The 288,358-nt window shown below is 36.3% G+C and overlaps 1 protein-coding gene, 1 non-coding gene and 1 pseudogene across 10 annotated transcripts; all 3 read left to right on the plus strand.

Moving 5' to 3' along the window:
- Nucleotides 1–6,781: 6,781 nt before the first annotated feature.
- LOC136131353 (cyclin-G2 pseudogene) lies at nt 6,782–7,977 on the plus strand (annotated as a pseudogene).
- A 23,600-nt stretch (nt 7,978–31,577) lies between these two features.
- Nucleotides 31,578–234,132, plus strand: KCNC2 (potassium voltage-gated channel subfamily C member 2). 9 transcript variants are annotated; one of them, XM_065886956.1, is made up of 4 exons: nt 31,578–32,258; nt 224,361–225,288; nt 227,357–227,521; nt 234,023–234,132. In XM_065886956.1, exons 1-4 carry the CDS (start codon nt 31,578–31,580, stop codon nt 234,130–234,132), a joined length of 1,884 nt encoding a protein of 627 aa, XP_065743028.1. The 9 variants fall into 9 exon arrangements, with proteins under 9 accessions (XP_065743028.1, XP_065743031.1, XP_065743027.1 ...); XM_065886959.1 differs by lacking the exon at nt 234,023–234,132 and adding an exon at nt 233,015–233,076; XM_065886955.1 differs by lacking the exon at nt 234,023–234,132 and adding an exon at nt 232,144–232,280.
- On the plus strand, nt 154,770–154,983 carry LOC136131619 (small nucleolar RNA U3). Its single transcript, XR_010656359.1, has one exon. It is a non-coding gene; the product is annotated as a small nucleolar RNA U3 (small nucleolar RNA).
- Nucleotides 234,133–288,358: the final 54,226 nt, after the last annotated feature.

Raw genomic sequence — 288,358 nt, forward strand, 5'->3', positions numbered from 1 at the left:
AAAAATCCACCTAGTTTTTGCCACATTTGTTGATACTTGAGCCACGTGGGACTGCCAAACTGCAGGGGTTATATGCAGGTGCTCTGATCAATAGCCAAATCTGCACTCGCAGCTAGTAACTAGTATCAATTGTTTGACAGGTAAGTGAGTCATTTTGGGTTAATTCCAGTCCCAGCCAACATCTCACTAGAGTTACATGACAGACCCCAAATGAGAACCACCCAGCTGAACCCTTAGCCCTTCCATATTCTTTTTTTTTAATTTCAGATTTATTGAGATATAATTGATCCATAACCTTGTGAGCAAAATAAAATGGTTGCTTTAACCTGCTAAGGTTTGGAGTTAATTTTTATATAAGAATAGTTAAACAAATCCTTAAACTTTGAATAAAGCAAGGATATTAAAAACATTTTGTCAAATATTCAGGGGATTTAATTTATATGGCAATGGTTTATAAAATTCTTTTGAGACACTAAAGGAAAAAATAGACATGATAAGTCTATATGATTTCAGTTGTATGGTAGAAAGTTATCTGATGGAATGTGTAATACACAAAATCCAAAAGGTCATACTTTATGAAAGAGAAACCAAATTGAATCGTAATGTAAAATCAAAACCTTGCAGAACATGTTACTTTACCACTGCAGCAGTTACTCTTTATATTATATTAGTTCTGGCAAATAGTTTACTTATTTATTTGCCAGTCTTAGATTAAGTATCATATAATTTTCTTGCTGAAAATATTTGCCTATTTCCTCTAACAGTTTCACCAATGACTCAAATAAATATGGCAAGATAATTTGTAGAGATAGTAATTTATGTTTGGTTTTTATTCCTATAAGATACAGAAAAGAATAAAAGAGATCCCTCCAGTCCTATTCCGAGAAGACAGGCAAGCTTTTGTTTTTATTGTTCCAAGGTCTGAAGCAGAAATGCCAAGAACTCAAATCAGGATCTGAACCTCACCTATCTTGAGTGTGTGTGTGTGTGTGTGTGTGTGTTGGAGGGAGTTTAAGTAGATTATAATGGATATGAGTCCACCTGGAGTGGAAGAGTAAAATTTGAGTTTCTACTGGGACAGAGAAGGAAATGGTTTTCCTATGCTAGATCTTCATGGTAACAAAGTAGAATAAAAGATGCTTTCTGTCCTCAAGAAGGCTTATGGGTCCTGGAGACTGCAGATCCAGAAGTCAATGGTTATAATAAGTGTGACAAGTGATTGACAACATAGATATAGAAATAATACTCTAGGTGAGCACATGTGCATTTGTATATGTGTCATGACAATGGGGCAAGAGACAAAGAAGATGATACGTAAGCAAGTTTAAATGGAGCTACCTAAGGCAATGAAGGCTGGAAGGCAGAGGGAGGGTAAGATTTTGATGTATTTCCTATTTATGTTTTTCTTTTGTATTTCAGTATCACTTAGAAGATAACTATTCTATTTCTGAAATTTCTTGTGAACAATTTAAAACCCACTTTCAGGTTTCATCTGAAACCTGAAAGAAACCTGCCAGAAATACTAGGACTCCTTTTTTATACCCTCCACAACATTCTCTTTATCTGTTGTATCACTCTGCCACTAGTATTTGTCTATTATTATCTTCCTTGAGAGGGCAGTTGACATTTTTAACTGTTCATCGCTATATTCTCATAGTCTAGTGCAGTTCCTGGTTTTGTGTCTGGCACATAAATAGAAAATAAATATTTGTCCACTGATATAATACATAAAATTGTATCTACCTCAACAATCCCACTACTTTTGGATCATTTTTATATCATATATTTTATGTTGTTTATCTTGTCTATCCTGTCATATTCTTTATGATTTCTATATGAAGAACTGATATTTTTGAAAGTTATGTTCAAAAGTTACTGGAGTTATTTAAATTCCACACCAACTTCTTCTAAATGTTTGTATTTTACCCTTTTAAATGATCACTTTTATCTTCTTTTTATTATTTATGAATCACTAGTTAGTTTATAAAATATCCAAAGACTTTTTTTTTGAGTTTTCCTGTAACCTTTTAGTTATTGATGTTCTAAGTGCTATACTCTATTGTCCTCTGAAGAATGATGTATGAGTGGAAAAGATGTTGGAAATTGGCCTTTCTTAGTATGGCTCCTATAGCCGCCATGCAGTAGGGACAACTTGAGATTAGTCTTAGATCACCTGCTTTCTCTTTCAGGCTTTTGGAGACGTCACTCCTCTGTCTTTGGTAGTCTGAAGCACTCTTAAATTTGGTTTCCTGGTGGTAATCTGTTCACTCTCCTTCTGCTTTTGAAGTTTAGTGAATTCTTTTTTCTTGAAATTTAAGGCTTTTATTAGGATATATCCTAGTGTTGATTTCAGCTTGTTCATTTAACACCAGACATATTTTCTAATTTTTCCATTTCTCACCTTAGTTATTTTTCAGAATTTTTACATTATTATGTGGATTATCAATTTTGCTCTATTATTCAGGTGTTTTCTTTGCATATTTTAAGGTGGTATTGCAATGTTGTAATATCCATATCCATATTTCTTATATTAAATGTTTGCTGTTTTCCATATTTTTCTTGACTATCTTCTATTTTATAAATGGCACGTTCATATGTCATTATATCCTTTTTTTGTATTAAAGGTCCATGTTTATATGTCACTATATCCTTTTCTTGTATTAAAGTTCTTTCTTTTGCAGTGGAGTTAGATTAGTGTTTTCTGGTTTTCCTGTTACCTTGCAAGCTCCCCCGTCCCATCCCCAAGTTAGGACCTATCAATTGCATCTCCTGAGCCAGCTTTTCCTCAGAACTCAGTAAGAAGAAGTTATCTTTTAGAAAAGTGAAACAAAAATACGTGTATGCATGTGTGTATGTGTACACACACATTTATTTTGTACAATCCCTGTTCAGTATTATTTTCCAATTAAATCACTGAATTGTAGTTTCTTCATTAAGAGTCTCACTGGTGTTCCTTATTGTTGGCTAATTCTGAAGCTATAGATAAACACTAATCTTAATTGAAAGTATTTAGCCTAATTGTTTTTTACCCTTAAGCAGGCCCATAGTACTTCTCCTTTGTTATTTCCTTCAGCAAATATATACTGAATACTTACTATATATGTCAGGCACTGTGCCAGGCACGGAGAGTATACAAAGACAAACCACATAGTTACTACACTTGTGTGACTGTCTCATATGGGAAACAGCTATCTTATACAAATATAAGCCAAATTATAAAATATCAGGAACTATGGAAGTCCCAGTAATGTAATGGTGGTGGCTAATCAGAGAAAAGTTCTTACAGGAATTGAAACCAGAGATACTTCTTAAAGGACGAGGAGGGGTTATTTAGTGAATACCAGGGATGGAGATGGGAGAAGTGTGGAAGAGAAAGGCATGAGCAAATGCACAGAAGTAAGGACCAGCATAGTACATGGGGTGTGTGTGTGTATGTGTGTGTGTGTATGTGTGTGTGTGCGTGCTCCCATACAGTTTAGTTTTGCTGGAATTTGACTAGTCCAACAAGGAGTGGCAGAAGCACAGAGCAGGTCCTGGAGAGCAGGTCCTGGAGAGCCTTGTATGCCTTATAAAGGGACTTGGATTTTATGCTGAAGGTGAGTGGTTCTTAATCTTTGGATAATGTTCCCCTTTGAGAATCTGTTGACAGCACTGGAACCTCTCCAGAACAGTGGGGGGAGACTTACACATGTTCATAGATTAAAGGGCTTGCACTCAAGACACTTCATATCTTCTTCTCCAAATACAAGCAAATGACAAAATATCAAATGAAATTAACTGACAATAAAATGTTATTTTGTGTGCGCATTTAAAATAAAGAATAAAATGAAAACTGTAAACAACAATAACATTGTGCAGGAAGGGACTGTGAAAGATGACATGATTGGCTAGGGGTAGAGGTAGAAATACTGTTACATTTTGCTAAAAATTATAATTAAGTATTCATATCAAAATTTTAGCAGAAGTCACCAAAAAGAATAAAAATGTAATCTATACTTTTAAAACCATCATAGATAAAAGAAAACATAAAATTATTTATCAAATGGAAGGTAAGTAGGGAAGGAATCTAAGAAAAACTTTGGATAAACAGAAACCACAAAATAGGATTGTAATAAAATCCTAATATACTAGTAACCATAATAAATACAATTGGGCTAACTTCACCAGGCAGATTTTAACACATTGAATAAAAAGAATAAAAATTTTAGCCACATACTACTTATAAGGGACACCCAAGTTAAATAATTAATTACCTAAATCAAAACCACACAGAAATGGATGAGGAAATATATACCATTCAAAAAATAACCAAAAGAGGGCTTCCCTGGTGGCACAGTGGTTGAGAGTCCGCCTGCCGATGCAGGCGACACGGGTTCGTGCCCCGGTCCGGGAAGATCCCACGTGCCGCGGAGCGGCTGGGCCCGTGAGCCATAGCCGCTGAGCCTGCGCGTCCGGAGCTGGTGCCCCGCAACGGGAGAGGCCACAACAGTGAGAGGCCCGCGTACAGCAAAAAAAAAAAACCCAAAGAAAGTTGATCTAGCTAAACTAATATTGGACAAAACAATGTAAGGCAAAAAGCATTTATGAGAATAAAGCAAGGGCACTACTTAAGAATAATAAGAAGATAAAAGGGAAGGAGATTAAAAAATATGAGGTACTGATGGAGTACTAGGTAGCTTGGGACAAGATGGGGTCAAGGGTACACATGATGAACTTTAAGATTCTTGGGAAAGAATAGTGCAGATGGTTGAGAATGGGTGTAACCTAATTGTTGGCAGTCCTCTCTTGTGGTTAGAAAAATTGGGGTAGAGATAAGGAGGCGTGCATTTTCACTTGTGTCCAGTGGCTATTCAGAAAAATCTCACTTTGAAGTTTTCCCAAGTTATTCTGGGAGGCTTGAAACTGGTATTTCATATGCTCCCAGGACCATTCTGCCAGCTGCATTAACTGAGCTTATGGTTCAAGGATAAGTTCCTAGTCTTAGTACTGGATCAGCTACCTCTTCTCAGGACCATGTGGTTCACATTTTTCTCATGGGTTTGCTGAAAGCAAAAATAGGAACTGCATGTACATAATAAGCACAAGGAGGCTGATTACTCAATGAAAGTTTACTACTCTTATTTTGACCAAACTACAAAACATCAACCAAGATTGTTCTTGTCATTGGAGGTTCATGTATTAAAGATCTTTTCTTGAATTAAAGAGGCTTACCCATTTTATATTCTACACCCCCCTTCTCTTGACATAGAATACATGGATGTCAGTGGTCTATACCCCTTCTACGAGGGCAGCCATGAATGGGAGTTAAGGGGCTGGTGAGCATATATTAAGGTGGCAAATGAATGTCAGGTTAGATTTAAATCTGGGGGGAAACTGAAAGCCTATTCCTTGAAATGACTGCTAGGCATCTACTCATTGAACAGTATAAGCATTAGTTAGGACCTCTCCTCCAAATGCTAGCAGGCATAGTATGGGAATGAAGTCAGCTATTGGGCAGATTTCAGGCATCAGGATAAATCCAGATTGGCTTTTCTCATTTGCTACATTATCTCAATCCACATGACAGATGGTAGTGTACCATGACAGATGGTATAAAATGATATCACTGGATTAGGATGACAGCTATTGGGGAGTTCAAATTCTGATCATACTTTGAAGGTAGAGTCAAAAGGATATTCTAATGTTGCAAATGGTATATGGCATTACCTGTTGCCCCCCAAACCACCCATGTGTACACTTATGATGTTGTCCAATGTTTTAGAAATATCAACAGTTAACTATTGAACCCTTCCAGTTAAGTTTGGCAGATTGACCACCCTTGCCCATCAGCTCTCCCTCCAAAAACTTCATTAAAATATCAGTGAAGAAGCAAAAAAGTATTAACCACAAGGGTAAATTCAACATAAGGGAAAACCATGGATGAAAGATTTCAAAAAATGTTTAGACAGCAAACTAATGGAGGAGATTTAATGAACTTACCAGACTAGAAGAAGTAGAAATCCAAATACCTGCAAGAGGTGGGGTACTTATAAGAATTTATCTAATTTACCTTGAAGAATGCCTAGAACATGGGCTGAGGTGTGATTGGCAACATGATTGGTTTAATATCTGTACATCAACTGGTTGAACTTGCCTGCTCCCCTGCAATTCCCTGAGCAGTCAGAGAACGACTCTACCCACCTCCATCGCATGCAGCAACAGGTTTAGTCTGGAGAAACTAAGCCCAGGAGCTCTGGATTCAGAGACAACAGACATAGGATAAGATAGGGGTGAGTGTTGGAGCTAAGAATATTGGAATTATGTAAACATCTATGTATTGAAACACTGGACTAGCAGGCTGCTTCTCCTGCTTTGCTCCTAGAATCCTAGACAGCCAGGTTGCTACCCTCCACCAACACACAACAATGCACTTCTTCCAATCAGCTTCTCATTTTTACATAAAGGGAATGCCGATAATCACTGCACATTTGAGAAAAGACAACTCAAGAGGCAGAGACAAAAACAAACAGAAAAAAACTTGGACAAAAACAATCAATGGAACAGAGAACCAAATAAAGGTCATAGTTAATATCATCAAAGATAGAAGAAAAGATTATCTGTTTATGAAACCAAAATGGGATCTTATAGAAAAGGAAATAAGAACAATTTTTAACTTTGGAAATTAAAAATATGATGAACAAGAACAGGTTTGCTTCAGCTTCTGCTGATGGCATGCCATGGCCCGAGAGCTGCTGGGAGACCAGAGCCTGCAGGAGGAGATGCTGCCAGTAGGAGGGTGGGCATGGACAGCGGTGTGAAGCTGGGCTCTGAGGCTGCGGAGGAGGTGGCAGAGGCAGTGGAGGGTTGGATGCTTGTTGGGGGCACTGTTGAGCTGGTGGGTCACTGACCCAGGGAAGAGTCCATCGTGTTCTTCTGTGCTCAGCTCTCTCCAGGCCAGATGCTGCCTCTCCCACCTAGTGAAGGATCTGGGGGCATAGGTCTTGGCAGTCTGGAATAAGTTCAGCTCTCTGAGCTACTGAAATTCTACTTGGAATAGGAACAGAAATTCCAACCACAAAAAAAGGACTGAGCTTGACGAAGGCTTCCCCTGAGAACAATAACATTGTGTGTTAAAGACAGAGACAGGTCAAGATTTAAGAGATTTAACCAACTTTTTTATTTTCAATCTTGCACATAAACTTTTATCCTGGTTGTCAATATTTTGGACAGATCCTTGGCTTTTATGAAGGTGAAACCTAAAATTTGTCTTGCACTGGAGTCTGTTGTTTTTGCTGGCTGCCAGAAGAGTTGAAGAAGAATGCAATGATTCATCTTCTCATGAAGTAGTCTGGATTACTCAATGTAAATGCACTGCTTCTGACAGAAAACAAAGGAAAAAAATAACTTTGGAAGAAAAATTAGAACAATGAAATGGAACATACTGCTGTATTAAACTTTTTTTTTCTTACACAAGACTATTATATTTCTTCATATTTCGGAAAGGAAAGAAATATTGAGCCTTGATAAACTGGAAGCTCAGCTGAAAGCTTGCAATTTTCCACTAGTCTTTGCAAAAGCAAAGCCATCAGTATTAGCTTTGTGTCTTCTCATTCTGGAAGTAGAAACGTAATTCATTAAGTTATCGCAGTTTCTCCAGCTTGTTGTAAAGTATTCAAAGATTAATGATACTGAGTCCTTTTACTGGAGGTAAGTAAATAGTTTCTAAGTGACTAGCTGGATATTTTCTCTTGGATGTTGCAAGAAGTTGGTTTGGATTGTCTATAGGCAAGAGCCCAGACACTCCAAGACAGCAACTGTGGTGTTCCTAAGTTGTCAACAATACCAGAAGATTGCTGTCTTGATGAAAGTGAAAGTGAATCCCTTAAGGATGTGAATTTTAGAGAATGAAGTCTCAGCAGTTCTCTCGCCATCTCAGTGATCAAAGATGCACTGTCTTTTTCAACTCAAAAGTGGCACACTCTCTGTTTTCCATCTTAGAAATCTAATTACATTGTGTCAGACTTTAAATTATACATATAGTTTATAAGCAATTAATGGGGAAGTAGGTAGTTTTTGGTCCAGCCCCTATCTAGGTAGGACTACAAAGACTGGAACACCTGTTGTCTATAATTATTCAGATCAGATCTGGTTTATTTTCATATTCCAAGCTATCAAATGGGTTAGGACCTCTCAAATGATTGAAAATGATTAAAATTTTTCACTTTAGTTTTTTCTTTAAATAAAATAATTTTTAGCTACTTTTCCATATGGATAATATATTTTGCTGGTAAGGATGTAGGGAGGTAAAGAGAGAACCTTCTTTTTCCCCATGATGAAATATAAAGCAGAAGACTTTGATATCTGCTGAGAATAAAAGAGCCGAGTCTGAGCGAAGATGAGGTTTGAGGGAGGGGAGTGGTGCAAGTTCTGAATGTGTTTTGAGGGGAAGCTTGGAGGGAACTAATCAAGGAAAGTAAGAGTACTGAGGTTGATGCTGAGGTCCTAGCCAGGGCTGAAAATCATGAATTTATAGTAGTGCAAAATCAAAGAATTGGGAGATATTTATCCAATATTCTCAACTATCAAAATGTAGAAACAAAAAGGTTAACTGTTACTGCTCCAGGATTTGGGTTTTGCAGTTGCTGAACTTCTGAGGTCCAAGCTCAGTAAGGAAGGAAGTTAGCCTAGGATGGAACCGATAAATCCAAAGAAAATGGGGAATCCAGGGACTAGAGGGTTTGTGGAAATTGTTGTGCAGATTTGGTGGGAAGGATAGTAGGAGAGAGGTGAAAAAACAAAAATTTGTTTACAAAGTATAGAATATGAAACTTTGAAATTTCTGAGTGAGCTATTAATATGTGTTCTTTAGAGGAGCGCTGTAATGCAGAGGAGGAAAGGTAAGGTGAAAGAGGTCTAGGGAATTTGAAACTAGGATGCCATCCTTTGTCTACATGAATGCTAAAATCTCCTAGAATTACGGCAGAAGTATGGCAGAAAAATACTGTGAGCCAGGTCTGAAGGTCTACATTCAATGAAATGAGCTTAACAAGGATGATATACAATAAATAGCCTTAAATGAGGATGGACTTTTACAGGCAGATGGAAGAGTTAAAGTCAGGAAGAAGAATGAGGGAATCAGGAGAATGTCACCTCCACTATCTCTCCATATATCCACTTTCCTGTGGACATCGGAAAAAGAATAGCTTTCAGTAGAGAGGCTTACGGGAGTACTAAAAGTCACAATTAATCAAGGTCTGTCTTCCTGTAGCATCAATTTCCATGCTTGGCAAACAATTTCATATATCTCAGATTAATAGAAACTCAGATGCATTTTGAAGTAGGATACTAAATTTATGTACATTAATGATAAAACAGCAAATGACAAAGAAAATTTACACTTATGAAATGCTGCTTTGGACTAGTCCTATGGTTCCTTCCAAAGACTCTCTTTTCACTGTCACGTATGTGGAAAACTTTAGAATTATCTAGGAGGAAAGGGGAGGGGAAGCGGTCCTGAAAGAGAAGGACACCAGGCAGTTCATTATCCACAGAAAGGACTCTTGCATGGCAACGAATAAGGTGGAGGTTGTGTTGTTTAATAGAGAGAAAGATCAGGAAGAGACATTTGAAAACAGTAATAGTGCAGGTGCCCAGGGAAAGAAAAGAGGAGAGAGTGTAGGATGCTGCAATTGTTCAGTGATTAAGAGAAACAAGAATGAAGATTGTCCACAGGTGATTGTTCTCAGATATCTTCCATTCTAACTTTCGCACAAGTCATTTTTGTGTGGGAAGTACTGTACCCTGCTTGTCTTAGGCATGTGGTAAGGACTGTATATGAGGCGATATCAGCCAGAGTGCTGATAAATCCAGGGTTTTTCACGGTGTTAGAAGCAGTGAGTCATTAGTTTAAGTTCCTTCCTCATAACCCTCCATGTATCTTATAATTAATTGAAACGGTGATGAGATGACTTAACTTTAGCTCAGTCACTCTTTTCTGTCAGGTCAGAGATAACCAATGAAGACCCCAAGACACGATTTCACTTTTTGAAAAAATTGGTTTTCATAATGCTTGTCTCTTCAACCTCCTTAGGAGAGACAATAAATGCATGCAAGCTGCTAACAATGAGTTTCTCAGCACGTTCAACTTGTTAAGTGCCCAAGTATCCGATCTTTTGGCCTTCTGCTCACACAGTGTCTTAAATCCCGGTTCTTTTGTTGGAACTATTTGCTTTTATAAAAAATTACAGCAACACTGGTATTTTTTTCCTCCTTAAGGGTTATTTTGTCCTCATGAGAGATCTCTAAAAATGCATCAGAGGAAAGACATAATCTCAGAACCCTTGAAGCTCTTTTCCTCTGTTGCCCAAATGATTCTGCTATTTTGAAATTATGCAGCATTTTTCAACCAGAAAGCTTCGTGAAGAATACTTCCTTCCTCAAATGTTTTTGGATATTGAAATATAGTCCCTGTTTTCCCTGTCAGTGAAAGTGATCACATTATCTTCAGATAAACTAATTTCATGATTTATTAATAATCATATGGCAGTAATTTGACCTGGTATGGCTATGAATGGTGAACTAGACTTTTTATGAGAAACTCTGGAATTTAAAGACGTATATTTTTGATCTAGCCTGAAAGAGCGGCAGTCATTTCCAGAAGGACTGAAGGCAAGTCAGTTGAAAAGTATTGTGAGTTTGGAGCCACTGATAAAAGGGAATTTTTCTAAAAAGGCAGGCAGTGGCCTCAGGAAAGGAGACTTGCTAAGGGTACTGGGTACAGACAGGAAATAATAGAATTGCCAAATTGGGTTTTTGAGGCTATGAGGATGAGACTTAACCTGGAATTATTGAGTTTAAGTCTAGCGAAAAAGAACAGAGTAACACCTGGGGCTGTTATCAATGGTCTGCTAGCCCGAGAGGGTAATAACAAAGTAATGCTAACCCTAGCATAAATTGTTTAATTTTTATTTTTAAGAGATACTCTTCTCACCTAGGTACAATAAAGCAACAGCTGATATCTATTAAACAAAATCCATATTTACTCAGTCATTTAAGCATCAACTGATTTACTGAATTTTTAAAAAGACTTAAAATTGTCCTAGAAAATTTCCCAACTCTATTGAGAGGTAGTGGGGATTTGTGGTGGATGTTTAAAGATGCTGTGAATTAGATAATTTGAAAAAGAAAGTGTGTGACATAAGGACTAGGATGAAGAAAGGCAATAGCTAAAAACAAAACAATGGAAGTCATATTATAAATATTAGAAAGATATTTGAATGATAGATTGTTTGGATTTTTTTCGAATGGTCACAGAAAAATACTATACATCCCCAAATAGAAAAGTAGCACTGATTTAGGAATCTTAATCAATGATGTCATGTTGGATGGGCAAGGATTATATAGACAATAGGATGACGGTGGTGGCTATTGCAATTACATAAATACTACGTGAACCTCCCTTGCAGGGCAAGCTGCGATTATGGAAAAGTAAAGAAGGAATAGGTGTGAGAGGCTGTGGTTGTAGCTGATTGCATTTAAGCAAACTGTTTCCACCATTGGTTTAAGATAGATGTGGTCTGTGTGATGGTGATTAGGTCTACCAGAGTCTATCCTGCCTAAGTGAGGAGGCTTCTTGGATGAAAACTTGACCTCAGAGAAGAGGGAGTCAATGACTCAATCTGTAGATATTCAAACCAAAACCAGGCATTTTTCATCCTTGGGGAATAGTGATGCTGAGTACACATCATTTTTGCCAGTTGTCTCCTCTATGGATCTATATTTTAAAGTAAAAACTAAGTTTTTTTTAAAATCTCTAAGACGGGAACAAGCAACTTGGCTGTGTTATCCTTTAGTAGAACATAACATAAAAAGTGGAAAGAAGCGTTTTCCTCCAATTCAAAAATTTGATGCTTCTGGGATTTGAGTGCCACTATTGCAGCATCAGCAGAAATGATGGGCAAGGCTAGGAACAGTGATCGTGATCCTCCAAGGCTACATCACTAACCAGAAGACATGCTTGTATTTAATGAACAAGGCTAAGGAAGAAAAGAGAATAACAGTACAGGTGAAACTTTAAAAAATATGACTTGGTTTAAGTACATGCGAGGTACCTGGTGGAACTCCCAGAAGTGCTTGGAAGGAAAAGAATTTTGCATAGGATTTGTCCTAAATTATGAAATAAGGGGGAAAAAAGCAAAAAAGGGTGAGGGAGGTGATATTTCAATTGATTTGGATTAGATAATGTGATAGATAGAATAATGGCTCCACAAAGATGTCCAAATCCTAATCCTCAGAAACTGTGAATGTTACATGGTGAGGGGGAAATTAAGGTTGAGATTGGAATTAAGATTGCTAATCAGCTAATGCAGGAAATTATTCTGGATTATGCAGGTGGGTTCAGTGTAATCCAAAGGGTCATCGAGGAAGAAGGAGACAGAAAAAATAGAACCAGAGAAATGGCAGCATAGAAAAGATTCAACTAGTCATTGCAGGCTCTGAAGATGGAAGGGGGCCATGAGCCAAGGAAGGTGGGTAGCCTCTAGAAGATGGAAAAGGCAGAAAAATGAATTCTTCCCTAGAGCTCTCAGTAAGGAATGCAGTCCCACTGACACGTTGATTTTAGCCCATTTCAGACTTCTGTCCTCTAAAACTGTAAGATAATAAATTGATGTTGTCTTAGCTGCTAAGTTTGTAGTAATATGTTACAACAGCAATAGGAAATCAATACAGGTGTGAATTTATGGGAGTTGATGTGATTGATCAGGGAAGGAAAAGAGAAAAACAAATATATGAATTTTTTTTTTTTTTTTAATTTAAGTGGTCAATTGGGATAACAATGCATCCAGAGAAGCCAACCATAATTGGCAATGGGAGATGTTTTGGGGTAGAAGATAATGAGAGTCAAATGATTTATGTTGAGTTTGAGGTAGTAGAATGTTATGAAAGCGTAAATATCCAGATGAAAAAATAGATTTGGATTTGGAAATTGACAATATAGAGAAGTACAAGAATAGAAGATTAGTCTAAAGAGTATTTTAGGCAAAAATATGGTTTAATTTTAGAGATTTTCAGATTTAGAGGTAGATCAAAATTATAAAAAATAAAATAATAGAGCAATCAGAAGTGGAAGGGGAATCAATAAAGGACAGGGATGAGTTTTAAGAGAGTTTGTGGAATGTAATTGGAGTTTGGTAAACATCTGTTGAATGAATAAAAGAGAAATATCTTAGAAACTAGATAAAGGCTAAGACTGGGGTGGTTAAACGTGGCCTTGATAGTCAAGAGCGGTGAAATTGCTCCTATAAAATAATATAGACTTAGAAATTGACTAGTTTATTATACATTCCAAAAAAACACAGATTAGAGTTTATGTCCTGAAAAGTATCATCTAATAGCAGTATATGTGAGCGCTTGTTTCACTATGACCTTGCCCATGTGGGATGCTATAATTTGAGAAGGAGGATCTCAAGTGCATCCAACTAAATTGAGGTATATTCCTCGGTATATTATCAGTCAGTATATGATACATTTTTATTTTGTATTTTTATACCCGTCACCTCCCAGCACGATCCCATCCCCTTATGCTTTCTTTCCTTTTGTGCTTAATTTTTGTCCTGCCAATTCATACTTCCATAAATGTCTTTACATGTGTCAAGGTAAAATATACAGTATTGCTTCATATAATGCATATATACTTATATATGTATATATAAATTACATAAGTTTCATATAAATATTAGATTTATATATTACTACATGTGTTGCATTACATTTCTTACTTTTTTCTTTCAGCCCATATGGAACCGAATTAAAAAATAAATATATTGGAATTATCCTTTTAGTACTCACCTAGGTTATCTAGTCTTCTATTGACTGATACCTAGATTGCTTCCAATGTTTTTCTACTGTTGTACTTCAATGAGCATTTTTATTCATGCCTATTTGTGTACCTGAGCAAGAGTTTCTCTAGAGCTTGTTTTTGATTCTAGGAGATGTACATACCCTTATTGAACTAACAGATTTTATTTCCAAAATGAATGCTACTGATTGCATCCAAAAATAGTGCATCAGGGTTTTTGCTTCCCTGAATCTGTAACAATACTTAATATTATTTGAATTTTTGCCAATATGATGAACATGCAGTGTAGCCATTGTTATTTTTACTTGCACTTCTGTGATTACTACTGAAGTTGGTTTCCTTTTTGTATATTTAATAGTGTTTGTGTCTATAAATTGCCTATTCATATCCTTTCTCAATTTTTTGTGGTTTCCTTATTCTTTTTGAGACTTTTTTTAAAAATTGAAGTATAGTTGACTTACAATATTGTGTTAGTGTCAGAAGTACAGCAAAGTGATCCAGATATATAATTTTTTTCATATTATTTTACATTATAAGTTATTATTGTTTTCCTTTTTTCTTGATAATTTTTAAGACTTCCTTGATATTCCAGATCTTAATCCTTTTGTCACTTTTGGATGTTGCAAATACCCTCTTACTGCTAACGTTATCTGAGGGGCCCTTGTCTGAGGAAATCTTTACTGTTGATGTAATGTTATACATGATTTTTCTTTACCTCGTTAATGCCTTTTGGTCTTATTTAAAAGTCATTCTCCATAGAGAGAGAAAAGATGTTAGAGTACACTTTCCACTAATTCTGCTTTTCTTTTCACAATATGTCTTCGATCCATGGAGCTTTTTTCTGTGAAGAGTCATAATTCCTTTGTGTTTTACATAGTATAGTGAACCAATTATTTCAACATCATTCACAAAATAATCCATACTTTATCCTCTATGTAGTACTTTAGTCTTTTATCTTTTTACATCCAATGTTGCTCTTTGGGAACCTCAGCTCAGTGATTCAAATTTAACATTACCATTTTACCCTACAAATGTTGAGAATTTCTCTTTGTGTTTAATGTTTTCAAATATTTCTGTACTATTTATAAATATGTATTATTTTATCTTTTCTGGTCTGCTTTGTACTCTATGAGGCTTCTCACCTGAGAGCACGTATTTTTCTTTAGTTATGAAGATTTCATGACTATTATATCTTTAGTTTTTCCTCTCCATTATCTTTTCCTTTTTTAAATTTTTGGCTGCGTTGGGTCTTCGTTGCTGTGTGTGGGCTTTCTCTAGTTGTGGTGAGTGGGGACTACTCTTCATTGTGGTGAGCAGGATTCTCATTGCGGTGGCTTCTCTTGTTTGGGGCATGGGCTCTAGGTGCACGGGCTTCAGTAGTTGTGGCACACAGGCTTAGTTGCTCCGTTGCATGCGGGATCTTCCCAGACCAGGGCTCGAACCTGGGTCCCCTGCATTGGCAGGCGGATTCTTAACCACTGCGCCACCAGGGGAGCCCCTCCTCTCCATTTTCTTATTTATTTTTTTCTTTCTGGGATTTCTATTAGATGGAAATTGATACTTTGACCTTTAGTGTTTGTATCTTGCAGCTTCCATTTTTATAGAGTTGGGCTGAGGGTTTGTACAAGTACATAAAAGTCTATCTCATTCATTTAAAAAGCCATGTAGTGGGAGGACATTCAAGAAGGTGGAGGAGTAAGATGTGGAGATCACCTTCCTCCCCACAAATACATTAAAAAATATATCTACATGTGGAACAACTCCTACAGAACACCTACTGAACGCTGGCAGTGGACCTCAGACTTCACAAAAGGCAAGAAACTCCACATGTACCTGGATAGGGCAAAAGAAAAAAGAACAAAGACAAAAGAAGAGGGACAGCACCTGCACCTCTGGGAGGGAGCTGTGAAGGAGGAAAAGTTTCCACGTGCTAGGAAGCGCCTTCACTGGTGGAAACAGGGGGTGGGGTGGGGGGGAAGCTTCGGAGCCACGTAGGAGAGTGCAGCCAAAGCGGAGAGATTCCCGCACAGAGGATCGGTGCTGACCAGCACTCACCAGCCCGAGAGGCTTGTCTGCTCACCCGTCGGGGACAGGTGGCGGCTGGGAGCTGAGGTTCGGAATACGGAGGTCGGATCCCAGGGAGTGGACTGGGGTTGGCTGTGTGTGAACACAGCCTGAAGGGGACTAGTGCGCCACAGCTAGCCGGGAGGGGGTCCAGGAAAACGTCTGGAGCTGCCTATGGGTCCAGAGACCATTGTTTTGGGGTGCGTGAGGAGGGGGTACTCAGAGCACCGCCTAAACAAGCTTCAGAGATGGGCGTGAGCCACGGCTATCAGCATGGAAAACAGACATGGGCATGCAATGCTAAAGCTGCTGCTGCAGCCACTAAGGAGCCTGTTTTCTTGAAAATGGTCAAAGGTATTCCTAATACCTAACAATTAAAACAAAAAAACTATTAACATATAAACTTGGTATATGTAGCTTTAAATGCATGCGTGACTTTGACTCTTCAAAGTTAGATACATTACTAAAAAAGCAAATGTATGAATAACATTAATTTTTTTTAGAGAATGGACTTGTGTACCAACTATTTTGTAAATAGTCTTGTAGTTCTGATAAAGTTGGTTTGTTTTCTGGTGTTTTCCAAATAATGCCTTGACAAATATATGAATCAACACAAGGTTATTCAAGGACAGACTGAACAATATCTACATATGTTTAAGGACAGACTGAACAATATCTACATATGTTTAAGTCACTCTTTTCTATTAAATTTGTTAATCACAAAGGGCTTTATTTTGGCATAGTAAGTTATCTGAAGACTTAAGACTTGTTCCCTATGAAGAAAAATAATTATAAAATAACAAAGTATTTTTTTCCTGTTGGGTCCCTTCTTCTTAACCTTCTTGGAATCAATAATGACAAGTGATTTTAACACCTATGAAGGATGTCAACATCAGTACTTTACATTTGAAAATGTTACACTTTTCAGTGTTCTTTTATGTATGCGATTCATTTGATTTATTTTAAAAGAAATCCTGTAAGGTAGACAATATGGGTTTTTTAAAATCACCATTTAAAAAACTGAGGCTATTGAAGACCATCAAAGCTAAATGATATGTCTAATGAGTAAAGACGTTTTTGCCATCAGTAGGCACTAGTAAAGCCAAGGCTAGAAACTTTAAAATTCTAGTCCAGTATTCTTTCAAGAATATTCTTTATTCTTTTATAAAGTCATTTAACTTTAGGTAACTATTGCATATGCTTGAAAAAGCACAGTTACTTGCCCAATTATTTCTCTTTTCCTCCAGGGATTTTAACATTCTTATTAGACCTTTTATAGTGTCCCATACATCTCCTATATTCTTCTTTTTTTTTTTTTTTTTTTTTTTTTTTGTGGTACGCGGGCCTCTCACTGTTGTGGCCTCTTCCGTTGCGGAGCACAGGCTCTGGACGCACAGGCTCAGCTGCCATGGCTTACGGGCCCAGCTGCTCTGCGGCATGTGGGATCTTCCCGGACCGGGGCACGAACCTGTGTCTCCTGCATCACAGGCGGACTCTCAACCACTGCGCCACCAGGGAAGCCCTATATTCTTCATTTTTTATTCCTTTTCCCTGTATGTGTTTCAGTCCTGATATTTTCTACTAATTGGCTGAACTTCCATTTCACTAATCATTTCATCAGCTGTGTCTAATATCCTGTTACACTCATGTAATAATTTCTTAATTCCAGTAACTATATATTTCATTTCTAGAATTTCTTATATTGTAACAACTAATATAATAAAGATTAATTCAGGCAAACATTATACATATATGCTAAAACAAATAAAATGTTGGGAAAAAGAATTTTCATGTGATCTCAAAGAATCATCCCACAGATTACTAATTACCACAGTCTAATGCACCTTTACCTGAAAAGATTTGGTGGTCACTTGATTACCAAATGACAACCTTAGCATCATCAATAGTAGTATAATTGGTTATTGCATGTCTTCAGATGTGATACAATAAAAAAGTATGCTATATCGTCTATTATTTCCAAAAACTGTAGTTGAATCTCATAATAAGAGATCAGACAAATTCAGAATATGAGACATCCTACAAGACAAATGGCCTGGCCTCTTTGAAAACATCATGAGAAACAAAGGAAGGGCAACAAGTTCCAGATGAAAGGAGATTAAAGAGACCTAATGAACACATTGCAAATGTGTAAACATCGATTAGATCCCAGAATGGGAAAAATTCAATATTGAATGTTTATTAGACATTATTGAATTATTGTTAATTTTCTTAGATATTATGGACATATAAGAGGATGTCTTCATTTGTAGGAAATACATATTGAAATATTCAGAGGTGAAATGTCAAGTCGTCTACAGCTTATTTTCAATTGATTCAGCAATATACATACACATATACACATACATATGTGTGTATATTTGTATATATAATGTAAGTCCTTATACATATAAATGTAACTAAATATACATATTTAATGAACAAGTTAAATTCACTGATAATAAAATAAATATAAGGTAATAAAACAATAAAGTATTTTCCTTCTATATCAATAGAGAGGATAAATTATGCTTCTTCACACAATTTACTAAGGCAGAAAATGTGAAATACATTTTAGGTAGCTTTTCTTAAAATATTGAAAAGAAAATATATGAAATCTAAAGGAATAACTGCTACATGTCTTGAAAATGTGAACAATCAGAACATTCACCAGCTATCCTAGATATTAGAAACAAAATCTTAACAATATATGTTAAGTGCGAACTGACACTTCTTTTCTGGAAGTAAAATGTTCAAGCCCTGTGGAGTCTCTTATCTCTTCCAGGGTAGCATATGTGTAGTGGACATATTGTAGTATCATTTGCCAAATTATATTTCTGGCTGTCCTTTCTGGCCAGAGTTCCATCATTCCACTTTCATTGCAAGTATTTGTGCTCCAATAAATTAATTTTATCTTCACAGGAAGAGAGTCAAGACTTTTATTTTGCTAGCCTGAGAATGAGGCTTCCGGGTACACTTTCTTAACGGATTATACAAAGTTACTAGCTTCACCTATGCTTTTTAGTCTAGCAATTGCACAAAGATATTTCTGTATTGCTTTTTTTCACTGTGTAATAAATTCTAGTATGATTCCCATGAGGTAGATTCTGTGGAAACATTTTCCTTACTAAGAAAAAATGCATGTGAAATTAACTTGCTTCTAAATCCTGGTGGAAGTGATGAAACTTGATGTTTCCTTGCGATTTAAAGTGCACATTTCTAAGACAGGGACAAGACTACAATTAAATTTCTAGTTTCCTCTATTGCCTAGAGGGAGAGTTCATCCAAGTTGATCCAGGCATTACTTTCTAATAATTTCTTTTGCATCTGCTATGACAAGACAACACATCGTACTTTCTTATAACCACTGAAGTCAGAATTTTTCCCTGTATGTCTAATGTAATTTCCAAACTAGCAATTTCATTTGGTGTTCTATTGTTCAGATGAGAGACAGAGTTTAAGAAATAGTATTTGAATGAACAAAAATGCGTAAGCATTTGTTTTATACTGGAATTTTCTCTATCCTTCATATATTATTGCTGTTGCTCAGGGTATGGGAGTAAAACAAAACAGGAAGATGGTAATTGACACAGTTGATGGGAGGAAGGTTGAGGGGTTTTAGGGCTGAATATTCTGCTCTATCATCCCCACTTTTTAAAGCCTGGATTCTAACTTATTTCTTCTATTTATAATTACAACTTCTCCAAACCTATTAGGTGAAGGACAAGAAAGAAAGGGGTATATGATTAGACTGTGAATCACTTTGCTTTTCATAAAACCACGAAGATTCAAGGAGGGGAAAAAAAAGTCAGGAAAAAAATAAAGTCATAAGTAATTGCAGTATCTCACCGCCTGCAAAAGAGGGTTCTCTTTTTCCTTTTGACCTCTCCACTGCACACCCTGTATCACATTAAGAAAAGTGACATGCTTCCCTGGATTCTGGGTGACTGATGCAGGAGGTAACTATGTCAAGACAATTTCCATGTGATGATGAGTCTGAGCAGAGACTTGAATGACATAAAGGGCAATCCAGGAAGAGATCCATAAAAATAGCAATTCAGGCAAAGGAAACAGTAACTGAAATGGTCTCAAGATAGGAACTAGTTTTAGTACATTATGGAATAGAAATAAAACTACTAGGACTGGAGCTTAAGGTTAGGTTTGCAACATCACAGGAATCCTTGTAGCTTCTACCATGATCTATTGGATTTATTGCTTCTGAAGCCCTGAGCTTCAATGTAAAGTGTATGACTACCCTGGGCTGCCATACTGGAAAAATTACATGGAGACATCCCATGAAAAGACCCTGAGACTATGTAGATGGCAAACTCTCAGTCAGTCTCAGCAGATCCAGACCACAGTCATTTCAGTCTTCCCATCTGAGGCCTCAGGTATCATGGAGCAAGGATGAGCCATCCTTTGCCATGGTACCTGACCCACAAAACCATTAGAGGTAATAATAAGATGGCTCTGGTTTTAAGCCACAAAGTTTTGGAGTAGTTTGTGATGCAGCTCTAATCAGAACAGAATTTGGTTCTGGAAGTGTAGCACTGCTGCCCAAAGCATTTTCCATTGGCTTTGGGACTCAGTGGTAGACCAAAGCTGAAAGGGTCTCAAGGAGACTGTTAGTGGAAGCTGGAAATAACCTTGAGGAAACCATTGGTGAGGGCTTGAAGGAAAGTGAGGAAAATGTTACTGGAGATTGCAAACAGAGGATTCTTGTTATGTAGTGGCAGAAAGTTTGACAGTACTGTTGCCTACAGTCACATGAGAAACAGAAAGGAAACCTAATGAACTCATAGATCTGGCAGGGGAGATTTTCAGGCAGAATGTACAAAGTGACAACTGGCTTCTTTTTGCTGCCTGTGATAAAACAGGAGAAGAAGAGATGCACCAAAGAAGAAGCCTCTAAATTTCTGAGCAGAATTTAGAGAAATTACATGAACCAGAAATTGCTGGATTTGAAAGTAAAACTGTTTCTTTTCTCAATCTTTCCCAGCAAAAGAATACCAAAGTAAGAAATCAAATTCAGATAGGGCTGTAAGATCCTTTGTTAAAATCCTCAAAAGATATAAGTTGGTATATCTCATAGATACTTTCAGTTAGACAAAAGCCATCTAAGGAATTTAAGGGTATGTCACATAGACCTTCCCTGTTAAAACAATAGAACTCCTAAGACTGTGAAGGGTTTTGTATCCTAGCAGCCTCACAGGGAACCCAAGATTTAGATGGGCTTTAAGAAAAGATTTAGATGGGCTTTAAGATTTAGATGCGCTTTAAGATTTAGATGGGCTTTAAGAAAAAGTATATGAATGTATCTTTTGTTTAATGGAATAGATCCTAATTTGATGCACAAAGATTTAAAAAGAATTATATTAGATTGGACTAAAAGGGGCAGGGAAAGTTCAAAATGAAAAGAGGCTTTTGGACTCTAACCTGCTTCAGATAAGAAGCAGGCTGAGAAGCATCCTTATATTTTGGAAGATTTTCTCTTCTTATTTTTTGAATATAGATGACATATTAGAATAGAACATTAATTGAAAAATAGTGTCACTAAGTTAATTTTAAAATTAGAAGGACATTGATCTATAAACTTCTGAATACCCATTAAAAACCTTTTGCTTTGTAAACGTATTGTATATTATGGGTTTTGTAATTTTCCAAGGAAATAATACATTTAGAATTCTTAAGAAAAGGAAGCAGAGCTGAGAGCACTAGGATTCCACTGTGAGTGAGTACAACTGAATCATCAGAAATCCAATGGGAAAAGAATCCAATATCTAAAATTCTCGGTTGTAGAAACTCAAACTCATGAAGAGCAATTTCCTCCACATGGCTTGCAACATTCAATAAAATTCAACACAAATATTATTGAAAAAGACAACCTTTGCAGGCAAAACACCTGGATTCAAGTCTTATTTCCTCCAGTTACTAGAGGTTTGATTTCAGGCAATTTTAATAACCTTTCTATACCTACATAACTTTACCTCTAAAATGGGAATAGTCATTAACTTTAAAATGGGAATAATCATAGTACATATACTAAAGGATTGTTGTGAGAATTAAACGGAGGAATAAATGTAAATCATTTAACCCAGAATCCGGAAGATGGTAGTTACACAATAATATAATTATAATCATCAAATGCAATATAGTCAACATTGCAGTTATTTCATTATCATCATCATCTTCATTATCTTCATCATTGATCATTGTAAAGCAGGCATTAACCTGGGCATTGGGGATATAATTGTAGCCAAGAAAGCCTTGATTTCAGCCCTTATAGTCTAGCATGGGAGATAAGCAATTAAACAAGTAATTGCAATTCTGACTTCTAAGTGTCCCGATAGAGAAAATAAAGCATGCTACGTGCATATGCATAGTACTGAATCCACAGAACACAACATATTTTAGAGGACTGAGGAAGCCTGCGAGGAGATAATAATGTTTAAACTGAGATCTGAAGGTTGAGTAGCAGTTAGACATGCGAGGAGAGATGGGAAGGTTCTAAGAAAAAGGAATGGTGTCTGAGAATTATCCTGAGGTAGTTCGAAGAAGGAGAAAGCGTCAGAAAGAAATGACCCAGGTGAGATGGACAGGGACATTTTAAGGAACTTGGGTTTATCCTCATTGCAAGAAATAGCCATTGGTAAGTAATAAAATAGAGCAGGGCATCATGAGTGTCTTTATTCTCTGAAAGACCATTTTGACTGCAATAAGCAGAATAGATTTTTTTTTTTTTTTTTTGGTATCAATACTGAGGGCAGAGAGCTCTGTTAGGGAGCTGTGGATATTATGCAGGTAACACATGGTGACTGCCTGGACAATTAAGAATGGAAGGAAGTAAGCAGACATGAAAGCTGCTTAGGAGAAAGAATTTTTTGAACATGGTGACAGAGTTGATCTTGGATGTGAGATAGAAAGGGATTGAGTCATGAATGTTTATTTTCCAAGTTTTTAGCTTGAGCATATCAATACCACTCATAGATTTCAGGAGGAAGTTGGAAAAGCTGAATTGGGGATTGAAGATAATGGATGATGAGTTTAGTTCTAGGTATAGTGTTTGCAAGGCCTTTGGGACAATTTTTTAATTTTTAGTTATTGTCCACCACTATGCTTTCTTTCTTTCTTTCTTTTTTTTTTTTTTTGCAGTACGCGGGCCTCTCACTGTTGTGGCCTCTCCCATTGTGGAGCACAGGCTCCGGACGCGCAGGCTCAGCGGCCATGGCTCACGGGCCCAGCCACTCCGCGGCATGTGGAATCTTCCCGGACCGGGTCACGAACCCGTGTCCCCTGCATCGGCAGGGGGACTCTCAAACACTGCACCACCAGGGAAGCCCCCACAACTATGCTTTCTAAGTTGGTTCTACTGCCTAATATATATATATTTTTTTGTCATTGCCTAAAAGGGGACAAAATAATTGAAATGACTACTAGTAAAAGCAGAAAGTATTGCCTTTAGGGGTAGGGAGGAGTATGTATTGTGAGTATTCTCTTGGTTTAATATTTCATTAATAAATGTGTCACCCATCACAGTAATGAAATGAAATCAACTAAAGATGCTCTTAAATCTATTTAACTAAATGTCCAAATTTAATTATGGCAATAAAAAAAGATTCAGGACATTCAGAGAATCCTGGACTTTTAAAGATTATATATCATACTATGGAGTTAAAATTGATGCGTGTTTTTCTTTTTTTTTTCTTGATAGAAATTTGAAACGTGTTTTATATCTCTTGGAAACAATTAACTCTGTGTTTCAGTATGGGGCATAACATTTTCTCTGAGAGGTTATTTTGTCATGCTAATTCATATGGAGTTTTAAACTGTTTTCCCCCTCTGTTCCCAAAATTGCATGATATTCTATGCTATCCCATAGTTCCATTTCTTTAAAAAAAAATAAAAATAAATTGAAAAGCAGGTTTCCATGCTCTGGTTAAAGAAGAATTTCAATAATATTTGTCTCTGTCTGGTTCCTTTTTAGAACTGCTCCTTTGCCCTGATATTATTTTTACTTCACTCAATTCTGTTTGAAACCTGAATATGGTAGCTTTTCAGAAGCCTGCTTTCCTACCTGTCTAGCTCTATTTCTAAATAATGAAGCTAAAATGGTGTGCTTATATTTGCTTTAGTCTTATTGCAAGTCTCTTTCAGCTTTCCTCATTCTTTGAGCTCATACTTTTATTTCCTGGGGAAACCCACCAGATTATTTCTGACCTTTTGCAAAACAATATTTGTGACTCATGGTTTCCATTCTTCTCCTCTTGTATTAAATAAATCCAAACAAAGTCCTTCTTAAAAATCTGGTTTACTTCCCTACTTTGATTTCTGCTTTTTTTTCGTATGCTGTTTATTAAACAGAAGGAAGAGATACAGCTCTGAGATACTGTGATAATGGGTTTTCAATCCACTGTACAATTGGTATACTTCAAATATGGTATTTATTTTTTGTTATGTCTATTTTCTTCTATTTCCTATTCAAATCATGGTTCTACATATATTCAAATCACGGCTCTACTATTTATTCTCTGACTAGGACACAAGCATTGAGATTAAATGCCTGTGTGTTTGAAAGTTACCATCTGTGTCTTATTAGTAATGTGACACTGGGCAAGTTATTTTAAAATTACGGAATCTCAGCCTCCTTATCAGTAAAATGCTAGTAAAATCATAGGTTGAGGATCAAATGAGTTACATCTAAAGCTCTTGGCCTTTTATTTTGCTCTTAAGTACTTAAAATTGTTTTGACTACTGCAGTTGCTAATAATTCTCTTTCCTTAATCACTCTGACAATCCCTGGCCTAATGTGAAGAAAATAAGTGTTTCAACACTTGCTTCTTAGACTTACTGTAATACTAATAAAATAATATATATATGTGTCTATAATTTGTCCTTAATAAATGTTAGTTCCCTTCCTGCTCCAGCCCTCTCTAATATATTCTGCAGATGCAATGTTCAGCTAATTTCTTGTTACATATTTATAAACATTCACTTCCATACAGCTTCCTATGGACATTTCATAAAGTGTAGGATGCTTTTTAAAAACACAGATTTCCAACTGCAGAAACTGGTGCAGACCAAACCAACTGAATCAAAATCTCAGGGTGGAGACTTGCATATTGAAAGGCTTCTTAGGGGAGTCTGATGCACTTTAAAGCATAGAACTCTCCAGCCTGGGGAGAGGGAGAACATATAAAGAGAGGGAATCTATAAATGTATACAACATAGTAGAGTAAGTCATACAGATATGAAATAATTAGCAGGAGAAGGCAGGAAAGTACTAAAAATACAGATTATAAAATTTTAATGAAATATCTTATCTAGCATCCATGACCTATTGAGGAACAAGGACAATAGGAAGTAAAGTACACTTTACTGGTATCTGCCAATAATTTAACCCTTAGCAGTAAAACAGTTGGTTACTCTAGGAGAAACTACTGCAAATTGACCCATCTGTAAGTTAAAATGACATCAAGTAGTGCAGCGTGAATAACGGGCTGTTCCATTTACCAAAGCTTACCTATCTATCTATCTATCTATCTACCTATCTATCATCATCTATTTAAATGAATGGTTGGCACAGAGGACTATGACCCAGAATTTTTCATAACAAGAGGCTATTTTCAACTCTTGCTTTTAATGGTCATCAGTCAACATGATCCTATATTAGTGGGAAATTTTTCTCATCCTTTCTAAATGCCTTTTCTTAGCACTCTTGCACATTAATTTTATAAGCATACAGTAAACTCAAATTGGCTAAATGTCTATGTTGTTATGCTGAGTATTTATGCAGAGCCTCTGGCTCTTGATAACCAATGCAAATATGTATTTCTTACAAATTAAACGACCAAGTTGTAAAACTAGTAATCCATGAATTCTTTGTATTTAGGTCTATCTTATCATAATTGTCACAAGTAACTATGTTGGATAGTAAAAAAAAAAGTGTATTGCATAAACTAGGTCATTAAAAGATGATTAATACATATATTTTTAAATTAAAATAATTTGATAAGAATACAGACATATTGCAAGGATTCTAGAGTTTTGGTTTCATTACATCTTTATGGACTATTCAGTATTTGAGCTAGTTTTGACCTCTCAGCAAGGCAGTGTGCTGTAACAGATAAGAGTTAGGATTGCCATCAGAAAATACGGGTTATGGTCCTGCTTCTGCCAATTAGTAACTATGTGATTTTGGGGTGAGACTTCTTCCTCATTTGACAGTGAAAGTTACTATTCATAGATGCTTAAAATATGCCAGAAACTTTTTAAGTGTTTTATTGGCCTTATGTCATTTAAGTCCCATAGTAACTATAGTGTCATCTTCCTCATTCTATAGAAGAGAAAATTGAGGCTCAAGGAGATTGGGTAATTTTCTCTAGGTCAGACATCTAGCGAGTGACACTCAGAAGATAAACTCCATTTTATCTGTCTCCAAGGCCTGTGGAATCAACCACCGTAAAATATTACCTCTCAAAAAGTTATAGTTTAAGAAAATGTATATCATATATTGTTAGTTTTTTTAGAATTCACAATACATGATATAAATGTTAGTTATTGTTAAGAGGTCAGGTAAGTAGGCTCGTTTTTTACTTTTCAGATGAAGGGACCTTAGAGGATGAATCAGCTTGTATAACAAACCATTCCAAAACTTAATAGTCTCTACATAATCTTTTCTTTAGTTCTTGATTCTGTGGGTCAGTGCATCTGGGCTTGGTTCAGCTGGACAGCTCTTCTGGACACATGTATAAGGGCAAGGCAGTTCTACTTCTGGAGATTAGCTGGGTATCCTCCAGGGGCAGAGATGAGAAGTTTTAGCTGTTGGTGCAGGGTGCTTTATATCTTTTAGGGGTTTATTTCTTTTAAATCCTTATTGTATTATGTCCTCTTACTTGTTTTCTAGTACTATTTTTCTTTGTACCAAAGAGGTGTGTGTGTGTGTGTGTGTGTGTGTGTGTGTGTGTGGCCGGGGGTGTGTGTGATGGTATATATGTCTCTCATCATCAAGCAGGCCAGCTAAGGCTTGTTCTTGTAGCACTAGGGTAGGGTTCCAAGAAAGAGAGAGAGCAGAAGCACACAAGACCTTCTGAAGCCAAGGCTTTGAACTGGTACAAAATCACTTGCACTTTTTCTATTGGCCAAAGCAAGTTACAAAGCCTGTATAGATTCAAGGGCTGGAGAAACAGACTTAATGGGAGAAGATGCAAAATCACATTACAAAGGGGCATACCTAAAGGAGGGGATGGGAACTTCTGGCCATCTTAAAAATCTACTGCAGAGAAATTTTGCTTATGAATATGTTGTTTTCTGAAGGTGAATAATATTTAAATAATCATTATACTGGACTTTAAAAGAGTTAATTTGTTAAAGTGTTAACATTTGACAAGTATGTCATTCTGACAGTCACAATGTGGCTTTATGAGATCAATCTACATTTCTGGTGGTGATGTAGCACAGTTTCTGTAGCCTTCTGTGATGCTGACTCAAGGATATAAAGGAAGCAGTATTTCAATTGCTTCTCTGCAAGAGGTAATGTCCATACAGTCTTTTAAATCCTTGCTCTACACAGACCAACAAAGGAAACCACAACTGTTTTTTCCTTCTCAGTTTTCCATTGCCATCTTTCAAAGGTTTGCTTCCCCGCCGTCCACACACTTTTATGTGTGTTTTACAGCAGGATCAATGGACTTAGTTAGCTGGAGGGGTTTTCTGTTCTCTCCTGTCTTATATAATGAAGGCTGGGTATTTGTCTTAGGATCTTCCCCTCTTATAATGACCAGGAAAAAAAAATGCGAGACTATTATTACTGTTTCATTTATCAATTCTCCATTGATAAGGACATCTCATCCTTTTACCTTCCCACATTCTTATTTTCAAATTTATCCAAAATCTTCTCTAATTTCACATCTGTTTCTTTATGAATCACAAGAAAATTCTGAATTCTTCTAAAAGATGATCCTTTTGCCATTGTTATTATTTCCAGAGAGCTTATACAACCTCAGACTCAACTTGATTCATTAGATCTTTGTTTTCTCCTTTCCCCCATGAGTCCTTTGCATTATTTTTCACTTTTCTTTTGGTTTCTATATGGAGCCTTTCTAATACAAACTTAACACTATCAAGCTAAAAGCTTTCATTATTGATTCGTGCCATCTGTAGGAGTTATCTTTCTGGAAGTCTTGTAATTTAGTGTAAATACTTCCTCCATTTAAATTAACAGGGGTAATTTATGTAAAGCATTTTGCACATAGTAAGCTCTCACTAAATGCTACCTATAATTATAAATGCTGCTGCTACTACACTTACTATTACTAATTTATTTTAAAGCAAACCATATGCCTTTTTCTCCCTATTGAATTTACATTAAGCTATATAAGGAACTATCTAGACAATATGAGAATGCATGTTAGAATCTGAACATAATTTTTCTTTGTAAATTTTCTGGCAATGGAATTTACTATCACTGCTGCTTTTAGAAATGCCTCAGTGACTGTGCAAAACTAGAATCATTCCCTCAGTATTTAAGCTTTACATTTTTTTTGCATGTTAGTAAAATTTATATTTTCACAAGGCTAGGTAGGTTATTATTACACATTTACTGTCATATTGTTAGTAAATTTCTTATAAATGTATACTTACCATATTTTCTTGCATTAGTTTCCTAGACATTAGTGGCCTTCCAAAGACTTTTTAGTTTGTTTAGTTATTTACTGTCATAACAGGTAATTTTCTTTAGTGAATTGTTTATATTTAATTGCCTGCCTTGCAGCCCTGTATATTGCTAAAACGTTTTCATTAGTAACTCACAACTCTTGCTCTTTCCATAATGTCAATATCAGTATCTGCTTTTCAAAGAGACTTCCTCCTACATAAAACCTGGTGTTTTACCTACTCCATGGACTTCAAGTTCCAGCCTATCAATCTATCTCCATGGACTATGGTCTCTCTCTTCCTTCCTTCCTTTCTTTTCTTTCTAGAAATACACACACAGACACAGAAACACATAATCCATTGGTGGTAAGGTCTGATATGGGCTGCTCTGTGTCTCAGCCTTCCCCTCAAACCTCCCCTCCCCCCAAAAAGAGACGTGGGAGTCCTAACCTCCAGTACCTCAGAATGTCATCTTATTTGGAGATAGGGTCTTTACAGAGGTGTCAAGTTAAAATGAAATTATTAAGGTGGCACCTAATCCTATATGACTAGTGTTCGTATATAAAGGAGAAATTTGTTCACAGAGACAGGCATGCATAAAGGAAAAATGATGTAAAGAGACACAGAGAGAAGACAGCCATCTATAAGCCAAGGAGAAAGGCCTTGAAGAGGTCCATTTCTCACAACCCTCAGAAGGAACCAACCCTGACAACACCTTAATCTGGAACTTCTAGCTTCCAGAACTGTGAGATAATAAATTTCTGCTCTTTAAACAATCCAGTTTGTGGTGCTTTGTTATGAGAGCCCTAGCAAACTAATACAAGGTGCAATAAAAATTTGAGAAAGGGAGAAATTGGCTAAAGAGAGCATTGCTTCGTTACTTGGATATCTGTAGCTTGTCTTTTTAGCTTCCGATAAACCTGAATTTTTACTTGCTAGAGCATTATGTTCCTGGAATAAACTTTTAAAACTTGTTTTATATAACCATGATGTGGTGACTGGAGACCTACATTTCACTGAAAAGAACAAGCCAGAGCCATGGATAAGACGCGAGAAACCGGACACACTTGTCACCTGTAAGTAGAGCTCTCTCCCTTCAGCTGCCATTAAGAAAAAAAAAATGCAATTTGTCTTAGATTTTCTCTCTCACTTGTTGGGAGGGGTGCGGCAGCGGGAAGAGAAAGGGTGTAGACAGTGGGGTGTAAATAAGGCAGACAGACGCTCCAGAGAGGGTGGGAATACAGCTTCACTGAAGAAAAATAGAGGAACCTGGTTGGTACAACAGAGCTTCCCCAGGTCCACCCACCACCCACCGTTCCCCGAGCTCTGGGCTTTGGCGGCGGGGGCTGAAGGCGAGCGGCGGGGAAGGGACAGCTCCAGCAGCGGCTGCTTAGCGGGGAGAAGCGAGACCTGCAGGTCCAAGTCGGAGCCGGGTGGTCTCACCTTCGAGTGGGTGAGCTCTCCGTACCTCGGGTCAGCTCCGCGGCAGCCAAGGCCGGTTGCTCTGCCGGCTCCCGGCTGGGTCGCGGAGCGTCGGCTGGACCCGCCCCGAGCTCCATGGTCCGCCCGGCCCCGCGCGATGGTGACTCTGGGCGCCGAGGTCGGCGCGGAGCGAGCCCACAGCAGCTCGCACAATGAGGGCGGGTGGCGCGGCGCGCGGCCGGCGGGGGCTGTCTCCGCGAGCTCAGCGCCACGGGAAGCGGCCCAGCCACCTGAACCCGAAAAACGCCAACAAGTAGTTTCTCGTTGGAGAAGGGCGGCTCGGCTGGGTGTCGGGACTCCGTCCGGCTGCCCGGAGCACCTCGTCCACTCGGACACCATAGCAGAACCACTTTTCTCTCGGTCTCGTTAAGGTACCTAGAGGCGGGAGGGCAAGGGGCTGATTTGCCGGGAAGGGCGTGCTGACCCTGCAAGGCAGGCATCCCCCCTCCGTTCCGCAGTAGGATTGGAGAGGTGAAGCCCAGGGGAGAGGTGGCTGGGAGATCGGAAACGGGGACACTGTCAGCCAGGACTCCCAGCTCGGGGATGCAGGGGGTGTGCCTCCAGCAGCTTTTACCCGGGCCTCGCTCCTCCTAGAAAGCACCCCTCCGCCCGCAAGACGTTTGCATTTCTTGGGAAAGGGGGATGGGGTGGGATGCACTGATCACTTCTGCTCCCCAAAATGGATCCTAGTCAGTCGTTTCCTTTCCCAAGTAATAATAATTTCAACAATAGCAGTAATGTGAAAAGGAAATTGGATCAGGAAATTTGGGAGAGGTCTCCCTGGTGAAAGGCACCAGCAGGGACGTTTTTTTTGCTCTGACTTCCGCGTTCAGTCTATTTGCCTGGCCCGGGAAGGGGAGTAGAGGTCGCGCAAGGGGCATTCCCCGCGAGCCGGCAACAGCGGGCTGTCCAGAGTTCACCGAGAGTACGCGTTTAGTGGGGGCTCGCCGCCCAGTCTGGGAGTCTCTCACCCAACACTGCCAAGTTGCCTGGGCAGAGGGAACTCCCTGCCTAAGGGAACAGCCTCCCGGAGAGGGTAGGAGGGAGAGGGTCTCGGAATATGAGGGAGGAAAGGGACGGGGCACTGGGAGAGGACGGGGGTGGGGAGAGGGGGAGGGGAGGACTTAGGAGGGAAAGATAAGGGGTTTGGGGAGAGAGAGAGGGGGAGAGTTAGGGGCTGGGAACAGGTGAGACTTGAGAGAGGACAGAGGGCAGAGAGGGTGAAGGGTGAAAAGATGAAGGAGACAGAGCAGAGGGAGAAAGGTGTGAGGCGGGTAAAAGGTGTCAAGGAAGGTCAAGGAAGATTCGGACTGCTATCTCCTCAGTTCTCTAGAAACATGGGAAAGGTATGATGCTTGAGGCGGGGACAGGGCTGGGCGCCAAACTCATCCTGGGAGGGCCCTTTGCCCCTCGCCTTTCTGTCAACCCTGCATCTTGGGACTCTCGGGCTGGGAGTGGGGGTGGGAGTCACAGCGCGGCTCCGCCGGCCGAGATCTTTAACTTGGTGCTGTGTTCGCCTCCCCCCAGTCATGTCTAAGGCACAGAGATGGGCAAGATCGAGAACAACGAGAGGGTGATCCTCAATGTCGGGGGCACCCGGCACGAAACCTACCGCAGCACCCTCAAGACCCTGCCCGGGACGCGCCTGGCCCTTCTCGCCGCCTCCGAGCCCCAGGGCGACTGCCTGAGGGCGGCGGGCGACAAGCTGCAGCCGTCGCCCCCTACGCTTTCGCCGCCGCCGCGACCGCCCCCGCTGTCCCCCGGGCCGGGCGGCTGCTTCGAGGGCGGCGCGGGCAACTGCAGCGTCCGCGGCGGCGGCGACTACCCCCGGGGCAGCCGCGAGTTCTTCTTCGACCGGCACCCGGGCGTCTTCGCCTATGTGCTCAACTACTACCGCACCGGCAAACTGCACTGCCCCGCCGACGTGTGCGGGCCGCTGTTCGAGGAGGAGCTGGCCTTCTGGGGCATCGACGAGACCGACGTGGAGCCCTGCTGCTGGATGACTTACCGGCAACACCGCGACGCCGAAGAGGCGCTCGACATCTTCGAGACCCCCGACCTCATCGGCGGCGACCCGGGCGACGACGAGGACCTGGCGGCCAAGAGGCTTGGCATCGAGGACGCCGCGGGCCTAGGGGGCCCCGACGGCAAGTCCGGCCGCTGGAGGAGGCTGCAGCCACGCATGTGGGCCCTCTTTGAGGACCCCTACTCGTCCAGAGCCGCCAGGGTAAGGCCAGAGTCGCCCCCTTCCCTGCTGCGCCAACTTCTCCCAACTCCTTCCGCAACTTCCTGTTCTTTTCCGCCGAGGCCTCTGGGATGGGGGCAGGGGGAGAAGAGAACAGGGTTCCCTAACCAGGAGACGAGGGGCCCCTCCCGTGCAGGGTAAACTCAGGGACTCTGGCCCCGATCCTCCCTGCTCCCTACCCCCCGCCCCCCAGCATCCCCCTCCTCTCCTCAACTGCAACTGAGATTTACTTCAGCAGATGGGACCGAAAGGGCAAATGTCGGCTACTCTGGGCGAGTCTGTCCGGACCCTTGTTCTGAAACCGCTATCACACTTCCTGTTGAGTTTCTTTTTCTAACTCTTGTTCCAACGTTTTCTTTAGCTCGGACGGCCCTTCAGGCCTTCTGGTCATCACTATTGGACCTTTCCAGTGAGACCTGACACTGCTGCGCACCTGACTCCCCCAGAGCAGTGGCTCCAATTAGGGATCTAATCTGAGGACAGTAGAGGAGAAATGGAATATATGTCCGTGGTCGGGCCGGGAGAGGGTGTGCCAGGAGGTTCATTTTGTGAAAATCTCCCGAATGTTGTTTGCGCCTGTGTCCTTCCAAGAGAGAGCAGTGCTGGGTTTGCTTGTCCCCGTGAGTTGACGGGATAGCCCACCTGCACAGTGAATTTTGGAGTCTGATGCCTTTCCCCTTGTGCTGTATCTGTGTTTTCTACAGGTTGAACCCAATTGGTCACTTTGGTGATCCTGGTTTAGTGGGAGTCTCTAAATTAAAGACTGGGTAATTTAGATTGTAGGCAACTTTATTATACTCTATAGACTGTGATCCCATCCTCAATTTTTCTTTTCAGTCTTTAGCTTGAGTGACCGTTTAAATTTAGTCCTTGATACCCACGATTAATTCTTCAAAATCCCAATGAAGAGATTATAAAAGTAACTAATAATGGTTTCTCTAGTTTTAAAGGAAAGAAAAGAAATATTAACAACCCAAAATTATACAGTATGTGAGTGGTTTTTAATTATATGTGAGAACAGAGTACTGTATTTAGTTAAATCTTTGTAACTGCATGTGTCTGGTTTGCTTCTGACACCCAGAAAAGATTCCCCTTGGGCAGAATTGGAATTCTCCCAGCTTAACTTTGGCTATATCTTCATTATTGTGTTCCCCTGAATGGCAGAAGTCTCTGCATCTGAGATGTTGTGCAGCTGATAACATGTCAGAAGATGTGCTTCTGGTACCACTTTAGTAGAAGTCTGAGGATATGTTTTGTTTTCAATTTGAAATAGAATATCAAAGAGACAATTTAAAACATTGCTACTTTATGGGATCTGGTATTTAAATGCATACATAAATTCTAGTATGCCCATGTTCTCATATTTGAATGTAGAATTACTAACTTCAACTCTGAAATCTTTCTTCTAAGACCATTCTATAAATTCAGCAAGAGTTGGTATTCAGGGGAAAAAAAGTGCATATTATTTATTTAAGTTAAATCATAGACTCATGACCCTTACCTCGGTTGTTTTGGATTTCAGCTGAGTGCTACAGTGCTCTTTCCACTTGGCAGCTAAAATGATAATCTGCATTTGTTTTCAGACTCATCCTATAATTTTCTTATTTTATGTGGTATAAAAAAAGACAGGAAGTTTTATTATCTTTCCTCATAATAATAGAATACATTTCATTGTAGACGAGGTTGCACAGCAAAAACTTTAAGATGTTCAGTTTTTATTATTGCTATGGTAATTGGTTCTATTGATTATTGGTCAATGGCTAGACTATTGAACTGAAAATAGTTTTTTAAAAATCTTACTAAGATTTCATTGTAGTAATATTAAGGATTTCACCTGCATCCCTTTTAGGTGAGGAAAAGAACACAGATAGCTTAGAGATTAATACAAGGTCAAAGAGCCATTAGAAGCAGAATCAGCTGAGAATCATAGACCTGGTAAATTTCTTTGAGATCACCTCGTGAGGACCCTGTATTTTGTAGATGAGGAAAATGAAGACTGCAGATACTAAGTGAGGGCCAAGGTCATACAGCGAGTTATTAGCAGAGCCAAAATTATGCTGGAGGTCTCATGACATCCCCCCCAGGCCCTTTCCACCACAACCACTGATTATAACTGACTGTCTGGCTTGTGAAATCTCTGCATATAGTGTTGCTCTTGAGATTTAATGCAGCATAGGACAGTCACTAGAATTCTAACTTTGAAAGGTCATCTATGACATATGTGTATATATATATATATATATTTCCAGGTCTTTGGCTGTACCACCCAACATTAGAGTGCAAATATGGGATTCCAGTTTTCTTAAAATGAACCCTGTTTTAACTTTCCATTTTTATTGACCAGTTGATATGTAATGTTTTCCTTTTTGTTCAGATTGGCTAACATTTGTGGGACTTGTCTTCAAGAAAATCCCTTTTGAAATTATTAGGGGTTGCCTGAAGAATACTCAGAAGTCACCATTCTATTTAAATGTGATCTAATATTTTTATATGGACACTTTTAGTTCAGATGATTGACAGACAATGTTATCTGACAAATTTGATAAATAGAATTACATTGGGAGGTCACTGGATGAAATTATATTTTGCATGGACATGATTCTAGGAGACATAAAATCAATTATCAAGTGGTTTGTTTTAGCTGTGGTCTTACTGCCACAAGTCTCATTCTTAATAGAATATTTAACTTTTATAAGCCCTCTTACTTTTCATTTTACATTAGTTCATCTTTTATTGATATACTTGAGATGAACAATTTTAACTGTCCAAATTCTATTTTCAATTTGTTATACCTGTTTCAACATTGTCCTTATCCTTTCCCAACATTGAGGAGATTGGCTCAATTTTATAATAGACATGTTTAATTTCTAACTTTTATGATCTAAAGTGGCAGACTGAAACAAGAGTGATAGGAACTGGATAATTAATTGAATTCTACAACATTGTATTTTTGCCTTTTGTTTTGGTTGGCATTTCCCCCTCCTCTATTACTTTTAATTTATGATGTAAATACATATTTGAGAGGTCTAAATTGTTCAGGTTAACTTGGTAAATAAGTTTATACTTTTCATTTATGAATTGTATCCTTAAGAATAGTATTCCAAAATAGAAATTTATAAAAGTTTAAATATAAATTGTCATGGAAACCTGTTGTTCAGAAAATGAGATCAGGAAAGAAAAGGTGAGATTATTCCGTTGATGCCATTGAGTGATATACACAAATAGTAAAAAACAAGGAGGCATAGATGTTTTTGTAAAAATGTTCTGCATTGTATATTTCCAATTTAATGTCTAAGTTTTAGAAGGAAATGAAGCTTGTATGCACTTTCCTATGAAGGCATATAATAGTAAGTGAACAAGCACCAGGCAGAAATTCTTTAATAGAACTTCTAGATTTTTTAGAAGTTTGAAAGATAATATAAGCACAAAATTTCCCAATATTACAGAGCTAAGAGTGGTTATATTAGATCTCCCTCTTCTTTTCACTTATTTTTTGGAGGAAGGAGGGAAAGTGATTGAATTAGGTTCTGGTCTAGAGTGTGGCCCTTCCTTGGCAGCATGTGTATCCTTGATTACCTGATAGACCTTTTTTTTTTTTACTCTCAAAGAGAATTTTAGAAAAGAAAAACAAAACAAAACAAAACAAAAAAACTGCCATAGAACCATATTTAAGATGTTGGCTTTTTGGTGTGGGTCTGGATCACTTCGTATATGTTCTCCAGACCTTTATCCATATACCACTATATGCAGATATCCTGACTATACTGGGATTATGATAGTGAATCCACCATTTTTATAATCTTGAAAATATACTTTATTAGTATTTTAAATTGTTTATTTCCACAGCATTACTAAAATATACTCCTTAAAACTATTAAAATTTAAACTTAAATATCTAGAATTGGATTCAGAATTGCAAATATGTAATTTACTTTTTATGGGCCATATTTTCCTCTACCTCAAAGCACAAAACAAAACAGGAAAGAAATTATCTAAGTAGCTATTTGCTAGCTTTAAGTGTAACGTTTAATTTTAAAATATTATAATAAGGCAAAGACAATTTGAGTCATATATTAAGATTAAAGAAAGAAAGTGTATTAATTCTTGTTTTGTGAGCCTTGCTCCAGTTAAAAGAATTAATGGTCAAATATAGCTTGTTTATAAAATATTGCTCTTAATTATTAAAATTTTAGAATGTTTATTTAGTCAGTGAATACTGATTATGCAGTCACTGTACCAGAAACTATGTAAGCTACTGGGAATGCATGAGAAGATATAGTGCTTTGCCCTCAATAAGCTCACCACTCTATTTATAATAAGATATCTCCTAAAACATTATCTATTCAATTAAAAATGCAACAAAATAACAACAAACAAAATTCCAGAAATATTATGGATGTTTTCCTCAAAAAAAAAATCTCACATAGAAATATTGCCTAGATGTGCAGGAAAATATTCCATCTAGAAATGATGGTCTCAGGAATTCCCTGGCGGTCCACTGGTTAAGACGCCCGTGCTTTCACTGCAGAGGGCCTAGGGTTCAATCCCTGGTTGGGGAATTAACATCCCACAAGCTGCAGGGGGTGACCAAAGAAAAAAAAAAAGAAATGATGGTCTTAAGGTATTGTTAGTCTTTATTTTATTATGTGAAAATGCTAGGCTTTTTCAATCTTGATTTTTCTGTTTTTCAAAGTGATTTATACACTCTCTTTCTGCAGCATTATTGAAGAATATGTTAAATGATGTACATATACCAAACAAGTGAATTATTTGCAGTGTGGTCGAGTGTCTTCATCCCTTGCATTTTAATTACAAGTTATGACCAAGCATATGACAATGCAAATCCAAACTTCAGGCCCCTAAAAAGAGTTTGGTGTAATAGTCTGGTGTGTTTGCATTTGCTGTATAAGCATCTAAGTGTCCTTTGATCTTTTCCAGGCCACTAATTGTATAGTTCACAAATTAATTTTATTCTTATATTCTGAGCATTGGATAAGATCAGAGAGTGCCTCATTCAACATATAATTTTAAAAAAACAGGTAACTCTAATAGAATTGTATTTTCAGTAGTGTATTTTATCACAAACTAGGTGATCTGATCCATTGCTGGGGCATTAGGCATGCCAAAGGTGAATAGCTGGACAGATTAGGTATGACTTTTTTCTGTTATATTTTCCCAAGAGCTCAGCTGTAGAACTGAGTTGACAATACTAAATGAGAGTCAAGGAAATTTTTCTTCTCTGTCAAGAAGCTTATTTTCAAAGCAACTGAAAACAAGGAAATGTGTAGGTTTATAAAGAAATGCAGGTCAACCTTTCCCATTAGAAATATGTATCATTACTATTTATTTTTACTACTGCAAATAAAGTAAATGCAGTTTTTAGATCTCATATATTTTTCAAATTCTGAGTCATTTATCCTTTTTATTATGGCAACCTTTAAAGTATATCTAAATGAAATAGTAAAGGACACTAAAGGACTGATAACATATAAAAACAGATCTCCATAAGGAAATATAGAGTGGCAACATAATCTAAACAATAACCATCAATATATGATATAAACTTAATTCAATTCTTTTTGAAGTATGAAGGGCTTTTCTTTTGGAAGAGCAGTCAAGATTTTTTTTTTATGACAGGATAGCATTGCTTTTTTGCTTTTCTCATAGGTTGAAGGGTGGTGATTAATTTTAATACTCTGTAGTCAATATTTTCTCAGAAAGTGACTAAAATGTGGGTGTTGGGAGGAGAAGAGACTAGAAGTAGAGAATATATGGAAACAGCATTGGAAAAATGCCTGAGTTGGAATCCATGAAACCTAGGCACTAACGTTGATTTCACAACTAGCTGTGTGACCTTAAAGAATTTACTTCATCTTCTTGAGTCTTGATATCCTTCAGCCTTATTCTGAAAGAAAAAAATGGGGATGACACACTGGACTAGATAAGTATCCAAACTTCTTTCCAGCTCTAAGATTTTGAGGTTTGAAGGAAAAATAAGGATAGTGATTGCTAAAAATCCCTTGGGTGGGGGGAACAGTATGTCTGCACTGGTTTTGATTGTACTCTAGGGACCATCACCCTAATAGGGTAAACTAGTATGGATTTCTTTTGTTTTTTGCATTTTAACTTTCTGCCCTTCTTTTTCCCTACAGCTGTTGGGTAACTGCTGCTCTGGTTACCATAGAAACAGGTTAGCTCCTAGCTTCTTGTTTCCATTGAAAACAGCTTTCTCTCAACCACATATTGATCTCAGGAAATCATTTTGCTGTGGCTCTGTCATGAAACCCATAAAGATGATCGGCTCTGTCATTTCCTAAGTCTAAGATTCAGTGCAGGTGTATACCCATCCACCCACAAGGATAACTGATTAGATAATCTCAGTTTTATTTCCATTTGAATAGAGCCTTGTCAAAGACACCAGCGTTTTCCCCTTCCCGTATCTTATACAGAAGGGAAAGTCTTATTCACTTGAGGATTTACAGGTATGCCTAACACACTGAAGTGTTTACAAAATAGTGTCAAATTATTTAGTCCTAATCTCTTTCACAGCTCATTCTATCAGAGTAAGCATAGAGAATGGTATGCTGTCTAGCACACTTCATAAGCTTGTATTTTAATGTACTCATTAATGAAGACTATTTCAAGAGAAATATATGTAGGTATTATATAGGGCACCATATTTCTCTTTTGAGAAAAAATAGTTTTTCTATTTCAGTGTATACATATTTACATAAAAACATATATTCACTGTCATACTGTAGATACACACTCAGGGTTTGTATGTGTTTATAAAATTTTTATATGGATAAATGAAGGAAGAGACTCATGGGAGTATTGCTTAAAGTTTTGATTGAGAATATTAATTTGTATGTGTGCATGTGTATATTTATATATATAATATATACTCTTTGAATGAGATTGGTATATAAAACAGACTTGTGGTGTGCATGAGACTTAGAATTGGAAGGAAACTGGTGATCACCTGACACAGTTACCTCAACTCACAGAAAAAGCAGCTGGCTTGTTCATAGTCTTGGCTAGTTAGTGACAGGATCAGGGCTAGAATTTAGATCTTCTGACCCCTGGCGCTCTTCGCATTCAATCTTGATTGCTTTGTCTGGGTTGGGTTTAACGTTAGGTGCACAGATTTTAGCTTCTGGGAAGCAGTAAGTATGTTAGGAATAGTTGGGGTAGGGTCTATCCTCTTCCATGTCCTATTGTTCAGCAATAGCAGGGAAATTGTCACTGTTTTAGATATTCCCTCTATTTCCAGGTCCCCTCCAGATGAATCCTTCCATTGCTGCCTTCTCTACCAGTTCTATATCTTACTGTTCTACTACCTTTAAAGCCTCAAAACTAACCTGCCTGTGTACTTACCTCCTATTTTTTCCCTTTATCCTTGTGTGTGTGTGTCTTTTGTAATATGTTTTTCTGCTTTTATTGGACTTATTGCCTTTGGAATTTTTAAATGCAGCCCTAGTTCAACCTATTGGTGATGGTTAATGTGTTTTATAGAACATTCTTTTCTCACATGTAATTAACCAGATCATGGTTGGCTTTACACAGGAATAACTGGTAAATCAGAGTGAAAGATACTTGGAGTGGTTTTTAAGATCTGAAAATGAGATTATATATTGTTTGAGGTCAGCAAATACAGGACAGAAAAACTTTTCCTTCAACCTTCTTTTAGTAGACAGTTATCCAAAGGTGGTGTTTCCTTCCCTGTGGTGGGATGTAAAGCAGCATTATAATTTTTGGAATGTTTGAAAGAATGCATTTTCTAGGAATCAAAACAGAAGAAGTTTCTGGTAATATTGGGAAAAAAGTACTCCATAATTGCTATAGTTAGTTGACTGAACTTTTCTTCTGAAAGCTCATAATGATAGAGACATCTTTGTAATCTGACATTTCCTCAGTGTTCATGTGTTAAGAAAATCCTATGCAGACACCTCAGTGTCATCTTCATTTTCTGTTTTAATACTCTGGTGGGTTTGCTATCAGATCTTGGAGCTTTGCCATTCTTTATGTATCTGACAACGTTGCTGATATCTTTAAAAACTGGAGCAAAGGTCAAGATAGCCCTTCTTGGCAAGTGATGTGATTTAGTCTCAGCAATGGAAGGTGTTCTCCTTTGAGTTGTCTCTATGGAGAAAGTCCAAGTGACAAAAATATGCCACCTTTTGACCACAGACATTCTCTTATTTTACACCAATACTTTGTCCAGAATTTGAAAGTTATTCACTAAATGATAAAATGCAAATTTTTTTTATAAAATAAAGTGATCCTAGATAATATTGTCATGATATCCAAATAATATTGTTAATTCTAAATTTAAGACATGTTTATGAATTATGTTTAAGCAAAAACAATTTGGATGAATATAAAATTATTCATTGAGTTGTTTGTCAGATTGGGCTTAATGAAAGGGACCGATTATTCAGAATTTCTGTAAATTTTGTATCTGTGTTTGTAAATTATACAACAGAAATTCAGGTATAGGGTTGCTTATTTTTCTGTTTATTGATTAAGGATAAAATGCCATTTGCTAAAAGTGAATATTGTGTAATAACTGTATTGGAAACAATGGCAAAGTAATCATAGCAAGAGGAAGCTTCCTTACTATTGGGCTGGCCAAAAAGTTCATTCGGATTTTTCAGTAAGATGTTATGAAAAACCCGAATGAATTTTTTGGCCAACCCAATATATTAATTTGGATAAAATTGTTATTCAGGAAAACAGAACAATGCATCATTATAGTTTGATTTACTGTTTAAGTTGTCCTGCTTCTCTCTTGGGGTGAACAGCGAGAGGGCAATTATGAAAATTATTAAAATACTCTTAATGAAACCCATCTTTCATATAAATCGAGTAGGAAATGGACAGAACAGAGATTTAGCTGGCCCTTTTTTTGTGCAAATGGAATCTAAGGTAGCAAGTAGCCTTTTTTTTTTTTAAGCTGGAACTTTATTATCAGGCCTGAGTGACCTATGAGGGTCATATAAAATGAGTAGTGGGTGCATCAAGTTGAACAACCATCATATTTGTATCATGATGGAGAAATATTTGTGAGCTTATGCTTAATTCCTAGGTTCAAAATGGTGTTGACTGTGCTTTGATATTTGGAGTACAATGCTAGAGATATAAAATTCATGCAAATTAATGAAATCAAATATATTTTAATGTACTAATAGGCTGCAATGACATTCAAAATGGATTAGTCTTAATTCAGAAGCAGGATTCTTTAGTTGTTTCACCTTCTCCTGAGAGTCCAGTGCTCAGTTTTTAGTTGTAACATGTGCATACTATCAGTTCTTTAGTTTTTTTTTAATTTAGTGATTGTTTTCAATACTTATTCATTTTTCTATTTATGTATTAATCATGGATTTAATTCATCTTAAATTTCTCTATATAGGTGATTTCTTGGTAACTTTACTTTTGAGTACTTGACTTTGTGCTTCACTGCTAGGTTTCTTTGTCAACAACATTTTGTGTTTCCTCTACCTTGGCTTGCATCACTTGGTTGATGAAGTAGTGTGCCGTCACCAGGTATTAGTACATTTTTCTCAGCTAAACAAACTGGAAGCATCAAAGATGAAAGTTTTCAAATGCTTTTGAATCTCTCTGCTGACAGTTATTGAGCTTCAACTATTGGCCAAAACTAGGTTAGTACTGAGAATGCAAGGGTTAAAATTTGGCATTTACCTTCAAGATGCTTGTATTCTATTGGAAAAGAACAACTGTATATCCATAGTTACAATATAATGCATTAACACTATAATAGAGATATTGGTATAGTGTGGACACACAGATTTGGGAAGGACCCAGTCTCTTATACAGAGGAGATGAGATTTTAGTTAACGCGCAAGAGATAAGGTTTTTCCCAGCAATTAAGGATTAGGTTAACAGAGTAGTGTGCAAACATGGAAGTTTGACAGAGAATACCATGCCATGTTATATGGGGTAATAAAAGGATCAGAAGGCAGGAAAACAGGCTTCAGAGGAAGAGAGGGCTTCTGGGCTTATAAATGAGATTTTCTAATGAGATAGATATTCAGTCCAGGGCAGGAATAAACACTGTTATCTCAGTTTATTCCAAAATAGTGGTTCTGAAACTTAGATAGGAATAATTTAAGATGATGACTAAAATTTTTACTTTCCAGGTCTCACTGCAGTAGGATTTGGATAGGATTCAGATAAGATGAACATCTTTGGGGTTGTAGTTGGCTACTGACCCAGTACATGACAGTACTGTGATGTGACTGCTGCCAAAGCAAATACAATTTAACAATGAATTAAGATAATAATCATGCTTGGACCAGTATCAAAGTGTGTTTTCTAGATCTGCAGCTCTTCAGGGTGTTAACAGATGTTGCTCCTCAAAAGAGTTCCAGGGACAGATGAACTCGGAGACTAGTTTAAAACAAAGTTAACTAGGTTTTTATTTTTTAATTTTATTATTATTATTAATATCATTTTTACTACAGCTCTTTTTCAGGCCAAAGAGTTGAAGGACTAGCTGACAGTTGGTTTTGAGATGGGAGTGAATTAATGCGAAGTGAAGTGGTGTGAATTAAAACTCAGTTGGCTGAGTTCGAATCCTGGCTGTACCACTTGCTTGCTGTATAACTTTCACAAAGTTGCTTCTTTAAGCCTCCCTCTTTTCATCTGGACTGGGGAGATAATAATTTTATCTGACTCAAGGAATTGTTAGAAGGGTGGATTGAGCATAGTCATGTTCAGAAGCCAGCATAGTGCCTGGTTCTCTAAATTTTAGCTGTAATATTATTATCATCATCGTCACCATCACCACTATTCTTTACGACAAGCATTGCTTATTTTGGGAGATAGCGTGGTTACAATAGCCCACCTTAAGTGAACTTTCTAGCATTTAGAATGTTCATAAAAAAATAAGTTGTCTGTTCCTGAGATTTTTCATATGGGTCTTGGATTACTGTCTGGAAAATTGTAGGAGTAATTCTATCCCAATGAATAAAGGGTGATTAATTAGAACAATATCTAATGTGTATGTATTATATACCAGGCATTTTACGAGTGGCAAGGTAAAGGCATATTTCCCGCCTTTAAGGAGTTGTGGTGTCCTGGAGGAGAACAGAAGGGAAATGATAGTGCAATGTCAGGAGAGCTCCAGTAGAAGTTAATGTAGTCTTGCCAAGGTGGGAAAAAGACTTCCTGGAGGAAATATGCCTCTGTTGGTACCAGAAGATGAAGAGGAGGAAATAGCTAGACTTTTTAGAGAGAAGAGCTGAAACAAAGTCCTAAAAGGGAAAGAAGGCAAGTCCTAAAAGGGAAAGAAGGCAAGGCCTGTGCAAGATACTGTAAATAATTCAGGACAGCTACAGCATTGCGTGAGGGATGCGGAGATAGGGCAGGAGACAGAAGCTGAGGTTGGATCCAGAGTCTTGGTAAACTCTGTTGAGAAGGTCAGGTCTTCCTCTGGTGGTAGTGGGGAGCTTTTGAAGGATTTTAAGCAGAGCAATGGCAGGCATGTTTGTAATTGGGAATATTATTCTGAAACCTTTATACTTGAAGAGGGGATTGGGCTGGGGAAAATGAGTACAAGTTTCTCAGAAGAGCTACAGATTAGCATGTTATTACAGTAATCCAGGTAAGAGATACCCGTGATCTTAATTAAAACAGTGGCCAGAGGGATGAAGTAAAATGAACATAATTAAAGTGGAATTGTCTATTAATTACGTGCAGTGAATGAGGCAGAGAGAGATGTCAAGAATGTCTCCCTAGTTTCTGTTTGCACAATGGAACAAGACAACCTTTATGACTTTTTTCTAATTCAAGGGTCAGTGGTTATATGATTTGAGAAATCAGCAGTTATTCTTTAATGGGATTTAACACTATTATATATATATATATATATATATATATATTTTTTTTTTTTTTTTTTTTTTTTCGGTACGCGGGCCTCTCACTGTTGTGGCCTCTCCCATTGTGGAGCACAGACTCCAGACGCGCAGGCTCAGTGGCCATGGCTCACAGGTCTAGCCGCTCCGCGGCATGTGGGATCGTCCCGGACCCGGGCACGAACCCGTGTCCCCTGCATCGGCAAGCGAACTCTCAACCACTGTGCCACCAGGGAAGCCCTATAATATTTTGTATTATGTTTTGTGGTTTATCTTTTATACTTCAGTACCAATTACTCGATTATTAATAGCTATTTCATAGGTTTTATAGTTGTGAAATTAGATGCAGAGTATGCCCCTTAAATTTTTTTGTTGCAGTAATTCACCACCATAAAAAGGTGGTGAGGAGTAAGAAGTCCTCTGTACAATAAATGTGAGCTTTTTTGGCTTAAAACCCAAGAAAATAATATTAATTTTTGCATAATTTCTATGAAATGGAACTGACTAGTTCAATATAGTAGCTCATGTAGACTCCAAAGCTAGAAGCTTAAAGTGAACTGGGGATTTCAAAAATACCAATAAGATTCTGTGGCTTTAAAATACTCTTTGGAAAATTGCTTTAAATAAATATTTCCTTTAGATAAAAGTCCAGGAAGGAGCAAAGGTAGTGAGGAAGAAAAACAGAAATGAAAACAGGCACCAAAGGAGTTAAACTGGGAAGAAGATGGTGTGTTCAGATCCAAGGCAGAGTAATTCCTTCTAAAGCATTAATGTACCATGCTATTTTCTTGCTTACAACCTTGTTATCCCTTTCCGTTGGCTACATATTAAACTATATTTTCCTTAGTCTGGCTCTCCAGAATCTGCCCATCATCCATAAACATAATAATAGCTCTCACAGCTCTACCAGTCAGACTGCATGCTTTGCCATTCCTGAATACGAGATGCATTCGCATTGTTGCACATTTGTGCACACTGTTTTCACAGCCTAGAATACTTTCTCCTCCTCTATGTAACAGGTTGATTCAGTCATCTTTCAGTAGCCTGTATAATTATCAAGTCTTACTTGACACCTTCTAAACTCTCTCAAAAGCAGTTCATTTCTTCCTCTGAGTTTCTCTATCACTTTGTAGATACAGTATTACAGCATTTAACTGGCTGTATTAGTTTCTCTGAGTTGTTGTAGCAAACAACTCAAACCTGATGTCTTGAAACAACAGAACTTTATTCTCTTATAGTTCTAGAGGCTAGAAGTCTGAAATCCAGGTCTCAGCAGGATTGGTTTCTTTTGAAAGTTTTGAGGGAAAAATCTGCTCCATGGCTCTCTCCTAGCTTCTGGTGGTTCCTGGCAATCTTTGGTGTTCCTCGATTTGTAGACACGTCACTCCAATCTCTGCCACCCTTTTCACAAGCTGATCTTCCTTGTGTGTCTCTCTCGGTTTTCTCTTCTTATAAAGACACTAATTTTTGGATTATAGCCCTTAATAACCCAGTATGACCGCATCTTAATTTAACTAATTACAATACCTCTGCAAAGATGCTATTTCAAAATAAGGATATTCTGAGGTTTGGGGTGAATATGCATGTGGGTTGATACCATTTAACCCAGTACACTGACTTTTCCATTTGGGCAACATTTTTGTAGTATCCAATAAATCATTTATTTTCTGACTTCTCCTTTTCCATTTCAGTATGTTCTCATTTAATGGATAGAGTGTCTTCAGGAATCTCTGTGAAGATACCAGTTAAATAATTTTTAAAGTTCTGTCTCATTTCTGGTATTAACTCTGGTCCCTCTATGGGTATTTTTTTTTTCTATTCTTTCACCTTTGTTCTTTTTTTCTAGTATTTACTTTCTTGAAATATCTTTTCCTTTGAAAGAGAGTGGGGGTGATTATAGTGTTATGTGGGTAGATAGGCAGGATCATGCAGAAACAAAGAATTCCCTTCAGGGTGTGTAGGGAGGAGCAGGTGGGCAAGCTAGGGACCCTCTCAAGGCCTAAGAAAGGAAGCTGTATTTGGGGAAAGAAATTTAGTGAATTTCAGTTAATGCAGGGTGACCTTTCTCTTTTCTTTTTCTCCATGCTCTTTGAGGAAATCTGAGGTACTAAGAAGTTTACATTACTTTTCTCTATCACACCAACACACCTAATAGAAACTGTCTACTCTACTGTTGAATCTCTACATAATTTAGAGAGCTATTCTTGCTGGCTGTATCCTGAGGGAAAATTCTGTAGCCAGCCACTAAAGTAATTCAGGAACTTCCAAGGAGTTGTCCCACAGCCAGCTCCTTGTCTTAGGGCCCATTGCCTCTGGTTCCTCTGGCTTCTGGATCTCTGTGGGAAGAATTGGACCAACTCCCAGAAAAGCTTCCTCTTGCACCTGTATTGAATTCCATTCTCCCTCTCCCCTGAATCTGCATCTCGATTCGTTCAATTCTCTTTGCTTTATATCTTAATATTTCTGGGTCAGTGATAGCAATGTTTCCTGTTTTCTATCCCTGTGATATTTTTTCATCACTTTTAATGAGACTTGGCCAAGGAGATGAGGTATACTATCTTCCACTAGAATTTGATTGTATGTATATAGACTTCTTGCCCATACTAGTTACGAACTTCTGCGTAGGGGCACCATTCCGTTCTTGTTGTTGTTCTCCAGAGTCATGCAGTGTCTGGTAGTTTTCTCAGTGGGTTTTTATTACCATATGAACAATTCCATTAGTTCTCTTGTCTACAAGGATGTATTCCTCTATGATTCTTCCCTACAAAGTCATTGTTTCTTCTTACCTTCTTTGGGCCCACCTTCTTTATCTACTTTTTGTCTCTTCTGGTCCCCAAATATATATTCCTAGTGAAGAAATTCAAAGCCAACGTGTAGTGTGTGACTTTATCATTGCTATAAGAAGCTTGTTAGACTAACATTAATACAAAATCCTAGAAAATTATCACTTGGAGAACAGTGACACTTTAATTTATCATCTGTCCACTGAAAATACATTTGTAAGAACATGAACATTGATGGTTAAACAGATGTTTGTGGTACTTAAAGTTCCCCAATAAAGTAACAGCATCAAGCTGAAATAATGTTTACATATTAGTGTGCTTTAATTTTTTACACAGAGACATTGCCAATGGGACCAAATGCTTAGTCCTTATTTTACAGAGAAACATCTGGCTCACGATAATAGATGGCACTGATTATCCTGCTTATTACATGGAAACGGGGCCTTCAGTGAAGGGTGCTGTGTTCTAAGAAAAGACGCTGAAGAATGGACGTTGTAGCAGCAAGAAAATTAGACAAGGAGAACAGAAAAAAAAAAGATTCTTATTCATCAGAGTATTGTTATCTCATTTCATTTAATAAAATGGAAATATCCAAGGTGACTTTTTCCTCATGCTACCTAGAATACAGTTTATCAAACCAGTGCAGTAATGAAGACCATTACATCTAAAACCTAATTATGCTCAGATATTCTCTCTAAATTGTGGCAAATATGAAGACTGAGAAAGACATTCAAAGAAACATATATACATTATAGTGGTCATGCAAATAGAAGGAATTGGAAAAGCCTTCATTTATACAAATATATTGTATGTATTATAGACATCAAGTAAAACTTTATTGTTTTTAGGAAAAACCATTGTGAGATAGTAGATAAAATAAAAATTATAAAATAAATCATAGTATTCAAAACGGAATAATTTTAGGATAAATTTATGTTTTTAAGATAGGGGATCATTGTAGTTTATTTATTTATTTATTTTTTGCGGTACACGGGCCTCTCACTGTTGTGGCCTCTCCCGTTGCGGAGCACAGGCTCCGGATGCTCAGGCTCAGTGGCCATGGCTCACGGGCCCAGCTGCTCCGCGACACATGGGATCTTCCCGGACCAGGACACGAACTTGTGTCCCCTGCATCGGCAGGTGGACTCTCAACCACTGCGCCACCAGGGAAGCCCTATTTTTCTTTTTAATTTATTATTTATAAATTTATTTTATTTATTTATTTTTGGCTGTGTTGGGTCTTCGCTGTTGTGCGCGGGCTTTCTCTAGTTGTGGCAAGCAGGGGCTACTCTTTGTTGCAGTGCACTGGCTTCTTAATGCGGTGGCTTCTCTTGTTGCAGAGCATGGGCTCTAGGTGCATGGGCTTCAGTAGTTGTGGCACGTGGGCTCAGTAGTTGTGGCTCGCGGGCTCTAGAGCGCAGGCTCAGTAGTTGTGGTGCACGGGCTTAGTTGCTCCGCGGCATGTGGGATCTTCCCGGACCAGGGCTCGAACCCGTGTCCCCTGCATTGGCAGGCGGATTCTTAACCACTGTAACACCGGGGAAGCCCAGGAAACCCTATTTTTAAAATAAAAAGTAGTCTTAAATCATAAAAGTAAATGTTCTTATTATGGACAATTAAGGGAGTATATAATATATGAAAAAAGAAAATAGCCATTTTGTCCCCCAAAGGCTATTAGAAATTTACTATAATTATTTTATTTTTATTTCCTCTAAGATAATTTCAGTCATAGGGGTATAGAGAGTTTTTTTATCCAATATTTAATCTTTGTAATCAGGAACACAGTACCTTCCGATTTTATTCAAATCTGGCTTTACATCTCAAAAAATAATTTTGTCGTTTGCTTCATATATGTCCTATGTGTTTACTTCAAGTATTATACTATATATTTTATGTTTAGTTGGTATTGTGAATGGGATCTTGCTCTCCATTACATTTTAACTAGTTATTGATGGCATATGAGTAAGAACTACTTTTAGTATATTAATCATATGTATAGTTATCTTACTGAAGCCTTATTGATAGAAATAGTATTTCAGTTTATTGTTTTAGGTTTTGTGGATATGCCATATATGTAAACAATAATTCATTTTATAATTAATATATCTTTTACTTTTATTATATGTATATAATTGGTAACTATATTTATGGTCGTAATTTTCAGATATATTTGTACCTGTTTAAAAAATGACCACTATTACTTTCTGTCATTATTTCTCATTTTTGAGTCAATTTGGAAACACTTCTTTGTGATACGCTATATATTTTAAAATTTATTTTTTAGGAATGAGTTGAGTATGATATATTTTTGTGGGTATTCATAGATCTGAGGATATCTTTCTGTTGCATTGACCTATGAAAGTTATCTTGGCTACGTTTAGAATTTTTGGATACACAATTTTGATCACTAGAATCTGCGGTTTCTGTCTCATATTTAGAAATAATGAAAGTAGAAGAAAAAAGAGAATAGGGAAATTCCCTGTGCTATAAGCACAGGCAGGAGCACTAAACAAATCTTGGCCCCAAGAAGGACATCTCTTTCTGCAAGTTCCACTTCTACTTCCACCTTTAGTCTCCATTTCTTGGTATTCTGCAGCCAAGATTCAGAATTGTCCTGAATTTCCTCCCAATCCATTTATGTTCTAGCATAACCTCTCTTAAGAGGCAGCATACTGTGGTGGCTAAGAGTAGAGATCTTGGCATCAGACAGAGCTGGATTTGGGTATGGCCCTACGACATATTAGTTGAATGACCTTGGATGATATAATTAACTTCTTTAAGATTTTGTCTCATTATTTGTAAAAGAACCTCCTCATAAGATGGGTATTATGAGGATTAAATGATATGAGAACTAAATGAGATAATGCATTTAATGTGTGTAGCAGAATGCCTAACATAAAGTAAGCCTTCTGTAAATGGTAACTATTATCACATGAAGCTTGAGAGCAGGCTGATGTGCAAAATCTTTAGTCTAATAATTGGCATCTTTCAAATGCTTGTTGTATCCCTAGATCTTGGGACAGGAGAGCCTCTTTTCATTGGATCATAGGTAGAAAATCCAGGAGGCTGTGGGAGAGTTTCCGAGATTCTTTGCATTTTTGTCAATAGCTTTTGGAGCACAACTGACAACTTTCTATCATTGCCTTTACTATAACTCCACTAAGTTTAGACCCTGTGTTGAAATGATGTAAGATAATATTCCTGATACCATTGCATGCTTCTCTGAAAGACATGAAGGGAGTAAAGATCATGAAGCACAGGGGAGACTGAAATTACTTTTTTTAAAAATTTTTTTAAAGTTTTATTTATTTATTTATGGCTGTGTTGGCTCTTCGTTTCTGTGCGAGGGCTTTCTCTAGTTGTGGCAAGCGGGGGCCACTCTTCATCATGGTGCGCGGGCCTCTCACTATCGCGGCATCGTCTTGTTGCGGAGCACAGGCTCCAGACGCGCAGGCTCAGTAATTGCGGCTTATGGGGCTAGTTGCTCCGCGCATGTGGGATCTTCCCAGACCAGGGCTCGAACCCGTGTCCCCTGCATTGGCAGGCAGATTCTCAACCACTGCGCCACCAGGGAAGCCCTGAAATTACTTTCGTTTAGTGAATTACTGATGCCTAGGACAGACTGGTACACAGAAGGTCCTCAAAGAAGTGTTTCCTGACAGACTGGCCACTGATTATTTCGTAAGTGGTGAGGTATACTTCCCAGCATGCAGTGCTCCAAAGACTTCTACTGCTTCACCTGCAAATGCATCTCTGAGGGGAGCAACTAGAAACCTTTCTTCCCGCAGCTCAGTGGCTCCCTGGGATGGTTGTCAGACAAGAAGGAACAGAGGACTCTTGAGCATTGTTACACTGCTGGTATTGGAGAACATCACACACTGGCAACTCTCTCCACTTCTGAACTATCAAATAATTGATAGTTCAGCACTAATTTTTGAAGCAGTTAGTGTTCAAATAGAGACAGATAACTTCTCCAGCTGTCCAGTGACACCACTGCCAGGACAACAACAAAGATGGTTGGGTCCTTGCCAGAGGTGATTTCTGTGGTCCCAGAGGTGGAGAAAGGGTAAAATTTAATACCATTTTCATTCAAACGTTATTGGACCAACATATCCCTGTAGTTTTTTCTCTTCTTGTTGGCTTTTATACAACTTCTGCTTGCATGTTAATAGTCTCTTCCTAGTATATTTTACTCAAGAAAGGTATGATGATTGCAAAAAAGAAGACTTTTAATTTTTACTAAATAATTGCTCATAAAGGCTATGTTATTTGAGGAAAACTCTGTAACTGCTAATGAGCTATATAGAGATGCATCTTATTTCAGGTGTGTTTTAAAATATATGGGTATATGCATTCCTAACTTCTGGAAATTTGATTTCTCATAATTTTATTTTATAGTCCTCAGGTTATTATATTTATGCTATTAGTTGTGCTATTTTCAGGCAGGCAATAGTCCGTGGGCAATTAAACTTAAATTAAGCAGTCTGTTCCATGATGTACTTGGGGCAAAGTAGCATCTTGCCTCTGCCTTCAGTTTGGTTCCACAGTCATTCCCTTTGGCCTTCACCGTGTCTCTTCTGCAAATAACTCTCCTTGCAAGCAGAGCCAGCATGCCCCACTGTGAGTTCCGCATGGTTCAGTAAGTGAGGAATAGGCAGGTGAAGGAATACAGCCGAGAAAATAAGGACAAAGAAAGAGGTTGGAACAAAAGAGCATACGCTATAACTGTAATTCAGTAAGACTGATTTTTCTGGTGTTTGGTAACTTGTCTCTTGAAGTTGGTTCCAACAGAGGATTTCTAAAAATGCTTTAAACAATGGCAATGTCATACTAAGGGCATAATCTCCCCAAGAGGAAGTGTGTTCTTTAGTACGCAAGTCCTTTGAGATGCTGCATCATAAAAAACAAATTCTGCTTGAGAAATGAGTCACACTGTATCTCCACTTGTCGATTCACAGTGCACATTGTGTGTTAAGCCTCTGAGAAATTCCATTTAAAACAAAAAGGAAAATTGCTTATCTTCCAATTTCCTTCCCCAAAACATATAGTTTCAAGGAGTATCTTTCATAAATACTGTCCTTTGGGCACTTCTTTAAAAGGAGATGATATCATTGCTTATCTGAGTTTTGATTTGTGTGTTTTTAAAGCCATTGCTGTGGAGTCACATATTGCAGGAAAGGTATTAAAATGGCTAATGAAAGGAAAATGGCACCTGTGATTCAGGTATCTAAGTTAAACTGCAGGACCAAAATGGGAAAATTTTATGAAATGAGGATTCGGTTCAACTCTGTGTGCCTTTGAGTTTGGCCACCATTCAAGATAACATTTGAGGGGTTTGATCACATGATTCCATAACAGAATAAGGAATCAAGAGCTAAAAAATTTTAAAAAGTAACATGAAAAGAATGTCTTCACGCGTAACAGCAGACCTTTCAAACATAGAAAAGACTAGTGAAATGCTGTCAACTTTGTAAATAACCAAGATTGTTTCTCAATCTAGTAATCTTACTTTTAGGATGAATTATAAGAAAGTGTATTCAATATGAAGAAACTAATCTTTGCACAAAAATATTCCTTGAATAATTATTTTACATTAGTGAAAAATTTGAAATAACTTTAATTTCCATCAAAGGGAGATAAAAGATATATGTAAATTATGACAATCCACATGATGAAATATTACTGTACTGTGAAAAATAATATGTATGAAAAAATCTTAGTAATATGGAAAAATATTTATAAAATATTCTCATAGCAGGTTTAAATTCTACTTATTTCATATATTATTAGCAACTTAAATATATGGTAAAAAAATTCTGAGAATTAGTGAAAAGTTATTTATATAACTGAGCTATAGAGATTTGAGATCATTTACTTTTTCATCCTAAAAGGATTACATGTTTCTAAGTTTTGTACAGTGGTCATTTGTTAACTTTATAAAAATTATGAATGTACCAGTTTTAAAGAGCACATTTCTAAGGTATAGCAGTGTGCACAAATGAAGCTCTTAGCACTGAAGATGTAGCAGGTCGGGAATTCCGTAAATCTTTCTGCTTTAAAGGAATAGGTAAAATTATCAAAAATCTCACCTCTAATGTCTAAACTCTAATGCACACCACAGAGAGAAATTATCAGTGAGAAAAATTGTGTCCAATTTAATTTTTATTTATTAATTGATTAGACATTTATTGAGCTGTATGCCTCCTAAGTGCTATTGGTACTGGAGATTATCTCTAGCCTGAAGAATCATACAGTCTAACTGGGATTTGGAGCTGCAGCAGACAGGTAAACAAATTACACAGTTTGGTAAATTTATGAGAGAGATACACAGAATGTCTTAAGAACCCATAGGATGAGCATCTAACCCAGACCTGAAAATCAGGAGAGATTTCCTTGAGAAGGCAACACCTGAGCTGAGTCAAATGACAGGTTCAAAGTAGGCAGAAGAAGAGTAAGAAGCAATATGTTCTTCATAGAGGGGGCAACACTGAGAATGCCTCGAGTTTGAGTGCCCCATAAGGCAATCATTTTGGCTTGAGTAGAGTACAGACGCATAGAGGAATGGTGAGGGAGAGCCCAGTGTTTTTCCTTAAAACGCACTAGATGGTTCTAGAACTCCAAGAATCATTCTCAGAGACACCTAAAGAAAATTTCCAATAGTCTAGGATTTGTAGGCTCTTTTGTACTGTGACTCCACTGATATACCTCTATTTTCTTTATTGGCATTGCAATGAAATTGAAATTAATAACTAAAGTAACATTTATAGGAGACTATGATAGTACATTTATTTAGTAGATAGCAGATTTTATAGCATTCTGTTTTCAGAAATACATACAAATTGAATAAGTATGCAAACTAATAAATCATATAAACTTAGTAATGTGTTACCATTGTGCCAGTCCAAAGATGTCTTTCATAATGTCCTCTATTATCTGGTTAAATATAGCATCTGTTATAGTATTCCTATAAAGGGTTACACATCAAGTCTTTTTTGTAACTCTTTTTTTTTTTTGCGGTACGCGGGCCTCGTACTGTTGTGGCCTCTCCCGTTGCGGAGCACAGGCTCTGGACGCGCAGGCTCAGCGGCCATGGCTCACGGGCCCAGCCACTCCGCGGCATGTGGGATCTTCCCGGACCGGGGCACGAACCCCCATCCCCTGCATTGGCAGGTGGACTCTCAACCACTGCGCCACCAGGGAAGCCCTGTAACTCTTGATTATTCTATTTCTTCCATGAGAATTCGACAGATCTTATATCATTTCAGATGTAGAATTTGCTCTTAACATTCCAGATATGTTCTCTATATCCTTGCAGCTCTATACCTCTGTCCCTTCAGAGATAGCCTGCATTCATGTATCCATTAATGGATATTTACATACTAAAAATTTCTCATGAGAATATCAGCCCTGATTCTGAATAGTGAGGATTGGGCACGTAACCACCACAAGTATTTAAACTCTGTTTTGTCTCTGTGGATTCACAGATCATTTTGCAGGCAGGCACTGAGAAATGTGTGTCTCTTTAATCAATGTGTCTTACAGGACTAGATGAATATTTTGAATATAATCTTTCTTAGGTGCTGTGAGATAATTAAAAGAGATCGCTGTGAGATAATTAAGAGAGATCACTGTGCCTGGTGACTCCTACCTACATTTCCTTAATTCAGGAAAAAAATGCTGTGTGGCAGCACATTCTATCACGTAATGTAAAGCAAGGTAAAAAGAAGTGCCTGGCAGAATTAGACCTGGGTTTACATATCCGCTCTGCCAATTAAATTATTGATTTCCAGGGAGTTACCTCACTTCCCTTGCTGAAAGGGGAGATGTAGTAAGGGTTAAGTGAGAAAAATATATAAATTGACTTCACATAGAAGGTACTTATCTAATGGTTGATATTATTGTTAGTGATTAAATCCAGTGCCATTAACCCAGGTTTCCTTAGCCTAACCGATCGACATCTGTGGAGACTCAACTAGATGATGAAGTTGGGACTACCAAGTATCTGCTCTTGAACAGTGCAAAAAATGTTCAGCTCCTACAAAGGGATGTATAATTATTAAAATTATTCATTTTGTGTTTCTACAAAATGGAAGACTCTGTGTCATTAATGGGGCTACACAAGTCCTTATAGAATTTACATTTAGAAAACATGAACCAATTATTACAAGCAAATATGATGTGTTATAACAGTGTGTATACAGGGGACATATAGAAAGCGGATTTAATCAAGCCAAGGTAATCAGAGAAAACCTACAGGAATTAAACTTTATAGATTTTTTTAAACATCTTTATTGGAATATAATTGTTCTACAGTGGTGTGTTAGTTTCTGCTTTATAACAAAGTGAATCAGCTATACATATACATATGTCCCCATATCTCCTCCCTCTTGAGTCTCCCTCCCACCCTCCCTATCCCACCTCTCTAGGTGGTCACAAAGCACCAAGCAGATCTCCCTGTGTTATGTGGCTGCTTCCCACTAGCTATCTATTTTACATTTGGTAGTATTTATAAGTCCATGCCACTCTCTCACTTCGTCCCAGCTTACCCTTCCCCCTCCCCGTATCCTCACGTCCATTCTCTACGTTTGTGTCTTTATTCCTGTTCTGCCCCTAGGTTCTTCAGAAACTTTTTTTTTTTTTTAGATTCCATATATATGTGTTAGCGTACGGTATTTGTTTTTCTCTTTCTGACTTACTTCACTCTGTATGACAGACTCTAGGTCCATCCTTTGAAGGAAGAGTATGGATTAGGAGAAGTGGGTGTGAAGGAAATGTGTATGAGCTATGAGAGGGAGGGTGTCAGGGGGACGAGGGGTGAGTGCGATGCTCTTGAGGAAGAGAATGGAGCTGAGCAAGGCTGGAGCTCTGAGAATCTGAGAGGGACAGTGGGTGGCGAGATTGCAAAGGCAGGTGGAGATAGTGGAGAGCCTGGTAAGCCACTTAAGGATGGATAAAAGGACAAGGGCAAGAATAGAAGAACAACCAGTGAAGGAGGAATTACACAAATCAAGGCAAGATTCTTCTGTTTGAGCATCTTAGTGTACTTCCCCTTCATGGCTAATTGTCATACAATGTTTGCCTATAGAAGTGTACACAGTGAATAGCAAACTTGAACTACAAGTTTCTTAAAAACAAAGCAACTTTTTATTGGACAATCTGGACTTTACTTATATTTTTTTAACTGGAAAATAGTAGCAGCTTCACTTTTTTTTGATCAACAAAATATTTTAAGACAAGAATATTATTCAGTTTACTTTCACATTCCAGGTTAAAATAGATTTCTGTTACTAAAGTTGTGGGACCATCTCAAGGGGAGCTGACATTTCATATTCTTACATCTCTTTATGGTGAGAAGAAAAAGATATCATTCAGTAGGACTTGAAAAGAAGCATAATGATTATGCTGAAATTCCTAACGTGTAGCTAATATTTCAAAGACACATTAAAGCCTTACAGAAATTTCAGATGTAGTTTGCTTTTATCTCTAGGATCTTGTCATTTCCTGGTCTTTCCAGTCACTGGTTATTTTATTCCTGAGTATGACTGATAATTTTGGTGCATTGGGCACAGTGGTTTTCGTATTTTTTTACTTTTTGGATTGGACACTGAAGAGAAAGTTTAAATATTTTTATTATGGTGGATATCTGCTATAATAAACTACAATTTGTTTTAGAAATGATCGTGGTTACAGAAGCTCCTACTTAGCACAAAGGATTTGTCAAATCTAGGTTTGAGATATATGTATTAGTAGTCTGTTTGTGGGGAATATTTGAGCTAAGGTCACCAAAATCTCTGCATTATGTTACTTTATTATGAAACTTGTAAGAAAACTTCTAGTAGTAGAGCCACTCCTTTCATTTAATGCACTGTGATTTTGGAATGTCTCTGTTAACATATAAATATGTTTCCTGAGAGGGGTAACATTGTTGGGCTCTTTTTAGCCACAAACACTACAACAAATTAGTGATCAGATTGCTAACTGTTCCATCAGAGAGGGTCTGGAAGAAGTAAGAAGCAAAAAACAATCTGTTTGGGGATAGAAGGTCCGAATAACTTCTTCATTCTGTCTCTCGTGGTCTACTGTTAGACATCACGTGTCCCTAGCACCCAGTACAGTGCCTGGCACAAAATAGCCCCCAATATCTTGTCCTCAATTCTCAAATCCTGGGGCAGAGGGGGAAGCTCTGGAAAAAGAACATTTTTTAGTAACTGATTTGCAGTAAAACTTGTCCTGAAGTGAGGTGAGGCTATTTATAGTCTTCTTTATTTATCCCACTTAGTGTGAATGTTTTGATTGCTGCAGAAATATTAATATGCTTGATTATAGGGTGCTGCCCCAGACCCTGCTGGAGGTGTTACGTAACATGTGTTAAAGGTACTGTATTGCCTTTCTAAAATCTAAAAAAAAAATCGTAATTCTGAAGTACATCTGGCCCTAAGGGTTTTGAGTAAGAGACTGAATATCTTGGAAAGTATCACGTATTCAGTGCTTCCCACGAGTCAGGTGGGGCACTATGTGCTGACACACGTCACCTTTTTAATACATGAGAGGCAGCTGTTTCAGAGTGGAAAGAGCAAGGATTTGAAAACCAAACTACCTGGGTTGGAATTTCAGGTTTATTCTTTAACCCCCTGTATGCCTTTGGGTACTAGTCTTTTCCTCCCTTTACCTCAGTTTTCTCATCTCAAAATAGAGAGGTAACATTTCCCTAATAGACTTGTAATGGAGATAAAATGACTTAAGAAATGCAAAGCACTTATAACTATGCTTCAGAGAATTATTATTGTTAGTCATTTTGATAAAACTGTGGTGTTGGCACAATGTTCCTCATTTTATAGATGAAAAAATTGAGATATAATGAAGTTTGATAACTTGCCTGTGTTCACACAGCAGGAAAGTCATTGAGAAGGGTTTGAATCCATATCTGTGATGTCATCAGATCTGCACTTTTCACTGTTGTACTCTATTGCTTCTCTGCAAAAAATGGTGCTTTAATGATGAACTGCTTGGAATGAAAATATTGAGAGAAAGAGGCTGCTTGGAGGAGGTCAACTGGTAGGTACTCTAGTGGGAGGCCTCAGCAGCCATGAAAAGGTGGACAGGTATACTTAAGGGAGGAGACAGAAATCAAAGGCCGAGATAAAAGTGGTAAACAGTTTTTGCTGCTCTACAGTACTGCATAGTATTGGTCGCAGCTGCATTGCTGTGGATAGGCAGGTATGTCCTGTAGACAGAAGGAGACTGGAAAAAGGGCGATTTAAGCATTGGAAAAAGTGAAAAAGTACTGTTGTTAGAAGTAGCAAACCAGTTTACTTTATGGACACAGTTCATTATTCTTAAAATAAGGGTAAGGAATTATTATTTTCTTAATTTAAATGAGGTCCTCAATCCTCGCACCTGGGATTATAACTTGGTTGCATTTTAAATGAACTGACTTTTTTTTTAAACATCTTTATTGGAGTATAATTGCCTTACAATTGTGTATTAGTTTCTGCTGTATAACAAAGTGAATCAGCTTATACATATACATGCATTCCCATATCTCCTCCCTCCTGCGTCTCCCTCCCACCCTCCATATCCCACCCCCCTAGGTGGTTACAAAGCACTGAGCTGATCTCCCTGTGCAATGCAGCTGCTTCCCACTAGCTATCTATTTTACATTTGGTAGTGTGTATATATGTCCATGCCACTCTGTCACTTCGTCCCAGCTTACCCTTCTCCCTCCCCATGTCCTCAAGTCCATTCTCTACATCTGCGTCATTATTAAACGAGTTGACTTTTGAGTTTTGCCTTACATTTCCATGGGAATCCTGAAAACCAATTCAAGTTTGTTCCTTACTTTACCTTGAGGATCGTTATCTTCAGTATTGAAGACTGTCCACAAAGGCTCTCTTTTCAAGAATTTATTGTGAAGCATTGTACTCAACAAGTTATAAGAAAAACAAAAAGTATGCAACTATGTGTGAGTAAATAAGAAAATTGTGAAGAAATTTATGGTTTTGGAAAGGCATAAATTATCAAAAATACTAACTATGGAAGACCCTGAAAATTGCCAAAAATTACACTAAGAAGGCTTGAACCTGACTAGTTTCATAACAAGTTCTTCTAAACTTTCGAAAAATGGTAATTTTCACAATATTTAACTTATTTCAGAGCATCAGAAAAGATTTTATAAAAAGATACCAAGTAAATGTATGAAAATCTTCCAGTTTTAAATCTGACAGAGTAAACCTTATACAGCAAACTTACCTACAAGTATAGAATGCAAAATTACTAAATGGAATACTTGCAAATTGAATTTAAAGATATTAAAACATTGATCTACCACAATCAGGTTGCATTTATTATAGGCATTATAAGGGTGAAAATCTTTTATTAAAGCAAGTCAAACCAACACTTCAAATAAGAAATAATAAACAGCTTGCATGCCTTGAAATCGAAAGAAAAAAAACAATAAAAACTTAATTGGAATAGAGAGTGTTTAACAATAAATTGAACATACCAAATTCATTTGTTTTCCTTATACCAAGAAATAACTTGTGATGAAATAGAACTAGTTTATACACGGACGTAACATATAAAAGAGGCTTCACATCGTTAGAAATTAATAGCACCGATTCAACTACGTGGAGACGTACATGCATAAATTAACCAAAATACATTAGTAGGTCTGGGAGAAAAAAATCAAATTGACTTCAAATCTTTTTTCTCATATAATTGGAATTGATATCCAATTACATGGGATTTTTTTTTAATGCTTTGTAAATTTCTTCTTGTCCTCTGATTTAAGGAACATTTCTTTAGCTAGTTGTCATATTTCTTCTTCTGTATTTTAACCAAAATAGGAAAAATAAAACTGAGATTGATAAAAATGATAAATGGTATTTTTTCTAAGGAGCAATTATTTTCACTTTTTAAAAATTATTTGCCCTCTGAATGTTTATAGACAAGTAAAACACTGTATCATTTCCTACAGAAAGCCTTATTTTTACTGGTACTCTGATTCAACCTTAGAGCTGATTTAATTTTGTAGTAGTATATACATCAAATATTGTTGGAAAAAAATATTGTTGGAACACGTAGGTAAAATTTTTTAGATTTATGGGATTTAATTCTTACTCTTTCATTATCTTCTTTCCTTTAGTGTATTTCTGTGTATCATAATTAATCTTGAAGTGAGATTTCCTTCTGGTTTGTTTGTTTCCTATAGGGATGTAAGGTTCAATCCTAAAGATAAAATATGCACTGGGTTCCTATTACCTGATCTATTAGCTCATCTGTCCCAGAACTTTACTATTCATAACCTTTTTCCTTTTCTGAATAAGGAGGTCTGAAATGCTTGCACCTTTATGAAATTGCAGTGATACTAACTATATAATGTAATTACTGTTAAAGAATAGATGGGATGGATATATTCCTTAACTCTGAATTGCTTGCTTCATGCTGGCAGTTTGGATCCTTCTGCATCAAAGGCAGAAGTATATTAGTGCTAAGCTGTGCTCCTAAATGTTTTCATTTATAATATCCCATTTTTCTTTACTACAGTTCTGTGACAGTTTTTTTTTGGAGGGTGGTGAATTTTTGTTATTGTTATTATTCTGTTTGACTCAATTCCCATTTGAGGGTTACAGAGCTCTGAATAGTTACATGCTTACAACGTTGGTAAGCTGTGAAACCAATTTCCAAACTTGGTATATCTTGCTCCAAATCTAGGGTACTTTTTACTCTACAATGAAGTGTTTGAAAATATTTTTAACAGTCGACAAAGCACAATGTCAGGAAATGAACTTTCCACACTGCCTTCACCAACATTACTCTGCTAAATGAATTTGATGTCGATTACACTAAGAGCTTCAAGAAGCATTTTGCCATCCCCGTGGATCAATTTTCCAGTTTAATTCTTACCCACCACCTGATTTCTTTTTGGGAAGGCCTAGTTTCTAGTGAGAGCTAGTAGGCCTATGCATCCACACTAATTTGTGTGGTACAGTAGAACTGTATCGCTAAGCTTAGATGTAGGTTGTGATGAAAGTAGAAGAGTGTCTTGACTACTTCATTAGTATTTCACGTCTGGGCCATGCCTTCAGTGTGTTCCTGGGGATAATTGTATTACAAAAGTTGAGAGGATTGACCAGTATTCTCATTGGGCCCTCCACATTCCAGAAGACATGGGCATCAATGGTAGGCCTTGTCACTCGATTCTTGGACAAGGTTTTTACTCTGTCTGCATGTCTATCATCTTTAGTGTGTTCATATGCAGACAAGGAACACTGTTGTTTACCTCTGTCCTCCACTTTGTTCCTTTATAAAATAACTCTGATTTTTTTCAGGTAGACACCATTCTCTGTATACAGCTATATGTCTCAGGTGATGTTGACTCCAACCCAGATACAGTGGTGGACCTGAATGATCCAAGAACAATCCCATTTCTCTTGTCAATGAATGGTTCAATAAAACAATGAAATTTTAGGGCAAGTCTCCAAGGAAACTTTTGGAGAAATTGTCTTCCTTCTAAAGAGTTTGCCTCAAGATTAGAACTTAATTTTTCTTTTCTGTATGACATTATGTCCAGATATCATGACTGAAACAGTTGTTTGATGAAAGATGAAGTGAGTACAAGGGATCTTAGAGCAGAAAAATTGAAGGAACCTGGTCACTAGGGGAGCTGCTGAGTCAACCAACCTTGAAGCCACTCCTGGTTTGCATAAAGTTTAAGATGAATTTTCCTATATTTTAAGTCAGTTTTAGTCAGTATTTCTTGTTTATTGCAGCTGAAAGCATTTTAATTTACACAATTCCCAAATTTCCTTCCACTTTGACAATTCTTTAAAATATATATATATATATATATATATATATATATATATATATATATAATTGATATTCCACAGTAAGCTTATAAGATTAAAAGCACATTTCCTGAACCCTGTGTGTATTCACGGAATAACATTACTTCTTCCTGGTGTTTCTTCACTTCTCTTTTTGCCAGGAAGTAGGGGAAGAGATCAGATTTTATTAAATTCTCTAATGTAAGTTTATTAAAACTTCTCCTTAATCCTCACTTCATCCCATAGCAACTTCTCTTGGAAAGTAGCTCTTGTTTTTTATGTTTTTATGTTAACACTTGATTATCATATTAACAAGACAAAATAATAAAAAAAAATTTCAACTATAATTCCATTACTTTATGTTATGGGCTGAATTGTAGCCCTCCACAATTCACATGTTGAAGCCCTAACCCTCAGTACCTCACAATGTGACTGCATTGGAGATAGGGACTTTAAAGAGGCAATTAAGTTAAAATGGGGTCAATAGGGTGGACCTTAATCCAATATGATTGGTATCCTTATAAGAAGAGGAAATTAGGACACAGAGACACCAAATAGAGAAAGAACCATGTGAGGACCCAGTGAGAAGGTAGCCATCTGCAAGTCAAGGAGAGAGGTCATGGAAGAAACTGAACCTGTCAATGCCTTGATCTTGGACTTCTAGCCTCCAGAACTATGAGAAAATAAATTTCTGCTGTTAAAGTCACCCAGTCTGTGGTATTTTGTTATAGCAGCTGTAGCAAACTACTACACTCTAAAACAATTGTTTTCATTTCTTCCTGTTTTCCAATGTGTAAAGTCGAAGTGCAGTGTATAATAATTTGGAGAAATGTTTTACTTAACTTTCTTAACACTTTCATATTGATGCAGTCTTCCTCTTTAGGCTTTCTGAGAGACACACTATCCCATCAATATACTTCTTTTTTCACTATTGTGAATTAAATTATTGAGAACATTACTGAGGCATTAGTGTTAAGAACATATTTGAAAATACACATTTTTTCCATTTGAATTTTTTTTGACAAACTCTCAGGACTTGGACTGCTATTTCAGAGGTCACAAATATTTTTAATGCCCTTTAATAAGAACTGCTAGATTAATATCCAAAGAGATTATATAAATTTACAGTATCATTTGAAATGAATCATTCTATCTGTTTCCAAAGTCGAGATGGTAGGGATTCATTGTTAACTGAAGTGGTGGAAAAGACAGTTCAGTCAGATCAATAGATCACTCTTACTGTAGTAAGGAGAATGGGTTTATAGAAATTAAGGCAAGAATGGCAGTTGGGAGGTAGATGGCTCCACTAGTGATTTATGGGGCCATGATGATTATTCAGTTAGGGCAGTGCTAGTGAATATGGAAAAGGGACCTGGATTTGAAATGTGTTAAGGACATGATCTTAACACAATGTCAAAGTGATTATGTGAAAGAGAGAGAGTCAGATAACTCCCAAGTTTTGGTCTGAGTGACAGGTGTCATTAATTAAGATTATGAGAAAAGATGATAAATACAATTTAGACATGCTGAATTGATGTGTTTGTGGGACGTGCAGATGCATGTGTCCATCAGGCATTTGAACATATGCATGAGGCTTAGGGAGAATAAGGGCTGGAGTATATTAGAGGTTCAGGACAGGCATGTAGAGTAATGAGAATACCACCCCAAGAGTAGAACCCTAGGAGATGGCAAAACGTAAAGAGTGGGCAGAGAAGAGTCACAAAGTAGCTTGATAAATAATGGCCATGGAGGTAAGATATCATCATCCGAGAGAAAGCCAACCATCAAACGAAGGGAGTAAAACATTTACAAAGGATTCAAACAAAGGTCAGCGTGACCTGTGCAGTCTAGAAGTCCAATAATATAAGGCCTGAAACGTGCCTATCCAATTTATCAACATGGAGATTATTGATGACTTTTGGATGAGCAGTTTCTGTGCGGGAAGCTTCCATATTCCAGCGGGATGAGAGGAAATAGTAAAGTCTAGTGTAAAATATTATTTCAAGAAGATTGTCTAAGAAAGGAAAGTGAAAGAGTTTTAGTAAGAAAGAACTGCAAATTCAGAGAACTGTGGATCTGGATTCAAGGGAGGATATTGTTTGAGGCTGGATATGACTTGAACATATTCAGAGCCAGGAGAGATCAAGAAATTGAAAAAAAGGAAAATAAATAGATTTTGAAATGAGTCAAGGAAAAGGTAGAAAATGAAATGACTTATAGTAGACTCTCAATATTTCCTAAATGAATAAATGAGTTGATACCAGTGGAAGGATTAATGAATCACACAAGAATCACTCATCCTCTGAGAATGAAGGTAATTGCATAGTATCAGGTTTAAATGTAGATAAAATTCTAAATGGGTCAGGAGATGAGCCAGTTTATGTCTGCGGTTTTGGTTTTTATGTTGAAGGTAGCAGGTGAGAAGTTGAATAGGACACTTGAGAGGATATTAAAGGCTTGTACCATATATATTAAATTACTGAGAAAAAGAGAATTTATCAGGAGGAAAGATTACTACATAATTATATGATCTGGGTTTGGAGATTTTTCTCAATGAAGAGAGATGAGTGTGGACAGGGGTGGAGAGGGAGATTAGGGCAAATCCCTTGATTCTCATCTTTCTCACTAAGATGACAACTAATGGGCATTGCCATGGAATATGGTATGTTGTATTATTTTTCTTCAGTGTATAGTGTTGTTACCAGTTTTTGTATTTTTTAATGAGAGGATTTGAATTCAAAGCTGCAAAAAGTGTGAATCTGGTAGAGTACAGTACATTGGGTACAGTTTATCTGTTTTTTAAAAAAAATTATGGTAAAATATACATAATGTAAAATTCACCATTTTAATAATTTTTGTGTGTACAGTTTTATGGTATTAAGTACATTCACACTGCTGTGCAACATTCACCACCATTTGTCTCCAAAACATTTTCATCCTCCCCAACTGAAACTCTGTACCCATTAAGCACTAACTCCCCATCTGATTTTCCCCCACCCCTGGCAACCACCATTCTACTTTCTGTCTCTATGGATTTGGCTACTCTAGGAATCTCATATAAGAGGAATAATCCAATATTTGTTCTTTTGTGACTGGCTTATTTCACTTAACATACTGTTCCGAAGTTTTCATTCACGTTACAGCATGTCAAAATTTCCTCCTCTTTTTAGGCTGAATGATATTCTATTGTATGTATGTATCACATTTCGTTTATACATTCATCTATGGGTGGGCACTTGGGTTGCTTCATATTTGGCTATTGTGAATAATGCTGCTGTGGACATGGGTGTACAGTTGTCTATTCAAGTCCCTGCTTTCAATTCGTTTGGATCTATACATAGAAGTGGCATTTCTGGATCATATGATAATTCTATGTTTAATTTAGTGAGAAATTACCATACCATTTAGCAGCTGCACACATTTACATTCCCATCAGCAATACCCAAGGTTTCCAATATCTCCACTTTCTTGCTAACACTTGTTATTTTCTGTTTCTCTGCTAATAGCCATTTAAATGAGTGTGAAGCTGGTATCTCATTGTGGTTCTGATTTTCATTTCTCTAGTGACTAGTGATGTTCAGCATCTTTTCATGGGCTTATTGGCCATTTGTATATCTTCTTTGGAGAAATGTCTGTTCAAGTCATTTGCCCATTTTTTTATCAGGTGTTTTTTTTTGTTGTTGTTATTGACTTGTAGGATTTCTTATGTATTCTAGATATCATTCCCATGTCAGGTATATGCTTTGAAAAATATTTTCTTTCACTCTGTGGGTTGCCTTTTCATTCTGTTGATAATATCTTTTGATGCACAAAAGTTTTTAATTTTGATAAAGTCTAATTTATTTAGTTTTTCCTTTGTTTACTGTGCTTTTGGTGTTATATCTAAGAAATAATTGCCATATCCAATGTCATGGTTCAATTCTCCCATATTTTTTTCTAAGACTTTTATATTACTTTACCTGTTTTAATGGTAAATCATCACACTAATTATTTTTTAATACTATGAATAAGAAAGTATAATGGCTGAAATAAAATTATAATAAATATCTAAAATTAAACTAATAAAAATGAAAGTAGCATATCTCATGGAAGAATTTCCCTACTTATTGAAAATTAGGTTACAATAAAACTGTGCTTAGGGGCTTCCCTGGTGGCGCAGTGGTTGAGAGTCTGCCTGCCGATGCAGGGGACACGGGTTTGTGCCCCGGTCCGGGAAGATCCCACATGCCGCGGAGTGGCTGGGCCCGTGAGCCGTGACTGCTGAGCCTGCGCGTCCTGAGCCTGTGCTCCGCAACGGGAGAGGCCACAACAGTGAGAGGGCCGCATACAGCAAAACAAAACAAAACAAAAACAAAAACACAAAACTGTGCTTATATTCTTGCAATAATGCAAATAGTTTGCTAAACATTGATATGGGATAAGGATGAGCAAAGTTGATTGGGACATGGTCTGCTAAGAGATAGTAGATTATGGAATTCAGTAGGTGATTAAAATAAAGCAGGAGTGCCCATAAGGCTTGAATATTCCAATTTTCAGTGAAATCACATGGGTCTCAAACTCCACAGTTATGTTGAAAATTTTTCTGCAATTTTCTCCTTATTCAATTGATTGCTGAGTTTAAAAATGTTTATCTTACTATTACCTCTTACCTACATATTCTTCCCATTTGCACACTGCTGCTCTTTTGATATTACAGAAATAGCTTCCACAATGAACTTCCTATCTCCTCTGCATGGATTATTCATGGGAAGATTATGGCATTGGGAAAGTTGGAGCATGTATTTTTCTTAAAAAATTTTGTATTAGGTATTTACAAAATACATTGAAAGAGGCATTTGGAAAAAAAATCATAACTTTATTAGACTTCCGTACACTTATTTTATGGTTCAGGTTGTTTTCTAAAGTTATTTATTCGGGGTATGCCAACTACTCTTACACTATGTTGTTAATCTTGCTAAAGCACAACTCAGATAACATGCTTACTGACTTCAAATCATCCAAGGCTATTCTTATCTTCCACAGCACTTATGCATTCATTCATTTAAAAATATTGAGTAACTTCTATGTGCAAGTTGCTGTTTTGGGCACTGGAGATGCAAAAATGAACAAAGCAGACAAAACCTTTACTCTTGTGGATTTTACTTTTATTGGGGGAGCAGATAGAAAATAAATGAATAATTAAATGCTGTATATAATGTGGTGATAAAAGTATGGAGAAAAATATTTGACAAGAGATGAGGGCTTCAATGTCATAACTATGAAGAAGGGCTTCAGTGGAAAGAGAATATTTGAGCAGAGACCTGAAGGAAGTAAGATAGGAAGTGGAGCAAAAAAATAATTATGTGAAAAGTGTATTCAGATAAAGACAGTGGGCAAGTGCACAGGTTCCATGCTAGAAAGTATGCCTGGTGCCTTTGAGGAGCACCACGGAGGCTGTTTGGCTGACGCAAGGATGGAAGAGAGCAGCGGTAAATGGAGTCAGAGTGTTTGAAGGGCCTGCAGGCTATTATAAGGACTTCAGATTTTACTCTGAGCCAGATGCCATTGAAACATTTGAGCAAGAAGAGTGACATGACCTGGCTTCTGTTTAAAATGATTACTGTGGTCATTATTGTGAAACACATTGTAGGGCTGGGAGCAAGGGCTGAGTCAGGGTTAGGGGGCTATTGTAAGAATATAGGCAAGACATGGTGGCTCTCAACAGAAAGGAGGTTATAGAAGTGGGTTACAGCCCAACCTACATTTCTTGTCCCATTCCAGCTCAGATGGGAGGATGGCTGGAGTGGATGACAGTGCTTAGGGCAAGCATGTACAATAATGAGAGTAGTACCAAGGATGGAACCCTAAGAAACAGCAAAATGCAAGGGTAACTGCCATCCCAGGTACACAGTGTTTCAGTTAAGTCTGACTTCCTGATCTTTGGCCATTCTTCTGTACTTTTTGCTCTTTGGTCCTTTACCTGAGCATTTGCTTATCTTTCCTACATGTCAAAATTCTATTAATGAGTTAAAACTCGTCACAGATCCACTGCCTTCATAAATAGGGTTGTCAAATTTAGCAAGTAAAAACATAGGAGGTCCAATTAAATTTGAATTTCAGATAAACAATGAATACTTTAAAAATATAATAACTATGTCCCAAATACTGCACGGGACACAGTTTACTATTTTTTCATTGTTTATTAAAATTCAAATTCATCTGGGAGTCCAGAATTTTATCTGGCCAGCTCTATTAATAAGCTGTACTTGAACACTGAAGTTTGTCAGGTTAGGTTTTGTTATGCCAAGGTAAAATGAAACTCCAGAGTCTTTGAGACTTTAGACAACAAAGCTTTGTTTCCTGCTTGTACTACATATACTTTATGGAGCAGCAGAGAAGCCCTATTAATTGTAGTTCTTCAGAGACTACCATTTCAAAGTTGCTTCTTATGATGCCAGAGGAGGAAAATAGAGAGCTTTGCAGAATCTCACATGAGCAATTAAATGCTCTGGCCTGGAAGTAACAAACATAACTGGCACTTGCAACTCATTGGCCAGAAATAGTCCCTTGGGCCCATCAACTAAAGAGGAGCCAGAGTTCAATTCTATCATGTCCTGGGAAAAAGGGGGCTGGAACTATGTAGAGAAAAGCACCAAAGGTGTAATCTCTATGTACAATTCCCCATAGGTGTAATCTCCCCTTTCTTGAGCCCCGTAGGGATTTATTTGTTATTCCCTAATGATATTTATCTTATTTTAACCACTTTCTACTTATTTAATCCTTTTGGGATAGATTATTTGAGAGGCAGAGCTTAGAATTATATTGACAGAGAGTAGAACTTCAATTCATGTGTGTTGAGTTGTTCTTACCTTTTGTGCCTCACTCACCTCTCTCTAGTCCCAGTCCTGTGTGAAGGTGGGATTTCATCTGAACATTGCTGTTGAGATGTCCAGTGTTGTGGTCTTCAGTGGTCCTTCAGGTGCACAGGCTCTCCTCTGCTTCTCATTTGTCTGGCTGTTTTCCTGGAAGTACTATGTAGCAGGCAGGAAGCTTCTGGACACTACAGATTCTCTGCTCCTTGCCTCTTTACTGCTGCTGTCTCCAGTTTGGAGGAATTAATCTGGTATTAATTTCTTTTTCTTAAGCTTTTTCTTTTCTGCTATCCTTTCAGTCAGGTCGGACAAACAGATGTTCACACATAAGCACATGTGTACAAAACCACAGTTAATTTAATAGAACGTATAGGAAAATATGTTGACTACTCAAATGGGAAACTTCTTTTTGAATCCATTTGGGATAAAAAACCAAATTTTGGTGGATTTCTGCCAGAAATAGACTTCATTTTCTAACAACTGAGAAGACACATTTCAGTAAATACCAAGAATTGGGGAATGGAAGAAATTTGAGAGATTCAAACTCTAAGTGAAGACTGGATTTAAATGACCACTTTCATATCTGAGGAGTGGATCAGAGGCAACACATGTACTATGTCAAGGAAAATTCATTTGTATCTCAATAAGCGATTCAGACTATACAACAGTGCTGCAAAGTTTTCATCTTTCTTGTGGTGAGAATGAGGCAAAATAAGATAGGTTTTTGCTACTCTTTATTTTATATTCCCTAGGGGAATCCACGTGCCATGGAGAGCATCAAAAGTGATTAAGATAGTCATCCAATTATTATATTTCAGAACATTTGAAAAATTAGTTTTATATATCAGCATCCATTTTATGGCAGTTTAGTTGTGTGTTTAATAATTTTTAAGAATTCTGATCAAGCTTAATCAATGATCTAGAATATTCAAGTTTGTTATGATTTTGATTACCAGTTAAATTAAGGAACTAGGTTGGAAAAATGTCAGAGCTATGAGGAAGAATAATATTTAACCAAAATTCAATCAAAATCTATATTAAAAAAGTTACTGTCTTTAAAATGATTTTTTTGTTGTTGGGAAGGATTACGTATATTATGAAGATTTAAAAAAATGAAACTCAGAAGAGGAGGAAATGAAAGTACCCTGAAAGTGATTGTATTGGTTAAAATTCTTTCCAAACTGGTTTTTTACCTTGTTGCCCAGAGAAGATAAAGTACAAATAAAGTTTGGTTGGTTAAGCAAATTATGTATATATTTCTTTTGATTTCACAAATTTTAAAAGAGAATTTTTATTTTGCACCCTAAATGATATTATCTTATCACTACTAATGGAACATCATTGAAGGTCTTGTATACATTTTGAATAATTTGTGCTATTTCATTGGTAATAATTAATTCTACTAGTTTTTTCAGAGTTATTGCCATCTTACGTCTATTTTGTGATAGTCAATGATTCATGCATTTATTCAAAAATATTTTTCTTCAGTGCTTACTGTGTGCCAGGCACTGTGCTATGTGCTAGTGTAGAGATTTACCTGGGAAAGACTATCAGGGCCAAAGACAAAGGCAATCCCAATTAGCTTTATGCTTGAAACAGATTATTTTAATTACTATGATTTGTTTTTGATCACATTGGTTTCTGGGTTTCAAAAATGGAGGCTACACATAGTAAATTAACTGCCTGGTGGAGAGATAACTTTGACAAAAAATGTTTGCTCTTTCCTTTCTGGCATCTATCTCAACAGAAGATTGATGATTAAAAACATCATCTTGGGCATCCCTGGTGGCGCAGGGGTTGGGAGTCCGCCTGCCGATGCGGGGGGCGCGGGTTCGTGCCCCGGTCCGGGAGGATCCCGCATGCCGCGGAGCGGCTGGGTCCGTGGGCCACGGCCACTGAGCCTGTGCTCTGCGACGGGAGAGGCCGCAGCGGTGAGAGGCCCGCGTACCGAAAAAAAACCCAAAAAAATCCCATCATCTACTTGACTTTTGCAAAGGAAAGCCTTTCTGTTAGTCTTATTATTTGCATTATATTTTTGACCAAATCTTTACAAATAGTCATAGCAATGGCTTAAACCAAGTAAGAGAATCTTTAAATGAAGATTGTGTAAACTTTTCTTCCAAAAATATTGAAACAGATTTTTAATATTGATTTTGGCTGAATTAAATACATTTGGACAGATTCTAGGTTCTAGCCAGTCATACATTATGTACAACCCCCACTTATACATTAAGTATACATTATTACATTATTTACAACCCCTACTTATATAGAATTATTTGGGAATAAGTATGATGAGGGAATAAACATTTTAAAAAATATTTGAGCAATTCTCCTTCTGCTGATATGGTTTTAAACAGAAAATGCGGTTGTCAAAATTAAAGAAAGTCAAATGATTATATTTATCATTTTTGAATCTCAAAACCATTGTGTTCCGGTTTCTACTTAATTATATTTTCCTAGCAAGTTTATGTGAAACTTATTGTTTGTATGGAAACAATGCAGTTTAAAATTATAGAGCATAGGAGTTAAACCAACTCTCTGGTTCTGCAGCCTGGTACCACCACTTTCTAGCTCCTTTATGACCTTGGGCAATCAGCTTCTCTGACTTAGTTTTCTAGTTTGAAAACAGGGCTAGTGTTCTTATTTTGCTTTAGTAAAGGACTAAACACAATACCTGGTAAATAGACAAATGCATAATAAACAGTCCATTATTATTTCTTATTGAATATATTTACCACGTATACCTACTAGACTTACGCATAGTAAACACTCAAAAAGAGAGATATAAAAGTCATTAAAGAATTTTTTCTTCTCCAGTGCTTGACTGATTTGCCCAACATAACCATGACTTTCAGTTTTCTCAAATCATTCATTGAAAAAAACAAAAACCAGCATTCATTTTGTCAATTACAGGAGGGTAAATGATGAACAGCAAGAAGAGATTAGATTTTTGGAGACAGGTATTCCAAATCACTTGGATGTGGAACTCATTTTGGTCTTTAGCAATCTCATATAATACATTTTTAACAAAGAGTTATCATTCGAATATGGAAGATAAAATGTAGAGATTAAAGCAAAATTGGAAATGATGATTGAGGATTTAAGATAACTTTTTTATGCATTATAGATTAAAGGCCATCAGGATGTCAGACAATCTTGAGATGCTGATTAAATTCTATATAAAATAGGAGTTATCCCAAAAGAAAGAGGATTTAAAAAGTGAAAATAATAAAAAATTTATCCTGTGGAATGCATGATTTAATAACTCAGTCTTTCTCGTGGTACTTTTAAGAAAATAGAAATGCCCAAAGTGTAGAGCTGTAAACACAATGCATCTATTACAACTCAGATCGGTGAAAGACCTCTCTGCTAAGACAACTCTAGTTATCAACCTTTGTTTATTTCTAGTTTCATGTGTCTTTACATATGTTAACCTCAAAGTTATTTTGTTTGTACAGCTTTCTCACTGTGTCATTCCAGTATTTACCTATGATTTTCTTTTTGTGTGTTATATTTATGAACGGTTACTAGCTTGTAATTATCATTATTTCTAAAGAGGAAAATGTGACCCATCAGGAACTTTTATTTTATATTTTTGAGAAAAATGTTAGATTTTTAATCCATCAATTTACTCTTTGTAGTATTTATTAAATGAATTTTATTTTACAAATGAAGAAATTAAACAGTAAAACATGCTTGTTGCTAAATAGAAACAAAAGGGGAAAAAAAACCAGACAATAGAGTAAAAATTCACCCATTGCCCTATGCTTGCTGATAACCACCATTACTATTTGGATGTATATTTTTCTATAGTTTTCATATGTTCACATGTACATGACTGCACATACTACACTGTTTTATTTTACAAAAAATTAAACCATATAATACAGTTTTGTTCTCTCTCGCTCTTTTTTTACTTTACAATATATATATACTCTCATTTCTGCCTGAATATAGATCTACATGGTAATTTTAATGGTTACATAATGTTTCTTAGAAAGCTACATTATCTAACAAATTCCCATTTTTGAACATTTAGAGCATTTATGAAAGGCAGTAATAGATGTGTAATGGTTAAGAGCATGGTCCCTAAATCTAGATTTTCTTTGTTCAAATGTCAGCTCCGCCACTAATGGATGAGTAATTTGGGGAAAGTTTTTAATAATTCTCTTGCTGGGTTTCCTCTCAGGGTTATGAGGATTTAATGGATCAATGATAAAAATCATAACATTTGTAAAATTGAGATTAATCTTGGGCTGGAAAAGCAGAGTGAAATCTTGTACACTGTCTCACTGCTGATGCAACAAAATCCTTCTAGAGGGAGAGGCCTGAAATAAACATTCTACAAGTCTCACCATTAGACATTTAAATCAGAGATGTATTGAATTGTACAGACAATGCAAAATATCCCTGATCTATTGCAGATCCTTACTGGATTAAGTATTTAACTCCTCAAACTATCTGTCTAACTGTGGAAAGGATGAAACTGCTCTGAGGAAGAGATTTTCAACTTCAGCCTATGTTTTCTTTCTTAAATATACAATTTTTGATATATAAATGAAAACTTAAAAGACAAGTGAAAAGGCAAGAAAATCAAGGGAAAATTATTAGAGAGTAGAAGCAGACACACAGATAATTCACACAGTAGGGTTAGCAGACAAGAACTTTAACTACAATGAACATATTTAAAATTAAAAGAAATATGAATTTTAAAAAGATGAAATTTGAAAAATGGAGAATTTTATATAGACTTTCAAACCATCAGAGAGAGTCAAGTGGATACTCTACTAATGCTAAACTTAGGAACTCATTAGGTTGGATTAAAAACAATTAGAGATATCAGAACACAGGTTTAATGAAATCAAAAGGCAGATCAATAAAAAACACATCTGGAACACAGAGGGGAAAAAGAATAAAAAGAACAGAAAAAAACTTAATAGATATTTGGGGCATAATAAATGGTGTAAACTTTGGGAAACTAGAGTACTAGAAAGAGAGGGGAATGAATGAAAGAAACAGTATTTAAAGTGATAGTGGCTGAGGACTTTCTAAAACTGGTAAAACTTAGGTTCAAAAGCACATGAAAAATGCTCAACATCACTAATTATTGGAGAAATGCAAATCAAAACTACAATGAGGTATCATCTCATACTGGTCAGAATGGCCATCATCAAAAATTCTACAAACAATAAATGGTGAAGAGGATGTGGAGAAAAGGGAACACTCCTACGTTGCTGGTGGGAATGTAAATTGGTGTAGCCACTATGGAGAACCGTATGGAGGTTCCTTAAAAAACAAAAATAGAGCTACCATATGATCCACCAATCCCAATCCTTGGCATATATCCAGAGAAAACCATAATTCAAAAAATACATGCTCCCCAATGTTCACTGCAGCACTGTAGCCAGGACATGGAAGCAACCTAAATGTCCATTAACAGATGAATGGATAAAGAAGATGTGGTGTATATATACAAGGGAATATTACTCAGCCATAAAAAAGAAAGAAATAATGCCATTTGTAGCAACATGGATGGACCTCGAGATTGTCATACTGAGTGAAGGAAATCAAAGACAAATATCATATGATATTGCTTATATGTGGAATCTAAAAAAATGGTACAAATGAACTTATTTACAAGACAGAGTCACAGATGTAGAAAGCAAACTTATGATTACCAAGGGGGAAGGGCAGGGGGATAAATTAGGAGATTGGGATTGACATATACACACTACTGTATATAAAATAGATAACTAATAAGGACCTACTGTGTAGCACAGGGAACTCTACTCAATACTCTGTAGTGACCTATATGGGAAAAGAATCTAAAAAAGAGTGGATATATGTATATGTATAACTGATTCACTTTGCTGTACAGCAGAAACTAACACAACATTGTAAATCAACTATATTCCAATAAAAATTAATTAAAAAAAGAAGTTCAGAGAACCCTAAGTGAGAAAATTAAACACACCTAGGAATACAATATTCAAATTTCTGATAATGACAGATAAAAAGAAACAATAAATAAGATTTAGCTGGATTTTAAAAAATAAAGAAATAAGACCCAACTGCATGCCAGGCACTGTTCTGTGTACTTGTGTAGCATCTAAAAAGCCATTACCTAACTCCAGACCACAGAGATTTACTCCTATGTTTAAGAGTTTTATAGTTTCACTCTTACACTTAGGTCTATTATCCATTTGGAGTTAAATTTTGTATAGGGTCCAAGTTAAAGAACTAAATTCCTTCTTTGCATGTGGATATCCCAGCACCACATGTTGAAAAGACAATCATTTCCCCCATCGTATTGTCTTAACACTCTTGTCAAAAATTAATTGACTGTAAATATAAGGGTTTATTTTTAGAATCTCAATCTTACTCTATTGATTAATATGGCTATCTTTATACTACACTCTCTTGGTTACTATAGTTTTGTAATTAAGAAGTATGAGTCCTCTAACTTTGTTCTTTCTCAGAATTATTTTGGCTATCCTAGTTCCCTTGAATTTCCAAATTAATTTTAGTATCAGCTTATCAATGTCTGCAAAAAAGGCAGCTGGCATTTTGTTGAGTCTGTAGATCATTTGGGAAGTATTGCCATCTTAACAATATTAAGACTTTTAATCCATGAACATGGGTTATCTTTCCATTTTTAGAAATTTTTAATTTCTTTTAAAATATTTGTAATTGTCAATGTATAAATCTTGTACTTCCTTTATTAAATTTATTCTCAAGTATTTTTGATGCTATTTTAAATGGAATTGCCTTCTGAATTTTATTTTTGGTTTGTTCATTGCTGGTGTATAAAAATGCAAGTTGATTTTTGTATATTTATCTTGTATCCTGAACACTTGCTCAAATTGTTTATGTTATAATTTTTTTTCAGTGGATTCCTTATTATCATGCTATGTCATCTGTAAATACTTTTCCAATTCAAACGTCTTTTATTTCTTTTCTTGCATAATTTTTCTGGTTAGGACCTCCAGTTTAATGTTGAATAGAAGTGGCAACAATGGACATTCTTTTCTTGTTCCTGGTACTGGACTATTCCTGATCTTAGGCTTTTGCCATTAAATATAAGGGGTTTCTTTCTTTCTTTTTTTTTTGTGGTACGCAGGCCTCTCACCACTGTGGCCTCTCCTGTTGTGGAGCACAGGCTCTGGACGCGCAGGCTCAGCGGCCATGGCTCACGGGCCCAGCTGCTCTGCGGCATGTGGGATCCTCCCGGACCGGGGCACAAACCCGTGTCCCCTGCATCGGCAGGCGGACTCTCAACCACTGTGCCACCAGGGAAGCCCTATAAGGGGTTTCTTAATGCCCTTTATCAAGATGAGGAAGTTCCCTCTATTCCTAGATTTTTTTGTGTTTTTTATCATGAAAGAGTGTTGGATTTTGTCAAATGCCTTTTTCTATATTAGTTAAGATGATCATGTGGTTTTTGTCCTACATTCTATTAATAGAATGTATTACAGTGATTAATTTTTAAATTTTATTAAGTTTTAATAGATTTAATCTAGCCTTGTATTGCTGGGATAAATCCACTTGGTCATGATATATAATCCTTTTTATATTTTACTCAATTCAGTTTTCTAGTATTTTGTCGAGGACTTTTTTTTTTGGTCTATATTTTTAGGGAGTATTGTTCTGTAGTGTGTGTGTATGAGTGTGTGTGTGTGTGTGTGTGTGTGTGTATGTGTGTGTGATGTCTTTTTCTGGTTTGGGTATTAGGGCAATAATGGCCTCACAGAATGGATTGGAAAGTGTTCCTTTCTCTTCTTTTTTGAATAATTTGTGAGGGATTGGTATTAATTTTTTAAATGTTTGGTGGAGTTCACTAGTGAAACTATGTAGGTTGGGTTTTTTGTTTGTTTGTTTGTTTTTGTTGGGGAGTTTTTTTAAATTACTACTTCAATCTCTTTACTGTTTTTAGTCCTATTGAGATTTTCCATTTAGTCCACTGATAAAATATGGGAAAAGAATCATTAAAGGATAGATATTATAAACACTTCTAATCAGACTCAAAGATAACAATGCAGACTTCATTTTATCAGTTTCCCTTAGAATTTTCATAAATGGGCCCCATGGATTTGGGGGACACTACTAGGAAATGTACAAGTTCACTATCTTGACCTGAACAAGTTATAATCACTAAGAAATAAAATAGGCATTTAAGTATGTGTAGCAGTCATGGCTTGGCTAAGAATAATTGTTATAACTGCAGTAGGTTGGTAGATCTTTTGGTGGTGAAGTTAGGGAAGCACATAATTGAAAACTTGACAGAGTTTTTTAAATGGGCTTTTGAAGTATTAATGAATATCCAACAAAATTTTTGAATAATTCATGCAGATGAAGATACTTTTATTTCAATCATTTCTGACCTATGAATAATACATAGAAAACTCCAGGTGCCATACTATTGGGTGTCCTCATAAATAAAAAATAGATTTGGGAGGGGAAACAAAACATTTATTACAGGTCCGTGTATAAGGGACTCAAATTGACTTACCCAGAGAACATTTATGTTCTTCTTGCACATGACTGGTGGTTCCATTACCCAAATTCTACCTGGTAGCTGTTTAGTCCAGAGGAATGCACTCCAGTTAAGGATCAACAGTTATGCCCAAATGCATTAAGTGAAAGCCTGCAGGGACAGTGGCTACTGGCAAAGGATCAGAAATTCGAATTGTTTCCAGGAACCAGAATTTTCTCGTTAGGGCACAGTGTGAAATGTATTAGAATATGTGTGGAGCTGAGAGTATAATTTGACCTGTGATACCCCAGGATAGTCATGTGATAATATAACCAGAGTAGTCCCTAAAGTGGATGCTGATTTATTGTTCAAAATGAAGTGAATCAAATTCGGTTTAGATGGTGGTGTGTTGCATTGGGCTGAGTGAACATAAGAAGGGTCAACACACATACTAAGTCCAAACCATTTCCTCCACTGAAAATATATTTTAAAAATACAACAACAAATAAGTGTGAGGCTAATAATATTCAGAGGCTGGGCTTGTGTTCTCCTCAAACGACCAAAGAAAAGCCAGTTATACAAAAGGGAGCTTAAGTCAGGTATTAAAGGCAATTCTTTTTGAGAGTTTTGAGAATTCCTGAGTTCAGGTATCATTCTGTTGCCCTTCTTTCATATTTTTCTTGCAAATTCCAATCAAGGGGAGTGTGAGATTTTCCCCAAGGTAGTTTTAGAATAACTGGGGTTTTCTTCACAGTAACAGCAACAATCTTTGCAGGAAGTCTGATGGCAGTTTTGAAATGGGGTCACAGTTTGGAGAAGTCGAGCAAAACTATAAGTGTTGTAATACAAACACTTAGCGTTTCAAATTTTTAGGTTTCAGGAAAATAACTCATCTTTCCTTTTACTTAATGTAATCTATATTTTTCAAATCATTGACGTTGCAGTTCTCCAAGTGTAATGGTGAGATTTTCTAAATTACATTCAAGATTATGTCAACAGGGCTTCCCTGGTGGTGCAGTGGTTGAGAGTCTGCCTGCCGATGCAGGGGACTCAGGTTCGTGCCCCGGTCTGGGGAGATTCCACATGCCGCAGAGCGGCTGGGCCCGTGAACCATGGCTGCTGAGCCTGTGCGTCCAGAGCCTGTGCTCTGCAGTGGGAGAGGCCACAACAGAGAGAGGCCCGCGTACTGCAAAAAAAAAAAAAAAAAAAAAAAAGATTATGTCAACAGCTTTTTAAAAAACAAGTGGAGCAGAAATGGTTGGAGTGAGTAAGTAGCAATAGATATTTCTTATATGGGCTATATATCTATCTCATATTTTGAAGCTTAACAATCCATAGACCTATGTGTGTGCTTAATGCTATATTTAATGCTCAGAATTTTTCAACTGTAAGTGACTGGTATTAGAACAAATTATTAATGTGTGGAAACTAAATGCATCTGTTCCCAGTGAGAAGTGTTCTTTTTCTCCATCTGGTAGACTCTTGGCATAGGAATCCCACTTGAAAAATTAGGTTTCTCCCAACAACTCTTTGTTTATTCCCTGCAGTGATTTCACAGTAACATCTCTTTTACCTGGAGATGACCTATCAATCCTTTTTACTTTGGGGTTTCTGGTCAAGGAATTGCAGACATAAAGGAAATAAAATATTAGCTTTAGTGATTAATGGAAAAGCACAGGATGACAGCAACTCCCACTTTTCTTCTTTCACCTCCTCCTTATCCCCTCTCTCCCTCCTTGCTGGGCTTCTCAGGGAAGCTACAATATGAGCCTTAGGTTTTGAGGCAAATGGAGCATGTTATCTTCCCCTGAACTGAAAACAGACTCACATGCTCAGGCTTGCCAGCATGGGGAGAGAGAGACAGGTCTGGATCTGCAGATCCACTTTTACAATGAGTTAAATAGGTCGGCTTTGTGAGGACAAATTGTAAGCGATATCCTCCTACCTCTATTTACAGGAAATAAAGAGGAAGTAGGTTGTGGCCTTAGCCTTTTAAATCTCTAGTAAAATATACCTCCCATATGAATGTCTTGAGATGGGGGCTGCTAAAGGAGCTGGAAATATTTTCTTCCACTAATCTGCAAGTAGGCAGAGCAGGTGAAGTTACCTCTTCTGAAAAATGAAGCTAAAAGAAAGGGAGAAAGAGAGGTTTTCTGATGACGGGGCAACACAGATGTCATTAAGTCTGTTCTTTCTCCTCAAAATCTAACACTGCACAGGACAAGCCTCTTTTCGTAGAGTTTTAAGCAGGCTTGGTTGTGTGTAAGTGTGCATATGATTTAATAAACTTGAGCCAACCCTGGTGGCCTCAGGATGTCATGGAAAAGAGTTATCATTAGGTTGAAAGCAGCAAACCCTGATCATTTAGAAAAACTTGAAAAGCAGACCTTGGAGTCCATATAACCTAAATCTTTAATAAGTGAAGAAACCGAGGTCAAGCATTCTGTTGAAGAAGCTGTATTTAATAAATTTTAGAAAGATGTTTATAAAACATTAATTTTTTTAACAAAAGGTTTAGTTTTGAGACAGGTAAACTGGCTCGGTGGAATAGTTGGTCATGCAGAGAGACTCACTATCAGAGAGAGCGAGAGAGAGGGGGTATCTTAGTCTGTTCGGACTGCTGTAACAAAAATACCATAGACTTGGTGGCCCAACTGTGACAAAAATTCATTTCTCACAGTTCTGGAGCCTAGGAAGTCCAAGATCAAGGTGCTGGCAGAAAGAGGTGTCTGATGAGAGTCTGCTTCCCAGTTCATAGATAGCCATCTTCTCAGTGTCCTTACATGGTGAAAGGGGCAAGGGATATCTCTGGGATCTGTTTTATAAGGGCACTAATTCTATTCATGAGGGCTCCATTCTTATGATCTAATCACTTCCCAAAGGCCCCATCTCCAAATACCATCACACTCAGGGTTAAGTTTCAACATACGAATTTTGCAGGGACACAGGCATTCAGTCTATAATAGAGAATGAGAACATGACTGGAATGTCTTTGTTTATTTTCTATAATCCCAAATAGAACCTCACATAGCACTCTACTCATCGTGGGTCCAGTCATTCTTGGCTGATGAATGTTGGATGGTGTACAGGTTGGGAATATTATAAGCACAGAATTCACAACTTTGAAGGAATTTAGTTACTGTAAGATTTCAGTTCTATTAACGGTATCACTTCCCTTCGTCAGCATGTTTTCGTGTCTCTGCCCGGATATTGCTTCTTAATTACCAGTGCCTCTCCCCCTCTACACTTTAAGTCATAGTAATCTACTATGGGTAGGGGAACAAGGCTGTTTTTTCTTAGTAAGAAAATTTAGAGTTAAAATGTATTTCCCAGTTAGAAACAGCATTACATGCCTCAAGGGGGTTGCAATTCACATTCAAGTCTCTAGAATTGGGCAGCGGACAACCTCCGTGAGCGTATGTGACAGCTCTAGACTACAGTTTTTAAAGGTTTAAAAGGTTTAAAACTTGCCAGAACTATAAATTTTACCAAGGTGTTTAAGTAATCACTTTTCTTTCTTTACATTGCTGGAGGAGAAAAGGCAATAAACTTCCCTGCTGAGCAGAAATCAGGATGCGTTAACTTCATGTTGTTCAAACTTTGCAGAACCTCATTCTGTAAAAGACCCTGATGTTCGATAAAATGAAGTTTTCATTTAAGTAATATCAGTGAGCTCCATTTGACAGATTATTTTTATTCATTTGAACTCTTTGTTTTGGGACTACTACTTGAAAGTAGCTTCCTATATGGCTTTGGGTAAAATTAGTTCCTACTTGAGTAGATATCAGTTATATTTTAAAAGTGTGCTTGTGGGATGAATCCACAGATGTTTACAACAATAGTTTAGATTTGATACTTTGGTTTAACTCTGAGAATACAAAGTTCTACATAATATTTATTGTTGTTGCCATCAGGCTTTTATCAAAAACAAAAGCAGTCCTGAGTTTATACTTTAAGATATTGAGTATCTGTTAATCTCTGAAGCATGAGATCTAATTTATGGATGTGTCTAAAACCTTTAATGATGTGGGCTTGTTAAAACCCAAATATGTATGTTTGCCACCTCACACAACCTAGTAACAAACAGGAATGAAACTTATTCTGTTTTTATTTTTAATTTTATTGTATTTCCTGTTTAAGAATAGACACAAATTCCATTAAAGTTGTTTTTGTCTCATTTGCTTTTCATGGGAGATGCAAAATTTTCAAATCAATAATGTACTTGAAAGTTATACTGCATGTTTTAAAACTGTTTCTTGTGGTTATTATCACCTACCATACATATCACTTGTGAAACTATAATAATGCATTTAACTGAGATGTTAAATGCATGTATTTCTTTTATAACTGAGATGTTAAATGCATGTATTTCTTTTATATCTTAATGAAGCCTTGAGTACATTTATCTTATGATTTAGCAAATGAGGATCTGAATAGAGAAGATCTCAGCGTGCATTTGACAACGATGTTATCCGAAAAGCATGCTGTTTCCGAACAAATCACCTTCATGTTTTTGCAGATTGGATCCTGCTTTAGAAGTTGGTTATAATTCTGGATTTATTAATAGAAAGAGCACATTCCATGCCATAGTACAATGGGTAAAGTGTTTGAGTTGTGAGTAAAGGTCACATTTTCACCCCATATTTCTAAGCCTTTTAAATAAGAATTTTTGTCATTCCTGTTTCATTTCTTGGGTCTGATTAGGACAAGACCAAATTAAATTTTGCTCAGTATTGACTCTATGACTTGATTATATTCAAAGACTCAGGGGACTAAAATTAAATCTGTAGAAGATAGCCCTGCTGTTAATAAAAAGCCTCTTATGTGGCCTTTGCCTTTGAAGTGTTACTAGATCCATTTTCAGATGAAGCTTCTGGGAAGGTTTTTGGGCAAAAAAAATCAAAGTAACTTTGTTGGCTGAAGCCTTGTTATGGTTTCAACATTTCACAAGACCCTGTTTCCAGTGCTTGAAAAGCCAGATTGATTTTTTTTTTTTAAGGAAATGTCATAACCATGAAAAACCCTTGGTTTGGATTTCAAAGCGCCAGGCCCTCTTGGTAAGGAAAACCAAGGCTCTACCCAATGTAAAGATCAGAGGATATAGACTGTTACTTTGTTTTTGCCATTAACTAAAAATGTATGGCTGCTTCCTTTTTTCCTCCTTGAAGCATATCTAAAAATATAATCTTCGGTGATATAGTGAATGATTTCCAAATATATATATGGTTTACTTCTTACTAAAGGTGGGCAGCAAAGTTGTGTCAGTAACTTTTTTCCCACTTTCAATTAAGGTTAAAAGTTAGATTCTATAAGTTCATAAAATTAGAACTACAGTTTTTTGGCTTATAAAGCAACACTACTTTACTACTGTTCCATTTCACAGCTTGAGTTTGGTGGATGACAGACTTAGATTCAGACAATAAATTGATAAACTAAAAGATTGGTAAAAACTTATGTATTCATTACCGAACCCTGTGTGAGAAAACATAAATAAGTCTCCCACTGACTTCTACTGACTTCAAATGTAAATTGTATAAGTTAGGTCCATAGGATCAGATTAATGACAAAGATTGGCCAAATTCAAATGTAACTTGAATTAGTGACCTGCCTGAGTGAGTTATGAGTTAGATGGACTTGACATCAATAAAGCCTCCCTGTCATTTAATCTAGTCATTGTAAGAGAGAGAAGTTTCCAGAGGAGTGGATGAACCAAAGGTTTATGAAGTTTGAAGTTTCCATTGAAAATGTCTTTAAGTGATAAAGTAATTATATTGCTGATTTGCAGGACAGAGTTCAAGCTCCCAAATCAGAGATATCAATTAAGGCCACCCCTGTCGGTAGTCAGCTGGCAGGGAGTCTCATTTAAAGTTCAGCATCTCAGATTCCTTTTCCCTATTTCTTTATCTTTTTCCCTCACTTTTGATGATTGGTGCTAGTAGATTACATAATATTACTCAGGCATAAATGACCAGAAGCTGATTAAAATGGCTAAAGTGTAGTCTTGATATTTGGATGCCTAGACCCAAAGAAGTATGTGGATCAAAGAACTCCTTGGGGTTGGATATATTAGTTAAGATTGGATTTGGCTATAAGAAACAAAGAAACCAAAAGACAAATTAAAGGCTTTATTTTTCTGATTTACCAAGAAGTCTTGAGATAGAGCATTGCTGGTTCAGCAGCTCAAGGATGTCAAAGTCTAGGTTTCTGCAAATTTTTAAGCCTTTCCCCCATAACCACAAAATGACTGCTAGAGCTCCAGCCATGATGCCCACAGTTCAGGGAGGAGGAAGGGCACGAACTAAGAACAAAAAGCAGAAGGAGTAATCCATCCAAAAGTGGATCTACCCAGGGATTCCCACTTACTTCTCATTACCACAATCATCCCTACCTTCAAAGTAAGTAGGAAAATGTAGTGCTTTGCTTTAGCTGGGTACATTGCTACCCCTACAAAACTGAAGTTCTGTCAGTGAGGAAGAAGGGAGAATGCAACCATCAGGCTCTGCACAGGGAGGAACCAGGGTAGCACCTAGGATTTTCCCTGGACCATGGTGGACTCTCAATAAATATTTCTGAAATTAAGTTGATTTATATGGAATAGGTGATACCTTAGAGAACTTTAGGTTTAGCTAAACCACCGCCTGGCTCATAAACACACTGGCCATTTTCCTGGAAAAGGACCACATGGTAGACTTATTTGGGTATGATAATGATATTGAAAAATTCTAAATGGGCTTATGAACCCATGACATATTATACAATTGGTAGGCTGTAAAGTTACATAAGGAGCTTAGGCTTATCTGAGCAGGGTATCTATACTTTTTTTGAGTTTTATTATGTTCAAGATACTAGGTTAAGTGCTTTAGATAGTTTACCATTTTGTTTCACAATAAACCTTCAAGGTAGGTATCATTTAAAGATGAAGACATGAGGTTTAAAGAAATTGAGTTTAGCTAAACATAAATCAGGATTTGAATTCAAGACCCAACAACTCAAAGCAGGGATGGAAAACTTTCTCTGTAAAGGGCCAGATGGTGAAGATTTTAGACTGCAAGTGTCATAACTCTCATGTGTGCTAAAATATTTTTGTTTTCACATTTTTCAACCACTTAAGAATGTATAAGCCATTCTTAGCTTGTGGACTGCCCAAAAAATGGGCAGGAGTGTCAGCTTTTGTCCGTGGGTCATAGTTTGCTGACCACTGCTCTAAATCCTGTGCTTTTGACCTTGATGCTATACCTAAATGCTATAGATATATCCAACTGGCATTTCCTAGATGTCTGCACTGTCTGTGACATCTCCACTCTCAAAAACTACGAGGAAGTAATATACAACTACTACTCTTGGTGACCTGAAATCAGACCTTTAGAACATTTTTTCTAAATGTTGAAGCCTAACTCCACTTTTAAAATATACATAGTGCTACATCATAGGTACTTATTTTTTGTTGATGCTCCCTGATGACAACATTTTCTCCTTTTTCAGATATAAGTAGTCCCATTTCTTTGGGATTTCGTATTGTCCTCTTCTGTGAATGTTACCTACCTTGAAGCCTTATTGCAAGAAGAAATGATAAACTATACCTAAAGCACTTAGCCTAGTGACTTGAACCTTCCTAACCTTGTCATTATGTAATGGTGCTCTGCTTCTCTTTAACTGCTTGGCAGTGTTTAACTTATTAATTCTTCTCCCGTCTTCTTCCTTGCTAAGCACCCTTTCAAGTTAGGGTCACCTGCAGTCTTAACAAGCCCTCTCATTTTCTATCATCAGTGGGTAAATACAGCATATGAACTCATATGTCAGGATTAGATATAAAGCCTTGCCAACATAAATACACATTATCTTCATATAGTCCTAATTTCTCAGCTATGAACTCTAACTTTGAAGGAAATCTACATTAATTGGTTGGGACTCCATCATTGTGCAATCATGCTGGTGCTGAGTTTATTCCCTTGAATGATGTGAGTTTATTTTTCTTTGTCTTTCTTGTCCCTGACATTTGTTTAAAACTGGATTTGAGACTAGCTTTTGGGGGAAAAAAGAATCACAGCTATTCTCAGTTTTTCTTTGTTTCTATTTTGTTCCTCTGCCCCCAAATCAGCTATTCAATAGTGGAGTGCATGAGAGAACATGGCTTCATTACAGGCACCATAGAATACAATTTCCTCAATTTATATAATCGGCCCTAACCCAATTTGTGCATTGATAGTTGTTATTGCATATTTGAACCAGGGGCTTGTGCAGGAGAGGGGAAATTTTCTTGAAAGAGAGTTGGAAGACAGAATTGAATCTAGTGTCTTTATTTGCCCTGAACTTGTGTGAGCTCCAAAGTGTTTGGTGATAGTTTTGAAACTCTCTTTATACTTAGCACACAGCATGGCATATCAGTGAAAAAGTGTGTTGGAACTTGAAAAGTACTTCTTGATAGAGACAATAAAGACAGAACAATTAACAGAGGAAATATTAGTTTTTCAAAATGCTTAAAATGTGAAAGAAATATCACATAGCAGTTGCCGTGTTGTAACTATTGTAGAAAACCACAGACTTCTCTATTATCTATTTATATACTGTGTATTTAGTTTTATAGCACCAGTACCATATGATTTATAAAATGACATCAAACAAAAATAGCTCAGGATTATAAAAGCTTTAAGTGAGTTTTCCTCTCCTGCTTATTTGGGTGACCAGCTCACACATTTCATGACTCAGGACACACCATTGCCAGTCAGATTTCTTTTTTAAACCATGATTCCATCTATCTATGCAGCAGCAGTACCAGATGGGATTGGGAAATTTAGTCAGTCTGATTTATCGTCACTTATCCTCCACACGTCACAAATACCAGAAACTAAGAGTCCTAATGCCTTGACATTTGCCAACGTGTAAAACCTACATAATATGAGAGCCCCTGAACCTCCAAGAGAGAATCAGGCTGGGAGTCTGTATATAGACAACTGTGAGGACAGGTGTGGTGATCCTTGGAAAGGAGATCTCAACTAAGGCCTCCCGGATCTCAGCTGCTCTCTCTGCAACAGCCAGTTTTATCTTAAGAATACGGCTGGTTTGAGATGCCAGGCTTTCAGATGCTCCCATCTAAATCTTCCACAATTATTTCTCCTTTTACGACAAATGCAATAATTGTACGTTTTGCTAAATAATTAAATATTAGGATGGACCCCAAGGAATCATCTACTTCAATGTGCTCTACCCGGTCAATTCTCTCATGAAACTACTCAATGGAATGAAAGTAACTTTCCTTTATGAAGAGTCCTGAGAGTAAAACGTTTTTATTGTGATCCTATATGAGTGTGTAAAGTTATATGCATACTTCAGAAAAAAATGATAAAATAAACATCATTGTCACATCACTGAGACTAAGAAATGGAAAATTGCTTGTATGCTAGGAACCTCCATGACCCCTGTCCCATCACATACCACTGTATCTTCCTCAAAATTTCTATTATTCCAAGTCACAGTTCCTTTAAATGCATCTCTACAACATATGGTTTACTGTTCACCTATTGGGAACTCTAAATAAATGAAAAGTATTTCTTTTCTTTTCTTTTCCTTTTAACATCTTTATTGGAGTATAATTGCCTTACAATGGTGCGTTAGTTTCTGCTTTGTAACAAAGTGAATCAGTTATACATATACATATGTTCCCATATCTCTTCCCTCTTGCGTCTCCCTCCCACCCTCCCTATCCCACCCCTCTAGGTGGTCACAAAGCACTGAGCTGATCTCCCTGTGCTATGCGGCTGCTTCCCACTAGCAATCTATTTTACGTTTGGTAGTGTATATATGTCCATGCCACTCTCTCACTTTGTCGCAGCTTACCCTTGCCCCTCCCCATATCCTCAAGTCCATTCTCTAGTAGGTCTGTGTCTTTATTCCTGTCTTGCCCCTAGGTTCTTCATGACCATTTTTTTTTCTTAGATTCTGTATATATGTGTTAGCATATGGTATTTGTTTTTCTCTTTCTGACTTACTTCACTCTGTATGACAGACTATAGGCCCATCCACCTCACTACAAATAACTCAATTTCGTTTCTTTTCATGGCTGAGTAATATTCCATTGTATAAATGTGCCACATCTTCTTTATCCATTCATCTGTTCATGGACACTTAGGTTGATTCCATGTCCTGGCTATTGTAAATAGAGCTGCAATGAACATTGTGGTACATGACTCTTTTTGAATTATGGTTTTCTCAGGGTATATGCCCAGTAATGGGATTGCTGGGTCATATGGTAGTTCTGTTTGTAGATTTTTAAGGAACTTCCATACTGTTCTCAATAGTGGCTGTACCAATTCATATTCCCACCAGCAGTGCAAGAGGGTTCCCTTTTCTCCACACCCTCTCCAGCATTTACTGTTTCTAGATTTTTAGATGATGGCCATTCTGACTGGGGTGAGATGATATCTCATTGTAGTTTTGATTTGCATTTCTCTAATGATTAATGATGTTGAGCATTCTTTCATGTGTTTTTTGGCAATCTGTATATCTTCTTTGGAGAAATGTCTATTTAGGTCTTCGGCCCATTTTTGGATTGGGTTGTTTGTTTTTTTGTTATTGAGCTGCATAAGCTGCTTGTAAATTTTGGAGATTAATTCTTTGTCAGTTGCTTCATTTGCAAATATTCTCTCCCATTCGTAGGGTTGTCTTTTGGTCTTGTTTATGGTTTCTTTGCTGTGCAAAACCTTTGAAGGTTCATTAGGTCCCATTTGTTTATTTTTGTTTTTACTTCCGTTTCTCTAGGAGGTGAGTCAAAAAGGACCTTGCTGTGATTTATGTCATAGAGTGTTCTGCCTATGTTTTCCTCTAAGAGTTTGATAGTTTCTGGCCTTACATTTAGGTCTTTAATCCATTTTGAGCTTATTTTTGTGTATGGTGTTAGGGAGTGTCCTAATATCATACTTTTACATGTAGTTGTCCAGTTTTCCCAGCACCACTTATTGAAGAGGCTGTCCTTTCTCCACTGTACATTCCTGTCTCCTTTATCAAAGATAAGGTGACCATATGTGCGTGGGTTTATCTCTGGGCTTTCAATCTTGTTCCATTGATCTATAGGTCTCTTTTTGTGCCAGTACCATACTGTATTGATTACTGTAGCTTTGTAGTATAGTCTGAAGTCAGGGAGCCTGATTCCTCCACCTGCGTTTTTCTTTCTCAAGATTGCTTTGGCTATTCGGGGTCTTTTGTGTTTCCATACGAATTGTGAAATTTTTTGTTCTAGTTCTGTGAAAAATGCCAGTGGTAGTTTGATAGGGATTGCATTGAATCTGTAGATTGCTTTGGTTAGTAGAGTCATTTTCACAATGTTGATTCTTCCAATCCAAGAACATGGTATATCTCTCCATCTATTTGAATCATCTTTAACTTCTTTCATCAGTGTCATATAATTTTCTGCATACAGGTCTTTTGTCTCCTTAGGTAGGTTTATTCCTAGATATTTTAATCTTTTTGTTGCAATGGTAAATGGGAGTGTTTTCTTAATTTTACTTTCCGATTTTTCATCATTAATGTATAGGAATGCCAGAGATTTCTGTGCATTAATTTTGTATCCTGCTACATTACCAAATTCATTGATTAGCTCTAGTAGTTTTCTGGTAGCATCTTTAGGATTCTCTATGTATAGTATCATGTCATCTGCAAACAGTGACAGCTTTACTTCTTCTTTTCCGATTTGGATTCCTTTTATTTCCTTTTCTTCTCTGATTGCTGTGGCTAAAACTTCCAAAACTATGTTGAATAAGAGTGGTGAGAGTGGGCAACCTTGTCTTGTTCCTGATCTTAGTGGAAATGCTTTCAGTTTTTCACCATTGAGGACGATGTTGGCTGTGAGTTTGTCATATATGGCCTTTATTATGTTGAGGAAAGTTCCCTCTATGCCTACATTCTGCAGGGTTTTTATCATAAATGGGTGTTGAATTTTGTCAAAAGCTTTCTCTGCATCTATTGAGATGATCATATGGATTTTTTCCTTCAGTTTGTTAATATGGTGTATAACGTTGATTGATTTGCGTATATTGAAGAATCCTTGCATTCCTGGGACAAACCCCACTTGACCATGGTTGTATGATCCTTTTAATGTGCTGTTGGATTCTGTTTGCTAGTATTTTGTTGAAGATTTTTGAATCTATGTTCATCAGTGATATTAACCTGTAGTTTTCTTTCTTTGTGACATCTTTATCTGGTTTTGGTATCAGGGTGATGGTGGCCTCATAGAATAAGTTTGGGAGTGTTCCTCCCTCTGTTATATTTTGGAAGAGTTTGAGGAGGATAGGTGTTAGCTCTTCTCTAAATGTTTCATAGAATTCGCCTGTGAAGCCATCTGGTCCTGGGCTTTTGTTTGTTGGAAGATTGTTTGTTTGTTTGTTTTGTGGTATGCGGGCCTCTCACCATTGTGGCCTCTCCCATTGTGGAGCACAGGCTCCGGACGCGCAGGCTCAGCGGCCATGGCTCAGGGCCCAGCCACTCCGCGGCATGTGGGATCTTCCCAGACTGGGGCACAAACCCGTGTCCCCTGCATCGGCAGGCGGACTCTCAACCACTGCACCACCAGGGAAGCCCTGTTGGAAGATTTTTAATCACAGTTTCAATTTCAGTGCTTGTGATTGGTCTGTTCATATTTTCTATTTCTTCCTGATTCAGTCTTGGCAGGTAGTGCATTTCTAAGAATTTGTCCATATCTTCTAGGTTGTCCATTTTGTTGGCATAGAGTTGCTTGTAGTAATCTCTCATGATCTTTTATATTTCTGCAGTGTCAGTTGTTACTTCTCCTTTTTCATTTCTAATTCTATTGATTTGAGTCTTGTCCCTTTTTTTCTTGTTGAGTCTGGCTAATGGTTTATCAGTTTTGTTTATCTTCTCAAAGAACCAGCTTATAGTTTTATTGATCTTTGCTATCATTTCCTTCATTTCTTTTTCATTTATTTCTGATCTGATCTTTATGATTTCCTTCCTTCTGCTAACTTTGGGGTTTTTTTGTTCTTCTTTCTCTAATTGCTTTAGGTGCAAGGTTAGGTTGTTTATTTGAGATGTTTCCTGTTACTTAAGGTAGGATTGTATTGCTATAAACTTCCCTCTTAGAATTGCTTTTGCTGCATCGCATAGGTTTTAGGTGGTCGAGTCTCCATTGTCATTTGTTTCTAGGTATTTTTTGATTTCCTCTTTGATTTCTTCAGTGATCACTTCGTTTTTAAGTAGTGTATTGTTTAGCCTCCATGTGTTTGTATTTTTTACAGATCTTTTCCTGTAATTGATATCTAGTCTCAAAGCATTGTCGTTGGAAAAGATACTTGATAAAATTTCAATTTTCTTAAATTTACCAAGGCTTGATTTGTGACCCTAGATATGATCTATCCTGGAGAAATTCCATGAGCATTTGAGAAAAATGTGTATTCTGTTGTTTTTGAATGGAATGTCCTATAAATATCAATTAAGTCCATCTTGTTTAATGTATCATTTAAAGCTTGTGTTTCCTTATTTATTTTCATTTTGGATGATCTGTCCATTGGTGAAAGTGGGGTATTAAAGTCCCCTACTATGAATGTGTTACTGTCGATTTCCCCTTTTATGGCTGTTCGTATATGCCTTATGTATTGAGGTGCTCCTATGTTGGGTGCATAAATATTTACAATTGTTATATCTTCTTCTTGGATCGATCCATTGATCATTATGTAGTGTCCTTCTTTGTCTCTTGTAATAGTCTTTATTTTAAAGTCTATTTTCTCTGATATGAGAATTGCTACTCCAGCTTTCTTTTGATTTCCATTTGCATGGAATATCTTTTTCCATCCCCTCACTTTCAGTCCGTATGTGCCCCCTAGGTCTGAAGTGGGTCTCTTGTAGATAGCATATATATGGGTCTTGTTTTTGTATCCATTCAGCCAGTCTGTGTCTTTTGGTGGGAGCATTTAATCCATTTACATTTAAGGTAATTATCGATATGTATGTTCCTATTCCCATTTTCTTAATTGTTTTGGGTTTGTTATTGTAGGTCTTTTCCTTCTCTTGTGTTTCTTGCCTAGACAAGTTCCGTTAGCATTTGTTGTAAAGCTGGTTTCGTGGTGCTGAACTCTCTCAGCTTTTCCTTGTCTATAAAGGTTTTAATTTGTCCATCAAATCTGAAAGAGATCCTTGCTGGGTAGAGTAATCTTGGTTATAGGTTTTTCTCCTTCATCACTTTAAATATGTCCTGCCAGTCCCTTCTGGCTTGCAGAGTTTTTGCTGAAAGGTCAGCTGTTAACCTTATGGGGAATCCCTTGTGTGTTATTTGTTGTTTTTCCCTTGCTGCTTTTAATATATTTTCTTTGTATTTAATTATTGATAGTTTGATTAATATGTGTCTTGGCATGTTTCTCCTTGGATTTATTGTGTATGGGACTCTCTGTGCTTCCTGCACTTGATTAACTCTTTCCTTTCCCATATTAAGGAAGTTTTCAACTATAATCTCTTCAAATATTTTCTCAGTCCCTTTCTTTTTCTCTTCTTCTTCTGGGACCCCTATAATTTGAATGTTGGTACGTTTAATGTTGTCCAAGAAGTCTCTGAGACTGTCCACAGTTCTTTTCATTCTTTTTTCTTTATTCTGGCCTGCAGTAGTTATTTCCACTATTTTATCTTCCAGGTCACTTATCCGTTCTTCTACCTAAGTTATTCTGCTATTGATCCCTTCTAGAGTATTTTAAATATCATTTATTGTGTTGTTCATCATTGCTTGTTTCCTCTTTAGTTCTTCTAGGTCCTTGTTAAATGTTTCTTGTATTTTCTCTATTCTATTTCCAAGATTTTGGATAATCTTTACTATCATTTTTCTGAATTCTTTTTCAGGTAGACTGCTTATTTCCTCTTCATTTGTTAGGTCTGGTGGGTTTTAATCTTGCTCCTTCACCTGCTGTGTGTTTTTCTGTCTTCTCATTTTGCTTAACTTACTGTGTTTGGGGTCTCCTTTCGCAGGCTGCAGGTTCATAGTTCCTGTTGTTTTTGGTGTCTGTCCCCAGTGGCTAAGGTTGGTTCAGCGAGTTGTGTAGGCTTCCTGGTGGAGGAGACTAGTGCCTGTGTTCTGGTGGATGAGGCTGGATCTTGTCTTTCTGGAGGGCAGGTCCATGTCTGGTGGTGTGTTTTGGGGTGTCTGTGTCCTTATTATGATTTTAGGCAGCCTCTCTGCTAATGGGTGGGGCTGTGGTCCTGTCTTGCTAGTTGTTTGGCATAGGGTGTCCAGCACTGTAGCTTGCTGGTCATTTAGTGAAGCTGGGTGTTGGTGTTGAGATGGAGATCTCTGGGAGATTTTCGCTGTTTGATATTATGTGGAGCTGGGAGGTCTTTTGTGGACCAGTGTCCTGAAGTTGGCTCTCCCACCTCAGAGGCACAGCACTGACTCCTGGCTGCAGCACCAAGCGCCTTTCACCACACGGCTCAGAATAAAAGGGAGAAAAAGTAGAAAGAAAGAAAGAGGATAAAATAAAATAAAGTTATTAAAATAAGGAATAATTATTAAGAAAAATAATTTTTTTATAAAAAACAAACAAAAAACAGAAACAAACAAACAAACAAACAAATGGACGGATAGAACCCTAGGACAAATGGTGAAAGCAAAGCTATACAGACAAAATCTCACACAGAAGCATACGCATACACACTCACAAAAAGAGGAAGAGGGGAAAACATAATATATCTTGCTCTCAAAGTCCACTTTCTCAATTTGGGATGATTCGTTGTCTATTCAGATATTCCACCGATGCAGGGTACATCAAGTTGATTGTGGAGATTTAATCCACTGCTCCTGAGGCTGCTGGGAGAAATTTCCCTTTCTCTTCTTTGTTTGCACAGCTACCAGTGTTCAGCTTTAGATTTGGCCCCACCTCTGCGTGTAGGTCGCCTGAGGGTGTCTGTTCTTCGCTCAGACAGGACGGGGCTAAAGGGCAGCTGCTTCGGAGTCTCTGGCTCACTCAGGCCAGGGGGAGGGAGGGGTTCAGATGCGGGGCGAGCCTGCGGTGGCAGAGGCTGGCATGACGTTGCACCAGCCTGAGGCGCGCCGTGCGTTCTCCTGGGGAAGTTGTCCCTGGATCATGGGGCCCTGGCAGTGGCAGGCTGTACAGGCTCCCGGGAGGGGAGGTGTGGATAGTGACCTGTGCTCGCACACAGGCTTCTTGGTGGCAGCAGCAGTGGCCTTAGCATCTCATGCCCGTCTCTGGGGTCCACGCTGACTGCGGCGGCTTGCGCCCATCTCTGGAGCTCCTTTAAGCAGCGCTGTTAATCCCCTCTCCTTGCGCACCAGGAAACAAAGAGAGAAGAAAAAGTCTATTGTATCTTCGGCAGGCCCAGATTTTTTCCCGGACTCCCTCCAGGCTAGCCGTGGTGCACTATCCCCTTCAGACTGTGTTCACGCCGCCAGTCCTCTCCCTGCGATCCGACCAAAGCCCAAGCCTCAGTTCCCAGTCCCGCCTGCCCCAGCGGGTGACCAGACAAGCCTTTCGGGCTGGTGAGTGCTGGTCGGCACCGACCCTCTGTGCACGAATCTCTCCGCTTTGCCCTCTGCACCCCTGTTTCTGCGCTCTTCTCCGCAGCGCCGAAGCTTCCCCCCTCCGCCACCCGCAGTCTCCGCCCGTGAAGGGGCTTCCAGTGTGTGGAAACCTTTCCTCCTTCACGGCTCCCTCCCACTGGTGCAGGTCCCGTCCGTATTCTTTTGTCTCTGTTTTTTCTTTTGCCCTACCCAGGTACATGGGGAGTTTCTTGCTTTTGGCAGGTCTGAGGTCTTCTGCCAGCGTTCAGTGGGTGTTCTGTAGTAGTTGTTCCACGTGTAGATGTATTTCTGATGTATCTGTGGGGAGGAAGGTGATCTCCGCATCTTACTCTTCTGCCGTCTTCCCCCTTTCCAAGTATTTCTTTTCTTTTGACTTTATCTCAACATAATATTTTGAAATTCATCCTGTTTTCCCCGCTCTCCCTTTGCCCCACCCTCACCCCTACCCTTGCCCCAGTCTTTTGAGATAAATTGAATTTTCAAATTTATTTTTCTTATTGTATATTTCTCCTCTAATGTTTGGAAGTTATGTGGACTATGACTTTTTCTAGTGGCTACCTTAGTACATACAGCAGGAATACTTTACTTGAGGCCTCTAAATTCTTATGCCATGTTTCTCTGCAACAAATCAAATACCTTAGAATTCCTTATCTTGAACACTCTTATAACAACTTACGTATTATGATGGCTCAGTATTTTAATTGTAGCCTATTTACCCTCTACCCCACACATACAATTAGTGATTTTTACTGCTAATGTAGACAATGAATGTTTGTTTAAATTTACCCAAATATTTATTAATATGTTATCTTACCATTCTTTTTTACATCTCAAATCTCACATCTGAGATAATTTTCCTTCGGCCTGAAGGATATAGATAAAAATTCTTTCAGTGAGGGTCTTTTGGTACTATGCTTTCTCATTTATTACTTGTTTGAATATGACTTGAAATCTACAATACTGGAAATAGAACTGTGTTAACCAGTATTTGTTCTCAGTAAAGCAAGGGATCCATTTTTATCTGGATTCTATTGTTCAAAAACCAGCAATTATTTTAATAATCATTCTTTTGAAGATTGTCTCTATTTTTCTCTCTCACTGATATTAAGATCTTCCCATTCATTTTGATACCTTTTATTTTAGCTGTATCTCTTTTTATTTTTCTGCTTAGGATTCATTGAGCTTCCTGGATCTGAGGATTGAGTCTTTAACCATAGTCTTGGAAATGTCTTCAGCATTATCTTTTTGAATAACATTTGCTCCCCTTTCTCTTTATTGGCTATAGTTATACATACATTAGATTTTCTTCCACTCCATGTCTCATATTCTCTTTTTCATATTCTCCTTCTCTTTAACCCTCTGCATTATATTCTGGATAATATCTCAGGTGTTTATTGTGGTTCACTAATCTTCACTTAAACTAATGCATTTAGTTGATCCGTCCAATAAGTTTTTAATTTCTTTACTATATTTTCCATTTCTGTAAGTTCTGTTTTTTTTCAAATATTCTTGATACCTGGTCATATTATCAAACATATTTTATTTAGGATTTTAATTGCTTTAAATGTGTTAAATAAGTATATGATAATTCCAGAATCCGTTGTCTATTTTAATTTGTGTATTAGTTATTTATCTGTATATCCAACTATCTAATCTACTTTCGCTCTCCCTCCCTCCCGCTCTCCTTCCCTCTTCTGTCTATCTATATATTACATTCTGCTTGTTCTCGTTTTGGCACAGGTTGTGAATTTTGACTGTGACCTATTCATTTCTCTTGGAATTTTTACCAGTGGGGATTCTTTGCGGTCTGGTTTGAAGTTGAGCTTTTCCAGAGTGATTTTATATTTCTTTCTGTGAGTCATATGGCAGTGCACCAACCCAGGACACCTTGACATTCTCTACATGATGAGGATCTTTGGTCTAAACAGATAGTGTGAATTCCAACTGCAGACCTGGGTGAAAACTAATCTGTGGCTACAGATCCTCAGGAGAAATTTTAATTTTTCTCCACCCACATCCAGCAGCTAGACAGTCATGTATCTTTCCAAATGGAAGGGTTTATTTCTCCTGTACTTAATCTTCTTATTAGTTTCCCTGCATTGTGAGAACCTCAGGTTTTACCACTCTTGTCCTTTTGTGCAGTAATCACAATGGAAGCTCAAAGTCTTTTGGCTTCAGGTAAAAATTGTCCAGGTAAAAATCATCTTTGGTATTTGCTCATCCCCCAGAGCTCTTGCTTCCTCTTTTGTATTTTTTGCATGAGCTCAGTGATGTGTTCAAAATAACATTTATTACACACACATGCACACACACTCTTATATATAATTTTAATTCCTCAGTAAGGAGCATCAGGCAGGGTATATAATCCACCGTACAGATGGAACTAGATATCCTGGGTGTTAATTTAGGGACTACAAATGCATACAAGATTGATTTTACCCCTAATTTTACTGTAGGGTTTTGAAGGTTATGTTTTACATAGCTGAGTTGCTGTTATAAGGTGCATTTTATTCTTGTAACCATATGAAGACAAATTTAGTGAATGAAGTAAAATTTAGTGAATTGTTGATATTCAGAGGGGCATAACATTAAAAGTGAATGCATAAAGTATTGATATATTATTTATATTAAACAATATAATATATAAATAATTTATAATATATAAAATTTATATATATTATTTATGTATAAAATCTTTATTAGAGTAATGTGGTCATGTAATATATTTTGTTGTTGTTGAAACCAGTATTTCATATGTATATGTGAAGATATGCTTGGCCAGTAAGCCTTTACAGAATTTTTAAAACTTCTGTTAAAAATCTGGGCTTCCCTGGTGGCACAGTGGTTGAGAGTCTGCCTGCCGATGCAGGGGACATGGGTTCGTGCCCCGCTCCGGGAAGATCCCACATGCCGTGGAGCGGCTGAACCCGTGAGCCATGGCCGCTGAGCCTGCGCGTCCAGAGCCTGTGCTCTGCAACAGGAGGGGCTACTCTTTGTTGCGGGAGAGGCCACAACAGTGAGAGGCCCGCATACCGCAAAGAAACACACACAAAAAATCAGAAAAAAAACAAAATCAAAGAATTGTGAGGATTACACAGTTTTATTTGTTTTCTTTTATGAATGATATGTTTATAGTTTCCATAAAAAGGCATTATTTCTATGCTTAGATTCAGTAGTAAAAGTAGCTAACTTTTGTTGAGCAGTTCTATGTGCTAGGGACTGTTCTAAGTTTTTAAAATTTATTTACTCAGTCCTCATCATGACCCTTTGAGGAAGGTACTTTTTAATACCTGTTTTATATATGAGAAAACCAAGGTCAGAGTCTGAGTAGCTCACCCATATTTACACAGTTACTTGCAGCCACGTCAGATTTAGCACCCAGACAGTATGGCTTCAGAATCCAGTTTTCTTAAATGACAATACATTTACTAATTTACAATGCATTTACATTACAAATATTCATTCTCTAAGTGACTTGGAAGATTGAGGATATTATTTATGTAACAATTCATTCCTTGTTTTGAAAATTATTTCTTTAATGCTAACCATGTCCCAAGAATTGCTCAAAGCACTTGGGATGTTCCTGCTTTGATGAAGCTCACAGTTAAGTAAATGGATAGCCATGCAATCAAATAACTACATGCCTCGAAATACATGTACATATTAATGGTGCTTAGAGGAAGGATCAACTCAATCTGCCTGTGAAAATCACGGAAATTTTAAGAATGGTCTTGAGGGACTTCCCTGGTGGTCCAGTGGTTAAGAATCTGCCCTCCAATGCAGGGAACACAGGTTTGATCCCTGGTAGGGGAACTAAGATCCCATATGCCGCAGGGCAACTAAGCCTGCCCGTCACAACTACTGAGCCCGCATGCCACACCTAGAGAGCCCGCGTGTCACAACTACAGAGCCCACGTGCTCTGGAGCCCATATGCCACAACTAGAGAGAAGCCCAAGTGCTGCAGTGAAGAACGGGCACACTGCAACAAAAGATCCTGTGTGGTGCAACTAAGACCCGATGCAGCCAAAAATAAATAAATAAATAAATTTTAAAAGAATGGTCTTGATATTTTAATAGGCATTTACCAAGTTAATAAGTTGGAGATGGTGGTGATGATAGTTTATAAAAGCATAGCATTTTGTGCAGAGCAATATAATATAGAACTCTAAGCTCACTATTACTAGAGACTATACAATGTGTTAGTGTGGACAATGAGGATGTAGTGAAAAAGGAATAAACTGTTAAGCAGAGGTCATTGAAGTTATTTTATTTTTATGAATCATCTGAATAATTGAAACTGAATGATTTTCTGATTTTCTAAAGAAGTAACATAGGTAATAGCACAAAGCCAAACAGAAATAAATACTTAGCAGAAGTGAGCTCTAGTAGACTCTGGATAGAGGTGCAGTATTTTGGTTTATATTTGAGTTTGTTGTGATCAAGTGCCTTCAGGGGTCAGGCAGATAATAGGCAGTGGGTTATAGTAAGATATGAGGGCACCGTGGTCAATTAAAAAGTTCTTGCCCAACCTAAAGATATTTAAATTTAGTGTTTCAATAACACTGTATCTGCTTGTTGAATAAAATGGGAATTCTAACTGAATTTTCTCAGTAATCCTCATTTGCACCTCTTAGTTATGATGGCCATGATTTGAGTAAGAAGGTGTTGAGATTTTTCTGTCCAAACCTAATAAACATATGTATGTATTTTGATTTATTATCTTCCTTTTAAAACATTATTAGGTAATTAAACTTGATTTTTTATTTCTTAGCAGATAATTAAATGTCTTCCAATGAGTGTTTTAAATTCTGGGACACAGGTCAAAACATAAATTAAAACAAATATTCGCTATTTCACTCACAAATGTGGAGCACTAATGAAGATTAAAGATGACTAATATGAGATTTGAGCTAGAATATCTGTGGAAAGACATGCCACAACTAGTGGTTGCTGTTTTTCGTTTGTATGGCTTAGAAGACTAGTAAAGAAAACTTCCAGAGATGTAGGTTCTATCCACTTTTAAATGGTGTACATTTTCTTGGTTTTTACCATATTACAGAATAATTTTTGGAGGAGAGGAAAATATGTGATCTTCAGAAGACTAAAAGGTAATGAGAAGTAGACAGCATACAGTCTTGATCTGTGAATGAAAATGTGTAGATGCAGGATTTGCTTATTTTCTACACAATATTATTAATACAAGGAGTAGAGTAAGTGGGAAAACCATAAAATAAAATGCATACTTCACACACACACACACACACACACACGGTTCCTCCAACTTTTCCACACCATTACCTTTTTTAATGACTAGATAAAGATTTCCTTAAATTACATCCTTGATTCATTGAGTTACTGGGAATTGGTCATTCATCACTTACAGTTCACATTTTAATATTCTGATAGACAGTGATAAGATGATATCAATTTTCAATTTCCACCAAGGATCTTTTTTTTTTTTTTTTAGTAACTCAGTTATCAAAAAGCTTTTCACACTCTGACATCGTGAAATGCCATGAGACATAAGAAGTTTTGTAAGAAATAACGCAGCTTTAAAAATGTTTGCATTGGCAGACAGGAAATCCTCAAACAGTTGAGTTGAAATTGAGGCAAAAAAACTGAATTGGCAATGCTGATTCATTCTTTCTTCCCTAGATAGATATTAAAGAGAATTAAGCCAAAAAAGGATTTCACTGTTCTTTGAAGAATTGGACCAAAGTTTGATGAGAAACTATAAAACTAAAGCAGTGTTTGCCAGTGAACTTGCATTATTTTTTTGGTAAAAACAATTAAATAATGCAATTTTATTTTACCTATAAAATGCAACATAAAACACATAAGAAATCTTTTTTAATATACTAAGTGAAAATATTAAAATCATAGTCACCAAGTTAATTTTTTGATTCAAATGACTATTTTTAACATTAGGAAGATATATCCAGAAGGAAAAAAAAAAACCAGACAAAACAAAACACTTACTCTATGTTATCCATACAACTAGGGCAAGGCAGACCTCCTGACCTAAGCATACATAGTTTAAAAGCAAGTCAAGGAGGAAAAGCATTTCCTGAGAGCTCATTTTAAGTGAATAATTGGTACAGATTGGATGTCAGCCATAGAAGAGCTCTAAAGTTTTGTCAGTTTGGATGGAGGTTATCTCATTTACTTTTTTACTAGCCATGCAAAGGATTGAATTGGGACTTTGTTAAATTTACATGTGACAATGAGTCATAGATTTGTTTCTTTTTAAGGATGTTTGGGGATAACAGCCATGTCTTTCGATAACTTGTATTCCAGAATATTTAGTTCCCTGTGGATACTAGCACATAGTAATTAAAAAACAGATGATAATTAAAAAAATAATTGTTATACTCACAGACAATACATTTGATGACTCTTATCTTTGTACAATAAAACTAATATTCTCCTTTTTTTGTTTCAGTGACAAGTAAAACTATTATAATTATTAATACAATGTCAGTCTTATAAAAATGGGTATTCACCATGAAGTGCAATGTTTTCTTAGGCAATCTTTACTCCCACACAATAATTCTTTACCTTCTGTGTCATTTTTATTATCAGATGAAAAGTATGTCTACATTCATATTAGAAAAAATATTGCTGACACTTAAATTAGTTTTATATAATTAAGACTCCCATCAAAATATATCATGTATAATAGGAGTTTTCAAGCTGACTTATGGAAACTTTGGGGAAGGTTTTTGCTACTATTTTTGCAAAAAGAAGCAAAAATCAAGGTGAAAACTACAAGAACTCACTAGACACTCTTGTTAAAGGCAGTGATGGAAAGAGAAAGGAATATAAAATAAACATGAGAACCCAAGAACAGATGGCACTGGGGAATTCTAAGCCAGAAAATCAGAGATTTCTCCTAGAACCTTCTTGGGCGTGTGAAGGTCAAGGAGAGCAGGGGATCAAGGATGGGGCCTGCTATTCCAGGGAAAGGTATGCAGAAGTGAATCTGAAGATAAATCTCTGACAAGTCAATCGACCTAAGGAGCAGGCTGCTAGGACCTCATCCAGATCAGTTACCAAACCTAGCCTCTACCATCCTAGTCATTTGGGACAGCTGAGTGACAGAGTTACATGTGATAGAAATCCAGGAAGGCAGGCTGTCCTCTGAGAAGGTTGTAGGACCAGGTACTAGGTGCCTAGTCACAGAGGTAGATTTTCAGAGGCAGACAAATTCTGTATCTGGGTAAGCACTAGAACATGAGGTATGGGACATAAGTATGGGAGAATGCATAGGTAAGGAGTTACTTTCATCATAAATCTCAGAGGTTTTGGAGGTCACCTAGATCAACAACCGTTTCACATATGAGGAAACTAAGGCCTGTAAAGTCCTTAATCATAAAACAGGATTAAGGAAACTCCTGGAATGAGATCTTGGATTGCCTGAATTCCCGGATGAGTGTTCTTTGAACAGTATGACTGCTTCTATAGGCCTGCAGGTCTGACTTTTCGCAAAGCCACTGAACTGCTTCAGCAGGGCTTTGTACATCCTCTTTACTAGAGACAGAGTTAATCTGAGAGTTGACAGTGGGACTAAAGTTATTAATTAGGGTTAAAGGACTGTAGCTTTTAAAGTAAAATGAGTGCAAGAGTTTAATTACTTTATCACTTTGACACTCCTCCCAAGAGGTGGGTGGCCATGTTTCCATCCTTTGAATATGGGCAGCCTGACTTGTGACTACAGCAAAGTGTCACTAACTCTTAAAAGGTAATACCACCTCTGTGTAGTTCCTTTGGAACCCAGCTACCATGCCACGAGAGAACCCAAGCAGTCCAGGAAGGGGCTTAATATCCCTGGCTGAGGTCCCAGCTGACAGTCTGCACCTATCTTCAGGCTAAAGAACCATCTTGAAAATAGACCGTCTAGTCCCTGTTCAAACCTCCAACAGCTGATGCCACATGGAACAGAAGTGGCCTGTTCATCTCAAAACTGCAGATCCATGAGCAAAATAAATGACTGTTGTTTTAAGCCACTAAGTTTTGGGGGTGGTTTGTCACGCTGGATGCCATGTGCTTGCTTACTTGACTGAAGTTGTCAGTGAGACCCTATATTCAAGAGAGCTTTAGAAACTGTTTAGCATACAGCTTTCATTGTTTCTATCATTTTCTTTTCAAAACTTAAAGTTGGACTTGTGAAGGACAAGTCTACCCAGATAGCGTAACAAGAAATTTAACATTTGCGGATTTGTGCTTTCTGGAACCACAGTTGTTTTAACTATTTTTTTGTTGTTGTTTTATCCTGAAGCCAGACTGCCCTGGGTTCAAATATTTAATCTGCCATTTATGGTGGATCTTGGATAAGTTATTTAACTTTTCCGTGTCTCAATCTACTCACCTACGAAATAGAGCCAATAACTCTCTTACAAGACTTTTTTGTGGTGGTTGTACAGGAAATTTATTTAAGGATTAGAAATTCAGTTTCTAGAGTCTGACCTGGACTTAATTCAAACATTGACACCTAAAAGGTATGCAGCATTAGGCAAGTCACTCAGCCTATCTAAAACTGAACTTCCTCATTTGTAAAATGAGAACAGTATAAGTACCTACTACAGCATTGTAATTTTGTGAGGATAAAAGAAATAATTCATGTAAATTGTATAGAACAGTATGGTACATAGTAAATGCTCAAAACATGTTAGCTATTATTTATTGTTATTGGAATTAAATCAGATGATCCTTCAAAGCATACAACTATTTTCTCCTCAGATACATAGCAACACCTGCTAAAGAGTAATGTCCTTCTTCCAACTCCTTCTCAGGACCTCACTGAATCCACAACGGTAAATTTACATTAGTCACAACCTTACTCAAACATGGAAAAATTGCTTTAAAAGTGAGAAGATAGATTCAAATTCTGAATGACTTTGATAATTGAGTAAATTTTTAAAAAATGGAATGCTCAAATGGGAAATCACTGATTCAGTCTGAATAAAAGTGAAGAAGAGCTGGTAGCCATAGTGGCTGAGAAGCTCCATATTAGTTGATAATATAGTACATACTGTTAGTAAAAATGCCCATACCCGAGAAGGTTTAAAATTAATGTGCCCAGCAGCTACTATAATTACTGCTTGCTAACATATTCTATACTAGTTACTATTTAAGCTCATTCTAAGAAACTGTATCAGTTTATTTAATCCTCAAGACAATCTAAGGTTGGAGAGGTTAACTGCATTATAGTTGTCTCTGGCTAATCATAACCTAAGATGAAGGAGCCTCACTCCCTTGAGATGAATGTTGAAATTTTTGAGAGGATTTAGAAGAGTACAGTGAAAGTGATTCAAGGGTTTGAAAATAAAACATCTTGAGGAACAGTTTAGAAAACTGAAATTTAGTTTACAGAAGGGAAAAAAAAAAGAGATGTCATTAGAACAGCACTCTGGTGAATGGAGGGTTATGTGGTTGTGTGAAGGTGGTAACCAGTTTTCACGAGGATTGCCCAGACACAGGGGCAAAGCTAACAAGGGCAAGTTTTAGCATGAGTAACATAGGTTGGATGTAAGCAATGTCTTTCCCTCACTGAGAGACTACTCAGTGGAGCTAATGGAAGAGATGGAACTTTTTCTTCACTTTTTTTTAAAGCATAGTTTTCTCTTTAGAATGGCATTAAATGGTGTTCTAGAGGAGATAAACAATCTCTTTTTTTTTTTTCTCGTCTTTCTGGGTCTGTGACATTAATCATTCCATGATTTTTAAAGATTTATTTATTTATTCTTTATTTTTGGCTGCATCAGGTCTTAGTTGAGGCATGCGGGATCTTCGCTGAGGCATGCAGGATCTTTCCTTGTGGCGCGCGGGCTTCTCTCCAGGTGTGGCGTGTGGGTTTTCTCTTCTCTAGTTGTGGCACGCAGTCTCCAGGGCGTGTGGGCTCTGTAGTTTGCAGTATGCAGGCTCCCTAGTTGAGGCACGCAAGCTCAGTAGTTGCAGCATGCTGGCTTAGTTGCCCCGTGACATGTGAGATCTTAGTTCCCTGTCCAGGGATCGAACCTGCGTCCCCTGCATTGTAAGGCCGATTCTTTACCACTGACCATCAGGGAAGTCCCAATCATTCAATTTTTTAAGCAATGATAGATTATATATCTCTACTTTTAACTTTTATTTCACTGAGTTTGTGATTATTCATTTGTCTAAGGTTTTTATTTTTCTTTTTTGCCTATTAAGTAGCAGATATCTTTTTCTGTCTGCCTGCCTTTTGGTCCTTTATTCTTGAGCAGATATGTATTTCAAATGTGTTTCCACTGACATGTACTTCAAAGGGTATTTTTAAAATTGATGAAATTTGAATCAATCAGATTTACTGCATTGTAGGAAACAAGGTCAATGGTCAAGGGTGGATGGCATTGATAGACTTAGTCCAAGTTTACTTTTATAATTTTTTTTACTATTTTTATTATACTTTTACTACTTTACTGTTTTGAATGTTATAATTCTTATACTCATATGATTCTTTATAGTTACTAAATAACTGTAATACATTTTTGTTAGATTGTGATAATAACTATCCCTAATGAATCACACCCCTGGCATCTACATGTTTGTACAATCCCCTCCCATAGTGGCTCTAGGGTTGGTCATGTGACTTTAGCCAACTGGATATTCATCTGTGTGATGCAAGCAGAGGCTTGAGAGATGCTTGCACATTGTGACTTGCTCTTTTGGAACATGCTGGAGAAGTTACATGGAGAAGAGCAAAAGTGCCCAGAACAAAAGTCCCAGTGAAACACCAGACATATGAGTGAGACCGCTGTGGACCATCCATGCCTGACAGATCCCCCTCATGAGTGAACACTGGGGAGACGATTAGAAGACTCTATTCCAAAGCAGAATACTAAGTCAATAGATGGTCTTTGTTTAGACGCCTAAATTTCAGGGTGATTTGTTACACAGCAATAGGCAACTGATACACATATTGCTATTTGAAGCATGTGGGGATATCAACTCTGTGAAGCAGTTAGAGAAGATTTCGTTGTCTCAATTTTATACATGAGGAATCTATAAGGTTGCTATTAGGTTTTCTTCTACTATGATACTTTATTAATTCCTTCAGCAGATTTAGAAGAAAAACAAAGTCTAATAATTATAATAATGTTCTTTAGAAATTTTTTAAAATTCTAGGACAAAATATGAATCATATTTCCAAGGTCAAAATTATTTTATTTTATATTTGAAAAAGTAGCAGTATTTCTGCTAAGACATTTCTTCCTCAGTGCTGGAGAAGAGTTGTATTAGCCACCATCAGAACATACACTTAGAGGAAAAGAGAGAAAACCTGAGTGAGGGTAGTCCTTATGGATGTGGAATAGCAGTTAGAGTGGAACTAAATTTACACAGAAAGTTTTGTTCACATAAGAAAGTTTCACCCTCAGTCATGATCTCTTTTTTTGAGAGAATTTTGTGCTCTTCCTGGCTGCCAAATTGTATTTCACTTGCTGCTGTTTTTAAAGTAGAACATTGCTTACAATTTTATCAGCTTATTTCTAACCATAATTCACAGCTTCCTTTGAGGAAGAGGTAAAATTTTGGTTCATGTTTTATTCTTTTTCATTTCCTTTTCAAGGCATGGCCTTATTATTATATCTGGGCCAACTTGGATGCTTGAAGTGACTGATTTTTGTACAGCAGAAGGAAGTGAAGTGAATTGGTTATTTTAACTCTAAAGAGAGCAAAGGCAGTCAAGCTGCTCTTAAAGATGTAGACAGTAAATAATATGATTTGTTAGGTCCCGAGGTCTCTAGGACATCATGCTAGAATGCCTTCATTGCCTTGGCTTTTTCTCAGGTGAGGAGCACAGGCAGGAATCTCCTTGAACCTTTTCTAAATAGGATCCCATTTTTTAAAAAAGTGAAACATTTTTGACAACCTCCTCTGCTTTCAACCGTTCTTTCTGATTTGTTGTTCAAAGTCAACTTAGTAAAAGCAATGAAAATGTCTTGTTTTTAACTTTAGTGTGCATAAGGATGACCTGGGAAGTCTATTAAAACATAGACTCCTACTTCACTGAAAATCTTCTGACTCAGTGGATTTCCTGGGGGATCCAGGAATCTGTTTTTGTTTTGTTTTGTTTTTAGAAAAGCATCCAGGTGATTCTGAAATGACCTAAACCTTAGTTTCATAAACTCAGATATAATTATATCTTTGTTATCTTCTAATTGGTATTGGTAAGTCACACATGTGTATAAACAATATTTTAAGACCTATGATAAAGATAGTGAGAACAATTAAGTGATAAAGTTTTTTATAGTGGATACAAGACAAGCAAATGACTAAACAGTGGATATTTTTTCCTTTGGCAAAGACAAAATGCAACAGCAAAAATTCAGGTGGTTGCTGTTCTCTCATGTCAAGAAATAGTCCAGATATGCAGTCCTCCTAAAATAAGCATTGCTTTTAAAAATGGAATTAGCAGGATTGTGTTTATGTCCATATCAGTGAGTCATTCCACATGAGGGCACAGCATGGGTGACTACTGATTAATGACAACCCATTCTAAGCAGCCACTACATTCCCATAGTGGGCTTTCAGCAATGCTCATAATCTTCATGAATTAGATTTTTCTCTTTAGAAAATGAACTCAATGCTGTATTTTCATTTTCATAGCTATTAAAATAAATGTAAACTGCTAACAGGCACATTTTTGTGTACCAAGGTTAAATCAGAGGTATTGGCACTCTGTTCCTTCCCATGCTGAAGAGGTGAGGATATTTGATGGATGGATATGTGCTAGTGGAAATGTGAACTGAGAAAGGAAATTTAAGCTAACTTTATGTCTCAGTTATATCCTTTTTTAAAAGATCATATTGACTGTAAAGTTTTCTTCATTCAGAAATAAGAGTGATCTGTGCAGAAATGTTTCAGCATAAAGATATATATAAAAACAGTGCACTGGGACAAAATATTAATCATAATCCTGCTATTTTTAATGGATTTGACCATGTCATCATTTCTTTTATCCATACAATTTTTTCAGAAATATGATTAGTCCAGTTTTTTTCTTGGTCTTATAAAGAATTTAGTTATGACAGATAAACAACAATAACAAAAAATATACAGACTATTCACAACTGAACACAAGATCCTGGGACTTTGAGGGGAAGCCAGGAACACACTGATGCAGTTGTAAAAAGCCGTTATTGTAGTGATGGTGGATAAAAACCAGTAGGTTATATGATTCTCCAGGTGGTGCATGCAGTGTGTGAAACGAGTTGAGGACAGGATCCTTGAGAAATTAGTATTTATAAACGACAAAAAGGAAAAAAAGCCTACTGCTGGAGACTTAAAAGGAATGATCAGTGAGATAGGAAAGATCTAGGCGAGAGTATCCTGAGGGCCAAAGAGAGAAGAAAACCCCTAAGAGTCCATTAGATTTAACTATTAAGTGATCACTGGTGACTTTGGCAAAGGCATTTTTGGAAGAAACTTACTGTAGTGAGTTGAAAGAAAAAAAAGGAAGACAGCTAGAGTAAGCTATTATTTTGATGGCAGTGAAGAGAATGGTTATATATATAAAAGAGAGAAAGCATAATAGATGGAACTGAGTCCTAGATGATATGGGGAGATCTGAGTGCTTAAATTACAGATTAATCTTAACTGGAGGTGCACCTTTCCTCTTAAATTGACAGATTAATCTTAACTGGAGATTAAAGGAGCTGAAGCTAAGTTTAATGTATATAATGAAAAATGCTTAGTTTTTTCTCCATAGATTACACACTTGTCAAAGAAGAAACATGTTAAATTAGAATATCAACATGCTCAGGGTACAGGTAGGGTGCAATTATCCCTTGTACATAATTAATGACCGAAAATGGGGAATTACAATGAGCCAATTATTTTAAAGAGCTAAGCTAAGTCATTGGTCTGAGGAAATGAGTGGACAGAGATCATGTCCATTGTGATAGCCACAATTCTGCGATGTGTGGAGAAGGGAAGCCATTTGCCACAGTACAAATGTAGAATGTCCTTACATTTCTTCCTTTGATTTTCAATAATAAGCTCTATCAAAAGTTCTGCAATTATAAAACTATTGCTGTAACATCTACAGTATTTCTTAGTTTATAAATTCTCTCTTGGGCTAAAAATACTTATTTTCAGAAAGATGTCTGCAGTTTGGATATAAGCATTTGTTTGTTTAGCTAGCTATTTCTTTATCTCTCTTATTTTCTCTAGAGAGAATTTTAGGACTTTAATATGAGGAAAGTTGGACATTGAGTCTCCATGCGGTGAATGTTGGAATGTCTGATTGAAATAACACAGACCTGCCCTGTAGCAAAGAGGACACATTAATTTAACTACTGCCATTATCACATTCAAGCAGAACTGTGAGGACATAATGGTCAGGGATTCAGTGACATTTTTGCCAGAAACAAACACCTGGAATGTTGCCTAATGAACCCAGCTACTCTCCATCTGTTTTGTCCTGGACTTATTCCCATTTGCTATGTAACTAATCCCTATGTGGATAGGGATTCTAATGAAAACAAGTATTTGTGACCCTAGGTCATAAGAATCAGTATAATTTTTACTTAGTGACTTGGGCTGTGTAACATTTGAGAGAGCAAATAGGAAAATATTTTGTATTTATTTAGAGAAAAATGGTCTGATATTAGTTATGAATAAGTTAACTAGAAGCCATTTTTTTTTGCGAGTGTAATTATAATTATATGAAACCCGGTTAATCAGACTAACTGGGGAGAACTCCAGTTTGAATCTGAATTTTAGAACATTTAAAGCAAATGTGATTTTGTTACTTGCAAATGAACATTGCACTTAGTATTAGACTGAAAGTGTTTTCTAAGGGTAAGCTTTAAGAAACTTCCTGTATTATAAAATGATTATAATTTTATCAATAAATTATCTGTGAATAGTTGTTTCTAGAAAGAATGATACTACTTTAAAAGAATTTATAATCTTAGTGCCTTGCAAAATCCATTCTGAGTCTAACCCAAAACATTGGATTGTTCTATGAAAGGAGAATAATAATGTCCTTTATGTCTATGGATGGGTTGGGACTGGCAATGTTATAAACATGTGCAGTGCATATTTATGTACATTGCAACAGCTTCCAACAATGAACTTAGACATTGAATCATTTTTAAGTCATCACAAAGATATCCATGCTTATTTTTCTGCCATCATGTTTAAAAAATAATAATTTATGCCCAATAGAACTGCATTTTTCTTGTTTCAGAGAATACAGATATCAGACCTTCTGTGTTATAAAAAATTCACGTGTGTCTATTAATCATATGCTTTCATGGTATGAGTAGAAACATAATATAATTATATATTTGGAGTATCACAATACTTTATTCAACAAGTAATCACTTGATGTTTATTACAGACAGTTCATTATGCTTTAATTTTAATTATACCATTTTAAGTGGATAATGGCTGACTTGCCAGGTGACTCTGACAACTGTTCAGGCACATTTTAATCACCATTGAAGATAATAATAGACAGCTTTCATTTGTATGACAAATTTTATTTGTTTGAGGAAATTAGGATAAATATTAACAAACACCCATTATTATATGCTCTTGTAGTACTCTTGTATCCCTTCACCTCTGCCACCATTTTCCTTTTCTTTCTGTTTTTTGTTTATTACTATTATTATTATTTTAGTTGTTCATCCCAACTATTCTGCTTAAGGCAAGAGCCATGTCTGCTTGGTTTATCACTATGTCACGGCTGTCTAGCCCAGTTTCTTGCACAGGTTATAGGTTCTGTAATATTTGCTGGATGAATGTATTCCCATTTTATCAAAGAATGAATTATAGAGAAATGAAAATATGTGCTCAAATTTACAGAGACAGAGCCAGAATCTATTTCTTATATTTCTGGGTCTTATTTCCCCCCACCCACCCCACTGGGCCATATCCATGCTGTTTGCCTAAAATGGTAACCGATAAAATTGGAGCTCCAATAGATGTGGAGCTCAGTGACTGATCTTCAATTGTTGCAGAAGTCTCACAGAAAAAAGTGATATTATTAGTCATCTCAACTGAGAGAAAATTGAGGAAAATGATTCAATTCTAGCATTGGAAATATGAAAGGGTACATAAGGAAGGATTTCCTGGTAGTTTCTTAGTGTAAACTTTGGAATTGGTTTGAGTGGATTCTTGAAAACTTTCCTTTTATAGACATCATTAATTGCAATGAATGTTCATCTATCCTAAATGATGGGGAAGTAATGCCATTGAGCTCTGAGCTTAGCTACAAAACCCCCTACATAAACAATACTCAAGCAATATCAATACTTGGTTTATAAATCATTCTGTAACACACATCTTAATTTGTATGATGCTAGTAGCCAGATCTTGAAGACATTTTTAAGCATGAAAGACAAATACTGGAAAAAATCATTTCCTCTTCTATAAACTTGTACAAGTTGTTTTATTTGAAGTCACTGAGCCTTGTACATTCTTTAAAGCTGAAAATATTAATTTAATACTTTTTATTTCTAAAGGTAGATCCAAATAGATATTTCTTCAGTGATTGATGAAATCAGGAAGTCATTTATAACTTTTAACAAATGTTCATACTTCTCCAGCCAGTAGGAGTTCTAGGGGGAATAAAAGCCAGTCAAATAGAAAACTACAAAAAAAAAAAAAAAATCACTGTTGGATATCTGTAGTACAGTATTGCTGAAATTCTCATCATTTGTTTAAAAGATCATGATCTGTAAATGTATGTCTCCATGGCTCTTACACATATTGAAAATCTCTAAAGGAGCCTTGCAGCTGGAAATGAACAGCTGATTAATCAGGGAAAGGTTTTGGCACTCCAGTCTAAATATTGTTTGAACTCATTTTCCTTTGATAAGGGACAAAAATTTAGATCAGGGCAATTTTTATGAATTATAGTCCTCATTCGATACAGGAGCTAACTTGCAGTGCCTGTTGCATTTAGAAAAGAAGATATTACAGTTTGGGGAATTATCCAACCCCTGGCACATACGCTTTATTTCCTTATTTTGCTTTTGCCCAGAATATCTTTCAAAATTCTTTTCCTGTTGGAAAAGAAGATTTTATTTTATAATTTTGTCTTAACATTGCCTTAAGAATCTGCTTGAGTAAGAGTCATCTTTTAATTTAGTTTGTTCAAAAATTCCAACACTCTCTTTAGGTATACTGACACTTCTGCCAAAACCTCACAAATAGACTCAAGGGAGATGAAAGCTGATCCACACTGGTTTCAAAGCAGAATTTTGATGCATCCAAAATTGAATTGTGCTGCAATTAAAACAGATGATTAACAATTGGGCAATTATTATGATAAGGAAATTACTAATGAATGAGGCTTTAGATAAGGCTTACCAAATTCATTGCTTACCAAATTCCAACCTTTTCCCATTATATAATATAGGATAACCAAATAATATACAGTACCCACAGATGTCAAAGAGAAACATTTTGGGGTTTTAATACATGTAGCTTTGTATCACATAGAGTGCCTAACAGTGTATATCCTGATTTTAACTATTTTGCTTCCTCCCCCATAAAAAATATTCTTCCTTCTTTTGCATTCCTTAATGCTTTCTCTAGAATCATTACCACCAATTTTCTTAAGCTACAAAACCTCGCATGATCATGAACTTCTTCCTTTGTGTCATTCTCCAGAGTCAGTGGTATACCCATCAGAATAAGTATTTCTAGAGTGATTTTTAAATGCAATCTTTCAATATTTCAACAGTTTTCACCCTGTTTTAGGCCCCAATCATAACTTTTGCCCTGTAATCCATCTATTACACTGTTACTTGGTGATTTTCTCATCATATAACTAACTGATTATGTTCCTTTTTAGGAAAAACAACACAAAACAATAAAAATAGTAGAGATAAATTTCTTAGTATGGAATTAATGCTTTATGACTTTCTAAACACATTTTCCAAACTCTGGATTTTCTCCTAATTTAACTATATCCAGGCCACAGGGTAGTGATCCCTGAGAGAAGGAAAGTGAGTTCTACCATGGCCCCAGATGATTCCCTGGAGATAGTTTCCAGGCCACAGGCAAAGAGAAAGAATTCAAAAAGAACCCAATAATCTCTTTCAGTAGAGGATACAGAATCTAATGCGTGGGGATGTCAGGGCTGCTGTAATTTGCAGAGCAAAATATGAAAGAGGGTGTAACTGCACAGATTGTCTCAGACACATGCAAAAGAGTTTCTTTCAATTTTTGGTTGAGTACTCATTTGCATATGCAGGGAAAGAACTACTGGAAGGTGGAAGGTGGAACAATCCCAAAGGCCACATGGGACTGGGCATAGCTCATGTTCCAACAATGAAGAATGGAAAGACCTAATACACAGGGAATTCAGTAGAATCACCAAGAGTCACAAAGAAGTAGGATAATACAGCCCAATAATCAGGGGAAAAAAATCAGTGAAACATAACAAAATAAATACAGTGAAAATTAAGTCATAAGAAAGTAAAAAGGATAACCCACATATTTAAATAAAATATTTTCAAACTATATATCTGATAAGGGACTGGTATCCATGATACATAGAGAACTCTTACAACTCAGTAACAAAAAGGATAAGTAAATTTATTGATGGGCACAGGATCTGAATAGAAATTTCTCCAAAGAAGATTTACAAATGGCCAATAAGTACACCAAAAGATGTTCAATGTCATCAGTCATTAGGGAAATACAAATCAAAACCACAATGAGATAACCACTCTCGTCTATTAGGATGTCTGTAATAGAAAAAATGGACAATAAGTAGTATTGATGAGGATACTGGAGAAATTGGAAACTTCATACATTGTTGGTGAAAATGTAAAATGTAGCAACTTTGAAAAAGGAGTTTGGTACTTCCTCAACTGGTTAAACACAGAATTACTATATAACTTAGCAGTTTCACTCCTAGCTGTATACCCAAGAGAACTGAAAACATTTGTCTACACAAAAATGGAGACATGAGTGTTTATAGCAGCATTATTCATAATAAACAAAAAGTGGAAACAACCCAGATGCCCATCAACTGATGGAAGGCTAAATAAAATGTGGTATGATTTGGTCATAGAAATGAATGAAGTACTGATATGTGCTACAACATAGATGAACAGTGAACACATTATGCTAAGTGAAAGAAGCCATATACAAAACACCAGGAGACCTTCAAGATGGTGGAGGAGTAAGACATGGAGGTCACTGGAAGATAAATAGTGGAAATAACTACTGCAGAGGAGAATAAAGAAAAAAGAATGAAAGGGATTGAGGAAAGTCTCAGAGATTTCTGGGACAACATTAAACATACCAACATTCGCATTATAGGGGTCCCAGAAGAAGAAGAGAAAATAAAAGGGCCAAGAAAACATTTGAAGAAATTACTGTTGAAAACTTCTCTAATATGAGAAAGGAAATAGTCAATCAAGTCCAGGAAGTGCAGAGAGTCCTATACAGGATAAACCCAAGGAGAAACATGCAAAGACACATATTAATCAAACTATCAAAAATTAAATACAAAGAAAAAATATTAAAGGCAGCAAGGTAAAAGCAACAAATAACATACAAAGGAATCCCATAAGATTAACAGTTGATCTTTCAGCAGAGACTCTGCAAACCAGAAGGGAGTGGCAGGACATATTTAAAGTGCTGAAAGGGAAAAAGCCACAACCAAGATTATTCTACCCACCAAGGATCTCATTCAGATTTAATGGACAAATTAAAACCTTTACAGACAAGCAAAAGCTAAGAGAATTCAGCACCACCAAACCAGCTTTACAACAAATGCTAAAGGAACTTCTCTAGGCAGGAAAAACAAGTGAAGGAAAAGACCTACAATAACAAACCCAAAACAATTAAGAAAATGGTAATAGGAGCATACATATTGATAAATACCTTAAATGTAAATGGATTAAATGCTCCCACCAAAAGACACAGACTGGCTGAATTGGTACAAAAACAAGACCCATATATATGCTGTCTACAAGAGACCCACTTCAGACCTAGAGACACATACACACTGAAAGTGAGGGGATGGAAAAAGATATTCCATGCAAATGGAAATCAAAAGAAAGCTGGAGTAGCAATTCTCATATCAGAGAAAATAGACTTTAAAATAAAAACTATTACAGGAGACAAAGAAGGACACTATGTAATGATCAAGGGATCAATCCAAGAAGAAGATATAACAACTGTAAATATTTATGCACTCAACATAGGAGCACCTCAATACCTAAGACAAATGCTAACAGCCACAAAAGGGGAAATCGACAGTAACACAATCATAGTAGGGGATTTTAACACCCCACTTTCACCAATGGGCAGATCATCCAAAATGAAAATAAATAAAGAAACAAAAGCTGTAAATGACACATTAAAAACGATGGACTTATTTGATATTTAAAGCACATTCCATCCAAAACAACAGAATACACTTTCTTTTCAAGTGCTCATGGAATATTCTCTAGGATAGATCCTATCTTGGGTCACAAATCAAGCCTTGGTAAATTTAATAAAATTAAAATCGTATCAAGTACCTTTTCCGATCACTACGCTATGAGACTAGATATCAATTACACGAAAAGAAACTTTAAAGAACACAAACACATGGAGGCTAAACATTACACTACTAAATAACCAAGAGATCACTGAAGAAATCAAAGAGGAAATTTAAAAATACCTAGAGGGCTTCCCAGGTGCCGCAGTGGTTGCGAGTCCACCTGTTGATGCAGGGGACACGGGTTCGTACCCTGGTCCGGGAGGATCCCACATGCCACAGAGCGGCTGGGCTCATGAGTCATGGCCACTGAGCCTGCATGTCCAGAGCCTGTGCTTCGCAACGGGAGAGGCCACAGCAGTGAGAGGACCGTGTACCGCAAAAAAAAAAAAGAAACCTAGAAACAAATGTCAATGAAAACATGATGACCCAAAACCTATAGAATGCAGCAAAAGCAGTGCTAAGAGGGAAGTTTATAGCAATACAATCCTACCTCAAGAAACAACACACATCTCAAATAAACAACATAACCTTACACCTAAAGCATTTAGAGAAAGAAGAACTAAAAAAATCCCAAAGTTAGCAGAAGGAAAGAAATCATAAAAATCAGACCAGAAATAAATGGAAAAGAAATGAAGGAAACAATAGCAAATATCAATAAAACTAAAAGCTAGTTCTTTGAGAAGATAAACAAAATTGGTAAACCATTAACCTGAGTTATCAAGAAAAAAAGGGAGAAGACTCAAATCAATAGAATTAGAAATGAAAAAGGAGAAGTAATAACTGACACTGCAGAAATACTAGGGATCATGAGAGATTACTAAAAGCAACTATATGCCAATAAAATGGACAACCTGGAAGAAATGGACAAATTTTTAGAAAAGCATGACATTCGGAGACTGAACCAGGAAGAAATAGAAAATATAAACAGTCCAATCACAAACACTGAAATCGAAACTGTGGTTAAAAATCTTCCAACAAACAAAAGCCCAGGACCAGATGGCTTCACAGGCGAATTCTATCAAACATTTAGAGAACCACAGCCAACATCGTTCTCAATGGTGAAAAACTGAAACCGTTTCCCCTACGATCAGGAAAAAGACAAAGTTGGCCACACTCACCACTATCATTCAACATAGTTTGGGAAGTTAGAGCCACAGCAGTCAGAGAAGAAAAAGAAAAAAATTAATCCAAATCAGAAAAGAAGAAGTAAAACTGTCATTGTTTGTAGATGACCTGATACTATACATAGAGAATCCTAAAGATGCTACCAGAAAACTACTAGAACTAATCAATAAATTTGGTAAAAGAGCAGGATACAAAATTAATGCACAGAAATCTCTTGCATTCCTATACACTAATGGTTAAAAATCTGAAAGAGAAATTAAAGAAACACTCCCACTTACCACTGCAACATAAAGAATAAAATACCTAGGAATAAACCTACCCAAAGAGGGAAAAACGTGTATGCAGAAAACTATAAGACACTGATGAAAAAAATTAAAGATGATACAAACAGATGGAGAGATATATACCATGTTCTTGGATTGGAAGAATAAACATTGTGAAAACGATTATACTACCGAAAGCAATCTACAGATTCAATGCAATCCCTATCAAGCTACCAATGGCATTTTTCACAGAACTAGAAAAAAAAATTTAACAATTTATATGGAAACGCAAAAGACCCAAATAGCCAAAGCAATCTTGAGAAACAAGAACGAATCAGGCTCCCTGACATCAGACTATACTACAAAGCTACAGTAATCAAGACAGTATGGTACTGGCACAAAAACAGAAATATAGACAAATGGAACAGGATAGAAAGCCCAGAGATAAACCCACGCACATATGGTCACCTTGTTTTTGATAAAGGAGGCAAGAATATACATTGGAGAAAAGACAGCCTCTTCAATAAGTGGTGCTGGGAAAACTGGACAGCTACATGTAAAAGAATGAAATTAGAACACTCCCTAACACAATACACAAAGATAAACTCAAAATGGATTAAAGACCTAAATGTAAGGCCAGACACTATAAAACTTTTAGAGGAAAATATAGGCTGAACACTGTATGATGAAAATCACAGCAAGATCATTTTTGACCCACCTCCTAGAGAAATGGAAATAAAAACAAAAATATACCAATGGACCTGATGAAACTTAAAAGCTTTTACACGGCAAAGGAAACTATAAACAAGATGAAAAGACAACCCTCAGAATGGGAGAAAATATTTGCAAATGAAATAACTGACAAAGGGTTAATCTCCAAAATTTACAAGCAGCTCTTGCAGCTCAATATCAAAAAAACAAACAACCCAATCCAAAAATGGACAGAAGACCTAAATAGACATATCTCCAAAGAAGATATGCAGATCGCCAACAAACACATGAAAGGATGCTCAACCTCAATAATCATTAGGGTAATAAAATCAAAACTACAATGAGGTATCTCCTCACACCAGTCAGAATGGCCATCATCAAAAAAATCTACAAATAGTAAATGCTGGAGCAGATGTGGAGAAAAGGGAACACTCTTGCACTGTTGGTGGGAACGTAAATTGATACAGCCACCTGGACAACAGTATGGAAGTTCCTTAAAGAACTAAAAATAAACTACTATATGACCTAGCAATCCTAGTACTGGGCATATACCCTGAGAAAACCATAGTTCAAAAAGAGTCATGTACAACAATGTTCATTGCAGCTCTATTTACAATAGCCAGGACATGGAAGCATCCATGGACATGTAAGTGTCCATCGACATATGAATGGTTAAAGGAGATGTGGCACATATATACAATGGAATAGTACTCAGCCATAAAAGGAAACAAAATTGAGATATTTGTAATGAGGTGGGTCGACCTAGCATCTGTCATACAGAGTGAAGTAAGTCAGAAAGAGAAAAACAAATACAGTATGCTTACACATATATATGGAATGCAAAAAAAAGAAAATGGTTCTGAAGAACCTAGGGGCAGGACAGGATTGACACAGACAGAGAGAATGGAGTTGAGGACACAGAGAGGGAGAAGCGTAAGCTGGGACGAAGTGGGAGAGTGACATGGACATATATACACACTACCAAATGTAAAATAGATAGCTAGTGAGAAGCAGCTGCATAGCACAGGGATATCAGCTCGGGACTTTGTGACCACCTAGAGGGGTTGGATAGGGAGGTTGGGAGGGAGACTCAAGAGGGAGCATATGGGAGCATATGGGGATATATATATATATATACATATATATATATATATATATATGTATGTATATGTTATGCTGATTTACTTTGTTATAAAGCAGAAACTAACACACCATTGTTAAGCAATTATACTCCAATAAAGATGTTAAATAAAAAGCAAACACCATAAATATATTGTATGATCCATTTATATAAAATATCCCAAATAGGTAAATCCATAGAGACAAAAATTAGATTAGTAGTTGTCATCTGACTGAGCAGAAGATGAAATGGGAAATGTTTGCTAATGAGTATGGAATTTTTTTGTGGAGTGATAAAAATGTCCTAAAATTAGATAATGGTTATGGTTGCACACTGTGTAAATATACTAAATACTATTGAACTGTACACTTCAAATGGTGAATTGTATTAGTGTGAATTATTTACATAAAATCATCATTAAAATAAGTTTATAGTATGAATAGCCCAAAATTTATTAAAGAAATCAAATTTATACCTAAAAATAATCTTTCTGTCAAAACATACCAGACCCAGATATCCTCACTGATAGAGACTATAAATCATTTTAGGAAGAAATAATATCAATTCTTCAAGAACGTTTCTGGAAAATAGAAGAGGAGGCAATGTTCCCCACTTCATTTTATGAGGCCAGTTTAATGCAGATTCAAAATAAAAGAAATTACAAACTAAGAAAACTACAGATCAATATCTCTGGTGAACAATCATTATCAAATCTTAGAAAATTGGATTAACAGTAGTTAAAGAGCAAAGTAGTTTTAACATTTGAAAATGAAACAATGTAATTCACCTTATTAACAAACTGACAAAAGAAAATGATATAATTTTCACAATAGATGGGGGAAAAAAGCAATGACAATTCATGATAAAGATTTCCCACAAATTAGGGATAAAAGAAAATATACTCAATCAGTTAAAGTGCATATAAGAAAATTCTACAGCTAATATCACTCTTTCTGGTAAAAACATGAATGCTTTCCACTCAGATGGGGAACAGATCCCTTTTACCATTTCAGTTCAATATTTTACCACTTTGGGAGAGGGCTGAGTATTGAACCACTTGACTTAGCCTCTGGGGGAGAGCAGTAGAGAGCTCTACTGCCATGTTTTGCTTCCTTCTTAATATTTTTGCTCATCCCTCTCTTATGTACTATTTAAAAGAATGAGTCATATTGGGCAATTGGAAACATGTAGGTTATCTTTGTTTGCCTCTCAGGTCCTCTTCCCCACCTCCCTCTCCTAGAGATGTCTTCAATGGGCTCCTTCCTTGCTCTTTGTATCCCAGTAGGTTTCAGCCAGTTGGAAATATTGACAAGAGACCAGAGGAAGGCCAGACGTCTCCGTATTTCCCTCCTTGCTGGACCTTAATTTGGTGATAGCTGTATCCCTTGACCAAAGGTTTCTCCCCTGTAGCTGCAGCTCTCCCTGACACTGTTCCTTCATTGGTCTTCAGGCCTAGGGATAGTAACCACTTTCTGCTGTTGCCAACTTCAGGTGATTCAGCATCCTTCACGAATTTCCTGAACCTTTTCCACAACTGTATAAATAGCCCCCCATTCCTGCATTAAATGATCCTCAATTATCCAATTTTGAATGGTCCATCTAACTGATACAGAGAGAAATTAAGCTATCACCTAGTTCAAATGCAGAGGTACTAATTATAATTCAAATACATCTGGCTCTGACGTTAGCTTTGCTACTATTCATGCGAAAATGTGACTAAAGAGAGGACGATATCACTGGTATGTTTATCCCATGGCTTTCCCCAACTCACTGGCTGAAGGTGTTTCTGGGGTCAGTACTCTCTTAGGGTTCTGCTTTGCCCCTTGCCCTCCCTACTTATTTACTATTTGTAGAATTAATGTTCCTGAGCTAGGAATAGAGCTGATTCACTTGGCTTCTATGTGCTATCTTTCTACATACAGAATGATTACTGACTTGGTCCTAATGGTCCCTGTACAAGTGAAATGTGGTTTTAACTAGGAGTACATTTGAGAAATTGAACAGCATCTGCATTCAGTTTTTAGCAGCTAGGTTATTTTTCTCATTATGATCAAGTTGAACTTCATAGAATCAATGGGTTTCCTTAACACTACTTTAATTATGATGAAATATATTGTCCTTGGGGTTAAAATTTGTCTTTACATTTTAGCTGATTGTGGGAATGTATATTTTAAAGAAAATCTAATGAATAATCCATCATAATCACTGTAATATAAACACTAGAAATATCCTTTCCCCCATTCATCTGGGAGAGCAACTAATTTATTAGTTGATGAATTAGAAAAATGTCAATTTAAATTAGTTTTCTCCACATGTATCTTGAAAGGAGTACACATCATCTTTTTTTCTATGTTATACTAGAACTAGGTCTACTGAGTATTATTCTGAGGATTATTGATAGGAACCAGGTGACTATCAAATCCAGTGCTTATACTTTTTCATCTTGACTTGCTTTTGCAGTCTGGTGTTGTACTCATTTATTTATCAATTCTTATAGTATCCAGAACATGCATTACATAGACTGAATTTTGTAATTATCACTTGATTATTAAAGCCTATAAACTTTGTCCTAACTTTCCAGGTTTAGTATCCATTTCACTCATATATAAGGCCTAGACTATATTTTTTGGTACTAAATTTCAAAATTATATCAGAGTTAGTAAAATCTGAAAGGAAAAATTTGCCATTTTATATGAGAATACTCATATGAAAATCCAACTGCTAAATGGTAGAAATTTTGTATACAGTCTGCACATGAGTGGTAGGGGTCATGCTAAGATATTTACAATTTCAGAACCCTTAACCAAACCATCTATAATAAATGAAAATAAAAATCTTTGGTTACAGGTAGCTAACTATTAAAAGAAAAATTATTAAGCTTTTTGGTGTCTGGATAAAAGTGAGGTGTATAATACATTTGATAAAGACTACAGTCAATCCTGTAGTAACTTTATTAATTTTTCTTTAATAATTCAGAATTTACAGTGATTCAGGATTCAAAACAACCTCACATGCTATTTCATCAACTAGAGATTCAGTGTGAGAGGGAGTCAGTAAGGAATTAATGAGAGCAATGCCGAGCAGCAGTGATAATGCAGTGACAGGAAGCATGGATTAGCAGGGGAGCTGTCATTAAATTTACGTTACATTTCTTCAGCAGTGTTGCAGAATCATTTAATTTGATTTAATAAGCCTATTTTAGAACATTCAATGTGTCACTTCACTTTGTGAAGAATTATTAATTGTATAATAAAAATATACCATATAACACTTTTATTTTGCATTGAGAATTTTATAATTATGTCTCCATGCTAAGGCTCTGTATTTTCATTTTAAATAATTTTATAATTTGATTCTCTTAACATCTCAGAGACAGGGCAGAGAGAAAAAGAAAGGGTGAAAACCAAGGTTTCCTCTCAAAACTTGTAATTTTGCTAATAATAACAACTATCTGTTTCACCTTAACATAGGATGTTTTCTTGGTCAAACACCACTGGCAGAATTTTGTTTTGTTCCAATGCTTTTGTAATAAAAATTGCCAAGCATAAAAAAATTGAAGCAATTTCACAGTGAGCATCCATGTATCCACCACATTCCTTCTGCCATTAACAATATATTATACTTGGTTTGTCACATATCTATCCATTTATCCAACCCAATGCCTATCCATCAATCTGCTTATTTTTGATACATTTCACGGTAAATTACAGACACTTACACATCCGGCTAAATATTTCAGTTGCATTTGATTTTAAATAGAAATAGCTAATATTTGTTGAGCATATATTTTAGACCAAGCACTAGGCTAACAATGTTACTTGCAGTATCTCAACGGTACTCCCAACAAAGCTATGAGGAAGGTATTGCTTTCATTAAATTAACTTTCCAGGTGAAAATACAGAGCCTTAGCATGGAGACATAATTTTCCTAATGTTATGCTTAGTTGTAGAGGCTGATTGACTTGCAAGGTTGATTAGAAAACTTACACAAGTTGATTAGTAAATTTTCTGAGATTATATCTTTGTGGTAGGGCTGGAATTTGAACATAGAGAGTCTTGACTCCAGAGCCAGGGCTTCTGTATTCGTTTTTTATTGCTGCTGTAACAACTGACCACAATGCTAGCAATCTTAAAACAACATCTATTTATTATCTCACAGATTCATGTGTCAGAGATCTGTGTAGAGCATACCTCATCTGGGTCCATTGTTCAAGATCTCTCAAGGCTGAAAGCAAAATGTCACCTGGGCTGGTTACTTATCTGGAGGCTCTGCAGAAGATTCTGTCTCATTCACGTGTTGGCCAAATTAAGTTCCATGCAGTTGTAGAACAGAGGTTTTCCTTTCTTTACTGGCTGTCAGTCAGGGGACCATTTTTGCTCCTAGAGGCTGGCTGACTTCCTTAAACTTTCTATATAGCCCCACTCCAGCAATGATGAGTTGAGTTTCTGTCATGCTTTGAATATCTCTAACTTTTCTTCTACTTCATCTCTCTACCTCCAGCCAGAGAAAGCTCTCTGCTTTTAATGACTCATCTGATTAGTTTGGATCCACTCAGATAATCCAGAATAATCTCTGTATTTTAGTGTCTATAACCTTAATTACATTTGCTAAGTCCTTGTTGTTATGTAAGGTAACATATTCACAACTCTGAAGACACTGAGGAGTTCATTCTGCCTGCTACAATCACAGTTACATGCCATTGCTTTCAGAAGTCCTCTATTTTGAAAAAGAGATCCTGATTATCCAAAAATTTTACTAAGAGTGAACTATAAAGAATGTAATTAATATTTGAGGATAAGATCTGTGAGAAATTATCATAATGTTTACATTTACCTTTTGATTTCTGCATAGATGTTGAAAACCAAATATACCAAGATATCAATAAAAATTTTGGTCATCTTCCTTGTGAAATAGTCCCTTCCATAGGCTGTGAGTCATTTTGTATTTATTTGAGGCATTCTAGCTGACTTGTTGCATTGCACATCTGAAAATTTATAATCATCTAGTCTTGTTTATTTTGGTGGAAACATACAAAGTACCCCAACTGCTCTGAAGCTTTAGGTCTTTTCTCAACATATGTTTATTCTAGTTATATCCTGAAGGGTATTCTACACATAATTGCATTGGTGCATCCAAGCAGCAATAACTTAGAAGGCACAACAGATGGAAATGATTTTATCTGTGAATGGAAGATATTGGTCGTTCATTCAGAATTGCCAATGAACTAAAGTGCATTCTAGGGCAAACTAAATCTGAGCTTCCCTATGTGGCTTTCCTACCTCACTTTACCTGTCCAGCATATGCATTGTTCTTTATTAGTAGGAGATCTTTCACAAGATATGAAAATCCCTATATGATTTTAAAAGTGAAAGTATCCAAGTCAAATAAAAAATTCTTGCCCTCACAAATATGGATAGCATATGCTTTCAATATCCACATCGATGCAGATGAATTAGTTCTTCCCACATCCTTACAATAATTTCTTGTTGATGGTTTTATCGCTTTGTATGTTATAATAATCTCTGTAAGCTCAGTTAAGTCATGACTTACATGGCTTCATATTTATAGCCCTAACATTTCCTAATACTGATTCTAATACAAAATATGTGCTCAATTTTGATTACTTAATCACATCATTCATTTTTGCATAGGGCTATTGTGGGCCTATGTTATGTTAGTCACTGTTAAGTCCTGGGATGAGAGAGATACACTGGAAAAAGATACTTTAAAAATTTGTGGAGTAGCAGAAAAGAACAACATATAAATAAATTATTATAATACAATAATGAGTGCTATGATCAAGAGTATTAAATAAACATGGAGGAGAAAGACCTAACTGAGGTTAAAGACTTGAAAGATACAAATATTTGTGTGGTGTTTGCACTTTAATACAGGTATACGAACTAAGACTGAAAATGTGTTATAAGCACCTCAGAACTGTTTAGGACCATTCCCATACTTTTGAAAATTAAGCCTACTGGCATATCATGGATACTACACAGAACTTAAATAGTGTTATATAGACTTAATGATTTTAGGACTATGCATGAGATTTATTTCTGCATATGTCTTTACGTAAGTTATTTACCCAGTCAAGCAAATATGTAATCAAATTCCTATTCTGCCATAATTTTTTCAGCCTTCTAAAATATATTAAAGTACAGTAAGCTCTTAGGCATCATACCATTCTACAGATAGATATCTTATTAGTATAATGATTATCAGGACCATTCAGAATGTTCTGTTTCTAGCAAACACTTCCTATCCCCATTTTTTCTGCATGATTTCCATATAGTGGTACAGATTACAGAAAATCATTTTATTTCTTCTCTCAGTGCCTTTTCTGTTTTCTCTATTCACTTTCCTTTATTTCAAGGTGTATATATTAAACACTTCTTGTGCATCAAGCAGTGTGGTATACATTGAAAAGGGAGCCAAAACAGTGAGAACACAGTCTTGCCCTTAAGGAAATTAGAATGTGGGCAAGAGTCAAAATATAAACACCAATGAAAGCACAATGCTCTCTATTATTTAATATTCGGCACTTAGTAAACTGAGTGGTGGGGAAAAGTGAGCTCACTGTAAGCCACTTTATCCATGAAAACTATCAGTGGATATATGTGCTGACTTGTTACCGAGGCTAACTGGCAACCATGGCAGAGTTATAGTGGGACTCTTTCATAGAATGTTAGTGCCCTGACTCCCTGGCTGAAACATATGTTCCAAGAGGAGTTTTTCATCCCGTGGTGTTGATGTGCTTGTTTGTGCTGATCTGCCACTATTTTCCCATTTCCCTTTGAGATCCATAGCCTGCATTTATAAGATAGTAGTTTTGCGAGAGTTATGGGTGAAGTATATAATCATGAGAGAGAGCAAGTATAACTAGCTTTTGAGAATTTCAAGTTGACATCTTGGCAACCTCAGTGTGATTCATGCTTTAAATGGTTTTCTCCCTACTTATATCAATGGACAGATTATTCAGACAGAAAATCAGTAAGGAAACACTGGTCTTACATAACAAATTAGACCAGGTAGAGTTAATAGATATATACAGAAAATTTCATCCAAAAACAGCAGAATACACATTTTTTTCAAGTGCATTTAGAAACTTCTCCAGAATAGATTACATGCTAAGCAACAAATAAGCCTCAATAAATTTAAGAAGATTGAAATCATGTCAACCACCTTTTCTGACCACAATGCTATGAGACTAGAAATCAACTACAAGAAAAAAAGGCAAACACTGCAATCATGTGGAGTCTAAACAACATGCTACCAAACAACCTATAGGTCACTGAAAAAATCAAAGAAGAAATTGAAAAATACCTGGAATCAAATGAAAATGGAAACAGGACAATCCAAAATGTAAAGGATGCAGCAGAAATGGTTTTAAGAGGGAAGTTTATAGTGATACAAGCCTGCCTCAGGAATCAAGAAAAGCTGTGACACAGCGAGAAAGAGGCATGGACATATATACACTACCAAATGTAAGGTAGATAGCTAGTGGGAAGCAGCCGCATAGCACAGGGAGATCAGCTCTGTGCTTTGTGACTGCCTGGAGGGGTGGGATAGGGAGGGTGGGAGGGAGGGAGATGCAAGAGGGAAGAGATATGGGAACATGTGTATATGTATAACTGATTCACTTTGTTATAAAGCAGAAACTAACACACCATTGTAAAGCAATTATACTCCAATAAAGATGTAAAAACAAACAAAAAAAAACCCAATCCAAATTTACACCTAAAGGAACTAGCAAAAAGAAGAATAAACAAAACCCAAAGTTAGTAGAAGGAAAGAAATAATAAAGATCAAAGCAAAAATAATGAAATAGAGACAAAAAAAAAAAAGAATAGGTCAATGAAACTAAGAGCTAGTTCTTTGAAAAGATAAACAAAATTGATAAATCTTTAACCAGTCTCAGCAGGAAAAAAAAGAGATGGCCTAGATAAATAAAATTAGAAACAAAAGAGAATATACAACTGACACTGCAGAAATACCAAGGATCATAAGAGATTACTGTGAACAACTATATGCCAATAAAATGGATAACCTAGAAAAAATGGATAAATTCCTAGAAATGTACAATCTCCCAAGACTAAACCAGGAAGAAATATAAAATATGAACAGACAGGTTACCAGTAATGAAATTGAAACATTAATGAAAGAGAAAGAAAACTCCCAACAAACAAGTTCAGAACCAGACTGTTTCACAGGTGAATTAAAAAATATATATTTAAAGAAGAGTTAACACATACCTTCTTAAACTATTCCAAAAAATTGAAGAGGAAGGAATGCTTCTGAACTCATTCTATGAAGCCAGCATCATCCTGATACTAAAACCAGACAAACTACAACAATAAAAGAAAAGTACAGGCCAATATCACTAATCAGCAGAGATGCAAAAATCCTTAACAAAATATTAGCAAACTGAATTCAACAACACATTAAAAGGATCATGCACCATGATTAAGTGGGATTTATACCACAGATGCAAGGATGAGTTAATATTTGCAAATCAATCAATGTAATAGACTACATTAACAAATTGAAAAATAAAAATCGTATGATTACCTCAAGAGACGCAGAAAAAGCTTTTGACACAATTCTACATCCTCTTATAATAAAAGCTCTCAGCAAAGTGGGTATAGAGAGAACATACCTCAATATAATAAAGGCTCTATATGACAAACCCATAGCCAACATCATACTTAACAATGTAAAGCTAAAAACATTTTGTCTAAGATCAGGAACAAGGCAAGGATGCCCACTCATGCCACTTTTATTCAACATAGTATTGGAAGTCCTAGGCACAGCAATCAGATTAAAAAATAAAAGGAATCCACACTGGAAAGAAAGAAGTAAAACTGTTTCCAGATGACATGATACCACATATAGAAAATCCTAAAGATACTACCAAAAAACTATTAGAGCTAATAAATGAATTCAGTAAAGTTTCAGGATACAAAATTAATATACAGAAATCTTTTGTCTTTCCATACACTAATAACAAACTATCAAAAATAGAAATTAAGGGCTTCCCTGGTGGCACCATGGTTGAGAGTCCATCTGCTGATGCAGGGGACACGGGTTCGTGCCCTGGTCCGGGAAGATCCCACATGCTGCGGAGTGGCTGGGCCCGTGAGCCATGGCCGCTGAGCCTGCGCATCCGGAGCCTGTGCTCCACAACGGGAGAGGCCACAACAGTGAGAGGCCCTCGTACTGCAAAAAAAAAAATTAGAAATTAAGAAAACAATTCAGTTTACAATTGCATCAAAAATAATAAAATACCTAGGAATAAATCTAACCAAAAAGGTCAAATCTGAAAACTATAAGACATTGATAAGAAAATTGAAGACAATACAAATGGAAAGATGTCATGCTCATAGATTGGAAGAATTAATATTGTTAAAATGACCATACTATGCAAAGCAATCTACAGATTCAATGCAGTCTTATACCAAAGACATTTTTTCGCAGAACTATAATAAATAATTCTAAAATTTTTATGGAAACACAAAAGACCCCAAATAGCAAAAGCAATCTTGAGAAAGAAGAACAAGCTGGAGGGGTCATGTGCCCTTATCTCAAACTAAACTACAAAGCTACACTTATCAAAACAATATGATACTGACACATAAACAGACACATAGGTCAATGGAAGAGAATAGAGAGCCCAGAAATACTCACATTTATATGGTCAATTAATCTGTGACAAAGGAGGCAAAAATATACAACGGAGAGAAAAACAGCCTCTTCTATGAATGGTGTTGGGAAAAATAGATAGGTACATACAAAAGAATCAAACTGGACTACCTTTTCACACCATATACAAAAATAAAGTCAAAATAGGTTAAAGACTTAAAGGTAAAACTTGATACTCTAAAACTTCTGGAAATAAAGATAGTAAACTCTTTGAAATAGGTCCTAGCAATATTTGTTTAGATCTGCCTCCTCAGGCAAGAGAAACAAAAGCAAAAATAAACAAATGGGACTACATCAAACTTAAAAGCTTTTGTACAGTGATGGAAACTATCAACAAAAGGAAAAGGCAGCCTACTGAATAGAAGATATTAGCAAACAATATATCCAATAAGGGGTTAATATCCAAAACACACAAAGAACTCTTACAACTCAACATCAAAAAAATTCAATTAAAAAATGGGCAAAGGGCCTGACTAGACATTTTTCCAAAGAAGACATACAGATGGCCAACAGACACATGGAAAAATGCTCAACATCATAAATCACTGGGTAATGCAAATCAAAACCACAATGAGATACACCTCACACTTGTTGGAATGGTTATCTTCAAAAAGAAAAAAAGTAATAAGTGTTGGAGAGGATGTGGAGAAAAAGGAACCTTTGTGCACTGTTGGTGGGTTGTAAATTGGTGCAACCACTATGGAAAACATTCTGGAGGTTCCTCAAAAAATTAAATGTAGAACTGCAATCCATAAATTTAACTTATGGGTATTTATCTGAAGAAAACAAAAACACTAATTCAAAAATATAAATGCACCCTAATATTCATTGCAGCATTATTTATAATAGCCAAGATATGGAAGCAACATAAGTGCCCACTGATCAATGAATGGATTAAGTGTAGTATATATATGTGTGTGTGGTGTATATGTGAATATTTATATTTATACATAATGGAATATTACTCAGCCATAAAAAAGAATTAAATACTGCTATTTGCAACAATATGGATGATCTAGATGGCATTAGGCTAAGTGAAATAAGTCAGACAAAGAAAGACAAATACCGTATGATCTCACTTATATGTGGAACCTGAAAAACAAAACAAAGAAACAAAACCAAAACCAAAACAGACATATAGATACAGAGAACAAACAAGTGGTCGCCAGAGGGGAAGAGGGTGAGAGGGAGAAATAGGTGAGAGGATTAAGAGTTACAATCCTCCAGTTATAAAATAAATAAGCCACAGGGATATAATATACAATATAGGAATATTGTCAGTAATGTTGTAATTACTTTGCATGGGGACAGATGTTTATTAGACTTACAATGGTGATTATTTCGTAATGTATGTAAATGTCAAATCACTATGTGGTATACCTGAAACTAGCATTATATTGTACGTCAACCATATTTTAATAAAATAATAAAATATCTCCTATGACTCTTCAGGTTTTCTTTAAAAAAAAAAAAAAGCTATTTCTGCTACCTGGATAATAATTTCGCTTGTAAAAGTCATTGAAGAGGATTTTCAAGTTGGTGACAATCTGACCTTAGTTTCATGAATCTATAAATGGAAATGCCGAGAGGCATGAAGCCACACATTTGATTAGCAGGTGAGAGGCTAATTGCATCTTCTCCAGAGAAAACATGGAAATAATAAAGCGTGAATCAGTAGACAATGGGACTCACCACTGGTGATTATCTGATTGTATGCATTTCTCTTTGCCTCCTATATGAAATTAATTAGTTTAAAGCTTAACATCCTTTTTGAATAACATCACCAGGGTCTGAAAACCCTCTTGAGGCTTGAATATCTATTATTTTTCTCTTATAGGATTTGAAAGACAAAACCCTAGATAGGTTTTCTTTTCCTATTAACAAAGAAGACTGGTATTGAGTATGCATAAATGTTAAAGTCTAAAATTCCTGAAGTGCAAATATGAACTACTCTTTTTGGTAACAACATTTTCTCTAAGTCTGTAAATGGGGAGAGTAGGTGCTTACACTTAAAAGTACAAGGGACTTTCATTCTCTAAGCATTAATTGATTTAAACAACACCTATTTAATGGTAGAGTTTGTTGACTTGCTGTTTTAACTGATTTTGTAAACTAGTGTTGGGATCATGAAATTACGAGGAACTTTGAAAGGTCCGCTACCCTGGCATGTTTGAAAGTATGCTGAATATGAAGCTGGCTTGTAAGAATTTATTTACACACTTCAGTCCTCACATTGTTTTGATCACTGATAGTGTTCTGCAGAAATAGGCTTAGATAATTACATGCATTTGTCTTTTTCTATGTTGAATATATTTCTACTTATGAATGAGTATAATAGAACAGATTTCCAACGTGGGCCACAGAGGATTGAACATCTTTTATTGACTAATTTTATGGTTATTATGCTGAAGATTTTCCTTTATCATTCCAATGCCCATTTAAAAATCTAAATTGTAAATATTTGGGGGCTAAACATATTATAATAAGAAAAGTAGACTAATTATGAGAAAAAGTAATAGAAAATAGACCATAGAGTGTACTCTGTAATACGAATTTTCTGTGAAATTGTGTTTGAAGCTGGGACATCCTATTATATTACTAGACATTTTCATTGTACACCACTTTACTATTGAGAAATTTTTCATCATTATGTCCTTTATTAATGAAATAATAATGGTTTTGGCTTGACATGTTTCTTTCTTAGTTTGGAGAAAAGTCATATCCATATATTTTTAGATGATTATAGTCTTCGTTCCTCTCCAGGTAAATGCCATGAAAAAATTTTAATATTTAACTTAAAGATAAGAAAGGAATTCCATTAGCAATTCCATAATTGGTAATTTATTTGAAAAGGTACATTGAGTTGTGAGATAGAAATATTCCCTTGAGTTTTTTTTTTTTAATGGACTCAACTTTCTTCTCATTATATTTGTCTTCCAAACATGCTCACATCTGCATTTTTTTTCAAATGTTAAATTCTGTCTTTTTCACTTGCCTCCTTTTTTTAGACAAATTTGGCTTGCTCTTCCTTTTTTATTTCTCCATCATTTCTAGTCTTTATTATTTTCATTCCTAAGGACAATGTGTATATTTGCCTCATCATCCTCTTTTTTTTTTTTGCTGTACACGGGCCTCTCACAGTTGTGCCCTCTCCCGTTGCGGAGCACAGGCTCCGGACGCGCAGGCTCAGCAGCCATGGCTCAAGGGCCCAGCCGCTCCACGGCATGTGGGATCTTCCCAGACCGGGGCACGAACCCATGTCCCCTGCATCAGCAGGCGGACTCTCAACCACTGCGCCACCAGGGAAGCCCTCATCATCCTCTTTAAAGCTTTCCAGTTTGGGAATGAGAATCTATGTGTTTTGATTACTCAATAAAGGACTAGTTTTTTCCCCTATGCTTTTTCTTTATATTTTCCAATTGACATGTTCAATTATTATTTCCAAAGCATCACAAAACAAATAAAACAGACCAGTTTTCTCCATGGTTCTATAAAGCCACCGGCAATTTTCCTTAAATATCAAGCTCCTTTTTCTCTTCCTGTCAGCAGTTGGAGAACTGACCTTTTTCTCTGAAAGCAAGTGAGAGATCCTATAATTTTCTATATTGTTTGAATTTAATCCAGCTACATTTTCAACTAGCGCTGTTATGTAGCTACTAATTCTCACTTTGTTAAAGTGTGGCTTTCACTAGAACAGTAAGATTGTTACTACCTGTTTTCTGTAATTTCCATGGTGAGTTCTCATTCATAAATCTTTGAGACAAGTGCCAAACCCAAAATATTAACTGAAACAAACTAGAGAGCAAAAGTCTTTAACAATATACAGTACATAAAATATACAGTATAAATACAATGGTATACTGTGGAGTAGGGAATGCTTAATACAGCAGTGTTTTAGTAGGCATGATGGAAAGTTTGTTGAAAAGTTTGGTTATTATACATGAGTTTTTCTTTTAATATATCTGGGTAATTTTGAAGAATTGACTCTCAACCATGTGATTTAAGAACACTGGGAAATCCTTCCTGCCCCCAAATGCTTCTCCAAAGGCATATTTCTAATCTTCCTACTGCTAGAGTCATCTTTTTTGTAACAAAAGCCTTATCCTGAACTTTCTTGTTTCTAATCCTTTGATGTCCCCATAGGATTCAAGATAAAGTTCAGAAACTTCAGCTTCAGCCCATGACCATGATCCTTCATTTTAAGCCTCTACATTGAGCCTTGCACATCACCCAGAGCCATTTTGAATGGCTTGTGATTCCTTCCTTGTCTCAGGCTGTTTCACACCTGTGCCTTCTTCATGCAGTCCTAAGTGTCTGGAGCATCCTCCCTCTCATATCACCAACTTCCTAATCCTACAAAACTCAGCTCATTTGTCACATTACACATGAAACCTTTGTAGAATGTTTTCTCCAAACTCCTTTTGTTTCCATGGCATCCTGTGTAAACCTCATGTATTATGTATCACTCCACTGTAATCGATGGTGTTTAATTTTCTATATCCCCTGACATAAAATACTTAGAGATGTAAAAATATCCTATTCAGGTTGTACCCTTAACAGTTTATACAGTGACTGGCACATTGTACAGTGTTCAGTAAGTGTTTGTTGAATGAGTGTGTGAATGAAGAAATTAATGCTGATATTTCAACATTGGAAATTCATTTTCCTGTTTTAAGGACTTAATTTACCAAACTGTTTTCTTTTAAAATGCATATTATTATAAGTGAGATGACACACTAACTCAGTTTGACCTCCTTCAATGCGACAAATATTTTTTAAAACTAGTTCATGTAACACTGAGCTAGGCTATAAAGATTAATTTCCTTACTATTTTGTGTAGTAGTAAGGTCTTAAGTTTGAGAGAAGAGGGACTTGGGTTTCAGTTTCGGCTTCACAGCTTGCTAGATATCCATCTCTTGGCCTTATTTCCCTTATCATTTAAAAGGAAGAGAATGATTGCCATGTTTCAGTATTATTATAAGGAGCAAAATGAAATGTCTCTCTCCGTGTCTGTATCTATCTATCTATCTATCTCGTTTCCTAAGGGTAATATTCAAGTAGAAATTTTATTTGAACACTTTATTTTCCAATGCATGTTTCTAGGAAAGGGAGAATTCTGATGAGGAATGAGAAAAATAAGTGAGTTTAGTTTGAGGGTGCTAGCCGGTAGCCTGAGTATGTATAAGTTTGATAACACTGCATACAAAAGGGTTAAAGGAGTACAGAAGGGTTGTTTGGCACACAAAATGGCAATGACATAAAATTTCTCTCCGTAAAAATTCCTCCCATGACTGACCCTACACATTCTAATAGTCTTGGCTAAATACCTTACAAAAGGTGATATTGAAACTGAAGCTATGGTTCATATTCAGAATGATTATTTTCTGATTGCACCATTTCATAAGGATATGCAAATAGTGCAGCTAAGAAGCATCTGCTCCTCTTTTCTTCACTGAGTTTTGGTTCTTCTGCTGAGAAACACAGTTGATTACTCTTGATTGTAACTATATTGGTAAGTTTCTGTTAAGAAGAATAACAGTATAATCATGGAACCCTAAACTGTTGGTTGATTGGCTAAAATAGGTTGGTCTGATTTTGGCTCAAGTTCAAGACTTCAAAATTATTTTCCAAAACATTCAATTTAGATGTGTACTTTTGCATGCTTTGTTAATCTGTTTATTACCCACACTGTGAAAAACTTGCTGCAGGAGAATGGTAGCCTCATGAGTTTGACAAATGGCATAGTTATTCCCGCCACGGTGGACTATACACCAATCATATGAACCTCTTTGATGTTCTTTGCCAGCTTGGTCATCATATTTGCCCACAACATTTGATGCATTTTGATTAATGTCTCCTCAATAGGAATAGTAATAAAGATATCAAGGATAGTAAATTTCAGTGGGAAGATTATGAACTTCTTCACAGAATGTTGCAAAATATTTTTTATTTTTAAAGTTTTATGAACCTGGTAGGAGATAGAGATTTAATCACAATATATGCAAATTCTACATCTTTAATCCTTCTTTGATATGTAGAAAACATCTTTATCTTCAAAGACTCATCTGTGTCATGGCCCATTTCTATAGAATCATAGTTCTGCAAAGGATCCCCAGAGCTCATTTTTTTGTCTCTATGTATGATTAAATATTTAAACTATCTCAGATAATTAATTCTTTTTTTTTTTTTTTTTGCGGTACGCGGGCCTCTCACTGCTGTGGCCTCTCTCGTTGCGGAGCACAGGCTCCGGGCGCGCAGGCTCAGCGGCCATGGCTCACGGGCCTAGCCGCTCCGCGGCATGTGGGATCTTCCCAGACAGGAGCATGAACCCGCGTCCCCTGCGTCTGCAGGCGGACTCTCAACCACTGCACCACCAGGGAAGCCCAGATAATTAATTCTTAATCACTTATTAAAGCATCTTAAAAGCCTCCTCTACCATCAATTCATATTTATATCTCATAAAAACCTTCTCATTGAAATCTAAACTCTTGTTCTGGCCTCAGTGAAGCTATAAAACTTCTATATAGTAAATCCTCATAGAGCTAAAGATTATGATCAAGTAAACTTGCAGACTTTTAACTTTAAAAATTATAGTGTAAAGGCATTTTGGGGTGTTTAACTCCCTTGGATATGTTTTGTGAAGTATGAATAGTCATACCTTTGGGTTTTTTTGCAGCATAAAAATTGATCAGTAGAGGACAGATTGTTTTCTCTTCTGGAGTTATACACAAGGTGAAAATTGATTCAGGGAAATGAGGATGATTTAAGTTCATACAGAACCAAATCCTGTATACAGATGGTAATCAAATTTCATGTAGCAAGAATTGAAAGGTTTGGACTCTTTAGTGGAATTTTGTACTTGCTTCCTTTAGCGACCTTAGGTGAAATTTTATTCCCTTCACTAGATGAATGGGGAACATATAAGACTTTAGAGAGTGTAGTGTTTACTGGAGGATAGCTCCACCGTGTTGCAAAAGTGGTATTCAGTTTTGGGTTTTGACAAGTAGCCTTTGCAACCTCCTCTGGTCAGCCTCCTCTAGATCCAGTGTTCCAAATGCTGCTGATTCTGAAGTTTCTCCTGATTTCTATGCGATTCTGAGAGGTGCTCATTGATTCCTGGGGTTTCTAAGACCATCAGATCCCTAAGGGTTTCACCATGGTAGGAAAGAATTGAAGGAGAAAGAAGTGTGGAGGGGTGCATGCCCCAGAGGAAGAATTGTACTCAGATTGTATTGGACTGACATGCAGGTCAGGGAATCTGGTACCTTTTAACCCTTGACTTAATTGGTCTAGAATCGAGAACTTAAACTGTGTCCTCAGATAAAATCGTGTTGTTCCCACATGAAAGGAAGGAGGGGATGTTGCTGTATTGGTTTCCTTTGCATTCATTCCTAATGAATGATTAGGGAAGAGAACCTCAGGTAGAAGTAAGGATTACAAACTCACTGACTATTCAGCCCCAAAAGAGGCACTTGGGAATTCTCCCTTTTGGGATTCATAGAGAAGCTTAGAATGGTGGGTGGATACCAATCTGTTTGTTTTGCTCTTCTCATGAAGTGTATTTTTAAAACATTTAATTAGAAGAAAAGTATTTCATTGTACCTATTTTAGTACTATTAAGAATAGAATTGGTTTCAAATGATGCTCTAAGATTTATATGTCATTGATTCTGCGCCAATTAAAATAAACTTAATGTTTAGGCTTAATACGCAGTAAAAATTGCCTTAAAAAAAGAATATTTTGTCATGTGTGTTTCTCTTATACCCAACTTTGAAGCTGAAATCTTATGCAACTGCTTTCATTTTTGTCCTAAAGTGGTACCTTAAGTTTATATAATGATGTTAGAGAAACATTCATCCTTTAAAAATGAGCAAGACCTATATACCAATCTTCACTTTTTTCTACAAAATTTGTACTTGCTTTTGAAGAAATATATTTAATTTAATATAATTATCTGATCTAGTTAGGTAGGGATTTTATTTCATTGAGGATTTGCTAAACACTCAATTTAAAAAATATAATGCTTGATAAAATATCTTTATAAATTATCAAGGCAGATTGGTCTAAGACCTGAATTAAAATATCCTCTGATTAATATAAATCTGAGTTTCAAAGATTAAATTTCTTTTAGTAAAACTATGACCTACAGCACTATCTGATATTTTTCCAGCTTTCTGGTTTTAACTAGTATCTGATATTTCATTATACAATATTAGCAAATGTTAGAAGATAATGAATATTCCATAGATGAACAAAAGAATGTTTGTACTTCCTGGTTTACTTTGATGCCTTTTAATTGTATTAGTGCTTATTTGGCCTAACAGATCAAATAAGAACATTCAGTCCTTGAATTTTTCTGTTTTACTTACCAAAAAATATACCTAATAGATTTTCCTGTTTTGGCAATGATTTACTTTGATACTGAAGCCATGTGGAAGAGGTGAATCCTAGTTTCCTTATCTTAAATATAGGATTAGTAATCAGTTCATAAGGATTAAATGAATGTCGTACATCACACAGCCACAGATGGGAAGAACTGGGACTTGAACTTTGGTCTTTGGATTCTGAATCTGTCATCTACTTATTACAGGCTGTTCTTATGTTTTGCTTTAAGGATGTGTGAGCTAAGTTTTCTAGAAGGTTGAAATTTAAGCAATGGAATACAAAGTTTAAAGACCCTTAGGATATGTACTGTAGAACTGAGATTTTATTGAAAATGTGTCATGATGTATGCTCAGTTAGCTGAGCTCTTTCAAAGTCACTTAACACAGCTTCAAGAAACAATTTCACTCATGTGAATATAGACTATAAAGATAGCTAACATTTCCTGAGTGTGTGCCAGACACTGAGTCAAGAAATAAGTCTACATCATTCAATACAATACTTGAAAAAGTCCTAATAGAAACATACAGTTATTGACCTGAGTTTATAGGTGACAAAATGTCTAATGAGCAGCAGAGCCAGGATAAAAACCCAAGTATGTTGAAGGTCAGAACCTTCAGCTTTGAAGTTCTGTTTCCTGTTCTTCTGGCTTTTTTAAAAAAAAAAACTTTCTGTTGATAAGTCAACGTACAAAAAAGGGCACTCATCAAGGAAATTTAACGGAAAATAGTACATATATTACAACAAACTTAACTCTTTAAATTCATACCCTATTTTTCAACATTGGTAGGTGTAATGGGAAATGTGGCAGCTTTGGGTTCCCACCTATGTGGGTACTAAAATGAGTGCCGTTTTTCTCCACCACATAAATGGCTCTGGGACTCAGTTTCCACATCTGTAAAACAAGATTTCATATCCTATAGGGTTGCTATAAGACTTGGATGATGATTTTTGTAGGGTGGTCATGACTGTATAAAATAGCTCCTATTTCTCATCTCCCTTCACACTAACAAATGAACTCTACTGTCCATGAGTCTAGGGAGGGCAGAGATAGCTCCATTTTTCTGGCAAGAAGACTAATGTTCTTGCCTTGATGGTGGTGGAACATGGCTATTATTTCCCCAGATGCTCCTTCTCCTTCAGTGTACCATCCTTCTAAGTACTTTGATTGGGGTCAAAGTACTTAGTGTGACTCGAGCAGTGTCCGCAGCAGCCTCCATGTGATGCTTCTGGTCACTCACTTTAGAGGCTGAGTCAGTGCTCAAGGAGCTAATAGCCCAGAGCTCTGTGTTCTGACCTTTTCCCCATCATGAACTTGTGGAGTCCTTAGGATGAGATCACTGAAGCACAAAAGGACTTCACTTTTCTCCTTTATACAGTGGAGGTAGCCAAGGATCCCAGTGAATATCAGAAATGGAATGCAGAATTTTACTCTGACATTACAACTGAGCTGACAAATGAGTTGCACTTATTTTAATCCATCAAATACGGTCATGGGAAATGAATGCTTCTGTTCCATTGGAAATTCCAGAAGAAATAAGACCAAGCTCTCCAGGCACAGCTGCAGAGTATCTGAATCACATGCTGAATATTAACCAAACTAATACAACATTCTGACTTCAACAGCTCATAAAAAAAGTGCAATTAAACAAAGAAGAGTGCTTATGGTCCCGTGACAAAGACAATCACTTCTTCAGGGGCTTTCCCTGACTCCCTCCCACCTCCGATATTTTTTACTAGCACATATCACAACTTTCATTCTCTGGTTATATGTGTGATTACTGGCTTAGCATCCTCTCTTTCCTGAGGGCAGGAATCATGTCTATTTTTCACTGCTATGTTCTTAGCATCTCACCTTATGCCTGGCCCTGTGCTCAGTAGCTAATTGTAAAATGAGAGAAAGAACTTGTAAGCAAATTGTCCTAAATCAGCTGACTCAGTAGAGAGAATACTTGGCTTGTCTATGAATCCCAAGAGGGAGAATTTTGAAAACAAAGCAGGTATAATAAGTAGGAAATCCATTGAAATCAGCTCTGTATTTAAGAACCAAATGGGGAAGTCAACGGCATTGGTTATAGAAGTGTGTAGTATTAGGAACTAGGGGTGAGATGAATTAAGAACTGGAAACATCATAAAGGCTAGGAATAGAAAAATAGAAGGTATCCATGGCCAGTCTTGGCACTGTGGGGCATGTGGCCCAGAGAGAGGTGTACACAGAGGACTAGAGTAGAAAGAAGCCTGCACTGTACAGTAGGCTGCTGTTGGTGAAGTTCCATATTAACTCAGAGAAGGGGATAAAATACAGCATCACCTACTGTTGAAACATACATAAAGTAATTCTTTTGTGGTTTTATAATCAGAGCTAGTGTTTAAGGAAAATAATGTTACAATGATTAAAAGGAAATGAAAAGATGTATGCAGCTAAGAAATGAGAGCATTATCTCAAAGTCTTCTGAAAAGACATACATGGAGCCCCCTCAGGTAATTCCCACAATTCCTCTTAAAGAGACGCTTTCTGAGGACCACCAAGTGACTGCCTTTCCTGGCAGGGTAATTAATAACCAAATGCCAAGGAAGGTTTTGTAAAAGACTCTCCTTGTTGCCAGAGTCTTTCATCAAATTTAGCACTTTTATATTTGGGGATCGGGACATTCCTTTGATGGCTTTGGCCTCATTTGTGGCTTCAGTCCATGCAGCTTCAGAAGCTTAAAAGGGTGCCATTCCCTAAGACATAAGATATAGTATATGAATTTGTTCCAGCTGTGAAAAGAACTGGCTGGGCTCAAGGCATGGCATTATAAAGAAGCGCCGTTGCATGTAATCCCAGCTGTAAATCCTGCTTGATTTAGAATATGGGGTCAAAGGAGGCCAGCACAGGGGAGGCTAAGGCTCCTGATGGGAAGCCAGGTTAGGGTACTGTGTCTGCCAAGCCTGACTGCCAGAATGCCCAGGAACCTATGGTCTGTGCTCCAACATAAATCAATCCTGAATACTGACGAGACACTGCTGCCATATTGTGGAGTCTCTGCAACTGTTAAAATGATAGAATATTTGGGGTTAATGGGAAATGAGTTATTCTGAACATCTCGTAAATGCAGATGGCTGGAACTATTCAACTGAAGCTCATAAGAGACTAAATTGGAAACATTTAGACACAGAGAGATTGCCAATTATGTAGAAGAGTCGGCTTATAGATCCCTGGAGCTACATCTGACCTCAGAGCCTGTGTTCTTACTCCCCAGCACTAAGCAGCTTTCTGGGGAAAGACAACGTTTTCTAAATGCAAGCTTGAGTAGAGTGATGGAACTAGCATGACCTTGAACGACAGAAGAACTGGCTTCAAGTTCCGACCTAGTTGACCAGTTACTGGCTGAGTATTCTTGGTTAAGTCAGTAACTTCTCGGAACTTGTTTATTCATCTCTGTATTAGAGATAATAATAATTATTATTATCCTACATCACAGTGATTGTTTGAGGATCATATGAGGCATTGTATGGAAAAGCACTTTACAAATAGTGAAGTGACATATAATATTAGTTATTTTTAACCAAACTCTTTTCACTATCTCTATTAGAGATAGAGAATATCTATCTCCCTAGTTGTGACTTGTGTGGTCAAAGCCACTTTTTAAAGAAAACCTAAATTTTGAACTTATTTGTGAAATGGCTCATTTGGCAGTCTCTGCAACGAGTTTTTGTTGTATTCCTGAAAACAAATGTGAGCAGCTTCAAGATCCATCTTGCAGTTACTAAGTTGTGCATTTAATATTAATCTATTCAAAAGGGCCATTGAGTGAAATGAAAAGGCCTGAAAGGATACAGTGGAAGGGGATATCTAGCAAACACATTCCACATAACATTTCAGTGTAATTGGTGCATTGCTTTGTTCTTTGTAATTTCAGTGTCTCACTGTGATTTAGCTGGACTCTTGTAAGGCCTGGTAACTTAGAGTGAACTTGTTAAAAAGTAAGGTGCAGGTCACATTTGGCTTGTAAGGAAATTCCTGTGCCTGTAAGGCATAAAATTTGGGCTATCATATTCATTCAGTACATTCTGTCTAGTTAGAAGTTCTTTCTCTCACTGTGGTAGAAAGGGATGTAATGCAAAACATAATCTCTTTCCTGGATTACTGTACTGGGCCCTTAACTGAACTTTTAGCCCTTTTCTTACCTTATTTTCTATATATTAGCTTGAGTACGTTTTCTAAAGTTTAAATTGTATCCCACTGCTTCCCTGCTTAAAACCATCTAATGGATTTCCAGTGTAACCAGAATAAAGTCTATCCTCCCGACCATGACTTATAATGCCCAGCCTTTCCTTCTGCCTTCTTCCGAAAATCTCCTGCTTACTCACAATATTCCAGCCACTCTGGGTTTCTTATTACTCCTTGCCAGCTTGTTTCAGGTCTTGATCCTTGATCTCCTTCTGCTTGGGTCGCTTTCTCCAGGGCAGCCTTCTCAGCATTGAGGTTGAAATGCAAAGGTCACCTCTTCCAACAGGGCAGGTTGTAAACCTGCCAACCAACCCACTCTAGACCCTACCACCCCACCTTATTCTTTTTTCTTATCAGTAGTATCTGAAGTTCTTTTATTTGCTTACATGCTCATCATCTGTTTCTCCCCAGTGGAATGTTAGCTACTATACAGTAACAGTTATGTGTTATCCTTGGCTGTGCCCTTGGAGTATGGCACACCATAGTATTCAGAAATGGTGCTTAGTAAATGACCAATGATCATTTAACTGAAAGTTCCTAACTCACTTATCCTTTCTGAGATTTGGCTTCTTGATTTATCTACAGAAAATAATAATTATCTGCTCTAGTTCCCAGGGATTTTGTAACACTCTCTGAAAATATTAGCATTCACCTTTTAAGGCCTTGTGTTAGGACTGAGGTACAAGGATGAAGGATAGGGCCTGTTTTGAAGAGAGCACCATGCAGTGAGGTAGGCAAGGACGTAGACAAATAACTTTGACACATGTTGATCACTATGCAGGATCACTGCTTTGTACAACTCCAGGGGTGCCATTCAATTTGTGGTATGTACTACCCAGCTTCATTGCCCTAAATTATGTAGTGCATTGTTGTAAACACTTTTAAGCATTAACTCACATGATATTCATAGAAACCTGCTGAGGATGACAGTTAAATGTCCATATTAACAGTTCACTATAATATAAGAGAGTGTAGATATGCTATTCTTACATGTGTTATTACAATTATTTAGGTATTGCGTGAATTTAAAATTTGATTATTTACCTCTCTGCTTTATCTTTGCAAACCTGGAAGCTCTAATTTTTAGTTTGTTCTCAATTATTGCTGATTTCCTTGTTTTTAAAAAGAAATTCCCTGAACCCTCTTCAGTGTTACCTTGGTTAAAGAATAATGATTAAAACTGTAGTCTGCAGTGCTTGGTTATGTAGAAAAATAGCATTTGACCATAAAAGTAATTTGGACATTCTGAGACTATCCATGGTTCTAACAATTGCCACAAAAGAAAAAAGTCAGCATTACAGTTTTTTTGGAGGGCGGGGGAGGGTGAACAGTTGTTATGGGTAGATTATATAAATTGTCTGCTGTCTTTTTGGAGGCTGCAGTCAAGATAATAAAAGCAATACAGGGCCAGCCTGTTGACAGGGCAGCCTGTATCTTGTGCAGATTTTCTCCTTTGTATATTTTGAAAGGAGCAGGCAAAATGAATTCAAAACAAAACCTTCTCAGAGCATTAGAAAGAATGAAAAACATTAAGCTTTTACACCCAGAAACTTCTCAATGTATGGAGGTAAATGTGTAATTAAATCTGGAAGTCATTCCTTTCTTTTTGTTTTCTCTTTCTTCTTCTTTATTTAAAAACTGCCATGCAAAAAAAAAAAAAAAAAAAAAAAAAAAACCTCAATTACCAGTGATAACGAGAGTCAGGGAGTAACTGTGCCCAAAACAGAAGAAAAATTGTTTTGCTATGTGAATGGAATTTTAGGGAGAGCAATTGTAAAGGAAAGTTTTCTTATGCTAAGCTGGGAATTATAGATGAAGCAAGTGAGATGCCACCCTTTACTGCTAGATAATTAAGGCAAATCCAGTTTTTTTGGAGGTAGATGGGCTGCAGGGAAAAAGTTGTATCAACCGTAAGTTGGAGACATGTCTATGGGGGTCAGTCTGTGGAGTCTACTATGGAAAGTGGGTGCATCATATGGGCTGACGTTGCCAAGACAGAGGATGTTAGCAAAGGGGCCATCTTGCAGCTCAACATTTCCTACATTTATTACTGTTTTGTTCTGCTTTTAAATATTGTTTTGTTATCTAGTGACCTGAATTTCAGGATAAAATATGGTGCTTTGTCTCTTATTCCTACTGTTCTTATTTGGCTATTTTTAAATGTTGGTTTGCTCTTACAGTATTTTCCTCTGCTGGAATATGTATAGTCAGCCAGTTCCCTCAGAATGTTCATTTCACTTGAATCTGAATAAGAAGATGATACTATGTGAATTGGAAGAATTCCTAACAGTGATTCTTAGTAGCTGCCTTTATAGTCTTCTTTTTGAAATCTAATAATATTTCCCTTTGCTTTATCTTTGTTATTATTTTATAATGAGCAAGTCCAAAAATATAACCAGGTGGAAATATTCATCTGATACTCTCTTTGAGGAAGGGAGTGTGAGTCCCACTTGAGCCTATCTATCCCTCCTTCTGTATGTCTACAGAATCTGGATTTACATGCTTAAGAGGAATGTCTGAAGGGAAATGGAGGGATAGATGGGCATACAGATGGCCAAGAAGCACATAAAAAGATGCTCAACATCACTAATTATTAGAGAAATGCAAATCAAAACTACAATGAAGCATCACCTCATACAGGTCAGAATGGCCATCATCAAAAAATCTACAAGCAATAAATGCTGGAGAGGATGTAGAGAAAAGGGAACTCTCCTACACTGTTGGTGGGAATGTAAATTGGTACAGCCACTATGGAGAACAGTATGGAGGTTCCTTAAGAATCTAAAAATAGAGCTACCATATGATCCTGCAATCTCACTCCTGGGCATATATCCAGAGAAAACCATAATTCAAAAAGATACATGCACCCCAGTGTTCATTGAAGCACTATTTACAATAGCCAGGACATAGAAGCAACATAAATGTCCATCAACAGATGAATGGATAAAGAAGCTGTGCTATATTTATGAGGGAATATTGCTTAGCCATAAAAAAGAAAGAAACAATGCCATATACAGCAACGTGGATGGACCCAGAGATTGTCATACTGAGTGAAGTAAGTCAGACAGAGAAAGATAAATATCATATGATATCACTTATATGTGGAATCTAGAAAAAATGATACAAATGAACCTATTTACAAAACAGAAATAGAGTCACGGATGTAGAAAACAAACATGGTTATCAAGAGGGAAAGAGAGTGTGGGAGGGATAAATTGGGAGATTGGCATTGATATATACACACTACTATATATAGAATAAATAACTAATAAGAATATACTGTATAGCACAGGGAACTCTACTCAATACTCTGCAATGACCTATGTGGGAATAGAATCTAAAAAAAAGTGGTTCTATGTATATGTATAACTGATTCACTTTGCAGTACAGCAGAAACTAACACAACATTGTAAATCAACTATACTCCAATAAAAATTAATTTTAAAAAAAAGGGAAAAAAATCTAGATTCTGCAGCCAGGTTCAGAATTCACAGCTCAATGACCTCAAAACGGTGGGGTTGAACTCTATCGTGCTCCCTTTTTAAAGTTATAATCCCCTGATCTTTGGGTGCTGCAAAATGCATCCAACTTTCTTATTTTGCAAACTGGAATTAGATGAGTTTATGCTGAAAACCTATCACTTTGCATAATCCAAAGCACAAGATTCTTTGACAGGCAAGTCACTTAGTATATTTGTTCAACACTGTACCAGGCACTGCAGGGAGCTCAAGAGAAAATAAATCATAGCTGCTGTTCTCAAGGAATAGGTAGTTTTCTTGGGTAGTTTAAATACATGCATTCAGAGCAAGGAGTCCAGGGATGAGTTTCAGGTGTGCCAATTGTAATTGTAATGTAATTGTATTCATTATTTTTCTGGGGAGAGTGTCTAGAGCTTGCTTTAGATTCTTAAATAATTTCGTTTAGAAAAAGGATTACGAATCACACAAGTAAAGAAAGAAATGGCTCCACTCTGTGCAATTTTGATTCCAAGTGTACCTTAACTAATTTGGAAAGGCATTGTATCATGCTGAGCCCTGAAGAATTTAATACGTAGAGGAGAAACCTAACAGAATTCCAGGCAAAAGCACTGAAAATCATCTAACTCCTTACCTTGGAAGAAAGACATGGGACAAACTGTTTTGATGGAGGAGTATAAATAAATAACTAAATAAAATTAAATATATGAAATTGTATAAAACTGGGTATGGGTTTTGGCTTTGCCATTTAATAGCTGTGTGGTCAGAATCTCTCAGAAGGTCAGTTCCCTCATCTGTAAAACTGAATAGTAATACCTACCTTATAGAAGTATCATGAATATTTAGTGAGATAATACGTAAGAGGCTATGGGCAGGGATCCTGGTTCATATTAGAAGTTCTATAAGTATCACTTCTTTTCTCTTTTAGATTCTAAGTTCAATGACATTTGGTGCAGATCACAGTAAGTGGGATAGCTGGCCATGAAAGATAGAAGTTGAGTATTGACTGGAGTTTTTTGAGACAGGGTTATGGAAGCATGCAAGAAACTGATTGGATTCTAAAAAGCAGCAAAAAGGGTGGTGGGCATTTTAGAGAGGGAACAATACAAGCAAATGTACAGATAAAGGAAACAGAAGATGTAAGTAACTCTAGATACAGAGAGGATTCCAGGTCCTTTGAACAAACCTGGAGGAAGGCTCAGTTCTACACGTCACTTACACTTTGATCAAATGTTACCTCTATAGGTTGTAATCCCCAATCTGAAATATTATCCTCTAACATTTTCTTGTCCTGCTATAATTTTCTTGATCGTGCTTATACCAATAGCAGCAGTACATTATAAAACACAGGCTCAAGAGGGCAAGACTTAGTCTCTTTTGCTCACTACTATGTATTTGCTGCTAAAACAGTATCTGGTATTTATTAAAGACTCTCTATATGTTCATTAACTAAATTAATAATGCCTGTAAGATATTTAGGAGAAAGAACCCACCATATTTGCTGACAAATTGGCTATAGGGTACAAAAAGGGGGAAAGGTTGAAGCTGGCAGCCATCTACAATTTTATCTTTACCTTTTGGATTTTTTTTTCTTCAGTGATATCTGTTCATAGCTGGTTTTGACTCTCTGAACTCTCATTTTGGTTGATTGCTTTACATATTATTCCATCAGATTTCATAAGTCTTTCATTCTGCTTCAAATTAAAAATTTAGCTGAATGAAGTTCAAATGTGAGTTACAGTAATTAAACTGTCTGATTTTTCTTTTGATTTATGTATGAAATTAAACTTTAATACACAAATATGTGTGTGGTGGGGAGTTACATTGGGTAAGGAAAACTAGATTTAAAATAACTAAGCCAGGGCTTCCCTGGTGGCGCAGTGGTTGAGAATCTGCCTGCTAATGCAGGGGACATGGGTTCGAGCCCTGGTCTGGGAGGATCCCACATGCCGCGGAGCAACTAGGCCCGTGAGCCACAACTACTGAGCCTGCGCGTCTGGAGCCTGTGCTCCGCAGCAAGAGAGGCCGTGATAGTGAGAGGCCCGCACACCGCGATGAAGAGTGGCCCCCGCTTGCCACAACTAGAGATAGCCCTCCCACAGAAATGAAGACCCAACACAGAAAAAATAAATAAACTAATAAACTCCTACCCCCAACATCTTCTTTACAAAATAAATAAATAAATAAGCCATAATTAAGTCAGATCCTGTTGATTAAAAAAAAAAAAATTAACTCTTCCCTAAAGGAGATTTTTAAATGGTTAGATGCTCTATGTCTTAGCATCAACACAATATTATGATCCAGGGCAGGAGAATGGACTAAGAATATCCTGTAATGGACAAAATAAACTTCAGAATAAAAATACAAAGGGAAAAAGAGGTTTATTTATTTATTTTTAAAACATCTTTATTGGAGTGTAATTGCTTTACAATGTTGCGTTACTTTCCACTGTATAACATAGTAAATCAGCTACATATACATATACTCCCATTTCTCCTCCCTCTTGTGTCTCCCTCCTACCCACCCTCTCCCACCCTGCTAGGTGGTCACAATGTATTGAGCTGCTTCCCACTAGCTATCCATTTTACATTTGGTAGTGTATATATGTCCATGCCACTCTCTCACTTCGTCCCAGCTTACCTTTCCCCCTCCCCGTGTCCTCAAGTCTATTCTCTAAGTCTGCGTCTTTATTTCTGTCCTGACCCTAGGTTCTTCAGAACCATTTTCTTTTTTTTAGATTCCATATATACGTGTTAACATATGGTATTTGTTTTTCTCTTTCTGACTTACTTCACTCTGTATGACAGTTGCTAGGTCCATCCACCTCACTACAAATAACTCAATTTCATTTCTTTTTATGGCTGAGTAATATTCCATTGTATATATGTGCCACATCTTCTTTATCCATTTATCTGTTGATGGACACTTAGGCTGCTTCCATGTCCTGACTATTGTAAATAGAGTTGCAATGAACATTGTGGTACATGACTCTTTTTGAATTATGGTTTTCTCAGGGTATATGCCCAGTAGTGGGAGTGCTGGGTCGTATGGTAGTTGTATTTTTAGTTTTCTAAGGGACCTCCCTACTGTTCTCCATAGTGGCTGTATCAATTTACATTCCTACCAACAATGCAAGAGGGTTCCCTTTTCTCCACACCCTCTCCAGCATTTATTGTTTGTTGATTCTTTGATGATGGCCATCCTGACTGGTGTGAGGTGATACCACATTGTAGTTTTGATTTGCATTTCTCTAATGATTAGTGATGTTGAGCATCCTTTCATGTGTGTGTTGGCAGTCTGTATATCTTCTTTGGAGAAATGTCTGTTTAGGTCTTCTGCCCATTTTGGGGTTGGGTTGTTTGTTTTTTTGATATTGAGCTGCGTGTGCTGCTTGTATATTTTGACGGTTAATCCTTTGTCAGTTTCTTCACTTCCAAATATTTTCTCCCATTCTGAGGGTTGTCTTTTCATCTTGTTTATAGTTTCCTTTGCTGTGCAAAATCTTTTAAATTTCATTAGGTCCCATTTGTTTATTTTTGTTTTTATTTCCATTTCTCTAGGAGGTGGGTCAAAAAGCTCTTGTTGTGATTTATGTCACAGAGTATTCTGCCTATGTTTTCCTCTAAGAGCTTTATACGGTCTGGCCTTACATTTAGGTCTTTAATCCATTTTAAGTTTATTTTTGTATACGGTTTTAGGGAGTGTTCTAATTTCATTCTTTTACATGTAGCTGTCCAGTTTTCCCAGCACTACTTATTGAAGAGGCTGTCTTTTCTCCAATGTATATTCTTGCCTCCTTTATCAAAGATAAGGTGACCATATGTGTGTGGGTTTATCTCTGGGTTTTCTATCCTGTTCCATTGATATATATTTCTGTTTTTGTGCCAGTACCATACTGTCTTGATTACTGTAGCTTTGTAGTATAGTCTGAATTCAGGGAGCCTGATTCCTCCAGCTCCGTTTGTCTTTCTCAAGATTGCTTTGGTTATTCGGGGTCTTTTGTGTTTCCATACAAATTGTGAAATTTTTTGTTCTAGTTCTGTGAGAAATGCCATTGGTAGTTTGATAAGGATTACATTGAATCTGTAGATTGCTTTGGGTAGTATAGTCATTTTCACAATGTTTATTCTTCCAATCCAAGAGCATGGCATACCTCTTCATCTGTTTGTATCATCTCTAATTTCTTTCATCAGTGTCTTATAGTTTTCTGCATACAGGTCTTTTGTCTTCTTAGGTAGGTTTATTCCTAAGTATTTTATTCTTTTTGTTTCAGTGGTAAATGGGAGTGTTTCCCTAATTTCTCTTTCAGATTTTTCATCAGTAGTGTATAGGAATGCAAGAGATTTCTGTGCATTAATTTTGTATCCTGCTGCTTTACCAGATTCATTGATTAGCTCTAGTAGTTTTCTGGTAGCATCTTTAGGATTCTCTACATATAGTATCATGTCATCTGCAAACAGTGACAGTTTTACTTCTTCTTTTCTGATTTGCATCATTTTATTTCTTTTTCTTCTCTGATTGCTGTGGCTGAAACTTCCAAACCTATGTTGAATAATAGTGGTGAGAGTGGGCAACCTTGTCTTGTTCCCGATCTTAGTGGAAATGGTTTCAGTTTTTCACCATTGAGAACGATGTTGCCTGAGTGTTTGTAATATATGGCCTTTATTATGATGAGGAAAGTTCCCTCTAGGACTACTTTCTGGAGGGTTTTTATCATAAATGTCTGTTGAATTTTGTCGAAAGCTTTCTCTGCATCTATTGACATGATCATATGATTTTTCTCCTTAGATTTGTTAATATGGTGTATAATGTTGATTAATTTGCATATATTGAAGAATCCTTGCATTCCTGGGATAAACCCGACTTGATCATGGTGTATGATCCCTTTAATCTGCTGTTGGATTCTGTTTGCTAGTATTTTGTTGAGGATTTTTGCATCTGTGTTCATCAGTGATGTTGGCCTGTAGTTTTCTTTTTTCGTGACACCTTTGTCTGGCTTTGGTATCAGAGTGATGATGGCCTCGTAGAATGAGTTTAGGAGTGTTCCTCCCTCTGCTTTATTTTAGAAGATTTTGAGAAAGATAGGTGTTAGCTCTTCTCTAAATGTTTGATAGAATTCCCCTGTGAAGCCCACTGGTCCTGGGCTTTTCTTTGTTGGAAGACTTTTAATCACAGTTTCGATTTCAGTGCTTTTGACTGGACTGATTATATTTTCTATTTCTTCCTGGTTTGGTCTCAGAAGGTTGTGCTTTTCTAAGAATTTCTGCATTTCTTCCAGGTTTTCCATTTTATTAGTATATAGTTGCTTGTAGTGGTCTCTCATGATCCTATGTATTTCTGCAGTGTCATTTGTTACTTCTCCTTTTTCATTTCTAACTCTATTGATTTTAGCCTTCTCCCTTTTCTTCTTGATAAGTCTGGCTAATATTTTATCAATTTTTTTTTATCTTCTCAAAGAACCACCTTTTAGTTTTATTGATCATTGTTATAGTTTCCTTCATTTCTTTTTCATTTATTTCTGATCTGATCTTTATGATTTCTTTCCTTCTGCTAACTGTGGGGTTTTTTTGTTCTTCTGTCTCTAATTGCTTTAGGTGTAAGGTTATGTTATTTATTTGAGATGTTTGTTGTTTCTTGAGGTGGGATTGTATTGCTATAAACTTCCCTCTTATAACTGCTTTTGCTGCAGCCAATAGGTTTTGGGTTTTCGTGTTTTCATTGTCATTTGTTTCTGGGTATTTTTAAATTTCCTCTTTGACTTCTTTAGTGCTCTCTTGGTCATTTAGTAGTGTATTGTTTATCCTCCATGTGTTTGTATTATTTACAGGTTTTTTTTGCTCTAATTGATATCTACTCTCATAGTGTTGTGGTCAGAAAGCATACCTGATACAATTTCAATTTTCTTAAATTTACCAAGGCTCGATTTGTGAGCCAAGACATGATCTATCCTGGAGAATGTTCCATGAGCACTTGAGAAGAAAGTGTATTCTGTTGTTTTTGAATGAAATGTCCTATCAATATCAACATCAGTCCATCTTGTTTAATGTATTGTTTAAAGCTTGTGTTTCCTTATTTATTTTCATTTTGGATGATCTACCCATTGTTGAAAATGGGGTGTTAAAGTCCCCTACTATGATTGTGTTACTGTCAGTGTCCCCTCTTAAGGCTGTTAGCATTTGCCTTATGTACTGAGGTGCTCCTATGTTGGGTGCATAAATATTTACAGTTGTTATATCTTCTTCTTGCATTGATCCCTTGATCATTATGTAGTGTCCTTCTTTGACTCTTGTAATAGTATTTATTTTAAAGTCTATTTTGTCTGATATGAGAATTGCTTCTCCAGCTTTCATTTGATTTACATTTGAATGGAATATCTTCTTCCATCCCCTCACTTTCAGTCACTATGTGTCCTTAGGTCTGAAATGGGTCTCTTGTAAACAGCATATATATGGGTCTTGTTTTTGTATCCATTCAGCCAGTCTATGTCTTTTGGTTGAAGCATTTAATCCATTTACATTTAAGGTAATTATCGATATGTGTGTTACTATTACCATTTTCTTAATTGTTTTGGTTTTGTTATTGTAGGTCTTTTCCTTCTCTTGTGTTTCTGGCCTAGACAAGTTCCTTTACCATTTGTTATAAAGCTGGTTTGGTGGTTCTGAATTCTCTTGGCTTCTGCTTGTCTGTAAAGTTTTTAATTTATCTGTTGAATCTGAATGACATCCTTGCTGGGTAAAGGAATCTTGGTTGTAGGTTTTTCTCTTTCATCACTTTTTTTTTTTTTTTTTTTTTTTTGTGGTACACAGGCTTCTTACTGTTGTGGCCTCTCCCATTGCAGAGCACAGGCTCTGGACGCGCAGGCTCAGCAGCCATGGCTCACGGGCCCAGCCACTCCACGGCATGTGGGATCTTCCTGGACCGGGGCACGAACCCGTGTCCCCTGCATCGGCAGGCAGACCCATAACCACCGCGCCACTTTAAATATGGCTTGCATATTTAAGGGAAAGGTTTTTCCCTTTCATCACTTTAAATATGTCCTGCCACTCCCTTCTGGCTTGCAGAGTTTCTGCTGAAAGATCAGCTGTTAACCTTATGGGGATTCCCTTATGTGTTACTTGTTGTTTTTCCCTTCCTGCTTTTAATACTTTTCTTTGTATTCAGTGTTTGATAGTTTAATTAATATGTGTCTTGGCATGTTTCTCCTTAGATTTATACTGTATGGGACTCTCTGCACTTCATGGACTTGGTTGACTATTTCCTTTCCCATATCAGGGAAGTTTTCAACTATAATCTCTACAAATATTTTCTCAATCCCTTTCTTTTTCTCTTCTTCTTCTGGGACTCCTGTAATTCAAATGTTGGTGCACTTAATGTTGTTCCAGAGGTCTGTGAGACTGTCCTCAGTTCTTTTCATTCTTTTTTCTTTATTCTGGTCTGCAGTAGTTATTTCCACTATTTTGTCTTCCAGTTCACTTATCCATTCTTCTGCCTCAGTTATTCTGCTATTGGTTCCTTCTAGAAAATTTTTAATTTCATTTATTTGTTGTTAATCATTGTTTGTTTGCTCTGTAGTTCTTTTAGGTCCTTGTTAAACATTCTTGTATTTTCTCCATTCTGTTTCCAAGATTTTGTATCATCTTTGCTATCATTACTCCGAATGCTGTTTCAGGTAGACTGCCTATTTCCTCTTCATTTGTTTGGTCTGATCTGTTTTTGCCTTGCTTCTTCATCTGCTGTGTGTTTCTCTGTCTTCTCAATTTGCTTAATTTACAGTTTGGGGTCTCATTTTCGCAGGCTGCAGGTTTGCAGTTTCCACTGTTTTTGGTGTCTGCCCCCAGTGGCTAATGTTGTTTCAGCTGATAGGTTGCTGCAGCTGATAGCTTCCTGGTGGAGGGGACTGGTGCCTGTGTTCTGGTGGATGAGGCTGGATGTTGTCTTTCTGGTGGGCAGCACCACGGCCGGAGGTGTGTTTGGGGCTGTGTGTGACCTTATTATGATTTTAGGCAGCCTCTCTGCTAATGTGTGGGGTTGTTTTCCTATCTTGCTAGTTGTTTGGCATAGGGTGTCCAGCACTGTAGCTTGCTGTCATTGAGTGGAGCTGGGTCTTAGCGTTGGGATAGAGATCTCTGGGAGAGCGTTGGCCATTTGATGTTATGTGGGGCTGGGAGATCTCTGGTGGACCAATGTCCTGAACTCGGGTCTCCCACCACAGAGGCTCAGGCCTGACGCCTCTCTGGAGCACCAAGACCCTGTCAGCCACACGTCTCAGAAGAAAAGGGAGAAAAAGGAAGAAAGAAAAGATAAATAAATAAAAGTAAAATAAATTTATTAAAATAAAAAATGAAAAGATATTGTTAAAAATAAATAGTGGTTAGAAAAAAGAAGGAAAGAAAGGAGCAACCAAACCAAAAACCTAATCTACCAATGAAAACAAGTGCTAAAATCTACTTAAAAAACAAAAACAAAATAAAAAAACGGACAGAACCCTAGGACAAATGGTAAAAGCAAAGCTATCCAGACAAAGTCACACAAAGAAGCATACACATACACACTCACAAAAAGAGAAAAAAGGAAAAATATATATATATGAAAAAAAGGAAGAGAGCAACCAAATCAATAAACAAATCTACCAATGATAATAAGTTGTAAATACTAAACTAAGATAAACATAAAACCAGAAACAAATTAGATACAGAAAGCAAATCCCAAGTCTATCATTGCTCCCAAAGTCCACTGCCTCAATTTTGGAATGATTCATTTTCTATTCAGGTATTCCACAGATGCAGGGTACATCAAGATGATTGTGGGGATTTAATCTGCTGCTCCTGAGACTGCTGAGAGAGATTTCCCTTTCTCTCTTTTGTTCTGACAGCTCCTTGGGTTTAGCTTTGTGCTTGGCCCTGCCTCTGTGTGTGGGTCACCTGAGGGTGTTTGTTCCCCACCCAGACAGGATGGGGTTAAAGTAGCAGCTGATGTGGGGGCTCTGGCTCACTCAGGCCAGGGGGAGGGATGGATATGGAATGTGGGGTGAGCCTGCAGCAGCAGAGGCCGGCATGACGTTGCACCAGCCTGAGGTGCCCTGTGTGTTCCCCCGGGGAAGTTGTCCCTGGATCACGGGACCCTGGCAGTGGTGGGCTGCACAGGCTTCCGGAGGGGAGGTGTGGATAGTGACCTGTGCTCACACGCAGGCTTCTTGGTGGCTGCAGCAGCAGCCTTAGCCTCCCATGCCCGTCTCTGGGGTCCATGCTGATAGCCATGGCTCGCACCGGTCTCTGGAGCTCATTTAGGCAGTGCTCTGAATCCCCTCTCCTCGCACACCCCAAAACAATGGTCTCTTGCCTCTTAGGTAGGTCCAGACATTTTCCCGCACTCCCTCCTCGCTAGCTGTGGTGCACCAGCCCCCCTTTGGATATGTTCACGCAGACAACCTCAGTCCTCTGTCTCCCTGGGGTCTGATCTCTGAAGCCCAAGCCTCAGTTCCCAGCACCCACCCACCCCAGCGGGTGAGCAGACAAGCCTCTCGGGCTGGTGAGTGCTGGTGGGCACTGATTCTCTGTGCGGGAATCTCTCCCCTTTGCCCTCTTCACTGCTGTTGCTGCCCTCTCCTCTGTAGCTCCAAAGCTTCCCCCCTGCCCACCCCTGTCTCCGCCAGTGAAGGGGCTTCCTATTGTGTGGAAACTTTTCCTCCTTCACAGCTCCCTCCCAGAGGTGCAGGTCCTGTCCCTATTCTTTGTCTCTGTTTTTCTTTTTCCCTACCTAGGTACGTGGGGAGTTTCTTGCCTTTTGGGAAGTCTGAGGTCTTCTGCCAGCGTTCAGTAGGTGTTCTGTAGGAGTTGTTCCACAGGTAGATGTAGTTTTGTTGTATTTGTGGGGAGGAATGTGATCTCCACGTCTTACTCCTCTGCCATCTTGATGGTCTCCCTGAATAAGAGGTATTTTTCCCCCTCATGTCTCTATTGTATTGTGAATTTGCAAAAATGGGTTTCTGCGATTTAGGTGACAGTTTCTCATAAATAGTGGGCAGCCCGTGTATCCGTAGCCATTCTAACCTCCATTGGAATTGAGGATGGCTACGACATTTGGAGCTGGAGATACGGAGGTTGGGTTGCAGTGTCGGGAAGTTAACAGGCCAGGATTTCTGGCATAGGATGGTGTGATTCCTTTATAAATACAAGCCCTAAATGCAATACTATTTTGGAAGATTATGCTGAACTAAATTCTCTATCTTTCTTTGAAAAATTACAATAGTCCCTCCTTATTCATGGTTTCAGTTACCTGCATCAACCGTGCTACAAAAGTATTAAATGGAAAATTCCAGAAATAAACAATTCATGTGTTTTAAATTATGTACCATTCTCACACTGTCCTGTCCTGTCCCTGCCCTGGACATGAACCATCTCTTTGTCCAGCATATTCCACCTGTTAGTCACGTAATAGACAGATCTACTGTGGCAGTGTTGCAGTGCTTGTGTTCAAGTCACCCTTATTTTACTTAATAATGGCCCCAAAGTGCAAGAGTAGTGACGCTGGCAATTCAGAGATGCTAAAGAGAAGCCATAAAGTGCTTCCTTTAAGTGACAAGGTGAAAGTTCTTGACCTAATCAGGAAAGAAAAGAAATTGTACGCTGAGGTTGCTAAGATCTACGACAAGAGCAAATCTTCTACCCATGAAATTGTGAAGAAGGAAAAAGAAATTTGGGCTAGTTTTGCTGTCACAGCTCAAACTGCAAAAGTTATGGCCACAGTGCATGATAAGGGCTTAGTTAAGATGTATTTGTGTACAATACAATATTTTGAGAGAGATAGAGAGACCACATTCACATAACTTTTATACCCGTAGATTGTTATAATTGTTCTATTTTACTATTTGTTACTGTTGCTCATCTCTTATCATGATTAATTTATAAATTAAACTTTTTCATAAGAAAAAGCATAGTGAATATAGGGTTTGATACTGTCTTCAGTTCAGGCATCCACTGGGAATCTTGGAATGTATCCCCCACAGATAAGGGGGACTACTGTGCAGGGGAAATAGTGGGTTTAGTATTCGGTTGATCACAGACTGCATATCCAAATGACTAATACATTTGGGATCAAGTTTGGGCATTCAACCTTCAAGAGATAATGCTGAGATCTTTTCTTATGAAAATTAAGTACATTCACCTTACTGGTCCAAATCCCTTGGTATGGAAATTTTGATTAGTGTCAGTACATTGATTTTAAAGCAATTAAATTCATCAAATAGCAGGCACCGTCATATGTATATACTCACTTTGAACATTCCAGATGCTCAAATATTGGTATATATATAATTATAAGCATAATTTTCTACCATATAACGTGCTTCTTAATTTTGGTGTCTTCTGAACTATGGGTGGTTACTTATTGCTTATCTTTTGAGATATATAGTAAAATGAATACAGGTTTCCTACTTATACTAACTTGATTCTGCTTTGTGTAGATTTGAGAATTTTCTGTAGCATTTCAATTTCCTATTATTTGAATATCAAGGCAATGCTGATTGTTAAGGAAAGAAGTAATACTTGTATACTCTAGGCGTTTTTTAGCAGTATCTCCCATGTTTTCAAATTTTTAGTTCTGCCATGGTGACTTTTTATCAGTATTCATCTTTTGTATTGTTACAATTAATTCAAAAGTTATGTACTTAAGATTTCTATTAGAAAGACTATACTTTCAGGGATCATTTCTATAGTTCGTTACTAGAGAAGTTTCTCTGAACGTGTAGAGCACCCGAAACCACGAGGAGGAGACGCAGTGTTCTCTCCTGAGCGTGAAGCTGGCTCTTGGCGTTGTCTTTGCAGCTGTCGCTAGCCATTGATGATCGTTCTTCTCTTCTTTAGGGAGAGAAAGAGGGAGAGGGCGCCGTCTGAGTGGTTTCGTTAAAAAAAAAAAAAAAAAAAAAAAAAAAAAAGATTTCTATTAGACTGTTGGTCTCCTTATGCTTAATTTTACGGCTGCTATGTAGTTTGGTGGCTTGTTATGTTTTGTGGTACTTGTGCTATGCCCACTTCTGCGCAATATTGTCTATTAACAAAGTTCAGGCTTGCATTGGTTGTACATTCCAATTGTACAAGTAAGTGGAGAAAATACGTAGGGACTTGCAGTTGAGCAGGAAAAGAAGATGATATTGGCTCAAAGAGAAGTAAAAAACGGAGAAAACGGGGAAAAAAGTAGAACATAGTAGAATTTTTAAATGAGATAGAATTAACACGGAATGGCCAGACTTGAGGTAGTAATAAAACACATGGGGACAGGCCGATTGTAGGAAGGGTTAACAAGAAAAGCATAAAAAATTGGAAAATGTAAAAAATCTTTTGGTTCTTAGAAGTTCTATTAAACTAAATGTAATCTTCAGTAGTCATTGCTATCAAGGAGGCATTAATTCAGAAAACTTCAGTTGAAATATTGTTCTTTTCTTAATATATGATAGTTGGAGAATAATTTGTGAATTATGAATAATTTTCATAAGCAAAGAATAGAATTGGATACTCTTTTTTAAGATATTAGCAATCTTTTGTGGTAGTTCATTTTTTTTCACGTTACATAAAGTTATAAACAAACTTAATCAAAAAGAAATTATAACACTGTATAGCACAGAGAACTCTGCTCAATATTCTGTAATAACCTAAATGGTAAAAGAATTTGAAAAAGAATAGGTACATATATATGTATAACTGAATCACTTTGCTGTATGCCTGAAACTAACACATTGTTAATCAACTATACTCCAATACAAAATAAAAATTTTTTTTTAATTTATAAAAGAAATTATAGCAGACATTTTGTATTTTAATAGAAAAGGTTTCTAAAAATTAAAGATACAAAATCTAGTGTGAATTGGATGGAGAATTCAATATTTTCATAATTTTCTTCATCTTGTCTATAGAATGTTTATTTTTTAAACAATGAGAGTATTTTAAAAGTGTCTAATTTTTCACACAACACTGATGGGGTAGTTTGTCGAGGAACTTTAAAAATGAAATCGCTGTGTTTCCTGTTTATGTGTTTGCTCTAATACCCTAGGGAACATTAGATTTTGGCTGTAAGGAAGAGGGTGATTAACAAGTCGCCCATGGACTGAGTTTAGCTGTAGATCTGTTTTATTGGGCCAACAGTTTTAGTTCACATAGCATAGTTCCTCACTGTATTTAAAATGTTTTTAGTTTCCAAGTAATTTCACGTAAAAGCGAAACAAAATAAAACAAAATTGAGTTAATAGACATCTTTTGAAAAGTTGGAAGATATGCTGCACTGGCGCACACTCCCACATGGCAGTGTTTCCCTGAAGCACTGTGATCAGCCTGTGTGTTCCAATTCACAGCAGTGCACATCTTTCCCTACTATACCCCGACCTGTCTTGATGTACTTAATTATGTCAGTTACCTGAATTCTTTAGGCATTTGCATTTGTGACCTATTCTAGTGAACTAATGTAACAATGATGAATTATGACCATCTCTCTTTCTAAAAACTCCAGGCTCTTTATTATTATGAGTGTTATGGTAGTTAACTGTAAAATGTGATTAAAGGACACTGATGATAAAGGCAGCTAGAATGAAATACTAAAAGACAGTTTGGAAAGTCGAAGTTCCTTTTTAATTTTGTATTTCTTTTATTTTAGTGTAGTCATCCCTCAGTATCTGTGGGGGATTGGTTCCAGGACCCCCACGGATACCAAAATCTGCAGATGCCCAAGTTCCTTATATAAAATGGTGTAGTATTTGCATACAACCAATGCACATCTTCCTGTCTACTTTAAATCATCTCTAGATTACTTATAATACCTAATACTATGTAAATAGTTGCAAATACAAGTAAATGCTAGGTAAATAGTTGCTGGCTTGTAGCAAATTCAAGTTTTGCTTTTTGGAACTTTCTGGAATTTTATATTTTTGAATACTTTTAATCTGTAGTTGGTTGAATCTGCAGATACAGAACCCGCAGATATGGAGGGCCAACTGTATTTACCTGTATTTAATTACATCTTCTTACTTTACTGGTTTATTCATTCATTTACTTTTTTACCTTCCAGTTTCTTAAGATGAGCACTAAGTTATTTTTTTCAGTTCCTACTTATTAATAATGATGATACTCAAGTCTATCAGATTTCCTCTGAGTAGATCTTTAGCTCTTTCTAAAATAAATCTTTATAAAAATACATTTTTTCTTTCTTTTTTTTTTTTTTTTTTTGCGGTACGCGGGCCTCTCACTGTTGTGGCCTCTCCCATTGTGGAGCACAGGCTCCAGACGTGCAAGCTAAGCGTCCATGGCTCACGGGCCCAGGCGCTCCGCGGCATGTGGGATCCTCGCGGACCAGGGCACGAACCCGTGTCCCCTGCATCAGCAGGCGGACTGTCAACCACTGCACCACCAGGGAAGCCCTTAAAATACATTTTGTAAATTTAGTTTTGGTTATTTCTTTGACCCAAGGGTTAAGAAAAACATTTAGAAAATGCCATTGTACTAAGGTTTTTAGTTGTCTTTTTATCATTTCTAAGTTTATTGGTTGATTCCTATTATTTGAATATCAAGGCAAGGCTGATTGTCAAGAAAAGATAGAATATCTGTATACCATAGGCATTTGTTAGCAATATCTCTCACATTTTCAAATTTTTAGCTTTTGGCATGGTGACTTTTATCAGTATTCATTCTTTGTATGGTTGCAATTAATTCATTGCTAAGTTTATTGGTTGATTGATTAATAATAGACATTCATATATTTTCTATTTTGTGGCCTTTTATTTGAAAAATAAGTACATATTTTTCTTGATCAGTTGGATGCAATTGTGAGGAAAAATTACTCTATTGATTTTATCATTTCTAAGTTTATTTGTTGATTTATTCTTTGTAAAGTATACTGAATATTTTTAATTCCTAAGTACGTGATGCATTTTTGTAAATATTCCTTGGTCATAAGACATGAAAAGAATTTCAGTTCTTACAGTATAAGACATAATTAGATAGATACAGAGATGGATAGAAAATATAAATCAACATAACTGAGCTTTTTAATCGTATTTTTCAGACCCCTCATTCCTTAACAAATGTTTTTGCTCTGTATTCTGTTCTATTCAGAAAGATGTAAATTAGCATCTCACACTATAATTGTTTATCAAGGTCACCTTGTACTTTGAGTAAGTTCGAGTTTTTATATTTAACTGCAGAGTTTATAGAAGAACTTTGTAAGTTGCGTCTTTATGATTACATTACATGCCTCTTGTCCTATTTGATGCTTTGACTTTAAATTCTACTTTACTGATATTGTCACTTCTGCTTTGCTTCTATTTGCATTTGTCTAATAGCTGACTCTCATTTTATTTTTAGACTTTTTGTTTTATGTGTACTTTTAAAGAAAAAACAACAGAGGGGCTTTTTTGTGCTTTTTTTTCAGCCCCTCTTCTGTAATAGGGGAAAGCAGCAGTCAAGTCAGTCACGTTTAATGTAACTAATGATAGCTTTATTGCATGATTTTTAATTCTGCTCTCTGAATTTTTCTAGTTATCTTCATTCTTATTTCTTATTTTATAAACTGATAGGGAATTTCTTCTGTCTAAATTGATAATTTTAGAGCTTTTAATATATCTTTCATTTCTGCTGGTGCTTACACTCCCATTCTAATCATTAGTTTTTTGGTTTTTTTTTTTTTTTTTTGGCGGTACGCAGGCCTCTCACTGTTGTGGCCTCTCCCGTTGTGGAGCACAGGCTCCGGACGCGCAGGCTCAGCGGCCATGGCTCATGGGCCCAGGCGCTCCGCAGCATGTGGGATCTTCCCGGACCGGGGCACGAACCCGTGACCTCTGCATCGGCAGGCAGACTCTCAACCACTGCGCCACCAGGGAAGCCCTAATCATTAGTTTTTATATTCATATTTTGTGATTATTATGTAAAAAAAGAAACAAGTATAATGTGCCTCTGTCCACAAAATGCATATTTAAATGCACATATTTTAAAAATGCATATATTGGGCTTCCCTGGTGGCGCAGTGGTTGAGAGTCCGCCTGCCGATGCAGGGGACACGGGTTCGTGCCCCGGTCCGGGAGGATCCCACATGTCGCGGAGCGGCTGTGCCCGTGAGCCATGGCCGCTGAGCCTGCGCGTCCGGAGCCTGTGCTCCGCAACGGGAGAGGCCACAACAGTGAGAGGCCCGCGTACCACAAAAAAAAAAAAAAAAAAAAAAAAAAAAAAAAAAAATGCATATATTTCCCATCTTTCCCTAAATCACTTTAAGTCTCTAGATTTTGAGGAGATAGCTTAATATTCTTAATTCCAGACTTAATAAGTTTTCTCTTTTAATGTGTCACTAGCTTTTAAGACTCATTATTTAGTGACAATGCCAAATCTTGACAACTTTCACTGAAAACTCATACACTACTGGTGACAATGAAATTGGCATTACCTTGTAGAACATATATTTATTAATATACAAAAAATTGATACATTTATCTTGGTATGTTTTCTAGAGAAACTATTGCACCAGGAAATATAAATAGAATTGCTTATACCAATGCTGTTTGTAACTGCTAACGACCAGGTTTCTCCAACAAAAAAAAAAGACAAACAGTGTAGTGGGTTCATGCAGTCGATTATATCCTGCAGTGAAAGCAGATCATCTACATAAAAATATTCATGGACTTAATGAGCATATTACTGCATAAAAAGTAAGGTCTAGAAAGTTGCATAGTCTGACACCAGTTTTTATAAATCTTATAAACAAGAAAAGCAAAGAATGTATCATATAGAAATATACATATATATTTTTTAAAACATAAACTCAAAAAAGCAAGAAAATGATAGTGGTCTCTGCTGATACAGTAAGGCAGAGGTATTGTAGCCTACAATCAAGGTATTGGAGTAGTTAGGTGTTTGGTTCGTGAATATTCTTTATAGCTTTTATATATGTAACATAGTTTATAACTAAAAACATTACATTAAAATATTTCCAAAAAAGAATGCATATTTACAACATAACATATCAATCATCAGCCTTATCATGGCTATCATGTCTGCTGATTTATCTGTGTGCTTTACGAGGTTCCTGTCTTACCATTCTTCCCTTCATTTTTTCCGATCCCAAGGTCTCCAGTCTTGCTCAGTTGATATTTGGTACCTTCTCATATTTTCTGCAAATGGGAATACGTGAGTGACATAAGCTCAGATTCCCTGTGTATCCAGAGATATACTTCTTTTCTTTTCCCAGGTGACAGGTGTCTCATCTGGGTATGGGTTATTGATTACAGTCCTTTCTCAGGGGCCTGTGAATATGAACTTCTTTTACCTTCTGGGATTTCAGATGAGTTTGAATGCTACTCTGATTCTTTTTATTGTGAAAGTTACTTTGTATGGAGGCTTAAAAGAATTTACCTCATTTTAGGAATTTGGGATAATTTACCAGAGTACTTATAAAAATATGTTTTTTTCATTAGTCTTTTCTGAGACATGGTGAATCTTTTCAATCTGCAGTTCAAATGTTTCTGCAGTTGAGAAAATGTTTTGTCTATTGTTGGCTTGATTATTCTCCCTCCTCCAACTGTTCCTTTTCCTTGCTCTGAAATTCTTTTTCTTTTTTTTTTAAGAAGCAATTCTCCCAGGTGTGGGATAAGGAGGGTGGGAGGGAGGGAGATGCAAGAGGGAAGGGATATGGGGATATATGTATATGTATAACTGATTCACTTTGTTATAAAGCAGAAACTAACACACCATTGTAAAGCAATTATACTCCATTAAAGATGTTTAAAAAAAAATAACCAATTTTCCATACTTTTGCTGTGTTGGCTCTTCGTTACTGTGCGTGGGCTTTCTCTAGTTGTGGCGAGCAGGGGCTGCTCTTCCTTGCGGTGTGCGGGCTTCTCATTGCAGTGGCTTCTCTTGTTGCGGAGCACGGCGTCTAGGCGCTCAAGCTCAGTAGTTGTGGTTCGTGGGCTCTAGAGTGCAGGCTCAGTAGTTGTGACGCACGGGTTTAGTTTTTCTGCGGCATGGGAGATCTTCCCGAACCAGGGCTCAAACCTGTGTCCCCTGCATTGGCAGGCAGATTCCTAACCACTGCACCACCAGGGAAGCCCTTAAATTCTTATTACTTGCATATCAAACCTCCTGTATTTTTCCTTCAGACTCTTAACTGTTCTCCCATGACTTTTTATATTCTAGTACCATTTTTTGTATGTTTTGAGATATTCCTGTTCATTGATCTTTCCCTAAACGTTGTCATCTTCTCTCTCATTTCCTTTACTGAATGTTTTTAAAATTCCAGATTATATTTTAAGATCTAAAGGATATCTTTATATAGTCTTATTGCTTTCTACTAGTTTCAAGTCATCATCAGACTCTTCTTAGTGAATTTTTTCAAAGCCTTCAGTTTGGGATCATCTACTTGAAAGTCCTCCCAGAGGTTTCTGGGTTTCATTGCTTGTTGGTAGCCATCAGATCAGATTATTAGGGTCCTGTAAGTGCTGGCCAACCAGGAAAGGGAGCCCAAATGACTTTTGTTCCTTTAGGCCTGTGGTGAATAGACAGGGGACTTGAAATCTGATGAGGCACCATGAAGGAACTTCTTGGGTGCTCCTAGACCTGCTGGGGTGCAATGTAAGCTTTAATACTCCACGAACTTCAAAGACCGTTAGCAATGTAGCTCCAATTATGGCTTCTCTATAGGTTCTCAGACCCCACATAAGCATGACTTCCCTAAAATAACTCACAGATTTTCAAGGATGAGGTTATTTCTGGGTGTATGAAGGTCCAAATAATCATCCCAGAGCAGTGGTTTCTGGACTCCCATCAAAACACAGAGAGTGAACAGTTTGTCTTCAGTGGCTGCTGTCTTGAACCATAGAGCAAGAGAGAGTATGGTGGGAGCATTAAGGTAAAGTTTAGGAGACACTGCCTCTCCAGAACTCCCAGATCTTTCTATAAGATTGATCAGTTTTACATGAAAGATAATACCTTTTATGGGGTTTACTATGTGTCGAGCATTATCTACTTTTAATCACCACATCAATCGCACTAGATATGTAATAGCTGCCCCACTTTAAGTGAGGAAACTGAGGCTTAGATAAGTAAGTAACCCTCTCACAGTTGCACGAGTAAGTGGCTCAGATTTTGACTGCAGTTTGTCTGGACTTTAAACTTTGTACTCTTTCCAATAGGTGACTGTCTTACTTTCTGAGTTACCCTGAACTTAATTGCAGAAAAATTGTGAAAGTTGCTATAATATTCCCTTCTTTCCTTCTAGCACATATGTGAAAGTATTGCTAGATACTAGGGATGGTATTTACTGTAAAGTTAAATGGCTGTATCTGATAGCTTGATTTCAGTTGGACTTCTGAGAAAAAATGCTTAAATCTCCATGCCCAACAAAACTATCTCAGCCTTGAAACTACCACATTGGATTCATGAAAACACCATTTCTTATTTGGTTTAGAATGGAATTAAACAAAGAATCCATTTACAAGAAGCTGTGAGGATTTGGGGGAGCAAATTGTAATTGCTGGCTTCATGAAATTTAGCAGCTGTTTTGGAATGGATAAGGGCAGTTAAAGGCTTGGTCATGGTAAACAGTAGTCCCAATTCTAAATGTATTTTTAAAATAATTGCTTCTAAGGTGAAATAGATAAGCAGCAATATTAGAGAAATTGTTCTAGAAGCTGTCGAGGGGTAAAAGGAAAAAGATGGCAACATCTCCTTTTCTTGCCCTAGTCTTCAGTTCAATAGTCATAGAAAAGATAGGATAAACAAAAATATTCAAATATTAGTAATTATTTTATATATCTATAATCAGAACCAAATTTTAGTCACTGTTCTTTCCTCCTCTAATTTTTAATTAAATTTGTTCTCAAATTCACTGTCATATGAAAATATAAGGAACTAAGTAGTTGGGGTGGTGGGATGCCTAAAGAATGTACATGGATGTTTCTGAACCTATTAAAAATTATGAAATAGAAGGGAGAAATATATCATCACAGTGAGGTTGGGAAAGGCTATACGAGGTCATAATCATGGCAGCAGACGTTTCATTTTGTTTTGTTCCAGACCCCTTCCTGAATGCTGTTTATTTATATTATCACAAGTTACCCTATAATAACTCATTAAATTAAAAAATATATATTTTCTTATTTGATGGATGTGGAAACTAAAGATTGGAGAGGTTAATCAGCTTGCCGAAGGTCACATTGGTCTATTGCATATCAGCTTTTTAAACCACTAGTCATTCTGAGTCAAGATTCAGGCTGTTGATTAATTTTTCTTGGATATATTCAGTTAGCTTCGGAGAGGTCATTTTCTAAAGAGGTAAGTGGAAAATAACCCAAAATGCTGTTCCAAATATCTGCTCAATATTTATTGATTGATTTATTCAGCAAACATTCTTTTTCACTATTGACTGAAGTAATGTGTCAGCTCTCAGAGGTCATAGGCCTAAGGACAGTTCTGGTGACTTTATTTTCTACTCTGCAATTGTCTTCTTTCTCTTCCCTGTTTTGTTTTTTAATTTTCTTTTTCATCTTTTGTGATATGAATACAGAATTTAAAAGTAAATTAAGTTTATATGCAGGATTCTGCTTGCTACTTTCAGAAAATAAGAGTATCTGGAGAGCTCTGTGTTTTAATATGCATCCGGTAAAAGTAATTCTTTTGTAGTTTTTCCTGATAGCTTAGAAAAGGTAAAAATCAATGACCTGGGCCTTATTTTTTCTTTGTTTGCTCTTACAACTTATTCTAAAATTTATATTCTTTATGGTTGGCATCATCACATTCCTTTTACTCTTCTGATTTTTAAACTTAAAAATTATAGCTGTGTTATATGAAAGATATTTGCAAGAAACATAGTCAAATAAAAAGACACACTTCATGTTTTCCTTCCACTCTTCAGCTGAAAACATAAATCTAGCAAAGACTTGAGAACATTGAGTGGCCATGTCATTAATCGGAGATTAGTCTTAGAAAAATTTTTCTTCTTCTGACAGAAGTTAATAAAATTGACTAAACATTTCAGATAATACATAGAAGATGGAAAATATTATTTGATTTCTATATGTTTTTGATTTTATAATGAACTTTATAAGAAAAGCTTTTCATAATGAGTGATTATTCCTACGTTTTCAACTCTGTTCACATCCCTGTGTTATATTATTTTTTGGTTTATCTTCTTATTATGAAAGAAAAAAAGACAACTTTCAATTTGCTAACAGAAAATTGACTTGATTCAAAAAACTACTATTTTTTAGTATATATTGTTGTTTGATTACTCTTGGCTTTCTTTAAATATTAACATGTGTGGAATTAAAAATATATTTTTGAAATCGAATATATACGTTGTTTTGTTGCTGACATCAGCTTACACCATAGTAATGTAGGGATAATATCTAAACTAAAAGATGTATTAAATCACATAATTAATGGACCCAGCTCTGTGCCTGCTACATAGCTGATGCTCAGTCAATATTAGTGGTGATTGTATTTGTAGTATAGTTTATTCACTTCATATTTTGTTGAGAAAATAGTACCAATCTGAAAGAAACCTACATGTGCTTCTAGCCACCTGTCTGCATCTATTAGCCATATCCACATCCTTAGCTTTCCCTCCTGTTTCCATGAATGAACTTTCCCATTTCCCATCTGATAACGATCTCTCCTCTTGTTCAGTGAATCCAGTTCATCTCCTCTCCTCAGTGACACCTCTCCAGCAATTCTCCTTTCTCTCTTGTTTATCATTGCTTTTTCTCTTACCTTGGAATAATTTTCATCAGCATAGAAACATACTATAATTTCTTCCTGCCACCACCTTACTTCTCTGCTCTTTTACAGAAAATTTTCTCAAAAGAGTTGCCCATTTTTTCTCTCTACATTCTCCATTTTACTAGTCTTGCTTGAATCTACCACTCTCAGGCTTTCAGCCCTCAATTTCACAGAGACTGCTCTTTTCAAGGTAACCGAAGTCCTCTAATTGCTAAAACTAAGGTGAAAACTAAGATGAAATCATTAATCCTTGGCAACACTAACACTTATCAACAGCATTTCACACAATTGATCATTCCATCTTGCTTGAAACATTGGTTTACAGGTCGTCTGATTTCCCCTTGACCTTCTCTTTGCTCCTTCTCAGTCTCTTCTGCTGTTTTCTCCTCTGCCCAATGTCCTAATGATTGAGTCTCTAGGAGATAGGTCCTCAAAATTTTACTCTCTCTAGTTCCCCCTTTGGTGATCTCTTCCAGTCTAAGAAATTTAAATTCCATCTATATGTTCATGCATATAGTCCTCTTCTCCACACTCTGCAGTCTTGTATTCAACTGCTGTAATTGACATCCTCTTCCTGTTGCCGTATAGTCATCACTGCAGACTTAACATGACCCCAAATGAAATTCTGGTAAGCTCTAAACCAGCTTCTCTAAAAGCCTTCCCCATCTCAAGATATGGCAACTTTATCCTGTGACTCCAAAACACAGGAGTCAAATTTAACCTCTCTCTCTTCTTTTACTTCCTATATCCTATTCCTCAGGAAATTCTATTTGCTCTGCCTTCAAAATATATCTGGAATTTGATACTTCTCTCTGTCTCCACCACCACTAGCCAAATCCAAACCACTATCATCTTACCTGTTTTTGTACAATAACCTAACGGATCTTCCTGCCTTGACATTTCCCCTCTTAGTCCATTCTTGACCAAAACACCTTTCAGCTCAAAATCCAAAAATGGCATCTCATTACTCTTAAAGTAAAAGCCAAAGTCCTTCCAAGGTTCTTTGGACCTAGGTTTCCATTTATCTCTGACTTCACTTCTGTTAGTCTATTCCTTTGTTCATACTGCTCCTGCCACACTGGTATTCTTGATGTTACTCATAGAGGTTAAGCATTTTTTGGCCTTGGGACCCTTGCAGTTGCTGTTCCCTTGGCTAGAATGCTCTTCCCCCAGGCATCTACATGTTACACACATTCATCTCCTGCAGCTCTCTCTTTAAATGTCATCTCTGTAGTGACATTTAAAATATCAATAGGAAATCTTCACTTCCTATACACCTAGACTTTCTTATTTCACTTACTTAACATTTTTTTCTCTAAAGCACTGACATGCCATATATTTTACTTATTGATGATGCCTATTTTCTGACTTCCCCACTGGAATACAACCTCCCTGAGGTCAGGGGCCTTGATATGTTTTGATTCTAGCTTCATCTCAGGCACATAGATCAAGATCTGACATAAGGTAGGCACTCAAAAAATGTTTGTTGAATTAATGGATTATAATAATTGCCATTAATATTGAGAACATGCTTTTATTACTTAAAGGGCCATTCAAGCTAGTGGTAAGATTCTTGAGACTGGAGTCATACTGCCTAGGTTTGAATCCTAGCTCTATCATTTACTTTGTATGACCTTAGACAAGTTACTTAATTATCCCATCAGTTTCCTTACCTGTATATATACTGCACAAGGAGTATTATTATTATTAAATTGATATGTGAATTAGACATGTTTCAAAACGATGCTCAGGTTGGTGTAAAATAATGAAATTAGAACACTTCCTAACACCATACACAAAAATAAACTCAACATGGATTAAAGACCTAAATGTAAGGCTAGACACTGTAAAACTCTTAGAGGAAAACATAGGCAGAACACTCTATGACATAAATCACAGCAAGATCCTTTTTGACTCACCTCCTAGAAAAAGGGAAATAAAAACAAAAATAAACAAATGGGACCTAATGAAACTTAAAAGCTTTTGCACAGCAAGGGAAACCATAAACAAGATGAAAAGAGAACCCTCAGAATGGAAGAAAATATTTGCAAATGAAGCAACTGACAAAGGATTAATCTCCAAAATTTACAAGCAGCTCATATAGCTCAATATCAAAAAAACAAACAACCCAATCCAAAAATGGGCAGAAGACCTAAATAGACATTTCTCCAAAGAAGATATACAGATTGCCAACAAATACATGAAAGGATGCTCAACATCACTAATCATTAGAGAAATACAATTCAAAACCACCATGAGGTATCACCTCACACCAGTCAGAATGGCCATCATCAAAAAATCTACAAGCAATAAATGCGAGAGAGGGTGTGGAGAAAAGGGAACCCTCTTGCACTGTTGGTGGGAATGTAAATTGATACAACCTCTATAGAGAACAGTATGGAGATTCCTTAAAAAACTAAAAATAGAACTACCATATGACCCAGCAATCCCACTACTGGGCATATACCCTGAGAAAACCATAACTCAAAAAGAGTCATGTACCACAATGTTCATTGCAGCTCTATTTACAATAGCCAGGACATGGAAGCAACCTAATTGTCTATTGACAGATGAATGGATAAAGAAGATGTGGCACATATATACAATGGAATATTACTCAGCCATGAAAAGAAACGAAATTGAGTTATTTGTAGTGAGGTGGATGGACCTAGAGACTGTCATACAGAGTGAAGTAAATCAGAAAGAGAAAAATACCGTACGCCAACACATATATATGGAATCTAAAAAAAAAAATGGTTCTGAGGAACCTAGGGGCAGGACAGGAATAAAGACACAGATGTAGAGAATGGACTTGAGGACACGGGGGGGGAAGGGTAAGCTGGGATGAAGTGAAAGAGTAGCATTGACATATATACACTACCAAATGTAAACTAGATAGCTAGTGGGAAGCAGCTGTATAGCAAGGGAAGATCAGCTCAGTGCTTTGTGACCACATAGAGGGGTGGGATAGGGAGGGAGATGCAAGAGGAAGAGATATGGTAACATACGTATATGTATAACTGATTCACTTTGTTATAAAGCAGAAACTAACATTGTAAAGCAATTATACTCCAATAAAGATGTTAAAAAAAAAAAACTATGCTCAGAAGTAAAATATATTGATATAATGGTGGTCATAGAACTAGTCTGATTATACTTATTAGTATTGTTTCTTTCACTTCCTGTTTTGTGGGGAACACATTGTACTGATCCCTGTATATGAATGTCATGTTGTACGATTAGTGTGGGGTTTGGAATCTGATTTGTAGTTCCAGTTCTCCCACTAGCTGTGTGGATTTAGGTTACTAATGTTAAATTTTATCCACCTCATTTTTAAATGGGGGCATATTTGTACCACAGAGATCTAGTATAATAAGCAAATGAGGTAACAGATATATTGGATTGGCCAAAAAGTTCGTTTGGGTTTTTTGTAACATCTTTTGTAACCCAGTAGAATGTCCTACAGAATGGTTGATACTAAGTAAATCAACTACTCAGCAACCATGGCACTGAAGAAGAAGGACCAATCCCCAGAACATATAACTGCTGTCCTTGCTTTGATATCTTATAGAAAGTTACTGGTGGAATTTTATGAATGGCTATATTGTCAGGTTTCAAGAAAATGGATAAGGACAAAGCGTAGGCTTTCCTTAATAATTCTACATAACAATAAGGAAAGAAAAAACCCTACACTTTTGGGAACCATAATAGTGGATATAGAACCCATACATCTAGTCTGACTCATGGTTGGAAATTTCCAATTACATTCTTTGGCTTGTTTTCCATGGAGTTAGATTTAACCCTTTTAATCATTTTCATTTAGAAAGCTTATGATTTGCCCTTGGAGATTATTTTTTAAGCAATTCAGCACCCTTTTAGGGAAAGCTGGAATGTGTCTTGACATTCTCAATTTCACCTCTTGGCGTCCAGGCTTTGTCTGTCAGGCTTGCACTCAGTGGAGGCATCTCACGTCCCAGTGCTCTTCCTCCAGCTATGAAGACCTGCGCTGAGGAAAGTGTTAGTTACAAATTTTTATATCATATGGGAAAAGTTCAGATCAAAACATTGCATTCCATAGATTCCTATTTGAAACATATTATCTTATAAAATTGAAGGCTTTGTTCTCTATTAAAAGATCCATTATCAGTAAACCTGTATGGGAGGGGATATGTTCCATGGGCAGTGGCACTTTCTGAAAACTGAAAGTTCACCATGTTATAAACCTAATTTTTTCTGTACTTCCCCTAATTAGCTCCATTAAGAGACAACTCTTTGATCTTAAAAATAAAACACAACATAGACATATTGCTTACTCTTAGAACTCTGGTCCGACTTGGAGGGCCCTCTGGGCTATTGCTTAAGAATTGAGGAGTTGGGGGATTAGCAAATCCCATAAGAAGATGCTCTTCCATTCTCAGCAGCCAGAAATGGCCACAGGAAAGGAAGTGTGGTATGAGAGGCACTACAGAGTTAATTGAGATAGGAGCCCTGAGAATTTGTGCTATCTAAAGCCCTACTGCTCTTTTAATATGCGTTATATGTCCCAACATTTATTGTCTTGTAAGTTTCTTCCTTCCAGCTTTTCTTGTTTGTTTGGAGGTATCTTTTTATCTTTCTTTTTTTTTCTTGTTTTAGTTCCCCATAGGTTTTGCCAAGGAAGTTCAAATCACACATGGTTCTCTAAAGTGATACTGAAAAGCTCTGAGTAAACTGAAATATTCCATGAATCCTATGTCTATGCATATCTTTCTATAATGACTTTTTAAAAACTAGCCCTTTATTGTTAAACCACAATTAGCTAGATCTATTTTTTGAAAAGATGTTTATTGAAGTATAATTTTCATTTTAAAAGAGCACCCTTTTCAGGTCAGAGTTTGATGATTTCTGGTGAATGTATACAGTTGGAAGCAGCACCTCAATCAAAATATAGAAGATTTCCATCACTCCAAAGTGTGATGCCCTTTTATGTTCAATCTTTCTTCCTTCATCGCTGCCAGCCATCTCAGCCCCTGGAAATCACTGCTCTCCCTATTCCACATGTCAAATAGATAGAATCACACTGTGTGTACTCTTTTGTGTCTGGCTTCTTTCAGTCAGCACAATACTTTTGATATTCATTAGTGTTGTTGCTTTTTATTGTTGTATAGGTTTCCACTGTATGGATCTGTCACAATGTGTTTATCCATTTAACTGTTGTTGGAAGTTTGGGTTGTTTCCAGTTTTTGGCAATTGTGAGTGAAGAATTTGTGTACAGGACCTTTTTTGACACAAGTTTCCATTTCTCTTGGGTAATTACCCTATGAATTATTGGATTGTATAGTAGATATGCTTGTGACCTTATAAGAAACTGTCAAACTGGTTTCCAAAGTAGTTGTAACATTTTGCACTCTCACCAGGAAATTTTTGAGCGTTTCAATTTTACTGCATCCTTGTCAGAAATTTGTATTGTCTTTTTTTGTTTTGTTTTAATTTTAGCCATTCTAGTAGTTGGCTCATTGTGGTTTAATTTGCATTTCCCTGATGACTAATAATATTGAGCATTTTTCATGTGCCTATTCTCTTGTTTGGTGAAGTGTCTGTTCAAATCTTTTGTTCCTTTTTAGATTGGACTGTTGGTTTTCAAATTATTGAGCTATAAGCATTCTTTACATATTGTAGATACAAGTTCTTTAACTGATAATGTATTTTGTAAATATTTTCTTATAGTTTGTTGCCTCTCGTGCCATGTTTTTAGCATGAAAACAGGAAACGGAAGATTTCTACTTCTGATAAAGTCCTATTTATGTATTTATCTTCATAAGTCCTGAATTTTGTGTCCTATCTAAGGATGAGTCTAACAGAATTTCAAAAAGATTTTTTTTTTTTTTTTTTTTTTTTTTTGCCGTACTCAGGCCTCTCACTGTTGTGGCCTCTCCTGTTGTGGAGCACAGGCTCCGGACGCGCAGGCTCAGCGGCCATGGCTCATGGGCCTAGCCGCTCCACGGCAGATGGGATCTTCCTGGACTGGGGCACGAACCTGTGTCCCCTACATCGGCAGGCGGACTCTCAACCACTGCTCCACCAGGGAAGCCCTCAAAAAGATTTTTTTTAACGTATTTTCTTCTAGAAGTTGTGTAGTTTTGCTCTTACATTTAAGTCTATTATCCAAATTGAGTTGATATTTATATATGATTTTGGAGATCTGCTTTATTTAAACACATTTACTGCTTCATAATTCCTACTATTTTTCATGTTGTATTTCTCTTGATACCTGATTACTTAAACTCCTAATTTCACCTTTATCATTAACTGCTTCTACAGAGCTTGTAGTTCATGATCTAAGAAGAATAAGGAATATTAATTTAATACTTAGATTTGTCAAGTTTTTTCCTAAGACAAAAATGTATTAAAAATAAGTGCAGTCAAGTTTTTGTGCTATAAGTTGGGATTTTTATAATCACTGTGAATATACTACTTTAAGACTTTCTAAATGTATAGTCTCTCTAATCAGTAAAGAAGGGGGACCCCTGAAATGGTAGTAGCAATATGATTCATAAAAAAGGAAAATATAGTACTTCATGATACCCAAAAATACGTGTGCTGTACATACATTTTATATAAATATTATTTCCATGTAAAATAGTTCTATATTCAGCACGCAAAGTTATATATTCTTTTGTAATATCTTTAGGGAGCTTTATTGATTCATGGAGTTTTACATTTTCTTACTGCCTTTTACAGGTGGTTTGGATTGCTAGAATATGTTTTGCTGTGTGGACATGCACAGTAAGTACATAATACCAACAAATAAACCAAAGGAGGGGCAAACTTCTGATGTAGACCTGTTTGAGGAACAGGCTGATCAGGATTTGTCTGAAATCATTGAATTTTTTTTCTAGTTTGGCTGGTAGATATAAAAAAGACTATAGAAATAACCTAATTATTTAAAGCATGTGTAGAAAAGGAAACATTTTTGTTAAATTAAATCTTATGATAATCCCCAAGAATAAGAAAAATAAGCGCAGAGTGATTCTAATGAAAAGGGGAGTGAAAATCCTACCCGTGCGAACTTTTCTTTCTCCTTTTTTTGTAACCTTAACCTTCCCCTACAATACCTTCATAGAACCCAGAGGTTCTGGAATACAATTTGAAAAGACATTCATCTAGTCTATTCTCAATTGTTATGTGTAAATGGAGGTCCAGATAGTTTCCAAAGATCACAGCATCATTTGGGGTCAGAGAAAGTTCTTCTGATCCTGGTCTATTCCTTCACTTTTCCACAGCAAGTGTTTTGTTTTATTCATTCTGACAAATATTATGGGTCTTAAGAAACATAACATTCTTTCTTGTGATATATTTTGTTTGTTTGTTAATTTGAAGTTATTCAATAGAGACTTGAGATTGAAGTGGGAATAATAGAAATCTAGTATTTGAGCACAAGCTGAGTTGTTTATCTTGAGATGATTGGTCATTCAACAACTATCTAAGGAAGCCATAATAACTCAATCAGGGTTGAATTCTTATAAATGCCATATTTTTGTATAAGAATCTTTAAATAATGTCTTCTTTATAATCTTCGTGTTCATCGAGTCAGAAGCTTTTCTGTATGACCCTCAAACAAAGAAAATATATGTCTACAATTTTTAGTTGCAAAGGATATAGCAGGAGTACAGAATCACACTAATAAAGCTATGATCGAGAATGACTGATAGACAGCTGGGCAAGCAGCTGGGCCTTTCATGGACAAAATAAAGCAAAATGTACAAAAATTGAACTTTATTTGACTTTGAACTAAATTCAACTCCAAAATCCCTGGATGCCTTGTACAGTTGTGCATTTGTGTGTGAAATATTCAATTTGTTTCTCTCATTTGAATCTTAGAAATAGAAAGTAAATTTATCTCAGCACAAATAGCACCTTGCATATGTGCCAGCCCTCTAGACACTACTCGTAATTTTTCAAATTAATACATTCCAGTTTTCTTATCACATTTTGCATAAATAATAATAATGCTTTGCATTTCTTAGCAATATTTCTGCTTCAGATTTGCATCATAAGGCAAGGTTATTAATTAGGTTGTCATTAAAGAATGTAGAAGATGTTGACACCTTTTGCTCGTTTTCTTCCCGTAGCGAGGAAGAGTTCTTGAGAGAGGTCAAACAATGAATCAGCAGGACACTGAGAACAGAATCTGCCCAAGTTCTCTGAGGGCAAAGCCCCACTCTGAATCAACAGCTCTCTTATCCTTTCTCAGACAACGCTAGGCTTATGGTTTTGTATAGCTTCAGAATTCTTCCAGTATGATTTCTGAGAAATAATTCCTTGTACCAGACCAACACAATTTAAGAATTCCACAGAGAAAGCAGATTTAAGAGAGTTTTAGAATGTTCGAAAAGCTTCTCTGTAGTTCTCCATGGAAATAAAACCTGAATCAACCAATCGAAGTAATGTGAAATAAATACTTTACAAATAGCAACAGATTGCATAGTGATATAAGCGCCCAGTAAAACATGTAAGTACTTAAAGGGCTTCTCATACTTCTCAAACTTCTCTTCTATTAAATGCTGGTGATGTTTTTTTTTTTTTTTTTTTTGCGGTGCGCGGGTCTCTCACTGTTGTGGCCTCTCCCATTGCGGAGCACAGGCTCCGGACGCGCAGCCTCAGCGGCCATGGTTCACGGGCCCAGCCGCTCCGCGGCATGTGGGATCTTCCTGGACCGGGGAACGAACCCGTGTCCCCTGCATCGGCAGGTGGACTCTCAACCTCTGCGCCACCAAGGAAGCCCATGGTGATGTGTTTTAATATGAAATATTCAATAAGATAATCATGTCCTTAAGTTGCCCTTATCTGGATGAGAACTGCCTCTACTTAATGAAGTTCAGATTGGAGCCTTATTGCTATAAATTCACCACTTCTTTAAGGCTTGAAAATGAGCAAGACTTCTGAATTGCACATATTCATAATAATGTAAATAATAAGCTTTCCTACTACAGAACTTGAATAGGCAGAAGGTAGTAATTTAAACCAGTGGTTCAAACTGAACCATTTCATAACTTGATGCTGCTTTTATTTCCAAAAGAACAAATAAAAGGACATTACTAGTTTTTTGAATATTCCATATTGAGAAAAAACAAAGGGAGGGAAATAGGTACAGATATCACCTCTATTTTGTAAATGATGAAACTTAGTTTTTGAGAGGTTGAAACTTTTTTTTCCCAAGGTCAAACAGGTGGTAAACAGCAAAGCTTCAATTGAAATGCTGGTTGAGCTCTCTTCAAAGTCCTTGTTGTTAAAAATCATGCTATATATAGGCTTCTAATGCTTTTTTTATAAGGTAGAATTACTTCACTACTGTACTTTTATTTTCTCTTCTCATTTTTATGGGCCTTAAAAATACTTTATTTATCTTTGAGCAGTTTAGGTTTTCAGAAAAATTGAGCAGAAAGTACAGAGAGTTCCCATATGCTTCTCCCCTCCTCTCTTCCCATTTCCACATCTTGCATTAAAGTGGTACATTTGTTACAATTGATGGACCAATATTGATACATTATTATTATTTAAAGTCCTCAGTTCACACTTGCTCTTTGTGTTGTACATTCTACAGTTTTGACAAATATATGATGACATATATCCACCATTATAATATCACACAGAGTATATTCACTGTGCTAAAAATCCCCTATGCGCCATCTATTCATCCTTCCCTCCCTCCCCCTAACTCCTGGGACTATTGATCTTTTTACTCTATATATAGTTTGGCCTTTTAGCAATTTGCATTTAAGTTTCTTCCATGTCTTTTTCTGGTTTGATAGCTCATTTTAAAAATCATTGAATAGTATTCCATCGTACGCATATACCACAGTTTATCCATTCACTTATTGAAGGATATCTTGGTAATTTCCAAGTTTTAGAAATAAAATAAAAGCTAATATAGGCATTCATGTACAGGCTTTTGCATGAACATATCTCATTCTTTATTTAGTTACTTTTTTTTTTAACTTTAGCCGTCCTAATGGATGTGAAGTACTATCTTGTGTTTTTGTTTTCTTGGGTTTTTTAATTGATTGATTAATTTTTTGGCTGCGTTGGGTCTTCATTGGTGGGCTTTCTCTAGTTGCGGCAAGCGAGGGCTACTCTGTTGTGGTGCACGGGCTTATTGTGGCGGCTCCTTTTGTTGCAGAGCATGGGCTCTAGGCACGTGGGTGTCAGTAATTGTGGCACGTGGGCTCAGTAGTTGTGATGCAGGGGCTTAGTTGTTCCGCATCATGTGGGATATTCCTGGACCAGGGCTTGAACCCATGTCCCCTGCATTGGCAGGCAGATTCTTAACCACTGAGCCACCAGGGAAGTCCCTAGCTACTTATTTTTATTGAAGTACAGTGGATGTAAAATATAAGTTCAGGTGTTTAATATAATGATTCACAATTTTTGAAGTTATACTCTATTTAGTTATTATAAAATATTGGCCATACTCCCTGTGTTGTACAATATGTCCTTGTAACTTATATTATACACAATGGTTTATACCTCTTAATCCCTTACTCCTACATTGCTCCTGTCCCATTCCTCTCCCCACTGGTAACCACTAGTTTGTTCTCTATATCTGTGACTCTGTTTCTTTTTTGTTATATTCATTAGTTTGTTGCATTTTTTGGATTTTACATATCAGTGATATCATACAATATTTGTCTTTCTGTCTGACTTATTTCATTAAGCATAATACCCTCCAAATCCATCCATGTTGTTGCAAATGGCAAAATTTCATTCTTTTTATGGCTGAGTAGTATTCCATTGTAGCTTTATGTATATATATATATTATATATCATACATATTATATATAATATATATATAATACATACATACATCACATCTTCTTTATCCATTCATCTGTTTATGGACACTTAGGTTCCATCCATATCTTGGCAATTGTAAATAATGCTGCTATGAATATTGGGGCATACGTATCTTCAAATTAGTGTTTTTGGTTTTTTGAGATATATACCCAGGAGTGGAATTGCTTGGTCAAAAGGTAGTTCTATTTTTAGTTTTATATTTATATAAATTAAATTATTCTCTATAATATTAAAGTGGAAATTCCTTAAAGGCCTGAAACTAATGAGGATATTATTTATGCACTAAACATTATGAGTTTCATTTGATTTTAAATTCATCTCTCAATCTATGAATTGCAGAATTTTTTCAAATTCCTAAATCTGGGTAAACCCATTTCCTATGTGCTTAAGGATAGTAGGTTAATGATAGTAGGGATGAATATGTGCTTCTGCTACTTTTTCTTATTCTTTTGTTGTTTACTACTCATCCTTTTTCTCCTGTAATTACATAATCACTTGCCTTTTGTCATTCAGTCTTCTGAAGAAATATACCATTTCTTTCTTTGATAAAGATCCTTTGAGTAACAAATTGACCATATGCTTTTTTCTCATACTCAACAAAAATATTTTATTTAATCACTTAGAACTGTAAGTGGACTTAGACAATTTTTAGCAGAAGAATATCTTAAATGTTATGAGAAACGCAATGAATAAGGAAGACAAATACAGAGTTGCTCTGGTAGAAAGTGGGGAATTCACTGGGATTCTTTCCTATTTTCTCCACTTCCCCAAGTGGAGAAAATCTGTTCTTAAAATATTTTATAAAGTCTGTTCCTAAAATATTTTCATGAAATATTAAATAATGTAAATAATAAACTTTCCTACTACAGAACTTGAGTAGGCAGAAGGTAGTAATTTAAACCAGTGGTTCAGACTGGTTTGAACTTCCCCAAGTCTGTTTCTAAAATATTTTCATGAAATCAACAATATTAGAAAACATTAATCTAATTAATTCTTCTCAGTTTGAATCTCCTATAAGCATGGGAAATGAAAGTTTATCTTTATTTCTAAAGGAAAATAAAATTGAGCTGAGCTGTTTGTGTTTGATTTGGTTGGAAGTGGTGTAACAGGAGTGCAAATTGTGGGATTTGTCCATTATGATATATGGAGAAAATTAAGGACTTCAGCCAAGCTGTAGATGGCCTGTTGTAGGGAGAGGGTGAAATCTGAATTCTATAGAGTCATCCATAACTTTACTATTTTACCAAAAGCCATTCTAAATTACTTTCTCAAGTAAATTATTTGAGCACCCCAATATTACTTGAAATAGATTCCTGTACCCATCCACATTACTATCTAATGGAATAAGAATAAAATATCATAATTATGATAAGGAAGTAAAAATTAGGAAATTTTTTTAAAATTAAGGTTACTTGGTAGATTAAGCAAACAAATATTTAAGAACATGATTAGCTTCACTCATTCATTCCTTCAACAAATATTTATTAAGTGATTGCGGTTGAGGTCTTTGAGGGACTCTTATAAACAACATTAAAAATTTTTTTGTCCCCAAAAATAAGACAAAGAATGAATAGACAGAGGTCCCAATATATTATCTCTAGTAGTATTAAAGGTGGAAATGGGGAATGTAGCTCATGTGCAAGGGCAAAATGGGTTTCCTAATACTGCATTCCAGAATTAGGCAGATTTACTGTCCTGTCATGGGATTGACTAGACCAGGCATTAAGTAGGAGTCATGTTCCCTGTGGGTTAGGTGGCTTTAGATAAAATAAAGAAACATTCATTCAGTGTAACAGGAGGAGACCCAAGTTTATATGTGTATAGATGTAGCTAGGTTGCTGAATGTGGTTGCATGAGGAGGTGGAATTTCTCTTTTGATTGTTTTCATTTTCTTTTTAGTAAAATAATATACCCAAACCATCAAACTGAGAGCAAGAAAGGAGAAGACACTAGAATAATAAAAGGAAGCAATAATAATTATTTGCAAAAGTAGAGGAATATAAGAGAGATTTGACTAGAGCCCGCACAGGCAACACAAAATGTCAGAGTCCTGTTAAATTATTAAAAAATTCAAGACAGTGACAGCTTTGCATAAAACCAAGCATGGTTTCTAAGTGTGGGCCTTGTGCAAATACACCCATGCATTTTAAGGTAGCTAAAAGATTACAGTAGAATTGCCTGCCAGCACTGAGGAACAACTTAATGATTAAAATCATAAATTGGACATGAGAGCAGAAAGTATGGTTGTGTAATTTTCTTTGTTAATGATCAGCTATAAATCATTCTCCATCCTTATATTTCTCCTTTACACTTCTTCTGTTATCTATAAATCAGAGATGAATAAACACAGATCTTCCTTCAGTATATAAATGTGCTGACAATGTATAGTCCACTCTATGTGGAAGCATGATGCCTTTAAGACTTTGTTCTATCAAGGGGACATTAGGTGTTATTAATATCTGGTTTTACCCATTGTTACTTTTAAAAGAGCTAGATGTTCCTAGACTGCATTGGTCCATTTCCAAGCACAGCAGGTCACTTATCCTCTATCTCATTGTAACTTCATTTTCTGTAATGTCTTTGCAGTGGGGATTTGCATTTGAGATAGAGAGATGCAGTAAGTCTTTATCACTGACCATTTCTGTTGACAGAGTTTTTATTTGATTATTGTTCCCACATCAGGGCTGTCATGAGGACAGATGTAGCTAATTAATCTTTATCAGTTCTGATTCAATTAAAACTTCCTGGAAACTTCTCAATGTCTGCTTGAATTGCCCTTATGGAAACCTTGCTGTTAGAAAGGTGAAAGTTCTTGCTGAACAGAAACAATGATTTTATGAGTCAGACATTTCCCTGGATAAGAGAAGGGTTATATATATAATTGATTTAAATGAGAAGGCAAAATATTACTGAACATAATTATGAAGGGGTGGAGGAGACTTTTGCTATTCAGGTTCAACTTTTAAGCTAAGACAATATGAGAATAGGTGTATTTCTTTATAAGCAGACAAGAGGAGAATAATTCTGCTATATCACCTTGAACAAATAGGCTGTTACTTCACTCAACTTGAGAATGACAATTCATTCAACTATGTATTATCTTGGTAGCAATGTGTTTTGGTGGCCCATTCATAAAATATTAGTTGATGGCCTATTTGATGTTAGTATAGATGGAATAGATAACTTTTTATTTTTAATATGTAATTTCTGTATGTTTAAATTTTATTTAATTGAAAAATCAAAAGGCAACTTTAAAAGAAAAATCATATTTAACTTTACTTTTAACAAGCAGAAAGTTGTACCCACCCCACCCAAACTGTGAACTAGTCACTAAATGTAAGCAGGACTGGTATTCTGAACCTTAAGCCAACTGGGGGGCAAGAGTTTGCTTTTTTGTGAACTGGAAAATAACTAAAATTTTAAAAGGAGGACCTAATAAAACACTACACTGAGATGATGCATTATTATACATTCAAAATGTACTAAACTGCACTCTTAAAGTGGAACCTTCTAGTAAAGCAGCCTCGCATTATCGGTTTCTTGCTGGTCAGTACATATATGTTTACTAACTGGAAATAAGGATTATAAATTAATCTTTTTCAGAAAAGCTTGAATCTTTTACGGGTAACCATGGGTCTTAGTTGCCACTGGTCATTTAAATTAAAGCAAAATTAGTGCAATAAGCTCTAGTCAACGTCAAGTTGTGCTGGGTTCTCCATACCTAGGAGGCCGCGCTGTAAATTAAGTATCTTTGACAACTTCATTAGCCCTTTTAATTTAAGAATAATTTACTTTTATTATGTTGTTGTCTATACTTCTAGATGAAATTAGTGCTTCTACCCCTGAGTAAACTAAAAAAGAGCTTCAAGTTTTTTAATCTTCCACAAATCCATGGGTGACCAATCAGTGGTGAAAAGATCTAAAGAATAGATGTTGCATCTGGAGAAATCAGGCTTGTTGGGCCATTAGCTTCTTACAGAGATTGATTTTTCACAAACACATGAGAGAAGGAATGTATTTTAACATAATTTTTTCTTTTTATGGACATAAACTGATCCTGTAACATGCAGAGTTGACACTACTGAGACAATTGTTATGGTGAAAAAAGAGAACAAATTTTAAAAGAAAACTTTCCTGAATTTCATTTAATTTATGAATTGCTGCCATTCCATCCAAATATGCACATTTCTTTTTATGTTTATTGTTGCCAAAGTATTTTGGATCTATGAATTCATAAAACGATATAAAGGAACAATTTCAATTGCTGTATTGGTTTCTTTCCATTCCCTATCCTCATTTTTTTTTAGAAGTTTCAAGTATAGGGGAAGGAACAGTTAGCTATTCAACCAATTAAAAAAACTGAAGGTCAAATTACAACCACATACTGGATTCATGGCCTTTTAAAGTTAGCGTCATTCTTGTGATAAAGATATGTGACGAACTGATTGAACAATATATACAAGAATGACTTCTGGCATATGATAAGCTTATCCACATATTAGGTTTAATTGTGAGCATAGCTATTAATTTGTGCCTTTTATTCAAAGAATGTTTTCTTCAGGACTAAATGTAATATTTGATATGTGTTTCCTTTAGAGACTGTGACAGAAATATGAAGAGGTAAGGGGAGGGAAGATTGACAATTATTCTTTTATTTTCCTTAACCATACTATTTTAATTTTTTATCATTATTGTTTAGAGTTTTGTGCAACTGATTATCATAATCATCACTTTCCCAAGGGAGAGTCTCATTTTTCAGGAATAGATGTCTTTGTTCAATTTGCCTTGAAGATATTTATACAAGTTGTCATCAATGAATTTTAATGCAAACTTGAGTAAAATATATTTGAATATGTTTGCAGGGCAATGAAAAGTAAGCTTTCCCTCCAGAGAAGTGCTACACTTAAACTGATTAAGATACTTTTACAAATAAATTTACGTTGGATATATAAGCAACAGTCTGTTTTCCTATTTAAACTATCAAAACTTTGTCAAGAAAATTTGAAAACCAGATCTGTTATGCTACAGGGTAATTATGCATGCTGACTATATCCTAAAGTAAGGACCTTCCAATTGTTCAGTGTGATTTAGAGGAGAGGATGGAGATGGGCCACGTGGCCTTTCGTCTGCCTTTGGCTTTGTCATTTAATTTCTTTCACTCTAAAAAATATAGTGCGGTGTTTTTAAATTTTGAATACCTAGGAGTTATCTGAGGAGATTGTTAAAATGCAGATCAGGCACTGCCTCCAGAATTTAAATTCTCCAAGGCATTTGTATTTCAAACAAGCATTTCAGGTGGATCTGATACAGTTGATCCAAGGAGCACATTTTGAGGCACATGATATAACGAAATAATGTTGGTATTTGAGGGAAATCATACAAAAGGGCAACATGTACATTATTTCCCTCAATTAGCTAGTAACCACAATTGAGTTGTTGAACATTTGCCATAAATGACAAAATAATTGAGATCTTATAAGCTCTGTCTTATAACCAAAGTGGATAGTATTTGCATATATCTTTTTTTTTTTGCGGTACGCAGGCCTCTCACTGTTGTGGCCTCTCCCGTTGCGGAGCACAGGCTCCGGACGCGCAGGCTCAGTGTCCATGGCTCACGGGCTCAGCTGCTCCGCGGCATGTGGGATCCTCCCCGATCAGGGCACGAACCCGCGTGCCCTGCATCGGCCGGCGGACTCCCAACCAGTGCGCCACCAGGGAAGCCCTGCATATATCTTTAAAAAAAATTTTTTTAAACATCTTTATTGGAGTATAATTGCTTTACAATGGTGTGTTAGTTTCTGCTGTATAACAAAGTGAATCAGCTATACATATACATATACATATATCCCCATATCCCCTCACTCTTGCGCCTCCCTCCCACCCTCCCCATCCTAGGTGGTCACAAAGCACTGATCTTACCTCCCTGTGCTATGCAGCTGCTTCCCACTAGCTATCTGTTTTACATCTGGTAGTGTATATATGTCCATGCCACTCTGTCACTTCGTCCCAGCTTACCCTTCCCTCTCCCTGTGTCAAGTCCATTCTCTATGTCTGCATCTTTATTTCTGTCCTGCTCCTAGGTTCTTCAGAACCTTTTTTTTTTTTTTTAGATTCCATATATATGTGTTAGCATACGGTATCTGTTTTTCTCTTTCTGACTTACATCACTCTGTATGACAGATTCTAGGTCCATCCACCTCACTACAAATAACTCAATTTTGTTTCTTTTTATGGCTGAGTAATAAAGGACACAACTTTATATTTACCTACAGTCCTTATGGCATTCTGTTCTGTTATGGTTCTCAAAAATAACCATAAATATTTTTACCGCCAGTGAGAGAGGATTCTCCACATATTCTAACAACTTCTAAACTCTGTTTCAAAAACAAAATGAAACAAACACAAACACATGGTTTGCATTATAGAAACTGAAGACCTTTTAATTAGAGTAACTTAATACTTGACTTTACACCTATTTTTTATGAGGATAAAAGTTCTATTTTAAGGACCTCTTATTTTATAAATTGCTTTTTAAGCATTTTTTAATGTTTTTTCAAAATAAGACTGTTGTGTGAGGAAAGCTGAGATTCAAGAGGATTCACTTGCTAGGACAGCCTCACAAAGATGTTACGATCTTTCAGCAAATTTGATGCTTTTGTTAATAACAAGTTGCCTTTATTAAATCAAAAGGCAGCTATTTTATTAATGACTGTTCCTAAATTGTTGCTGCATGAAGAGCTAAAAAAACTAAACTCAAAGAATTAAAAAGCTCAAATGAAAGTGAAGAATGAAAATTGGTGAAGGTTGTCAAAAGGTACAAACTTCCAGTTATAAGAAAAATAAGTACTAAGGATGTAATGTACAACACACGATTAATATAATTAACACTGCTGTATATTATATGTGAAAGTTGTTAAGAGAGTAAATCCTAAGAGTTTTCATCACAAGGAAACAATATTATTTTCTATTTTTTTAATGTTGTGTCTATATGAGATGATGGTGTTCACTATACTCATTGTGGTATCATTTCATGATGTATATAAGTCAAACCGTTATGCTGTACACCTGAAACTTCTATAGTGCTGTATGTCAATTTTATCTCAATAAAACTGGAAGAAACAGAAAAGAATGAAGATTTAGATAAGTCTTATAGTAACAATATTCCAGTCATTTTTATTTAGTAGTAATGTGGTAATATTACCAACTGGATAGACTCGGTATTGTAATGTGTCTGAGCGCACGCAGGCTTCAGATCTTTGCATCAAGAGGTAGATGAAGTACAATGAAAGTTTTTGCACTAAATTCAGAAATCTGATAAAAACAATTTAAAGTCATTTATAGCATTAGGCTTCAACAGCCTTTGAGTAAACTTTTAGTAGTAATGAGAAGGTCATTGGTATCCTGAGGCTACACCCTAGTGATACGATTGGTCGTGGCAAGTGCATGGTGCCTTGTCTGACCTATTTTTCTTCACCAGTGAAATGAAGCATAGGGATCTTTAGCCATTTGTCTATGCAGACTTCTTCGAAAATGCAACCAGAAATGTGGAGGTTAGAGCCAAATGAATGATGATGTTGAAGATGATGATGATATAAACAGCAGCAATTTATTACGTGGCTTAATTTTAAGCTCTAACTTATCCCTAATTTTAAGCTCTAAATTATCCCTGAAAGTAAATATTCTTTTTTAAAAAAAAATATTTATTTATTTATTTATTGGCTGCGTTGGGTCTTAGTTGCGGCACCCGGGATCTTTTGTTGCGGTGTGTGGGCTTCTCTCTAGCTTTGGTGCACTGGCTCCAGAGCACGTGGGCTCCATAGTTGTGGTGTGCGGGCTTAGTTACCCCGCAGTACGTGGGATCTTAGCTCCCCGACCAGGGATGGAACTGGCGTCCCCTACATTGCCAGACCAATTCTTAACCACTGGACCACCAGGGAAGTCCTGTAAATATTCTTTCCCTCACTTTATGACAGAAGAACTGAGGGTCACAAAGATTAAAGACCTTGAACTTATTTTCAGGTATTTGGAAAAGGTTTCAAAATATGCCAACAGGGGTCACCAAGCCATTGTCAGGGGCAGCAGTAGCATGTGTAAGGGTTTATGAAGTTCCTTAAAGCTATGCTCAGGAGTTTGCCTTTCATTTTGTAGTTGGATCTGTCATATTATCTGTGTTCTAGTAAGGCTCCTGTGGCTTTTGTTTGGAAGATAGATTAAAGTGAGAAAAAGGTTGATAAGAGTGCATGACTGTAGAGAGGAGGAAAAGACAAAAAAGAATTACGTGATTGAAGAAATAGCACTGTGACCATTTTAGAGATATGAAGAGAGGAAGAGGAAGAAATCAGAGACATGATTTTGAAGATTATGTTGACTTGGCGGTACCATAAGCATAAATAGAGGAAGAAGGGAAACAGAAACCTTGAAGAACTGTGTATGGCAGATAAGTAGAGTTTCCAAAAGCAATGAGTTTGAGGATATTTAGAAACTTCTGGCAGATATGTCAGGCTATTGAAATGAGGATTTGGAGCTCCTTATAAGGTAGTATTCAAAACCTCCCTGGTTTATTAATAATGACACTATATTATTTAAAAAATCCATTGTCATTTATTAGAAAGTCACAAACTGGACTTTTATGCATGGAAAAGTGAAAGCTAAAAATAATTGATTCTAAATCCTATTTAGTGGCTCTCCAATAGCTGTTTCATATCTGCACTTCCCTATATGGCAGCCACTAAGCACATGTATTTACTGACTACTTGAAACATGGCTGGTGAGAGTGAATTTTAAATTTTATGTAATATATTAAATATCTTATTTATAAATTTAGATATTTGTAAATTATATTCATAATGTATAAATCTAGATATTTTATCCATATTTTAAGCACATATTTAAATCTAAAACAGAGTGCATTATTAACAATTTGTAGACCACAATTCCATTTGCAGTATTCCACCAAATTCATCACTGATAAGGAAAACGGAAAAAAGTGCCCAGTTAAATGTAAAATTGTTAAATGTTGCATGTCCTTTTAGCTGCACATCTCCCATTGATAATGAAACCTGTAGGTAAAACAGTGTTCAATGTTTTAACATTCATAAATTGTACTTTAAATCTACCTAGGTTGCATTTTTATTTCCCTAGTTTCACTATAATTAAGATAATCTTTCAAAGCAGAGCCCAATTCAATTACTGATGCAACTAGAGTCTATTTTATAGTTATATTACATAAAGTTCTAATAGAAGATATCAATTTAGGAGTATGACATAGTGAATGTTGAGAATACAATGGCAGTTTCTTATTTAACATAAAAGATTATGCATTGATGGACTGCAGATTAAATATATTCCTTTAGTATGTTACAGCAGAATTATATAGGCACTTAATTTTCAGTAGAATATTAACAGAGAAAATAAATCACCAGGATGTACCCAATCTCTGTTCACTTTTTCCTTTTGCAATTAAAAATATCTATATCTATATCTATGTCTATATCAATGGAATGCTGACATAGAGCATAAAGATGTATCCTTAACTTATAATCAGTTAAGTAGTCAGTCTTCCAGAATTAGCAAATTAAGCTCTTTGGGCTTCCATTCGAAAGATATCACATTTTTTTGCTTGCTCTAGCCTTTACATACTGTATCTTCGTTATGGGGTGGCGGAAGCTATTATCTAGCTACTGAGAGCAAAGTGTTCTGTTTCAGACACATTTAGGTTTGTGATTCAGCACTGTTGTTTACTAGTGGACTTAGACAAATTATTTCCTTGCAAGGTTATTTTGAGGTATAATGGAAATGTATGTATGAATCCAGTGACACATTTCACATTTTCTTTTTTTCATTCTCTACAGTTTTTACTTTGAATTTCTGTGAATGAGAGCAAGCACTTAAATTGGGAAGTAATGAGTGTGGAAGCTTCTACATTTTCAAAAACTCTCTAGTCCCCTGTCCTGATCTTTCTTTTCCTCTCTCATGTCAAATGCTGTAGAATTTTTCATTAGTTTATGTAGATTTTTAATTAAATTATATTTAATTCTATAGCATCTTCATCAGTCTTTATAAAATTTAATTGAATTATGAATTTACAATAGTAAGGAAAATTTGCAAAAACAGTACTGCAGACTAATGCAGAGAGTACTTGAAGAGCATACAAATTTTCTGGCGTGTATGGAGGGCATGGGTGTACTTGTAGAGTAGGCACGTAATTTATCATCCATGCCTAGAAGCTTCTGAGAGTAAAAGAAAATATAAATTATGACAGTCCTGGACAAACTGAGGCCTATGATTACCATAGTTAGAGGGTGTGTCACTAGCCATGCTGTTTGGATCCTTTGGACATCAGCTCATATGTTTTACACAAAGAACAGAATTTTTGGTTAATCTAGGCTATTAATTAATTAGAGGTTAAGAGAGCTTCCACTTTAACTTTATGCTTGTGCAATATATTAAGAGTTCACATTTACTGAGCTCATATTATAGACCTGACACCAGGTGAAATGCTCTCATGCATTACCTCATTAAATTCTCAAAGCTTATGGGATAAATTATTTTTACTTACATTTCACAGATGTGGAAATTGAAACTTAGAACTTCATCTTTGTACAATTTGCTAAATTCCATTGATTTCACTATATGCCAGACAGTGTGCTAAACACTTATGTTCATTGCCTCATTTAATCCTCATAATTATCCTATTGGATCAATAGTGTTTTAACCTCCAGTTCACAGGTGAGAGATAAAAATGCTGCCCAATGTTATACAGCTGATAAGTGTCATAGACTGGATATAAACCCATATCCACCAAATAAAAAGCCTGTCACTCAATTATTAGGCTAATTTCTGTTACCATGAAACTTTTGGTTCTGTCACTTGGGGCAATCAAGAGCTTAAGGAAAAAGGAAGAGGATGGTACTGGTGGCCAAAGGGTTTCATTTGAAACACTTTAGTCAGATTATTGGGGGAAGACGCAGCTTTCCACAGGCCTATCTTCACGTTCTCATGCCTGGTCCACTCCCAGCCTGTGCCCAGGCTTTGCATTATTATACTCCATGGTAACATGTGCCCATGGATGGGAATCTGCAAAGTAACTAAGAGTGCTGGCCTGGGTTTCCCCAAGATTTAATTTGAAAGAGTTTAATGTGGACAAGTGGAACTAAAGTCATGGGCATCAAAAAGAAAAACCAAATGGTAATTTCCTTGAGTGATAAAGGTCACGAACCTCAAAATAATGAAAGTACTACAAAATATTAATTAATCAAAAAATGTATCATGTCTTTACACAATTATTAGAAGTTTAAAAATTATTGAAATGACCAATTGTAGGAACAATTGCTTATAAAATGATGCTGAGACCACCAGCTAATATTACTTTACATATCTAAAATAACAGCCAAAGGGTTTATAAATCTAAACCTCTAGAATATTATTTTTACTAACAGGAAGAGAGGGAGTGCACTAATGCTAAGGTGAATGTTACAGATGAAAAGTCTCATCATGATTTTGCTTTCAGTTAGCTGTAAGGCCTTAGAAGAATCCTGCTATACCTCCAAACGCCAATGCTACCTTTAATATGGGGATGCAAACATTAACTATTTTTAACTCAAGGTTACTGTGAAGATAAGTGGTTCAACACTTTGAACATTCTTTCATATGGTGCTTCTCACATAGAATAATAATGATTTGTTACGTGTTTTCCTTCTCAAACTCCAAAGCTTCGTAAGCACAAAGACCAACACAGCGTCATTTATCCTTGCATCCCCAATACATAGCAAAGAACTTGGTACAGAGGAAGTATTTTGACGGTTTCCTTTTTGTTGAGCCGTGTGTGGCATATTTGGCACAAAATCATGTCTTCTAATGACCAGGTTTCTCACCCATTGCCCCCTCCACTCTTTCTCCCACCCCACCCAACACGCACGCCAGCAAAAACCCTTCCCAGTAGTTTTAGAGCAAAATGATGGCTTCTTGAATTTTGGGGTAGAGAAATTTTACAGTCACGATTGATACTTCTTGCACCCTAAATCTTTCCTAGAATATAAATGGAGCATACTGAAGGTGGAAAATATATTTATCTAAAAAAGCTGAATTATATTAAAATTATAAATTTTAGAACCAGCATGGGCATGAGTTAGGCTGATACCTTCAGCAGTAAAGGAATTTCGCCAAGAAATGTTTAGAGAGTGGGAAATCAGGTCTTTTGAATCTTAATGTAATATTCTTCCATCACAACCATTGCATTAATGGCACAACTTTAAGTTCATCTTTAATTTTCTAATTTTCTTGTTATTTGTATTTTGAGATATGAGATTTTAGGAAGTTACTAGATAAGTGATCATAATCAGTTAAAAGGAATCTATCTTTAGGAGTACTAGTGTGAGAGACTGGTAATAAAGACCTTTTATTGGACCAATAAACTTCCTAGAGACACTTATTATTTGAAAAATGACTCTTAAAGACACTAAGATATATGTGACCTAAGAGAGTTAATGGAATTTTCAAATATCTCTGTAGATGGTAAGAGTGTAGGCTCTGACTTCTGATGACGAATGTTTGAATCCTAACTCCGCCACTCCCTAATTGTAAGAGCATAGGGGTGGTAATTATTTTAATCATCTAAAAATACTAGAACTAGGACGAGGTCTTATTTTTATGATTTCTTATGGTATTTGGGGGGCTTTAAATCCTACTGTTTCTCATATTTAACTGGTGTATTTATGTGTGTGTGTGTTTCATTTATTAGATAGCCAGATAGATATAGATATAAAATCAATTAGATTATGAACTCCTGGAGAGCAAGGTTTCCTTTTCGTATTGTATTTGGTAAAGAAGATGCTCCTTAGATACTTTTGGGTGAATTACTTTCATGTCCACATTTTCCAACTTTCTTTGTGAACACACTTGAAGTGGTTTAATTCTAGGATACTTCAAGAGAAGTATGAAACACTCAAATCAAAAATTGAACAGAGGATTCTAATTAAAAGGGTGTATCTAATTTAGGAATATCGGTGCTTACATATTCCACTTGGTTCGAGAATACAGTATAGAGGGAATAAAAATGAATTAAATTCATTGAATTTAACTAAATGTCATTTTATTTTATATGTCTTGATGTTTCTGAATTTTTACTAATTGCAGTACAGAACATTTCTAGTCTATAAAAAAAGAGTAAGAAAAACATTAGTAAATCATGTATTTATTATAGTAAAATATCTTCTTAAAGGGTTAAAAATGCTAAATTTAAGTATTTTGTACTGATTAACAGACACGACAGTTAACTCACATTGTAAATTTCCTGGTTTATTTTTAAATAGTAATAATCACACTGATTGTAATACTTATATAAACTTTCTTAGATTTTATGTGTACTGCCGGAGTCAGTATTTACATATATCTGTTAAAGTAGAAGGGCAGTTATTTTTAGCCCAATTTTATAAATGAAGTAAATGAGGTGTAGAAATTTTTAGGAAATATTTCAAGGCTTTGTGCCTAGTGAATAACAAAGTAGGATTGTAGCTCTTATTTTCATGACTTCTAATTTATTATTCTCTTTTGGCTTTAACATGTGCCCTTATTAATTTTATCAAGTTAACTACTAACTAACTACATTCTCCACACATTGACCAGTTAAATGCACCCAGGATGGTTGTCTCTAAGGATTTTTTTTGCGAACCTGAAAAATTTTAAATATGATGCTAATTAACTACCGATAAAATTAACAAACAGAAATAAGTTGTGATTGGAGAAGTCTAAAAGGGTATTGATTTTTTTCTGCTCTCTATGAATTAAAACAGCTAACAGAAAACAACAATGATACTCTTCTTGGTAAGATGATGCTGACCTTTATTCATAATTTTTTTGTCTTTACAAATGACTTTTTTAAAGAAAATATTACATATTAATTTTTTTAATTCTAAATTTTTAAGCAAAATAAGACAGATAAACAGAAGAAAAAAAATCTAATCCTCAATATCTATAGATAACCACTTCTAAACTTTTGCTGTATATAGATATAGGTATGCATATAAATATATATGCATACCTATATCTATGTATTTCTGAATCTGTAATTTTATCTCTATAAATATATTTTATTACTCTGTGTAGATATCTCTATCTTTATTTTACTTCCATGTCCATCTTGGTAGGTATATCTGTCTCTGTCTCTCTCATTTTCTCTCTGGTTCTATCTCTATTGTACAGATGTCTTTCTATCTCTCTATATAGATATCTCTATCTCTGGATGCAAAAATGAAATGTATGCTGTCTTTATATAAACAAAATAGAATCATCCTCAATACTAATTTGTACACTGAGTTTTTGTTCAGTTAATTTGTGAACATTTTTTTCATATCATTAAGTATTTTTCCAGAATACCATTTTAATTGGTTACAAAGAAGTTCAATATATGAATGCCCCAGGATTTACCTAAGTTATTCTTTATTTATTACCTTTACTGAGGTAATGTCCATATTTTTACTATGAAAAGCAGCACCGCAATGAATATTCTCATAGCAAAAAATTTTGACACATTGAAGCTTAATTCCTTTAGTTGATTTTCTAAAAGAATTTCTGGATCAAATAGAAATTAAATTTTTAAGATTTGGGGCTTATATTATAGATTACATTAAAATCTTCTGAAATGTTGTACCAGTTTATACTCCAACCGGAGGAATAAACATCCCTGAATTTTATAAACATTGGCTCAAAAATGTATTTGATTGGCAGCAAATATTGTTTGAATTGCGTTGTTTTAGTATAAGTGAAGCTAAACATTAAAAAACACACATGGAATTTGTATTTCTTCTCTGTGAATTCACTGATTGTGTTCTTTGACTCATATTTCACCTTAAAAAATTGTATAATTAATTTAAAAAGTAGAGTTTTTCACATATTAAGTACGCTAATCGACGTCACATATGTTGCAAATGTCATTTCCTTCTTAGGTTGTTAATTGTCTTTTCATTTTACATGTGATATTAACGATCTGAATTGTCTTTGCACAGTGGTAGTGACAACTACATTTTAATTATGTGCCTACACATAGGGCAGTATCTACCTGCACACAGGTGATAACCACTCCCTCATAAGGAAGTGTCTACTCTTATATAGAGCAATCTCTCTAATTTTAGAAGTTTAAATTCTCATTAAATGGTAGAAATATTAACTATATCTTGGTCAATGACCATTAAAAATAAATACTCACAACATGTTGAAATGCAAAGAGCAGAAGACCTGGTTGGAAATCCTAGCTCTGGTAGTTAAAAGCTGTTTGATTTGAGCATATTATTGAACATGCTTGAGACTGTTTCATCACCTCTGAAATAATTAAAACTATACCCATTTACATTAAGGATTGTTGTAAGTGTCAAATGAGATTACTACGTAAAAACAACTGGCAAAGTATCTGGTATATAATATAGTGCTTAATAAATAATGTTGTCTGTCCTTCCTTCATCTGTGTATAAGAGTGCTATTCATTGTGTTTTTCTAGAGGTTGTTATCTATGAAAGTTTTTTCTTTTACACACAAAACTGGTGTTGGTGGTAGTGGCAGGGTCAGGTGTAGAAATCTCACTTCCATTGTCATTCTATAATTTCAAGTAAAATTATTATTATTTCATGAATTTATAGATGATTACAATGCCTTCTGATGTATCATTTGTTTCCAGCATTTAAAACTTCCCTAAGATAATTTCTTACTCCTCAAAATTGTAATACCTTGTGTTTATATAGCACTTTTCAAAGTTGTCAGCAAACAGTGCTTTTAATTAATCTTCACACCACTGAGGTAATAGTAAGAAATAAGTATTATTGTGCCTCTTTCACACATTCTGAAGATACTTAGCAGAAAGGCAACTTCTTCAAGCTTGAGCAGAAATTAAGTGGTCCTCAAGAGATCCTATGGAAATGCATACGTCCAGGAAACTGGACTCAACTTAGTTTTGTAATGTAATCATTTTGAAGATGCGTGTGAGTAGAAACCAGTAGAAAGGTCCGGTCCACATGGTATTGGCTTTGGGTCCAGCACGGGCTTCTAGGTACTGGACAATTATATCAGAGGATGTCTACTAGCATGGGTTATATTTGTTTTCTAAACTTAGCAGATGTGCGTCATGATTTTCAATTTGTGTGTTTCCACTGAAGCATTTATGCCTTTCTTTTCTTAGGTATAAATAGTTCTCATAGTCTTTTTATATTTTTCAAACAATTATATAGGCATGACTCCGTTACCTGCAATGGAAATTTTTATTGCTGGCATTTTCCAAGATAGCTGAGGACATTTATTACAAGAAGTGAATCAGGCTGTTTGTAGATAAAATATTTAGCAAACTATCCCCAGCAACCAAATTATTACAAGAAAGCTGTAAATCTATAGAAAAAAGGTATTTTGAGGTTGGTCAAGTCAGTCTCAGGTCGTATTATTATACTTTACTATCTTTATAAATCTTGTCTTCTGCCAAAGGGGCTTCCAAGGTCAAAATAAGTGTGTTGACGTACCCGAGTCGTGATGTGAAAAAAAAAAACATTCTCTGGGATGGGACTTAGTTTTGTTTGAATGCTGTTCCAGGAAGTTTAGAGATTAATGGGGAAAACTTGTTAAAGTTACACTTCTGATAGAATGGATACTGAAGACAGTGTGTAGAGTTACAGGGAGGCTATAGAATATAATTACAGACAAGAGAAAAGCATTCTGAAAACCACTGATTTTACCCTGTGCTAGCATATCTTCTTTCAGGGAGGAATTTGCCATGAGAAGATTGAGAAGCCATAATGGATCCATCAACTTTTGTCAGTTAATGTGACTCAGCCCTGCACTATGTGTTGAGGGTTATGCCATCATGGAGGTGGTCAAATACAAGATCAAACAACTATCTAGGAATGAAATTCTAGTATAGGCACATATCTCAGTGCTCTGCCTGTGTGTGTGGGAGTGGGGGCCTGGCACACGGCCGGAGGACAGAGGGTTAGAGAGAGGCTCTGTGTGTGAAAGGGGCCAGGGGAAGCTTCAGTGTAGAGCTGTTCCTTGAGTTTGTTGACCTTGAAAAAACAAAAGAGCCAGTTATTTTACCAGCAAAATGAGTTTATTTGGGAAGATCAGAGGAATTGCAATTTGGGCCATGCAAACTATGGTGAACCATAAGCAAGTCCGAGGAGACAAATGGGAGGTCAGCCTTCAACAGGTATTAGGAGGAAATTGGGGAAGCTGTGATGGCTCTTCATCAGCTGCAGGTGGTGGGAAGCTTGTTGTTACTGCGTCAGAAGGGAATCTTTCTTCCTGCTGGGGTCGGTAAGCTGTGGTGAGTGATGTGTGCGTGACAGTTCCCCCTCAGAGCTTCCTGACTTTAATTTAAATTTTTTTCTTCTAGTTTTATGGCGATATAATTGACATACAGCACTGTACAAGTTTAAGGTATACACAGCACAATGATTTGACCTACATACACATGAAATGATTACCACAATAAGTGCAGTGAACATCCATCATCTTATACAGATACAACATTAAAGAAATAGAAAAAAGATATTTTGATGAGAACTCTTAGGATTTACTGTCTTAACAACTTTCATATATAACATACAGCTGTGTTAATCATATTTATCATGTTCTACGGTACATCCCTAGTACTTATTTATCTTATAACTGGAATTTTGTAACTTTTGACTACCTTCATCCAATGCCTCCTTCCCTCCACACCCCCTGACTATGGTAACCATGTATCTGACCTCTTTTTCTATGAGTTTGTTTGTTTTTGAAGTGTTAGTTGATCTACAACATTATGTTAGTTTCTGGTACATAATATACTGATTCCATATTTCTATACATTTCAAAATGATCACTGTGTTAAGTCTAGTTGTCATCTGTCACCGTACAAAGATATATAATTATTGACTATATTTCCCATACTATACATTTCACATATGTGACTCATTTATTTTGTAGCTGAAAGTTTGTACCTCTTAATCTCCCTCACCTCTTTCTCTCCTCTCTCCACCCTCTCCCCTCTGGTAACTACCTGTTTGTTCTCTATATCTATGTCTCTGTTTCTGTTTAGTTATATTTGTTCATTTGTTTTTAAATGAGGTTTCCTTTATTTATTTTCACAATATATTTCTTCAAGGATAATCGTATCTTAAAAATTGATCTGTTATGTGTAATTTAGTACGATTCTAGCCCAGTATAACATTTCCATTTATAGAGATGTTATATGTGTTCAAAAATGCCTTTTGTTTTTGTTGTAAATCTGAAGCTCGAATGTTGGAATGAACACTGTGTTCCCTTTATGCATGGCTATTTGGTTTATATCAAGAGACAACTTGAGTAGTTTCTTAATGTTTTGCTGTTTCTTCTATATTACCACTCTGAGTGGAGCTTATGCATGATGGTGAATACACACATTCCCTTGCTCACATATTCAAGACAAGACAGTTTCTAATCCTCAATCTTGGTGCACAATGCCACAGATAAAGGATTATTTGCACAGTGCATCTTTTTCTGTCTTAGCATGTTATTTAATTACTTTTTCTACATTTTTAATTTTTAAAAATTATTTTCAGTGAAATTCTTAAGTTGTTTTGGACGAGTAATTCATTGCCAACAGAATTGATCCTGAGATTGAGCAAGAAAATAGAAAGAACAGAGGCAATATATTTTTAAATTAAAAAAGGAAAAATTTCATGTAAAATAAAACTGATTGGAAGAAAGTCTCTACTGAAGAACCATTACAGTCATTGACCCAGCCTCCTTGTCTTACAGTCACTGCCAAATCTAGCATCTCATTTATTCCTCTTTATTCTCATTGCTGATGAAATGCAGAAAGTCTTCAGAGACAAGAACAGGAAAACACATCGTCCCCGGTAAAAGAGTTGCATCAATGAAAGAAATGCTTTGTATCAAAGAGGGATGCTATACTTTTCCCCTCTCTCTATCTCTAAAATGTTAAAAAATATGTCAGAGAATTATCTTAACTTTTGATTATTTGGTTATCTTATATTGAGAAACTCTAAGAGCTGTAAAATTCAGCTAGCCATTTAGATGCTTCGATTTATTCCAGATTTAGATGTTCAGTAACTGAGTGTTTGTTTTATTTCTGTTAGAATTCTGGCCTTTTGTAGAGACTGTTTATTTTTATGATGCATGATAAGATTTACCTTGCAGTTAGTTATGGTGATCAGTTTATTAGCATCTATACACTCATACAAACACACCCATTTTAAACACATAGGTATACTACCAAAGGGGTTCAGTATGCATTTATTCATTCACTCATTCATTTAGTCAACAAAGTATTCCTTCATATGTGTTACATGCCAATTACAATAAATATAACGATTCTTAAGATCTTGAGATCTTAGATTGTTTTTCACAGTTGAACTTTTTTCCTTTTGAAATTGAAATTTTACATATAATCTTTCTATTCAGGGATGAAGACAATTGCATTCCCTAAGGTAGGGTACTGGAGAATTTCTGGGGAATCATGGAGAAATTGTAGCTCTAGGGCATTTGGAAATGTGTCCATAGGAAAGGTCAAAGCTTTGATCTTTCTTCATGTTTAACAGTGGAAGAGGCACAGACCATAATATGGTTTAAACATATTCCTATATACTCTTACCCACAACACCATAAACATTTTCTCTAAGTTGCAAACACCATTTGGTGTTATGTATTTTAGGATCTATGTAAAACATATAATTCTAGTTTTCTCTGCTATCCTAGTCTAATTTCAGCTTCTCATGGTAAAATATGAAGCTTTTGTGTTTAGTACATGTTTATCTCAGTGAAGTAAGAAAATACACTTTAATAAAATTCTCTGTGCTCTTACATTAAACTTGGGTATAGATAGAATCTACAGAAATTTATGCTACCATTACTTAGATATTCTCTAGTCATACCCAAGTTAATTAACTTGTATTCAAAGACCATCTTAAGTGAAGACCGCTGAAACTCTAATATAGCAGGGATGTAAGTTATGTTAAAAGTATCCTCACTATACCTTCACGTCATTCCTTTTGCTTACCAGATTTACTCTCCTGGTTAATACAGAAGCTGACTGACTAGATTGGAATCCCAGCCCTACCTATGTGAATTTGCACAAGTGAATGTCTATGTGCTTCACTCATTTATAGAATGAAGGATTTCCTCGAGGATTACAGGGGTTGACACATGTACAGAACTTAGAACCGTGCTTGTTATGTAGTAAGAGCTTTCAATATGTGTTGACTATTATGATGATGAAGACTGATTGCACTGAAGGAAATTGCTATCACCATTCAACAAGTCATTCTGTATTCTCTACACTAGTGTCACGTTTTCTTGAAAGTCATTACAATGATAGAATATAGGTTTATTTGGAAATGTTGAACTGAATGTCCAAAAGCATAAGTTTGAACAAAGCCAGGAGTTAAACTCCTTTGTATTTATATGTCCTGAAAACGAGTTATAATAAAGTGCCCTCCAACCAGGGTTGGTCTCCCACTACCCACTACTCTGGCTTTCTGAGCCTGTGAAATCACACACCCATTCTTGAATCTTTATTCAGACTACTTTTTCCTAGCACTTATTCACAGTTTATGGTTTCTTATTCTTGACCATTCTGCCTAATGAATATCATATACAAGCTACCTAAGATGGGCTGAATGTATTTTGTGTTATTAACCATAGTCACCCAAAAATGGAAACAACAACACAAAGCATGAATACAAGTGACAAGAATAATACAGCCAGGGAGCTTGAGTTCTGAAGTAGAAAGGGGAATGTAATAATAAGGATAATCAAGGGTCTCCTCTTATAACTCAGAGAGTAACTGAACATGTACTGTCTTTTTGCAACACCAGCCTCCTACTGGGATACCTGGATACTATGTATTTCTGCTCTTAAATGTTCTACTCTCCATCCTGCTTTCCTTTCAGAAGTACCAGAGGAAGTGGGGTTTCAACTCATTTGCCCCTTTACTTGCAAATTTGTGTAATACATTTTGGAGGTCTTACTGTATCATTACTTAGATAGTCTAACAAAGGACATTGCCTAAATAAACCTAGACTTCCCTTCTAAAATTCTAATGGTTACCATATGAATAAATATAAGACAGCTGACAGATCCGTGGTTACAAATTAAGGTGTCTCTTGGAACGCTTTACAAGAGAGGAAATTTTTCTCCTTCAAGGTTAAAATGGACTAAACAATAAAAGAACAAATGAGTACTGCCAAGAAGTTGATTTGCATCAGAAACCTTACCTTGTTTTCTCATTTAAAGTTACTAGGAGCCATGGAATATCCCATTAGGAAACAAACAAATTTGGTCAGACAGCATGTGATGAGATATTACCAAAATGACCATGTGTGGAAAGTAACTATTGTATGAGTCATTTAGATCCATAAAAATAAGAATTTATTAAGTCTTAGAAAATTGACTTTAATGGGGTTTATCATAGAGATATGGTTGCCTTTTCACTTAAATAATGAGGACAAAAGTGATTTTTTTCTCAGCAAATACTAATGAAACTAGCACTGGCATTAGCAAGGTGTACTCTTGATGTAATAAATCTATTATTAAAAGTTGGTGAAACTAAAATTTTTATGAATTGACATGGATTTTTCATTGATTAGATTAAATTTGGAGCTATTTCAAACCACAAAAAATCTTACTCTTAAGCTTTATTGGAACTCAATAATGCTTGTGATATATTTGGCTAGGCAGAGAGAAATAGATATATAGCTGGAAAATAAGATATTAAAATAAACTTGTAAAAGGATGTAGAAAAAGACCCTATACTGTACCTCTTCCTAGGTATACTTCTTAAGTTATTAATGTAAGTAATGGTATATAGTTTATTTTATTTAGAGCATGAATGCAGCCATAATTCCATCAAGTTTTTAAAATTATGAAGTCAGGAGTTTCAACATTTAGGTCAAAACTTTAACATTTTGGAAACCAATAATACAATCATAGCTGTCATCTGCCTTCTACTCAACCCAACTGATTCCAGACTGGCTATGTGTTTTTCTTCTAAAGAGGCTTCCAATAATTCCCTTTCAGTCTTCAGATTAGAAGGTATACATGCTGAGGAACTTTTGCATTTTGTTCTCCTGAGACTTGCATTTAATGTTTGGAAACATTCGCCTTTCCTACAGAGAGATTAAGGAGATTATTCAGATCCTGAAGGGGTGTTTTCTTCGGAAGGGATAATGTGAGGAGGGATCATAGCATCTCTTGACCAGAGCAGAGTTTAACCACCAACATTGGCCTGGTGGGGTGGGGTTTAGGATAAATAGATAAAACAAGAGAACAAAACAAAACAAAACAAAGACGTTTGGTTACTTCACATTTTAATCAGAGTATAGAAGATCTATCACTGTCTTGCACAGACCTTCAATATTGTTTTGGGCTTAGAGTTCAAAGTCTGTAGATTCAATTTAGGTTCCTAAATTATTTCTTTTTTGTCTGATCTTTCTAGACTCACATTCTTCTGCTCCTCCACATAAAACTGTCGCTCAATAATACTACATATCTTGCTTACTAACATTTCTATTCCTTCTCTTTCTTGATCCAGGAACACCTTTCCCTCCTTCAGTGATCTGGACTTTGATTCAAGTGAACCTTCCCTGTCCTCCTGAGTTAGACCTCTTTCTGTGCTTCTATAGGCACACGGTGTTTCTCAAACACACTTATACCTTTACAATAAGTATTATTTTACCCATCTCACTTGTTTAGCACTTCAGTCTCTTTGAGGTAGAGAATATATCATATACATCTTTGTGGTATCAGTATCTCATATCTAATGTTTGCAAAAATGTAGGTCTATAATTAATGTTTATGAAATGAATAAGAGCTGAGTGAGGCTCAGTTCTTAGACCAGGCGGATACTTTTGAACTTGAAAGTGGTCTCCAAGATCATATCCAAATCCTGAGTTACACACAGGACCCAAGAGGTCAGGACTTCAGTGACAGACTGAGACCAAAACTCTAAATGAGGCTGAAACTAAAAGTGTTAATGCAGTTATTGCCTTGAGGCAACTTGATTTGATGTTAATATCCAGAAGGGCAAGGAAAGCAGAATTGGTGAAGTAGTAGCAACTTCATAAAGATTTGGGTATCAGAGAGAGCATTCTAGAGAGAGAAACCAGGCTATGTATGACTCTCCCCTCTTCCCCTCCTCCCTGTCGTTGGCCTCAAATCTGTCTGTGGGACCGCTCTACACTTTCTACCCTGGAAGCTGGCCACTGATGAGTTTTGCAGAATTTCACCAGTGACTTTACGCAAATGGCAAAAGGAACATCTGTGAGCCAGCTTTGGTTAGCCTCCCTTTCCCAGCTTGCTGATTCCCTACTTAATTTCTCTTATAACTAATAAAGTAACAGATTTTTATTTAAATAGATTCTTATGACAATCCTAAAACCAAACCACTATCTTCAACTCTAAATCTATTTTTCTGTTGGCTGTTATTTTTTATGAGCCACCTTTCCTCTCAAAATGCTTACAATTTCAATAGGCAGACAAAAAACAAAAGTGCTACTATATGTGAAATTGACATAGGGAAAAGTCACTTGTCCAGAATGTTTAGGAAGAACTACAATACAAAATGGCAACTTTAATTAGGTTAAGTACCTCTAGTTTTATTTGGATTTATTGAGTTAAAGATCATCAGTTGAGAGGCATAGCAACATCTTAAGGATAATTACTACCTAGATCTAGGTAGCCTGTAAATTTATATGCTCTCTGGAATTTTAAATCATTTCCATGGTTTATTTAATAGAGGCATTCGAAAGTCATCTACTTCTGTATTTATGGAATTTTATATTCTTCCTTCTCTAAAGAGATATCTTAGTTGCATATAGTTTATATGAATAATTCACAGTCTCCTAAATTTAGGTGCAGCATTTCTAATTGTGCATTAAGCAAAGAAACAAACAGAATACTCAAAATAAGATCATTTGTACCTACTTGAAACTAATGTAATATTACATGTATAGAGGGAAAAAAAAAAAAGAAATGAGCCTGGACTCAAGCAGGTTAGATCAGACTTGTTTTTCTTCAACATAAACAGTCATTTTTGTAATGAGGGATATATTTCTATTCCTTTGAATGGGCACCATTCTACCCACATCAGTAGAAACTGTCTTATCGAAAGATCCTAAATCCCCTAATAGTCTACAAGTTATATTTATTTGACAGTTTTGACAGATTTGTGTTTTAAAATCATGTCAGATCAAAGCCATTTCAAGATCTTTGGTTCAAAACCCTTTACTGAAATAGCATTAAAGGTCTGATCGAAACTGACAAGCAAAAGAAAATTGCAAGTTAAGGTTGTCATTCCCAGGCATCCAGCAAGTTCCAGAGAAATTTTTGTGTTCTATAAAAGAGTTCCTGAAATGCTAATCATAAAATGACCTTTTGTATATAGGACTTACTTGATTTTTCTATTGGTTTTCCCTTTTAAATATCCTGATGTTTCATATCTTTGGGTTTCCCAGATGTTATCCATTTTTAAAACTTCAGCTATGTGGGGAGATTAAGCATCTTAACACATGCACTTAATAGGACTTCCTGAAGGACATCAAGAAGGATCTTCTTGAAGGATATATTTCTGAAGTATTTTTTTGTAATTATAGAAGAATAAATTTCTTTCCTTTTTATCATTCTTTGGTTTTATTTCCATAAATATCAGTTTGAATCATCTATGTTGAATCTATTTACCAGTGATTAGCATAATTTTAAACCTTAATTGAATCAAATTAGATATCACATTGTCTTGCCACAGTGCCCACAAATGTCAAGGTCACTTTAATTCTTCTCCCTTTTGATGACATGATGTCTAGTAACAGCTATGAACAGTTAGGTAACAGGGGCATCAACGGAAAGACAAAGAGAGCAATATGCAACTTCACGACCAGCTCCATGACATATTAATTCTATATCAGCTATGTTACATATATCAAGTTGACATTATTTTAAGGAATACCCCTACTGAGCTTTCATTTGAAAGAGATTTATATAAACAAAATCTCTGTATCTGGCATTCTGTTAACCAGCACCTTAGCTAACTCTCACTTGGATAGAGGGTTAATTGTTTTCATGATGACAGCCCTGAGGAATTATCAATAGAGTATTCTTAAGTGTCTGCTGAAGGACAAAAGAGGTTTATCTGGTAGAGTACACTTTTAGTAGGAAGCATAGTTCATTGTTTTCTAATTCTTTGAGGCACATATGTGCATGAGGCACATAGGATAACTTCCAATAAGAATAAGTTATGAACCTAACCATTTAAGATAACAAAGAACGTGTTGGGTTTCCTTTTGAAGTGTTTATATTAAAAACATAAATTTTTAAAAAGTGTACCAATATTTTTAGCATACTTCTTTATTCATAAACCTGGTGTGTCTAAGAAGAAGAGGGGAATGAAACATAATATTTATTAAGTACCTCCTTAGTAAATGTTAAGGACTCTGATTTAGGTTTTGCAGGTTGTGCTGCAGGTAATGGCTCCTGTCATGGGGTATAAGTGGGGATCTGAAATCCCTTCTCTCAGTCCTTAAACCATGAGACTTTGGTGAAGCACGGAAGGATTTTTAGAAATTAGTCTGCCCAGAGCCAATGTTTATTTAAATTGCTTTCAAGACATCTTATGCTAGCAGAGACCCTGGCATTATGCAGTGCCTTTTACATAGATCAGATTATTTTGAAGCTCAAATAGTAACTATATAAAGAGTTTATTATCTCTCTTCTTCAAGTGGGACACTAATGGCCAGAGTTACACAGATAGTAAATGGTGAAGATATGATTCTATTCCAGTCCTATAAAATTTATTTTCTATTATACCATGAAAGTATGGTTAGGTACAGGAAAACCATGAGAAAGATGAAAATAAAGAACTTAGCAAAATAAATATAAGAATTAATTTGAAAAATACATCTGTTGCTAATAAAATAGACTATTAATTTTAAAACTTGTATTTTTAAAATGTAATTTTCTCCCTACATTTTTATGTCCTATGAGTACATTTTAGCACCTTAGTCTGAAAAATAAGTTTTTCAGAATACATGTACTCTCCATTTATTTCCCACAAATGCTGTTTTAATCAGTATTTATAAAGTCATTTTCTTTTTTTTTTGCGGTACGCGGGTCTCTCACTGTTGTGGCCTTTCCCATTGCGGAGCACAGGCTCCGGACGCGCAGGCTCAGCGGCCATGGCTCACGGGTCCAGCCGCTCTGTGGCATGTGGGATCTTCCCGGACCGGGGCACGAACCCGTGTCCCCTGCATCGGCAGGTGGACTGTCAACCACTGCGCCACCAGGAAAGCCCTCATTTTCTTTTAAACTAAATTAATACACAGACATCTTATAAAGGGTACATATAAATTAAATGTATTATAAATGCATTTACACATTTGTATATTATCATTTTATAATTCTGTATTTAAGAATATGTAAAGGATTTTTTTAAGTCCTATTTGTGAATATCACCTTGAGGATTGACATAAAATGGCAATGTAGGTATCAGACTGTGTGGGAATTTTTCTCTGAAAATATTTAATTCTCCTTGAAAGAATTTGCCTTTGCAATTTTTAATATTATGCAAGTTAAAGAGTGACTATTCTTTGTCTAAAAATGTATCATAAAATATTTCTTATACTAGCAAGAAGAATAATCTTATTTATTAATATTCTTTTATTGATTAAGTGCATTTTCTTAAGTTAGCTCATAGAGCTTAGCTAATGATTGTTAAAAACCACATTTCTATACATGAATAAAGGAGCCAGAGAGAGAAGTCTCCCACTCGTGAAATTTGTTGCAGAGGAGTTTATTGTTTTCTTGATGTATAGTGGGGGCTACTGAAGTTGACTTTACAGCCTCAAAAATTGATCCTCTGAGGCCCACCTGTACTCCTCTGGGTCTCCCTGAAATAGGAAAGATGCAGACAGTTTAGCTGAGGCATAGAGAAGATAACTCCTTATGGTCTTGAAGCTTCATTTATCCCCTAGGTCTGCAAGAAGCTTCTACCCAGAGGCTGAAGGTGGAAAGGAATGCTTTCCTTTTCTTGTTACACCCAATAAAGGGACTTCCTTTCCTCTTTTTCAGTATTTGGTAATAAAGAATGGTTAATTAAGCCCAGTTATGATCAGATTGGAAGAACAGAAATAAGATGTTTGTAAACCACTGAAATTTGTCCACAGTAGTCATTGTGCAACAGCCATACTGTATAGTGAAATTTTGGCCCACTGGAATCATTCAACAGCAACAGTACACTAAGCCTGAGATGAAAATTGTTTTGATTTTCAGATTATATAAAAGTGAAGCTATGCTTTAGTTCTTTTGACATGTTTCAATGGTCCTTTATTTTAATTCTTGAAGATATTTTTACAGAGAAGTGTGCTTACTCCTGTATATTCAAGCTCTTCCTTTCCACTGATTTCTTTCTTTCTGCCTATTTTGAGTATTCATACTCAAAATGTCTTCTAAAAGAAGAGCAAAAACCAAGCAAAGACAAACAGACCTTGCTTTAACTCTTCCTCCCCTTCAGCGATTTGCTTTCCTGTTATGGTGAGTTTTGTGAAGAAGAGTTAGCCCTTCTTTCTTCTATGCCAGTCTTTCCTAAACCTAGTTTGCTTCTGGGCCCAATACTCCCTTGAAAAGATTCCCATTCTGGTCACTGATTACCTCCCATTGGGGAAGTCCAAAGACCTATCTTAAGTTTTCTTTTATTTCTGCCTGATATTTGTAACTGTTAATAACACTCTACTCCTCAAATTTTGTTCCTCCTTTGGGTTTTTGAAAATTAAACTTATCGGTACAAATATAATCATTCTGTCAGTAGACAATTCCCATAGGAGTAAAGCACACTTAATTTGTCTGGATAGCTTCACCTCTTATAATTTCTAACTTCTGCTTTCTACAAATTGACCTCATTAAATAATTCCTAACAAAATATATCTGTACATTTTGTTTGTTTCACCTCAGAAATATATCTTGAACCTATTTCCTTACTCCATCCTGATGGCTGCTGCCATGGCTTTAACCCATGCCCTTGTCTTCTCTTGCTTAGTTGTTTAGAATATACTCCAGTTAGTTTTTTTTCTCCAAATTCCTTCCTTCTTATTAATTACAATTTATTAAAAAATAAAGATTGAATATGTCACTACCGTGCTTAAAACTTTCCTTGGATACCTGTGGTGAACAGAAAAACACACAATGTTTATTATGGCATCTAAGACCATTCCCTATTTAGATCCAATTCATCACCCATCATTTACTTCACAAGTAACATGCCCCCACTTTCCATACCATGGTTTACCCCTCCAACTATGCATAATTGACTAAACTCTACCTCAGACTTAGTAGAGTCTTTTAAAACTCTGTACCTCTTCCACTTTTTTTCCTTCCCTGGGAAGTCATTTTCCAGCTTCTTTGCTTGAGAGGTAAACACTGTGATCATCCCATTAGACCCAGTTTACTTTAGTTTAACAGAAGTTTTGTAGGGGCTCTCTATGTGCATAAGACTGAGAATATAAAGAAAAAATGATTTTCTCTGCTCCGAAAGAGTTCACAGTCTGTAAGGAGAATGTGAGAGATATTGACTAATTGATAGAATATCATGGAAACCCAGGAAGGGAGTAGCTAATCAATGACACAGGGAGTTACAGTGATAGTAGCTACTACTTTTGAATATATTCTCCATAGTGATGCTTTTTCAGATCTTTATATATTTAGAGCAGGTAGCTAAAGATTAGAATCTATTTTCAGTGCTGCCATAGGATTTGGGGTATGATTCTTCTTCTAACACAACTAGCCATGCAGAAGACAGTCAGGAAAGCTTTTTAAAGGAGTAGGTGGAGTCTAATATTTTCTCCACAGTGAAGCCTTTCCATATTCCCCCAGGAAGAATTCACCTTTTCTGTCTCTCCATTCCCATAGAACTCCATTTATATCTGTCATGTTATATCATGTTATATCTGATCATGTTATATCTGATCTATCATGGGTCTTACCTATTGTAGGTGTTCAACAAGTGTTGGTTAAATGCACATATAATGAATTTCTCAAATAGGACATAATATACTACATTGTTTTATAATTTATCTGTTTACTTGTGTGTAAAATTTAAAAAATAACTGTATGTAAATACCTTGGTGAGTTAGAGACTTTGCCATAAACTATCTAGGTGACTCTGGACATGAGACCTAACTTCATAGGCTTTTTTCATCCATAAATTGAAGAGGTTAGACAAAAAGCTTTTAAAGTTTTTTTAAAGTCTAAAATTTCCTTTTCTATCAATTTGTAACAGATAAAAACTAATTGGAATATATTTCCTTGGTATATTTAAGGTAACAATATCACTTTTAAACCACATCTTGTTAAATTTGGAAATCTTTATTTTCAATTAACTAGTAAGAACAAGAATACATAGGTCAATTCCAGGTCCCAAATATGTTAGATTTATTGAAATTAATATTTTAAGCTTATTTATTAAATGGTGAATGATTACTTAAGGAGAAAGAACACATAGCTTAAAATCAGGTCCATGTAATATAACTACATCATTCAAGTAGTAACAGAGTGCTGTTTATTTCAGTAACATTAATTGAAGTTAAGTGAGTTATTTGATTTGGATATTATCCAAATCTTTCATTTTTATATGCAAATGAATTATTTCAACTGAGTAGCATTATAGTCCAAAGGCTTAAATTATCTAGGAAATTTTAATTTAGACAAAGGTTGTGACATTCGTATAATCCAACTTATAAGTGATCTTGCTCTGTTGAAAAAAAAAATTACTATTTCTTCCAATGGTTTGAGGAGCTTTGTCTTGTAGGAAAATATTAATCTTTACTGTATTAGACATCATATAAAAACAAAATTTATAACATAACCTAAGGTAAACTATACATTTTATTGTGACACATTAGACATTGGCTAACTATAAAAAATAGTGCCAAATAAATGGTAAAGAAATCAAAAAATGATAAAGATGGCTGAAAAGAAAATATTACTATAAAGTTAGGTCTTCTTGAATTATTCTTATATTTCTATAAAAGAAGAATAATGTCTTATTTTTAATAGATATTTGATATTGTGTTTTAAGATAAGGTTTTGATAATATATTTCACATTTTTAAAAAATTGGTGCAGGGCTTCCCTGGTGGCGCAGTGGTTGAGAGTCCGCCTGCCGATGCAGGGGACGCGGGTTCGTGCCCCGGTCCGGGAAGATCCCACATGCCGCGGAGCGGCTAGGCCCGTGAGCCATGGCCGCTGAGCCTGCGCGTCCGGAGCCTGTGCTCCGCAACGAGAGAGGCCACAGCAGTGAGAGGCCCGCGTACCGCAAAAAAAAAAAAAAAAAAAAAAAAAAAAAAAAATTGGTGCAAATGGGATCAATAGCAAATTGAAAACATGAATATGATTTTACTTAAGAAAGTCACGAGAAGCCTGATCAAATGCTGTTTTTGAGCAGTTATAAAAATAAAATTTAGAGAAAATGAATAACTGGCAATATCATACATATTTATAATATTATAAAATTTATAAAAACTATAAATAATTAAATTTAAGTAAAATCACATGGTTATCAATTTCTAAAAAGTTAGAATTAGGTCAAACTGGGGCTTCACCTGAGGCATACCAACACACTGAATGACTACATTTGCACAGCTGTTGGGGTCCTTTGAAGAAACTGAGCCAAAAAATATTGATTGTTACTGTTTGCATCCCTACTAGGGATTCTTTGAATACCAGTGATTCAGTCTTGTGTTACCACTGAAATCCATTTTTCAAGTACTGATAATTATATTTAATTTTGTATTTTATAATGTAAATGCTAGCTAATAAGAAAATCAAATTAGTGAATAAAGATTATTAGATGTTCAGATGGTGAAGAAATTCACTGATATTAGTTTCTCTTTTCCACCTATCTAGTTGCCTATGTTATTTGGGGAAATATACACACAATTTCACAAGTTTTATATAACTTTTGTATGATATTTGTTGGTCCTGTGCTACACACACATGTATATATAATGGAGTGTATACACTCACAATCTAAATAATGCATACCAAAAAGCTTTGCCTGTTGTAAAAGTTGTAAATGGCATACTTCAATGGAGGGTCAAGTCTGCAAAATTCAAGCATGCAACTGCAAAATTTAAAACAAGAGAACATTTTCTGATTGGTTAAATTCAAAGTTAAAAGGCTATACACCCTGTCATAAGAAACAAACTTGGAAATGACATTTTTGAGCATAATTTCTATTGTCATTTCTAAGTCCACTTTTCAAAACATCTACCTTATTGAAAAACAATTGCCACTGCTGACAACAGCGAGCAAAAATTCAATGGAAAGAAATTGTAATCTAATAACCACAGTAACAAAAAATTAGGCATCATTTCTGTATCTTCTCTATAATGCATACAATTTAGAGAAATATTTATTGTCTTCCTAATACAATTATGTGAAACACTTAATATATACTTCTTGGTCAGAAGAATTTAGTGTACTCAAGTTTTTTTCCAGGAAATGAAAAGTTATAATTATTTCAAGAAAAATTGGGACACCTTATTAAAATAGTCACAGCCATAACATGGAGCTGCATCGTGAAAGATAAAGGTGTTATGGGGAGGTGATATTGTTTATCTAATGTGGCTTTTTTGGCTTTACAATCTTTTAGAATCCAAAAAGAGACATTGCATATAGCACCTTAGAGTAGTAACGTAATGGAATAAAGGAGCAAAGGAGCTAATGAAATTATTCCAAAATGGAATTTAAGAGAGATTAAGTGACATACATATCAATTTTTGCTTCTCAGTATTTACCTATCTTGGAATCAGTCTAGTTTTAATAATTTAATAAAAGTTTCAAACATGATGGGAAGATTTTTTATTATATCACCATGTTAGGAATTTATAATCAGGAAATCACTTTTATAACACCAAGAAAGTGAAAATTATGTAATTTTAGTTGTAGTGTTTCAAAGTTCATCCAAATTATTATGAATCATTTGTTGGGAAAAATAATAATTGACTGTGAAAATTAATACATTGGCAAGCTAAGGAAGCGTAGACATACTGGATTAGTCTTGCCTCTGCATCTAATTTTTCTCATCCAGCTTCTCACATGCCTGAACAGGTTTATCATAAATTGTGAAAGGATTTGTCCTGTCTCTGGTCCATATGCATGTTCTGCCAAAATGTATAAAAAGAAACTTAAGGATCTCAAACATTTTCTTGAATTTACCACCAGTGATTCAATGATTGTTTATTGAATGAAGTATTTGAGGTGATTTAGTTCATGACATGACAAGTTACGGCTTATTCAGCTCTGCTCGCCCTTCCACCCTCAACCTGTCGCTAACACACTCCTATCAAGTTCCTCCTTCTTTCATTCTGGGTTTTGAAAAACATTTTTGTGTGCAGAATAATCACCCTTCCAGGATCAGAGAAGGCAGGTGGGTGCTCTGAGAAGGCTAATAATTTGGCACCAATTCAAGCCAAATTTCTAATATATAAATTGAACATTGAATAACTTCTAATTTCCAACTTCTCATAATACTCACTTAATATGGAGTTTTCTCCATCTCATTGCACTGCCTGCAATTTTATCTTGCTTCGTGAAGATACACCCCACTATTCCTCAGTTACTCCCCACTCCTCAATCTGACTCTGCGTCCCTGCTTTCAGATCTCCTTCCCCATTGTATGTTTCCACCTTCTTAACATCTATTCTGACTCCTTCCTGTGCCTACAGCAACCTGGACCATGATGTTCTTCTCTTCTTTCACCTGGTCCCACGAAACCCACAGTCCATTTTGAGTATGAATTAACTAATTCAGTGTTACGGACTGAATTGTGTCTCTTGCTCACCCTGCAAATTCATATGTTGAAATCCTAACTGTCAATGTGACTATATTTGGAGACACAGCCTTTAATGGAGTAATTAAGGTTAAATGAGGCCATAAGGGTGGGGCCCTAGTCCAATAAGACTGATACCTTATTATAAGAAGAGGAAGAGATACCAGGAATGAGCACACGTAAAAGAAAGACCACGTAAGGACACAGGGAGAAGGTAGCTATCTACAAGCCAGGAAGAGTGATCTTACCAGAAACAACCTGCCTTAATCTTGGACTTCTAGCCTCCAGAACTGCAAGGAAATAAATTTCTGTTATTTTATTTAAGTCAGTGGTCCCCAACCTTTTTGGCACCAGGGACTGGTTTCGTGGAAGACAACTTTTCCAGGGACTGGGTCGGGGGATGGGGGGGGTGGGACGCTTCAGGCGGTAATGAGAACGATGTAGGGGATGGTTCAGGTAGTAATGTGAGCAGTGGGGAGCGGCAGAAGAAGCTTTGCTTGCTGGCCTGCCGCTCACCTCCTGCTGTGTGGCCCGGTTCTTAACAGGCTGCGGAGTGGTACCGGTCTGCAGCCCGTGGGTTGGGGGCCCCTGGTTTAAGTTACCTAGCCTGTGGTATTCTGTTATGGCAGCTAGACCAGACTAATAAACCCAGATTATAGTTCATTTTCCTGTCATTCTTCCACCTCCTTGCCTAAGTGAAACCTAACTTTTCCTGAGATTGCTTTTAATTAGCAGTGCCTGCTTTTGCCATGCCTTGAGAAGAAGTACTTTTCACTTTCCTCCCTGCTGCCAAGTTCAGACCATGTTTTGAAGCTTTCCTCATTTGAAGTAAAGTTGGCCCCTGTAGTTTATGCATTTAGGCCATCCCTTTTCACTGAAATTACCCACAGAATTTTTGAACCTCTTCCAATCCCTCTTGTCAACATTAGACTTTTTCACCTAGATTTCTTTTAGTAAATGCTATTCTCTGAATCAATATATGCAGAAACTCACAGTTCTTGAATTAATCATTTTCAGAACCCTTTATTTCCACTCTCCATATGTTATTTGATGGCCTTGGAGCTGTTTTATGTAAAGGCCCTGCACTCTGGGCAAAGGAAGGCTGTGGTACTTTTAAAAAATATTCCCCTAATTCTTGATATTTCTCCCTTCAAAAGGCAGTGTTTGATTTCTCCCTTTTGAATGTGGGCTGGATTTAGTGATTTGTTTCTGACAAATAGAATGTGGAGAAAGTGATGGTACATAAAGTAACTTCTGAGACTAGGTCATAAAAGACATCACCTTTCCTTCCTTGTCCTTTCTGTCTCTTGGATTCCTCACTCTGGTGTGGGCAGCTGACATGTTGTGATGTTATGAAGGCACTCAAGGAGCCCTATGGAAAGGCCCACATGGTAAGAAACTGGGGCCTTCTCTCAATAGACAGTAGGAACTTAGGTCTTCTACCAACAGACTGAGTGTGCTACCTTAGAAATAGATCTGGCAGCCCCAGTTAAACCTTAGGTGACCACAGCTGCTGGCTGAAATCTTGACTACAACCTCATGAGAGGCTCTGAGCCAGAACCCACCCAGACCCACTCTGACTGATATGAAATTGGGATAATAAATATCTGTTGTTTTAAGTTGCTGAGTTTTGGGGTAATATTCACATAGCAGTAGATAATTACAACTTTCATGTCTGGAAGCATGGGAGCAAGGAGATTAATTAGAAGACTGTAGTGATTTCTCAAAGAGATGATTGTCACTTGGATTTCAGTGAGTTAGTGAATTAGACTCTGAAGTGAGGAGGAAAGGGAGGCACCAAGATGACCTCTCAGTTTTGACTTGTGTTCCATCTACTGAGATAAAGAAGATGAAGGGAAGAACAGATTTGAGGGGAAAGAAATTTAAAAATTTGGTGAACCTACTTGACACCATGTCCAGTGACAATGACAAGAAAGCAACTGAGCAAGAATGCAGTCTAGAGCTCACCGAGGTCAGGGCTGGGGATATAAATTTGGAATCAGAAGCAAATGGATGTAGGTTTTAATCATTGGACCATATCAAGTCGCCTAAATATAGAAAGGGATCTGGAGCCAAGTTGTATGTTGTTCCATCATTTGGAGATCAAGTGGAAGAGAGGAAGTAGCAAAGAAAACTGAGAGTATTGTCCAGAGAAGTAGGGTGAAAATCAGAAGAATGTGGAAAATCATTTAGTGAGAGTGTCTCAAAGGGAGAGGACCTTTAGTGTTTACTGCTTCCGAGAGGAAAACATAAAAATATCCGTTGGAATTGGCCACTGACTTGCAACTGATGACCTCTACAAGAGCCGGCTGCTCTAATTGGAGAAATATGAATGGAAGACAGACTGAAGTGAGTGGATGGCTGACTTTTAAACGTTTTGTCTCTTTCTTATTGAATGAACAATTTCTACCTTTATTTGAGGGATTTGTTTCTTTTTATGTTTCCCCCCAAATAGATTACATGCTCTTTGTACATAAGAACTTGTCGTGGTTTCTCCAGAATCTTAGGGCAGAGAGCCTTCAACTTAATAGTTGAACAAGAAATATTTATTGAATTGAATTAGACTCTTGCACAACCAACAAAATTATAGAACAGAGAAGAAAGAAAACTGTAGGTCATTAAAAACATCCCATGAAGGATTACTATAACCATTTGAGAAGGACTTTTAGGTATGGGGGTTCCTTCTCCAGTCCTAGTTCTTTCAAAAGCTTACCCTGTCCTAAAGAAATTTTCACAGTTGCAAAATCAAAATCAACAAAGCCTGTTGGATATGCAAAAACTGTTAAATGGCATTAGGTGGCTGATTTGCTTAGTACTCCTAAAATGTGTCCCTGATGCAAACAAAACAAAACAAAAATGACAAAGCAGAACAAAATAAAACAAAACCTAGATAAAATTTGGGCTGTTGCCAAATGGTTGAAGTTCTAAAAAGAAGAAATAAGGTAATAAAAAATGAGATGTTAACGAAAACCTAAAGCACAGTCACAGTTCTCTTTTCCTGATTGACTAAAACTTTTAGCACATATTTTAAAAGAAATGTTTTACCTTTAAGAGTGAAAGCAATTCAAGTTGTGAGTGTCATTTTAGAGCTTACAGCATTTTTAAGATTCTACAGTGCGGAAAAGAGATACTTTGGGTTTCTTTCTAAGTCAGCATTGTGCAAGCTCAAGAGAATATTAACTGTAGGATTTTCTAGCTCTATTAAATATTCAGAAGCTTCCCTTCTGTTGTCTCTGTATCAAGGGCAAATCCTGTAAACCTTGCTTTGGAAGCTCTGAAATGAGCTAAATAATCTGTGAAAACCACCATTTCTTTCTCTAGCTAGAAGATATATTTTTAAAAAGTATGTAAAGGAGGGCTTCCCTGGTGGTGCAGTGGTTGAGAGTCCGCCTGCTGATGCAGGGGACGTGGGTTCGTAACCCGGTCTGGGAAGATCCCACATGCCGCGGAGCAGCTGGGCCTGTGAGCCATGGCCACTGAGCCTGCGCGTCTGGAGTCTGTGCTTCGCAGCGGGAGAGGCCACAACAGTGAGAATCCCGCGTACCGCAAAATTAAAAAAGTATGTAAAGGAGGAGAACCCAGCTCATACATGTCCATTCATGCACGTTTCAGACTTTTTCAGATACTTTAGGAACAAAATGTATAGTTGACTTTGTCCAAGTAATGAACACACAATTGCTTTCTATCCTGACACCTGTTTGGTTAGTTATTTTTGCTTATGTAGAGTCAGCATTTGGTTATTATATCAGTTATTTTATAAGGACCTTGAAAAAGTACTATATATAAAGATCCATAAGATAAATCAGGAATAAAGCTTAGGAATTTCATTTTCCTGGCTTTGCTGCTTTTGCCCTATTGTTGAAAAAAGTTTAGCATGTGTGCGTGCATGAGTGTTTGCATGCATATATGTGTATAAAATGCTATTTATTGGAATACTGTAATATTTATTTTCTAAATATTTGTGTTCAGTAGGGTTTAAGATTCTTGTGTTGAAAAAAAGGTGAATTCAGAGAAGCAATATATGTTACAAAACAGAGAGCTTTGACCTTAGTCTCTACACCTCGGTTCACTTTTCTTTAAAATGGGATAGTGGAATCTACTGTGCAATATGTTTGCAGGATTAGAAGAGATGCAAATTATTTTTTTAGGACAGATGCCCTCACTGAATTTTACCTGTTAAAATTATTATAGCTCTTGGTTTTAGATTGTTATCTTTATTATTTTTTTGGTTGCTATTTTTAAATGACAAAGGCAGTGTTGCTCTTGGCATCTTAAAACTATCCCTAGTTTTTTAAAGTATCACTTATTAATCGTATAAACTGTCATTGGTGGCATAGCCTGGAATTTCTTAGTTTTCTGATGTCTCTGAGGACAATGGACACTGAATTAGATTTGGGAGGTAGAATTAGTTAAAAACAGTATAAAACAATTGTGTAGGTACCATATTTTGCTGATTGGTTATGGATAGAAAACGTCTATGATTTAGACAGTTTTATAGTACTTGGGAATGTTTGGTATTAGCTTTCATTACTAAGCTCTTATCTTCACAATTTCAGAATTATGGTCTGGTGCTGTATTAGCTGAATAACTTTTTATATTTTCTAGAATTGGCCCGTTTTGTTTTTTCTTATAGCAAGTAGAGCCAAAAATAAAAAATTGGTAATGATCTCTATGAATAAAACTGGCTTACCCTTGTGAATGCAGTTATGTGTGTGTGTGTGTGTGTGTGTGTGTGCGTGCGTGTGTGTGTGTGTGACTCGTACTTTTCAGCACCCACTAGTCTGTTAATCCCTTGCAATCTGGATTCTCTCATATTTCTTCACTAAAAGTGCTTAATCGAGGGAAACTAAGGATGGCCTAATTATCTCATTCAAAAGTCCTTTCTCCATTTTTATCTTCTTTAAACTCTGCAGAAATTGGCATTGTTAATCCCTCTTCCTTGAAGCATTATCTTTCTTTTCTTATCTCTGACATTGTCTTGCTCTTGTCACTCAAACTGACAATCTGTTCCCTTATTAGTTCCCTTATTAGTCCCTTATTAGTCTTACTTTATACTTTTCTTCCTAATCTATTATGTTTGTTGTTTTCATAAGCCTTCTTAAACATCCATTTGGGGGGAGTGGTTGGGTGTAAATAAGTGAACCAAAGTTGTGTTAAACTTTATGTTTGGCGTGGCCATAGTCTTTGCTATTGTCAATATTTATTAAGCACTACTCAGTACCATTGACATAAAATAGGAATAAAAATTCCTGCTGTCACAAGCTTGTGTTCAACCAAAGGAGAAAAAATAAAATATTACAGAAATGAGGGAAGTGCTATAGTAGAGATATGAATAGGAACCTAACAAGAAAGTGCGTCATTTTGCCTTAGATTTTAGGGATTACTTTCAAAGACTAAGTGATCCCTGAGTTGAGTCTTGAATATTAAGTAGTTCTTTGCCAGTCACACAAAGCAAAGAGGTGTATTTCAGACAGAAGAACTGCATGTACAAAGGCATCATACATCATAGAAGATGGTGAGGTTCACAGCAGAAAGGTGTGTAAGGTCCACATAAAAAAATTTCTTGAATGACATATTAAGAACATTGTGTGTTATCCTGTAATTGGAAGCGATTAAACTATTTTAAGCAGATGGGTGATATAATCACATTTGTTCCCTTAAAGGATTGCTTATTCCTAGTAATCCAAGACAAGCTAATTAAAGGAAAATTAAAAGATAAGCCACTGACTTTGGGAATGGAGAGAAGGGAGAAGAATACTAACTAGAGGTATTTGAAGTCTGAGAATCTACACAATTCATTGATTCAACAGCCAAAGGTGTTGGGAAAATAAATAAGGAATCTAGGTACCAAGCTGGTTAATGGGTAAATGATGGTCAAAATAACAGAAAATAGGGCTTCCCTGGTGGTGCAGTGGTTGAGAGTCCGCCTGCCAATGCAGGGGACGCGGGTTCATGCCCCGGTGCGGGAAGATCCCACATGCCACAGAGCCATGGCCGCTGAGCCTGTGCGTCCGGAGCCCGTGCTGTGCAACGGGAGAGGCCACAACAGTGAGAGGCCCGCGTACCGCAAAAAATAATAATAATAATAACAGGAAATATAATGGAACAGGAAGATCAGATTTGAGCAGTATATTAGGCAGGTAGAGTTTGAAGTTCCTTTAAAATCTTCAATAATAAAAGGTATAATAGTGTGATGGTTAATTTCATGTGTCAGTTTGACTGGGCTAGGGATGCCCTGATAACTGGTAAAACATTATTTCTGGATGTGTCTATGAGGGTTTCTGGAAGAGATTAGCATTTGAGTCCGTCCACTTGAGTAAAGAAGATCCCCTCACCAGTGTGGGTGGGCATCGTCCACTCTGCTGAGGGCCAAAAAAACAGAAGGGTGAATTAGTTCTCTCTGCTTGAGCAGGGGCATTTATCTTCTCCTGCCCCCGAACATTGGCACTCCTGGTTCTTGGACCATCAGACTCAGACTGGGACTTACATCACTGGCTGCCCTGGTTCTGAGGCCATCAAGCTTGGACTGGGACTACACCACTGGCTTTTCTAAGCCTTCAGGGGGCAGACAGCAAATCATGGGACTTCTCAACCTCTGTAATCTTGTGAGCCAATCCCTCATAATAAATCCCTTTTTATATACTATAAATATCCTATTGATTCTGTTTCTCTGGAGAACCTGGACTAATAGAGCCATTGTTTTGATTACCTCCATATTATTTGTTAATTTACTGAGACTGAAGAACTGTATGGATTTGGAGATTATGATTATAAATCACAAAGAAAAGGTATAACCTGAAGATTGACATTTCATGCATTGATGGCAGTTGGAATTGTGGAAGTAGATGAAATTACCAGATTTCCAGAGATTTCAATATTTAAACTGTGGACGCAGATATTTCTGATTAATCCAGATTTCTGTAAATACCGAGAATTCCTTTGGTTAGAGTTCAGTTCATTCATGACAGCTTTAAAAGTGTTAATATGACAAATGCATGGTTTTTTATCTAGTAAAGCAGCTAATTGTATTGAAAATCACATTGGAGACCTTGTGATCTTGTATAGAGTCACTGTTGGGTCCTATTAGCTATATATAGAAGGGCCAGGAGATACCTATTTTCCTGGATTAGGATGTAACTCAGTGATGTGAGCAAATGTATTTTTAATAAAAAATAAATTTTTAAAAAGAATAGCATCTCTGAAAGAGAAAAAATAAAGTGAGAAGACTGACATTGTTTTACATTTTTGCAAATCTCTTTCATGTCTGACTTAATAGAAGATGGCTGGATTCTCATATCTCCTTGTGCATTCAGTCTGTTGTAATACTACATGTCATGTAGCTTCTGGAAAACTTCCCTGTAAACTGGTGTGACAATGAGAAAGGCAAAAATCATTTTAATATCATTACAAAGCTAATTTTGATTTTGTAGATCCAAACAAGGTTCTGAGGACCGCTAGAAGTCCCCAGGCCACACTTTGATAGCTGTTGATATAGTTAAATCGCTAAGGCAAACAGCATTAAGGTCGACCCTACTGGGTTTCCAATTACACAGCCAATCAATCCCCTCCCGATTTTAAATATGGCATTTCTGCATCTCCTAACGAAATTACAAGTTACACACAGGCTTTTGTTTTGTGGAATATAGAAAATTTGCCTCTGCCCTCTGGGAAGAATTTGAACTATTTGCAAGATGCCCAAGATCTTCAGGTAGGGGAGGAATTGAAACTCTAGTTTCCTCTATCCACATAAGGATACCTGTGGAGGTAGACTAGAGTGGACTGGAAGGTCCTGACACAGGCTTTGTAGCAAGGAAGAGCAGATGTCCACTAAAAAATAAATCATCTTGAGGAGGAGGGAATACTAAAGCCCTAACAAATATGTTAATCTCTTTGGGGAAGGGCCAGATCCATTGGAGCTATGCCTGGGCTTGGAGGACTCTCAGGACCCAGTTACCTTGGCACAGGTCCTCTTTATAGAAAGGATTACTGAGCAAGCATATATGGCAAAAAGAGAGCAATATATTTGAGACCGAAGCTTGGGACACTCTGTGGTGTACAGCAGAGGTGACACTGCAGGGTAGACAGCCATTCATGTCACTGGGTAGAGTGTGTTTTAACCACAGCACCACAGTGTTGAAAGAAACAGATTTATGAGTCAGTGAATCTTTGGCAGGTGTTTGAAAGCTAGTCACCTCCCTTCACCTTCAACTAATCCTCCCTTAATCTCTCTCACTTTCAACTGAGTAAAATCAAGGGTCCTTAAATAATTCATTTTGGAAAGTAATTGTTAGTCTAAAGAAAGATATACTGGGGTACATAGGGCTTAAAATGTGCCCCCCTATGTAAAATCCTAGATCATGGTGGTGTACATAATATCATTTCAAGACAAACTGAACCATTTAAAAAATAAATTTAAGACAAATTAATATATGCTAAAGTTGGAAAATTTGGTTTGGGAAGAGTTTTCAATAATTGGAATTTAGGGTATACAATTCATGTTTATGTTGTGAAATGACTATATATAATCTGTTATTCTTATGACTCAAAAGGTATAGAATTTTTCTTCAGTCTAATGAAACAGTTATAAAAATTATTTTCATGAAGTATGTTAATTGTACACTTTACATTTCATTGTGAGACTTAGAGAAGTAAAATGATATTGTATATTCATATGTGATGACTTTTAATTCTAGTTCCCTAACTTTGAATACAACAATCCATTATGATAAAACTAATATTATGTACAGGACTCTCTTGCCTGTATCTTGCAAAATTATACTTGGGTGTGAGTGGATAGGCCTTGACTGTAAACAAACAGCTAAAATTTCAATGAAATCAGTCTGTGGCATAGAAAAAAAAAATGTAGAGAGAATGGTATATATATTGAATAAAGGTACCAAAAAACATGATTGAAGATATTTATTAAGGGCCACATAAGTCTCAGTAGCCAAAAGAAATATTGGGGTATATTTTCTTGATTTACAGAATCTAAATCTTATATTGTTCTATGTCTTTTGGGCTTTTTGTCTGTTTCTATGCCTATCTATATAATATATTTGTGTCTATATTTAATCTATACCTACTGTGTATAATACACATATATCCATACATATAACACATTTTATATGTAGATATAGACATAAAACATATAACTTGTTATAAACACACACATGATTATGTACAGTTACCTGTAGCTTAATCTTCTTCACTGATTTCTGAGTTTAGTAACCATGTATGTGATCAGCTTTCTTCAATCTAACTCAGTACGATAAATGCAGTTAAGTTTGTGGAACTGCTTTTAAATGGTGAAACTTGGATGAAGAGAAGTTGATTTTACCAGCTTCAGAAGAAGTCAAAGTAATTGTCAATTCTGCATGGAACCAGCAGACACTAGTCTCTAGTTTTCCCTGTTTGGTTGGCCTTTGAGGATAGACTTACTGATGAAAGAGACTTTTTCTCTCTCTAGAGACCACATTTCTGTAAACACCACCACACTTGTTAATTACGGCAAAAGTAGTACAAGGGACTTGAATACGTACATAGTTAAGAGCATCTGCTGTGTTTCAGGTGCTGTAGAAAAGAAGAAAATTTGCAAATGTATAATTTCTATGGACAAATAAAATCAGCTTAATGGTCATTGAGAATGAAGATCCAGGTTTAATCCTCTCTTGGTTATTACTTTCTTTGAATTTTGTTTTAAAATTAAACTTAAAATACATGATAAAAATTTTGTGAGAAATGGAAACTTTGCAGGCATTTATAAAATCAGTTATCATTCTCCATTAGCAACACACTCACCTGAGGCCACTCTTATACCCAGACATCACCACTGCTGAGAATATAGTGTTTCTATTTATTTGCATACACTAGTTGTACATAAAGAAAGAAATGGGATTGGACTCTGCGTATTGTTGTGCCACAGCCATTTAGAATAGAATCAAATACTTAGTATTTACTATGAGCCACCTGTTGTTGTTTAATATGTTTCAGTAGTGATCATTCTGTGTCAGTATGTATTGAACTACATCATTCTTTGCGATGCGATTTTATGACAATACCATGACTATGAATATTTACATTTTTCTGGGTCTTTTCGGGTACAAGTAATGCTTAAATTAATGCCCTACATATATCCTTGTACTTTTATATACATATTTTACCCGAGTAAGTTTCTAAAAGTGGAGGTTTTGGATCAGGAGGCACTATGCGCTCTGATACTTCATCATTGGAAGTCCTTGCTCTTCTCGTGTATTGATTTCATTTAAGCTCTCGAAATACAAACTAAAAACAGGTGTACCTCATGTGGGATTGTGAAAACAAATTCCTTAGCATATATTTAAGTAACTTGTCTTAAAAATCTTCTCATAGTTTATTTCCAAGTATTAAATTATCTCATTGACTTTCATTAAAAAATAGAGGTGAATTTAATTTTTCTTCAGGTTTTTTCTCCCTTTAAGTTTTACAATGAAGGTCCATATTTCTGACTGTGAATTAATAAGAAGTGACTTTTAAAGACAGATTCCGTGTTGTGGCCAACAGAATTTTTACGTAACAAATAAATATTTTTAAAAGTGCTGCTTTACTGATTTTATAAGAACTGAGCACCTACTTCTTGTCATGGGTTAGGCCTTGTCCTTGGCTCTAAGGATAGATGTTAAATCCTTCTCTTTGAAGAACTTGTGGGCATGTAGAATCAGTAACAAAAGTGTGTGAAAATTGCTACAATATCATCAGTGATCCTGGGCTAGGGAAGCATGGAGAAGGGTCACTTAATGAGTCTTGTTCTCATTATGTTTGTAAGTTCTGGAGCTTTTGAATTAGTTATTGAGTTCAATTTTATTTATTTATTTATTTAGCTAGCTAGCTATTTATTATTGAAGTATAGTTGCTGTACAATATTATATAAGTTACAGGTGTACAATATAGTGATTCACACTTTTTTAAGTTTATACCCATTTACAATTATTATAAAATATTGCCTATATTCCCTGTATTATACAGTATATCTTTGTTGCTTATTTTATACCCAATAGTTTGTAGTTCTTGATCCCTACCCCTATATATTGCCCCTCCCCCCTTCCTCTCCCCACTGGTAACCACTAGTCTGTTCTTTATATCTGTGAGTCCGCTTCTGTTTTTTTATATTCACTAGTTGCATTTTTTAGATTTGACATATAAGTGGTATCATATAGTATTTGTCTTTCTCTGTTTTACTTATTTCACTTAGCATAATGCCCTATAAGACCATCGATGCTGTTGCAAATGGCAAAATTTTATTCTCTTTTATGGCTGAGTAGTATTCTATTGTGTGTGTGTGTGTGTGTGTGTGTGTGTGTGTGTGTGTGTATCTCTGCACCACATCTTCTTTATCCATTCATCTGTTGATGGACACTTAGGTTGTTTCCATATCTTGGCAATGGTAAATAATGCTGCTATGAACATTGGGGTGCATGTATCTTTTTGAATTAATGTTTTGGGTTTTCTTTTTTTTGGATATATATCCAGGAATGGAATTGCTGAGTCATATGATAGTTCTATTTTAGTTTTTTGAGAAACCTCCACTGTTTTCCACTGCAGCTGCACCCATTTACATTCCCACCAACAATATACAAGGGTTCCCTTTTCTCCACATCCTTGCCAGCACTTGTTATTTGTGTTTTGACGGCAGCCATTCTGACAGGTGTGAGGTGATATTTCATGTGGTTTTGATTTGCATTTCCCTGATGATTAGTGATGTTGATCATCTTTTCATGTGCCTGTTACCCATCTGCATTTCCTCTTTGGAAAAATGTCTATTCAGTTTTTCTGCCCATTTTTTAATTGAGTTGTTTGTTTTTTCTATGTTGAGTTGTAGGAGTTGTTTATATATGTAAGATATTAATCCTTTATTGTTCATATCATTTGTAAGTACTTTCTCCCATTCATTAGGTCATCTTTTCGTTTTGTCAATGGTTTCCTTTGCTGTGCAAAAGCTTTTAAGTTTAATTAGGTCCCATTTGTTTATTTATGCTTTTATTTCCTTTACATTAGCATATGGATCCAAAAAGATATTGCAGTGATTTATGTCAAAGAGTGTTCTTCAATTATATCTCAATAAAACTAGAAGAAAAAAAGAATAGTTCTAATAAAAAAATTAAATGTTCTGCCTATGTTTTCCTCTAGGAGTTTCATAGTATCTGGCCTTACATTTAGGTTTTTAATCCATTCTGAGTTTATTTTTGTATATGGTGTTAGAGAATGTTAGTTGTTGAGTTCAGTTACATATATTTTAATGCTAACCTGAAAGAGAAAATGATGAAACATAAAAATATACCACACTTTCCCCCTGTTTCTCTCAGCCTATTATATATACCTGGAGATTCTACTTGAATGTTTGCTTTGAGGTTGATTGACCTAATACCTTCTATGTAGAATCTGGACTCTGAGGACTTCTACTCCATAATTGCTAATTGGAAAAAAAAAGGGAGAGAGAGAGAGTTTGGGGCACTCTATGTTGCTAAGCATGGGCACTGAGCTTATGGAGAAAAAGTAACTACTCACTGGACGCACAAGCCAATATTTTAGTAGGATATTCCCAGCCTGAAACTGCCTTGGGTGAAATATCAGTTCTGTGATTTCAGTCAACATGCTACATTTTGTCTGGAAAGCTTTCTAACATTTTAATTAGTATTTAACATGCCTCTTTTTATTTTCATTTAATGCTTGTAGGAGTCTGTGGTCTTATCACAGGGGAAAAGGAAGAGAAAGATGGCAGTATAAGTTTCTTCCCCAACTCCCTGGTAAGATACAAACTTCATTAACAGAATGAATGGAAGCTAACATTGGCAACATTTGGACCTGTGAGCCAATTCAGTTTGCTTCAGCTGTAAATTTGGCTTTTTTGCTTCAATATGCGGACTTTCATTTTTCATTTCTGTTATTTCCTTTTTCACATCATTTTTATCCTCACTAGAATATAGTCTACCTTGTTTTGTTAATTTATTAATTCTTTTATTAATTTTTCCATCCTTCTATTCATCCATCCAGCCATACTAAATACTAACTACTGTGACAGAAGCAGGAGGTACAGAAATGAATATGACATCATTCCAGTCCTTAAACAGTTCCCAGTTCAGTGAAGAGGAAAAACAAATAAAACCTTCTTTTTCCCCATTTATTTCCTTTTTAATTCTTTAAAAATATTATTCAATCTAACCTCATATTTACCCATCTCGGCTTAACTCAGTGAGTCAGGAACAAAAGAAGACATTTTCTATATCCAAGACTCTTAGATTTAAGTTCAGGTAAAGTGCACAAGTTCCTTGCTAAAGGAATCCAAATGTGGCCCTCTGGATAATTCTAGATCTTCAAGGTTTCTGGAGTCACCCTTTCATTTGATACTCAAACTAAGTTCCTAATAAACTGAGACCCTATTCTTCATTCCATGGGAAGCTCTGTCTCCCAATATCTCCAAGGACTTTATTGGGAGCTGCATTTCTCCTTATTACATTTTACTTTTATTTGTTACTCTCTTATGGTTTTGAATCGCAGTACGTATTTTGCCTCTCGTGGTTGACTGATGTCCTCTTTTTGTTCTCCCATGGTCCAATGCCTTCATTACTCAAAGCACCTTCAACACCAAGCTGTTTTGTACAACCACCTTTTGCTGAAGGCCTAACAGAGCAAGCATCATCTTAGAATTTAATATTCTCCATTGGTCTCCCAAAGTTCTGCTGCTGTACCTGTGGGGGGATTTCTCAATTGTTTGTGCTCATGTTATGGGCCTCTCCTCCTTCACTTTAGAGACATTTTCCACTTCCTTCTCTTCAGAATTCAACTTCCTTCCAAGGTCCTCACTTGCAGGCTGATAGAGGCCAACTTCCAATTTCCTACCATGTTATTATGAAGCATACTTTGGTCCTCAGTTACAACTCTTGTTCTAGACCATACCTAGTGTCCTAAGCCTTTATAAATAAAAAATGACCTATCTAGCTGATTTTTAAGCAAAATAATGAGGTACTTCTAAGATGAATGTTGTATATTTCCAGGAATATCAAAGTTTGTTTCCATTCTTTATACTCTTTTTAGTTTCCGATTATAGTACTATCACACTCCAGCAAAGTTACAAAGTCTTTAAAAGCTAAAGATATACTGAGTTATAAAGATTACAATGAAGAATAATACAAATACAAAAATCATCATGTAGTTCTTTAAATTATGCTAATAAAAATATTTATAAATGCAAGTTCCAATGACATAAAAACAGACAATTTTTGGTTTCTAAAGTTTTGTGTCTTAGAATTGTGTATATTTAGAAACTATTCCGTTGCTTTGTTTATTCACAGGTATTTGTGTAGTTCTTTAAAGCAGATAATCTCAGGCCAAAGCTTTTTTTTTTTTAGTCTTTTTGTGTATCTCTTATGTATTTGGCGAGATCTGTAGATCTCATCCATTGAAGATCAACCAGGGGCAAAAAAAGAGGTGGTTTCAATCTCTTCTTGAAACTTAGATCTTTTCAGTGTCATGGTTGAGACGCAGGATATTAGGGAAGAGCTTTGGGTTTGGGATATACCCTATTATTTCTAAATAATGGCCTCCCTCCACTTGACTGATGACCTCCTCCTGCTGAATAATTCATTTGTTTAGACATTCAAGGAATAGTCTCTTGGTGTTCATTAAGCATGCTCAATCTAAGAGCGTTATCAGAGAGCACCAGAAATCTGCCAGCTTCTTTGAAAGCCTCTGGTGCTGACAAATGGCAACAGTGCCATTTACTAAAACAACTGGGTTTCAAGTTTTCAGATCTTTAATATTAAGAAGTATGTGATCCCAAGATAAATAAAGGTTTCAACATATTTGTATTCTACATTTGAGAGTTTGGTAGTTATGGGAACAGAATCGGGGGCAAAACTTACCAAGTTAGTGTCTCAGGTCTATCACTTTGTAATCTTATGACTTTGGAGAAGTGACAAACTCTGTGACTGTAAAAGGTGATGGTGTAGTGTTGTTATGAGTGTTGACGTGAGTCAATTACGTAAATTGCTTTGAAGAGTGTCTGGCGCTAGTAAGAACTATATAAGTGAGAGCTTTTATTATTATTCTGTATTAGTAGGTGTGTATTCATATATTATTGACCAAAGAAATGTTGAATTTAAAAAAAATCCTGCAACTTTATAACATATTACTTTAACAGTTGGAGTTCTTTTTCAGGACAGGAAGAAGACTGCCTTTTAATTTGTTCCTTAACTCTTTCTCTCTCTTCAGTCTCGATGCCTCCTCTTCCTAGATTTGCTTTTTTGGACAAGACTCTGCCTTAAGTTGATATAATATAAATGGTAACATAGCTCAAATTTTTTTTTTTCATGTTCATACCTCATGACAATCTGAACATTATAGAAGAAACCTACAGTTAAATATGGGTGGCTACCAAATTTCTGTCAGTGTGGACTGCACCTTTTATTTATGGTTGTAAATCTTGATCTAATATGTGAAGATCTCTAGGATGGTAAAAAATATCTGGAGCCATTGTCTACATTTATTTTTTTTTCAGCCTGTTGCCCTTTAACATTCTTTTGCAAGGATTTTTATGCTCTTTTCACAGGTATAGTGTCTTACACAAAAGAGTCAAATTATTTTCCAACATAAATCAAAACTTTTTACCTATATAAGCTGAAAACAGAACTTGAAACATATCATCAGTGCAACTCTAATGAATGTTCCCTACACATGTCTTCTTACACTTGAGAAACATGCCAAGTGAAATCTTCAAATATATGTTTATACTTTTTCTACCACAGGGATTGATACATTTAGATTTGGATTGAAATATATTATGTTTAGATCACTCTGTGTTTCTTCTTTTATTTCTTTTTTTTTTTTTTCTCTACAGTTTATTGCTTTTGCTTCTTTATTCTTCATCCTGGTTTCAATCACAACTTTTTGCCTGGAGACACATGAAGCTTTCAATATTGTTAAAAACAAGACAGAACCAGTCATCAATGGCACAAGTGTCGTTCTACAGTATGAAATCGAAACAGATCCTGCCTTGACGTATGTAGAAGGAGTGTGCGTGGTATGGTTTACTTTTGAATTTTTAGTCCGTATTGTTTTTTCCCCCAATAAACTTGAATTCATCAAAAACCTCTTGAATATCATTGACTTTGTGGCCATCCTACCCTTCTACTTAGAGGTGGGACTCAGTGGGCTGTCATCCAAAGCTGCTAAAGATGTACTTGGCTTCCTCAGGGTGGTCAGGTTTGTCAGGATCCTGAGAATCTTCAAGCTCACCCGCCATTTTGTAGGTCTGAGGGTGCTTGGACACACGCTTCGAGCAAGTACTAATGAATTTTTGCTGCTGATCATCTTCCTGGCTCTAGGAGTTTTGATATTTGCTACTATGATCTACTATGCGGAGAGAGTAGGAGCTCAACCCAATGACCCTTCAGCTAGTGAGCACACGCAGTTCAAAAACATTCCTATTGGGTTCTGGTGGGCTGTAGTGACAATGACTACCTTGGGCTATGGAGATATGTACCCCCAAACGTGGTCAGGGATGCTTGTGGGAGCCCTGTGTGCTCTGGCTGGAGTACTGACAATAGCCATGCCGGTGCCTGTCATTGTCAACAATTTTGGAATGTACTACTCCTTGGCAATGGCGAAGCAGAAACTTCCAAGAAAAAGAAAGAAGCACATCCCTCCTGCCCCTCAGGCAACCTCGCCTACATTTTGCAAGACAGAATTAAATATGGCCTGTAATAGCACACAGGGTGACCCATGTCTGGGCAAAGACAATCGGCTTCCGGAACATAACAGATCAGGTAAGGCACGATTTCAAATGCATGCCATTAAATACTTTATAGACCAGTATGTCCCTGAAATAGAAGGCAAGCATTCTCATTTTCTGCAAATTTTCATGAGTTTTCCATTCTACCTTCACAAAAAGTTTGTTTGTGTCAGGCTTGTAGATAGCTAGATTATAGCTTTTCTAAATGAATCCTAAGTAGAAGTCTGCACAGCTGACTATAGAGCTCTCCTGCTTTAGTGGGAATGCCCTTTGCTGATGGTACCAATATTTTCTTTTGCCTGTTTGTTGCTTTTGTGCCAATGTTTCTTTGTTTCCCTGCACGATGTGACGGTACGATACCGGACATTTTCCATCCTTCATTCTCAAAATGTTGATCTCCATATCATTTGGCTTGGCGTGTTTGTCTCAGTTTTATCTCTGCCACATGGGGCCATGCATTTTAACCTAATTCACAAGAAGAAGATATGTAAGAAGAATGGACGTTTACATTTCAAAGGCCTAAACACCAAAGAGGTGATATGTAAGATGTCCCTTTTCAAAGTAAATAGCTTCCTCAGTAATATTACTGAGGGTTCATTAAGTTTTCATTAATCTTAAATTAGGATATTTCAACATAATCCCTTTGGATTGGGTAAGGTGCTATGTAATATAATCAGCCCAACATTATTCAGGGGCTAGATGATCTGCTTTGGCTAATCAATGGCAAGGTTGAATTTCTCTGTGGATTTCCTTTTTTATGCACTCTGCATTGGGCTTTGTTCCCTCCCAGAACTCAGTTTTGGATGATTTACTGCTTGAATTGCTACTCCTCTCTATTGTCATAAATAATCTAGGGTTGATTGTAAGCTGACATTCAGTTTGCCAAAGTGATAGTCAATAGTGTCATCTCTAGTCTATTATGTCTACTACAGATGAAATATTTTGTAGTTTACACAATTTAGATTTTGTCCACTATGAAAAGTTAAGGTATATGCATTCCCTATAACTTAGATAGGTTTGATCTTTTTCTTGTAGAAAAATGACTTACTAGAATCCCATGTGAATAATTTTGCGTTATTTAGAAATAACACCAATTAAACAAAGCAAGCAAGCAAACAAACAAAAGAAAAGGCAAGTGACATTTTCACAGGTTCCCTCCTTAGCTTCCAAAAGTTATTATGGGGTACATGGAAAAAAAAAAAAAAACTGGCTGGAACTGAACTGCTTTTTCAAAGATTTTATTCGCAGTCCTTATGTTTATTTAGTACATTGTTTTGCAAATTCTGTCAACATGTATCTGAGAATTGTTATGCCAGGAATGTCTTTATGAAAGATGAAATTTAGCTGGTGTTACTGCTCTCATTAGACTGCTCTCACGTACTTGCGCAGAGCCCGTATGAAGGGCATGGAAATGAGGACACACTCTCAGCCTGGGCAAACATTGTTATTAGTTAGTATCTAGGCTGATAGGATGTGAAAGTCTTTGGCAAAAGCATATAGAAGTAAACAATTGTTTCAAGGGCATTTGAGAAGTTGATCTTTTTCCACTGGTATGCTCAAAAATATTATGTCACCTCAAAATAGAGAACCTGGACATGAAGTTTGTGAACTTCAGGATTATTTTCATTACAATTTATTGGGGAAAATTACTTTCAGAAAATAATAAAAGCATGCGTCTTAAAGCCCTGCAAAGACAAATATTTACTTAGGAGTTTTTCCTTCAGTAGGCTCCACTTTCAAAGATGTCTATTTGCATTAACTAGATAACATGTCAAAAATGGAAAGATATTAACTTGTGTGCTACTTCATTATCACACTTATTTTGAATTCACATTAATTTTGTAAAAGTTATTGTCCTATTAGATAAAATCCAAAATGAAGTTAAAATTTCCCAAAAAACATTTCTCTCCTTTTCAGTACATTTCCATTTTGCTCCACATAAATTTTTGTAATGAGTGATGAAAATTCTTTTTCTTATCATGATGTGATTATTGTGTTTTGTATATCGAGTGACTGTACTATGGACATTCGGCGTAAACTCTTTGTACTGTCTCATTTCCTCATCCATCACTGTCTGTCAATGGGCATGGTGCTGTGACCAGTGTTATCAGGTGACGACAGTACAGGAAGTGAGCCGCCATTATCACCCCCAGAAAGGCTCCCCATCAGACGCTCTAGTACCAGAGACAAACACAGAAGAGGGGAAACATGTTTCCTACTGACGACAGGTGATTACACGTGTGCTTCTGATGGAGGGATCAGGAAAGGTAGGCATGCATTTAATCAGATCCTAACAGGTGACTTAGCAATTAAATGCTGCAAATATATGGAGTGCTGTAAAATGCTCTTTCATCATTTTCTAGGAGCAACTGTGCAATCATGGTGCTCTTTTCCTCATCATATCTTCTCTCTTTATAAACATTTAAAAATACATATCATAACAGCCGACTTGATTGTCATATCTAAAAGGCATTTCACCCTTTTTTTTTTACATTTTGGTTTTTCATTTGTCTATGGGCAGAATTGTAATGAAGTATTTAAAAATTAAGTCACTCGTCTAATTAATACAATGGATTCAGCAGTCTTTAAAAGTTATCATTTTTCCTACAATGAATTAAACTCACTAATTGACACTATGCATATATTTGATAAGTAATTAATAATTTAAAACAATAATAAAGCTTTTGATAAGTAATTAATAATTTAAAACAATAATAAAGCTTTTTTCAAAGTAAAACATTAAACGTACTCTAGTTGTCTCTTATCCCGTATTTGGGCAACTTTTCCTAGTGGTTTACCTGAATGTCAGAAGGTTGCTAAGGTACAAGATCCTCAGCCATATAGAACAATATACCCAATCACAGGAAAGGCTACTTGTGTACTTACAAAATGTATTGATGGAATTTTTCTTCAGGGCAGTAATAATTCTAAGTTTATTATTTTTTTAATTGACACTGAACAGTGCGTGGCACATAGAAGATACTTAATAAATATTTGTTGAATGAATACATTGTATCGGACAGACATCTTTGTTAAGGAATATAACAGGATACTGAAGCTCCACTCCAGCACAGTTTCATTTCCCTAGATTGTGCCAGGTGTCTATGACTATTCCTTAGGTGCTAGTTTTTGTCTTTTGTCTTTGTTTTTGTTTTAGTAAATTTTACGAACCAACAGTTGGACCCTTTTCTTCTCCTTAAGAAATAGTTTTGTGACACTTACAACGCACCATTGTCAAAGTGCTGGTATGCTCTTAGATTACCTCCTACTTTGAGAATTCCAGTGGCTTTAGTGTCATGGTTATTTTTCTCTGTTTATTGACAGAATAGAGAAAGAACTATTAATTTCTTATGAAGAAATAATAATTTCTTATGCAGTTGACTGAATTTGAATGAAAAGCCACTCCAAAACTTCCACGTTAGTGCAAGTGCATTTTTTAAATATTGAGCTTATTTGCTATTCATTGCAGTTTCTTCCTATTGAATACTTTACCATTTTAAGCCTAAAATATTTATTTTGTGATGACTACTTTCTTTGAAATAGCTCATTACCCATGTTGTGCTTCTCTTTCATTTCTTCTGAGCACTTTACATTGTTCTTTCTGTCTCCACACCTGTGAGTCGTGAAAGAGAAGACAAAGGACTCTTCTTTTGTTTCTTTAATATGTAATATTTTAAATCCTTCTTCATTCTAAGAACTTTCAATCTCTACATCTATCCCTTGCACCAAAATGTATTTCAATCATCTTAATAGATTTATTTGATTTTTTGCTATTTTACATTTAAATATCATGTTACAACAATTTTTAAATATTTTATAAAGATAGTTAATATTCTGTCATAGTATTTGAGCAAAATATATGTACATATATTAAATAATATCTAACTAATAATATAGAACATAGTATTTTAAGTGTATTGTAATCTTAAATCACTATACATGTATATACATATATACTTATACATGTATTTATATTTTTTTATGTAATATGTGGTTAGATTTATGTGCATTTTGAGCATCATTCAATAAAGTATCACATGCAATATTTATACTAGGGTTACATGTTTAAGGATCTAGATAGAATTTTTTTTTCTAGGTTAGAAAATATTTTGAATTTTAAACTGTCAAAGGGGATCACATTTGAAAAAAGACTGCAAATTATAAAGCACTATATAAATATAGTTTTTCCATAAAATAGCAAACTTTCATGAGCAAAGCAATTCATAAGATATTCAGTTTATATGAGAAAACTATACATTCAATCTTATTTCACAAATACAAATTCTATCAGTGAGAACATCTTTGAAAACTCATCTATGAGTTTTTTATTCTTTGTCATTTCTCACCATAATCAACTTTGTTTTCATTCTTGCCCAATTCTTTTGCAGATTTGTGTTCTTTTCCTAGGTCTGATAACATTTCTGGCTAATTTCACTTAATCTTCTCAGTGTCTTATTTTGTCATGTCTATTAGAAATCCATTCATTTCTTCTCCTTTTTCCTTTATGTAGATTAGAGATGTCTCCTATTACTCCTACTCAGATATTTATTTCCTATATGATTTCTTCCTTGCCTTTCAAATTGGTTTCTACCTTAGCCTGATTTTAGAGTTATGAAAATTCTCCCCTATGTACATGAGATAAATGACTGGATTCCCATTGTATTATTTTTCTATCAACAAATGTAAATGTAGTTGGGCATACATTAAGAAAACATGTGGATTCCCTAAAAGAGTAAACTCCCAAAACTTAGAACCTGTGTTTTCATTTATATAGTAGTTTTATGAAACCATTTTACATGAACACAAACATACCCATTGATAGTACATGAATAGGAAGTTTCAATACTGTCCTAAACTAATATGTGCTCTTAAAAGCTGTATAAAGTGTATACCATGTATTGGGTTCAACATTGTTTATTCTCATGAATTATATTTTTAGTCATTCCATTCAGTAGAAGTTTGATAAGGCAAAATTTTATCAAATTTTCTGTTCATAAATGAACCTCCAGAATAAAGGAACAATATATTTATATGAATAACTTATAATTTTACTAATTAAATACTTGTTACTAAATTATAAGGGAAGTCTTCTCAAATGGACATTGAAATCATAGTTATTAAAAATAAAAGACCTATAAATAATATTTATGTTAATAACTATAATTCAGAAAAGTAAACATTGAGAATGGCAACCAAGATTTACATGTAACTAGCATGATTAATGTAAATTGTCAAACAGATTTTTCACCTTTTTGGAAGTCTTATAGAGAACATGGTGACAGTGAGGACAAAAGGTACATTTTTATAAGGATGAATTTTAGTTATTAACAACCTCTTTGTTTCATACATATTCGCTAGTTCGCTTTTAATCAAAACCAATCAATGTTTATAGTCTAGTTTACATTTTTCGGTTACACTAAAAATCCAAGTCAACTTGTATAAATTATTCTTTCTACAATTTCCAGTGATATTTCCAATCGCATTACAGAAGAGTAGTGATAACTAGCCCTCCAGGCACGTGAAGATCCCTATGTAAGAAAAAATGACTTGCAATTCCTTTTTAATTATTTAAGACATTCTCCCATTAACTACTCCATTAGCTACCAAAGGAGAATGAAATATATACCTCCTCCCATGCTTTATAGCTCAAAATACTAACAAAATATATAGGCAGATAATTTTCTCATTAGCAGAAATTATGTCCTAGAGAACTTCATTGTAGTTAATGGAGGACATAAATTTCCATCTACAAAATATCAAAGAAGACATCTAATCTGCTGAAAGTTTGTGGGTGTATATGTAGGGAGAGGTTCCTATTATTCCAATCTTACCCCACAGTAGAGCTATTTAGTTTTCCTATCTACAACACTTTTTTCAGTGGAGCTGTCAGAACATTTATTTGCTAAGCTGTATAATATAACAACTTTTTCAGTTAATATTTGCCTGGCTTTTAAGACAATTTTACTTCTAACTTTATACTAGGTACTCCCTTCCTCATTTACCTGCCTCTAATCTTTTCTAATAACAAGTACTGCAATATATGAATCCTTCCAAAGGTGACCTTGATGGGGTGTTGCTTGAGTAGCTAAGGCAAATCAATAGGTTAGAGCTTGTGGGAAGTATCTTTCATTCTGTAAATTCATGATGATCATGAACAAAAGATTAGAATGCACGATAATAGAAAGAAAAGGTGGATTAAGATCAAATTGTTCTCAATTCCTGGCAGGGGAGAGTCAGCTGAAAATATATAATCAAAATCAGACTTTAATTTACTAAAATTGTGACTCAATTTATATTCATTTCTTTTCTTTTCTTTTTAAATACAAGGGAGGCATTCATTCTACATCATCTAGATAATGGCATTAAAAACCATTATTTAGGAATCATCCTTTTAACCCCATAAGGCTGGAAGATTAAATATGCTGGAAAAGAGCTGTCCACTTAAAGTTAAGCATGCTTTATTAGCTTAGTAATAATAAAAAGTGAAAAGAGAAAAAATAGCTCATTTTTTTTAAGGAACATATTCTGAAATTTTAAAATATTTGCCAAATTTATATCTTACTTAAGTTGCTTTGCCTAATTCTTAAAAGCTTTCTGATATTGTGTATGCCAAAATTACATCAATACAGACTGTAATGTGCGAACGAATAGATTTTGAAGTATTGCAACAGTAATTTGTGATAGCTGGTTTAATCTTTTGGAAGTGACAACTACAGTGAGCTTCATTTTTTTTTTTTTTTAGAGTTGTAAATTGTCTCAATATTGAATTCTTTGTAAACAAGTTCTTTGAGCTCAAAAATAGCACTTTTGATTACCCTGCATGATATTGTTTGTCTTTGTCTATTTTCTGGTTGAATTCAACTGATGTCTGTGCATTTTTTCATAAAAGGATATGAAAAATCCCGAAGCTTAAACAACATAGCGGGCTTGGCAGGCAATGCTCTGAGGCTCTCTCCAGTAACATCACCCTACAACTCTCCTTGTCCTCTGAGGCGCTCTCGATCTCCCATCCCATCTATCTTGTAAACCAAACTGCATCAGTCGGCTTAATTGTCTTAATTCAAGTACTGTTTACCCCATAATGGAAATAATTAAACATAGACTTACTCCAAGCTCCATTAATACAGTACCAATCCTGCATGATACTACTATCTGAAGTCAGAAATGCCATTTGGGTAGCCAACAAATCTTATCCTGGCTTTAAATGAATCTTATCCTGGTAGTGCTACTACTTCTCCATATTAATTGCCCTGATCTCCTTTTGCAATAAAATGACAGATAGCATCAGATATTGGCCAGTACCCTAATACATAAACATATCTTCAGGGAGATATATTTAAACCAGTGTGCTTCCAAATGCCAACCACTTCATGAGAACTTCATTTCTTGTGACTCTCTAAACCATTCTGAAGATGTCTGGGATTCTATTTTGATTGCTCACAACATGACTTTGGTCAGCTCATTTGCATGGACCATCTTGTCTCTATCACCTGAAAGCAATGTCACAAAGTTCGGGGACCATGGATGGCTCGGGATATGTGTACTTGCATCGAACCATCCTGCTGATGTGAAAGCACTGGTCGACTGTTCTGCATGTTGAATTGTGGGGCATGGAGGGCGAGTTTCTCCCTGACATTTTTTTTTTTTCCTTATTCTTTGAAAAAAATATTTGTCTTAAAAGATTTAATTTCTTGATTGATTTACTTTTGTTCCAAAATGCTGTATTGGAGTTCTGAATATCTCTGGTTGTTTGCACACAGATAACTGCAAAGAGGTTGTCATTACTGGTTACACGCAAGCTGAGGCCAGATCTCTTACTTAATGGCTTGGGGAAGGCACAAAACATGAGAGAAAGGTAACTGCCAGCCAGGCTTGCATTGTTTAGATAGGAATTGCTGCTTGGTACTAGAGTCATATATTTTTTTTAAATCCCAGAATTTGTCATCATTTTCAGAGGCAGAGTGCCAAATATCATTCAAAGCTCTTGTCATTTTTACCCCCTTCCTTTATTTTAATTATTAATTTTTTTGCAAACAACAAGGAGCATTGTTGTTCACAGGAAGCTTTCTTGACCAGCCTTAAATTTCTGACTCACAGGATTAATCAGATTTTCAGGCAGTATTTAATCAGGTGCTTTGTCCTGTATGTTGTTCTGTCCGTTTGTCTTAGCTCCCTGTCTTAAGTGTATATGCCATCCGTCTCCATGAAGCACAGAAATGCCTTGATAAGGTGTTCATGATTTTAGTACTGGGTCTTCTCCCCTGCCCCTTGCCTTCTTTGGTTACTTGGAACAAGCCTCTCTGCTTGTTCACTCCGATGAAACCCCCAGGGTGTCTTATTCAGTCCAAGTGGAAGAAATTCTGTTTACACATCCCTACAAATGCAATAGCAGTAGTGTGTCTGGTGTACTGGGCATGAGAGGGAGGAAAAATGTCATACTATAAATTGAGAGATAAACAATATTTCAGAGGCATTTAGGATCCTAGAGACTGCTAATTCCTAATGCTCATGTTTATTTTCAGTTAGGAAGATAATTGTCACTTTTATGATTGGCCACATAACAAGTACTACTTTATATTCCTAAGTCCTAGAGCATGACCTGCATGTCAAAGACCTTGTACAGCAATGTATTTACTCAGACATAAACATCTGATATTTAGAGATTCAGTGATGCTTTTGATAACACCACACATAAAAAGTTATAATTACACACAGCTTTATAGTAAAGAAATTAATATACTGTCTGGTGCTGCTGTTATTGACTACAGTGTTGTACAGAATTTATCATGGATTTTTGACTGCTGAAAAAGGGACTGTGGAATTTAGCCATACCAAGGACTGTACTGGAAACAGATTTCTGCTGCTGAATGTGCCCTGATGTGACCAGGTTGCACTTGGAAGAGATCCTCCCGTCTTCATGAGGCATTAAAAGTTCGTAAAAGAACTGTGGATGGAACTCATTTGGTGCTCCCCGTATGAGTGGTCTGCTTGTGGACTGGCCAGCGTCCATGAAACAACTGTAAATACCAGCGTGTGTGCATGGATCAACAGCTTTGGCCATCTCACATCAAAGGAAGCCAGATTCATGATCAGCATCTCTGGAGCTTCAAGTAAGGCCCATACCTCTGTGAATTACCACCTCATGGAGTTGCAGTAGATTGTGCTGTGAATCATAAAAGCAGTGATATTGGTGTAGTATAGGTCTGTCTTAATTTCCCTTATTTCTCCTTTGTTGGTTGGATCCACAAACACTAACTGTATCATTTTTTTAATAAACCACTTATATGATCAGCTTGTCAGATTACGTTGTGAAATTTTCAGTGCCTATTTATCAAAACTGACCTATTTTGAATCCCACATTTGTTTAAGTTCTGAAAAATTGTTTGACTTAAAAAACTCACTAATATTACTTATAGTTTAAGTGTTTTGTCATTGTTACCTCAATTATTAATATTACAAAAAATAAAATTCTGGCAATGAGATTATTTTTTTATTAAATGATCAAGGAAAAATGTCAGTATATAGTAGAATATTAATTGAATTATATCCTAAAATGTATATTTTGCATAAAAGAGATATTCTTCAATCAATTACTTTTTTGTGTTTTGTGACAAATTAAGCTTGTACTTGTCTTTAAAACTGTTGTAGTTGAAACTGTATAAGAATTCTTCATCTTGCTTAATCAGTATTTCCAGAATCTATTAGTTCCCCTGGGATTCTGAATATAACATATAACCTAATTATGAACCTCTGTATCGTGGACCTTTTGTGAACATCTCAAGGTGCATGCACATCCTTGTTGATAACTGATGGAAATGTAAATAACTGAAATGAAGAATAAAAGGCAAATAAGCTGGGGATAAACTTGAATCCTATCTGATTAAATTCTTCATATTCTTTTCTTGGCTCTTCTCTTTGTTTTGGAGTTTTCAACAGGCTTTACTATTTTTATGCATCATGATACCAAACCTAATATTCATACATTATAAAAAATTTGAGATGAAAGGATTTATAAACATACATAGCTCACATTTTCATTTAAGTCTTAGGCATGTAGCCAGTGTCTTCCTTTTCTAAGTGCTTTTTTCTCTTATGATTCAGAAGTGGTAAAATTATGAATTATTATGGTATTTGATTTTTATATGGCATTTTATGACTAATACTGAATTTTAACTTGCACTTTCCAACTTAATTATCACAGAGATTCTGGAGGTAAATATTTTTTGTTTTCATTTTATTGGTGGTGAAGTGAAGGATCACAGAGCCAAAACTGTGTCACAGATAATTTCCCCTGTCATAGTTTCTTATGGTTTAAATATTTACTGAGCCTCTTGTTGTAAATACTTATCTTCCAAAGATGGCTTCTGTCTCACTTTTGGGTAATGGACCACTGTTTCAGCAGCGCACCACACGTAGCTGACATTCCATTTGTATTGGGGGGTTATGTGTAAATTTATCCTGTAAATTCTATGATGCCAACAGGATTAGAGGAAAAGGTAAAATGGAAAAGAGAAATAAGGTTGGGTAATCCAACACTTTCCCATAATGCATCAACAGAATCTTTTCTAGGTCTAAAAGTGCTCAGTGTTGATTATTAAGAGACTATTAAGAAACTGAGATTCAGAAAAGGAAATCTGTCTAAATATAATTACTGATAAAAAGTTTTTTTTTTTTTTTAAATTTATTTATTCATTTATTTATTTTTGGCTGTGTTGGGTCTTCGTTTCTGCGCGAGGGCTTTCTCTAGTTGTGGCAAGCGGGGGCCACTCCTCATCGCGGTGCGCAGGCCTCTCACTGTCGCGGCCTCTCCTGCTGCGGAGCACAGGCTCCAGACGCGCAGAGCTCAGTATTTGTAGCTCACGGGCCCAGCCGCTCCGTGGCACGTGGGATCCTCCCAGACCAGGGCTCGAACCCGTGTCCCCCGCATCGGCAGGCAGACTCTCAACCACTGCGCCACCAGGGAAGCCCTGATAAAAAGTTTTTAATGATTGTGTCAGGATGTAGGACTTACTGTAAAAAGGGAAAATATGTAGGATGGGGAAAGAATACATTTTAATAGATAATTGACATCAAATTTTGATTAAAAAATCAAGGTTAAATAGCCATGAATGAAAAGTGAAGATATTCATTTTATCTTTGAAATAAATCACAAGACAGATGAATTGAATAGCAACAGTGAACTTAACTTGGAAAGAGACAATGAATGTATTAAAAGGCTATAGTACCAAGCAGGGACTTTGGAGGATTTATAACATGCTTGAAGACATTTAGAGCTAAATGAATCTGTTAAAAAATTGAAATCCTTAGCAGTTTATGATGATTAAAATATGTGGTTTAAAATTTTCCTGACTGAAAAAAATTGTCATCCTTCCTTCCAATTTCCCCTGCCAAAATTTAATGAATTGTTTAAATACTTGGACACTATTAAACTATAGATTTATACAAATTTTCTCTAACATGGTTGCTGTGTCATTAATATTCATCTTAAATTTTGTTACTTCCTGTTCTCCCCTAAAATAATTGTTTTCATTATTGTCTAAAAATTAAATAATTTAATTGAATTAGTATTACATGATTTCTTTTTTTACTTATCAAACCGTCATGTCAAAGTGACAGATCACTGAATATGCATTTTGAACATTAAAATGTTCAAAGACTATGGATCTTCCATTGAGGATCCCAGGTACCTAGCACTCAATTTTTAAGAAATGAACTATATTTTAGAGCAGTTTTAGATTCACAGCAAAATTAAGCAAAAAGTACAGAGTTCCCATTTATCCCCTGCCCCCCACCACGCACAACATCCCCGACTATCTGCATCCTACACCAGTGATATTTGTTACAAGTGATGAACCTGCATTGATGCATCATTATCCAAAGTCCATAGTTTACATTAGAGTTCATTCTTTTTTTTTTTTCGGTACGTAGGCCTCTCACTGTTGTGGCCTCTCCCGTTGCGGAGCACAGGCTCCGGACGCGCAGGCTCAGCCCATGGCTCACGGGCCCAGCCGCTCTGCGGCATGTGGGATCTACCCAGACCGGGGCACGAACCCGTATCCCCTGTGTCGGCAGGCGTACTCTCAACCACTGCGCCACCAGGGAAGCCCAAGAGTTCATTCCTGGTGTTGTACAGTCTATGGAACTTGATAAATGTCTAATGACAGGAATCAATTATTGAAGAATAATTTCACTGCCCTAGAAATACTCTGTGCTCTAACTATTTACCCCTCCCCTCATCTTGGCAACCACTCATCTTTTTATTGTCTTCCTGGTTTTGTCTTTTCTAGATGTCACACAGTTGTAATCATATAGGATGTAGTCTTAGATTGGCTTCTTTCTCTCAGTGGTACGCACTTAAGGTTGCTCCATGTTTTTTCATGGCCTGATAGCTTATTTCTTTTTAGTGCTGAATAATATTCCATTGTCTGGATGTACCATAGTTTATCCAGTCACCTACTGAAGTTGCTGGGTTGCTTCCAAGTTTTGGCAATTATGAATAAAGCTGTTACAAACATTTGTGTTCAGGTTTTGTGTGGGCATATGTTTTCAATTCATCTGGGTAAATACCAAGGTGCACAGCTGCTGGTATTTACACTCATTTTTTTTTTTATTTGGTCGCCTGACGTATTTACCAGAACTACTTTTCTCCTAATTCATCTTCTTACTGTCAATCATGTGAACCACACAGGAGTTATTTATAAATCTGTCACTTCACTTCAAGCTGTAAATATGTTGATTGATTATCCACCAACAGATTTTTCTCTGTAAAAGTAATTTTTTTTTACAAAAAATAGTAAAAGCTCTTATAGAAATCAAAAAAGTTTAAAAAATTAACTATAATTCCATAATTTTCCACTCCACAAATCAAATGTTTTTGTTTTATCAATTTGCCTTTTTTCCCTTTTGTTATTTTCACTTTATAATACTAATGTGTGTGTGTGTGTGTGTGTGTGTGTGTGCGTGTGTATTTAACCTATCATTCAAGTCATGCTGCAATTTGGCCTACTACCTTTCTAGCCTCTGTTCATTCTCTCTCATGTACAGTGATCTAACTATGTGCATGTTCATGGAAACATCCCAGGGCAACACAGATGAGTAAGACATCATTCCTAGCACTGAAAACTTCATCTACTATGTTGATCTCTAATTCTGGCTCTGCATCAGAAAAACTGTTGGTGTCCTTTAAAAAAACTAATGCCAGCGCTCAACTCTAAACTTTTGAAATTATATCTGGAGATGAGTCCTAGACATACACTGTTTTTAAGAAAGACTTAGCATATATATTATTAACAAATGTAACAGAGCAAACAAAAATTAGCATGAATTAAGCTATTATAGATTTTAGAAATATCATGCCCCTATTTACTATATAGCTAGTCTTTTACTAGCAGACCAACCAAGTACTTCATTAGGAAATTCTTTTTTTTTTTCGTAGTCCTTAAATGTGATTCCAAATTTGAGGAGCCGTTTTAAAAAATTTTTGTGCATGTATTATAAATCCATAGAGTTTAAATCTTCATTTCTCAGTATATTTCTTATAATAAAAAATGATATAAGGACATACCATGTAACTCAAGATCAAGTAACTTATTTTTGAGGGAAACTCAATTTTTTTGATTTTTGTTATAAATTTGATAAACACTTAGACTTTTGTCTATGAGCCAGGAAGTGTTGTTGTCACACCAGAATGATTAAAATTTCTTTGGCATTAGTGAAAAATTCACATTTATCTTAGGAGTGGTGAATAGTGACATGAAACAGCTAGCATATGAAAGGATTCTTAATGTAATTTGAAGGTGGTAGTTTCTGAAACCTTTGATTAAACCTTTCTTTAATCAATGGGCTCAGTGTTTTTATTTCCTTTTGAGATCTGTTAGCAATGAACTGAACTCTTATTTAAAACCAATTCTTTCTTAATGGCCAAGAGAAAGTATATTACTTAAAGATATGCCTAATTTTCTGATCAAAAATAAAACAAAACAAAACCTGTAATTTTATTGCAAAGGATTAAGCATGAAGGCAGTACCTAAGGACTGAATGTATATTCTTTATTCTTTTTCTTTTTTTCCCTGAGAGCTCACATTTTACCAGTAATTTGGTCTCTCTGGAAACAAAGGGCACCAGTTTAAACACTCTACGATGATGTTTACTCCTGTTGCAGTAGCTGTTCCTTATCACACTGGGTGCTGGCAGGAAGATTAAAAAAATCATGGGAATTCTGGACAGATGGCTGATAGAGAGCATCAGAATCTAAGATAGTAATGATTAAAACACACATGTATATACCTCTGGATATTCAGAGACAAAGAAAAGCCAAAGATAGAGCAGCAAACGCTGAATATTGCCTGAAGCAAGGTCATTTAGTGTGAAATAAACAAAAGGACAAGTCAAAGGTAAAGGAATAATTATACAATTCTGCTTCATAAGCCATGTTAGAATAAATTCTGCACAAAAGGACCAGACATTCTTTTCACTGGAGACCTTGAAAGGTTTGCATTACATCACAGGGGCCTAGAGAAGAGACCATCAATTTTCACATTCCCTAACGAAGAATGAATTTAGACAATTTTCTCTTAGATGCTCTGTTTTTATTTGCTTCTTTCAGTTTTGACAAAGAAATATCCTTTCTTTACTTTTACATTAATGTTAAGGTTAAATGTTTTCAGAACCAACCGATGACTGTCAAAATATAAAATACCACTAGCTTTATATTTGTTTTGATCTGTGTAAAATGTATTTGTACAAGTTTTTAAAAATTTATTATAAGAGCACCACATGACAGAGTACTACTGAGAACACACTGCCTTTTAATGTGAAACTCCTTAATGACACAAATGAGATTCCTAGGAAAAATATCATTATAAGGTTTATTTTCCAAAATTAAATTTCTTCAGGCTCAGATCTACCTACTTGTTTTTTAGAACTGATAATGGCATAACCACCATAACATTGAGTGTCAAAATATTAAGGGGAAATAAGATTATTTGCCTTTAATATCATCTTTTCTTGGCACCAAATGTTCTTGTATTGACATGCGGTGTGTTGGACCCGTGGAAAAAGGACACACAGAATTACTCCTTAGAAAGCATCTTCTGACCTAAGTGGTTCACTTGAGATCCATAGGCAGTAACTTCTACAGCCTCACACCATTGAATAATCCTTCATCCAACTAAACTAGGTTTAACTATGAGACTGTTTCATGACACGAATGTTATCTTTTGAATTGCCAACTGATGGTTATGACCAAGATGCCTTAACATTCCCCTCAAGTCCACAAAACATGTTTCTTCCTGGCCATCGGCCCCTGACAACCCTTTTCTTAGAGCATTTACTTTTGAAAACTTGCTAGTGTAAATTCTTTCTCTGCCCCTTGGAAGTGTAAGTCTTCTCCTAGCTCTTGCCAGTTCTACAACCCAGGAATATTTTTCTCAAGGGCCCGGGAGCCATTTCTCTGAAATGTAATAATCATGAAAGATAGCACCTCTAACTCCTAGTCTCTGTGGGAAGGTAGGAGCCTAACTTTCTTAAGCGCCAATTAGCAAACACAGATGGCCAAATCACATTAACCAAACTCCCCTCTAATGTCCTCTGGTACTTTTCACTAGCTCACCCCGGGGCTTAAAATCTCTACCACTTTTGTTTCAGTGTAGTTGAGTTCCATCTCTTTCCTTTATTGCAGTAGTCTTAAATAAAATCTTCCCTGCCTAACTAGTACCACGCAATTTGTCTTTAACAGTTCCTTGGTAGATATTATAAGCTGTGGTGAATCACAGAAAAAAAAAAAAAAAAAAACTTTGAGGACTTACATGGGTTGGGTAGGAGTGGGGAGGAATTCCAACCACTCTGTTAGTCACTTTAATTTTGAAATAAATCTTTAGAAGATTTTAATAATATCATAAATTAATTTGAAAATGAATAAAAATCAGCTCCTTTCCTTTTTTGAAACAGTTAAGTTTCCTTTTTTGAAAGGATTAAATTGAAAGGCAGCTGTAAGTAAACTGATAAGTTGCTGCCATTCATGTCTTTTCATTTTACTGCCAAAAATATGATAAAATGATCTAATTAGATCTGCTCTTTTTCTGGACACTGTCCCTTGGAGTCTCCCAGCAGGCATTCATCACTCTATCTCTACTGCTTGGCACACTACCAGGCTCACTGAAGAATCTCAATACATATTTATTAAATTGAACTGTTACGGGCTTCCCTGGTGGTGCAGTGGTTGAGAGTCCGCCTGCCGATGCAGGGGACACGGGTTCGTGCCCCGGTCCGGGAAGATCCCACATGCCGCGGAGCGGCTGGGCCCGTGAGCCATGGCCGCTGAGCCTGCGCGTCCGGAGCCTGTGCTCCGCAACGGGAGAGGCCACAACAGTGAGAGGCCTGCGTACTGCAAAAAAACAAACAAACAAAAAACATTGAACTGTTACTAAGACTCATTTTTCTGAAATTTGTATCTCACTATGTTCTTTCCTAGTTGTACCTCTATCAACATCAGAGTAAAATGCAAACTTTTAAGCTTGCCATTCAAGACATTTTATCATTTGGCTTCTTTTTACCTCTCTATAGTGAACAATTTATTCTTTTCTTTGGTTCCTTTGTTCAGTATCTCCAGGGCCTCACAGACTCTCTAGGATATCGTAGACACAGTGTTCACCATTGTCCCTGGACCTCTTGCAGCCCTGCCTCACTTATTGGTCTGGACCTTCTTGGACACTAATAACTATCTGGATTAAACTTCAATTTGCCACAGATTCTATGGTTACTCTATTTTAAATCTCTTTTATATTTATCTAAACTTTTCAACAGCAATGCCAGAATTAACTCCCAGGATCAGAAATTCACTTTACAGATCTCCTCTGGTGCCCTCTCCCCTTAATTAGCACAAGTAATTAAGTCCTATTGTGCTTTGTAGATAAACCTACTTAACCTATGGTAAATCAAATGGTATTTAGAGTCAAAGTAAATTTGAGGTGGAATCTTGTTCTCATCCTTTACTAGCTATATGATTTAGGACAAGTAATTTAAACTATAAATTTCATAGAAACTTGTAAACTTCTGAGAATAATATCTACAACATAATTTTGTCATGAATTTTGAATGAGAAAATGCATGTAATATGCTTAGCACAGTATTGTATCCAGAGATTCTGCTCAGTAAATGTGAACTGCAATTATGATTATAATTATTATTACTTTTTTTTTTTACAAAGAATTTTTATAGTGTAGTAACTTGTAATTTTTTCTCTAGTGTTGATGTTTTTGTGTGTGATAGACATGGGACAAAATTTTGACAACAGTTTCTAAACCCATTTCCAATTGCCTTTAAAGATAATGAAATCTTCCTTTCAAATTCATCCTGGCATCAACATGAACATACTTTCAATGGTTTTTAAAAAATTGTTTACAGACTAAATCTCAGAGATGGAGGTATTTACATTTTATAACAGCAAATAGAAGTCGGCAGAATCTCTTTGGTAATTTAAAGTTTCAATATGATTGGAAAGTCTTAGCATATTTCCTGAATAATATAAAAATATTATATGTATATATAATTTCTATTTAATTCTGCAAAGTAGGCTTAAGAGATTCCAAGATTACCCCCAGGTCACACTAAGACCACCCCAAATTAGACATGATCTTTGGGTGGTATTGGTACTTCCCTAGTCTATTAAGAATTCTTTAGAAAATACCAAATCCACAAAAGTGGAATTGTCTGTTTATTTTTCACATTAGGAGGAAGTTTTGTTCTGAACTAGTTCAAGTAATGGTTTTAATAACATGGTTATTCTCTTAGTCATTTCTCACAATACTGTGAAAATGGAAAACAATGCCCTCATTTAGCTTGGGAAGGGGGGAAGCAGTGGCCAATGTTGTTAACAACAGCAGTAACACAAGACTTTGGGTTTGTTCTTTTCTGAGATAATATCAGAATGGTGATCATGTCCTACTTAACAAAGAAACGACATACTAGATAAGTGAACTCTTCCAGTATTTGTGACTGAATAAACCTACATGAAATACATTTCTTTAGCATTTTCCCAACACATTCATATATATAAACTATAAAAAAAACCCTCAACACTATAAAAATAAAATTTGTTGCTAATGGAGGAATGAAATATTCTAAGGAGTGGAATAATTTAATTATGCAACTTCTCTCTTTACATTACCACATTACTAATAAAACATGCACTCACTCTCTTTTACCTAGGATTATGTTATATATATTCATATGAATAAACTCTGGGCTTACAAAGCAGTATCTAGAGTTTCTGTATTAAATATCAGTGATAAAAAGGGTATAATTTTTAGGCATGCATTTTTTTTTTTTTTTTTTTTTGCGGTACGCGGGCCTCTCACTGCTCTGGCCTCTCCCGTTGCGGAGCACAGGCTCCGGACGCGCAGGCCCAGTGGCCATGGCTCACAGGCCCAGCCGCTCCGCGGCATGTGGGATCCTCCCGGACCGGGGTACGAACCCATGTCCCCTGCATCAGCAGGCGGACTCTCAACCACTGCGCCACCAGGGAAGCCCCTAGGCATGCATTTTTTAAAGGATCGTTTTAGTTTTCAATTTGCAGTTTATTCTCAAGTCTTGATATCTTTATTCTGAAACAAAACAAAAGACATGACAGAACCAGATGCCTTAGCTTGTGTCATTTTCTTTGAGAAAGCAATATTCACTAAAGAATCAGAGCTATCATTTTCTTGACATGGGCAAGGATGGGGGTGGGGTGGGAATGGCAGGTGTAAACCTAAGCCAGAAGCAAAATCCCTCCTATATCCAAAGTGTGCTACATAAAACGTTCAAGTACATTGTTTTTATAAATGGAAGTACCCTCAAAGGCAAAATTTAAAGACCTTTATCTTTTGAGATTTCAACTTTAGAAAACTGTCTCTCTTGATGTGAATTGCTGAGATAATTATAAATCTATTGCTCTTTAAGATGCATAGCTTGAACTTAAAATAAAATTGAGAAGTAATTTGAATGTAATATTGAACGTATATTGTAATATTATATTTTGAATTTCTGATATCTGACACCAAAAAGAAAAAAGTTAGAAAAAAAAATTATTCCCAAATGTTCATTATATTCTTATTAAATAAAATACACTTTATTTACATAAAACTGAATATAATAAACAAACATTGGTAGGTTAATGTCCAAAGATCAGAGAGATGACTATTTTCTGCAAATTCTGTTGAGTATGTGGTGACTTTAGTTCAGGGTATGGTAAAAATATTTACTGATTGCTTACTATTTTACAGGTACTCTCCTAAGTGCTTTGGTGTCAGTGAACAAAACAGATTAAAGACTGTTTCCTTCGTGAAGCTGATGCTCTAGAACACAACTATTTTAAAACATTAATCACTTTAATAAAATTTAAATAAAACCTTAATATTTAAAAAATTTTAAAAACTCTCAAATTGGCTGTTAAAAATAGCAACACAAATCAACAGCTCCTTGGTCTTCTCCCAAAGCACTGATTTTTCTATTACAATTAATTGACAGAACAACCCAAAATAACTGCTAATGTCCTCACCTGTTCATGAAAAGAATATAACATAGAGCCAACATGAAATATTTAAAGATCATATTCTAGGCCTTTTTTCACTTTAAGTAGATTTATACTGTTGGAGCATAATTGAATAAAAGTTGGATCTTTTTTATGCCATGATTTAACGATGCAATTTTTAGATCCAAATTAGTCTTATTTTTCCTAATGTTCCTTAAATCCTTCTCTGGTTTGGAGGCTACAGAAATGTATGGTAGTAGCCAAAAGGGAAATTTCCCCAAATTTGTAGTTGATTATGTAACCCAGAAGCAAATTTGTTTTATAATCCTGTGGGCAATATATCAATACCATATTTGGCATTAGTGGTCTTTCCCTTCAAGAGTATGAGTTCTCAAAAATGAAATTAATATTCTAGCTATTGAAGTTATTTAAATTTCAAAGGATTTAGGGCCATTCAATTCTGTAAGTGAAAACGTAAGAAGCTACATTTACCCCTAAGGTGGACACAAATAATTTTATTTCCAAATTGCAATAGGAAACTTTGAGTAATAATGAAACATTGCTTACATTGTGTGGCATATATGAAGCTTCATAAAAAAATGAAGGAATCTTGACTACTGAAATAATATGGTATAAAGACAGATAATATGCTTATTTTCTAAAAACTCTTTATCTCAAGTGTTGTGGACTGTTTAATGACCCAGAATGGCAAAATTGTGAGCCTTATATGAGCTCCATTTTTACAAACAGAATATAAAGGATATTGGTTTACGTGGCAGTTCAGATGAGGTCATTGGGCATCAAATATTCCTCTTGAAAAGTTTATTTAGGCACAATGGGTATCTATACATAGGTAAAAAGACCTGACTTTTGGACATTTTTATTTAAACCATCAAACTGCCACAACCCAGTTCCATACAGGCACAGTATTCACCTGTGTTTCTCTCTCTTTCTCTCTCCCTCCCTCCCTCCCTCTCTCTCTCTGTCTTTCTCTCTCTCATGTTTGGCCATAGGGGTAAGGCTATCAGTAAAACAGTACAATGTTTACTTAAAATAATGAAAAACAAGTCATTTTACTTTTCAATGTGTAACTATTGTAAGTGGATAGCTGTTTTCCACAAATAGAATAAAGCTAATATTATTTGCTTGAACTTTCCAGAAGAAAGGGTAATAAGAGAAGATTCAGAATATTTTTGCTAGGCTTTGTTGTTTTTCCATTTGATCCGGGTTTATTTCATCCTGACTTGACAACCTGATGGATTCTTTCAAAGGCTACCAGCCCAGAAGAAAATATCTCTTAAAATATTGTGAAATTGTGTTTCTCAGAAAGACCTTTTTAAAAATGTTAAAAAAAGTTAACCTTTTAAAAAGGTTCATCATCAATCTGAGGAGTATAGCCCATATTTGGTGGCAAGAATTGCTTGCTTGCTTATTTATTTATTTTGGTGTTGGTTTCATTATCCCTCATGTTTCCTGTAAACTATGGCATGGCATTTCCTTTTCACCAAAAGGACATTCCCAAACCATGCATTGTCTAATTGGATCATCAATATATTAATTCTTCCAAATAGATTTTGAAAGTATACTCTGAGGTACACAATCAGGGTAATGGTTTTCATGATAGTCCTTCAAGGTAATCTGTTTATTTTATCCTCGTTTTCTAATTAAAACATTCTGCCTGTGAATTTGGGGCTTTTGAGTTGAAAGGTGAAAAAATTGATTACTATGTTTATTTTTACTGCTAATTTTTAAAGAATGCATCTCTCAAACCCCTATCCATGTTCCATAATGCAGTGCTTTTGCCTACAGATGCTAGAGCATAGTAGTAAAACTGTCATTCTTTGCAGATGACATATTATATATAGAAAATCCTAAAGATGTCACCAATAACTACTAAAGCTCATCAATGAAATTGGTAAGGTTGCAGGATACAAAATGAATGCACAGAAATCTCTTGCATTCCTATACCCTAATGATGAAAAATCTGAATGAGAAATTAAGGAAACAATCCCATTTACCATTGCAACAAAAAGAATAAAATACCTAGGAATAAACCTATGTAAGGAGGTGAAACACTTGCATTCAGAAAACTATAAAATACTACTGAAAGAAATAAAAGATGACATAAACAGATGGAGAAATATACCATGTTCTTGGATTGGAAGAATCAATATTGTGAAAATGACTATACTACCCAAAGCAACCTGCAGATTCAATGCAACCCCTATTGAACTACCAATGGCATTCTTCACAGAATTAGAACAAAATATTTTACAATTCATATGGAAACACAAAAGACCCTAAATATTCAAAGCAACCTTGAGAAATAAAAATGGAGCTGGATGAATCAGGCTCCCTGACTTCAAACTATACTGCAAAGCTATAGTAATCAAGACAGTATGGTACTGGCACAAAAACAGAAATATAGATAATTGGTACAGGATAGAAAGCCCAGAGGTAAACCCACGCACATATGGTGACCTAACTTATGACAAAAGAGGCAAGAACATACAATGGAGGAAAGACAGCTTCTTCAATAAGTGGTGCTGGGAAAACTGGACAGCTACATGTAAAAGAATGAAATTAAAACAGTACCTAATACCATACATAAAAATAAACTCCAAATGGATTAAAGACCTAAATGTAAGACTGGACACTATAAAACTCTTAGAGGAAAATATAGGAAAAACACTCTTTGACATAAACCACAGCAAGATCTTTTTTGACCCACCTTCTAGAGAAATGGAAATAAAAACAAAAATAAACAAATGGGACTTAATGAAACTTAAAAGCCTTTGCCCGGCAAAAGAAACCATAAACAAGATGAAAAGACAACCCTCAGAATGGGAGAAAATATTTGCAACTGAAACAACAGACAAAGGATTAATCTCCAAAATATGCAAACAGCACCTGGAGCTCAATATCAAAAAAACATACAATCCAATTAAAAAATGGGTGGAAGACCTAAATAGACATTTCACCAAAGAAGACATGCAGATGGTCAAGAGGCACATGAAAAGATGCTAAACATCACTAATTATTAGAGAAATACAAATCAAAACTACAATGAGTTTTCACCTCACACCTGTCAGAATGGCCATCATCAAAAAATCTACAAACAATAAATGTTGGAGAGGTGTGGAGGAAAGGGAACCCTCCTGCACTGTTGGTGAGAATGTAAATTGATACAACCACTATGGAGAACAGTATGGAGGTTGCTTAAAAAACTAGAAATAGAACTACCATATGACCCAACAATCCCACTACTGGGCATATACCCTGAGAAAACCATAATTCAAAAAGAGTCATGTACCACAATGTTCACTGCAGCTCTATTTACAATAGCCAGGACATGGAAGCAGCCTAAATGTCCATCGACAGATGAATGGATAAAGAAGATGTGGCACATACGTACAATGCAATATTACTCAGCCCTAAAAAGAAATGAAATTGAGTTATTCTTAGTGACGTGGATGGACCTAGAGTCTGTCATACAGAGTGAAGTAAGTCAGAAAGAGAAAAACAAATACCGCATGGTAACACATATATATGGAATCTAAAAAAAAAAAAATATGATACTGATCAACATAGTGGCAGGACAGGAATAATGAAGTAGACATAAAGAATGGACTTGAGGACATGGGGTGGGAGGGCGAAGCTGGGGTGAAGTGAGAGTAGCATCGACATATATACACTACCAAATGTAAAATAATTAACTAGTAGGAAACAGCAGCATAGCACAGGTAGATCAGCTGGGTGCTTTGCAACGACATAGAGAGTGGGATAGGGAGGGTGGGAGGGAGGTGCAAGAGGGAGGGAATTTTAAAAAACCCAAAAAACAAAAATCTACAGATGTAGACAAGTATGTTTACTATGTAATACATACATCAGTTTCATAAATAAAAACCCAACCAATTGGTTGTTCATTAACTTAGAAATTGCCATCTCTGGGCACACAAACTTAATTTTCTACTTTCTCAGAAAGAAAAAAAAAATGATGAGAAAATGAGTAACATTCCAGAAGGATATTCAACTTTTTCTTTTTTTTAGGAGGACAAGCTATTTTTTTCACACTAGAAGCATCTATAAGCATAGAAACATTGATAGGTTGCTCATAACCTTGACATCATTTTAAGAAAAATAGTTTAGTACTTGAGAGCTGCAACATAATTAGGTCAATGATACAAACTTAAAACTTTATCCTTTAGAAATATCATATCATTCAGATTTTCTCATCTTCAGACTAGTCTTTTCCAGCTTTTTAACACTCAGGACTAGTCAGGACCAATAATTCAGATTATTATTAGAAATAATTGGAAGTTATATGCCTTTGGGAAATTGTTATTTATTTAGACAAATTAGTTAGATGACCAATGTATCTCCTCCAATTAGTTGTGAACTACCTAGGAGGAAGAGATACTTCACGAGCTGTTTTAATTAGCAACAACAATAAGGGATATTACAGTCCTAGGATGAATCCTAGATACAGACTTTGGGGCACACATATAGGTACATTCAAATGGGTTTGACTCTGGATCTGGTAAGCACTAAGAGAAGAGAATCTGGGAATATGGGAAAAACAGCCCTGTAGATGAGAAAGCCTGGTGAGTGATATGAGCAGAGGTTAAGCAAAGTGATCCTTCACTGCAGCTTTACTGGAAGCTCTGTCATCTTTAATGCTGGGTTTTCCAATGTTTCCTTTATGGGAGTGCTTTTATTTCAGGATATTGCCACTGAGTAATGGAAAACCCTAACTACTGTGCAGTAAACTAACTGGTGCGGATTTGATAACAATGACAGTCACTGATGTGGGTGGAGAATCTGTGCAAGTTGTTAATGAAGGTGAGAATTCAGAAGCTGAAAATTGCTGATAGACACATAAGTAAAAGCTTGTGTAGTAGTTTACCTTTACACTGTAACAAATTTTCACAAATGCAGTGATTTAAAAAACGCAAACTTATATTACAGTTCTGGAGATCAGAAGTTTAAAGTGGGACTTTCGGGGCTACAGTCAAGGTGCTGGCAGGGCTGTGTTCCTTCTAAGGTGTCTAGAAGGAAATTTGTTTCTTTGCCTTTTATAGCTTCTAGAGGCCACCTGCATTCCTTGGCTCAAAGCCCCTTCCTGCATCCTCAAATCAAGCAGTGTAGCATCACTAAATATCTCTCACTGTGACACTCTTCTGCCTCCTTTACTTCGAAGGACCTTCACAATTACATTGGGATAATCTAGAATAATCTCTCTACTTTAAAATCAGCTGATTAGTAAATGTAATTCCATTTATAACTTTAATTCCCTTTGCCATGTATTATAACATAACATATTCATAGGTTCCTGGAATTATCACGTATGTATCTATGGGGGGACATTATTCTGCTACAGCTTGAAAAACAATGGTGGAATGAGATCAATCATTGTATCTTCCCTTTGGGACAGGAAAGCATTTGCAAAATTAAAGAGTCATTTTGGGAAATATCATAAAGTAAAGACTGCATGGAAACAGTGATATAGCCAGGAGACCGATAGAGACAAATTTCAGGGTGCAAATTGGGAGTGAATGAGGATTATGTTTTAAAGTCAGGAACAAAGGTAAAAGTGTGTGCACAGTGTTAGGTAAAAATGATAGAATTTGGTAAATAAATTCAGTAGAATAACATTAAAAACAAATTGAAATTTAATTAATAGAACTCTTCAAATTAGAGTTTTGAGTATTAAAATTTTGCTTCCTACTTACTTTGTAGTTACACTATTTTAGATGCTGCCTATGGTTCATTTTACAACGATAGGGTCTTTATTAGAGATTCTTACCTAGATCATACTGTGCATCTAACCAGCACCTTAATCTGGGACCTGAAAATTCAGCACTGAAATTTTCTTAGGGAAAGTCTGGATAACCAGTGCCTTTAAAAAACAAACAAAAAGCAACTATTACATTATTCTTAAGGCTTTCCCTTGGCCTGCCCTCCATAATTCTTGAAAGCAGTTGACAGCAGCTGTAGTTCTTTCAAGTGAGCTTCAGGTAGAGGGAAAAGCCCTAGCTTCCATTTTAAAGCTGGATCTCTGAGAATGATTAAGGTTTCAAGTGAATATCACAACTCATGAAAAAATCGCTGGCTGGAAAATAGGATCTGGAAATAGCAACCACAGTAAAAGTAGGTATGCTCTAGAGAGTATACCATTAAATTATTAGTACATCATTAAATTATTCAACATCTTAATTACATTTCCTTTCTCTATCCAAGAGCCTACTAGGAAATATCTTGTGACTGTTGTCACTGCTTCTTAATGATCAAAACTGTCAAAATAGATATTTTTCGGTGCTATATTTTCTGGGCTTTTTTGTGTGTGTGATAATGAGAGACAAGGATGTAATATCAGCTAAAATGTGAAATATCCAAAAGCACTAGGTTCTTATGTACAAATATTTGGCACTGAAATCAAAAACTGAGACACCTCAAAGTGTTTATTGTGATAATGTTTTTAAAGTTCCTGAAACAGAATATGCTCTAGTTTCTTTGATATTCTTAAGCAAGGAAATAGTATGCAAGTCAAGTCTTTGTGTTTTTATTTGCATAACAATTCATTCTTTCTCTTCATCATTGCTTTGAGGGCATGGAATGTTCAACATGCAGCTCCCCAGCTCTTTGACCTCACTACCAATGAGTTTCCTTTCCGCTCCACCACCTCATTCATTCTGAGGGGGCACCTTGCTGCCACCTGTAACTATTTCATTTTCAGTCAGAATTAAAGCGCATCACACTCTGATCTCAAAACTTCTCCCATTCTAGCTGCTTTGATCTATGACTTCATTGGTCTCTCAAGGCCACTAATCCCCTGTACTTCTTCCCTGACTTCAAATATCTCCAATTTCATTAGAGTCTACTATCCATATTTTAACACACTCTTGATAATACTCTCAATTCCTTGGCCTCTTCGGCTGTTTTGTCACATGCATCAAACAAACCCCCAACTGAGAATAAGTTCAACCACTTGCTTTCTCAGTAAATGCACTTCACCAGTCACATACTGTTGAGACTAGTGTTGCAGCAAAAATAGAAATGAGGTTTTTCCTCTCCTGATAACCAGGAAAATAAAGGGAACAGTGAACAGGCTAGAGAAGAAACATAAACTGGCCTGAGTTAATCAGTCCTAGTTTTATTTTAACTGTTACAAATCTGTTGTGTCTGTAGTTAGATTTGTCCTTCACAAAGCTAATCTGTCACCCCTAACCCTGTGTAATTTAAATAATTTACATCCTGTACCTGGTATTTACTCTTTACTCTCCCTATAAACTCTTGTAGCAAATCACCCATGTAGCTGTTTACATTTCAGAGGGGTGGTCGTAGACCGATAACCCAGAGGCTAAGGGACCCAATTACCGGGTTGCCTGACTCCAGCGATGACTATTTTGAAATAATGCAAGAAGAAGAATGCAAGACCTTCACCATTTTGATCCTTATCAGTCACTTTGGACTGCAAATTCCCCATTAAGAATCCCTGTAATTCCCCAGGAAGGTGGGGCACAGTTCTTGAGGCTCTAGCCTACTGTGTCTTCCCTTTGCCTGGCAAAGAAAATATAAAGCCTCTCTATTTCTTATCTTCCAATTCTCTGTCTCCGTATTTTGATTCGGCATTGGTGCACAGGGAGTCAGATTTGGCAACACTAGCCACATTGTACTACAACACAGCAAAGTGATCACCAAATTAAAATAGGTCTGAATGCAATTCAACCATTCTACTATCGAACATATGCAAATCACTGAGAAATTTATATCATCCTGAAATTTCTGAACTCCAGAAATATATTTCCAACTAGGGTTCCAATATCCTTAATTGGATGCCTCAAAGGCACCTGTAAGTCAACATCTATGAACTCACTATTGTCCCCCTAAGTTGGATCTCTTCCACTGTTTCCAACATAAATTTCCATTGCCCTCTCCTTTCCTCCAATGTAGAAGTCAGCACTGTGAATAGATTTTACGTCCTAAATATTTCTCAAATCGGTCTTCTCTCCATCTCCACTGCCATTGCCCTAGTTAACACAGTATTGTCTCCTTCCTACTGCAATTGTCCCCAAAACCAGTGTTGCATCATTAAATTTCTTCTTCACACTGAAGCCACATGCTGTATGGTATGTAAATTTAGACATATGATCTCTTGTTTTAAAACTTCAAATGTTCCAACATATTTGGCAGGGCCCATAAACAAGGCCTTCCAGACCTGACCTTACCTTCACAGCTTCATTTTTCTCCATTTTTCCCTTTGCTATCAGAACTCTAGCCTTACTTAACATTTTTTTTGATTATTTGTTTGTTGGTTTGAAGTATAGTTGACTTTAATATTTTAATATCAGTAGTATAACATAGTGATTTGACATTTTTACAGATTACACACCATTCAAAGTTATTATAGATTCTCATACTAAGTGAGTAAGTGAGACAGAGAAAGACAAATATCATATGATATCGCTTATATGTGGAATCTAAAAAAAAGATACAAATGAACTTATACAACAGAAATAGACCCACAGACATAGAAAGCAAACTTATGGCTACCAAAGAGAAAAAGTGGGGGGAGGGATAAATTAGGAGTTTGGGATTAACATATGCACACTACTATATATAAAATAGATAAACAACAAGGACATACAGTATAGCACAGGGAACTGTACTCAATATTTTATAATAACCTGTAAGGTAAAAGAACATGAAAAATAACACATATATATATATACACATAACTAAATCACGTTGCTGTATATCTTAAAACTAAAACAACATTGTAAATAGACTATACTTCAATAATATAAATATATTAAATACATAAAATAAATAAAGTGCAAGGATATAGCATACAAAAAAACCCAAAGTTATTATAATATTGTTGACTATATTCCCTGTGCTGTACCTTACATATCTGTGACTTATATATTTTATAACTGGTTTGTACTTTTTAATCCTCTTCACATATTTTGCTCATCACCGACATGCCCCTCCCCTCTGGCAACCACTAATTTTTTATCTCTATTTGTGAGTTTGTTTCTATTTTTTTAAACATCTTTGTTGGAGTATAATTGCTTTACAATGGTGTGTTAATTTCTGCTTCATCACAAAGTGAATCAGTTATACATATACATATGTCCCCATATCTCTTCCCTCTTGCGTCTCCCTCCCTCCCACCCTCCCTGTCCCACCCCTCTAGGTGGTCACAAAGCACTGAGCTGATCTCCCTGTGCTATGTGGCTGCTTCCCACTATCTATCTATTTTACGTTTGGTAGTGTATACATGTCCATGCCACTCTCTCACTTTGTCCCAGCTTACCCTTCCCCCTCCCCGTATCCTCAAGTCCATGCTTTAGTAGGTATGCATCTTTATTCCCGTCTTGCCCCTAGGTTATTCATGACCAATTTTTAAAAAAAAATTCCATATATATGTGTTAGCATATGGTATTTGTTTTTCTCTTTCTGACTTACTTCACTCTGTATGAGTGGTCCATCCACCACACTACAAATAACTCAGTTTCGTTCCTTTTTATGGCTGAGTAATATTCCATTGTATATATGTGCCACATCTTCTTTATCCATTCTCTGTTGATAGACACTTTGGTTGCTTCCATGTCCTGGCTATTGTAAATAGAGCTGCAATGAACATTCTGGTACATGACTCTTTTTGAATTATCGTTTTTCTCAGGGTATATGCCCAGTAGTGGGATTGCTAGGTCGTATGGTAGTTCTATTTTTAGTTTTTTAAAGAATGTCCCTACTGTTCTCCATAGTGGTTGTATCAATTTACATTCCCACCAACAGTGCAAGAGGGTTCCCTTTTCTCCACAACCTTTCCAACATTTATTGTTTGTAGATAGTTTGATGATGGCCATTCTGACCGGTGTGAGATGATATCTCATTGTAGTTTTGATTTGTATTTCTCTAATGATTAATGATGTTGAGCATTCTTTCATGTGTCTGTTGGCAATCTGCATATCTTCTTTGGAGAAATGTCTGTATAGGTCTTCTGCCCATTTTTGGTTTGGGTTGTTTGTTGTTTTAATATTGAGCTGCATGAGCTGCTTGTAAATTTTGGAGATTAATCCTGTGTCAGTTGCTTCATTTGCAAATATTTTCTCCCATTCTGAGGGTTGTCTTTTGGTCTTGTTTATGGTTTCCTTTGCTGTGCAAAAGCTTTTAAGTTTCATTAGGTCCATTTGTTTATTTTTGTGTTTATTTCCATTTCTCCAGGAGGTGGGTCAAAAAGGATCTTGCTGTGATTTATGTCATAGCGTGTTCTGCCTATGTTTTCCTCTAAGAGTTTGATGGTGTCTGGCCTTATATTTAGTTCTTTAATCCATTTTGAGTTTATTTTTGTGTATGGTGTTAGGGTGTGTTCTAATTTCATTTTTTTACATGTAGCTGTCCAGTTTTCCCAACACCACTTATTGAAGAGGCTATGTTTTCTCCACTGTATATTCTTGCCTCCTTTATCAAAGATAAGGTGACCATATGTGCGTGGGTTTATCTCTGGGCTTTCTATCCTTTTCCTTGATCTATATTTCTGTTTCTGTGCCAGTACTGTGCTGCCTTGTTACTGTAGCTTTGTAGTGTAGTCTGAAGTCAGGGAGCCTGATTCTGCCAGCTCCGGTTTTCTTTCTCAAGGTTGCTTTGGCTATTCGGGTTCTTTTGTGTTTCCATACACACTGTGAAATTTTTTGTTCTAGTTCTGTGAAAAATGCCAGTGGTAGTTTGATAGGGATTGCATTGAATCTGTAGATTGCTTTGGGTAGTATAGTCATTTTCAAAATGTTGATTCTTCCAATCCAAGAACATGGTATATCTCTCCAACTATTTGTATCATCTTTAATTTCTTTCATCAGTGTCGTACAATTTCCTGCATACAGGTCTTTTGTCTCCTTAGGTAGGTTTATTCCTAGATATTTTATTCTTTTTGTTGCAGTGGTAAATGGGAGTGTTTTCTCAATTTCACTTTCAGATTTTTCATCATTAGTATATAGGAATGCCAGATATTTCTGTGCATTAATTTTATATCCTGCTACTTTACCAAATTCATTGATTAGCTCTAGTAGTTTTCTGGTAGCATCTTTAGGATTCTCTATGTATAGTATCATGTCATCTGCAAACAGTGACAGCTTTACTTCTTCTTTTCCGATTTGGATTCCTTTTATTTCTTTTTCTTCTCTGATTGCTGTAGCTAAAACTTCCAAAACTATATTGAATAATAGTGGTGAGAGTGGGCACCTTGTCTTGTTCCTGATCTTTTTTTTTAAAATATATTTATTTGTTTTTGGCTGTGTTGGGTCTTCGTTTCTGTGCGAGGGCTTTCTCTAGTTGTGGCAAGCAGGGGCTACTCTTCATCACAGTGCACGGGCCTCTCACTGTCGCAGCCTCTCCTGTTGTGGAGCACAGGCTCCAGACGCTCAGGCTCAGTAGTTGTGGCTCACGGGCCCAGTTGCTCCGCGACATGTGGGATCTTCCCTGACCAGGGCTCAAACCTATGTCCCCTGCATTGGTAGGCAGATTCTCAACCACTGCGCCATCAGGGCAACCCGTTCAACATTTCTTATATTTTCTCCATTCTATTTCCAAGATTTTGGATCATCTTTACTGTCATTATTCTCAATTCTTTTTCAGGTAGACTGCCTATTTCCTCTTCATTTGTTAGGTCTGGTGGATTTTTGCCTTGCTTCTTCATCCGCTGTGTGTTTCTTTGTCTTCTCATTTTGCTTAACTTACTGTGTTTGGGGTCTCCTTTTCGCAGGCTGCAGGTTCGTAGTTCCCGTTGTTTTTGGTGTCTGTCCCCAGTGGCTAAGGTTGGTTCAGTGGGTTGTGTAGGCTTCCTGGTGGAGGGGACTAGTGCCTGTGTTCTGGTTGATGAGGCTGTATCTTGTCTTTCTGGTGGGCAGGTCCACATCTGTTGTTGTGGTTTGGGGTGTCTGTGGCCTTATTATGATTTTAGTCAGCCTCTGTGCTAATGGGTGGGGCTGTGTTCCTATCTTGCTAGTTGTTTTGCATAGGGTGTCCAGCACTGTAGCTTGCTCGTTGTTGAGTGGAGCTGGGTCTTGGCGTTGAGATGGAGATCTCTGGGAGTTTTTTGCCGCTTAGTATTACGTGGAGCTGCGAGGTCTTTTGTGGACCAGTGTCCTGAACGTGGCTCTCCCACCTCAGTGGCACTGCCCTGATGCCTGGCTGTAGTACAAAGAGCCTGTCCTGCACATGGCTCAGAATAAAAGGGAGGAAAAAAAGAAAGAAAGAAGAAGATACAATAAAATAAAGTAAAATAAAATAGTTATTAAAATAAAAAATAATTATAAAGAAAAAAATTTTTAATAAAAAAAATAAAAAACAGGCCGACAGAACCCTAGGACAAATGGTAAAGGCAAAGCTGTACAGACAAAATCACACACAGAAGCATACACATACACACTCACAAAAAGAGAAAAAGGGAAAAAAAAATATATCGTTGCTCCCAAGTCCACCTCCTCAATTTGGGATGATTCGTTGTCTATTCAGGTATTCCACAGATGCAGGGTACATCAAGTTGATTGTGGAGATTTAATCCGCTGCTTCTGAGGCTGCTGGGAGAGATCTCCCTTTCTCTTCTTTGTTCACACACCTCCCGGGTTTCAGCTTTGGATACGGCCCCGCCTCTGCGTGTAGGTTGCCTGAAGGCGTCTGTTCTTCCCTCAGGACGGGGTTAAAGGAGCAGCTGCTTCAGGATCTCTGGCTCACTCAGGCCGCGAGGAGGGAGGGGAACGGATGCGGGGCGGGCCTCCGGCGGCAGAGGCAGGCGTGACGTTGCACCACCTTGAGGCGCGCAGTGCGTTCTCTGGCGGAAGTGGTCCCTGGATCACATGACCCTGGCAGTGGCGGGCTGCACGGGCTTCCGGGCGGGGAGTTGTGGATAGTGACCTGTGCTTGCACACAGGCTTCTTGGTGGCGGCAGCAGCAGCCTTAGCGTCTCATGACCGTCTCTGGGGTCCGCGCTGATAGCTGCGGCTCGCGCCCGTCTCTGGAGCTCCTTTAAGCAGCGTTCTCAATCCCCTCTTCTCACGCACCGGGAAACAAAGAGGTAAGAAAAAGTCTCTTTTCCCGGACTCCCTCCCGGCTAGCCGTGGCGCACTAATCCCCTGCAGGCTGTGTTCACGCCGCCAACCCCAGTCCTTTCCCGGCTCCCGGCATCCGACCTCCAAAGCCCGAGCCTCAGCTCCCAGCCCCCGCCCGCCCCGGCGGGTGAGCAGACAAGCCTCTCGGGCTGGTGAGTGCTGGTCGGCACCGATCCTCTGTGTGGGAATCTCCCCGCTTTGCCCCCCGCACCCCTGTTGCTGTGCTCTCCTCCGTAGCTCTGGAGCTTTCCCCCTCCCCACCCGCCGTCTCCGTCCGCGAAGGGGCTTCCTAGTGTGTGGAAACATTTCCTCCTTCACGGCTCCCTCCCCCTGGTGCGGGTCCTATCCCTATTCTTTGTGTCTGTTTTTTCTTTTGCCCTACCCAGGTACGTGGGGAGTTTCTTGCCTTTTGGGAGGTCTGAGGTCTCTGCCAGCGTTCAGTAGGTGTTCTGTAGGAGTTGTTCCACATGTAGATGTATTTTTGATGTATTTGTGGGGAGGAAGGTGATCTCCGCGTCTTACTCCTCCGCCATCTTGAAGCTCCTTTCCTCCTGTTTCTATTATTTTATTCCTTGTTTTGTTTTTTAGATTTCACATATAAGTGAAAAAATGTAGTATTTGTCTTTCCCTGTTTAACTTATTTCACTAGGTGTAATATCCTCCAGGTCCATTCATGTTCTTGCAAATGGAGAGATTTCATTTTTTTTATGGTTGAGTAATATCTATTTACCACATCTTCTTAATCCATTAATCTGTCACTGAACACTTAGATTGCTTCCATATCTTGGCTGTTGTCAATAATGCCGCAATGAACACTGGGGTGCATATATCATTTCAAATTAATGTTTTCATTTTTTTGGATAAATACCCGAGTGAAATTGCAGGATCATACGGTAGCTCTTTTTTAGGTTTTTGAGGAACCTCCATACTGCTTCCCATAGTGGCACCAGTTTATATTCCCCCCAGCAGTGTTCTAGAGTTCCCTCTTCTCCACACCCTCCCCCACACTTGTAATTTCCTGCCTCTGATGACAGCCATTCTGACAGATGTGAGGTGATATCTCATTATGGTTTTGAGCTGCGTTTCCTTGATGATTAGTGATGTTCAGCATCGTGTCGTGTGCCTGTTGGCCATCAGTATATCTTCTTTGGAAAAATGTCTATTCAAGTCCACTGCCCATTTTTTATCACAGTGTTTTTTTCGATATTGAGTTGTACGAGTTCTTTATTGGCTATTAACCTCTTATCAGACATATCATTTGCAAATAAGGTAACTATCAACAAAACACAAAGGCTGCCTATACTGAATGGGAGAAGATATTTACCTTTGAAGAGGTTATACTGTTCCTCTGTTTGAATGCTTCCTGCCGATTTCGTCTTCCCCACCACTTAATTTGTTTTTTCTTTATATTTTAATTCGGTTATTACTTGCTTAGGGAAATTTCCCTGGCATATACAAGCAAGTAAATGCCCAATTTAGAAGTTTAATAGTATCACCAGCTTTTTGACATAGCTTTTATCACAGGTTTAATTTTACAGCCTTGTATGCTGCTTAGATTGATTTCTCATTGAATACAAGGTGAGCTCTCTAAAGATACAAAATACAATGGAGTTGCATGAAACTCCTCTAATACTAGTAGATTAGCCTATTAATGCCATCCTTGGTCTCATCCTGAAATATATGCAAGTACCAGCCTAAATTTTGAGAGTGTGGCTGGTAAGAAGTAGAGAGATTCTTTTGGCCATTGCTACATGACCAAAAGTCAAATCTGCCTTGTGGTTTGTCCAACAGAGATTTTAGCTATATTCTTTAACCACTGCAATATACTACGTTAAACAACCCAAACAAACAAAACTCCTTTTCCATTTTCTTTCTTGTTGATTAACCAATCATTCTAATAATTGGACCTTTTCCAATCAACTTTAATGTTATCTTGACTAGATTGAAATTTTATTGTGAGATTACATGAATGCCAGCTGCTTATCTGCTTGCCTTGACTGCTACCAAATGCATAGCTGTTAGCTATTTGTTGATTATTTGCTCCATTTCTACTTGGATAGATTACCTGAATCTTGTATACTGATTGAAAATTTAGGTTAGAATCACAACCACCACCACTGTATTATTTGTTCATGTACTGTCTGTTGCTTTCTCACATGCAATTTCCTGGTTTTGAACTTATTCTCAAAATTACTTTGTTCTGATTATTCACCACTCAAATATCTAACTCTGGCCTCTTTCTTATGTATTCAAAACTGTATTTTGACTCTGCATAATTCCACAGGTCAGTCAGTACACTCAACTCCCATACTGTGTGGTGATGGAAGGAATTTTCTGCTATTGAGGTATAGGGAAGTCATTATGAATTATACATGCTTTAACTTAAAGTTTTTGCCAACTAGAACAACCTGTTTTGTAGCCTATTAAACATTCATTGTGTATCTGTTTTAACCATTAAAGAAAAGAATGCATTTAAAAATCAAAATGGAGTAACTTGTTCAGGCATTCAGAATGGAGCTGGGTGGCCATTGTGGGTATGGTTTCAGACATGTTCCTGCATCACTGAGAACATGAATTTTCTGAACTGTATCAAACTCAAGGACATGGCAAGGCATTCTTAAAAGAATATCTGCTAGCAGCTGCTAGCTGCAAGCTTATGCTCTCAAGTTCACCCCTTGTAACTATGCAACCATTTCGGACTCCAACCAATCCTTGTTTAATAAGCATCCTTACTTCTTGCCAGCTCCAATCCTAATTCTTGAAAAATAGTCTACGTAATTTTGCAGGTTTTGCCTTTTATAAGCCTCCCTCATTTTGTAGTCCAGAGTTTCTTGAATCTGTGTCTTCCTGGCTTATTGTCCTCAGTTTGGTTCAAATGAAACTCTTTCCTATTCCTATTATAGATTGTTTATTGATTATTTCCATCAACAATGGCTTGTCCTGTGGCTATGCAAGAATTAATGGTGCCAAGTATGAGGCTCTAGCAATCGTTATTCATGCTTAGCAGTTATACTATGACATTTGTGTAGTGTTTAAAAGTTTGCAAATCTCTTCACTTAAAATATTTTATTTGATCCTCTCAATTACTCTTAATGAGTGGTAGAATTATAATTATCATACTACCTGGATAGGAAAGTTGGTCAACCAAAGTTGTATCATTATTAACTAACAAAACTGGAAGCCATTTAAAAAAAATGAATTTATTTATTTATTTATTTATTTTTGGCTGCATTGGGTCTTAGTTACTGCTTGCAGGCTTTCTCTAGTTGCTGCGGGTGGGGGCTGCTCTTCATTGTGGTACGCGGTTTCCTCATTGAGGTGGCTTCTCTTGTTGCAGAGCACAGGCTGTAGGCGTGCAGGCTTCAGTAGTTGTGGCACATGGGCTCAGTAGTTGTGGCTCACAGGCTTAGTTGCTCCGCGGCATGTGGGCTCTTTCCAGACCAGGGCTTGAACCTGTGTCCCCTGCATTGGCAGGCAGATTATTAACCACTGCACCAACAGGGAAGTCCCTGGAAGCCAAATTTTGATGTTCTCATTTGAAGTTCAATGCTTCTTCAGTAATTTCACTTTCTGCTAATTCTTTTCAATTTATATACAAAAATATCATTCCATTTGGGGGACATTTATAAAAGATCCCAAATCTACATTTTTTCTCCTTGGAAATCATTTTGAGAATATCTGACCAGCATGCAGTGAGCCATTAAAAAAAATGAAAGAAAAATGAATGTGTACAAAAAGAGGCCAGTCTTTCACGGCATAAAGCCACAAAGGATAACTGACTTGCCTAAGCATGGTTAAATGTAGTCTTAAAATCTTGCAAATCAAAGTAATGTAGTCTCCTAGGAATTACATGGAGACAATTACAGGTTGCAGCAGACTATATAGCTATGTATCAGGTGAAACTATTAAGATAATAGTCTTTAGGTTTCCATATAGTTTCTCACAACAAGCTTTATTTCCAGAGGCATTAAAGTGTGATTTTATAAGGTAAAGACACTTAGCCTCAGAAAAATAAGTTTATACATAAAATCAAGAGGTTCTCAAGTGCAACAGAAGATAAGGCTAGCCCTCCAGGAAAACTAATGTATAATATAGCACCACAGATAATATTATTATAATTGCTATTGCAGGTAACTATGGAATGAGCGTTTGGAGCTTTTTATTTTTTTGGTGGGTGGTTGTGCTTGAGGATGAATAAAGTAGACATACAAGTTACTCTTAGTTGATTCTGTTGCTTCTGAGAATTAAGAGTAATTTTTACTATATAGTATATAATTTTATATTTCATATAACTGTGCCATGTACATTATTAGACCTATGTATTTGAGGTAACATTTTGAGTTGTGTCATCCTTCACTGCTTATTTGTTAATATACTTCACCAAGATTTCACTAGGAGAAGGTCTGGAAACAAGAGAATGTAACACCCAGTGCCTGTTCTCAAAAAATAAACAAAGCAGTTTTAGAAAGATATGAAGTAGCTAAAGAAATGTTTCCAAATGTGGTTCCATTCCCAGATGACTGGTATAGGCATTAAGAATGCTACAAGAATTCAGAAAAGGGAGCAAATACTAAAGAGTAAACTAGTCTGGTAGTGAAGATTTCACTTTGTTGAGTTTGAGGGAAATACAGGCCTCAGAAGGATGTAACAGAAGCATACCCTGTATGGCAGGGCTATGTTTCAGCAAAACTACAATGAAATACAGCAAATCTAAGAAATATTTAGAGATATGCATGATCCAGAAGAAAGATGGAAAAAAAGCCTTTTGGGGCACATATATAAGAAAGGATGATCTGAATGTTATTCCTACAGCTTGCGTGGGAACATGCATTCTTGAAAGTAGCCTGAGAGTCAAACAACAAAATTAATAAGGCATCTGTACTACGGTGCTCATTTGGCTAAGGCAAGGAGTATCATGCCTGTATCACACCTCTATCACATGAACTTTGGGAGGCAAATACATATATTATGTTTGAATAAAGTGGGTTAATGTAAGAAGAAAGGAAGTGGTTGAGCATGTGGCTAACTGGAGAGTATATTAAAACGTCTTCTAAATCAAACTTTAAATAAACTGTGCTAACCAACAAAATATATCTGTGGCCCACAAGGAGCTGAGCCTACAACCCTTTCTGCACTATGCCTGTCTTGAAGGTACAGGAGGTGCTTTATGTATCTCAGTATCCTCCACCTTGGTATAATATTTGAAATATATCAGTGTGGCTTGAATGAGTAAATGAATGAATGAATCTCACTTAAAAATCAGCCCCTCTTCTGAGCATGCCAGTAAAGCAATTCACTGCTTATGAGAGACTCTTGGTTTCTACTCATATACACAAGTCATCCCTAGGTAATATAATAGCTAGTTTTTTTACCTTGTTTAATTTACTTTTAATAACCCATGATATAATCAGAATTGGGATTGTTCTTTCCACTTTATAGAAGGAAGAAAATGAAACTCAGAGGAGTTTTGTGAGATGGCTAAGGTTATTTAGCTAAAATGAAAATGTTAAGTAGCAAAGATGAAATTCAAAATTTTGTGTATTTATATGTGTTTGCCAGTTTCTTCTGGCAATAAACCAATTACGAATTTTACTGAGACCTAACCTACATGCTTAGTGCCTTATCATATAAAAACATAATGTATATACAGCACCAGAATTTTCAGGAATTACTAGATGTTTTACTGGAATATTTTCCAGTAGCTTCTGAGACAGCAGTCTATGAAGAAAATAGAATGGCTTTTGGTTTGAGGCTGCATTGCACTGTTGTATGTCACAGAATTTTTGAGATCTGTGAACATTTTTCTTCAACAAGGTCTATTTTACAGATGGCACAGTTAATACTCAGAGTAACCTGCTTGCTTAGAGTGACTTGCTTAAGGCCTCTGATTCTCATCCAGTCGATACCCCATTGCCTACCACCTTAGAGACACACTGATCTAAGAGGGTAGTCTGGAAGTCTCAAGAATGCTGAAATCTGCTAAGATTGGAGGTGAGATCATTTTAGGTAAAGCAACCTCCTTTGTGTCCCATTTATTTAAAGGAGCATTTTAGAGACTTATGCACGATCCATTTGCAGAACTGCATCGCCCTTCTCCTTCAAATTTACGATCTATGTCCTCAAAGAATTCACATCAATATGATGACCAAGTGACTCATCTCCCTATGTCTTACTCACTTATAACTGTCACTTTGAGAAACACTTACCTCATTCCACCTTCCTAATATATCCTGGATCCCCTGTGGTACAAATACTGCTAAAAATTCTTTAAAATACCTTTAAATAGAACAGTAGAAACTGAAAAGCCAGTCTATTAGACTTTCCAAACACCAGGTTGCTTTAATCTACCTAAAAAAATAACAATTTATAACAAGTGAGCAAAGTGAACACAGCTCTAGAAGCTAGAGGAATTTTTAAAAAAATCACTTGTGTGTTTTCTATTATGATTTTTGTGAAAAAGTTCTCTTAAAAGTCACCCCATTTTCAATTCATCAACTACAGCTGAAGTTTTAAGGTAGTCTTGGTTTAATTGTCTTAGAAGTTGGGGAGGGAGGAAGAGTCAGAGCAGAGCCAAACTCAATGGAGAATGGCAAAAACATTGGCTTTGCTGTATGTACTTGATCAATGGCCAGCAAAGAAATGATAAAAATGACAACAACATTCATATGAAAATATTAATGGAAATATTTCAATGAAGATAGATTGCACATTTTATTATAAGTAAAATCATTTAAAAACACTATTTGATTTTTTTATTCCTATTTTTCTTTTTTTTTTCTTGTTTTTTTTTTTAAAAAATTTTTCACGCGGAGGGAGATGCAAGAGGGAGGAGATATGGGGATATATGTATATGTATAGCTGATTCACTTTGTTATACAGCAGAAACTAACACACCATTGTAAAGCAATTATATTCCAATAAAGATGTTAAAAAAATAAATAAAATATGTAAAAATTAAAAAAATGAAAACACTATTTGAGAAATTTATAAAGGTCTTGGATAAATGGCATTTATTTTGTTAAGTGTGTTTGGAACAATTTGTTTTAATTCAGCGTAAGAGAATCCATATAACAAGTATTCTAAAAGCATTCTTTAATTGATAATTTTTCTTATGGATCATGAATATATAAGTATATATAAGTACTTATATATATAAGTATATATAAGTACTGCCAAGAAAATCATTACCCTTTTACATTAAGAGGAGTTTTTTTAAAAAACTGAATAGGAAAGTAAGAACAAACACAGTAAACAACTTTATCACCTAGCAGGTGTTATCTAACTTCTCAGGGCCAAAACATCTCCATTTTTCTCCTACATATTCATTTTAATACTCATAGTGCAATAGGATGTCCCGTATCTATACTGCACCATCATGGTTTTAATCTCCTTTTCTTTGGGACCACTTTTCAGCTTGTAACATCAGAGAGTCTGTTTTTAAAGATCAGTATAAAACAACCAAGATATTGAGAACTGGAGACAGATTAAGCAGCATCACTTGAAATGTGCCATCAGAAACCTTAAACTGTCTTCCTGTCTGTAGACAGGAAAATGTTTTGAAGCCAATCAAGGAGCTGTGGCATTATGTACATTGATTGTAGCTGGGGAAGATGCCAGATTGAACATCTGCCTCTGACAGAAATTGAAAAGGGCAGTTGGTAAATGAAATGATATCAATAAATCTCAATGATAAGATGATGATAGGGGATGTCTGTGAGGAACTCCAGGAAAGGTAGAAATGGACTCATAAGTAGAAATTTAAGGTGTTAAATTATAAAATTAGGTATCTACATTATTTATTGAATCTCAGTGCCTTTAGGAAGACGATAATACCAGTGCTGGAATTTTTAGCAGTGGGGAGAAAACACTGGAGTAATAAGATTAAGTAATAGGATTAAAGGGAAGCTGGGAACCAGTGGAAAGATTGGATTTGTTCTTAGTAACCTTGGGCTAGCGTTCTGATTCAGTCAGTTACTGAGAGCCTTGTGGTCTTGGTGACCCACGCTATTTCTCTTATCTGCCATTCTAACCCCTCACCATAACTTATCTCCAGTGTTTAAGGCTTGAGAGTCACATTTTGATCAACAGACAGCAAGTACTAATAGCTAGAACAAGCAGGCATTAAATGTCTCAAAATACAAAGAAATTCATATTCTTAAAATTAAGAAACTTTTATTGAATGTTTACTGGAAAACAGGTCTCTTTCTATAAGCATATTAAAAAAAAATTAAAAAGCAAAACTCTATTCTCAAGTGGCACAAAGTCCAGGAGGGGAAAGAGACAATCAAAGAGGCAATGGCCAAACATTGAACAACTATTATAAAAATGTGCTCCATGTTCAAGTGCACAGAGATGGAAGCCAGTTAAAGAGATAACTCCGCAGAAGATGTTACCTGAATTGAATCTTAGAGGACAGGTAGGCACTGGTCAGATGGAGAAGATGGAAAGGTTATTCCAGAAAAAGGGAACAATATTTACAAAAAAACAAAGAAAAAATGGTGTTCCATCTTAGATATAGCAAACAGTTCAGTAGGGCTGGAATGGAGCATTTGATATTATGCTTAAAAAATAAGTATAGAGGTCAATCTTGATAGATTCAGTATATTTTTATTGTGGATTGTGATTTTTTTTCTATAAAGCAGGTAACATGTTAACTGAAGAGGCTTTGTGAATTGCAGCTGCTCTTCATTTCACCTCAGTCCAGAGGTGCACTGATAAATGTTTAACAACTGGTCTCCAAGGTTGGCTAAAGAACCTGACCGTTCAAGCTACCAGCAAGGTGCCGTTGAACTTGAAATTTGGCAGAGACGTGCATACTCTTTCTCTTGAGCCAGAACTAGCCAGCTCCAGCATATCACTGCCTCAGTCTTACCTTCGTATACCAGAAAGGAGTCCTGACCTGACAGTCATTTGATTATTTAGGAGTGATGAGGATTGTGGTAGACTGGAGAATATTTTATTATCTAAAGTGGCTACTACAAAGCACAAACTGTAATCACCCAGTGTTGCCACAACTTCCAATTTTTCAAGAAATGTAGACTTACACATTTTGTGAAGTATCCCAAAACCAAATCGTAACTGTTGATAAACCATAGTTTTAAAATACTATGAAGGCTAATAGTGAATAGACCTAAGAAAACATGTCTGTCAGATACACCCAGTCTGAAGGCCTTGAGTTGGTGTAAGCAATGCAAGCTTCTCCAGGTTTTAAGCTAAGTGAGTGACACAGTTCCATTGGGTGAAATTAGCTCCCAGAAGCATCCAGAGTGGCCATCGTCGTTTCATGTGGCTTTTCCCCATACCTGACCTGCTTCCAGACAAGCAGGTTTTTTGGCTCCATGTTTTCCATATGCCTTTCTTTTCACCTCTTCCTTTAAAGAGCTGACTCAGCTTTACGTTTTCGGCACTGAGTGTAGCAGAGAGGGGTGCAAAGGCTTGACTGAGTAAGGCAAATAGAGAATATTGCTTGCTCTACGTTCCTCGTAGGCAAGCCCTGTAGTCCACAGCTAGTCATAAACCAGATCATGAAGCTGAATTAAATAATCAAGAATTAACTGTACCTGAGCTAGAAAATAAATTCTGTGCTACAGTGGTTTAGGATCCTTTCTTCGGGTCTGACTCTGAGACCTTTCCTTATTAGTGATAAGCAGTGATAAACTAGGCAACGATTCCAAGCCTAGACCCCTACTGCTTCCTACATCCGAGCTAGAGAAACAAATTACATTCCAATTTAAAAGCCAAGATTTTATCTTCTTCACCACGGTAGTTAAGCATGTTAGCTAAAACGAATGTAACTTTTGTTTTATTTAATCTTTCTGTCTTGTGAATAGCATTCATTCATTCAAGTATGCATGCATTGATGCAACAAATATGCATTTATTAAGTACCTATTCTAAGTCAGGCTCTAGAACATAAAGATATTTAAAAATATACCCCTACCTGAAGAACGCTCACAATATAGTGGGGGAAATGCTGAGAAAACACACACACACACATACATGCACACAGTATAACAAGTGAATGGAAGAGATAAAAGCAGGTGCATTTATATTATGTCTGCTCTCAATTTCTACGCTTATTTTAGGGTCTTTTCTAACTGCTCCAATGATAATAAATAAGATAAAGGTATGCAAATATTCTTTATCTAAAAGTAATCCATATTCTCTGCCAACCTCTTCACTATCCTGATCTCTGTGATATTTCAAAGTCTGCGTCCTTTCTTTTAAGAAGCTAAAAATTGGTGTGGGACTTAGAACTCTAAGAAAACCCCTTCTTCCTTTCCCTGCCCTGACTGAGTTAAGGTAGGGCTTTTTTAATGCCAGTGGTGTCAGGTTCAAGGGGACATTATTTCCTGAGTCCAAACCTAGGGCACGCACATCAACAACAGAAAATTTTAATTTGGCACTGACTCAGAAAATCCAGGATTATGTGACTGTTCTATGTCTCAAAGCTGAGATTATATGTATCAAATAACTCAAAAGATAGAGCAATATTTTCTTTATTCAAAGACTGAATTCTCCCAAAGGATCTGAATCATCCTTGGAATCTTTGGCAACAGGCTCTGTTTCATGTAACTGGAGATGGTGACACCTTGGTTGTTCAGTGTTCCCTGGCTAGATCTCAGGAACCTGGGCTGTTCCTTCCTGGGTTGCTTTCTTTCTTTCTTTTTTTTTTTTTTCTGTAGTACGCGGGCCTCTCACTGTTGTGGCCTCTCTCTCCGCGGAGCGCAGGCTCAGCGGCCATGGCTCACGGCCCCAGCCGCTCTGCGGCATGTAGGATCCTCCCGGACCGGGTCACGAACCTGTGTCCCCTGCATCGGCAGGCGGACTCCCAACCACTGTGCCACCAGGGAAGCCCCTGAGTTGCTTTCTTTAATCACCTTTCCTTTCCATTAACTTCAAGAAAGCTGTTTTCTTTATACTATTCTCTTATTCATAGAGAGAAGCAGACAAGACTCAACACATAGCTCAGCCCTGACATTTCCAATCCAGGAATAGAAAACCAGAATGCCAACTGGGAGTCTATCCCAGTAATTTTATTTCACATGACCTGGAATATTGATTTTTAAAAAGAGAAATCGCAGGAAGTTTTATATGTATCCTGGATAATACATATAACATAATTTCTTCATTCAACCCTGACACTTACTGTACCACTTGTTGCCCTTCACATCTAATTGAAGCATTAAAAAATACTGAAGAATTTTGAAGTTCCAGAGCCAAGCTCCATAGATCACCACATTTATCCTGGTCTCTCCCATGTTGTTTTTACACATATGAGCTAGAGCTAGCTAGTTACAAGATATTGAATCAAAAATTTACCTTTGTATTTTTATTTTACTTCAGCCTCTGCTCCTGCGGTCATCACTTTTCTTGATCTGCCCCTTAACTTCAGTGATGAATGTCTTTACTCACTTATCTTGAGTCTGTTATTCCTTTTTTTTTCTTTTTAGGACAGAATTCTTCTAAGACCTTTTTAATATTCTTTAAAAAAATTTAATCCCATAATCATTGACAGTATTCATCTTCTTTTAAGTTTTATTTTTATTTATTTATTTATTTATTTTTGGCTGCGTTGGGTCTTCGTTGCTGCCCTCGTGCTTTCTCCAGTTGTGGCCAGCGGAGGCTCCTCTTCGTTGTGGTGCACGGGCTTCTCATTGCGGTGGCTTCTCTTGTTGCAGAGCACGGGCTCTAGGCACGTGGTCTTCAGTAGGTGTGGCACGCAGGCTTCAGTAGCTATGGCTCGCAGGCTCTAGAACGTAGACTCAGTACTTGTGGTGCATGGGCTTAGTTGCTCTGCAGCCTGTGGGATCTTCCTGGACCAGGGCTCGAATCCGTGTCCCCTACATTGGCAGGTGGATTCTTAACCACTGCATCACCAGGGAAGTCCCAGTATTCATCTCTTGCCTATTTATCATATTCAAGGAGCTGGTAGCTTTGACAACTCATTTTTCATAAAATCTTGAGCATACGTATTAGAGCTGGGGCTAGGGACATTTTTGAACAGGTAAAACTAACCTGGTTTAACATAAGACCTCCGTCGGCTCTAGTGGCAAGGAATTTATGATACCAGACAGAATGTGTCAGTTCTTAAGACCACACGAATGAACGTAAAGAGGTTCCTGCCTTCCATCTGCCCTCTGCAACACAAACCTTTTTGATGGGTTGAACAGCTTTGCTTCTGAATTGCTCTGTTGCTTCAGCAATTATATTTTGTAATAAGAATTCCCAAGATGACTATGCCATAAATGAGAACAAAAATTAAGGTTATAGAGATAGTTAGACCAGAGTCTGAATTACTGTTTTCATAGAACCTATAAAACTTTACTGTGCAGTGCTACAGTGAAACATCAAAAGGAACATTTAACCCATACGTTAAGCTTTCAGTTCCTTCTGGGCTACATGTTGTTCAATGAAATGAAGTACGATGCACAAGTGCTAGATCTGTGAATGTAGTGGTAAACAAAGTCACTGATCTCATGGAGGTTAAACATTAGGTAATATTTGTGACGTGATGCAAACTATATCAATTAGCATTATGATTCATAATTCACCACTGCATCTAAATCTCTTACCTACTTACCTGATTGAGATATGTTTCCACAAATATTTGTCAACTTAGTCTTTTGTGTGATGCTCAGGAATAGTTTTCTCAGTTATTTTGAAAGGTGTTCTGCTTAATTATTTTAGCTAATATACTTGTTTGTTTTTTAAATTGATTTGCAGCCAACAATATTAATTAACCAGGCTGCCGTGAAATAAGCATTTTTTAGTAGAGAAATTGTTCATTTGATTACTACTATTATTCAGTCCCTATAATTTTGCCTTTGCTATTAGCTGCTTGGAGTTATCTTCCACAGATTATTACCTCAATAATTGCTTCCTATTATTGAAGATCATCATTGTTTTAAATTTTAATTATTGTTATTATGAACCACTTTGGAATGTATGTTGAAGAGAGAGCCTTAGTAAATACATTTTTTAAATGGTTCAATATCCTAAAATTTCATATTGGAGAAACTCTGTTAATGTCCTTCAGGGAGAGATTTACATATGTATTTTTATGAGATGTATACATCTTTTAGATATTAACTTCATATGCCTAAGCACTTAACACATTTCTACAGAGCATTGGTGGTGGTCATCACAATGCACGTCTGTGACTTAATGTGACCAAAATGGAGGTTAATAACACCTGCGCATTTTACTTTTTGAAATATGTTAGTAAATCATGCAACTATTTTTATTGGCAGTGATATGTATCTATCAATGTAGGTAATCTCCAGCATTTTTATCTTGTTCTGTAGCAAGATTCAGAGGTATTTGTAAGTAGATTTATTCTACATTTGTATATATATGTATGTTTTTGTAAATATATGTATACACACATAAATAGACATAGATTATATACACAAATAATACTTGTGAATATTTTAACAACTTATGTGATACTTGCTCCAAACCATATGTTTAAAAGAACAGGTGGAGACCATGGCTTTATTTATCTAAAAATTTACTGTCATTGAGCAAGAAATAATATTCTTTGAGGCTTCTTAGCACAAAAGTGTTCCTGACATTTTTGTAGTAACTAAGGCTTTAACTAATGTGTTTATTTTATTAACGAAATCAAAGTCCTCTCATCATCATCATGCTAATTCCAAGGATGTAGATCTAATTATATACATATGCAACATCTGTTGAAGAAAGTTGATCTACTTGAAAGAAATATATTTTCTCGTTCAGGCATTCATAAGATGGCTTTTGGAGTTGCCAACAGCAATTCAGGGCATTGTTTATTCATGGTACTTCCTCTAACTCTAAGAAATCTAAATCAATAGAAATTTTATCTCTACAATTGTCAGTTTTAGTAGTAGCTTGGCTTTTTTTTTTTTTTTTCCCTAGAAGATGGCTGTCTTGTATTGAGCTGAAAGTTACTTTGATTTAGCCTTTTGTACTCCCTTGGGTATTCTATATGAAATGTTCTAAACGAAAATGCTCGGCATTTCTGCTTGAAATATGTGTTAGCATCTTCCTCCACTTCTGCCATTTTCCTCCCTCTCTCCCTCCTCCTTTCTTTTCTTACTTTCTTTTTCCTCTCTCCATTCTCCCTTCTTTCCTTTCCTCCACCCCCTTCCTTCCTTCCTTCCTTCCTTCCTTCCTTCTTTTTATCTTTGGAATACTTAGTACATTAACAACTTACCTGAACTGAAACTGTTGTTTGTATTTATTTTTGCCAGTTAATTATATAGAATATTTAGTGAAATAAAACTATGCTTCATAGTCATAGAATCACAGATTATCCTTCTGGCTTTGCCTTCGTATTTATGTGATATTGGACAAGGTACACAGGTTTTATTTCATCATGTGTAAAACAGGAATATTAATTCCCATTTCTTTGGGTTGTGGTAGAGATAAGTATTTCTCAAATGATTAGTTCCCTGAAGATACATTGTAGGTACTCAGTAAATGTTAATTCCCTTTTCATCTTGCATGAGATAGATGATACCACAGTAAGAAAGGTACGTTCTCTGCTTGTGCCTGACCAATGAAGATGAGCTGAGCACAAAAGTAATATAAACACAGACCATGTGTATAAGAGTTTCTTACAAGGTATCATGAGGTTCAAAAAAGAGGCTATTATTTTTGTCAAGGGGAATTAAGAAAGGCTCCATGGAGGAAGTCACTTTTGAAACAGACCTCAAATAATAGATAGGTTTGGGCTAAGAGGAGACATTTAAAGGTTGTTGAGCTAGTGAAATTTTCATTCTAGGTAGTGAGAATATCAAGAAGTGCTGAGAAAGTATAACCAATAAAAACAATACAGAAGGCATGAACTCTCTGTAACATGTTGGGAAATGGTGAGGAATAACTCTAGAAAATTAGTTTGAGGCCATGTTGTGAAAAGAATTGAGTTTTGGTTTTCAAAATTTGCCAATTAATTCCTGTCGTAATTTTTCTTTTTACTTTTCCTCCACTTAAAATAGCCTGACCAAGTCCATGAAGTCAGATTTTGCTTGGTTGTTTCTGATATTGAAACTTGCATATTTTAAACTAAACACTCTCTTTCCAGTTTCCACTTAATGATAAACTTTTGTGGTGAATGTGTAAAATAGCAGATGTTTTATTATCTTTTAAATAAATTATAAAACAAGAAACAAAAGTCTTATTTTTAATTTACCATTTTTGGAATTTTAAATTTTTTTGGTGTAGATCTGATCTTCTATCTGGGATTATTTTCCTTCAGCCAGAAGACTTCCTTTTAGCACACCTTGTAGTGCAAGGCTGTTGGCGATTAATTCTCTCATCTTCCGTTTTTTCTGAAAATGTCTCTATCACCTTTATTTCTTAAAAGTATTTTTGCTGGATATTAAATTTTAATTTAATGTTGTTTTCATTCAGCATTATAAATCTATTCCATTTTCTTCTGGTTTGCATTATTTCTGAAAAGAAGTTGATAGAAATCTAATCCTCTGAATGTAAACTTATTATTTCTTCAAATATTTTCACCATCGAATCTCCTTCCTCTCCTTCTGTGATTCCAACCACAGAATTTTAGACTGCTTGATATTGTTCTACATGCCACTTAGGCTTTTTTTACTTTTTCAACCTTTTTTTTCTTTATGTTTACCTTTGGAGAGTCTTTTATTTTTTTCTATAGTGTCTAATCTGATATTAAACCCATTCAGTAAATTTTTTTTCAGGTATTCTTCCATCTCTAAAAGTTCCATTTGGTTTTATAAATATATTTTGCTTCTCATTATATTCATATTTTTAAGTTCTTAAACATAACTATGATAGTTTTTTTTTTAAAACTATCTGTTTATTCTACCATTGTTGTCACGTCTGTGTCTAAGGATTGGTCATTCTCCTGGTTATTGCTCACGTTTTCCTGCTTTTTGCCTTGTCTAATAGGTTCTATTGTATGCTGAGTATTGTAAATATTAAATTGTCTGATGTCTGGATTTGGTTGTTCTTCTTTAAAGATTTTGGACATTTTGTTTTGTTTTACAATAATTTAAGTCAATCTTGGGTCAACTTGCTTTTTTGAAGATTTTAACATTTGTTAGGATGCATTTAGAATAGCTGTAACCCCTAACACCATCTTAGCCCTTTTACTAAAGTATGACCTTCTTGGGTCTCTAATGAATGCTTGGTTACTCACTAAAGTTCCTCTACTCGGTTTGGAATTTGAGTATCTCTCTGTCCTGTGAGAGCCTTGGGAATGGCTAAGTTTACAGCTCCATGGTATTCTTTGATGAGCCTTATGGAGCTTAATAAACCTGGTCATGCACAGCTTAGTGTTCATCCAAAGACTCAAGGCAACGTCCATTCAAATTTCTGAAGCTCTTCTCAGCCTTCCCAAACTAGATTCTCTGTCTCCTAAATTCAGTGATACAACTATGCTCTGCTTGGATTCCCTTTGCCTTCACGTGGTCTGCAATGTGGTTGTAGGCAGAAAGACAGGGTGACCATAGCGATCATCTCATTTGTTTCTCTTAGCTCAAGGATTAGAGTTCTGAGTTGCATTTTGTCCAGTGTCTGAAAAAAGTTGTTTCATATATCTTGTCCAGTTCCTAGCTCCTATTATTGGATAATTGACACAGTTTCTTGGAGGAATTGTTTTTTCATTCCTGTGTGGATAACTTCATTTTTATTTTTGCAAGAATATTTGGAATGTGGGCTCAAGTTCAAAGGCATTGCTGTAGGCTTCAGCACAGCTATAAGGGCACAGTTTTCCCATCATGCTGAGAATTGCAAGATCCTAGTTTTATTTTTCTTATGTAAAAAAATTTCTTCATATCATTTTCTATGTCTTTATTTATCTATCTTCACCAAAAAGATAAAGCTTTATGGAAGTATTTCTCTTGGGAAGGTTCTTCATTTTGAAATAAATCAGACCTCTGTTCATACTATTGTTTTGGAAGAAAATGTTTCAGAATCTAGATGTAATATGCTCTCCTCAACACTATTATGAGAAAACTTTTGTACCCGTATACTGGGTTCACAGGGCTGGACAATTAGAATTATTGCCATTATTTCATATTTGTCCATACAATTACACACTAAATGATTCTACCTTAAGCACCATATTTTAAAAATTGTTTATATTGACTGAACATGCTTTTTTACTAAGGAATTTTGGAATTGAATAATTACAAAAGCTTCAGGTTTGCCCATAGAAGCTATTCTGCAGCGCTAGGCCAGGAAAAGAGAAATTCATCTTCTTAGTAGTCTGAGGGGAATCATGTACTGGCAAGTATTTCCTAGAAAGAATATGAAAGTTGTGAAAGTCAATAAGAATGTATAATAAGTCCATGATAATTACCCAAAAGTGAAGAAAATTTAAGAAATAGATAATCAAAATTCTTTGGGACTTTTTGGATTTATTGTATTTTTTTATACTATTCACAAACAAATTATAAATAACTAAATGGTGCTATAAGAGTTTATATAAATTTTATATAATAGTGAAAGTTTAATCTACTGTTGAAACACATGGGCTTATGTGTCACACTGTCTGAGGTGAAAAAATCTTTCATTGATTTATTACAGACTTCTTTCTAGTTTGAATATTAGATTTATACTGGAACCTTTATTGCCATTATAATAAAGTGTCTCTTAATAATACTGAACAATTATTCTAAATTAGTGAATGAAGAGATACATTACTTCTAAGTAATGATGGCATTTTCCTTTCTGCCCTCTTAGAAGGTAGAATACAGATAATGCAGAACATTTCCATTTAGAATATAAAGATTACCAAATCAATATTCAAAATGAAGCAAAGAGTGACATTAGCATCGCATTTCTTTGGGGTGAAATTTTGTCAAATAAAAACTGTGCCAGGACTTTAGAATTAGGGCTGGTTAAACTTTAAAAAAAAGCATTACATAATATTACATGGTTTTCTATTAATAGTGACAGTTCTAGGTTTGTTAAAAAGAGAAATAAAGCAGATTAATTAAAAATCTAAGACTATTATTGGATGCTTTGACAGTTTTTTTGAGGAACTGCTTTTTCCTTTCCTGTGTTAGGTAACTGTATCATTTTTATTTTTGCAAGAATATTTGGAAGGTGGGCTTGAGTTAGCCTACAGTTAGCATTGCTGTAGGCTTCAGCACAGCTCTAATTTATAAGGCACTTGCCAAGCTTCATGTCTATGGCCTGGATCTGTCATAAAATAGGTGCATGACAAAATCTGACTACTTCTGACACGTCCAGCGTACATTTTAAGCAAACAACCTTACTCAGTTTTCTCTGAATAGGGACCAAACCATCCTTAAATAATATAACAGGACATTTGCATTGTAAAGGGCAGGACTGGGCAGAAAGACCTGGCTCCTGATCCAGGTATATTTGAGATTTGTCTTGGAAGATTCTCTATACAAAAGTCCCTTGCTTAAGACCTTTCATAAATACATACTTCATTGCCCTCTATATGCCATACCCAGTGTGAAATTCAGCCTAGAATTCTGCACTACTTAGCAAATATTATTGTAGTATGAAGTTCTTGAAATACTAAAAATAAGAACTTTTGATCTTAGAGCAAAAAAAGATGATTAATATTTTATGAATTTACGCATACTTAGTTACTTTACGTACACTTTTAGAAAATGCATTCTGCCTCTTTCTACTAGACAGTAAGCCTCTTGAGGAAAAGGATCAATTCTTATTAGTTTTATAATTCTAGCACCCAGCGGTGCCTGGCAAATGCTTCAATGTTTTTTTTTTTTTTTTTTCTGGTACGCGGACCTCTCACTGTTGTGGCCTCTCCCGCTGCGGAGCACAGGCTCCGGACGCGCAGGCTCAGTGGCCATGGCTCACGGGCCCAGCCGCTCCATGGCATGTGGAATCTTCCTGGACCGGGGCACGAACCCGTGTCCCCTGCATCAGCAGGTGGACTCAACCACTGCGCCACCAGGGAAGCCCTCAATGGTTTTTAATAATAAATAATACATGAATAAAAGCCTGAATCCTTTTGGTATTAAGACCTGTGGCTGTCTTCACCACGAGATGAGAGTCCTGAGATAATTTTATTTTTATGCTTTATGTGAAGGTTTTATAATAACTTCTGTTTGGAACCTGATCAAAGTCAATTATAACCCATTCTTACAAACTCATTCTTTTACACTTATTGAATCTCCTTCTCCACTTCTCATTCATCCCAAGCCCTGTTAAAGTGCCTCAGACACTTACGTTCCTAGGGAACTGTGTTCCCTTCATTTTTCAGTTTCATTGCAGAACAGACCGCTGCTTCTTGCTATAAATAAAATATGCTGGTTTCCAGAATACATGACCCCTTCAGCCATATCACGTTGAAGATCCATGCTCCACTAACAGCCATGTACTATAGAAATGCCAGGTAAGGTGGTATTCTCCCAGCTCACATTTTATATTTCCAGTTGACCACTCATCCATCTTCACCATCATGTAATGAACCCTTATGCTAATTACCTATGGCACATTCTATTGGTTAACATCTTTGATTATCTTCGATTGTTATCACATCACGTACACCTGCTTCTCATCCTTTCTCCCTTCCGAGGCCTGATATCCTCTCTCACTTCAGTGTCACTTTGTATGTCCCATCAAAGTTCTTTGACCTCCTCAAATACAATGAATTCTACCTCGACTTCACTTCAAGTAACCACACCATGGACACTCTGTAAATATATGACCTCCAAAAGCATTGAGATCAATCTTGTATCTTTAACTTTATGAATTTATTTTGTCCACCAGATCTGCTAGTTCATCAGGGTTTCTAATCATTTTACTCCATCTTCTAACAATTTATCAGCCCCTTTCTTATCACTTCCCTACTCAAAATTGTCCAATAGGTTCCTATTATATTTAAAATAAAAATCCAGCTTCTTATGTTGACCTACAAGATCCAGCATGATCTGTTCACTGCCTAACTTTGTGATTTCGTTCCCCTCTGTTCACTACCTTGTTCTTCATACCCTAGATTCATTGGTTGTGTTTCTAACCCTCCAGGATAGAAAATTCACTCCTATCTCAGAACCTTTTGTAATTTTTTTTCACCAAGCTGGATGATACTCCAGTTAGATTTTAACATGACTCCTTTAATCATTCATCTCAACTTAAATGCTGCCTCATCAGACTCCTCTAAATAAAGCAGGTTTCCCCTTCCACACCTCACTGTATCTGCTTGTCCTCTACCATATTACTCTGTAGAATTAATATCTGAAATATATATTAACTCACTGTGTTTTATATCATTCTCTTACCGCCTCAGAACAAAGATCTTTTCTGTCTTATACATTGCTATATACTCAGTGCTTTGAAGACCCTCAGTAAATATTTGTTGATCAGTTGACAGACATATACACCACAAGTTAGACTCCTAGAGGAATAGCAATCTTGTATTTTCCAGGACCCTCTGATGTATTTGGCACAAGTGGAAGATGACAAATATTGGTTGGAAGAGTAAATCTTCAGACAAAGGAATGCAAATGGAAAGTAAACATATAAAATTTAAACTCAATTCAATATGGATATAAAAACCATTCAATTACCATTATTGTATGTTAAAATGGCAAAATTAAAACAAAAATATCCTGTACTCATCCAAAGTTGCATAGAAAGGCCTCAAAATATCAGTCTGATGTATTCTACTTCTAGGAATTATCCTTGGCATTCAAGATTTGTGTACAAATACTCATCATAACATTACTTGGTTTAGTAAGTAATTGGAAATGACCTTTATGTCAACAGCAGGAAATTGGTTGAAATATTTCTAATATGGAATAAGAGTCATTTCAAATGATAGAAGGATATACATCAAGATGTTTTCTCTTGTCCAGAGGTGAGAGAAAGATTATCCTTTATCCTGTTAAATATATTCTATTCAACAGGATCTTATTTATAGTTCAAATAAAAATTCTACCTCTTTATACTGTGAAAGCTTTTCCTAAGTTCCTGGGAGCCTGTAGTTCTGTGTTAGGAGACATTGAAAGAGATATTATAGATTCTTATAACACAGAATCTAGGATAAGGGAGTTTTAAAGAATTTTTTTTTTGACATCACGAAACATTTAAATTCTAACAGCCAAATGAACCTCAAAAAATATACCTATCATGGAATTTTGATAAAGCAGCAATGTTATACTCAGTATACGCTATTCTAGGATAAAGATGAGTATGTAGCATAAAGATAGGAGAAGATAGCAGAACTAAATTAAGATCTATTGTCCTCACAGAAAATAACCAGCAATTCCACTGATTACCGGTCCACAGCATCCTATGCAGCTGTGTTTTTCTTCCTCCATGTTTTCTAATTGTGAGAGTCTAGTTTCTAAAGAGGTTTCTGCAGACTTAGTCAAGCATTTACTTCTAAAAAGGGAGTCTTAGCTTATGGCAGAGAAACCCTTGAGGCCTTGGTGTGCAAGTATCTGAAGAAAACACCTTTCCTCCCAACTAAACCCTCAGGGATTTGGCAGAATATACTACTCAAACTATGGCTCTAAGGATCCATTATTTTGTAAAAGAAATATGTTTAACTGCTCACCTTAAGTGAACTAAGGTAAACTAAGGCCTGTGGGCCAAATCCATCTGGTTCACCACTTGCTTTTGTAAATAAGGTTTTATTATAACATTGCTACACCTATGCATCTATGTATTTTCTTCAGTTATCTATGACTGAATTCAGTAGTTGCAACAGAGACATATGGCCCACAGAGCCTAAAATATTTACCATCTGGCCCCTGTAAAGAAAAAAGTTCATATACCTCTAACCTAGAGCATTCTTTTCATCTATACTTCATATTAACTTAAAAAAAGTATTGCTTTAGATTTTTTCCATGGTGTATTATTGTCGTTAATACCTTGACACCATAATAAATTTTTATTAGAAAATTCCTCTCTTTTGTAAGTAAAAAAGAGAACAGTGAATTAAGTCTTCATAGCTCCTAACTGCAGTTTTTTAATATTTGCATTAATATTCTAATATTCTATTGAATATGGTAATCCATATTAGACATATTATTAATGAATCCCTTACTGACATGGAATTCTGGAATTATAATTAAAGTCATGTCCTATTTGGAAACTGGATATAGCTATCTTATATGGGTGTCATATAAAACTAGAAACCTATAGGCTATGTTCAATAAAATAAATACAAATATTTGAAACCCCAGGTTTTTCAATAAGGATCTGTGTGAAATGTATTCATTAATTCAATTTGTGAGTAGGTCATTTAATTATTGTACTTAATCAAGAAGAGTTTTTATTCATATTTAGACATTTTTAATCACATCATGATTTTTTTTCTTAGACTAGTTGTTTCTGAAAGGAGTCTAGAAAAACATTTTCAATGTTATGAAAATAAATCTGGATAAAATGTAGAGGGAAAATTTTAGTCAGTGCTTAATGTAGAACTGAACCATTTCCCTCTAAAAATGTAGATTCAACCCCAAACAATAATTATCTCTTAGTAATCATCTCCCCCACTAACACACACACACACACACACACACACACACACACAACAGTTCAGCAAAGTAAAGACACACAACAGTTCAGCAAAGTAAATGCTGTAAGTTTCTGAAGAAGTTTGTCATAAGAAACACTGTTTTGTCCACTCTATTCCAGAGCTTAAGGATGGTTCTTATTCTCAGGAAACATCAGGCTGATCCATAATAGAGCTATACTAACTCGAAGAATGCAAGATTAAAGGAAGAACTGGTAGAAATCAATCAATCCCACTTCCACCCAACACTGACATTGCTTCACACACTGATCTAATAAATAATCAAATAGCTTCTGTCACTTTTAGTAACAGAAAACTCAGCTACCTAACAGAAAACATATTTAGTTTTTTATATGTGGCAACTAGTTAACACTGGCTGCTCATATTAAGCTGGTTCTTAATTGAAGAAATCCTATTAAGCCAGTTGTCTTAAGTTCTTAGACTTAAATGTCTCAGGCATAGTATTAATACTTCGCACATATCGTCACCTTAAATTTTCACAACAGTTTTATAAAATTCTTCTTTTTTATTGATAAGCAAACCAAGATATTATACATATGAAAAAATTAGTTACCTTCTTTCTTTTTTCTCCCACAGACTCTTTTCCATCCAGAAGATGTATAAAAACATTTCTGACTCTTTTTATTCTTCTCCAAATTCTAGTCATCTTTAAGACTCAGAGTTCAAGCCTCTGGAGTCTTCAAAAGTCATGTTATGCTACATTAATTCTTCCTTTTCTTGAACTCCTAGGGACCTAGGAGTTTAGTTTGTACTAAATAGTTTAGCACCAAATCACAAACTATCCTAGATTTTCTAACTGCTTCATTTATATCAGTCTAGTTTCTCCAAGAACATAACAGACATTTTACTTACCTAAATCTTACTTACTTCATTCTACCATTGTCTTCAAAGCATTTTGCAATTTAAAGGAGCAATTGGCTGAATTTTAAGAGCATATATTCCAAATGGTTTTAGCTACAAATTGGAGAGCTGCCTGCAATTCAATCTCTCTTTGTTACAATACAACTTTATTTTTCCTTTTTGTTTTCAATCAAATATTTGGACTTTCTCTTGCTTTTCAGGGATCAGTTCCAGGGACATGCCACATTTTTTTTTTTTCTCAGTGCTAAGGAGACATTATAATGGTTGAGTTTTGTTTCATGTTGCCAAGGGACATAATTGTGTGCAATATAAAAAAAAGCACTTCCCTTGTACTAGTAAAGGGAGTTGGCATTTAACAGTCATCTTAACAGGCATTTAACAGGCATTTAACATCTTAGTATTATATTTGTGACATCTCATGGTCACAGGAGGTATTTCATATGTTTCTCTCGCAGTTATAATTTGTTGTTGCTTAACATCACTAACATTCAGAGAGAAGAAAATCAAAACCACAATGAGATACCTCTTCACACCTGTCATCAAAAACAAACCCTACAAAAGATAAGTTCATTTGTATCATATTTTAGATTCCACATATAAGTGATATCATATTGTATTTGTCTTTCTCTGTCTGACTTACTTCACTTAGTATGATAATCTCTAGGTCCATCCATGTCACTGCAAATGGCATTATTTCGTTCTTTTTTATGGCTGAGTAGTATTCCATTGTATATATATGCACCACATCTTCTTTATCCATTCATCTGTTGATGGATACTTAGGTTGCTTCCACATCTTGGCTATCGTAAATAATGCTACTATGAACCTTGGGAATTGTTGGATCATATGCTCACTCTATTTTTAGTTTTTTAAGGAAAATCCATACTGTCTTCCATAGTGGCTGCACAAAACAGAAACAGACTCACAGACATAGAAAACAAACTTATGGTTACCAAAGGGCAAAGGGGGTGGGGAGGGATAAATTAGGAGTTTGAGATAAGCAGATACAAGCTACTATATAAAAATAGACAACAAGGTCCTACTGTATAGCACATGGAGCTATATTCAATATCTGTAATAAACCATAATAAAAAGAATATGAAAAATTATATATATATATATAACTGAATCACTTTGTAATATGCCAGAAACCAACACAACATTGTAAATCAACCATACCTCAACAAAAGATTAAAAAAAAATTTTTAAATGGCTCCAAACAAAAGACAACAAATGTTGGTAAAGACATAGAGAAATTGGAAACCTGGTACACTGTTTGTGGGAATGTAAAATGGTGCAGCCACTGTGGAATACAGTATAGAGGTTCCTCAAAAAAATGAAAAATAAGACTACCACATGATCCAGCAATCCCACTCCTGGGTATTTATCCAAAAGAATTGGTATCAATATCTCAAAGAAATATCTGCACTGTCATATTTATTGCAGCATTATTCACAATAGTTAAGATACAGAAACAAGCTAAATGTCCACTGACTGATGAATGGATAAAGAAACTGTGGTAGATACATACAATGGAATATTCTTCAGCTTTATATTTATTTATTTACAGTAGTTCCTTGTTGGTTATCTATTTTAAATATAGTAGTATGTACATGTTAATTTCAAACTCCCAGTCTATCCCTCCCTGCTACCCCTCCCCACTGGTAACCATAAGTTCATTCTCTAAGTCTGTGAGTCTGTTTCTGTTTAATAAATAAGTTCATTCTGTATTTTTTTTTAGATTCCACATATATGTGATATCATATGATATTTGTCTTTCTCTGTGTGACTTACTTCACTTAGTATGATAATCTCCAGGTCCATCCATGTTGCTGCAAATGGCATTATTTCGTTCTTTTTAATGGCTGAGTAATATTCCATTGTATATATGTACCACATCTTTATCCATTCATCTGTCAATGGACATTTAGGTTGTTTCCATGCCTTGGTTATTATAAACAGTGTTGCAATGAGCATTGGGGTCATGTATCCTTCTGAACCACATTTTTCTCTGGATATATGCCCAGGAGTGGGATTGCTGGATCATATGGTAGTTCCGTTTTTAGTTTTTTAAAGCAGGGATCACCAACCCCTAGGCCATAGACCGGTACCGCTCCACAGCCTGTTAAGAACCAGGCTGCACAGCAGGAGGTGAGCAGTGGGCGAGTGAGAGAAGCTTCATTTCCCACTTCCCATCACTCCCCATCACTCACATTACCACCTGAACCATCTCCCCTCCCCCCGGTCTGTGAAAAAATGTCTTCCAAGAAACCAGTCCCTGGTGCCAATAAGGTTGGGGACCACTGTTTTAAAAAACCTCCATACTGTTCTCCATAGTGGCTGGGTGAATTTGCATTCCCACCAACAGTGCAAGAGGGTTCCCTTTTCTCCACACCCTCTGCAGCATTTATTGTTTGTAGATTTTTTGATGATGGCCATTCTGACTGGTGTGAGGTGATATCTCATTGTAGTTTTGATTTGCATTTCTCTAATAATTAGTGATGTTGAGCATCTTTTCACATCCCTCTTGGCCTTCTGTATGTCTTCTTTGGAGAAATGTCTATTTAGGTCTTCTGCCCATTTTTTTGATTGGGTTGTTTGTTTTTTGGATATTGAGACACGTGAGCTGTTTGTAATTTTTGGAGACTAATCCCTCGTCAGTCTCATCATTTGTGAATATTTTCTCCCATTCTGTGGGTTGTCTTCTCATTTTGTTTGTGGCTTCCTTTGCTGTGCAAAAGCTTTTGAGTTTAATTATGTTCCATTTGTTTTTATTTCCATTACTCTGGGAGAAGGATCAAAAAAGATATTGCTGCGCTTTATGTCAAAGAGGGTTCTGCCTATGTTTTCCTCTAAGAGTTTTGTAGTATCTGGTCTTACATTTAGGTCTTTAATCCATTTTGAATTTCATTTTTGTGTATGGTGTTAGAATGTTCTAGTTTCATTTCTTTTACATGTAGCTATCCAGTTTTCCCAGCACCATTTATTGAAGAAGCTGTCTTTTCTCTGTTGTATAGTCTTGCCTCCTTGGTCATGGATCAATTGACCATAGGCGAGTGGGTTTATTTCTGGGCTTTCTATCTTGTTCCATTGATCTATATTTCTGCTTTTGTGACAGCACCATACTGTTTTGATGACTGTAGCTTTGTAGTATAGTCTGAAATCAGGGAGCCTGATTTCTCCAGCTCAGTTTTTCTTTCTCAAGATTGCTTTGGCTATTTGAGATCTTTTGTGTCTCCGTATAAATTTTAAGATTTTTTGATCTAGTTATGTGAAAAATGCCATTGGTAATTTGATAGGGATTGTGTTGAATCTGTAGATTGCCTTGGGTAGTATAGTCACTTTAGCAATATTGATTCTTCCAATCCAAGTACGTGGTATATCTTTCCATCTGTTTGTGTAGTCTTTGATTTCTTTCATTAGCGTCTTATAGTTTTCAGAGTACAGGTCTTTTGTCTCTTTGGGTAGGTTTATTCCTAGGTATTTTATTCTTTTTGATGTGGTGGTAAATGGGATTGTTTCTTTAATTTCTATTTCTGGTCTTTTGTTGTTAGTGTATAGAAATGCAACAGATTTCTGTGTATTAACTTTGTATCCTGCAACTTTACCAAATTCATTGATTAGCTCTAGTAGTTTCCTGGTAGCATCTTTAGGATTTTCTATGTATAGTATCATGTCATCTGCAAATAGTGACATTTTTACTTCTTTTCCAATTTAGATTCCTTTTATTTCTTTTTCTTCTCTGATTGCCATGGCTAGGACTTCCATAACTATGTTGAATAAAAGTGGAGAGAGTTGACATCCTTGTCTTGTTCCTAAACTTAGAGGAAATGCTTTCAGCATTTCACCATAGATTATGATGTTAGCTGTAGGTTTGTCATATATGGCCTTTATTATGTTGAGGTATGTTCCCTCTATGCCCACTTTCTAGAGAGTTTTTTTTAATCACAAATAGGTGTTGAATTTTGTCAAAAGCTTTTTCTGCATCAATTGAGGTAATCATATGGTTTTTATTCTTCAATTTGTTGATGTGGTGTACACACTGATTGATTTGCCAATATTGAAAAATCCTTGCACCCCTGTGATAAATCCCACTTGATCATGGTGTATGATTCTTTTAATGTATTGTTGGATTCAGATTGCTAGTATTTTTGTTGAGGATTTTTGTGTCTATGTTCATCAGTGATATTGGCCTGTAATTTTCTTTTTTTGGTGATATCATTGTCTGGTTTTGGTATCAGGGTGATACTGCCTCATAGAATGAGTTTGGGAGTATTCCTTCCTCTGCAATGTTTTGGAATAGTTTGAGAAGAATAGGTGTTAACTCTTCTCTAAGTGTTTGATAGAATTCACCTGTGAAGCCATCTGGTCCTGGACTTTTGTTTGTTGGGAGTTTTTTTTAAATCACAGTTTCAATTTCAATGCTTGTGATTGGTCTGTTCATATTTTCTATTTCTTCCTGGTTCAGTGTTGGGAGAGTGTACCTTTCTAAGAATTTGTCCATTTCTTCCAGGTTATCCATTTTATTGGCATATAGTAGTCTCTGATGATCCTTTGTATTTCTGTGATGTCTGTTGTAACTTCTCCTTTTTCATTTCTAATTTTATTGATTTGAGCCCTCTCCATCTTTTTCTTGATGAGTCTCAATAAAGATTTATCAATTTTGTTTATCTTGTCAAAGAACCAGCAAAGAGGAAATCAAAAAATACCTAGAGACAAATGCAAGTGAAAGTACAGTGATCCAAAACCTATGGAATGCAGCAAAGGCATTTCTAAGGGTAAGTCTTAGAAAGTCAATACAGTCTTACTCAGGAAACAAGAAAAATCACAAATAAGCAACTTAACCTTACACTTAAAGCAACTAAAGAAAGAAGAACAAACAAAACCCAAAGTTAGCAGAAGGAAAGAAATCGTAAATATCAGAGCAGAAATAAATGGCATAGAGACCAAGAAAACAATAGAAAAAATCAATGAAAATATTCTTCAGCTTTAAAAAAGAAGGAAATTCTACCATTTGTGACAACACGGATGGACTTGGAAGACTATTCTAAAGTGAAATAACAGTCATTGAAAGATTTCTTCATGATTTCACTTATATGAAGTACATAAAATAATCTAGCTCATAGAAATAGAGAGTAGACGGGTGGTTGCCAGGGGTTGGATGTAGGGGGCAGTAGGGACTTGTTGTTCAGTGGGTCTGAAATCACAGTTATACAAGATGAATAAGTTCTAAAGATTTGCTATAAAACTGTGCCTATAATTAACACAATGTTGTGCATTCTAAAACTCAAGAGGGTAGACATCATATTAGGTGTTATTAATCTTTTGGAGGTACCAGATGTATTTATTACCTTGATTTTGGTGATGATATAACAGGTGTCTGCATATGTCCAAACTCATGAAAATGGATACATTAAATATATGCAGTTTTTGTATATTTGCTACACCTCAAAAAAGCTGGGGAAAAAAAGGTGTAGATTAATTCATTGTTTAGGACTGACATTTGTTTTTGAATTCTCAATTTTAGTAGCTCTGGTAGTATTTGAATAGTTTATCTAAAAGTGAGTGAACAACAGGAATGAGGGGACAGTGAAAGGCACATTTTTCACTTATGAAAACTAACAATGACAGACTCAGCTGAAGTAAGTCTCTTTGGACTCAACAGAAAACTACTAGGTACAGTTGACCTGGTTTCTAAAAATTCGGATTCAAATAGAAAACACTTTGATTATGTGCAATTCTATTTGTATTTTAGACTCAGGGTCATATTTCTGTAATTGTAACCCAGCCAGTTCAAGGCTCTTAGCAATTCCTTCTACATTAATCATCTTGTTTCTGGCATACCAACAATTTTTTAGTTAAATAAGAGGATGATTTTTCATATAAATTATTTTAGATAATTACTAGGCAGGAACTATGTTTAAATTTCATATAGTGTTCATTAGCCAGTGTATTGTGAATGTTTCATAGAATTAGAGGGAACACATGTCTAGTAATGGAAAGGATTCCCTTATAATATTCCTAACGTTATCATCTGATTTCTGCTTGACAGTGTCCATGTTTAATCTCTTTTTTCTATTAAATAAATAATTTTATTATGTAACTTAAGTTTTAAAATATCAGTTGAAAGGATTACATTATTACTAATTGTCAATAGGAGCATTCATTCTAACTGACAGATACTACAAATAAAAACCCTCTAAATTATTTAGTCCATTTTCATTGCTTAGCATTTCATTTGTTAAATCGTAGACTCCTGTATTTCAATATCTCAATGACAGCTGAATTTTCTATATACCCCATATAGAATTGGGCTAATTAAAAAAAAAACAAACACCACAGAAAGGTAGCAAGTCACAGCCTATGTAAGAACATTTAATAATATAAAATTTCTTTTAATATTCTTTTTACTTTACCTAAAATTTTCTATTTTCTTCTGCATGCTGATGTGATTTTTGTGGTTGTGGAAGCTATGTACACACACTAAAAATATTCTTGAAATATAAAAATTACTTTGTTTTAATGGCTCTTTCATGGTTTGGAAATACATTATTCCTAAAGTCTACATCTCATAATTAAATTTTCAATAATAAATAAGAAATTGTGAAGTGAGTTTTAAGATACAAAATGTATATATTAAATTTATAAGATAACTGGAATTTCATCGGAAAGTTACTTTTCTTTTAGGCAAATGTCTTTAGTTACAAATTATGCAAACCATAGGAATCCACACTATTGAATTTGAAAATAAAAAGCAAGGAAGCAATTCAGACTTGTTTATGCATGATCAAATTGTCTGTTTATAAAAATGAATTTATGCTGGAGGAAGAATATTACAGTTTTTCAATATCAATCCAGTGGATCTCGTAGAGCTTTAACTTGTACCTATGAAACTATGCACCTTATCATCGAGAAATATCCATTTCTGCAAAGTCATACAGTATCTAGATTAATGTTATTCATGTCTCTTTTTTTTTATTTTTTGCTGTACGTGGGCCTCTCACTGTTGTAGCCCCTCCCGTTGCGGAGCACAGGCTCCGGACGCGCAGGCTCAGCGGCCATGGCTCACGGGCACAGCCGCTCCGCGGCATGTGGGATCTTCCTGGACC

This window comes from Phocoena phocoena, chromosome 11, assembly GCF_963924675.1.
Source record: "Phocoena phocoena chromosome 11, mPhoPho1.1, whole genome shotgun sequence".
NCBI lineage: Eukaryota > Metazoa > Chordata > Mammalia > Artiodactyla > Phocoenidae > Phocoena > Phocoena phocoena.

What these genes read in the sequence shown, in the direction of transcription:
- KCNC2 (XM_065886955.1), top strand. Translation starts at nt 31,578, where the DNA reads ATGGGCAAGATCGAGAACAACGAGAGGGTGATCCTCAATGTCGGGGGC. An exon ending in ACTCGTCCAGAGCCGCCAGG is followed by an intron (nt 32,259 to 224,360) that starts GTAAGGCCAGAG and finishes TTTTCTCTACAG; the next exon opens with TTTATTGCTTTTGCTTCTTT. An exon ending in TGATGGAGGGATCAGGAAAG is followed by an intron (nt 227,522 to 232,143) that starts GTAGGCATGCAT and finishes TTTTCATAAAAG; the next exon opens with GATATGAAAAATCCCGAAGC.